The sequence below is a fragment of the Ostrea edulis genome, chromosome 4 (assembly GCF_947568905.1).
Source record: "Ostrea edulis chromosome 4, xbOstEdul1.1, whole genome shotgun sequence".
Classification (NCBI taxonomy): Eukaryota; Metazoa; Mollusca; class Bivalvia; order Ostreida; family Ostreidae; genus Ostrea; species Ostrea edulis.
Genome location: NC_079167.1, coordinates 12,641,661 through 12,867,401, shown reverse-complemented (window position 1 = coordinate 12,867,401; position 225,741 = coordinate 12,641,661). Strand labels below are relative to the sequence as shown.

General features: G+C 34.8%; 12 protein-coding genes and 3 long non-coding RNA genes across 18 annotated transcripts in view; 10 read left to right on the top strand and 5 right to left on the bottom strand.

Moving 5' to 3' along the window:
• Positions 1–11,299: 11,299 nt before the first annotated feature.
• Positions 11,300–39,000, top strand: LOC125669671 (uncharacterized). The gene is made up of 16 exons (XM_056161969.1): positions 11,300–11,346; positions 11,449–11,879; positions 12,835–13,481; positions 14,171–14,330; positions 15,205–15,358; positions 15,948–16,558; positions 17,285–17,463; positions 24,660–24,834; positions 25,185–25,276; positions 25,378–25,420; positions 26,510–26,816; positions 27,348–27,560; positions 31,355–31,455; positions 34,750–34,933; positions 35,408–35,571; positions 37,841–39,000. Exons 2-11 carry the CDS (start codon positions 11,474–11,476, stop codon positions 26,644–26,646), a joined length of 2,604 nt encoding a protein of 867 aa, XP_056017944.1. The 5' UTR covers positions 11,300–11,346; positions 11,449–11,473; the 3' UTR covers positions 26,647–26,816; positions 27,348–27,560; positions 31,355–31,455; positions 34,750–34,933; positions 35,408–35,571; positions 37,841–39,000.
• A 14,175-nt stretch (positions 39,001–53,175) lies between these two features.
• On the bottom strand, positions 53,176–59,638 carry LOC125670638 (RING finger protein 11-like). The gene is made up of 3 exons (XM_048905931.2): positions 59,401–59,638; positions 58,533–58,708; positions 53,176–56,720 (listed from the first exon to the last, which is right to left on the bottom strand). Exons 1-3 carry the CDS (start codon positions 59,503–59,505, stop codon positions 56,549–56,551), a joined length of 453 nt encoding a protein of 150 aa, XP_048761888.1. The 5' UTR covers positions 59,506–59,638; the 3' UTR covers positions 53,176–56,548.
• A 376-nt stretch (positions 59,639–60,014) lies between these two features.
• On the top strand, positions 60,015–86,124 carry LOC125670101 (uncharacterized). The gene is made up of 23 exons (XM_048905061.2): positions 60,015–60,168; positions 64,082–64,216; positions 65,685–65,773; positions 67,296–67,424; positions 68,806–68,935; positions 69,258–69,323; positions 69,514–69,631; positions 69,768–69,816; positions 70,207–70,308; positions 71,139–71,292; positions 71,649–71,763; positions 72,099–72,200; positions 72,334–72,453; positions 74,935–75,137; positions 75,420–75,531; positions 77,699–77,859; positions 78,037–78,162; positions 79,296–79,416; positions 82,463–82,619; positions 83,868–83,905; positions 84,079–84,222; positions 84,852–84,903; positions 85,725–86,124. The coding sequence occupies exons 1-23, from the start codon at positions 60,131–60,133 to the stop codon at positions 85,871–85,873; spliced, it is 2,610 nt and encodes an 869-aa protein (XP_048761018.2). The 5' UTR covers positions 60,015–60,130; the 3' UTR covers positions 85,874–86,124.
• Positions 86,125–86,515: 391 nt separating this feature from the next.
• Positions 86,516–103,125, bottom strand: LOC125670102 (uncharacterized). Of its 3 annotated transcripts, none has more exons than XM_056161967.1 (7): positions 102,979–103,125; positions 102,297–102,438; positions 101,368–101,576; positions 99,726–100,034; positions 96,833–96,913; positions 89,746–89,849; positions 86,516–86,721 (listed from the first exon to the last, which is right to left on the bottom strand). In XM_056161967.1, the coding sequence occupies exons 1-7, from the start codon at positions 103,070–103,072 to the stop codon at positions 86,542–86,544; spliced, it is 1,119 nt and encodes a 372-aa protein (XP_056017942.1). In that variant the 5' UTR covers positions 103,073–103,125; the 3' UTR covers positions 86,516–86,541. The 3 variants fall into 3 exon arrangements, with proteins under 3 accessions (XP_056017942.1, XP_048761021.1, XP_048761019.1); XM_048905064.2 differs by lacking the exon at positions 102,979–103,125 and adding an exon at positions 101,884–102,216 and having other exon boundaries at positions 101,368–101,780; positions 102,297–102,436; XM_048905062.2 differs by lacking the exon at positions 102,979–103,125 and having other exon boundaries at positions 101,368–102,216; positions 102,297–102,436.
• Positions 103,126–108,601: 5,476 nt separating this feature from the next.
• Positions 108,602–135,162, top strand: LOC125672249 (protein qui-1-like). Its single transcript, XM_056161966.1, has 23 exons — positions 108,602–108,877; positions 113,076–113,278; positions 115,869–115,968; positions 116,146–116,248; positions 118,028–118,170; positions 118,635–118,709; positions 118,874–120,217; positions 120,303–120,602; positions 121,405–121,638; positions 121,974–122,231; positions 122,375–122,498; positions 122,599–122,786; positions 122,979–123,104; positions 123,540–123,619; positions 127,511–127,690; positions 131,108–131,225; positions 131,529–131,719; positions 132,258–132,451; positions 132,608–132,770; positions 133,006–133,201; positions 133,430–133,654; positions 133,973–134,100; positions 134,980–135,162. The coding sequence occupies exons 1-23, from the start codon at positions 108,754–108,756 to the stop codon at positions 135,112–135,114; spliced, it is 4,932 nt and encodes a 1,643-aa protein (XP_056017941.1). The 5' UTR covers positions 108,602–108,753; the 3' UTR covers positions 135,115–135,162.
• A 107-nt stretch (positions 135,163–135,269) lies between these two features.
• Positions 135,270–140,568, bottom strand: LOC125672252 (alpha-(1,3)-fucosyltransferase 10-like). Its single transcript, XM_048908437.2, has 9 exons — positions 140,508–140,568; positions 139,876–139,948; positions 139,702–139,736; positions 139,453–139,526; positions 139,170–139,372; positions 138,489–138,710; positions 138,007–138,197; positions 135,999–136,185; positions 135,270–135,844 (listed from the first exon to the last, which is right to left on the bottom strand). The coding sequence occupies exons 3-9, from the start codon at positions 139,707–139,709 to the stop codon at positions 135,305–135,307; spliced, it is 1,425 nt and encodes a 474-aa protein (XP_048764394.1). The 5' UTR covers positions 139,710–139,736; positions 139,876–139,948; positions 140,508–140,568; the 3' UTR covers positions 135,270–135,304.
• Positions 140,569–156,837: 16,269 nt separating this feature from the next.
• Positions 156,838–162,820, top strand: LOC125670804 (alpha-(1,3)-fucosyltransferase 10-like). Its single transcript, XM_048906192.2, has 6 exons — positions 156,838–157,041; positions 157,287–157,329; positions 157,423–157,598; positions 158,288–158,697; positions 158,959–159,133; positions 159,502–162,820. The coding sequence occupies exons 1-6, from the start codon at positions 156,934–156,936 to the stop codon at positions 160,018–160,020; spliced, it is 1,431 nt and encodes a 476-aa protein (XP_048762149.2). The 5' UTR covers positions 156,838–156,933; the 3' UTR covers positions 160,021–162,820.
• Positions 162,821–168,429: 5,609 nt separating this feature from the next.
• Positions 168,430–175,177, top strand: LOC125670369 (alpha-(1,3)-fucosyltransferase 10-like). The gene is made up of 6 exons (XM_048905483.2): positions 168,430–168,807; positions 168,912–168,954; positions 169,132–169,430; positions 170,948–171,357; positions 171,708–171,882; positions 174,052–175,177. The coding sequence occupies exons 1-6, from the start codon at positions 168,715–168,717 to the stop codon at positions 174,583–174,585; spliced, it is 1,554 nt and encodes a 517-aa protein (XP_048761440.2). The 5' UTR covers positions 168,430–168,714; the 3' UTR covers positions 174,586–175,177.
• Positions 175,178–176,825: 1,648 nt separating this feature from the next.
• On the top strand, positions 176,826–177,835 carry LOC125672223 (G-protein coupled receptor 15-like). Its single transcript, XM_048908387.2, has one exon. The coding sequence runs from the start codon at positions 176,840–176,842 to the stop codon at positions 177,833–177,835; it is 996 nt and encodes a 331-aa protein (XP_048764344.2). The 5' UTR covers positions 176,826–176,839.
• Positions 177,836–193,859: 16,024 nt separating this feature from the next.
• Positions 193,860–194,990, top strand: LOC125667980 (carbohydrate sulfotransferase 12-like). Its single transcript, XM_048901698.2, has one exon. The coding sequence runs from the start codon at positions 193,860–193,862 to the stop codon at positions 194,988–194,990; it is 1,131 nt and encodes a 376-aa protein (XP_048757655.1).
• A 6,361-nt stretch (positions 194,991–201,351) lies between these two features.
• Positions 201,352–203,818, top strand: LOC125664689 (uncharacterized). Its single transcript, XR_007366015.2, has 4 exons — positions 201,352–201,550; positions 202,139–202,278; positions 202,458–202,568; positions 202,767–203,818. It is a non-coding gene; the product is annotated as an uncharacterized LOC125664689 (long non-coding RNA).
• On the bottom strand, positions 203,726–205,576 carry LOC125671770 (uncharacterized). 2 transcript variants are annotated; one of them, XR_007368742.2, is made up of 4 exons: positions 205,305–205,576; positions 204,875–205,008; positions 204,386–204,624; positions 203,726–204,048 (listed from the first exon to the last, which is right to left on the bottom strand). It is a non-coding gene; the product is annotated as an uncharacterized LOC125671770 (long non-coding RNA). The 2 variants fall into 2 exon arrangements; XR_008802231.1 differs by having other exon boundaries at positions 205,329–205,576.
• A 43-nt stretch (positions 205,577–205,619) lies between these two features.
• Positions 205,620–208,828, bottom strand: LOC125668641 (uncharacterized). Its single transcript, XR_007367709.2, has 3 exons — positions 208,426–208,828; positions 207,394–207,478; positions 205,620–207,263 (listed from the first exon to the last, which is right to left on the bottom strand). It is a non-coding gene; the product is annotated as an uncharacterized LOC125668641 (long non-coding RNA).
• A 760-nt stretch (positions 208,829–209,588) lies between these two features.
• Positions 209,589–212,403, top strand: LOC125668626 (carbohydrate sulfotransferase 12-like). Its single transcript, XM_048902958.2, has 3 exons — positions 209,589–209,903; positions 210,812–210,969; positions 211,129–212,403. Exons 1-3 carry the CDS (start codon positions 209,813–209,815, stop codon positions 212,299–212,301), a joined length of 1,422 nt encoding a protein of 473 aa, XP_048758915.1. The 5' UTR covers positions 209,589–209,812; the 3' UTR covers positions 212,302–212,403.
• Positions 212,404–223,846: 11,443 nt separating this feature from the next.
• LOC125668637 (germ cell-less protein-like 1) overlaps positions 223,847–225,741 on the top strand; it is a 21,129-nt gene continuing 19,234 nt past the window's right edge. Inside the window, exon 1 of the mRNA XM_048902957.2 lies at positions 223,847–224,131. Within this exon, the coding sequence (XP_048758914.2) occupies positions 223,890–224,131 (242 nt within the window). The 5' untranslated portion in view covers positions 223,847–223,889. The remainder of the gene's footprint in view (positions 224,132–225,741) is intronic.

Here is a 225,741-nt window from a genome sequence, read left to right as displayed (position 1 = left end):
TACTTACAGTGACCAATCAAAGACTACTGACCTCTAAACTAGTCATCTGCCTATACTTGTCTTGAATGAATAAAACATTAAGGACAACTCTTATTCTAAAGAAAGATAACTCTGATTATACTTCAGTAATAGAAACGTGCAGTGCTGGTTAGTAATATGTACATGTATTTTATATAAGTAATAAATTTGTATTATTTATTTACAAGTATTTAATTGGTATATCGATACTTAATTTTAGATTAATAAAAGAATTGGCTTTATGACCATGACCTGACCTAGGGTATGTTAAATTTACCTAGAGAAGCCATTGTGCTAAAATAAACTTAATATACAGCACAGCCAGCCGCAAGACATCTGACCTACTGCCCGAATTGAATAGTGACCTTAACCTAATATCTGAATAGACCAGTAGGTGTGTCGAAGCTTAACTGGCTGCCCTGTAATCTCTCATAGGATGCTTAGCAGCTGCAATGACAAGAGTGATACAAGTTTAATATTTATTAATTGGATCAGAAACAGGATGCAAATGTACATATATGGTGGAAAGGGTCGCATGCAAACTTTTTGTGGGGAACTGGGGAGGCGGTCAGTGTGCCAGTCTGACTACCAAAGTAGGGGCAACACAGGGGGCCCTATGTGGACATAGGTGTCCGAACCTGAACGAGTCCCCACGTTCTAAGGGAGGTAGAGATCTCTGCGCATCTCACCGGTCTCCTGCGTGCTACCTGGTTTAATTAGCAAGTGCGGAGCAAGCTTGTAGACCCTCCTACAGTTGTCGCAACATGCACCAGCCTGTAGCATCCCCTCCCTTAGTAGGAGGTGGATGTGGCCCCAGCTATGAACTAGCTGAGAGCCCCATGAATTAAACTTTAACAACTTATGCAAGAAATTAGTATTTTCTATGAATATCCACTGACCCTTGACCTAGTTTAATGGTCGTCTGGAGGGTACACGTGAAATACCTGCCCCCTGCTTTAGTAGTAGGTGGGAGGAGAGCCGGTTTTGGCGCAGAATTAGTGATCAATTACCCCAACGCACTCCCCAGTCCGCCACAGACATTGGAACAATGTCCCCCACAAAAAATGATATTTGTATGTTTCTTTTTCCTTTTTTCTTCAAGCATACTTGAAATTGGAGGCACTTAAACAATGGGGTGGGCGACGTGCACCCTCGTCGTCGCCCAGGGCCCGCAGGCGCGAGGGGAGAGCATTTATCTCTACGCTCCCCTCTCCGAACCCCCTGTGCACTCTCAAGCAATGGTTACTAAGACCAAGTTATCACCAAATTGACACATTTCGGTTATCGCTCTCAACTTGAAGATTACCTGCATTTCCTGTAATTTTCGTGGGAATATTTAAAACTTTCAGGATTTCCGACCAGTAATTAGATTGAATTTTGAAGTTGATCATTGCAAAAAGTGTAACCTCGAAGGTAATAAATTAACAACAAGGTCATCTCAATTCTGCGGGGTGGGCGACGTGCACTCTCGTCCGTCACCCAGGCCCCCTGGAGGCACAATGGGAGAGCGTTTATCTCTATGCTACCCCCTTTGAACCCCCTTGCGTACTCTCAAACAATGGTGACTTAACCAAGAGGTCACTGGTATCACCAAATTGACACATTTTGATAGTGATTATGAAGTTGTAAATTATTTGAATTTCCTGGATTTTTCAAGGGAATAGGTAAAACTTCAGGATTCCTGACCAAAATTAGACTGAATTCTGAAATGACCATTTAAAAATGTGTAATCTCAAAGGTGACGTAAGATTAACAACAAAGTGGTCGCAGTTCAGGCGGACCATAAGACTTGTCAGCTCTGAATAACTCTTATGATGGAAAGCAAAAATTTGACAAAATTTCCTAACACCAATTTAGCAAACCATCTCCCAGTCCTACTGGAGGAAAATTACGTCCCATAACTGAAACTGGCATACCTCTAAAGGATTCCGATTGATTCTGAAGAGTTTCAGCAGAAAATTCTAGAATAATTTTGAAGTCTGAATTCCGTCAAAAAAGATCTAACTACAAGTCCCAAATACTTCCGTAAAAACTAAGGTAATGATAGCAGAATGCCACATTGCTAAATACCATTTTCGACGATTCCTAAGATAAAACAATAAACTGTAATGGATCAAACTTTTTCGACCGGAAATTCCTCATAAATTCGTCAAACTAATCCAAACGTTCCAGAGCCAGTGAGAATTAACCCAAACTCAGCCAAGAATTAAAATTAAGACCGATTACTCGAGCCAAAATACGAAAATTACCCAGCCCATTAACACCCCTAAGCCTCTACCCTCAAAGCCACGCCTCCTCGGAAAAAGTTGGATAACAAAACATGACACTTCCTGACGTGGTTTCTCAACTGCTGGAACCATACAAACTCCAATAAATGCCTATTGAATGAATTATGGGGGGGGGGGGGGATTCAACGCCGAATACATCTGAGACAAAACCAGTCAATTATTTACATGAAAATGGAATGGAGTGTGATTGACTTAAAGTTAACCAAACAATAACTTTTAGTTAGGCTTGACATTGAGAATAAACAACAACGAACCGATCAACAATCTGCAAGTCCGAACTTAAATTGAGATTGTGGACAATTATCGGAAACAAAAACTGCAATTAAATGCAACTAATGATATGGAACTAGGGTCTCTGTGCTATGGAAAGTGCTAAATATCCAAAGAACGACAAGGTGAGAATATACTGCGACTCGTACGCTGTGATGTTGGTTCTAGCACAAACCCGAAAAGTGTGTACGAAATAGCATACAGCGCTCCACGTCACGTACGTTGTCGGAATCATCTGTAAACTACAAAAATTAAAAGAGGCAAATTGCTGAAATAGCAAGAATACCACGTAATTGCATAGGGATGTTGATAATAGATAAGTACTATGAAGTTAATAACTCTGCATAAATTGACCAGTGAGGTCCTTGGTACCTAAAATTGTGATCGTGCTGTAGTAAAAAAAAAAAAAAAACGTGAACCCCTGTGGCCGTGAATAGCAATGCCTATCCTGAAACTTGGGCCCAATAATGCCTAGCAAGTAAATCTAACGAGATAATGTAGTGGTTGGCCACATTGCAAATTGAACCTCGTGGTAAGTTGAGGTCCGAGCCCCTGGTCTATGCAGTGCCGACATGGCACAATCAGGCATACCTGAACGTTATCCAGGTTCACCTGTGTATGACATGTAAATGAATAAATACAAAGTAACGTGACATAATGAACTGATTACAGAATGGGACGAATTAAGAGTAAGCAAGCCTTGGAATTTGTAGCGTGATCTGACTATCTGGTGCCCTTTGCTTGACCGACTCGCTAGCCATGCCTATTGAAAGGTCATGAAACCTACGTTCACCAAGTACCTTGAATCATGAATGACATTTTTGGCCAAATAGATACAATCAAAATTGTGCCATAGGTTTGCCATTGGGATACATAATAATAGAGCACCGGCAATGCTAGGTATATTGGGTGGTGTAGGACATGACCAGGATATGAATTTACATATGGCGGCTGCCAGAAGATACATACAGAAACTAAGTCTGAGTATGGTATCGCCCTATGGGCTATGTTGTGCGAGTGCTTTACGACAGCCGGTAGAATTTGAACTAAGTCAATATTAAGGAATATCAAATAAATGCAGCGACTCACCATGTTGACCTTGAGAAGGGATGGTAGCCTTCGTCAGGGATTAGACGACTATCGCCGGCTGAATAGGTACCTCCTGCCTTCAGGGGAGGGGGAGGACCAGCGTGTCGTGCTTCATTGCCTGACTGGTATGCCGTCCTTGTCTCGAGCTCCAGTCCCGTGGAGATCCCGGTTAGAAAGGTTCGTGTGTGGTGGCACGATAAAAATCGCTCCCCGCAAAGCGGCCGAGCACAGGCCAAAATTTGGAAACCCATCGCCGACAGTGGTGACGATTCTATTCAGGTTGACCTTGAGAAAGGCGAGTAGCGTTCGCTCGGGATTAAACCTCCATCACCGGCTGAATGGGTACCTCCTGCATTTAAAAGATGGGGGGGGGAGGTGACCAAAACGTTGCCGTGCTTCACTGCCTTGCCCACCTAGTCTCGGACTCAAGTCCCATGGGGATCCAGGATAGAAAGGTCCACAGCACCCATCGCAGTTGTAACAGGCCGTCAAATTAAACCTCGGGTCCGAGTCACAGGTGGCACGATAAAAATCGCTGAGGCTCCCCGCTAAGCGGCCGAGAAAACGCCTAACTCAGGCCAAAGTTTAGCAACCCATCGCCGACAGTGGTGACGATTCCATTGTTGGAAGAGATGTTTTATTGTATTGCTTATAGGAATTAGATAGGTCACAGTTCGTTATCTTCACCATGGACAAAACAAATCAAAAGCCAATCGATCGGTATTGCTTCTATCTGTCCCTATTTTGGCTTCATCCTGTTGCTGCACTGGTAAAGGATTGTTTGGCTGCGTATACGATTGCACGATGTTAATAAATTAGCTCGATGGCAATGGATTGTCATTAAGAAAATCATTTTTCACAATGTGTTGAATCTAAGGTTTAAGCAGAATGAAAAGTTAACTCGTTCCCCGTTAGGCGGAATTGTAAGAGGCAAGATAGTTCGAACCAGGTTTATTTCGTAAACGGTACGAACTGTATTAACCAATCTTAATTAATTGTGGACTATTTGATATGTATCAAATAATCTTGATTATTCTAAGTTTAAAAACACTTCAAAATAATACATTATCACATTAAATTTTGTTATCCCAGAGGAAATACGCAGATGAATTAAACCAATTCAGTACTGTAAATAACACTTGGAAAAATAGTTCAAAAACGTGATAATGATTTTTTTTGGTCCGGATCGACTAGGGGACGTCTTAACGGTAACGGGTGGTTTCGTCCCAATTACTTATTCGCACCTAGTGGATTCGCACCAAGTGGTTTCGTCCCAATTTCAATGCAGGTAACATAAGGTAGAGGGTTGGCTTATAGTCGAGTGGTTTCGCCCCATGTACTAATCGACTGGTTTCGCCCTAATTTACCTGCGTAGAATTTAGTTATAGGTACAACAGCGTGTAGGTGCGCGGGAGAATTGGTGTAGTTACCGATGTCTGACATCGGTGAAGAGTTAAAAATATTCCTGTTTACTTTATCTTTTGCAAAAATCTAAACTGTGGTCTGTAATTTCATTCAATTTTACCGGCAATATAAGTCTCTTGAAAGTATATTTGTTATGAAATGTATATTAATGATCTTTTTTTATGATTGCTAATTTTTCAAAAAATTAAATTCTTCATTTTGTGGTTTATATAAATATATCTAAGATTAATAAAATCACAATAGACACACTAATTTTATCTACATAATGCTAATTCTTTTTCATATAATAATTTTTACTTAACTGATTTTCCACAATGAATGCAACTTGCCATGGCAAAAATTCTTGGTACATGTATAATGATAAAAATGAGCATACCTTGGGCGTCGGTAAATAATATTTAGCATTCATTAATTTCAATTAAATTGCTCATCGTTAAAAGAGAGTATGCTCTGATCATTCGTCCCGACCACTGTTACTACATACTCAATGGGGGCGAAACCACTCAGGACGAATCCATTTGGGGCCTACAGGTAAAGGTGCGAATAGGAAATTGGGACGAAACCACCCGCATTCCGTATTAAGTATGGGACGGATAGTATAGGGACGGAACGGTAATGGGACGAATCGGCTAAGGGACGGAGTGATAATGGGACGGTACGTCTCTAGAAATCGTCCCAAACTGTCTAATCATAATAGCTTGCTAGCTGAATTTCACTCTGCATGTTCCATCATTTTTCTTTTCTTTATTTCAATTTCAGTTTGCGTTAAGAAACATTGCGTATGACCTTAAATCATGCCATTGCTGAAAATTGAGAATTTTTTTTTTTTTTTAGAAAAATGTTGTTTATAATGAAAGCGAGGGTTTTATTTTTTACCTTTACTGTAGATTTTCACAGGCACCTGACGTTTAGACACACTACCTTTACTCCCCCTTTTTTAACGTGCAAAAAAAAACTGTCAAATATTTCCTGAAAATTGTAGATTCCGTGTCTATTGATTGAATGTATATGTCATTTTGCACTTTTTATAAACTCTTATGTTATTGTTTTGCTGGATTAAATATGTTTTGCATGTTATACAGTCTATTCCGGATATAGTGAAATTCAGGGGACCAACCTGAATTGTTCATAATGTTCAAAGTTCAATATAACTGATGTTGAACTACATCAATAATGTTACTGGGGATTTATTCCAACTTCAATGTAACATATATTTTAGTATAAAATTCAATTTAAGTGGAATATACTGTATGTGTAAATAGAAGTGGTATTTCAAAGGGAGTGTCGGTCTATACGTCAGGTGCCTGTGTAGATTTAAAGTCAAATGTAATGTATATCTACGCTTTCCGACTTTTATTACCAAATATGACTAAACCTCCTTTTGATTGACTTATTCTATTTTTGGCTCGTGTAACCAGGTAGGTTTCAGAGTGTGGACAGAATACGTAACGAGTTTTGTTGTTTGTTTTTCTTTTGTAGAGAAACGACTTGATGTAATTTTTAAGTGAACGAAATCCAGACGAGGATTAAACACCTTACTAAACTACGATTTTTATACGCCTGTCATTAGACGGGACGTACAAAGGTATTATATTATCACTGGTATTAAACTGTAGTTACGTACATATGTACATCCCAAGATGGCGGAAGAAGAAACGGGTAATTTTTCAATTTAGATTACAATGTATATCTTATCCAATTAAATATTCAGTGATATTAATTAGTCAAGTTTGTGTATTTCTTTACGCTTTATCGTTTAGAATGGTAAAATCCGTTTGTTTCTCCTGAATGGACGAGTTAAACTCCTGTGTAAAAACACACGTTATGTACGTAACTCATTAAAATATATTTGGTTGATGTACGTAATTTTCCTATATGATGTACGTAACTGCAATTCAGTCGTAGTTCGACAAACCTTATAAGCTTGCTTTTAAGCAGATAAACAAGCAAAGAAGTAATGCACATACTTTTTGGCAGAGACAGAATGCCATTAGCGATTAAAAAAACAACAACAAAAAACCTCATTCTATAACCTCTTGAGATATTTGATACGAACAGATGCTGCACACAGGGGAAAAAAGGGGGGTATTAACTCCAAATTTTGTACCATTTAAAGACTATGTCTATTCTTGGGAGGACAAATCTTGAATTTTGGTGTCTTTTGGAGGTCCAACAAAACCGTAGTATTTCTGTCGGGGGGGGGGGGGGTATGTAAAATGGAGTTGGTTTTCTTGGTATTTTCAAGGGTTCAAAAATTTAAAGGAGAAATTTACATCATTATCATTAACTTGTATGAATTTTTCACAAGCTTAGAAGATCTTGATTTTAAGATGTTTTATATTTTTCAGGTTATGTAGAATTTCAGTAATTCTTTATTATTATTTTTGGGCGGGGGGGGGGGTGTAAAAATGTACATAGATATTTGGGGTATGTTTTTACCAGGTATTTCTTTAGGATACGTTGACAAACATGATTTGTTTGGTATTCTTTGCTGCAGTACTACGTAGACTCAATTACTCTGCTGGAATTAACTCTCCTGGTAATTTTTCATGTGATCTTCAGAGCTCCAGAGTCTGTTTTATCCCAGTACAATTAATACCAATTAATTACCTTCAATATATTATTTTAATATCATTTCACGCGTTCTCGTCTGCATATGCATGATATACATAAGTGTTGTAACACGTCGAAATTTTCGTCCAAAACTTTTTTTCTTACGGTAAGTTTCTCCTGTTTCATGTCTGTTGATCATATGAAGCAAGATCTGATTTGGACTTGAAGAGACCGTTGTGCAGTTGTAACACATAAATTCGTCTGAAAATTCAATTTTTTAACCAATGAATATATTTTGCTTGTTTGCTACATGTATATCTGGATCAAAGAAAGCAAAAAGAATAGCCATATTAACAAAGTATCAATCATAGAAAAGATAAATTGGACAACCCGATCATGCTATTACATTCATTTGATTTATCTGTTATTTTCGGTGTGTAAAAATACTTTTTGTTCATTTTGCCAAGGGACCAACCAAGTAACTTGCGGAAAGGGGCTATGGTTTTTTTGTTTTTTTTTTAAATTGTTGCTGACGAAAAAAAAAATTGGCGCAGAAAAAATAGAATTTTTTTTATCTGAAGCAAGGTTTTGTACTAATAGTAGTCCCAGATAAAAATAATGCAAAATTAAACTGGAAAAATTGTCGGGAAGCGTAAATTAATAAAAACAAAATTGTCAGTGCGGAAAAAATTCTGTCGCGACCCCCCCCCCCCCCCCCCCCCCCCCCAAGTTAAATGACCGGTCCCTTATCCTTTTGTTACAAAAACATGGTCGATGCTGTACTTGCTCATACATTAACGAGTTTGGTTACCGTTGAAGAATATTTGTGGCGTACTTTGAATGAAGTTTATCAGTGATTGTGCCATTTTTTGATTGATTGGTCTTTAACTTATAGCATTATAGGTACTACATCATAGATATGAAAGAACGTTCCTAAATCTTAAAAGAGCTTGAATTGAAAGTTTGATTTGATGGCATGTTGGTAGCATTATTTAACATGTGATTTTTATTGATGAAGGCATTCTATCGGGCTTTTTGAATGAACAAATGAATAAAACTTTTGAGTCACGTTCATCTTTTATGTGCAAATCGGAAAGTTACGTACATCATATTGTGAAAGTTACGTACATCAATCTACGTATTTCAAATACCGATTGCAGCAAATTCGGGACAGTATCATGAAGACTTTGGGTACAATTGTGAAATATTGATATAAATAGACATCCTCTTTCGTGAAGTGTATTTCACTTTGCTTTCTAAAAGACAAAAACATCGCTATTCTAATTAACCTGTTTCTTCTTCCGCCATCTTGCAGTTACGTACATCAGTTTAATACCAGTGATTATGGCGCTGTCTGTTCGGCTGTCCGTCCGTCCGTCCGTCCATCCAGTGTAATGTTTTCCGGACTTTTTTCTATAATGGATGCATGTACAACTTTGAAATTTGGTCACAATATCAACCTCAAAAATTGTAAGAATGGGTTTGCATTTCAACTGGATTGAGCTGGATTGGTCCATCCTTGACCTACTATTTGGAAAAAATAGGTCAAACAGTTTTCCGGGATTTTTAGTCCCCTACCGACGAAGTCGAAGGGGACTTAAAGTTTGCGCTCCGTCCGTCAGTCCAGTTTTCCGCACTTTTTTTCCTCTGTTCTTGCAGATATTTATTTTATATTTGGTACGTTGCTTTGCCATAACAAGTTACAGATCAAGTTCGAATTTTGTCACGGTTTGTTGATTTTTCACAGGCCGAGAGGTTAGAACGTTCGCCCCGCATGCGGAAGGCCGGGGTTCGAATCCCGGCCGCGACAGACCTAAGTCGTCAAAACAGGTAGTGACAGTTCCATCGCCAAACACTCGGCATCTGGTGTGAATGTCACGGGTCCTCGGAGATTACCTTAAAAACGGATGACCCGTGTCACAGTAGGTGTGGCACGCTAAAGAACCCTCACTGCTCAATGGCCATGGGCGCTGACCATAGGCCTAAATTTGAAGCCCTTCACCGGTTTTGGTGACGTCTCCATATGAGTGAAATATTCTCGAGCGAGACGTTAAGCAAGATACAATCAATCAATCAATCACTTAGTTATGGCCCTTGGACTTAGAAAAAAGCATTTGATATTTGGTACATTGCTTTGTCATAACGAGTTACAGATCAAGTTTGAATTTCGTCTCGGTCCGTTGATTTTTCACTTAGTTATGGCCTTTGGACCTAGAAAAATAGCATGAATTGTTAGTTTACATCCAAGTTTCTTATTTCTGTAGATAAAAGTACTACACTCATTGAAACTTCTAGCATAGTAATATCACAATGTAGCTAACTTTTTCATGATCACCTATTTTTCACAGTTTATTGACTTGGTTAAAGACTTAAACCTAATTATTAATTTGTCTTTTTCCTGGTCTAGTCTCTACTTGAATAGTAGTTGATTTCCAACCATTCCTATCCTGGTTCCCCAATTTTCCCCTTTACCATAACCTACATAATGAACTTTGAATATTGTTGTGGTACAGTAATTTTTGCTACCGGTAGAGGATTATGTAATGTCATGCAGTACTCTCAAAATGCTTGTTTTCATTACAGATACAGATATTGCCCTGATATTTAGTCAAAGGCTTCCTCTCAGAGGAATACAAGTTCAGTTTGCTTTTCAAATGGATTGGTCCATCCTTGACCTACTTTTTGGAAAATATAGGTCAAACAGTTTTCCGGGCTTTTTTAAAATTACGGATACAGATGTTGCCCGCATATTTAGTCAAAGGCTTCCTGTCAGAAGAATACAAGTTCAGTTTGCATTTCAGCTGGATTGATCCATCCTTGACCTACTTTTGGACTAAAAATAGGTCAGAGAGTTTTCCGGCTTTTTTTCCCATTACGGATACAGATATTGCCCTGATATTTAGACAAAGGCTTTCTGTCAGAGGAATACAAGTTCAGTTTGCATTTCAGCTGGATTGGTACAAAATAGGAAAAATAGGTCGAACAGTTTTCCGGGCTTTTTTTCATTAGAGATACAGATATTGCCCTGACATTTAGTCAAAGGTTTCCTCTCGGAGGAAGACAAGTGCAGTTAACATTTCAGCTGGATTGGCTCACTATGACCTACAGTACTTTAGGTGTAGAAGTAGGTCAAACAGTTTTCCAGATTTATTTCTGGTATGGTCACAGGTATTGCTCTGAAATTTAGTCACAACCTCCCTTTCAGAGAAATACATAATCAGTTCACATTTCAAACATTTCAACTTAATTGGTGCACCATGGCCTACTTTAGGGCTAGAAGTTGATCAAATGGTTTCCTGGACTTTTTATCATCATAGATATTGTACCGACATTTTGTTTCAACCCCACTCTCAGAGAAATACATAATCAGTTCACATGTCAGATACATTGGAACACTATGACCCACTTTAAGGCTTTTCTATTCAGAACGTGTGTTGTATAAATTCAGAGTGCACAATATGCTTCCAGGTTGAATTTCACTGTCCGGCGGGCGTATATTGTACCGTTTGCAGTACTCTTGTGAAAGGAATATTATTGAATGCATACAACATATGTATCAGGAAGTTCTTAAACATGTTGTTGAAATACATGTATAATCTTTTCAATTCAGATACTAGCATTTAAAAGCGCCTGAAAGGCCTGCAGCTGAATGTGTCATAAGAGTTTCCTTACCTACTGATGTGCGTGCTGTAAACTACTGAAGGTAATACTATATTTCTCTGTAACATCAACCCTAAGTCTTGATTGCAGTATCATGAGTGATAAAGATGTGATTGATTCTTAAAACCCACAATTCTACTTTCAGTTTGAAGAGAAAGCAGTAGTACAAGATGGCACAAAGGCCTGTTCCTTCTGGAAGTTCTGACGAAAGTGATCATTACGAACGTCTTCCCAATATTCAAAGAAAATCACAAAAATATTCTGAAGTTGTGGAGGATAAAAGTTCAAACTGGATAATTCGTACTCAAGAACGCTATCCAAATATAGCGCCAACTATCCATACAGCATCAAGTGTTGTTAACTCTGAAACTCTGGATAGACCGCCCGACGCTCTCTTACGTCGTCGCAGAGATATGCTGATGAATAAGACAGATTTAAGTGCTGATTTTCACACTGACAACGAGGTCTCTCCGTATGAAGATTATGATGAAGACCCGCTCGTGAATTTAAGGACAAGGAAAAATGCAGAGGAACATGATGGTTACCTTGTCAGAAAAAGTATTTTGGAACCAAGAGGTAAAACGTCACAAAAATCAAAGTACTGGTATATTGATTGATTTTATATTGTTTAACGTCCCATTCGAAAATATTTCACTCATATGGAGACCAAGAAATCATTTGCTTGAAGGGTCGCTGTATGTATGATATTATACATATAATTAAACTAAGCAGCAGGTTTTTATGCCCCCGAGATCGAAGATCGGGGGGCATATTGTTTTTGTCCTGTCTGTCATTCTGTCTGAAACTTTAACCTTGCTAATAACTTTTGAACAGTAAGTGATAGAGCTTTGATATTCCACATGAGTATTCCTTGTGACAAGACCTTTCCTTGGGTACCAACATTTTTGACCCTGTGACCTTGACCTTGGAATTTGACCTACTTTTTGAAAACTTTAACCTTGCTAATAACTTTTGAACAGTAAGAGATAGAATTTGATATTTCACATGAGTATTCCTTGTTACAAAATCTTTCCGTTGGTATTGAACCTTTTGACCTTGACATTTGACCTACTTTATTATTTTTTTTACATTGGTCATAACTTCTAAATGGTAAATATTAGAGCTTTCATATTGTACATGAGCATTTCTTTTGACAAGATCTTTCTACTGGTACCAAGATATTTGCCCTTGTGACCTTGGTCATCTTCGGAATTGGCCATTATCGGGGGCATTTGTGTTTCACAAACACATCTTGTTTTTTTTTATTCTTAGGAGACATGCCATCGAAATTATCAAAATATTGAATGATGATAGTGCTCCCAACATTTCATTATTTCAACATTTAACAGTGAGAAATCCACAGTCGAAAACCACTTTCGGTCTCGCTTCTCATGCCACAGAATATAAGAGACTGGAAAAAGACAACGAATGCATATATGTTCAAGAAACAACATGTTAATGATGAAGTGAAGTGTATTCCACACAAAAGGGTAACGATAATTGAATTCTTTATCTATTCTTTATTTTGAAGCGGAGACGGCGGACATTTCCAAATTCTTCGAGCTAATGTTGTACAACAGGGCCAACATTGAAGAGTACAGCGATATCAAACGACATATCAAACTCTGCATCGTTAGCCAGACTTGCTCTGCTTTTGAAGATCTTCAGAAACTATTTGAGTTCCTCCGATTTGAAGCGATTAGTATTACCAGTCTGATTCATTTCAACCTTCAGTACCTTTTGCTGAAACTGTTCTTCGAAATAGGAATAAAGTCACAGACTAGAGATGGATGTAGATTAATAGAAGTATCGTATAAAAACCTGATATCCGAAATTGCCTGTTCTAAAAACAATGCAATTCGACTTCCAATTCTTCTTAACATCGGGCTACTCTATGTGTGCAGTTGTGTGACAAAGGTGAAATCAGAGACAATGAAGGAGATTGCTAGATTAACATCTTCATTACCGAAAGGAAACGTTGGAAAACTCTCTTCTATGATGGAATGCTATGCAAGTTTTGTGCTCGGCTTTGAAAAGGGGAATGCATTGCAAACCCTTAGTGTAGAGGACTGGCAAACATCGTTGACGCATACAGAACAAATCAAAGTTCTGCTCGGGTGCTTTGATTGTCTTTCATTTCAAGAGAAAGTTATTCTACCGACGTATTTAACAGTGCTGGTAAGATTTTAAATTTCAAGTTTATTATACGGTAAAATCTGTCATAGCTTAAAAGGATCCTATATTAACATAGCTTTTTACTGTTGCAATATATTAAATATTCGTACAAAATTTGCTTAATCATTGACTATTAAAGGGCTGATAATTGTGGGGATAAAATCTGATACAAAAATTCTATTCACAGATATTATTCAGTATATTATGAATAAGAAACTGTGTTGAAATGTATCGGGCCGTAATTTGACACAGTTTGAAAAAGCTCGACAATAATGATAAACTCGAGTTGTACACAGATCTTGACATTGAATGCATGATAAAGAGAGGAAGAGGTATTCAGCTTATCATCCTTTACATGTAAAATCGGCGAACCATAATAGTTATTACTTCCCTATAGTAAATAATCTCCAAGCTTCAGAGGTATTGTTGGAAAACATAAAATTGAACCTGAATTGTCCATGCCCCCATGATAATCTTTCAAATTGTTAAACGCCAATGGTTAGGAGAGCATTTGTTAACCCACCATTCTGAATCAAATTACACTTATTATTAGGGATATATGTAGTTTACCACGATCGCCTATATTATTCAATGTATCCATGATATTCAGTTCTTTTATATGCGTCAACGAAGATATTGAAATCATTGAATGGCCGAGAAAGAGAATGTAGATAATTGATTTTCCATTGAAGGTGTTACATCATTATGACAAAAGGCATGCTACAGGGAACATTCTGTCTTACGCCAAAACAGTTGCCAACAGAAGCGACTCAGATAACATTCAAGGAAAAGTGTTAAAGTCTTATCTGAATATGCTTTTGGAAACAGTACTTGAAAAAAGAGTGGAAGAAAGTAAGCTAAAATAAACACACAGAACGGTCATGGTCCAGTTTCACAAAAGTTAGTCATGTTTAACTGACATTTAACATTTAGTTATCACTATATAAATGAAAGGTGAAGATAACGAACAGTACTTAATCAATCTCATAACTCCTACAAGCAATACAATACACTTTGGCAAACACGAACTCCTGGACATACCAGAGGTGGGATCAGGTGCCTAGGAGGAGTAAGCATCTCTTGTAGATTGGTCACACCCGCCATGATCCCTATATCTTGATCAGGTAAACGGAGTTATCCGTAGTCAAAATCAGTGTGCCAAGAACGGCCTAACAATCGGTATGAAACACGTCAGACAGCATTTGACCCAATGGAGGATTGTATTGGCAAACTATATGGTTATAACGGCCATAGAAGTTGGGAAATGCTGACTTTATTCGGGACTGTTGAAACCCCTGCACCATGAACTTGTTTGTCAGTAGCCTGCATCGATTTAAAAATTGACCAAACGCAGAACAAGCTCATGCGTATCGAATCAGTAGAGCGATATAAACACTATAATTATGCTGGGGATAATGGAATATTGCTACATAAATATGAATATATGTAAGAATTAATAACAAGTTAACTTTAGTTAAAGCTAACTAACTTTCGTGTCCAGATCAAGTTACTGCGCATATTGCAAATAAATAGCATATTTCAAACTTTGAATCACGGGCGAGGAATATTTGAGTGTACATTACTCTCGCAGGCATTTCAGGAAGTAACAATCAGTAAACAAATGTGACTAGTAGATAAAATTCAGCAATAAAATTTTCATTTAGATCGCGTAAACAATGAACGAACAGTTAGTTGGTAGATCTACAAAGTTGATTGTTTATTTCAGTTATTGAGTTAGATGTTCATTCGGAAGACAATCTTTTGACGGTTTTGGACCTATTCCAGTCCGAGGCACGAAGAAGATATGCATTTTTGGGTTTAGGGAAGGACATGCGCGAAAGGTGTATTGATGTTGCATCCCTTGAAAAAACAATTCTAAGGTGAGAAATCAGGATTGAATGTCAAAGATACATGTGAATGCTGCGCAAAGCATTCTCAGCGATGCCAATGTCTCCACAAATTATAACTGTAGGTAATATAATGGTAACAAATTGTTTAATCCACAACTTTATTCTTATGACACGTCATTACAGTCATTATACTACAGACAACTTTGTGTTAAAGTATCGGTTATTTCCTTGCAATTCCTTAAATTGTTTTGGATTGGTCACTATCTCAATACATTGTATATCATAACAAAGATTTATGACACAACGTGTACCTCATACGCAATTATGTTTTAAGTTTTGGAATAGCCCAAACATCAATTATACACGTACTGCTGGGATACAATATCAACATATTATCGTCCTGTGACCTAGACCATGGAAATATAACCTTAGCTCAAGATCATTACATGCCCATGTATTGTAGATGAAAGTTTGCTTCACTCATTTTTACTGTAGTTGTGTAAATCATATACATGAACTAAAATGTTGCAGATTTATGCCCAGTACCGGTATTGATGATAAAGAACTCTGGTGCATTTGAGAGTTATAACCAATAGTTGTGTTTTCTAATTCATGTTAGATGCATTGAAGAAGATGTAAGAGTTCTCGACATTGATTTTCCGAAACAAACAGAAACATTAGTTTATGATAATCCCATTTTCACCAAACCATTTTGGAAGAAATATCAGTGCTCCATCTTGGGAAAATATGGAACATGCACCGTGTTGCTCCCGTCTATAGACTGTGCGACTGAAGATCCATATGACGATTACAAAGAAAATGCAGATGAGAAAGAAACCAGGGAAACTCTGAATGAATTGGACATACTTCTTAGTATTCACTACAGAGGATCTCATGAAAACATAATTCACCTGATGATCCATCAATTGGTTCCGAGACCAGTTATGTTTATAACTGAGGGTAAGGGTGAAAACTTGTTGACATACCTTCTGAGGCACAATAAAAGGAGAAAAACATTAAAAAGTGAAATTTTACTGAACTTTCTCCTGGAATGCATAAAAGCATTGCAGTTCCTGCACGACAAAGGAGTTGTTCACAGGGATGTTATCGCAAAAAGCTTTGAGGTTCACACAACCAGCAACGCAAAGGATCAAATATTGAAATTGAGCTCATTTAGAATTGCCACCTTTCTGTGGGAAGAAGGTGAACAGCCCAAAACAGATATAATAGGTAATATAAATAACGACAGTATACAATACATTATTACATACATGTATCTTGATATTTTTATGCCCCCGAGATCGAAGATCAGGGGGCATATTGTTTTTGTCCCGTCTGTCATTCTGTCTGAAACGTTAACCCTGCTAATAACTTTTGAACAGTAAGTGATAGAGCTTTGATATTTCACATGAATATTCCCTGTGATAAGACCTTTCCGTGGGTACTAAACCTTTTTTACCTTGATATTTGACCTACTTTTAAAAACATTGACATTGGTCATAACTTCTAAATGGTATATGTTAGAGCTTTCATATTGCACATGAGCATTTCTTGTGACAAAATCTTTCTACTGGTACCTAGATATTTGTCCTTGTGACCTTGGCCATCTTCGGGATTGGCCATTATATCGGGGGCATTTGTGTTTCACAAACACATCTTGTTTATGTAGATTTTTACTCGGACTTTTACTGAGCCATAATAGTCCGTACTGTAAATGCCAGAAGACTTTTTTCACTCATTTGTAATATATTCAAGAGATTATTGGTAAATAAAGATTCAAAATGCCGGTTTTGATTTCAAGACAAATGCCTGTAGGACTACTAAGAGAGTAATTAGCAATGTCTTCATAGGGATTTTTAATTAAAGATAAATATGGGAAATGAAAGTCTTTCAGAGAGAAACGAGTATTGGATTTCTTAGATGTTGATGTAAATCGTTTAGAAAATTATCTTTCAGATCCGAATTGTGACCAACTTCCTACACTAAGTTCGGCTCCAGAAAGTCATCTGGAAGCAATATTCCACACCAAGTCAGATATTTGGCAAGTAGGGGTGTTTGGTTTTGAAATTTTTAATTATGGAGGATGGCCATTTTTAAACGAGAACGACACGTCGTTAGACCACGTCATGGTTCAAGTAAGTGTAATGTATAGAACTTTGCAGGATAGGTATATTGCATGAACTAGTAAATGTTCAACCAAGAATCCATCGTTACTCCTCATGAGAATATTAGCTGCTGTGAAGGAGAAACTTCAGACATATTGTACCACAACATATGCAAGAAGTGAAGTGATGTAAATCAAATGCAGATTCTCAAGAATTCCAAAGAAGTTTAAGTAAATCTGAATCAAAAAAATTCTCCAAAATCAACAGCATCAAAAACTACATTTTACACCACCATTCGTCACGATAGATTAAAGACTACACTTTTCTGCATCACAGTACCTTCAATAGATATGGGAAAAGGAAGCATTCATACCTTCGGAACAGTCATTCAAAAAATACCTTTTCCTAAAAGCCTCTCTTAGTCTATGTAGAAGTACTCTGAAGCTGGTATTAAAAAGATGCTGAATTCCTCATTGACAATATCTACCTTCTGTTGGGATATTACGTGTAGGTCTTACAACAATATGTGAAATTCAAATGGACAATAATTGGGCTTCTTTATTAGCTGACTTGTTGGGGTTTTTTTTATTCTTATGAGGCAAAATTTATTCAAAAGCTTCTACAATCCGTCATTAGGTCGAATTCCCCTTTCTACAAATTGTTAGATCGTTCTTTTCGTACTGGTTTTGACTACTGATTACTCTGTGTACCTAACCAAGAAAGAGGGCTCACGGCGGGGATGCTTACTTCTCCTAGGCATCTGATCCCGCCTCTGGTGTGTCCAGGGTGTTTTAGGGGTACGTGTTTGCCCTAATATCATTTTTGTATTCTTTACAGGATTTTGTTTTTACATTGATCACTTTGGTTATCTTTATTTTTACTGATGGCTAAGCATGTAATTTGTGAAGAGATGAATTTGAGGATGGTGTTCATTACATTTTAAATGTCCTCCTTTTACTCCAGGAAGAATCAGTTGTAAAAGTCTTTTGACACATTCACTGATTCAAATTCTTATACATGGAAAATATGATTTATCAATAGATTTTCACCTAAACCTTTTTGATGTAATACACACGTATATTTATATGTACCAATTGTCTGTATAGTTTGCCGTCCGTATGTATTTTCTCTTTTGCTTTTCCATATTTACCTTTCTTTTGCATAAAAGAAAATATGTATCATTCATCATAAAACATTGATATTATCCTATTACATGTGTATACCTTTGTAATCATATACATGTATATATAGAGAACGTATATTGGCTTATAGCCTAAAGTCTAATCATTTTCTGTATCGAATAAGGTAATTATAAATACAGGTAAACGTCGATATCTCGAACTTGTTTGGACCGAAGAAAAACTAGTACATGTAAAATTAAAGTACAACTGTGCTACTTGAACGTTGCATTTCCTAAAGCAAAATGACCAATATTCTATTGGTGAAATTTTATTATTTAATTGTGTACGGTGTTTATGTCTCTCAATTGATTCGATGCACAAGAGCTTGTTCTGGGTATAATCAGTTTTTAAATCGAGGCAGGCTAATGAGAAATAAGCTGATGTTATAGGAGTTTCAAGAGTCTCATCAAAAGTCACATTTTGCTAATTTTATAGTTGTCTGATGTGTTTCATAACAATTGATAGGTGGTTCTTTACTCTGATTTCGACTGTAGATTACTTTGTTTTCTTGATCAAGGGTTCCTGATAGGGCTCACGGTGGCTGTGACTGGTCGACAGGGGATTATACCTGGTCCTATCTCTGGTATGTCCAGGAGCCCATGTTTACCCTTCTCTTAATTTTGTACTCTTTATAGGAGTTATGAGATTGATCACTGTTCGTTATGTTCACATTTTTATTGCACTATTGTCAGCGAGGAAGACGATGATAATATGAAAAGTGGTATGTGTTTAAATTCAAATGAAAGGCGAAGATAACGAACAGTGATTAATCTCATAACTCCTATAAGCAATACAAAATAGGGAGTTGGGCAAACACGGACCCCCTGGATATACCGGAGTTGGGATCAGGTGTCTAGGAGGAATAAGCATCCCCTGTCGACATGTCACACATTCCGTGAGCCCCATATTTTGATCAGGTAAATGTAGAAAATACAAAATACTTATGAAATAAATGTTTAACTAAAATGAAACCACACAAACAATGTCATTTTTGTAAGTTACATCATACGATAAGAATTTCATGTGTTAATTCACTCCATCCCTGAATACGTATTACTTGTTTTTTTATCAATCGAATTGGGTGATGAAACTGCATATGAAAACATGCTGAGCACATTCACTTATGTAGTGATGGACATTTGTCCCACTCCCGCGTGTAAACAAATTGTATTGTGCCTTTTTGTGTACAAGAGTTCTTTAAAGGGAAATAATTCGGACACATCTCAAAACTTGCGTATTCGAATCAGAAGGCATTCGAGTTAATGACAAGTTCAATTTGTAAATATGATCATTATGAAATGCAAAATACTGACGTTAAGGTAACCTATCCATAAAGCCCCCAATGTTGTTTTCTTTTTAAGAATTGCTATGCAATACATAATTTGATATCAAATGAACATACACAGTGATTCACCAAGAATTTCAAAATTGACAAGACATGTAAGAAATATCAGTTTTAGGGATTGACCTTAATTCCTATGACAAATAAAGTCAATAAGACTATAATTTTCAAAGAAAATTCAGTATGAAAAAATTCGTATTAACATTGTTTTTTTCTTCTTCCAAAGAAAAATAAAGGCCACCATACAAAGTATGAAAATATTTTTACAAGCGTCGATAACTCTTATCAAAGTATAATTCACTATAAATAGATCTTGGCATCATCTACTCTCTCCGCAATCTTTATATCACTGCAACTTGGACATTTTGTTTTCACAAAAGATTTATTGCTACATATATAGACGTTTTGTGAAAATAGATGCTTTTATGGATCAGTTACCTCAAGGTAGCTCCATCCTCATGTGGCTTATCAATATTAATAGTTAAAAGTGGAAAAACTATTAACTTCCACTCAATATAGTTTAATTTAATTAATAACCAAAAAAAAAAATGTATATATTGCCACTTTTTAAAGATGTCAGATATACAAAAACAGAAGTATACATCAACATCAGAAAATCGCACATTTTCGTTAAAGAATAAAAATAGATCAGAACTTGTTAAAATGACAAAATTTAAAAATCAAGAGTTTTAAACAACTGCTAATTCTTAAATATGTATAGATTAATTGTGGATATTAGGGAAACCAATGTATAATAGACATCCAGTAGAGGAAATTCTAGCATAGGAGTTATTGCCCTTGTCAACATTTTTAAAATCATAAATAATTGATTATTTATGGAAAATATAAACTTTTTCAGTGTAAATAGTTTACCAGATTTTTTTATTATATCCAGTGAATAAAATTCCTCAGAAAGATATATTATTAAGATTTTTGCAAAAACCTATGACATCACATGAGGATCGATCAACCTTAAACAAGACTGTAAAAACCCCTGTGTCATCAATTTATTTCTCAGTATCCTGCCTTGGTTTAAAGTTGACTTCAACACTTTACACGACCATTCCTCACGATAAATTAAAGACTAGACTTTTTGACATCATAGACAGCTGCTTCTTCAACAAAAATGGAAAACGCAAATATTCCTATCCAGTGATCAGTCATCCAAAAAATTCCTTTGTTAAACGCCACTCTGATTCCACGCACAGGTATTCTGAAGTTGAAATAAAAAATATGCTGGAGTTCCTCGTTGGTAGTATCTTCGTGGTCTTTAGTGATCAAGTCTTCCAACAGTCTGTTGGAATCCCACTGGGCACGAATTGTGCTCCTTTGTTAGCTGACCTGTTTTTATATTCTTTTGAAGCATAATTCATTTTTAGCTCACCTTAGCTGAAAGCTCAAGTGAGCTTTTCTGATCGCTTTTTGTCCGTCGTCTGTCTGTCCGTCTGTCTGTTAAACTTTTCACATTTTCGACTTCTTTTCCAGAACGACTTGGCCAATTTCAACCAAACATGGCCAAAAGCATCCTTGGGTGAAGGGCTTTCAAGTTTGTTCAAATGAAGGGTCATGTCCCTTTCAAAGGGGAGATAATCACATAAATGCAAAAATCGGGTGGGGTCATTTAAAAATCTTCTTCTCAAGAACCACTGGGCCAGAAGAGCTGCAATTTACCTGAAAGCTTTCTGACATAATGCAGATTCAAATTTGTTCAAATCATGGCCCCCGGTGGTAGGATGGGGCCACAAGGGGGATCAAAGTTTTACATACAAATATATATGGACAATCTTTAAAAATCTTCTTCTCAAGAACCACTAAGCCAGAAAAGCTGAGATTTACATGAAAGCTTTCTGACACAATGCAGATTGAAGTTTGTTCAAATCATGGGCCCCGGGGGTAGGATGGGGCCGCAATAGGGGGATCAAAGTTTTACATACAAATATATAGGGACAATCTTTAAAAATCTTCTTCTCAAGAACCACTGAGCCAGAAAAACTGATTTTTACATGAAAAATTTCTGACATAGTGCAGATTCAAGTTTGTTCAAATCATGGCCCCCGGGGGGTAGGATGGGGCCACAAGTGGGGGGGATCAAAGTTTTACATACAAATATATAGTTAAAATCTTTTTCTCAATAACCACTGAGTCAGAAAAGCTGATATTTACAAGAAAACTTTCTGACATAGTGCAGATTCAAGTTTGTTCAAATCATGGCCCCCGGGGGGTAGGATGGGGCCACAAGTGGGGGGGGGGGTTCAAAGTTTTACATACAAATATAGAAAAAAATTTAAAAATCTTCTTCTGAAGAACCATTTGGCCAAAGAAGTTGACATTTACATGAAAGCTTTCTGACATAGTGTAGATTCAAGTTTGCAAAGGGTAGTTTGGGCCATAATAGAGACTAAGGTTTTACATGCAAATATATATGGAAAGTCTTCAGATATGGGCCAAGGTGACTCAGGTGAGCGATGTGGCCCATGGGCCTCTTGTTAACAAAAACTTTTAATTTAGAAGAAAAAATCTCTTACTTCAATTCGACATTTAGATATATCAACGACGTATTATCTATTAACAATAATAATTTTCACTCATATGTCGATTCGATATATTCCAGTGAACTCGAAATAAGACACCACAGAGTCATCCACTTCTGCTTCATACATAGATATTTTATTGATAGTAGATATTAACGGCAAACTAACGACTCAAGTTTATGACAAACGGGATGATTTCAGCATCTCCATCGTCAACTATTTATGTACATGTAGTAATATTCCATTATCACATGCATATGGTGTTTATATCTCTCAACTGATTCGATACGCTAGAGCTTATTCTGCTTACGGCCAGTTTTTGTCCCCCACCGCAACGCGGAAGGGGACATAGAATTACCGGTGTCCGTCCGTCCCACTTCATTTTGTGGACGCAACTCCTCAGAAACCGCTTAACAGATTTTGATCATATTTTGTGGGATTGTTAGTCACCATGTGTAGTTGATCATATTGTGCCACCATTTTGATTCGACAAATTTTACAGGATTTATGGGGCTTTGTTGAATTTGTACATAGTACACTGAATGAACACTTTGTGGACGTAACCCCTCCGAAACCGCTCACAGGATTTCATTCTGAGGATTGTTAGTCACCATGTGTAGTTGATCATATTGTGCCGTCATTTTGATTCAACAAATTTTACAGGAGTTATGGAATTTTGTTGAATTTGTACATGCTACACTATAGAAATTTTACACTTTGTGGACGCAACTCCTCCGAAACCGCTCAACAGATTTTGTTCAAATTTTGTAAGGTTGTTAGTCACCATATGTAGTTGATCATATTGCGCCGTCATTTTGATTCGACAAATTTTACAGAAGTTATGGGACTCTTGTGTTTCAACTTATTTGCGGCGGTGGGGGACATGGCTATGTGTAGCAATCTTTTTTTTTAATCGAAGCAGACTACTGACAAACAAGTTGATGGAGCAGATGTTCCAAAAGTCTCGTTTAAAGTCAGAATTTCGCAAATTCTATGGTCATTATAACGATATAGTTTGCCAATACAACCTATCCTTGGGCCAAATGCTATCTGACGTGTTTCATACTGATTGTTAGGCCGTTCTTGGCACACTGATTTTGACTTCGGATAACTCTCTTTACCTGATCAAGATATAGGGCTCACGGCGGGTGTGACCGGTCAACTGGGGATGCTTACTCTTCCTAGGCACCTGATCCCACCTCTGGTATATCCAGGGTTCCGTGTTTGCCCAACTCTCTATTTTGTATTGCTTATAGGAGTTATGAGATTGATCACTGTTCGTTATCTTCACCTTTTATCATACACTGAACATGCTCTCGTGTATCGAATCAGTTGAGACACATAAACACCATAAGCGGGTGGTAAGGGAATATTACTGCATGGATATTGGAAGTTGAGGATAGAGAAGCTGAAGTATCTCTTTGCATTAAAGTTGAATTGTTTGTCGTTTATGGAGACCTATGTTCAGTCAAACATCCAAATATGAATCATATTTGGAAGACATTGTGGTGTCTTCGAGCTTATTGAAATACATGGAATCGAGATATGAATGAAAATAAGTATTGTTAAAACAAAACGTCGATGTATCTAAATGTTGAGTTGAAGGCCACTGCAAGAAAGTTCTTCTCATGTCGAAGGTTTTAGATAAATCCTGCTTCACAAAAATACAAAAACAGGTTCCCTAAGATAGGAACCTAATTTGTGCCTGATGGAATTCCAGCAGACTGTTGGAAGACATAATCTCCAAAGACTATAGATGTTGTTACAGAGGAACTTCAACATATTTTAATATCAACTTCAGATTACTTGTTCCGAAAATCAGAATGGTGTTTAACAAAGTAATTACAAGACATGGATATTTCCGAGTTCATTTTTATTGAAGGATCAGCTGTCTATGATGTGAAGACCCTTAGTCCAAATTTTATCGTGAGAAATAGTGGTGTAAAATGTTGAAAAGTCGACCGTTTTGATGCTTTTGACTTTAGAAAAAATTGTGATTTCAAATTTATAGTGAAAGTTTTTTGGAATTTATAAGAATACACATTTCATTTGAAGCATTTCTCGCATATGCTATGGCACAATATCTTAAGCATCTTGATTTCATCATGATAAATAATATCATCTACTAAATCAATGACATTAAACTTAAATAATATTGAAGGGATGTTGTAGGTAACTATAAACAAACGGAAACCAACCCAAACAAAACAAATGCCAGACCAGGTCAACAAAATTCTTCTAGACGCCTTAGAGAATGAGCCGAACGACAGACTTGATCTTAGCAGTATCGAGGAACGTATTTGCGACTTTTTGCAGGAAGTTTCTAAACTCAGATCTCAGCCTTATAGTAAGATTTCCATGGAAATGGTTTAGTTCAAAGAAACAACAATTGAATATTAGAGAATTTCTATGCGAGGTAGTAGAATGGGGTCCTATAGTTTTCCGTCTACCTCTTTATATGCGTGGTTTTCTGTATATCTATTACTTTAACTTAAGCATAATGGTTGAACTACCGGTATATTAAATACTTGATTCATACCTAAACTGAACATTCAGAGTTAAAGATATTTGATCAAGCTATACGTAAAAATCTAGGTAAATTTGTCACAAATGTTCCTGGCCAAAGTTGGAGGTAGGGCGTTTTTCAAATATACTTTTTGTTTAATACTTGCCTATTGCTTTTAATACCTATATCAGAAATATACAATCAAATGCAAGACGTATGGGTGTCAAAGAGTATACCAGCAATGAGTAGTCTACAAAGTAAGGATCCTGAACACATTGAGAGGGTAATTATGTATTCAGTACTTACCATTAGGCATGAAATATAACAAATTCGAGTTTTACATTTTTGAAATAAATCGATAAGATAAATTACTTTCATTTTTAGGGTACACCCAAAGAACTGATTGAATTCAGGAAGGGTAAAGAAGGTTCGTTATTCCATGACATTATAGGACGGCGTAAATTATTACATGATAGGACAGCGTAAATTACATGTATTACATTATAGGACAGCGTAAATTATTACATTATAGGACAGCGTAAATTATTACATTATAGGACGGTGTATAAATTATTATATTATAGGACAGCGTATAAATTATTAAATTATAGGACAGCGTATAAATTATTACATTATAGGACAGCGTAAATTATTACATTGTAGGACAGTGTATAAAATATTACATTATAGGACAGCGTAAATTATTACATTATAGGACAGCGTAAATCATTACATTATAGGACAGCGTAAATTATTTTGTTTCATCGAAGTTTGAAGACAACCAAATTACAAACTTTCGGCTTTCATAAAAAAGTTTGCAATTTTTTTTTGTTGATACCTTAATAAACAAAATGATTTATAATGCCAATGCTTATATTTCATTTTCTACACCATACATGTAGTATGCTTTGTACAATACACATGCCATGTACTTCTAAAATGGGTGGAAATTTTACATCCTAGTAGCTGCGTAGAAATACACAGCATATAAATCTACGTCTTTGAAATTTGTGACCCCATAAATTACAAGGAAATTAACATTGGGAATTCTCAATGTTTTCCCCTGTAGATTTTCGGATTAGTTGGTATCAATAAATATATCAGGCAATTTTTGAATGTATTTTGAAATTTTTCGTTATCCCTATCGTCAGTTGTCAGGTCCGAGTAGAGCTACATGTGTATCCATAAGTTCTGATACAGCTCGTCAAGTTTCAATAAGGTATGTCTTATGTGGACCCTTATGACGTAACCTTACTCGAACCTGACGCGATGTTTCCCGCCAAGAGAGGCAATATTATATTTGTAGTTCCATGGGATAACATCCCTAGAAGGGGAAATAGAATGGACTTTATTTTTTTTAATGCTTTTTCCTGCAACACTGATACCTACAGGGAGTTGTTAATAGAAATTCACACGTACGAAAATGAAATTATAAATCATGCAATTAAAATCTGGCACCATTGTTATGCCAGATACATTTTGCAACTGTGGTATTCATGGTTTCATGTTGTTATAGGTCCTTATACAATGTATGACAATTACCAAGATATATGTAATCAACAAAACAGCAGAAGAATAGTTGTTGTTACACCAGACGACATTGAAAGCGAATTCAGAGTCGAGAGGGTCCTCAATGTACAGGTATTAGTATAGATATAAGAGATTTTAATACGTGGTAGTCTTCTATATGTCGTTATGATACAAAGCTTTTACTTGAAGATGGGAAGACTCGAGACTTATCTCTCTTAAATAAGGAGGCTCTGTGCATTGCTTCAGACATATGGCCTCCTAAGACTGGATTACCGGAGGGCGTGCCGACAATGGTAAAAAATATACAAGTATAAAACTATAGATTCTATTATATGATATATATATATATATATATATATATATATATATATATATATATTGTTAAGCTGTCAGTTTGGACAGTGGCATATATTCCGAAATTTATACAAACAACAATTTGGAAGCTTAATATCATGAAACTTTGCCAACATTATTCTTTCTTTCGTCTTTTTCTTGAGGAATGAAATCATGGAAAATCACAAAATCACCCCCCAAAAAACCAAAAATTATACAGCGTACATGTATTTGGAAAATGAACTTTAAAATTGGAGCATGCCATTAAAGCAAACATTTTGATTAGATATAAGAAATTCACAATTAAAATTTTGTATATCAGTTACTTTTAACAAATGTAACTTATCGTGGAATAAAGGTGACATAAGAATATGCAAAATAAAATCTGTCTATGAAAATAGCACCAAATTTTTATTTAGAACAATTAACGATAGAATTATTCGCATCATCCAACTCCTGCAACAAAATCCAAAGTATGACGTTTCTTATAGAATTACCAATGCTTGCCTGGGGAGTCGTTATTTGACATTGCTACTGATGCACTCTATGGTGACCACATAGAGGGTTACATACCCATTCTACACCAGTTAGCCTGTTTACTGAAAGCATTCCATGATGCTAAATGGATGGTAAACTGCTTGCGTTCCAGAAATGTTTATGTCGTAGACGACAAATTCCTCTCACGTAAAGAGAATGAGCTAAAGGTAATGTCATTCATGCTTCCTCTTTCCTCCGCTTCACACCTGAAAAGGTGAAGATAACGAACAGTGATCAATCTCATAACTCTCACAAGGAATACAAAGTTAAGAGTTGGGCAAACATGGACCTCTGGATACACCAGAGGTGGGATCAAGTGTCTAGAAGAAGTAAGCATCCCCTGTCAACCGGTCACACCCGTCATGAGCCCTATATCTCGATCAGGTAAACAGAGTAATCCGAAGTCAAAATGAATGTGTAAAGAAAGGTCTAACAGTCGGTATGAAACACTTCAGGCAGTATTTGACCCAATGACAACTTGTACTGGCAAAGTAAATTGTTATAACGACCATAGAATATGCGAAATGCTGACTTTAAACGAGACTGTTGAAACCCTTGTAACATTAACTTGTTTGTCAGTAGCATTTATTTTAAAACTTATCGTACATAGAACAATCTCATGCGTATTGAATCAGTTGAGAGACATTAACATCATATGCAGGTGATAATGGAATATTGTTACACAAATATGAAAAGATGAAGATGTTGAAGTTGAAGTCATTACGTTTGCCATGAAGTTTAGTTGTTAGTTTGCCGTTAATTTCTATTTTCAATAAAATATCTTAAATACGAAGCACATGTGGAGGACACTGTGGTGTCTTTTAAATCGAGTTCACTAGGATATATGGAATGGACATATGAGTGAAAATAATCATTGTTAATAGATAAAACGTCGTCGATATATCTAAATGTCGAGAAGATGGCTATAACAAGAGATGTACACGTAAATCAAATAAAATTTTGCTGAAACAATGTTAATAGATCAAAAGTTTGATCAACACTTAGAATAGAATATATACAAACATACAAGACAGTTAATTATATGTAAACTTAGTTATCAAGAAGTTAAAAATGTTATATTGTTAATGCACGAATGGCAACGCAGGAAGACCAATACAAATAGGTCACTCGAGTGACTCAGTTGATCCAAACAGTGTCAAATTAATGCACGTACAGTTTGCCATAGATTTTAGAAAAATGGTATATGAGCGTTTCAAATAGATGAGGTCTGCAGTGCGTTACATGGATAACGAACAACGTACGACAAATGATGCATGACAAAAGACGCAGATCAATATCAATAAGTCACCTGAATCGCCTAAAAACTAATTAACGAAAAACAAAAAGGGTTGTACCAGAATTGTGAATTTTGAAACCTTGGGTTTTGACTCAAGGGCAGGTTCAAAGTAGTCATATAGAGTTAGTATAACATATATTGTGGGTGTGACTTGCAATCTGTCGTTAGGTCGTTCCTTGTATACTGACTTTGACTACGGATTACTCCGTTTACCTGACCAAGATGAAGGGCTCATTTAGGAAAAAGATAAAGGGTTCACGTCTGCTAAGGCATTTGATCCCACCTCTGGTATGTCCAGGGGTCCATGTTTGCCAGTCTGTTAATTTTGAATTCTTTATAAGGTTCATAAGATTAATCACTGTTTGTAATTTTCACTTGCTCATAGTCGTTCATCAATATGGGCACTTTCGGGTAAATTTGCGATTTAATTACAAATCTTGTTTATACTGGTGCTCAGTATCAGAATTTAGCCTAGATATCTAGAACATGAAAATTATTATAGAGTTTGTAGCCTTTCGGGTTAATGATACTTTTAACTACTATTCAGGTAACCGATAAGGCTTGTGGGCCCCTAGTTTATATGATCACCCGTTGTCAAGTAATGTTTCTCTTGATAGATATTATCACCCTGGAAGGTGTGGCTTTTACTTCCACAGGGAAGTTTGACCCTTTTCCAAACTTTCTCGACCACTCATATTCGAATATGTAAAGGTATAAGGTACTAGTATGTAGAAACATCAAATATATTCCATGTATAATGAAGGGATGAATTGTAATGTGGCTCGGCTATTTTGACAGAAATATTGAAACTTTAACGGAGCATCTTTGTTTTTACTCCATTAAATCCAAGTATAAAATTTCATTAGGTTTTATGTTGTTTCACGTCCATTCCAAAAACTTTCACTCAAATTGGGACGTTGCAAGATGTAGGCGAGTGCCACAAATTTTGATTCTTTCCTGGCAAAATCATCTAGTAGATGCTGTGGACATGCCATTTAGACACGATTTTCGCCATTCTTTAGTAGATTACTTGTCTTTTTGTTGGTAATCATAGAGCATCCATGTCCATGGTTAGTATGATAGTGTCTTTTTGAAGGACTTGAACCCTTTAGTAACATCAATACATGAACTCCATTATCTTATCCTAGTTGCATGTACTCTGCCACTCATTAAGTTCCCGTCAATTTCCTTACAATGTTGTAAACTATACATCCTTCCTGTTTCTTATCTCTGCTGCATTTTGTGACGTTTTGCTAGCGCGTCAACAATTAAGTTATTTTATCTATGTAATACACATGTGCATTTATTGAATTTGTTTTGTCACCACTTTTGCTGGTTGACGATTCAACATAAGTAAGAAAGTTAGAAATTCTCCAAGGGACATGTAAAAAAAATAAACAAACAAAATAACTTTGTTGCTTTCATGATCCCACCCCTGGCGTGTCCAGGGGTCCATGTTTGTCAAACTCTTTACTTTGTATTGCTTATAGAAGTTATGAAATTGATCACTGTTCGTTATCTTCACATTTCCTTTAACTCTTTATAGATATAAAACGCGTGTGTGATTTTTTGAAAGTCTTTTTGTAATACTGAGTAGTCCATCTCTTTGATCTCTCCACGTCTGTTAGTCAACAAGTTGAACCATTCATGGAATAGCCAATATTGCTTTCTTCTACGCAATTGGTTGGTCACTGCGACTTGTTGTTCAAAGAACCATAAATCAGTATGTAGGGTATATGGATTATTATTAAAATCTTTTTATGCCCCCGAGATTGAAGATCGGGGGCATATTGTTTTTGTCCTGTCTGTCATTCTGTCTGAAACTTTAACCTTGCTATTAACTTTTGAACAGTAAGTGATAGAGCTTTGATATTTCACATGAGTATTTCTTATGACAAGACCTCTCCGTGGATACCAACATTTTTGATCCTGTGACCTTGACCTTGGAGTTTGACCTACTTTTTCAAAACTTAAACCTTGTCAATAACTTTTGAACAGTAAGAGCTAGAGCTTTGACGTTTCAGATGAGTATTTCTTGTGAGAAGACCTTTCCGTGGGTACCAACATTTGTGACCTTGACCTTGGAGTTTGACCTACTTTTTGAACATTTTACCCCTGCTAATAACTTTTGAATAGTAAGTGATAGAGCTTTGATATTTCACATGAATATTCCTTGTGACAAGACCTTTCCGTTGGTACTAAACCTTTTGACCTTGACATTTGACCTACTTTTTAAAAAATTGGCATTGTTTATAACTTCTATATGGTAAATATTAGATCTTTCATATTGCACATGAGATTTTCTTGTGACAAGATCTTTCTACTGGTACCAAGATATTTGTCCATGTGACCTTGGCCGTCTTTGGAATTGGCCATTATCGGGGGCATTTGTTTTCACAAACACATCTTGTTATGTTTAGTTGCGATGCTCACAATGCCTTCCCTGAAAAATCTAATAAGCTATTACATTCATTCAGAGAATTTTTTATCCCTTGAAACGATGTTCAAACAGTGTGAATGGGAACGTCAAGTATTTTCACTTGACCAGTATTTCAATTTGAATGATTACATTTATATTGACAATATCATCAAGCTGAAAATAACAGGTGAAACATATTTCGTTATCAGCATTATTCTGTTTTTAAGTTATACTTTCAATTACAGGTATTCATTCCAAACATTGGGAGGTTTGCTAGAATGCAAATGCAAAATAACCGTTTGCTTGAAAGCACCATTTTGCAAAGGGACCCGGCACTGGAATATTGGTAAGAAATAAATCAGTGGTGTGCCCAGGGGTCCGTGTTTGCCCAATTATCTATTTTGTATTGCTTATAGGAGTTATGAGATTGATCACTGTTCGTTATCTTCGCCTTTCATCAGTGATTGAAATCATATTTCAAGGCAAATTAAAGCGAGCTCGTCTTTTGGATGATATACTACTAAACGAAATAAGTAAATTTTATAAAAAAAAAAAAAAAAAAATGGCCACTATATGAAAGATGTACCCTTTACACCTGTGAACAGAGAAAATGTGAAAATAACAAAAAGGTATCAATCTCGTATTCCCATAAGAAATTAAAAATTAAAAGTTGCGCAAACTTAGACCCCTGGGCATAACAGAGGTGAGATCATGTGCCTGAGGGAAAAAAGCATCCCCTGTCAACAGGTCATACTCACCGTGAGGCATACATCTTGATAAGGTAAACATAGTATTCCATAGTCAATATCAATATGTAAAGAACGGCCCAGCAATTGATATGAAACACTTCAAAGACAGCAATCGACCTAATTAAAGATTGTATTTGCATATTAGATCATTATAACGACCAAATAATTTGCGAAATGTTTATATTAAAGGAGACTGTCGAAACCCCTGTGACATCAACTTATTTTTAGTAGCCTTTCCCGATTTAAAACTTGATCATACGCAATACATGCTTTCACGTATCGAATCATTAGAGAGACATAAACGCCTTAAGCAAATGATAATGGAATATTGCTACAAAAATATGGGAAGTTAACGATGGAGAAGTTGAAGTCATCTTGTTTGTCATAAAGTTGTGTTGTTAGTTATATGTCTCTTCATTGTCTGTGTTGTTGTTGTTGTTGTTAATGAATCTTTCATAATTCTCCTATCTCACACATTGAGACATGGTGAATAGAAAGTGTTCGTGTAAATGATTCGGAATACGATTGGAAAAATAGTATCAAATAATGTAAAACTTATACGGTACCAATTTTGATGCACCAGATGCGCATTTCGACAAATAATGTCTCTTCAGTGATGCCCAACCGAAATGTTTGAAATCCGAAATAACTATGAAGTTTTAGAGCTAAATATAGCCAAAAACAGCGTGCCAAAAAAGTGGAGCCAAATTCGTCCAAGGATAAGAGCTATGCATGAGGGAGATAATCCTTAATTTTGAAATGAATTTCTAAATTTTATAACAGCAATTAAATATAAATAAGATTATCATGGAACGTAAAAATAGACATTTTTATTTGCCATCCCTTTTAGGGATAGTCAAACTGTTGTTACAGTAGAGTATAATGAAATATGCTAACACTACGAAACCTGTGACAATAGTGGATCACTACATTGTACATGGGTTAAAGTTTGAAACATTTAGAGACCTAAATATGTCTTTGCATATGCAAGGTGATTCATATAAAACAGTGTGGCTCAATTTTACCATCTGCTTTTTAAAAAAATTCAAACGTTCCTTTTTGATGGATGATGGTTATAAAGATATGTTCCAGTGCATCTTATATTATGTCTTATATTATAATAGGATTTTTTGAAATTGGAAGAAACATGCATTTTCTTATCTGGAAATATAAATGAGTTTATTATCCTACAATGCTTCCAATGGTTCGTAATAAAATTTAATTCCCTGGCATCATATAGACTAAATTTTAACGGCATAAATATTTCCTTAAAATTCTATGACATTAACGGCAAACTGACAACTCAACTGTATGACAAACGGGATGATTTCAGCTTCTCCATCGTCAACCTCTCATATTTGTGTAGCAATATTCCATTATCACCTGCATATGGCATTTATATATCTCAACTGATTCGATGTGCAAGAGCTTGTTCTGGGTATAGTCAGTTTTTAAATCGAGGTAAGCTACTGACAAACAAGTTGATGGTACAGGGATTTCAACAGTGTCGATTGAAGTCAGCATTTCGCAAATTCTATGGTCGTTATAACGATCTAGTTCGTCAATACAACCTCGTATTGGGTCAAATGCTGTCTGACGTGTTTCATACCGATTGTTAAACCGTTCTTTGCACACTGATTTTGACTGCGGATAACTCCATTTACCTGATCAGGATATAGGGCTCACGGCGGGTGTGACCGGTCAACAGGGGATGCTTACTCCTCCTAGGCACCTGATCCCACCTCTGGTGTGTCCGGGGATCCATGTTTGCCCAACTATCTATTTTGCATTGCTTGTGGGAGTTATGAGATTGATCAATGTTCGTTATCTTCACCTTGCATGACTCTAGAACTATTGAAAATAATGTGTAAATAATACATATATATATCGTCGTGCCTTGAAATAGACATAAACTATTGAACATAATCTTTCACTTATTCACTGATACATGTGTATATATATATATATATATATATATATATATATATATATATATAATAATAATAATAATAATAATAATAAAAAAGATACACGAAGACGTTTAGTACTAACGTCTTCGTGTACGTCTTCGTGTATCTTTTTTATTTTTTACCTATACTTTTACCGATCATTGCGAAAAGTAATTATATATATATATATATATATATATATATATATAATATGTATATACACTGTATTCATATACCTGTCGCGGTAGGTCATAACTGGGAAATGGTGAGTCTGAACCCTGCTCTTGCCTTGAAATAGACATTTCCATTTGCCATCCCTTTTAAGGATAGTCAAACTGAACTGGTGTTACAGTAGTGTATAATAAAATATGCCGAAGCCGTAAATATTGGTAGTGATTGCTCCTTCGCCAAACGCTGGACATTTAGAACGGACGTTAAAGAATCCCCATATATAGGGCTCTGAGTGCTAAGTGTAGGTCTAAAGGGGTACTTTACCTTCAGGTCTCAATATGAGTGAAAAATTCTCGACGGGACGTAAAACAAACAACAACTGAATTAATACCTAAAATGAATAATTCTCTGTGGTAGAAGTGATATTATACACATTAGATTTACTTGCAAAGGTTCAACTTTGGTTCTTTGTGAAATTCTACTGAAGATCATTCTCACTATGAATAATTTTGCTGTGGTTCTAATTGACCAGATGGTCTAACATTCAGAGTTTTGTGAAGTACAGGGGGATTTGTAACATAACGATAAGACAAGAAAATGATCTTGTAGAATAGAATATGATTGGGAAATGATGACTGATTGTTACAAGTACATCCTTGGTGAGCGTAATTAGTAGACGGCGACCTTCAGTGGAGAATGCTTAGCATACTTTGAAAACGAAGGAGATACAGAATTTTAAAAAAAATTACCATTAGTTAACTTTTTTTAAAGGCAAAGTCCTGAAGTGATACATAACAACATGCACTCTCCAAAAAGTGACGTGTTTTCATACGCAAGACTGGTTTCGGAAGTCGGCGGAATCCTTCATTATTCAAGAAAGATAAGGCGACGTACGAACCGAATCAAGAGGATTGAACGTTATTCAGTTCCATGTGGAAATATGAGAAAGAGTGAGGTAGTGAAGATTAGTTAGAGTAAAATTATCATGTTAATACATTTATAACGTGTTGCTATTAAGGACAAGCTGATACATTATCATAGATGATGGGGCAGAGGAAGGTCAAGGATAGGGTCTCCACATTGGGAAAACAACGTATACAGATACTTACGTTTACATGACCTAATTAATTCATTATTGTGATAAATTTATGGACCACGGAAGTGGAAGATATTAGAATCAAGTTAAACTGTATTAGGGCAGTCATTTTTCAATATTTAGACGGGTTACAAATTATTCTGTTTTTCAATATAATTATATAAATAGATGTTTGTCAACTTGCTTCCGATAGAGCAGATTCGGGCTGAAAAAGGTATGTTCAACTGAAGGAAGCGAGGCTGCATATTGGGGGTTGAGATTACGTCATGCCATAGTTTGAACAGTGTACATAACTTAAATCAACGTTGTGACGTAGCACATGTTTGCTTTTAGATTCTTCCATTCATCTACAGTGACAAAGGGCCTCCAGAATATGATACCATTACCAAAAGAATATACGACGAAGTTATTGTACGTGGTGTCCATTCAGAAAAGCATCACAGACCGTCTATGGCAGATTTTGTCGATACGTGGGAGGACATTGCCAAAAATTCAGGGTACGTTTGAATTCAGTTTCACCTATAATGGTAATTATTCAACTCTTTGTGTTCGCAACATTTACAATATGAACATAATTCAATGAAAAGATTATGGCGTTTAAAACGTTGCTATATTCAATAATCTTGTGATGTTTGTTCAATATCTTGTGATGTATATTCAATACATTGTTATGTATGTTTAATATCTTGTGATGTATGTTCAATATCTTGTTAATGTATGTTCGATAATCTTGTAATGTATACATGTTCAATATTTTGTGACGTATGTTCGATAATCTTGTGATGTATGTTCAATATTTCCTGATGTATTTTCAATATCTTTTGATGTATTCGATAATCTTGAGGTGTATATTCTATATCTTTTGATGTATATTCTATAATACTGTGATGTATGTTCAATATCTTGTGATGTATATTCGATAATCTTGTGTTGCATTTTTATGCCCCCTTTCAGAGAAGAGGAGAATATTGCTTTGCACCTGTCGGTTGGTCAGTAGACCACATGTTGTCCGCTCAATATCTCGAGAACCATTCACTTGATCGTAATGATATTTCATATGTGGGTTGGTTATGACTCCAAGAGGACCTCTATTGTTTTTCAGGTCAAAGTTCAAGGGTCAATCTACTCTAGACATAGGAGAACATTGTCTGCTCAATATCTTGAGAATCCTTTGCTTGACATACATCAAACTTGATACATTGGTACATCGTTAGGAGAAGATTACCCCTATTGATTTTGAGGTCACATGGTCAAGGGTTAAGGGTCAAATTGGACATAGGAATATACTGTCCGCTCAATATATTGAGAACTCTTTGCTTGACAGACATGAAACTTGGTACACTGGTACATCTTCAGGAGAACATGCCCCTATTGATTTTAAGGTCACATGGTCAAAGAACAAGCGTTAAACTGGACATAGTAATATATTGTATACTATATATTAAGAATTTGTTGCTTGATTGACACCAAACTTGGTACACTGGTACATCTTCAGGAGAAGATGACCCCTATTGATTTTAAGGTCACATGGTCAAAGACCAAGGATTAAACTGGGCAAAGTAATATGTTGTCTCCTATATTTTAAGAATTAGTTCCTTGATTGACCCCAAACTTGGTACAGGGGTACATCCTAAGGAGTAGATGATCCCTATTGATTTTTAAGTCACATGGTCAAAGGTCAAGGGTCGAACTGGACATAGGAATATACTGACCACTCAGTATCTTGAGAACCCTTTGCTTGACATACATCTAACTTGGTACACTGGAACATCATCAGAAAAAGTTTACCCCTATTGATTTTTATGTCACACGGTCGAGGGTCAAACTGGACATAGGCAGACATTGTCCGCCGAATATCTTAAGAATCCTTTGCTTGACAAACATGAAATTTGGTACACTGGTACATCATCAAGAGAAAATGACCCTTATTGATTTTGAGATCACATGGTCAATGGTCAAACGGGATATAGGAATAATACTGACAACTCAATATCTTGAGAATCCTTTGCTTGACAGACATGAAACTTGACACACTGGTACATTTTCAGGAGAAGATGATCCCTATTGATTTTAAGGTCACATGGTCAAAGAACAAGGGTTAAACTGGGCATTGTAATATATTGTCTGGTATATTATTAGAATTGTTTGCTTGATAGACACCTAACTTGGTACACCGGTACAACATAAGGAGTAGATGAACCCTATTGATTATTAGATCGCATGGTCAATCCACTCTTGACATAGGAAGATATTGTCTACTCAATATTTCTAATTGGTGATACTACTATCAAATAAATGATGCATGTGTATAACCCTTTTCAATTTTGTACCATAGGGGCATATACAGTGTATGTTTTACAAACATCTCTTGTCGATATCTTGTGATGTATTTGACAATTTGCTTAAAGACTACCTGAAATGTGATAAGCATCAAAACTTCGATTGATAACCATACATTTTCAAAACTTTTGTAAACAATAACATAGCCAAATCTTTGTTGACACAACAAATAATAAATTCTGTGTAATGAACTTCTGTCATAATGTGTAACCTTAATTTTTTGTAAAAAAAAAAAAACAAAACTTTAAACTCATACAGACGGTATATTTTGATTATTTAAAGTGAAAAACAAAATTTTAGGGGAAAGCTTGAATCAGTCCCTTCTACAATTGCTTTGGCTCATGAAACCACATAACAATGAAGAATGTACTGTGCTCATGATATCATAGGGTCACCTTGACATGATGTTCTCTTTGTGTATTGAAGATTAAAGGTGTCGAGACCAAACATACAACTAGTGAAACAGCAACCTTATTTGAGGGAAACATACTCTACACCAAACCTTAGAAACAGCAGTACAGCCGTTCAAACACGTCACAGCTTTGGAATACAATCTAGTGTATCTGACGTAAGCAGCACAAGACGTCAAATCGAAGGGTCATCATAGGTTATAGTTCAGGAACCAACGGGAAACTGATTCACAACTAATATTTTAAAATTGATTACTTGTCTATCCCTGCAGCTATTGATTTGAAAATGTATATATATGAATTCATTTATCAATAGTTTACAGATCACAATCTTTTCCTATTTTTGAAAGAGTTATGGTTGAACTTTAGAATTCGGGGATTTGAAAATTTTCCGGGCTTTGTAGTTTCTTCCTGCAGCTATTGATTTAAAAATTCATACATGAACTTATATCCAATGGGCTACATCTTATGTATAAGTTAGGGATTTGTTCATCTTTCTTGAAAGAGTTTATTAGCAATTAATGCCACAAAGCGAGACACTAATGAAATGCTTGCCATCACAATGATATCTAGTTTAAGACTCAAATCAAATTCACGTGTTGTCCTAAATTCTGTATAAACTAACATATTGTAGCTGTCTGTGTTTGATACTGTTACATTCTTAATACCCCCTTACAAACGAAGTATAGGGAGATATACTGAGCTAGAATAAGCTTGTCCGTCCGTTGACATACTTTTGTCCAGAGGGTATCATTAACACCGATAAATAGATTTTATTAAAAACTATATCTTTTATGAAAAATGAAGTTGGGCACCTACTATTTTGACTGAGATTTTAATACATTCAAGGACGTTATGGATATTTTTTTCCATTTTGAGGGGGTGTAGTCATTGTCCAGAGTACATGTATATCTTAAAATGTTATTCAAACTTTGTGTATATATTAAGTATGTAATGAAGTTGTGCGCCTGGTATTTTGATTGGAATTCTTTAACATTCAAGAAAGTTATGATTATTTTCATTTTACATGTGTTTTTTAACTTATGAACTTTTCTTTTAGATTCTTTTTATCGATCTGTTCTCTCACAGAGACTACTGTATTAGTTTAGAAGGTATAATGGAGTCATCATTCGCTGTCTGTCCATCTGTTATTTTTAAATAAAGGAAAAGACACTGACTCATGCATGTTGAATAGTTATCCATGAAATTTTAGGTAATTCAGACATTTCAATATGAGTGAAAAATTATCAACGGGACGTCAAACAATCAATCAATCATGTCCAAGGGATGTGTTCTTTCTTCAGTAAGCACAAATTCACTATTTCCCCACCATTCAATGCGTTAGAATCCATTCACACGTACATTAATGAAAATTCCAGTTGAAACCATTCTTTTAACGGCTTAAGGAAATTCCGAAAGAAATGAAAGTAGGGTGTGAATTTAACTTCATTTCTGAAATATGTCGGCATGACGCGTGGCAGTTCACATCTTTATGTAATTTAGATGAAAGGTTTTCGGGCAAACTTATCCTTCAACCGAGCATGCTTTCGAGCACATCAAGTCCTTACGTTCTGGTGACCTTAACCGTGCAGAGGCCGTAAGTAAAGCTGAGACCGCCTTAGATGCCAAACATGTAGGAGGTCAGGTCCTGGAATCTGATGCTTGGATTTCATCTAAAGCCTCCGTTATGCGGGAAATACTGGAATCCAAACTACAGCATTGTTCAAAATTCAGAAGTGCTTTTAAAAAAAAATCAGAAAATCAGATATTCTGGTGGAATCGACGTGGGATACTTATTGGGGTAGCGGGCTGAACGTAACTGGAACATCTCATACTATAATGCAACATTGGCCAGGTGAAAATATTTTAAAGCTTGGACGTATCCTCGGCGGCATGGTAGCCAAATTGCAGCGTACGGACGAAAATTCAGCTACCAACAATTCCTCTAGATCAACAAGGAACAAGCAGGGCAAAAAACAGAGTTAAGTCTACCCCCCTCCCCCCAAAAAACCGCTTGTCAGTCATACGTATGAACAAGTTAAATATTATTTCAGTGAACTGCAGGGGTTTAAATACTGCAGAAAAACGTATAAAATGTTATACCTGGATTAATGATAGCTGTTTTGACCTAATATTTATGCAAGAAACCCACTATATTGATTGATTGTATCTTGCTTACCGTCTCGCTCGAGAATTTTTCACTCATATGGAAACGTCACCAAGACCGGTGAAAGGCTTCAAATTTAGGTCTACGCTCGGCGCTTACGGCCATTGAGCAGTGAGGGTTCTTTAGCGTGCCACACCTACTGTGACTGTTGGAACTTTTGAAAAAAAATGTACTAAATTATCATGCAAGGTGGAAAGGTGTATCAATACATTGCTTTTCCGATTCAATTTTCAGCAGAGGAGTTTCAATATTATTTAATAAAGATTTGAATTTCAAAATACTAAATGTACATAAATCTAATGAAAGCAGGAAACTCATGGTTAACATAGCATATGATGAAAAAATTATTACATTAGTTAATTTATATGCTTCAAATGATATCAATTATAGATGCGATTTTTTTAAACGAGCTAAAGAATGGATTAGTAAATAATACAGAAAATTTTGATAATATATTGATATGTGGTGACCTTAATTGCTCAACAGAAAATGAATCGGATAAAAGTGTTATAATTCTAAAACAATTACTGAACAAGCTCGATTTACACGACATGTGGAAAACTATGAAAAGCGACAAAAAAGGATATACCTGGTGTAACGGAGTAAATATCCCAACAAGTAGAATAGACTATATTTTAATATCAGATACCTTTTGTTTTCAATGTGAAAATATAAGGCTTCAAAACATTCCTGGTTCACACTCAAACGGTACAAGGATGTCTGATCATAAGTGTTTAATTTTTTCTTTTATTGTAAATGAAAATCTTAGAGGTCCAGGATACTGGAAATTTAACACATCTTTAATTGAAAATGAAATTTTCTCAAACGAAATGAATACACTCCTAAAAAATATAATTTTGATATAGAAAATGCACTAGAATCATGGGAAAAGTTGAAAAGGAATATAAAAACAAAATGTATTAATTTATCGAAAAATATATCTAAATCTTACAAAAACAAAATAAATTCTATTCAAGGAGAAATTAGTAAGATAGAAGACTTGCCATATGAAAAAATAGATAAGAATAGAAAAAGAAAATTAGAAAATGAATTGACAGAATTAATAAACAAAAAGACAAAAGGAGCACACGTAAGATGAAGGGCAAAATGGATTGAAGGGGGAGAAAGAAATAATTCTTATTTTTTAAATTTAGAAAAGAGACGACAAATATGAAATGTGATAAAATCATTAAGAAATGAAAAAGGTACAGTTTTTGATGAAGATGAAATATTAGATTCTATGCAATTTTTATGAAAAATTGTATACATCAAATAATGAAAATGATAATATAAAGTGAATGAATATTTAAGTAATATATTCTAAATGATAAAGAAAAAATGAATTAGACACCCTTCGCTCACTATCAGAATGTACGGAAACAGTATTCAATATGAAAAAAAAAAAATAAATCACCCGGATCTGATGGATTACCCTGTGAATTCTATCAAACTTTCTGGGAAAACATAAAACAATTTTATTATGCACTCTTCAAGAGATCTTCCAAAAAATATACAATGACATATTCACCAAGACTATCTTTAATTACTCTCTTATTTAAAGCGGTATGACCCGATGTTCATGTATTATTTTTGTACATAATTACTTTAAAGCAGATTAATCAAATTATAAAGTTATTGACTTTCCCTTAATTACATGTTTGAAAACATCTGCATGTAAAAGAAAACAGTGCGAATATTATTTAGAAAGTAAATATAGTGGCTACATATATAAATCATCCCATAATAGACGTCTATAAATAGACCCACGCGCGTCAGGGTAATCCCAACATGATGAATTAACTCATACGCAACTGTCTAGTTTTAAGGCTGAAAGAGCGTAAAACAACGAATTACTAAGAGGTATTTGAAAATTTTATTTCTATTAAACTTATGGTACGGTACTGTTATAACAAAATACACAGCTTTACACAGATAAGACCACCGATGATCTGAAAGTTTGAACTAGTCACGTGACTATCACTTGAAATGGCAGTGACGCGGTTATTTGTAAACATCGATTTAAAATCAAATTATTTGGGTTAAAACAGGTGAAATAATTTATGATATGTCGTACAGCCTCATAACTACATACGTGCGATGATTTAATAGCGTTTTTACGAGATGGAAAACAATATTGTAATTCGGACCATCTTGCTTTAAGAAAGGAGACCCTCAGAGTCTTAACAATTATAGGCCTATTAGTCTTACAAATACTGATTACAAAATAATAGCTTTCATTTTAGCTAATAGACTACAAAAAGTGTTGGATAAAGCAATACACGTTAATCAATCAGCTTACATAAAAGGGAGAAATATAGCTCTGAATGCAAGGTTAATTATTGATATTTTTTAATATTGTGAAGAAAATGATATAGAATCAATAATGTTATATCTTGATTTCCAAAACGCGTTCGACTCTGTTGAATGGAACTGTATGACGAAAGTTCTTAATTAAAAAATATAACTTTGGCGAAAACGTTCTCAAATGGGTCAACATACTATACAATAAACCTATGTTTAGAATAAAAAATAATGGATGGATGTCCAAAACATGCAATATGCAAAGAGGTATAAGACAAGGATGTCCCATCTCTGCAATATTATTTCTTTTTGTTATAGAAATATTAGCGGTAACTATTAGATCGAATTCAAATATTAATGGATTTCAAAAACCAGGAATGACTAAAAATATTAAGATTATACAACATGCAGATGATTGTACTCTTCCTCTTAACGATGAAACCTCTCTAGAACATTCCTTAAAAGTGATAGCAAAATTCAGCAATTTTTCGGGTATGTATTTAAATATGTCGAAAACAGAATGCATCTTAACTGGTCCTCATCAATATCATTATAAATAAATTAGAAATGTTAACGTAAACAACGATAGCATAAAAATTCTTGGAATTTATATAGGACACAACAAAGAAACATGTTATAAAAAAAAAATGGACAAAAATTGTAGATGACTTAGAAAAAATGTTTGAATCATGGGGGGAAAAAAGAAAACTAACCATTTTTGGTAAAGTTTGTGTCATCAATAGCCTAGCAATATCAAAGATTACATATGTTGGATCAATTCTGAGCTTTCCAAATGAAGAAGTAGTTAAGAAATTTCAAAGTCTGTTATATAACTTTAATTGGAACAAAAGAGATAGAATTAAAAGAAATACACAGATTGGAAGTATCCTAAAGGGAGGCATAGGAATTGTTGATGTATCTTTGAGATTAAAATTCATAAAAGTATCTTTGATAAACAGGATTTCAAGCGAGAGAAACTCCATTCTTTTTTGTAGATAGTTTGTGCAAAGAAAGAGACTTTGATTTTGAATATCTATGTAAAACAAATATTACCAAATCAAATGATTATCAAATAATGAAACATTTTCCTCTATTCTATAAGGAAATACTTGTATTTTTTAATGAATGTAAAAGAAATAAAAAACAATTTTATCTGAATGCATTGTTGAAAGAACCGTTATGGTGTAATACGAATTTTATGTACAAAAACAAGCCAATATTTTTTTTCATAATTGGCTGAAGCGCGGTTTTAAAAATTGTTCCAATACTAAAGAAAGGGGATGTATTAGACCCAAATAATTATATAGGTATTGGCTTAGTTGGTTGTTTCTGTAAATTATTTACTTCTATTTTGAACCAGAGATTATTGTTATGGTCAAATTCCAATGATGTTATTACCGATGCGCAGTTTGGTTTTCAGCCAAAGTGGGGCACAGCTGAGGCTATATTTAGCCTGAGTTCAATTATTGATATGACATTATGTAAGAAAAAAAAGTTGTACTGCTGTTTTATAGATTTTAAAAAGGCGTTCGATTCAATTGAAAGAATAAAATTATGGAAAAAACTTAGCACTGTTGGCATAAAGGGGAAACTACTCGGTATTATTCGTGTGATGTATGAAAATATGAAGTCTTGTGTCAGATCAGCAGGAATGTTGTCTGAGTTTTTCAAAAATGATATCGGTTTATTACAGGGGGAAGTATTGTCACCCATACTTTTTTCATTATATGTTAATGATTTTGAGATCGAATTCTTAACAAAAGGGATGATCCCTGTACAAATACAAGAATTAAATCTGTTTGTCTTGATGTATGCAGACGACATGGTTATTTTTTCCGAAAGTGCTAATGATTTACAGAACATGCTGGATACACTTTTTACTTATACCACAAAGTGGGATCTTTCAGTGAATGTAGAAAAAACAAAAATAGTTATTTTCAGAAATGGGAGTAAAATTAGCAGTAATGAAAGGTGGCATCTGAATGGGGAGCCTATAGAAATTGTTGATAAATTCACATACCTGGGTGTTTTAATGAATTACAATGGAAAGTTTGGCACCACACAAAAGCAATTGGCCAGCCAGGGCAGAAAAGCAATGTTTTCCTTGAAATCTAAAGTCAACCAAATGTATTTAAACACAGAAACAATGTTATCCTTATTTGATACATATGTTGCAAGTATACTTAATTACAGTTGTGAAGTTTGGGGTAGCCATAGTGCAAAAGATGTTGAAAAAGTGCACTTGGAATATTTGAAGTCTGTACTGGGTGTCAGAAAAAATACAAATAATGCTATGGTGTATGTAGAAACAGGCAGACTGCCCATGAACATTGTTCGCTGGTTTAGAATTTTTTAATTTTGGTTTAAATTATTACAAAGTGAAAATTGTATTTTGAAAACATGTTACAAAAGTTTACGTGAAGAAGCAGACAAGGGTGGAAATCGTGGGATTAATTGGGTTAACCATATAAAAAACAAACTATTTGATATAGGTTTGGGTCATATTTGGTGTAATCAAGAATATAATGGCGTATATTGTAATACTTATTTCCCAAAAATTAAGCAAAGAATTTCTGATATTTTTGTGCAGAGTATTGTTGAATAAATCAACTCCTCACCAAGATGTAAAATTTATATGTACATTTATGACTATTTTTCATTGCAATTTTACTTGATGAAGGCTATACCACATGTTTATAAAAACATATTAGTAGAATTACAGTGTAGAATGTCTTCGCATAATCTTGCCATTGAGAGTGGACGTCATTTTAATGTAGCAAGAAATAACCGCTATTGTAAACTTTGTAATTTAGATATTGAGGATGAATTTCATTTCATTTTAAAATGCTCTTACTTTATTGCATTGCGCAAGAAATATATCAAGAAGTATTATTGGAAAAAACCATCTGTTTTTAAACTTATACAATTATAAAGTGTAAAAAATTTCAAAGAGTTGTGAAATTTGGGGAAATATCTTTACTGTGCCTTTAATTTACGTAATGATTTACTTATATAGCATTCTCTGTCTATAAATTCACATCAGTATTGTGTAACATACCATATAATGTCATGCCATTCCATACTATACAATTGTTAACTTGTTTATTATTTTTGTAAACATGTATGCCATAAGACGTATGTCTTCAGCAATAAAGAATAATAATTCAAATATGGGAATGATATTGTAAATGAAAATGGCATAAAACCTTTGGAATGGTTTAATGACAAACTTACATGTAAAAAAAAAAAACACAAAAAAAACAAAAAACAAAAAAAAAACAACTGGATTTGTGAATATTTGATTATAAAAACAGTTATAACAAAAACCTTCAAAAGCTATGAATTTTCTAATATACGATACGAAAACATTTTTCATGGGAATACATCATACGATTTAGTATGTAAAGGACATGTTAAAGTGTGTGATATAAATTCAAAGTTGATTTACGAAATTCTTTGCCATGAAAAATTTATATCTCCATTATACCAAACATATTACGGAAACGCTTTTGAAATACCAAAAACGGCTTGGAAATCTATTTATGAACAAAAAATCTTATCCATAAGACAGAAGTAAATCAGAATTTAATTATAAATTGTTAAATAACCTATTGTGTAACAGAGAATTGCTGAAGAAATGGAAAATAGTAGAAAATGATTTTTATGTCTTTTGCAGAGATGTTAAAGAAAACAATGAACATCTTATCTTAAAATGTAAAAATGTTTCTCATATATGGGGCATTGTTAAACAAGTTTTAAAATTTGATATATCATGGAAAACAATTGTGATAGGATTTTACAATGAGAAGGCACTCTTTTTGAATAGCATAATATCTCTTATTGCCTGTAAAATATACAAGTATAAAATGTACTGTAGATTAGATAACAAAGACGAAAAACCCCAAGAAATATGTTATCACATAAAAAGTAAATTGAATTTTTTATACAGAAGTGTACACAAAAATTCAGGGGGAAAATATGCTAAGGTTATGAAAGCAATTAAAGACAAATTGTAATTTGTACACCTTTGCAGGTATGACTTTTTCTGATATGAAACCTCTAAAAAAAAATATCTGTATATGCACATTTTTAATTATGCTTCGATGTGAGTTTATTTTGAACAATTTGAATTGATTACAAACAACTATATTTCTATATCAAATAAAATTTGTAATAAACCTTTTATATATTGGTATTTTGCAAGAAGTTCCTACTATGAGGAGGGGTCCTGTCTTCCTGTAGTGCTGCCATGGGGGTTGTGATATGAACTTTTGAATGGTCAACTCCTCATATGGCAGTTTCAGGTTCTTTATGTACATATACTGTTGCGTTGTTGTTGGGTTTTGTGTGTGTAAAAATAACAACCTTTTTTGCCAAAACATGTTAATGAATTTTGTTATATAACAGATGCATATATTATATGTGAGTGTGTTTGTATGAGTATGTATATATGTTTGTGTTTGTATATGTAAATATTTATATGTATAAATTTATATATATGTGTGTGTGTATGTATGCCTATGCCTATATATACATCTAATCCTGGGGGCCCCTGGCACTCTAGGTAAAGATTATAAGGGGGTCTCTGCGTAGACTTTACCCCGAAATATTAATGTAGTTTGGAATTAAAGACTGATATGGGAAAATTTGTTTTAGATTAAATTAAAAATATATCCATTGAATTGCAATATGCTTTACAGAGATATATTACTGAATCCAATATATGTTCTACCAGCCCCTATATTGCTTTCTCACGAAAATATTAACTCCTGTGAAGGAACAAATTTCAGATGTATTGTACTACTGCATATGCGAGGTATGGTGTAAATCAGATGTGGATTTAAAGAAATTCCGAAAACACTTTTAGTAAATTTGAAATCACAGAAAACTTTCTGAATCGACAACATCAAAACGTATGACTTTTGAACTCGTTATACGACCATTCCTCATGATAAAGTAAAAACTGGGTTCATAGACAGCTGCTTCTTCAACAAAATGGAACACAAAAATATTCATATCTTGTGATCAGTCTTCCAAAGAAGCTGTGTCAAACATCACTGTGATTCTAAGCACAAGTACCCCGGAGCTGATACTAAAAAGATGCTGGAGTTCCTCATTGACCATATCTGTGTAGTATTTTGTGATCAGGTCTGATTCCCATGGGCACAAACTCTGCTCCTTTATTAGCTGACCTGATTTTGTATTCTTATGAGGCATATATCATTCAAAAACTTTTATAATTATTAGAAGAAAACGATCTCTTGATGTGGTCTTCAACTTGATATTTAGATATATCGACGTTGTTTTATCTATTAACAATACTCATTTTCATTCATTTGTCTGTTTAACATATTCCAATGAACTCGAAATGATAGACAGTACAGGGTCTGCTTTACATTCGTTTTATTGAACATAGGTGTTAATGGCAAAGTAACAATTCAGTTTTAATAAATGGGATGATCTAAGCGTTATGATGATTTAAATTGTTAAACCTACCATTGGGTTGAATGCTGCCCGACGTGTTCCATACCAATAATTAGACCGTTCTCTACATACTGATTTTTACTTCCGATACTCTATTTACTTATCAAGTTATAGGGCGCACGTCGAATGTGATTAGTCAACAGGAAATGCTTACTTTTCTTCTTAAGCACCTGATCCCACTTCTGCTATGTCCCGGGGTCCGTATTTGCCTTACTTTTAATTTTGTATTCCTGAGTATGAATGGAATTGGTCACTGTTCGCTATCTTCACTTTTCCATGTTTAGACAGACCTAATTCCAAACAAAAATATCTTGTTCCTTACAGATTGTTTTGTCTATTGATGTGCTCAAGTCACCCATTGTATCTTTCCGCATCAGAGGAGAGACGATAAGTAGGTTACATCAATAGCCCAATTAACTGAACACTTCAACAGAGAGCCCAATCTCTTCAATCTCAAGCGACTCTCATCTAATCATCTACAGTATTTAGTTACTCCTGGTAGCTTAAAGTGTGTGACGTAACATAAATGCAATATACAATGAGACAGGATTTTCAAAATATTTTCATTTCAGCAATTCTTTACTGATAAATTCTACTGGACTAAGTCATATGACAGTTTTAAAAATGTACAAATGCAGCAGTATATGACGTTATAATAATAGAAATGCATTTAAACTATATTGACTTTGAACTTCTAAAAACATGTAAGCTCTCGGTTGAAGTTGGAGGAGAACTAAACATGAACTCTTCGAAATGATGATTCCACCACTAGCAATAAGCGTATTTTCAGTATGTACATATGTAATAATGCTTAATTGCCTCCATTTAACTATGGCAGTCTGTTTTGATTTACTTTGAACAGAGGTAATAATTTTCCTGGTGATTTCTACAATGTATCAGTATGAAGTCTGACCTCAAAACACTTGGTTATCCGGGTGTTATTAGTATTTTGCCTTCATGTATACACTAATACTACATTGTAGTGTATTGTGCAAAAACTTGACAAATATCTTAAGTGTTATATTTCTTAAGGTTACATAGATTTATTTTGCAAAAGTACATGTATATATGCAGGTTATTTCACCTGTTACATGTATACCATGTATGTTATGAAATGATAACAATAAGATAAAAAAAAAATAGAATCTTTGATATCATCTCGGCTAATACGATGCTGTAGCTATCCGAGAAGTACATTTACCTTGTCCTTCGGTCTCGATGAATATTGTGCTTCTGGATTAGATAAAGCATCGTAATGACCAAAAATAGCAATAAGTACTATGTTAGTGTTTTTTAAGGAAGTACTTGTTCTATCATGCGGAATTCCATAATTCTGGGAATATATGAAAATAGTATTTTTGTAATTACATTTATATGTATTTATTTTGCATATACATCTATTTGTGATATAATTGATAAAGCTTTTACTTACGTACCAAATTTTTTTTTATAAATTCAAAACTAGCAATAATGAAGCTAGTCTCCAGAGTTTAACTTGATTCGCAATACAACAGCAGACTATACACTGTTCACGTTTGACTGATCAATGAAAGGTGAAGATAACGAACAGTGATCAATCTCATAACTCATATAAGCAATACAAAATAGAGAGTTGGGCAAACACGGAACCCTGGATATACCAGAGGTGGGATCAGGTGCCTAGGAGGAGTAAGCACCCCTGTCAACCGGTCACACCCGCCGTGAACCCTATATCTTGATCAGGTAAACAGAGTTATCCGTAGTCAAAATCAGTGTACCAAGAACGGCCTAACAATCGGTATGAAACACGTCAGACATCATTAGACACAATGATAGGTTGTATTGGCAAACTAGATCGTTATACACGTAACAACCATAGAATTTGCGAAATGCTGACTTTGATCGAGACTGTTGAAACCCTGTACGTACCATCAACTTGTTTGTCAGTAGCTTGCCTCGATTTAAAAATTGACCTTACGCAAAACAAGCTCATGCGTATCGAATGAGTTGAGAGATATAAATGCCATATGCAGGTGATAATGGAATATTGCTACATGAATATGGGAAATTGACGATAGAGAAGCTGAAATCATGCCGTTTGTCATAAAGTTGAGTTATTAGTTTGCCGTTAATATCTACTTTCAATAAAATATCTATATAAAGCCTCTACTAAAAGTAACTTCTTGCTATATGTCCGATCGATCGTTATTTTGCATTCATTGTTTTCTGTAAGGTTGCGCGGGAAAATTATTGTTCTTGGTAGTTTCCGTAAAGTCACGTGGTAAAAATTCTTGAGACCCTTGGGAATTTGACTATAATTTCACATGTACATGTTCAATTGTAGAAAATTGGCCATTTTCGTCTCTTTTTTTTTATAATAAAAAGGCGACGGTGTTCTGATTAGTACATGATACAAGATGAAAATACATGTATCTCAACAGTGTGTGCGTCCAGTCAAACCCGTCATGAGCCATCTACCTTGGTCAGGTAAACAGAGTAATCCGTAGTCAAAATCAGTTATGTCAGGAACGACCTAACAATTGATCAAAATCAGTGTGTTAGAACGGATAATGGAATTAGAACGGCCTAACAATTGTTATGAAATGTCACAGAAAGCATCATGAAACACCATATGTATGTGATAATGGACTATTGCTACATATATGTGGGAAGTTGACGACGGGGAAGCTGATTCAGAAGTTATGTTGAAATCCCTGTGACAACTAATCTGTAGCTAGTCTTGATTTTGAAATTGATCATACGCAGATCGCGTATCGTAACAGTTGAGAAACATAAATACCATATGCTCGTGGTAATGGAATATAATATTGCTACATAGATATGGGATGTTGACGGTGAAGAGGTTGAATTCATCCCGTTTGTCCTAAAGTTGAGTTGTTAGTTTGCCATTAACGTCTAGCTTCAATAAAATATCTGAATATGAAGCAGATATAGAAGACTCTGTGGTGTCTTTTATTTCTAATTCATTGGGATACATGTATGTCGAATCGACATATGAATCGAAATGAATATTGTTTAGGTTTCTAGGCCTGACATGGAAACCACATTGATAAGGCTACTATACAAGAATGGCTGGTTCAACCGACTTTTTAAATAACATACGGATTTTTTACGTGGGTCTAAAAATTTGCGATTTGCTAGCTCAAAGGTATGCTGATAATTTTAGCAAAAATTTTGGCGGACAAAAAGAGTGATCTTTCTTGTAAATACTGAAGTCACAATTGGGTGCACATATTTGGCGAGTGAAATTTTGGCGAAAAACTATCTGACTGGAAAAAAACCCGCTACATGGCATTACATCAATAGTTTTTACAGCTATATTGCACTCGACTCCACTTTACTCACGGTATGAGCCTTTCTTATGACCTTTCCAAAGATATATCCACCTTCACGTACACTGTAGTAGAGATCGCTGATTTTCAAATGTTTATTTTTCCTTTAGTTTTATGGCAACTACCATTGAGGTGTATTTCTGCACTTTTGCATGCAAGGTGCTAGTAGATACCACCGCACGGAGTATACCATTTACAGCTAGCGCAATCAAAAGACGTTATAAAATTGTTGGGTAACCATATTTTGGAACTGCATTTGCCTCACATGCTATTAGCTCGCATAGTTCTCTTTGAGTATTGTAGGTTGTTAAATGCTGCATTACATGTGTCCAAAGCATCAGGGAAGGAGTGCTGATATACGAAGAAAGCTTTTATCCAAAAAAGCCTTCTTGGTCACGAAGTACACATGGGTACATGTTGCACCTCAGATAAGATTGCCATTCAGTCGACTGAAAGATCTGGACAGGTGTTCTGCCATTAAGTAACCGTTCGGTTTAATGAATTACATAGTTTCAACCTCTGGTATTTGATGCATTGTTCTACATGTAACTTTTATTACAACATTAGTGAACAATTTTATTACCCATCTATTGTGAAATAGGAGTTTAGTCGAATACATCTGTACATGTAAACTCTTTCTTTCTTCAGCGTGCATTAATTAACCTTTCTACTTCAAATTTCCTAAGCGTTCTTTCGACAAGAAGAATCAAGAACTGTTCTTTCAACCCCAGAACAATCAATTCTTCAATATTTGAACCAAGGATAATGGCTATACATTGTATGAAAGGTGAAGATAACGAACAGTGATAACTCCTATGTACATACATGTTTTTATAAAAAAAAAATCCCACACATGTTGAGGTGATAATCATATGCAATGTATATGAAACCACATAAAATCAAACTTCATTTTATTTCATACTGTGTCATCTGGTTCATGAAAAAAAGAAATAATATCAGCAAGATGCTGGTAGAAATCTGAATTGGTCCGACCCCCATAGCCCTCTTCCCTTTCTAATTTGTCTCTCCAATCATAAATACTTTCCGACGCCCCCGTAATTACATATGTTGGAGAACATGTGTATTAAGTCAAATCATTGCAAAACTTTTACATACATGAACTGATGAACAGTCAATGTACATTTGCATGCCTCACGATCATGCATGCGCGCCGGAGACCGAAATGTCGTTTATGTAATCTTTGTTTCCCCACCGAATTTTTTCTAAAGCGTGAAATATCTTTTAACTTTCCCTTTATACAAAATCAACTTAACTTTGGCCACAGCTAATAAGAGGGCCCAGGAAGGAATTCATATCGGATATTTTGAATACCACCATGTCCAATCGTTAAAATATCACATTTCGGGAAACGGAAGCGTGGTTCCGCATTTACTTTTGATTGTGACGTACATAATTATGTAGACCGCTACTTTAAAACCCTGCTGGACTCGAATCCGCGACCTACAGAATAGCAGTCGATGTACAAACGTACCAAGCTACTCGGCTAGGCAATTTAATCGAAAAGGAATAGACAAATATTGTTGATATCTATTTATGTTTTTAAAAAAAGAAAATCAGCCATTATGACGTAGCACTGAAACAAGCTCATTTTTTGCTCTAAATACAGCAATAAATAAGACCAAGATCAAAAGTGACTTTGTCTCGAGTCGGAGTTTTTCGTTATAGTACGTGTCTTATATATTTGTTTGCCACGATTCGTTCTCACATGGGCAAGTTTCCAGTACTGCACCTCTCGAAACTTTATTACAAGGGGATAAATAGGTTTACATGACCAGTCATTGAGGGTTGGTGGGTGTCATCGTAATTCTAAAAAGGTGGTTTATATGTTAGACATTGATGTCCAGATAAGTTTTAAAGTATTGAGATCAATATAGCAGACATATATCAGCAAAAATATAACACGATGAATCAAAGGTCACATGGTCCTTTTGGACAAGTAGTCATGACGTCAGGTGAGAAAAACTTGATTCATGGTGGATGGCACTGATTGTAGTGGATCACGTGAATGAATCACGTGACCTTAAATCTGATACAGAAAAAGGGAACTCAGTTTCACGTAATTTATTCGTGTCAGTGGCAGTACAATTCCTGCATACATATTGTGGAGATCTTTGTCCCAATGTAAAATCAGGCATTTATCAACATTAACAACCTAATAGCTACTTATCTATTCAAAATAAGTAGACTACGTTCATATGAAAACTTAACAGTTCATATACATGTATATAAGTATTCTGTGAAATGTGAACAACAGATGAACTTTAGTAATTTCAAATTTTAAATACATGTATCTGATTCTACTGTATTTCAAACAAGGGAAATTTGATAAAGCTAGCTTTGGTTTCATTATAGTTTTATCACTATTGAAGAAAAAACATCTAAACTAAAACATACACTGGTCAGTATGATCTTTAGACATTTCATTTACCAGATTTTCAAAGTCTTAGTATTTTTGTGTGAGGTACATGAAACAAGCACTGCAGCTAAATCAGCAAAAACAAATACTACATGTATGAAATAATAAATGCACACACTTATACACGTGACACAGAGAACAGTTAGACAAACTGAATAAATAAGTAACAATCTAACAATTTATTCTATCATACAACTGACAGTTTGTCACAATCTAACTTTGTTACATGTTTTCAGTAATGTGTAATAATTATTCACCTTACTGTAACTGTTGACAAAATTCAATTTCTTGAGAGGACCGTATGATGCAGTCCATTACAGCTTGGGAAAAAAAATTATATTTTGTTTGGTTTCCTAAATTCTTTAATATTTTCAGCTGAAAAGGACTTTCCTTCTGTTAAACATGGGTGCATGTATCCAGCTACACTGGAATCAAGTGTGTGACTACTATTAATCATACATACCACATGTTCTTTCACATGTGTGTGTATCATTTAAATTCATTTTTATTTATGACTGTCTCACAGTTAACCTTTATCAATGGACTACAGATTCACCTTGATGCAATTTCTCAAGGGCCCTCTTAATTTCAAGTGAATTAACCTACAAAAATGATCATACTTCAATTCTTTATGCACAATTTCTTTGTGTGACACATACATAATTGACTAAAATTCTTGACATAGATCTTAATTTTTCTCCAAATTTCTCCCACTCGACATTTGTACATCTGTTAATTAGGAATCAATTTACTTCATCTATGAGCTGTCAGCAGTACAAGCTTTTCTTTCCACTATACATTTGTATGTTGAAGGACCTTGCAAAATTTTAGTGAACTTGCTCCATAGGTCAAATGTTAAACCTTGGTAAGTACTAGTAAACATTTCCATGATTACAGGTATTTATATTTTCAGTTATTTCCTTAAATCCAATTCTGATAATGCACTTTTTGAATAAAATTATATTCATTCAGCTTAATCTCTTGCATCATGGGGCATTAATATTTCAAGAACTCATCTCAGACACTACGAGTTGTTGCAACAGGTGGCTAATTATAGAGACCATATACATATACAGAAATGCAATTACAATTTTGAAAAGTGTACGCTTAAAAGTATCATAAATCTACATGTACTGCAATGTAAATAATAATAATATAAAACTTTTCGAAGTAAATAAAATACAAATACACTAAGACCATTGGACATCTTAAGTATCCAATAGAGCATGGATGGCAAAAAAAAAGTTTTGGTCAAACAATAAAGCAGATATTGGAAGCAAAATAAGGAAAGTACAAAATCCTTTTCAGATGATTTAAATTGAGGACTCCTTCATTTCTTATGATGATTTTAGAATAACAGGCTCTGACTAATTACAGTTTGATCTCTTCATACAATTGTGAGGATTTGAATCATCTTCTATTGTAGTGTATCACGTGTATTTTTCTGATATCTTTCGTTCTTATACAAGATATTTCTACAGCCATCTTGAGTCTCTAAATTTAACTACTTGAATTTGATAACATTTTATATGTATCCATGAGATTCATTTTCTTAGAATGATTAGAAGTCAGCTTTTCACCATAAACAAAACGGATTATATTACAAGCTGAATTCTTGGTGTCATAATCAATTTGTATTTATAACCTCAACCATGATGATTTAGAATGCTAATTATACATAATATGAACTTCAAAGATAGATAATTGCCTCACAGGTATCTTGCATGGTTTTTTCTATATTACATACACATGCCTGCCTGCTCGAGGTATGAGAGAAAAGAAATATTCTTCGCACTGTAGCCAGAAATCTTTGAAAAGACGTTTTCTAGATCTATAAATTTAGGAATTAAGTCTCATGCATAAAGAAGCATGCAATCAACTCAATATGTTGATTAAACTGTAATTGACTAATTGCTATTTGCTAAGGATTGCCTAATTTCAAAAAAAGAAGAAGTAAATTAAACCATCTATGAATACAATTCTAAAGTATATATTTCTATACACAACTTAAGTGCAGAAAAGGATCACATATCAGGAAGAAGAAAAATGAACCCTTAAAGCCTGAATAATTTTTCAAGCTTCAAGATGCCACATATAATGTTAATGTGTCTTAATTCCCTCCTGCATACATATACATACAACTACAACTTCAAATCCTTCATTTTTTTCTGTATCAGAAATGGAGCCCATTATTTTCCCCAGTTATACACAAGAATTTATTACACATCCTCATAAATAAACAGATTTTTAATGAATCATTAAAATTAATATTGTTTCAGCTCAATCACTCTATAATTATCACATGTGCTAATTTTCTACTCATTTCACACAACTATGACAGAATAACATAATTCCTTACTTCTAATGATGATTGTGTTAATACTATGTCTATGAACTGAACACAAGAGAGGGACAAACACTACAATACCAGGGAACTCTGAAACTTCATAAAATATGTAACAGTTTTGTTTTTAGCCTACACAGCTACTGTTCGCAGACACATGAATAATTAAAAACATCTGTTTACCATACAAAGTACAGAATTAATTTGTCATCAATATCTCTATACATACATGCAATCATCATACTTTTATCTTTGCATAAAAGGTCATTCACTGACAGAATGGGAGTGATAAAACCTGGATCAGCAGACACTATTAACTAGCTACATGTATGAAAGCTAAGAATATGTAACTGTTCATAGATCATTTACATGAATTGGTGATAAATAAACCAAAACTTAAATTAGATTAAATAACAAAAGAAAAAAAAAGAAGAAAACAATCATAATAAATAAACCAAAAAAAACAACAACAGAAAACTGCTTCTATTCAAGGGCATGGGAGAAATTAGTTATATGAAATTCTCCTGATAATGAACGAACAGTAACTTTAAATGTTAACTCAATGAGACGAGGAATCCCATGGAAATCCATGAACATGGCAAGATTCCCTATCCTTATCACAATTTGTTGTCTGTATCACACACACGTATACACACAGATCAGTTGGACTGGTATGAGGAGAGCAGTGCCGCATCCACTGGTTCCATGCATGACGGGCAGGTGAATGAACGCATCAGCCAGTCATCGATACAGTCTTTATGGTAGATGTGCATACACGGTAAAAATCGCAGAGATTCTCCTAACACAAAATCACACATACATATTGCACACCTGAAAATCCAGGAATATTCTGTATTCAAACATTTCTATGCCAAGTGAAACATTGTTACACATATGTACTTACATGTATGCAAGTATGAGAAAATAATATTGAGAAATACCAAGGTCACAGCCGATGTAAATGTCAAATTGCAGGAAATGCTATCACATGTGTAAAAGCTAATTTAATTTAATCATTATAGTGTGTATGTAAAGGAAATATTTCAGTTTTTGTAATTAAGCTGGGTATATATTTCAAATTAAAAATGTTCAATCTTCCTGATCTACACAATATTAAATGAAGTGCAACATACTGTGGTATTTTTTTTTCCAAAACTGCAGAATGGATATATCTACTTAATGACTGTGTACTTTCATGATATTTTCCCCATAAATTACTTCAATCAAAAGATCATGCACATATCATGTAGTTAAATAACTCTGTATTACCATATATATCATCATTATATTTATATCATTTGTTCCTTAATAAAGAGTCAACAATTATACATGTATTTTATATTTACAACATGCTGGGCTCTATATTAACTTATTTACTACTTGTTCATCCACACAAGTAGTAATAATAATACTTGTCAGAACATGACTTCCACCAGTCCAGCAATTCAAGCAAAACATTAAACATGTAAATACAATTTAATGCACATGTATACTGTGCAACAGCTAGTGCATATCCTGCAGGTATTAAAGACTTTTTCTTTTAGTTGATATCCTCTATGAAAGTCATGTACAAAATACAGACATATATATTTCATACAACATGTATGAAAATAATAAAGAAGAGATTGAGACCCTTGATGAAAGCTGGGAGCCCTTAAAATCTCCCTCTCTCTCTAGTATTGTTTAAAATGTATAAAACAATACATTTGAAGGTAGTAGAGGGGATTTAAGTCCACTACTAGGTAACTGACTTTGCATTGTGTTTCATTTTAAACTTAGGGAATATTCTACTTAAATGTATTAAATTGTACAATGCATTTTGAAATTAACGGGGCTTATATTCTGATATAAGATTATAAAATTTTTACAATGAACAAAGATCAACAAAAATGTTTATAAAGTTCAAAATTAGGAATTGAATGTGGTTCTCATAAAAATGTATCAAGAATCAGTCTGATAAAGACTAATTGCTTCAAACATAATTAAATCTTGCTGCAAGGCTCAATCAGCAGAGAATTAGTCCAAGACACTGCTGTACCAAAATTTAAATACTTGCGCTTTTGAAAAAGGAATGATTGTAAAAAGGTAACTCTCACCTGATTTGACAGTGAATTTAGAAACACCCAACATAAATATGCATAATTTATCAATTGTTAAATAGGCCTAATGTGTGAAAGCAAAAGATAACTAACTCTCTTCTAGATTAGTTTTGCAAGTAAGTAAATTGAACCTGAGATTATGAATAAATGTAGAATAAAAGAAAACTGCATCTGAATAAATATTTTGATTATATATATATATATATCTCGATACTATGTACCATATATTTAAATTTTTAAAAAAGCAGATCTCTGTTGACTATGCTCTTTATATGTTATGCAGTTGAAGTACAATTCATGTTGGGTTTTTTTCTGCATGATAATTATAATTCTTTAAGATAACACTTTAATTTGAACAAATTTCGTCAGAAGTAAAGGGACAAGTACATCTGACAATGAGCCATATGATACATGTATATACTTGTATAGTAATTTTATAAAACCCATAAATTGGTACATGACAAAACATTTGTTTGAGTTCAGTAATTACTTCAACATGAATTTATTACAGGTGTATTCATGCATAATATGATGAGATACATACTCTTTGCCCTTCTTCGAGCTTCCATCATAAACTCCTAATGGAAGGTGACTTATAAGTCCCATGCGTTTAGCAATCTTTATCTGCTCATCCTCTGTCAGCTGGTTTGCGGGTCTGCTGACATTTGGAGTGGGGTGGTAAACAGGTACCCTTGACCTTTCTAAAGGCCTTTGCCTCTCCTGTAAAGCACAGTAATCCATTATGCAAGCAATCATTGGAGTCCAAATACTAAATGCCTACATATACTCTCTGGGTTAGAAAATTGTATTTAAACACAGATATAATACATCCTGAAAAAAAATTTATTTCCCTTTAGAGAAATAGTTATAAATGCTGGATCCATGATATATTCTTAATGTTTGCTGATTTTCTTCCACAGCCTCTATGCATGCAATTATAGTTAGGGGAGTTAAAATTAGCTGCATGGTAAACATGTGTAATGTATTTAGTCTGTTATAATGTTATGTAATCAATAATAATTATATACTGGGCCTATGGCCCATATTATTACATAATATATTTAAACAATAAAACATTCTTGTGGAAGAAAACAAAAACCCACATATACATGTACTAAGATTATAAAATATCGAAATAATGAATTTCACACTCGAATGAAACAAAGAAGCACATGAGTCTAGGTTTGGTCCATAAATAGAACAAAGACGATCGAGTGGCCTTGTGGTCCCACTGATCAGCTGTTCTCTTTGTTTTGGTGACGAAGAAGACAGCAAGGCATATTGCACTGGGATCTAGGACAAATTACACCCTAAACAATCTTCTACATACAAACTTAAGAAAACGTGTACAGCTACCACGAAGCTACACACGCTACTTTATCCCAATATTGACGTTATTCTCAAATAGCTACCTGATATGGAGGAGGGGGGCCCAGACTGTCTGGAACTTCTTGACCTTCGCTGCCGCGCAACAGAGAGATGTCGTCATTACTAGGCGTTTTCAAACAGTTCCCCATCTTAGGATACACTGGTGTCAAACACCAACAATGTCTTTACTTTCAATATTTTTAACAAAGAGAGAGATCTCCATTTACTCCTGTCATCCTCGATCAAAACATCGGCCGAATTACTGTCTCACGTCGCTACTGACGTAATATAATATAGTCCATAAACTGTTAATTTTGAAACATGAATATTTCCACTTAGAATTATATTTGTAATAGACAAATTAATCTGAATATTCTTTCTTCATAATAATAGATTACAACTTAAATTTTTAATAAACTTTTATGCGACCCGTGCGGATGAATATAGCCTTTGTTTACATATGTTTCTACTTTCATTTCATTATACATCTTTTCGTCCTTGCACGGACATACTGATTTTAACATAAAATTGATTTAGTTCATGAAATATTGAAATAGAAAATATACGTTTTCATGGTAATTTGGTGTTAAAAAAGGCAGAGAATATTAATCGTATCAATGCGATCTCTATCTATTGAACGCTTCGAAATTCATCATGAATGCTCTTACCTCAGCAAACTTTTGTGTGATTACACAGACACACTTTCTTACTTTCGGTTTTATCATTTTATAAAATGTCATTGTCATGATGATCAAGTTCTGGCAATGTTAAAACATGGAGGTGGATAGTGATGAATTTTTTGAGGATGAGTGGTAAGTTTTCTCGGACTAAAGATCCGTCTCTGTAATGATGTCATCAGGCAAACTGTATCTGTGGAGTTGCAGATGGTTACACCACATGCATTATTAACAATGATAGCTTTCATTCATATGTCGATTTGATATATCCCTGTGAGCTCGAAATAAAGGACACCACAGAGTCGCCCACTTCTGCTTCATACTTAGATATTTTATTGAAAGTAGACATTAACGGCAAACTGACAACTCAACTGTATGACAAACGGGATGATTTCAGCTTCTCCATCGTCAACTTCTCTTATTTGTGTAGCAATATTCCATTATCACCTGCATATGGTGTTTATATATCTCAACTGATTCGATATGCAAGAGCTTGTTCTGGGTATAGTCAGTTTTTAAATCGATGTAAGCAACTGACAAACAAGTTGATGGTACAGGGATTTCAACAGTCTCGATTGAAGTCAGCATTTCGCAAATTCTATGGTCGTTATAACGATCTAGTTCGTCAATACAACCTCGCATTGGGTCAAATGCTGTCTCACGTGTTTCATCCCGATTGTTAAGCCGTTCTTGGCACACTGATTTTGACTGCGGATAACTCCGTTTACCTGATCAGGATATAGGGCTCACGGCGGGTGTGACCGGTTGACAGGGGATGCTTACTCCTCCTAGGCACCTGATCCCACCTCTGGTGTGTCCAGGGGTCCGTGTTTGTCCAACTGTCTATTTTGTATTGCTTGTAGGAGTTATGAGATTGATCACTGTTCGTTATCTTCACCTAGCATGCAGAGGCTTGCTGTTCCCGGTTTGTATGATTAAAGTTTTAATTAAAAAAAAAAAAAAAGAGGAAAGAAAATCAACAACAGTCTAATCTATAGATTAATTTTTGTGAGCCAGGAGCAAGCTTCTTGTGACACCACATGCAGTGATCGATCTGTTGGTCAGTCAATTAAGTTTGTGATTAATAGAAGTTTGAGTGTGGACTAGCTAGGTCTACTTTACATATCACAGGAGTAATTGTAGCCTGGAACATACATATAAACACACACCATGTTATAGAGTGTTATAGAGTGTGCATTATGTCTTTGTATATACATACTAGCAGATGGATATATCTTTATCTACCATTACAGCATCCAATCTTGGACATTACATCAAACATACATAATTGTTTATAAGCATATGAAATGTTAATTAACTCCAGTAGCTGTAATATATACTAATCAAAAAAAGAAATGGCCTTTCTGTGTAGTATTGATTTTTTGCTGTTTAAATCTTTAATTCAAATGATATTTTTTCATTATACATGTACGTAGTAGTTGGACATTCTGTCACTACTATTGATATGTTCTTTTTACTTCGCGTTGTGGTTTTTTTTTAATGATGATACGTGTTATATAAAGTATTCAACCCTTTAGATATTTCCAGGTAAGTTTGAGTCCGCCTAGAGTGAGGCTAGTAATAAAATAATAAATAAATAAAGTTTTAAACCTTGAATAAAGTTCAACAATTGTATGATAAATACTCAACATAATAATCCCTGGGAATGAATGTGGCTTGAGAGAAAAATATAATTAAACAGGAAAAATAAAGAAACACTAATCAAAAATACAGGGTGCGGCAACTCCTGATATTTACCTTGTTGCAAGGTTTGGCTCAGAAGAAGCTCCGAGCACGGTTGTGCTCGGGTTTAAATACTATTCTTAACAAAAGAATGAAAGTAAAAGTTACCTGTAATGTGATTTGATAATAAATCTACAAGTAAGTAGAAAATAATGAAATGGAGATAATATAGACCGATACTACCACATACATATGGATATTAATGTTTTTGGTGTAGAATGAATTGCCTGATCACTCCTTGTTAAATCTAACGTTCTTGTTTACTTGATAAATATTCTATAGAATTTGAGGACAATAAAACAGGTTTTCATGAAATTCTATGTTGCATGGTGTCTGTTAACTCTTCTTTATTGCACATGATTCAGGCTCCAGTAGCTAGCTATAGTCTATCAAATGCACAGGTTCTCGATATTTGATTATGTATTGTATTCAAATGTAACTGCATGCATTTTGAGAAATGCTGCATCTGAATGATGCTCAATGCAATAACGTAATTGGATGACTGGAAGCAGGTGTGTGGAGCAGATAACAACAGCATGGTAAACATCAGCAGCACAGGATCGCTTCATCCGATTGTGTCATCTTTGTCATCGATTCACAGCAGCGTCATCTGTTACAGCATCTACCATTCCTAGGATTGACAGAATATCAGTGCAGACTGTTTGCCAATTGGTTCAGCAATGAATCTTGATTTTTACTGCAGAGGCTTGATGGAAGACTCAGAGGTGCCAAAATGAATGTTTTGTGCAAAATTGTATTCAGAAGGGTGACTGCTTTGGAGGGAGTAGTGTTATATTGTGGGCAGCAATATTTTATAGAGGAAGGACAGCATTGGGTCTCATACAAGGTACTTTGATGCAACGCGGTATACTTATTAAGTCATACAGACACACGTGGTTCCAATACTGCAGCATCTCAGAGCAGTATTCCAGCACGACAATGCCAGACCACATACTGCTCATCTAACATGTGATGTTTAGTAAGACACTATATCCAAGTTTTGCCTTGGCCATCCAAATCACCAGATTTGAAACCTATATTGAACATGTATGGGACGAACTTGATAGGTGCATCCACCAAAGACAATATCAGACTCTGCAACAACTAGCCCAAGCTCTGCGGTTTAGAGTATAACAACATCCCTAGACAGTTTTTTAGAGACACCTAAGGGAATTTCTGAAGGCGTCAGGCAGTCAGTGGTGCTCAGGGGGGCACTTTAGATAGTGAACTTGGGTGACCTAGAACTGTTAATGACTGTAATTATCATTGGTGGTTGATCACATTTACAGACATGTGAACTTTTTGAATTAACATTTATGAATCGGTAATTGCGATTAGGGTGACAAAAATAGAACCATTGATAATGACATGCAAATAGTTTAATATAAGTTTAACAATTTGAGAAAGATTGCACAAAATATCTCTATCTTGGCTATATGTAGCAAGAAGTACATGTAGGACTCCATGTACATAGGGTATGTCATGCTCTATGCAATTGTTTTGTATAAAAGTTGCATTCATGAAGGATAAAGTACAATTTATGGAAAATGAAAGTATAATGATTTGATGAGGTGCTTCCATGTATTCTGGGGGCAGAGTAGGTACAGTCTGAGTTGGATGCAGCTCATTGGTCAACATAGTAACATAATGCTCCTACCTTTGCTTTACCTGTACTATGTACAGTCTTTACGTTCACTATTGGATGTGGTTTACCTATTGCTACCTGTACAATGTCTTAGAAGATTTCACTACTGTATCATTATTGATTATATCTGTACAGTGTCTTTAATACTTAGCTGGATTTCATTCCATGTTGAGCCAGTTTGATTATTCCTATAGTTATATTTCTGACATAATATATCTTAATCACATAATTAAATGCCCTGTCTATCTTTACACAATGATTTAAGACATATGTTTAGTAAGAAATATACACCATGTTTCATTTCAAATTGCTCTTTCCTGTCTTAGAATCATCGAAGTACTTCATGTTCTTTACAATAAGGAAAATACACTCACAATTTTTTAAGCAATAAGGAAAAGATAAATTTTTCACTTTACAGCATAGGATACTTTTTAAGCCCTTATATTTACTTGTAGAAATCCTATATGATATAAAGAAGATACCCAAATTAAAGTGTTGCATATTTTTTTTATGGTTAATTTTAACGCTCTGTTTAGTCTCATTTCCACTTTCATTGAAACATGCACATTTATATGCAGATCATCGTTTAGCTTAGGTAAACTCCACTATGGTATATATGGTATATAGAGATATGTAGTTTTATAATGTCCATCTTTTCAGGTACAGTCATTTATTGCTTCACCAACCTGCAGGTGTTCTGTATGAAATATTCAAGCACTTGGACTGGATGGACCTGTGCTCATTAGCACAGACGTGTACTAAATTCAGAGATCTCATCAAAAAAGCTACAATATGGTACAATTGTAACTGATAATACTGAGTTAAAATAAAATGTGTCTTGTTTAAGGACACTTAATACAAACAAAAATATGGATGCATGGGTTGATGTATTTTTAGCTCACCTGAGCTGAAAACTCAAGTGAGCTTTTCTGATCACTTTTTTTGTCTGCCGTCTGTCCGTAAACTTGAAACATTTTGACTTCTTCTCCAGAACCATAGTGCTAATTTCAGCCAAACTTGCCACAAAGAATGCTTGGGTAAAGAGAATATGAATTTATTCAAATGAAGTGCTGCACCCTTTTTAAAGTAGAGACAATGAAGTATTGGTAACAATTTTGTGGCATCTTTTAAACCTTATCTCAAGAACCACTGGACCAATTTCAATCAAACTTTGCACTACTCATTTTTGAGTTAAGGAGATTGTAATTTGTTCAAATGGAGGGCTATGCTCCCTCCAAAGGGGAGATAATTAAGAAAATGCAAAAGCAGGATGGGGTCATTTTAAAAATCTTTTCGATAACCAATGGGCCAGAAAAGTTGAAATTTATATGACAGCTTCCTGATATAGTGTAGATTCAAATATCTTCAAATCATGGCCTCTGGGGCTAGGCAGGTTGGGACCACAATAGGGGATCAAAATTTTAAATTGGGATATATAGGAAGAATCTTTTAAATTAAATCTTCTTCATATAACTGCAGGGCTATGAATACTCGTATTAATATGCAAGCATCCCTAGGTAGTGCATATTGAAAGTTGTTCAAATCATGACTCCTGGGGTAGAATGGCGCGTCACAATAGGTGATCAAAGTTTTATATGGGAATATATAGGAAAACATATTCAAAAATCTTCTTCTCATTAGACAAGAACATTGGGGTCATGATTAGTCATATAAATAGTCAGAATATAGAAAAATTAACCTACATAATGTAGGCAATTCTTCTGAACTGTGTAAGATAAAACTTTCATATTTTTGGTATAAATTCATTATGACAAAACCTTACAATTCATACCATGATTTTTATCTTATGGCCTTGTATCATGGTTATGTTGTGACCCATTGGGGCCACAAGATGGGGTCAAAATTTGTGTGGAAATAATCTTTTGAAAATCACTGTAGCTGAACAACAGCGTGCAGGGCCAGGGTAACTCAACCAGGTGAGCAATGTGGCAAATGGATATCTTGTTTCACTTAGTTTGGTTGTAATAAATACCTAAAAAAAAGAAATAAGGTATTTGTAAATCTTATATGATGTTCAAAAGTTGAAATATATTACTCCTCCCAATATAACAGTATATAATTTCCCCCCAATGTTTTTGGAGAAATCATGGGGATGTACATTCCATATGGTCAATTGTTTTCATTTTATTTATAAAAACAAATCTAGTTTCAATTTTCAGCATTTTTGAAAAAGTTTGTAAAGTTTTGAAACATGTGTCATTAAATTGCAGTGCCACTCTTAAAATTTGTACATACATTTCAGGATGCAGATGAAATTATTAGATTTTACAAACTGTCCACTTCCAATGGCAGAGAAAATGTTGAATATTGTAAAACGTTGTCCTAATGCAGGTAATGTTATACTTATATATTGGTGGCAAAGAGTATGTCACATGAAAACTTCCATGGGCTAATTTAAAAATTGTGTGTAAATTTTGATTAATGCAAAGGTGAATGCTAAGGTAAATCAGAAATTCATAGCAATTCTTTACCTGTAAGTAAAAAAGATCCCATTACCAGTTTAAACATTGAAAAGATCCCATAACCTACAAGTACAAAAAATCCCATTGGCAGTGAGTAAAAATATCCCATTGCTGGTAAAAATATCCCATTACTCATACTGGTATGTAAAACATATCCCATTAGTGGTAAAAAGATCCCATTATTATTAGGTAGCACTTGTAGCACTTGTAACATAGATTCCATGGCTGTCTTTCGCAAGAGAAAAAAGTATCATAATCATGTACAGCACCATTGATTGCATTTTTGTTTGTAAAATTGTGCAGTTTTATAAATTTTAATAATAATGAATAATGTATCACAATATTTCAGAAATATACATGTATATCATGATGCTTCACATTAGTTATCAGATAGAAATATACATGTATATCATGATGCTTCACATTAGTTATCAGATAGAAATATACATGTATATCATGATGCTTCACATTAGTTATCAGAAATATACAGGTATATCATGATGCTTCACATTAGTTATCAGAAATATACATGTATATCATGATGCTTCACATTAGTTATCAGAAATATACATGTATATCATGATACTTCACATTAGTTATCAGATAGAAATATACATGTATATCATGATGCTTCACATTAGTTATCAGATAGAAATATACATGTATATCATGATGCTTCACATTAGTTATCTTTTGATTTATAGAAAGGAAAACATAGTTTTTATTGTTTCTTTTTCAATAAATCTTATTCTTTATGTTGGTTAACAACTTTCTATCTAAAGAGATTTCTATTTAATTTCTAAAACTGTATATGTTGAACTTTTGAATCATTAATGATCTCTGATCATTCTATATCTTATTGTTCTTATTTAAATATATTCTAATTTAAAACCAAAATGGAGCATAATACACTTGAATGACCAGGAAAGTATTAAAAAAATTGAGCTTCATTTTATGTATCGATGTATCATATTGACCGGGTCACCCCTTGCATTACAATGCATCAATTTATTGATGTATTGTTACCACCCTAATAAATTCCATATATTGCTTGTAAATTGAAAAAAAAATTAATCTGTATTACTAATGTTATAAATGTATATTATGCCTCATTGTCAGTTTTCTCAGCAACATGCATGCTTGTTTTACTAATAAAGTTTTCATGTAGTATAGAGTATGGAAGAATACTCAGAAATCAGTCTGATTAAAATCAAACCTCTCACTTTTTTCGATATATACGTACAGTCATCGCTGTGTGGGAACACAGCAACTGTTAGTATATCAAGCAAGTTAAGAGGTGTGATTTAATCAGACTGGCTCAGGAATAAAAGGTGAGAATAATTGTAAATAGTATGTACCTGGTATTACTAAATGCTGTTTTTTATTTCCAGAGAACATCAGAGTTGGAGGAATGGTTTTGGAACTTTCAGCATTAGATGATTTTCTTGCATCAGTTTTTGATTGTTGTCCTCACTTAAGACAGCTGTACATTAACAACCCATCCATAAACAATGAGTGCAGTGAGTCAATTTTTATTGGGGGGACGATTTTTCAGAAAATATTTACTTTTGCAAGTATATAGTCAGTATAATTTCACACAATTGCATTTCATAGAGAAGTTTAGTATTCCATTGTGTAAAGATTGTCTATTGACTTAAAATGCTGGTACCTATAATTACATGTATGCTGTTTACTGTTGATGTTATTGACTTTAGAATGCTGGTACCTATAATTACCTGTATGCTGTTTACTGTTGATGTTATTGACTTTAGAATGCTGGTACCTATAATTACCTGTATGCTGTTTACTGTTGATGTTATTGACTTTAGAATGCTGGTACCTATAATTACCTGTATGCTGTTTACTGTTGATGTTATTGACTTTAGAATGCTGGTACCTATAATTACCTGTATGCTGTTTACTGTTGATGTTATTGACTTTAGAATGCTGGTACCTATAATTACCTGTATGCTGTTTACTGTTGATGTTATTGACTTTAGAATGCTGGTACCTATAATTACCTGTATGCTGTTTACTGTTGATGTTATTGACTTTAGAATGCTGGTACCTATAATTACCTGTATGCTGTTTACTGTTGATGTTATTGACTTTAGAATGCTGGTACCTATAATTACTGTATGCTGTTTACTGTTGATGTTATTGACTTTAGAATGCTGGTACCTATAATTACCTGTATGCTGTTTACTGTTGATGTTATTGACTTTAGAATGCTGGTACCTATAATTACCTGTATGCTGTTTACTGTTGATGTTATTGACTTTAGAATGCTGGTACCTATAATTACCTGTATGCTGTTTACTGTTGATGTTATAGGTTGTAGAGATGTTTCATCACATGCATACATGTGTGTACATCATTCATTTTGTGCATTCAGTCTGTTATAGATTTACTAAGGTGGTTTCTGAACTACACAGTGTGTATAGGTCAAATATACTTTGGATCATGTACAAGCAAATCAGTGAAACTTCAAGACAGCCCCTACTGATTTTGGGGTCAGTAGGTCAAGGTCATATTGGAGCAATGCTTTAAAAAGGTTTCACTGTGGAGTATTTGTTCCATTAGGGCAATTCTAGTCCTTTAATGGTCATTGACACCCCCCCCCCCTTCATTAAGCTTGGATTTCAATAAGGGGGAAGGGGGTAATCCATTTTACAAACAAGAAGAGGATGTCCCAAGCACAGACACTTGTTTCTGTAAATAAGTTATGATCTATGTATCATTATTATACAGACATCATAATTATTTACAGAAACAAGTGCCTGTGGTCCCAAGTTACAAAACTGGTGGTCCCAATTTCAAAGTTCAAGTAAGATATGTCAACATAATTTCTTGTTTGTTTTGATTAGATATACAGAGTAGAATTCATACATTACATTGCAGTGGAAGTGTTGCACAGAAAGGGAGAGAACTTGGACGTTTTATCTGTGAATTTGTTTGATGAATACCTAGACAGTCAACACCTGACTCAAGTGGTAGCCATGAAAAACCTGGCAGAACTCAATATCCAACAGTAATCAATTTCATGTCTTTTAAACCATTCAACTCCAGTAAATATTACTTGTGATAGGTCCATTTGACTCCAGTAAATATTACCTGTGATAGGTTCATTTGACTCCAGTAAATATTACTTGTGATAGGTCCATTTGACTCCAGTAAATGTTACATGTGATAGGTTCATTTGACTCCAGTAAATATTACATGTGATAGGGTCAAATTGCATGTAATAGGTCTATTTGATCCCAGTAGATATTAATTGTAATATTAAGTTTTTTGAAAATATTGAATTATATAATAAATGATAATCATGCATAGATTCTTTTACATTGTAATAGGTGCAGGTCAAATATTTTTGTCCAAAGAGTTGAAGAAAAGCCAACATATAATATTAGAAAGCTTATGTGAGTATGCGCATGATATTGAGTGTTTTATTCTGCTTGATTAGACACTTTCTTATCAATGATGATCTTAGCACATGGATAGCTGAATGGTGATCCTGTCTTGCTTCACATCTTGTGTGTACTACATAAATATACCTACTGGTTTATTGTCTGTCATAAAAGATATACATGCATGTGTTTTGCTTTGCAGATTGAATGATTCGATGTTGCAAGGAGAAAATGTCACAGAGATTTTACGTTCATGTGTGCATTTAGAATACTTAGACCTCCAAAATTCCATATCAACATTTCCCACAGACAATTTACCTGTAAGTTACACACAGAAATAAAACGTACATTGTATATAAAATTACATGTATTTATTTAGCAGTAATATAGTCGATCAGAGATGCATTTTTTTTTTTTCACTTTAATTTGTTATCAGTATTTTTTGGTGTTTTACAGGTTAGAAATGGATTAAAAAGACTAAAGGTCTTGAATTTAGGACAAAATGGTTTGTTAGAAGTGCTTTTATTTAGTATTCTTGTTTAATAAAAATGCTTGAATGAGAACACACATAATATAGGCATGTACATAATCTGTATAATTTGAATTGAATTAATATGATATGATTTAATTGCAACAATTTTAAATGTATATGTATTTGAGTGTGAAAGACAATGAAAGAATTTATATGCATAAACATGTCAAAAAAAGTTCAAACGTTTGTATCAAAGTTCAATTTATTCATTTGAATAAAAAACCTTTATTATATGATTACCGGTAAATGATTCCAACCTTTCTGATTGACTGAGATCCATTAAGGCAATTGTAGTTGTAGTTTTGAATACCATACATTTACTAGTATGTTAATTGACATTGATTAACCACATCTACCCTACAGGTTTGCAGACTCTTGAGGTGGAACATCCCTTTCCAAGTCTTGAGTCTTTGAATATTGACATGTGCCAAATCATAGAATCTGTAAAAGTGGCAGCACCTCTTTGTAAGTACAGTGTATGATAAAATCTTTGAAAGCAGCAAAGCATGCTCTTTTATGTTTACAGTGTTAATCAAATTTTGTTTTTCTAAGATGTATTATTTTCAATTTTATCTCAAAAGATCAATCAAATATGGAATATTATTTATTTTCACTAACAAACAATATTTACAAGATACTAGGTAGTTATCAGAAATGATTCAGACTCTGAATGTTGTAACACATTAATATTAATTAAGGATACAAAATACCCTGGTAGCAATACCATATTTGCATTTTTCTCATGCCTCCTACATAAAGGTATATTAATTCTCAATTTGGCCATTAAATTCTGTTTTCATGTTTATCTTTTTATACTCAACTTTATCCTTGTTCATAGTCTTCACTTTTGAACTTCACAAGATAGACATCAACTCTATGGTTGATGAACCAAAAGGTCAAGGACAAAGTGAAAGTCAAAAGGTCGATGACAAGGTGAAAGCCAAGTGTCAAAATCATGGGAGTCAAAATGGAGAACGTGGGACTTGGCAATGGTTGGGTGTAATGTTTCATTAACTGATGGAAAATATGGTATATAGGAAGATCACCATCCTCTTATCCCCCCGTGGAACCCTCTCTAACTTATATTCAGTTTTCTGTGCATGTATTTTTGACATACATGTATATGCAATGCATTTTGTGTTGATAAGTGCTCATTTCACTTCTATTATGTTTTTTTCCCCACTCAGTCGACATACATTTGCACAAATGTAGATACAAAAGAATATGAATATATTTAAGCATACATATATGTATATATATATATATTATAATGTTCATTTCTATTATGTTAACAGTGAATCAATTTTCATGCAATTCCTGTGATGTCTTAGAGAGTCTTGAGTTGTCTCCCTGCAGCATAAATTCTGTACACCTCAGACTGGAATCACTCCAGACTATGCAAATCAACAGTGTCTGTCTACAGGAAGTGGAAATCTCCTGTAACAAAAGGTGAAAAGACCAGTAGTGAAATTGATTATTAAAAAATTGTATGAAATGCATCCCTTATTAAGATCTAAATATTTCCTTTGATTCAAATGTCATGAAAGTAATATGCTGTATATTGGGTATATTGGCATCAAGAATATTTAGCGGATTTTTCAAAAAGTTGTAGTTTGAAATATTAGTGCTTTATTTTTTGGGGCATTAAATTTTCATGTAACAAGTGTATCATTCATATAGAAATTTTGATGCTTTCATTTCTGGCAAATTTTCATCATCCACCAAAATCACCAACATTTCCGGCACGCTAACATTACCTGATGTACATGTACAGTATCTTATAAAGTCTTGATTCTATTATTCAGGTTATCATGCGAGTCTTTCATGGCAGCTATTCCACACAAAGATCAAATCCAAATATTAACACTGGACCAGTGTGAAGGAATATCTGCACAGGATCTCAATGAAATTCTAAACGAAGTACAGTATTTACAGTGTCAGACCTGAACTTATGCACAATAATACATTTCCATGAGAAGATCTACTATATCACATATATATATATATACTATTTAACATGGCTATAGTTTAGTTATATAAAGTCGTTAACCTTTCTGCAACAGGACTTCACCACATGGTGGGACATTCATTTTTCAGAAACACTAACATCTGGTTGAAGGATTATTGTTAGTTTTAACTTTTAAAACTAAAAATTTTATATGAAGTTGAGACATGTGAAACACGTGTTGCATTTTGGTGATGTCAGTAACACCGAAAATAATTCCCATTGATCGATATTTCTCTTTGTGTGATAGCTACCCAATCTGAGGGAGTTGAAGGTGAATGTTGGAGAACCCAGAGTGCAGTGGAACCAGGCAGAAATAAGATCTCAGACACTCAGAATCCTTCACTTTGGTGTGAGTTCTTTGTATGTTGCCTTGAAATTCTTGCAAAATGATCAAAAGCATGTTTTTATTGCCTCAGACTTTAACCAGTCTTTTATGATGAAATGTTACACATGGTATAGAGACCCGTTCTTCTCTCTGACAGGGCTGCTTCATTCTGTCCAGTCTTCCAGTGAATGCCTCCACTCTGACCTCCTTACATCTACAGGGCTGTAGAGATTTTGAGGAGGCAGAGCTCTTTGATGGGCTGTTGTATGGCAAAAGGGTAGGTAGTTTATTTGGTTGTATTTCTGCATGATCAATTTTTGTTTGTTAAATTGTAGGAATAGGAAATACCTATTTGTTTCACACATTTTTATGTTGGAATTTCTTAGTAATGACTAATGATTAGATTAATATTTCTTCTGGATTTTTTTTTTTTGCCCTGGGAGTAGATTTTTATATTATGTGCCACTCTTGTTTTACTTGTCAAAACTGTTTCTTATTTACAAACAAAATATACACCTATCAAAACAAATATTAAATATGTAAAGCTCATTAGATTTTTCTCTCACATAACATGAACGTATTTAAATCATAATGTATTATTTTAAAGGACACATCTCGTGTTTTTAAAATATAAAGAATTATATGCATTTTGTCTTCCTTATGCTTATAGAAATTAATTGTAATAGTTCGTTCACTGAAGTATTGTGATAATTAGCCACAATACGGACTTAAATCTAAGCCCCGATTTCAAAAAGCCTAGTTAATTAGATAGGTAGTCACGTGGTACAGTGACGTCATATGCGACCTTCGATGATCAACTTGTTGTAAAAGTAGTGTTAGATATTTTTAAAAACTCGGGTTTTAGGGGCCTAATTTATTTACCATGGATAACATTTATTTGGATGTTGACAAATTTCCCGAGTCTTATATCTTTTAGCCACCAATGCATACAAATAGCGACCCAAATGTAGCGAGGAAAGCGAGTATGACATCTGCATTTGCGAGTAAATAATGTTAACATGAGATCGCTGTCTAAACGCTATTTGATAATGCCATTTCTTTAAACAACTGTAATTAGCGTTGTTGCTTTTCTAAAATAAACAGTGCAATTATTATTAAATTTATTTTTGGATAAGTTAGATAGGCCTAAATTATGATACGATTACGTATCATTGACAACTAGGCCTATCACAGGTGCATTTCGAAATAAATAAATAAAAATGATCAAATTTATAGTGAAAATCACAATACTTTTAAATTATTCTATTCAAGCAATTCTATTAGTCATTATTTTTTTAATCTACATGTTGTTACTTAGGAAGTGGGAGCTCGGTGTGCTGTTGTTGTTGCGTACGCGTTCCTTAAAAAAAATGAAAGGATTAGATGATTAGGCCTAATTATAATTCAATTCAAAGTTGGAAAATATCATATTTTATTATTTATAATTGGAAGTTCAATTATCTTTTATCTTTAAATTTCTTTTTTAAAACTACATGTACCAGTTGGTAGAAACTCCGATCAAAAGTTCTGCCTATATGTTGTTACAAGGTGAAGGTCAGTTGGTGCGAGTGTGTATTGAATTTGAGAGCAGAACGGAAAGCATATGCCGTAGCCCTATATGTAACAGTGCGTAGCTTTGATAGAACCATTTTCTCGCAGTTTATCTACATCTTTGTCCAAGTGCTTATTTGAAAAAGTACAGGGACAAATTCTACTGGTTTTTTATGTCAAAGTCATTGTGCGGACAAAAAATATTCACGTCTTGTCCCTCATACCTTTCTTCGAAATTTGAAAAAAAAACAGTCAAATCCTCTCTACTGACAGCAAGTAGACCCTTAAACGGCACAAAACACCCTAATGCAGTGTTATTTACAAGCCGTTAATGTGATAATTGTTTTTTTTTTGTCAATTAATTCTACTCTGTTTATGAAATGGCTAATAACTGTTTACAAATCTTCTCGCTCGAGGTCGCATATGATGTCACAGATAATGGCGCGTAAAATATCGAAGAAAATATGCATATCGCAAGATTTGAATTTCATCGCTTTGAAACTCGAAAACTACGCAAACTGTTTCATTTAAAACATGTAAAGTAGTTTTAGGCATGAAATGAATTAATTTTGCTGAAAAAATTAAAAAGTTCAGAAACATGCAATGTGTCCTTTAAAACAGAAACATAATTTATCAGAATCATATATATATGTACAAGTTTGTCATTTAAATATCTTTTCTTTTTCTCCTACAGACATTTACTTGTGTCCAGATAAAAATTATCTATAGTTTTATTCACTTTTCTTAGGACATTGTTTTGCATGAAGAGATAGTATTTAAACGTCATTTGAAGGTTTTCCTCAGACATACATGTACATGTATTAGCTTTGTTGAATTTACATTTCATTTTGTATTTATAGATTGTGAAAGAAATAAAGGATGATTATATGATTTTTTCCCCATTTTTGTTAAATTGTACTTAGCCTTTTCAGTCCTGTTCATGGACTAACTGCAGCTACATTGTGCATTTAGTACACAGAATTTCATTGCAATGAAAATTATAAATTTGTTCATGATCTCACAAAATTGTGTGTGAGATTTAATTTCTCACTAATAGTTAGAATTCAGTAGTCCTGTATAAATTATAAATCAGTTTTTTTGCTTCTCCTCACAAAATTTAATTAATATAAACAGAAAACAACAGGAACATGTGTGGAATGTCCAGTGACTCAAAGGGTGGATCAAGCTATTTTGTTTTCTTTTACAGATACAGAGAACAAGAGGCATGGAGTGTCAGTGGAATCAAAGGGTGGATCAAGCTATTTTTGAAAACCATAGTGGTGTAGAGAATTTACAAGAGCTGTACCTGTCAGATATGAAGGGCATCAAAGGAACATTGCTCTCCTCAGTTGTCAACAACTTTAGGTCCCTCTCCAAACTTGTCATTAAGAAATGCAGTTTTTTCTCACAGTAAGAAGTCCAGAAGGCATAAGTATAGTGTCCTTAATGAAAGTAATAGAGGAAATTCGATTGGCAGCATAATTACATGAACAAATGCAATTCAAGTTGTTGTTTTTTCATGCATATATATTGCTGAACAATTCAAATTTGAGTTTGATTATATGCTATGTACAATGTTTTTTATCTCCAATAAACATGTACAATTGAAATTTTACATACTTTATGAATATCAATTTGATTTGGAAAACACTTTGGAGATCTTTCATTAACTTTGGTTTTGCTGAATTTCAGGCTGTCTCTTTCAAATTGCACCACTATAGAAGTTTTATGTATAGAAAGCTGTCCAAAATTTACCTCCTTGAATATCTCGAACTCTCCAAATCTCCATATTCTCCATGTACAGGTAAGGCTTTTTTCTATGACTGATGGATATCACTAAACGTAAATTTTCTCCCTATTTTAGCTGTTATTAACATGACTGATATTGACTCACTTCCTAAAACATTACTTTAATTATTGATGATTTCGTTGGAATTCTTCCACGGAGTAATTCAATGCTGACGACTTCAACCAAGTGTCAGGACTCTATTGTTGTATTTTAGTACTGCAGTATAATGCAGCAGTGTTTTGTATTTTAGTACTGCAGTATAATGCAGCAGTGTTTTGTATTTTAGTACTGCAGTATAATGCAGCAGTGTTTTATATTTTAGTACTTCAGTATGATGCAGCAGTGTTTTGTATTTTAGTACTGCAGTATAATGCAGCAGTGTTTTGTATTTTAGTACTCACTACTGCAGTATGATACAGCAGTGTTTTATATTTAGTACTGCAGTATAATAGTATAATGCAGCAGTGTTTTGTATTTTAGTACTGCAGTATAATAGTATAATGCAGCAGTGTTTTGTATTTAGTACTGCAGTATAATAGTATAATGCAGCAGTGTTTTGTATTTTAGTACTGCAGTATAATAGTATAATGCAGCAGTGTTTTGTATTTTAGTACTGCAGTATAATAGTATAATGCAGCAGTGTTTTGTATTTTAGTACTGCAGTATAATGCAGCAGTGTTTTGTATTTTAGTACTCACTACTGCAGTACGATACAGCAGTGTTTTGTATTTTAGTACTCACTACTGCAGTATGATGCAGCAGTGTTTTGTATTTTAGTACTCACTACTGCAGTATGATACAGCAGTGTTTTGTATTTAGTACTTTAGTATAATGCAGCAGTGTTTTGTATTTTAGTACTCACTACTGCAGTATGATACAGCAGTGTTTTGTATTTAGTACTGCAGTATAATGCAGCAGTGTTTTGTATTTTAGTACTCACTACTGCAGTATGATGAAGCAGTGTTTTGTATTTTAGTACTCACTACTGCAGTGTGATGCAGCAGTGTTTTGTATTTAGTACTGCAGTATGATACAGCAGTGTTTTGTATTTAGTTCTGCAGTATGATACAGCAGTGTTTTGTATTTTAGTACTCACTACTGCAGTATGATACAGCAGTGTTTTGTATTTAGTACTGCAGTATGATGAAGCAGTGTTTTGTATTTTAGTACTCACTACTGCAGTGTGATGCAGCAGTGTTTTGTATTTAGTACTGCAGTATGATACAGCAGTGTTTTGTATTTAGTACTGCAGTTTGATGCAGCAGTGTTTTGTATTTTAGTACTCACTACTGCAGTATGATACAGCAGTGTTTTGTATTTTAGTACTCACTACTGCAGTATGATACAGCAGTGTTTTGTATTTAGTACTGCAGTATGATACAGCAGTGTTTTGTATTTAGTACTGCAGTATGATACAGCAGTGTTTTGTATTTAGTTCTGCAGTATGATGCAGCAGTGTTTTTTGTATTTTAGTACTGCAGTATGATACAGCAGTGTTTTGTATTTAGTACTGCAGTATAATACAGCAGTGTTTTGTATTTAATTCTGCAGTATAATACAGCAGTGTTTTGTATTTTAGTACTGCAGTGTGATGCAGCAGTGATTTGTATTTAGTACTACAGTATGATGCAGCAGTGTTTTGTATTTAGTACTGCAGTATGATACAGCAGTGTTTTGTATTTAGCACTGCAGTTTGATGCAGCAGTGTTTTGTATTTTAGTACTGCAGTGTGATGCAGCAGTGTTTTGTATTTAGTACTGCAGTTTGATGCAGCAGTGTTTTGTATTTTAGTACTGCAGTTTGATGCAGCAGTGTTTTGTATTTTAGTACTGCAGTGTGATGCAGCAGTGTTTTGTATTTTAGTACTGCAGTGTGATGCAGCAGTGTTTTGTATTTAGTACTGCAGTATGGTACAGCAGTGTTTTGTATTTAGTACTGCAGTATGGTACAGCAGTGTTTTGTATTTAGTACTGCAGTTTGATGCAGCAGTGTTTTGTATTTTAGTACTGCAGTATGATACAGTAGTGTTTTGTATTTTAGTACTGCAGTATGATGCAGCAGTGTTTTGTATTTTAGTACTGCAGTATGATGCAGCAGTGTTTTATATTTAGTACTGCAGTATGATGCAGCAGTGTTTTGTATTTAGTACTGCAGTTTGATGCAGCAGTGTTTTGTATTTTAGTACTGCAGTATGATGCAGCAGTGTATTGTAACAGCCAATCAACTGACTGACGTTGATTTCAATGGAACAAACTTCTCACACTTTGACCTGAGATCGGTAGAACTGACAGATTTAATTGTACAAGGAGTATGTACAAGGGAGTCCAACAAGATAAACCTGAGGTATTTATAATTTGTTCACTTTGATGAAAAAAAAATTATGATAGTAAATGTTCACTATGACAATTGAAATGAACTTATTTTTTTAATGTGTGCCTGTTTAGGAATTTTATGCTAAGAAAAGTACTTCCTCTTATTAGCATGATAATAAAAATCATACAAGATTCTATGTGTTGCTAGTTGTCCCTTCTTGAGAACCCTCAACATTCAGAAGTGTGATATGCTGACAGATGAGACACTAGAAGAAATTTTCTGTCATTGTCCAAAGCTGACATCACTAACAATTTTAGGAAGTAATCAGCTGAGGTTAGTGACTTAGTCAACCAAATACTTTATTATACTATCATCAAACTATAGACTTTCAAATTTATTATATTGTATATTTTTATGTTTATTTATATTAAAAAAAATTAACATTCCAACATGATTTTGCTATGAGAAACTGAAGATAATGTTTGTGGTTCATCTGATTTTTGTTTCTTGTTCTATGGAGAATTTTAAACTCATATTGAGATGTTACGTGTACCAGTTACAAGTGAAGTGTCCCGACAATTTAGGCTTAGTCATGGTGTTCAGGGCCATGGTAGACAGGGTTCTTTATCACACCAATGTATGCTGTGTATGGGACTTCAGTGTTTACAGTCTCATTTGAAAGACTAACTCTCACTTCTAAATGCTAAGTGTTTGGTGAAGTAGCAGTCATTACGTATTTCTACATGTCTGTCTTGTATGTAAGTATGATGTTGTCAAGGTACAAATGAGGATTGAACCCACAATCACCTGGTCATGATGTGAACCCTCTAACCACTAAACCACTGTGACTCGTTATTGAACCGTAATTTGCAATGGTATTACTGTTAAAATGTCACGCTAAAAATAATGTTGATGTCATAATACCAATCTGACTCCAATGATGTTGAAGAAATTACACATGGCTGTTCCATCACTGTATCATCTTCCTGATTGACAAGCATGGGAAGTTCAAGAAAATGTTATAATACAATGCCATCTTTCAAAAACTGACTTCTAAATTTAATTAATGTAAATATTTGTACAGTAAAACATGCTTATAATGAACATGCTTAAAACGAATTCACACTTTAATATAATTGCAAAGTGATATTTATCCCCTATGAAAGGAAAATAACTTAAATTGTATCGGATATAATGAAATTTGGTTATAACGAACTGTGTTTTGGCTGTCCCTGGAGGTTTGCTATAACTGTATAAACATTAAATGTTCATTTAAAAAAAAAAATCTTTTGCACGTAGTATGTAACAGTGACATATATTTTATAACACTGTGGTATTTTATTTGGCTGCTGACACTGTTACATACTATGTATACAATAGAAGTCCAAACAATAAAAAAAAATATATACATATAACGCTCAAATGTACTGCTTTATATCATACATACACTGATCTTTTGTTTTTAGGAATTTACAGATACCAGAATCTCTGGAAGTTTTAAGTGTGACAGGTCTGAGGAGATTACAGACTGTCCGAGTAACGGAATCGTCCAGAATACAACATCTGACCCTGAATAATCTACCCAAAGTAAGGAACACAACCTCACGGATAACAATTCAACAGTACAACCTCACAACCTCAGTCCAACAGTCACAACCTCAGTCCAACAGTCAAAACCTCAGTCTAACTCTACAACCTCAGTCCAACAGTCACAACCTCAGTCTAACAGTACAACCTCAGTCTAACAGCACAACCTCAGTCCAACAGTCACAACCTCAGTCCAACAGTCACAACCTCAATTTAACAGTACAACGTCAGTCCAACAGTCAAAACCTCAGTCTAACAGTCACAACCTCAATTTAACAGTACAACCTCAGTCCAACAGTCACAACCTCAGTCTAACAGTCACAACCTCAGTCCAACAGTCACAACCTCAGTCCAACAGTCACAACCTCAGTCCAACAGTACAACCTCAGCCTAACAGTCACAACCTCAGTCTAACAGTCACAACCTCAATTTAACAGTACAACCTCACAACCTCAGTCTAACAGTCACAACCTCAGTCCAACAGTCACAACCTCAGTCTAACAGTCACAACCTCAGTCCAACATCACAACCTCAGTCTAACAGTACAACCTCAGCCTAACAGTCACAACCTCAGTCTAACAGCACAACCTCAGTCTAACAGCACAACCTCAGTCTAACAGTCACAACCTCAGCCTAACAGTCACAACCTCAGTCTAACAGCACAACCTCAGTCTAACAGCACAACCTCAGTCTAACAGCACAACCTCAGTCTAACATCACAACCTCAGTCTAACAGTACAACCTCAGTCTAACAGTCACAACCTCAGTCTAACAGCACAACCTCAGTCTAACAGCACAACCTCAGTCCAACAGTCACAACCTCAGTCCAACAGTCCCAACCTCAGTCTAATAGTCACAACCTCAGTCTAATAGTCACAACCTCAGTCCAACAGTCACAACCTCAGTCCAACAGTCACAACCTCAGTCTAACAGTACAACCTCAGTCCAACAGTACAACCTCAGTCCAACAGTCACAACCTCAGTCTAACAGTCACAACCTCAATTTAACAGTACAACCTCAGTCCAACAGTCACAACCTCAGTCTAACAGTCACAACCTCAGTCCAACAGTCACAACCTCAGTCCAACAATACAACATCAGCCTAACAGTCACAACCTCAGTCTAACAGTACAACCTCAGTCTAACAGTACAACCTCACAACCTCAGTCTAACAGTCACAGCCTCAGTCCAACAGTTACAACCTCAGTCTAACAGTCACAACCTCAGTCTAACAGTACAACCTCAGTCTAACAGTACAACCTCAGTCTAACAGTCACAACCTCAGTCCAACATCACAACCTCAGTCTAACAGTACAACCTCAGTCTAACAGTTACAACCTCAGTCTAACAGTCACAACCTCAGTCTAACAGTACAACCTCAGCCCAACAGTCACAACCTCAGTCTAACAGTACAACCTCAGTCTAACAGTACAACCTCACTCCAACAGTCACAACCTCAGTCTAACAGTACAACCTCAGTCTAACAGTCACAACCTCAGTCCAACATCACAACCTCAGTCTAACAGTTACAACCTCAGTCTTACAGTCACAACCTCAGTCCAACATCACAACCTCAGTCTAACAGTTACAACCTCAGTCTAACAGTCACAACCTCAGTCCAACATCACAACCTCAGTCTAACAGTACAACCTCAGTCCAACATCACAACCTCAGTCTAACAGTACAACCTCAGTATAACAGGCACAGCCTCAGTCTAACAGTCACAACCTCAGTTTAACAGTACAACCTCAGTCTAACAGTACAACCTCAGTCCAACAGTCACAACCTCAGTCTAACATTACAACCTCAGTCCAACAGTCACAACCTCAGTCTACAGTACAACCTCAGTCCAACATCACAACCTCAGTCTAACAGTTACAACCTCAGTCTAACAGTCACAACCTCAGTCCAACATCACAACCTCAGTCTAACAGTTACAACCTCAGTCTAACAGTCACAACCTCAGTCCAACATCACAACCTCAGTCTAACAGTACAACCTCAGTCCAACATCACAACCTCAGTCTAACAGTACAACCTCAGTCTAACAGGCACAGCCTCAGTCTAACAGTCACAACCTCAGTTTAACAGTACAACCTCAGTGTAACAGTACAACCTCAGTCCAACAGTCACAACCTCAGTCTAACATAACAACCTCAGTCCAACAGTCACAACCTCAGTCTACAGTACAACCTCAGTCCAACATTACAACCTCAGTCTAACAGTACAACCTCAGTCCAACAGTCACAACCTCAGTCTACAGTACAACCTCAGTGTAACAGTCACAACCTCAGTCCAACAGTCACAACCTCAGTCTAACAGCACAACCTCAGTCTAACAGCACAACCTCAGTCTAACAGCACAACCTCAGTCTAACAGTCACAACCTCAGTCTAACAGTCACAACCTCAGTCCAACAGTCACAACAGCACAACCTCAGTCTAACAGCACAACCTCAGTCTAACAGTCACAACCTCAGTCTAACAGTCACAACCTCAGTCCAACAGTCACAACCTCAGTCCAACAGTCACAACCTCAGTCTAACAGTACAACCTCAGTCTAACAGTCACAGCCTCAGTCCAACAGTTACAACCTCAGTCTAACAGTCACAACCTCAGTCCAACATCACAACCTCAGTCTAACAGTACAACCTCAGCCTAACAGTCACAACCTCAGTCCAACAGTCACAACCTCAGTCCAACAGTACAACCTCAGTCTAACAGTACAACCTCAGTCTAACAGTACAACCTCAGTCCAACAGTCACAACCTCAGTCCAACAGTCACAACCTCAGTCTAACAGTCACACAATTCAGCAGCTTTTGACATAAAACAGTTTAAAGTGCAACATGCCCAGTTGTGATGTGTTTTGTTCTCAAATTTGCATATACATGTACATGACTTATTACAATCCATGCTTAAATATTGTCTTTGAGCTGTTTTCTGTCCATGATTTGTAAACCTTTGAACAATCATTGTTAAGCAATATGTTATAGACAAGGTGACCTTTAAGGCCCACAGATCTCATTTTTTCCCCTTATTTTTTGCAGTTTACACCAAGTTTGAGAATGGAGCTATTAAGGCAGTGTGAGAAGTCTTTAGAAGTTCTAGAGGTCAGAGCCATACCAGGGGAGATAAATCTCTCCCTCCAACTCACTCAATTAAAGTGTCTTACGCTGGATCAAGGCATTCATCTGTCCACACTATGTAAGCCTGTTATCTTTTGCTTACCTGAAGCAGAGGGCCACGAGATCTTCTCTTATCAAAAGTTGTATTTTTTTCTGTCTGTATTTCTGCAGGACTGATTTCAAATATACTTGGTATAGAACAACCTTGACTAAAGGGGATGTGTGCATGTACAAAGGAATTGTCACTCCTCTCCAACAGGAGATGATTAAGTAGACGTTAAAAACAGATTTACATTCATCTTTACAGCCCCTGAGCAAGAAATGACACTTTTTTTTTTTTAGATAATCAAGCTTGTATACACATATAGATTCAAGTGTTTGAATCCACGATATTCTCGGATAGAGTGAAATCTCGAAAACAACATGACTAAAGTAAAATTACAAGTCAATCTAATTAAAATTGGATCCTATGATCCGCTCATCTACATCGCTATCTTAATTAGATTGATTACAAGTAATCCACATGTTCATGTAGGTAAACATATTCAGATAGTGTAGATTCAAGTTTGATCTCCATTTGACCTTTAAACAGAACTCAGAGATAGGAAAACGATTTCCATTTTCATCTGAAGTCACCATAATTCACATGTCACAGACATGTCATGGGATGAGGAACATCCCTATCAACTTTACAGTGTTTCAAATATACTGTACAGGATCTTTCGGTTGTGGAAATTAGTCACTGTGAACCAGTTTATTACTGGTAAATCGGAAAATAAAGTTGTCACGAATAAAATTTGATTTACAGTACCCAGTTTTAAGTGTAAACCATGAAAATATAAGTTCTGTTAGGATAGCTCTAGTTTTCATATATCAATATTTACATTTTCGGAAATCCAAGGTTTTTGCGTTTGGTATCCTTACAAATTATAATGATAGTCATTTCCTCATGAATGTGCTGCAGTTGTGAACAATGTTCATATGAATCTTGATAAATATAGCGGATTTATTCTAACGGCTGGGAATTCCAACAGAAATAAAAGAATGTAAATATAAGAAATGAATTTCATTTTTGAAGATACATAGGAGTACAATGTATATGAACTGCAATGCTTCAAGCTGGCTTTCTTTCCATGAAGTGTTTACATGCATCATGAAGTATTTTGGCATGAAGTGTCGCAGTTCATACCCCCCATGTAATTTCAAATATGAAGTTTATTTCTTAAATATATAGGAAAATCTCATGTAGAATAATTTTTTGAGTCTGCATTTTCTCCCAAGTCAGTGGAAAAAGGAGAAACATTCTTTGATATTTCATTTGTTTTAGGCATAAAATGTCCAAAGCTGTCAGCTCTCAGGGTACAAGTAAGTGCAAAACACCACCATTGCACAGATAAATCATTACTTCCTTACATATAATTATGTGACTAATATTAAGTGGTTGTGATCAGTTTTCTTTTTACCATCCATGTATAAGCTAGTTATTTACAACTGACAAAGGAATGGTGTAGATTTTTGATGTAGTCTTTTTGGTTTAGGGCTGTCCTAAGCTATCTCACTTGGAGATTGAAATTGAGAAGTTGTCCCAGATTCAGGTCCACCACAGCGTACAGTTACTGGCACTCCATCACATAAGGATAAGAATTACGTCCATTAGACGACTGTCATCTGTACTAGTTCATGTAAGTAAATCTGTCGTAATGATAGTTTTCATTTTACCATGCTACCTAGAATTCAAGGTGGCATTGTGCACTATTCAGTAATCTCTAATTATTAGCTCACCTGAGCTGAAAGTTCAAGTGAGCTTTTCTGATCAGCTTTTGTCTGTTACCTGTGTGTTCGTCTGTCTGTCAAGTAAACTTTTCAGATTTTCATCTTTTCCTGAATGAAAGGGCTAATTTCAATCAAACTTGACACAAATCATCCCTGGGTAAAAGGGATTCAAGTCTGTTCAAATGAAGTGCTATGCTCTCTTCAAAGGGGAGATAATCAAGAAAAGGCAAAGTAGGGTGAGGGTCATTTTAAAATCTTCTATTAAAGAACCATTGGGTCAGATAAGATAAAATCTGCATGAAAGCTTCCTGGTATAGTGTAGATTGAAATTGTTCAAAGGCATTCCCCATGGGGTGTGAATTCAAGTTTAGTTATGTCATGACCCATTAGAGCTACAATATGGGGTCAAACTTTTCATGGGAATGAAGATCGAAAAAAAAAATCTTGAGAAAATCTCAGCAGCTGAACAATAGCAGGGACAACGTGACTCAGGTGAGTGATGCGGTCCATTGATTTCTTGTATTTTTTTCTTCTTCAGTATACTCCAAATCTACAGTCATTAACAATTGAGGAAGGCAGAACTTCAAAAGGTATAATTGCATATCTTTTTACAGTAAAATTAAGTTTCTGTGTAATGAAAGGATTGATACTCTCCAAGTATCTATGAAACATATTTTTAATTTTTGTGGGTGGAATATAGAACATATTTTAATACAATAATAAGTAGTATATGTAATATTGGTTATTGACGTATCCTCGTACATGTTTATTTTACTAAATATAATTGCCTATTAATATTTTGTTTTGCTGTATGGGACATTTCTGCCATTTTATTTATTTATTTTTTGACAAATTTTCTTCACTAGCCAAAATGCTATTATTTTCAGTGTGCTTAGCAAGATTTACCACGGGTGATTTGAATGATGGTATAGCAAACAGAATTTTCACAGTGTTTGAAATATTTTGAAAATGAAAATCATACATGTCTTTTATATCCTGCATTGTCTTATGCAATGTCTGATTGATTCATTACGACATTCAAAGAAATAATGCATCATCACAGTATTTTTTTAAAAGGAAAACTGTCACAAATGTGTATATAAACAGCAGTGATATATTCTCTATCCTTCTGAATATTGCTACCAATCTAGTTAGGATAGTATACAAAAGCATTATAATCCCAGTATTAGTGTTTTAAAATATTTTTCTTGATGAATTTAGATAAAATTACAATTTTTCACTTTTAAATATAAAAAAAAATGGAAAATACCATGCATATTATAATTTCTTCAGGTGTTTTATACCTCATCAAATGATAAGAATTTATGGATCCGGTCTGTGTATTTATTTAGAATTTCAAAGTACTACAGATATGAAAAATGTTAGTTTCATGTTAATATTTTATTTGCAGAGGAGATAGTGAAACTTGGCAGGTCATTATGCTGTTTAGAAAATATAATTTTGAAGAACTGTGTAGAAGAAGATAATTGTGGAGAAAGGTTTAGCCCATTATTTCTTAGACGGGGAAACAATATTCCATTAAATGTTTCAAGGACGTGAAAGTGTGGACGTGATCGTGGAAAACGTGGAGCGAGACGTACAGTGTACTATTTAGTTTAGTACATTGACTCCTGCAGTACTTCTGTTTACCTTCCAATGGGTACAGATCTACGACTACGGACGGCGAGTGTTTGGTTCCAGTGACAATATGCCACAGACAGTATTCGTTTCATGATTTTAATTTTAAAACTTCTTTTACAATGGGAATTCTGTGACATGTCAAATGTGCTCAGAATAAATTTTTCAATCATTTCAAACCTTGCATGTCGTTTAAAGAATTTAAAAATATTTCAGTTGTGATAAGTCAGATATCATCACAAACCCACGATTGGTGCCGCTTCTCGTTTTGCCCTTGTGTCTCACAAGAAAAGCAAAACCGACCGCGGGAATCCGACGATGTTGGTCAGAGGGAATACAGATGTTTAACAGAATATTTCACCTTTCAAAGCAACACTGACATTAAATCAGAGACATATGAATGTAGGATTTATTGTGGTTACTGCTGTAATATAAAATCAATGTCTCTACATATTATATAGTAAGATATCAAACATTGACTGTTTCTGATATTTCATGGAGAATGATTGCCATACATGGACATAAGTGAAGAGAACACCCGTCCATAAAAGGATAAAACCAAGCTAAATGCCAGCACCCTTTTTATTACTTTATACGTAAGACTCGTAGATCTCCATAGATACACTTTCTGATGTGGTTGGTAGGTCAGTCAGGCGGAGAGGCGAGGAGGAAGTAAATCGTTTGGTTTGTCCGTTAATTGTGTATGTAATGTGGACTATCCTGAATTGGACGCCGTGAGTGACGTCAATAGAAGTCGGGTCATACTCAACCTAGGAAATAAATGCTGTTATTATTACGAACATCTATATTAATAATTTGATACATGCAATGCAAGAAAAAAGTATTTGCTCTAGTACAGCTATTTCCTGAGGTATTTTTATTGAACAACATGAGTTAGTATGTCAATGAATATTAGACTACTCTTTATTAGTGACCCTCCTTCGAAACATAAATGGAAATATTTCTTGTCCTTTTGAACTCCACTGTGTAGTCAGTTAGCTCAGTGGACTAGCATGTGACCGGCGATATCTAGAATCTCGCAGAGGTTTTAACTTGGTCCTAACACAACACCCCCCACCACCACCACCACCACCCCCCCCCTCCCCCCACACATACCCATTATTTAGTCAGGTGATATAAAAATAAATTGAGTTTGATAAAGCGTTTTGAATTAATTCATACACATAGTTTTAGTGTACTATATAACATTCTAAAACGGTTATTGCAAAGATCAAAGGAATGGCGCGGTCATTATTCTTCGATATACCTTCATACCTATGTACGTATTAACTGTTGATGAGAAAAATGATACACATCTCGCTTGTACTTCGAGTTTTGCTAATACAACAATAAAGTCGATGACTGGTAATTCAATTTTATAATCATAAAATTCAATCAATATATGTTGTAAAACAAATTCATAAATGACTGAAGAACATCTTTCATTCAGTATAAACAAATCTTCTGCATTCCGAGAGTGATACACATGTAAACATGGCGATGCACAGACAAGTTTTTCTTTAACTGTATATCAAAGCAATTGATATAATCTGTTAACATCAAACTAAATATTTTACAAAATAGATTTAGAATACCCCTACCATCTCACCTTTTTCGTTAGCAAAAAACAATGTAGGCAGTTTCAGAAACTCCCATGACGTCATAGTGACTTAATTCGTATGAAAACGATCGACTTAATATTTCTGAGCCACAGTTGAATAGAAATAAAATATTTGTTTTCGCGTATGTTGCAGGATAACCTCCTTGGTCTCGAAATGTTTGAAATATAAAAACCTTGACTTTTTTTTCTTTTTTTTTCAAAGCAACATTTCTCGACCTCGGAGGTTATGTACACGAAAACACGATCTAATTTGTGTATATAATCAATAACTTAGTGCGTTATCTTCGTAATCATTTATATTATATGTTCACACTTCAAGATCTCTCACTGTTGCTCGCCCGTATTGTATTGTGCATGTGTATAGTATATATGTATATGTTTTATAACTGAACTTCATTTACCAGCATATTGATTTATCAAGAGAGTAAATTGAACGAACCATTAAAGTGAAGCATTGTGATCGTTGAACAAAGTAGGAATGGTGGGAGCGACTTATTTTGAGCCGAGTATGAGCAAACAAAAAAGCAAATATGTCAAATCAGACAGCGAGAAAATAAAATTGTGAATTGTTTCAGAGCGACACATTAGTGATTATAAATACCAAAGGGTGAAGGGAATGGAAATATTACACTGATATCATTGACCTATGATATCTTTGGAATTTTGATCAGTTTTAAAGAGGGAATATTAATATGTGAAAATAATGTAGAAATGCTAATGGATGGGTGTAATAAAAACTAACATTTCAAAGTCAACATTTTACACATGTTAATATTCTATTTGACTGCAACAAATGTTTCCAGAAAGATAAAATTCTACAATCTGCTAAAGAATGAACGGGTGCGTTTACAAGAAGTTGCCTACACACCAAAGTAATAGGACATTTCCGTGCACTTTAAGATATGAGTGGTCATTCGTTTCATATCAAACTGACAAGTTTCTGTTATCTCAACAATATTCGTATCTTTAGTGAAGATATTGAAAGTTCGGTGATTTGAATGTCTTCTCACACTACATCTATAACTTCACATTTCCATTGTTTTGCCTTCGATGTCTTTACCAATTGAAATGATAGCCATTTCCTCATGAATGTGTTAGATGTGCGCATGAATCTTGGATATAGTAATATGTTAACGGCTGGACATTCCGACAGAAATGAAAGTAAAATGTGAGTATGAAAAATGAATTTCATTTTTGAAAATACATATCGATATGAAAAATTACAATTAGCAGCAGCTAAGAGTAGTCGCTGGACTAACTTCATTGCCACCACGGGACTCTCTTTATTTCGAAACTGGATGGAAACTACTTATTGTTAGAAGAATGGCAAAATTAAGAATAACTGTACAAAATTTATCACAGTATGGTTCCTAAGTATCTGAAAGAAATATGACCAAACATTCGTTCCCATCAATCAAATTACGTTACCAGAAAATCGCATAATTATTGCATCCCTAAATGCAGATTAAACGTCTAAATCATCTTTTATAACACGGGCGATACATGAAGGAAATATTCGTTGTCCCTAGAAATAAGAACAGGTGACGCGCCTCTTTCTTTAATACGCGGGTATTTTCTCGTGATGAATATAAAATACAGTACAGCAGTTACCCTTATTTTGGTAAATACAAGCTCACCTTCTGTACAGTGCTTACTAACGACAGGCTCACCTTTTGTAAATAACGGTGGTTATTGCAAGTTTATCTGTGTACAACGGTGGTTAATAACTGCAAGTTCAACTTTTACATAACGGTGGTTATTGACTTCAAGCTCACCTTTTGTATAACGGTGGTTATTGACTACAAGCTCACCTTCTGTATAACGGTGGTTATTGACTACAAGCTCACCTTTTGTATAACGGTGGTTATTGACTACAAGCTCACCTTTTGTATAACGGTGGTTATTGACTACAAGCTCACCTTCTGTATAACGGTGGTTATTGACTACAAGCTCACCTTCTGTATAACGGTGGTTATTAACTTTAAGCTCACCTTCTATATAACGGTGGTTATTGACTACAAGCTCACCTTTTGTATAACGGTGGTTATTGACTACAAGCTCACCTTTTGTATAACGGTGGTTCTTGCTGCAAGCTCATGTTTTGTATAACGGTGGTTATTATATACAAGCTAATCTTTGTATAAAGGTGTTTATTAATTAACTGCAAGCTCACCTTCTGTATAACAGTGGCGTTGATGGCAGAGGAGTAAACTTGTTGCATGTGGTTGATTTCTGTAAGGATGGCGTTATGTCGTGTCATGAAGTCGGAGCCACAGACTATAAAGAAATTATTCATATTGCAATTTCTAATGAGAAAGTGTGTCCTTGGCAAAATAGATTATTTTAGGATACATTTTACAAACAATTCCATGGGTGGATAGATATACATGTATATTGTTTTTAGAAAGAACGAGTTGACAAGTATTTCCTCTCCTTTTATTGAAATTGCACCCCTTGCTTGTCGTAAGAAGCGACTAAATGGGGTGATTCTTCTAACAAGACCGCGAAAACCGAGGCCCCGCGTCACAGTAGGTATGGCACCATAAATATCCCTCCCTGCTCAAAGGCCGTAAGTGCCAAGCATAGGCCTAAATTTTACAGCCCTTCACCGGCAATGGTGACGTCTCCATATGAGCATCTTCCCCAGTCAAGGGTTTCTGATCCGCTCCGCTTCATATAAAGCCTTGACCGAAAAGGCAGAGTAATACGGGTTGCTAGTGCGCCATCTAGTGACATTACACATTTATGAACTTTATTGACTAATCAGAGAGCGCGTACTAAACAAGGATAGCGAGACAAACTGGCTACCTAGGAACTACATTAGTTTTAGTAATAAAAAACTATTCTTCAACATCAACATGACTTGTTATAAAGTTCGCAATTAAGGAAGTGTGTTACACTAGAGAAATTTGATGTGGATGAAAAGTGGTAGAATATGTACCACATTATTTTGGAATTGAAAATGTTTAAATTTACTTTATTTGGTCAAAAAATGCAGTTTTAGTAGAAAGCAATCTGAAAATAAGAGGCCCATGGGCCTAGAATCGCTCTTCTGATACATTGTAGAACAGGCAAAAATTCTCACTAACAAGATTCATCAATTAACAAGGTTTTAACGCACCGTGACCTACTTTTGGTCGACACACTGAAGACTCAAGATGCATCAACTGACAAGTCAAATAGTATTCAAATATAGCCGTCAAATTCCAAAAGAAGGCCACAGTGACCTACTTTTTGGTCGACACACTCCAAAGACTCAAGATGCATCAACTGACAAAGTTTGATAGTTGAAGTCATATAGTATCTGAAATATTCAGATATAAACGTCAAATTCCAGAAGTAGGTCACAGTGACCTACTTTTTGGTCGACACATTCTGAAGACTCAAGACCCATCAACTGACAAAGTTTGATGATTGTAAGTCAAATAGTATCTGAAATATTAAAATATAGCTGTCAAATTCCAAAAGAAGGCCACAGTGACCTACGTTTTGGTCAACACACTCTGAAGACTCAACATGCATCAACTGACAAAGTTTGATAATTGTAAGTCAAATAGTATCTGAAATATTAAAATATAGCTGTCAAATTCCAAAAGTAGGTCACGATGACCTACTTTTTGGTCAACAAACTATGAAGACTCAAGATGTATCAACTGACAAAGTTTGATGATCCTGGCTTTCATAGTGTCCAAAATATGCATCTAAAATTGAAAATATGAAATTTGAATGTCTGCAAAATTAAAAAAGTAGGTCATTGTGACCTACTTTTTTATAAATATGTTTTGAGGCCTCTAGACGCATCAACTTACAAGGTTTGATTATTCTAAACCTCTCGGTGTCTGATATAACAACCTAAAATGTATTTATAAATGATTAGCCATAAAATTCAGAAAGTAGGTCATGGTGACATACTTTTCACATGACGCACTTCAAGGTCCCATGATCCATCAACTGACAACTTTTGATGATCATAGGCTCAAAAGTGTCCAAGATATGCATCAAAATCCATTTAATAATAATTACCTGCGAAATTCAAAAAGTTGGTCGACACACTCCAAAGACTGACAAAATTTGATGATCCGAGTCCTTATACTAAGCAAAATAACAAAGTTTTAACAAAACAAAATTTAAGATCAACTTTGAAGTGACCTTGAGACCACACCCTTTGCCCCAGGATGATGTCTTGAACAATTTTTATCTACAACCTATCTTCATCCTTATGCATAAGTTTGGTGATAATTTGCGCAGTGTTTCTTGAGAAGAAGATTTTTTTTAGCAACCACTACTTTTGTTTGCATTTTTCTAATTATCTCCCCTTGTTAAAGGGCCACAGCCCTAGTTTTAGTACAAATGAAAGCCCTTGGGCCAAGGATACCCTGTGGCAAATTTGACAAAAATTGGCCAAGGGGTTCTTGAGATATAGCCCTTTTTCCAAAATGTTGACGCACACCGCACGCCAGACATAATTATGGCCATATGATTAGCTCAGAAGAGCTAAAAATTAAAACTCCTACTGTTCTCGAACCCTCGATCTACAGTTTTCTTTTATTGATAATCTTCATAGTGCAGTCGCCGTGCTAACCTACTGAGCTACATAGCTAGGAAATGGAATTGGAAATGAAATATTGCTGATATTTTTATTTTCATCCACATTTTAAAAGGAAGTCAGCCACTATGGCGATGTAGAGTACCTCCTTTTAAACAAGTATCTGCAACATTCTGCTTCATATATTCAGTTTCAGCTAGAAATATTCATATACAAAGTATTCACTTAACCGCACTGACAGTAAACGGAAGTCACAAGGTTGACAAAACCGCATGATTGTCTGTTTAAGATTACGGTCCCAGTATAAAAATCAAAGTACTTAAAGTACTCATGGGAGTTGAACATTGTGGAAATTCAGTTAGAAAAGATAGTACTGGAAGGGTAGGGGGATAAATGACTGAATATTATCATGATTTTAGATACAAATCAACTGTTGTTGTTTTTCAAAGCGTTACAACAGCAAACATGGATAATGGAAGGCCCATGGGCCACAACGCTCCTCGAGTAACTGAAGTCGTGTTGTTGTTTTCTAGAATTTCACCCCTTTATATTCTCATGAAAAATGTGACCACATATTATGGCCCAAACATTCAAATCAATATGGTTATCAATGCCTTGCAGTTATGAAGAAGTTTTCTCCCTGTATATATACATTCAAGTTTAATCCTAGTTATAGCTAATTCTAAGGATTCATTACTTGAAAAGGTAGTCCAATATGCTAAACTGTCACCTGAGTATACTACAGTCCTGTAGAGGATCAATGGAATGGTAAGTAATTGTATAATAACTAAAAATAAATGAAATGCAAAAAAATTAAAAATTGTCGGGCATCGGAAATGCACAAGCCGAGTTGCGCAAGGAATGGGCATAGAGGGAACCGGCAGAAAAGTTTTCAAGAATTATCAAGCAGGGAGCAAAATTTTGCGTACATAAATTTCAGCCGACTTAAATCCTTTGTGACCTTGACCTTTAACCCTTGACCAAAATCAATAGGCTTCTTTGTCTCATCAAGGGCGATAATCCATCTAAGTTTAATTGAGATTCTATAATTTGTTAAAAAATTATAGTGCAGAAAACAAAATTTTCTCCAAATTTCAGTCTATTTATAGCCACTGTGACTTTGACCTTGTGACCCCGGAATCGATAGGCTTCTTGTCTTATTTAATCGATCTAAGTTTGATTGAGATCCTATAATTCGTTCAAGAGCTATGGTGCGGAAAACAAAATTTTCTCCAAATTTCAGTCTATTTATAGCCAGTGACCTTGACCTTTGACCTAGTGACCCCAGAATCGATAGGCTTCCTCATCTTACTGAGGGTGACAATCCATCTAAGTTTGAATGAGATCCTATAATTTGCTCAAGAGCTATGGTGCGGAAATGAAATGTTGATGCGTGCCCGCCTGCCCGCCCAAAGGCACTTCATCAGATCATAAGCCGAGTTCGACTTCATCGCAACTCCGCTAAAAATGAAACACTAGTCAAATAATGTTATTTATTGCCAAGGTATTTGGGATATTATACCGTGGCTCAAACAGGGGGTGAATGAACCTGGCAGTATGGAAAGCATATAGTGGAATCAGACTTGTGATGCTGGAAATCTATAGTGATTAATAAACTATATATGTACAAGATCCATAACTTTTTTTTCCCAGTTTGTGAGGGAGAATCCTCGTGTCTCTTTCATCTGTAGACAAATAAACAATGTGTTTTGACCAGAGCAATTTCCAATCCTTTTTGCAGCATAAATTCAACATTGTGGCAACTGGGTTAAACTTTGATAGTGAAGTAATACATGGCAGCAACTTACCCCATGCTCTTAAAATTTCTGTTTGACACACACTCATGACATCCACTCAAACATTACAGAGTGCAGCAAAATCCCATTGTAATAGGGGATTCAAAATGGATAACTGGTACAAAATATGGAACATACTATTCAAAAAGGATAATGAATTTGACATATTGATGTCTTGGAAAAGGAAATTCTGACATCGGGGCTCTAAGCGTTTTCAAACATTGTCATTTGATAAAGGTGTTCTACATTTTTAAAAATAGAGATTAATATGTCTTTACATACATAGGTGAGAAAGTTTCCATTATTCCTAGCCGAGACATACCATGTATGCGCAAAACATTCATAAACAAATATCACACTACTCACGTAGAAAATGTGGACCTTACCGTCATCAAGCGCAGCGAAACACGCCATTTCGAGATTATAGTCGACGAAAGCTCGGTAACAGTAATGAATAAGGTACACTCATTTTGTATCTATTTTGTGACTTTCTTTATTAAAAGGAACAGTTCTCTAATGTGTAACGTGCAATTACTACGTAATTCAATAACTTGAAGCATGAAGCAGTTTCACTTTGCCACCGGATATAAGAAATTTTATTTCGTATTCCGATCCCAATCGAAAGTTGTTGACTGGGAATGACGTGTTTTAATTCAATCTACATGTAACATCAAGCATTTTTTATATCACATTAAAGAAAACCAAATATATACACATACACAATGTTGTAGAGTTATTTCTTGTAAATTTTCTGAGGTTTCGCACCATATTCGATATTTCGCGCCACGGTGTCAATAGGGCTTGTGTGCAGTTGTCGTTCGTTTCCCTATCAATGTTTATAGGTGACGCTGCGCTACAAACGACAATTTTCAACCTTATCTTTTATTTTTCTATGTCTATCACTATCAATTTGATCGAAATCTTGTATTCAAATTGATTTGAATACAATATCATTGCATTTATTTACATGTCAATTATCAAAATTAGATTAATTCAGAAAAGTTACATGGATTATTTAATGGCGGATGTTTATAAAAGTTTATGTTGATTTACCTAGGAGTAAATCAGCTGACACAGAACCCCCGCTGACGACCACTATACAAATCAATACAAATTACTGCGCAGAAAAGTGCGTGATGACCCAGGGAGATTGAACATAGTTCAACTCCCAAAAACAATGTTTCTGATTGGATCATGTATCTTTTAATGAGGCCAATCAAAGAACCAGATATGTAACCTGTCTTACTTGACCTATTCGGTCAAGGGTTTATATGAAGCGGATCGGATCAGAAACCCTTGACTCGGGAAGATGTCGGATGAGTGAAAAATTCTCGAACATGACGTACGTTAAATAATGTATCATACTTTAATACCATTGATGTTGATTTTCAGTATCATAACGTAATGCTTACTATTGGTGAGAGTTTCTTTTGATGAATTCTCAGTATTTATCATAACGTAATACTCACTTTTGATAAAAAAAAAATTTAAATGATGAATTCTCAGTATTTATGATATCATAATTAATACTTACAATTGGTGATGAGTTCTTGTGAAAATGAATGATGTAATTTGTAAAATGGACCAAGTATACGCTTGAATAATTATTATGCCAAATTGTTGTCAGTACCAATATTTAAAAAAAAAATCTAAACACTTATCTCGTAAATCTTAATTGTTTTCTGATTGCGGGCGTATTCTACTTGCATTACCTAAGGAAGCTTGCACATTGAATTGATATTTTTTACCCTTGTGGCTTTTGACAGGATGATTCCTGAATCTGTACATGGTAATTTTAAATTCCTACTGCTGGCCAAGTGAGTAAACTTGGATTTTCTTTGTATAAGGAAACTTTCTTGCACAGCTGGGCTGTTCTGTTTAGTTGTTCTTGAGAATATTTTTAAACGTCCCACTTTGTGAACTATTTCTGGATTATCTCCATTTGGAAGGGGATGTTGCGCTTTATTGAAACATTTATTATTTAAAGATACTTTTTAGCAAGTTTGGCTGAAACTGAGATGGCCCAAAGTTTTGATCCGAATAGCTCACACAGACTTTCAAATGATATGAGCGAAAATGGAGGTTCAGAGTGGGATCAGAAGGTGAACAAAACTGGCTGTGGGGAAAATTCTACTCTATGACCGTAACTAGAGTAGAATTTCACCCATGGAAAACTGGCTTTGGTAGATTGATTGATTTGCATCTTGTTTAACGTCTCTCTAGAGAATTTTTCACTCATATGGAGACGTCACCAAGATCGGTGAAAGGCTTCAAATCTAGGCCTTTGCTCAGCGCTTATGGCCATTGAGTAGTGAAGATTCTTTAGCGTGCCACACCTACTGTGACACGGGACATCCGTTTTTAAGGTCATCTCAGAGTACCCCTGACATTCACACCTGATGCCGAGCGTTTGGCGATGAAACTGCCACTACCTATTTTAACGACTTAGGTCTGTCGCGGCCGGGATTCGAACCCCGACCTTCCGCATGCGGATCGAACGTTCTAACCTCTAGACCATGTATGACCGTAAATAGAGTAGAATTTTAACCATGGAAAACTGACTATGGGGAAATTCAATTTCTCCAATAGAAAAACTGACTGTGGTGTGGGATGTCCTTTTCCTGCTCTGGTGTGAATTTTCTGTGGAGGGATATTTTAGGAGGGGTCTTAATAAGACCGATCAGGAACAGTGTATTCATCATTAAAGTTTTCCCAACCATGGGGGTGATGATTTCGTGTGAGTTTTCGGTTTTGCTACCATGTTATCTGTACATATAATATACTAGTGATGGTCTTTGTGTCATTTCTGTCTTATATACATCTGTATTAACATACACGTATTGCTTTATATACACATTCCCCTGAGGTTATTTTTCGTGTTATTTTATGTATGAACGAATCATTAACGTATTGCTTACCATTGCTGACGATTTCTGCTGAGTTCTGGCTGTTAATTCTATCACAGTCAGGACAGGCGGACCGTTTTCTTCCAAATATATCTACAATGATCATCAGACTATGAGACATTTCAAAGTCACAACGTCATATCAGTTATTTTGATATACACTGAACAGTTGATAAAATATTTTCTTCATCATTAGTTTATAGGATTATAAGTTGATATATCTTTAATTCCATGAAATATTACTATAGGTGATAATGGCGTTTTCCTACATAAAAATGGAAAGTTGACGATGGAGAAGCTAAATTCATCCCGTTCGTCATAAAGTTGAGTTGTTAGTTTGCCGTTAACATCTATGTTCAATGAAATATCTAGATATGGAGCAGAGGTGAAAGAATATGTTGTGTCTTCTATTTCGAGTTCACTGGGGTATATCGAATCGACATATGAATGAAAGTTATTATTGTTACTACATGTAGATAAAACGTCGATATATCTAATGGTCGAGTTGAAGGCCACAGCAAGAGATGTTGTTTCACATGTAGAAGTTTTTGAAAAATCCTGCCTCGTAAGAAAATAAAAATAAGTCCGCTGATAAAGGAGCATAATTTTTTACTTGTTCGTCTCTTTGTCTGTAGTAAAACCTTTGTCTTACCCTTTATGCTATAAAACGTAGATCTTCCATATTAGGTATGTGTATCTCTTGTGGTAAGACTTTTCCATTGACACCAATATATTTGATCTGGTGATCTTTACATTGACCTTTGACCTACTTCAAGGAAATTCGACTAAAATGATCTCCAATTTGTTCTAATCCGGGGGCATCAGTGTTTCTCAAACACATCTTGTTGACGAAGCTGCTGTCTATGATGTTTTAAAAAGTCCAGTCTTTAATCTATTATGAGGAATGGTTGGGTAAAGTGTCTAAATGCCATACGTTTTAATGATGATGTTAGAAAAGTTATGCAATTTCAAGTTTGCTAAAAGATCTTTGGATTTTTCTTTTAGAATCCACATTTGATTTACACCTCTTCTCGCATATTTTGTGGAACAATGCTATTACATACAATTAGTTTCCGTGAAAATGTCTTTTAGACACGTATTTTGAAAATAATACTTTAATATTTTGTCTATAACTGCCATGAAGAACTTGTACACTGCCTTGATATTTGTGTCGTGGAATTTGTACAGCAATTCTTTTTAACATGTACATTCCACGTTATCTCCAATCGTATCAACGACGATGTGTCACTTTCTATATTACATCGCGACCAGAGATGTGTACAGTGTACACAGTTTGCGGCTTTGAACAGATAAACTTCTGACAACATAGAATTGAAGATAATATTTAACTATATAGTGCTTTTTAAAGTTTTAAGCAAGACAAGTAATCTTTCATTTCATTTGTAACCGCGTTGGGAGCGCGGTGTGTGATTTGTAACTCGTATTTCTGAAGACACAAACTAGACTACACGTTTCTTTCTTACAACATGCATCAACTTATCATTATCCTCTGGAACTACGAAGCATGGGCATATATATTGTATGCTACCGTGTTTAGTCATGATTTGTATAGCATAACATTTCCTTGACACTACGTTCCTTTTTCCAGCATAGCTTTGTATCTTTTTTTCTCATGAGAACACATACGTATAAAGCTCTACAAACTTTGCAGTATAAGTACTTGGGAGTGCGTATCGACTTTTAATTATGTTTCATCACTCGTAAAAATAAGAGGAAGAGAATATGCATATATGAAAGGCGAAGATAACGAATAGTGATCAATCTCGTAACTCCTATAAGGAATCCAAAATCAAGAGTTGGGAAAACACGAATCCCTGGCAAACCAGAGGTGGGATCAGGTGCCTAGGAGGAGTTGGCATGCCTGTCGAACGGTCACACCCACTTTGAGCCCTAGGTCTTGATCAGGTAAACGGAGTTATCCATAGTCAAATCAGTGTGCCAAGAACGGCCTAACAATTGACCTATGAAACATGTCAGATAGCATTTGACCCACTGATAGGTTGTGTTGGCAAACTAGATCATTATAACGACCATAGAATTTGCAAAATGCTGACTTTAAACGAGACTGTTGAAACCTCTGTCACAACTTGTTTATCAGTAGCCTGTCTCGCTTTAAAAACTGATCATATACAGAACAATTAAGCTCTTGCGTATGGAATCAGTTGCGAGATATACATATGATGTAATATCTACTAAAATTTTCAATGTTCATACATTTCCTTCATTGTTTACCATATACTATATACTATAGTAATGAATATATACATGTATCATACTATAATAGAATGTTACGTTGAAGGCTTAGAGTTTAAGTTTTAAAAAATCAAAGTTTTGGATTTCAGAGGGGAGGGTGGTGAGCAAACGTGCAGAATTAAGTCTACCTTAACATTTTTGTACAATGTCTGGGATCAAAATTGGGAAGTAACTTGGGGTCTGTCATCTTCGTTAGTCAAACAGTTTCTGATACTCTACACATACGCCCCATAGGATAGCGAAGATTGAAAGGGGAGTAGCGAATATTGAAAGGACAGTAGCGAAGATTGAAAGGAGAGTAGGGAAAATTGAAAGGAGAGTAGCGCGCGGACTTGGCTAGTGAAGACTGAAGTGTTGTTGATCTCAGTTTATCTTCAATCATCCAACAATGTACTAGTGTGAGACAACCTTAATTTATACACTCTGGCGCTGGTTGAATCTGATGTTCGTAGATACTATAGTTGTGTACAGAAAGCAAAATTTACTACATTTAGAGATAAGTTATTTTTGGCAAAAGAAAAAGTCCCTAAATGATCAAATTTGGCGACAAAACGGGCTCTAGGAATATAGAGAGAAATACTTTAAAATCAATTTTCAATGTTAAATTCCATTATCAACTCTCTCTCACTTACGCCCAAGATGGTGGCCAATACTACTGAGTCCACTAGAGACAGAGTCCACCACGTCTTTTGCTCCATGTGCAATATTGTTAGCTACGTCTGTCGCTCCATGAGCAAGGTTATTCATCACATCTTTAGCTCCGTTCACCAGACCGGTGCCGACGTGCTGGAGGCTCCCCCCAATTTGGTCCGTGAACAAGTGACCAAGGTTCCCAACGGCGCCATTTAGGGAGGACCCGATGTCAGACGTAAGAGATGTCAGCTTGTCACCCAGGCCTTTGAGGCTTGATAGAGACGTATCAAAGACACTCTTGGCACCACCTGTCATTAAAAATGACAGAAAGTAGTATAATTGTACACAAGTTCAAAATGCTATTAAAAGGGTTCACTCCTAAGTATGAAAGTTTAAGTTTAACTTAAAAAAATCATAATTTTGCTATTTCAAGCAATGTTTTTTTTTCCCCCCTACTTTTGAAGCCACATGTACTTTTATCTATTTACTCATTTTTCTCTTACAATTATATTAAAAATGCAAGCACTTACCAACAAATGTATGAGTGTGAGTATGAAAGTGTGTGAAAGTGGTTAGAAAAAAATGGCAAATGTTCTTCTGTCTTATGTCAATGTTTGTGAAATAAAAAATAATAAATAAAAAAAAAAATAAATAAAAAAAAGTATGAAAGTTTAAAGAATTTGCACATTTTATTTTTATTATCTACATTTATGACGAATTACAAAATCACAGAAGTTATGCATATTAATGAACCAGATAACACTTAAAATTGAACATTTAATTGCTTCAAATTATCAACATCGTTAAATCACCATATTTGTACTTTGACATAAAATGAAATAGTCTAATCTAAGTTGGGATCTTTTTCATTCTTTAAATATAAAATTGCTGTCTTGCTATTAAAAACTTTGAAAGTATTAAATTTTGAAACTCGTGAAATTAATATCTTTGTATCCTAAAATTTAAAATTAAACCAGAAATATGCGGGTCCATGTTGAAAGTATCGCAAAAGAGGACTGAAAATGCAAAAATGTTTCCTATGTAATACTCCACTCTTCTTAAAAATTCCAAATGTTTTACTTACTAGCTGACATTTAATCCCTAGAATTCCTGGTATGTATGTTAGAAGTTTAGTATCAGTTGTGATGAGAAAAAAAATCGCAAATTGAAAGCACTACGAAATTAGAATTCCCTCCCTTCCCTTTAAAAATAAAAACCACTCATAATAAATATAGGTCCTTCCTAGTGCAATAAATTTAAAGTTGGTGGTTTTGAACTCAAGCAGGAAGGGGTGCAGGCCTCGGGGCTATCAACATGTACAAAGTATTGACTCAAATGTCAGCGTTGGTGGCCCCGAAGCGAAACTTCTGTAATGATGTTAAAACGAAATTTTTATCAATACAAGAAATTTCATTACATATGCTCAAGTTGATGCGAAAAACTCAGGCCAAGGGGGTAAACGTCTTAAACCGATTCTTACGTTTGCTTTGCTTGGAATGACTTGTTTATAAATGCAAAATATATTATTATAGTTGATGCGTTCTGTGTCTTTCGGATTAAATGTGGTATAAAATAAACCAGCCGAGTTTAAACTGTTTCAATGGTGCTTCTTTTACAGTGCGTTAAAGGAAACACACATACTCAGTAAGGTGTTGCCAGCATTCTTGGCCACGCTACCAACATCATGGACTAGTTTTGTAGTTTGTTTGCCAAGAAGCTTGATGGCTTGGGTTGACGTCACAGTTTTGGCAACAAAGTCTAGAAGTTTTCCCGTTGATAGAGAAGGTTGAAGCAGCATAGGCAGCACCAGGTCCAGGGGATTACTCACCCGCTGGTTGTCTGGCGTTTGGCTAATAAATACAAAAAACACAGGCAATATTGGCTTATGTCGACGTTCTATCATTGCAATATCATTACCTAAATCCTTGACTTTTACAGAAATATTATGTTTGTATTTCATTTGAGAACATGGATTTATTTGAATTCAGTAATTTGGGGGTTGGGTGAGTGGTAGTGACTGGTTACGATTCACAAGATCAGCTCCATTGATGAATCTGGAAGAGAATGGAATACACATACAAGTATTTCCACTGTTCTTTGTGAATGCATATATATAAATATAATTCTAAATCACAGAGACACTTTAATTCAACTCACCTGTTACATAATGAAAGATACATGGAAAGTTGTTGCGATAAACCAGATTTGATATTTTTCAAATTTCCTTTTTAAAAAACCAAGGAAATGAAGAAAAAGAAACCTTTGAATATGATTTACGCACGGACACTTCTTGCGGTATTTTAAATATTTGCCGCACTGCCTGGTGACTTTTTAGTAATTAATGCATTCTAATGTAATTGTTGGAGCAAAGTTTTAAAAATGTAATATTTTTGGACTGTAATTAAGAAAAGAGCTATCGCAGCAACCCAGTTTGTATTGCATTTAGTACTTGGCGACATCCATTTCAATCGGCTGGATACGTACTGTGCCCTGAAAGAGAGAAAAAGGAGATCAAAATAAAAAATATCGATTCCATGTTTCTATAATTCTTTGAGGAAGTTGTGTCTTACTGTTGGCATGATTTGCAGTTGTCTGCGGTGTGGTTGACCAGACTTGAGCAGTCGTATTGCATCTTACTCTGAGCAGTGATGGAATCATTGACGCGGTCCACAACCATAAACACCAAGTTCTGGCGAACCAGTTTATCAAATTCTAAAACAATCAAACATTTGCACTGACTGAGTGAGCATTAATGTAAAATCCAAGTAAAATTTATTTCTTACATTGAACATTGTCTTGGATCAACAAACACTACACAAGTACATTGAGTACAACACATTGAGGGTACACAACAGTGTGTTGGACAGAGAATGGCACATCCTAACTATGAGCAATGCAGTGTAATATTTGTTTATCATTTTACGTTCCATTCGAGAATCTTTCACGCATAAAGAATACCACCAGGCGTAAAGGTAGTGCCACGTATTGTGACCTATGAATGGCGCCCGAGGTCGTAGCAATATCTAAATTACAAGATAGATGGGATTCCGATTCTTGTAAATTGCAATGTGAACAAAAACTACAAATGTTAACATTGACACTGACAGTGTATTTGTCTCCGTATGAGTAAGTGAATAATACAATACAATATTAGACAAGCATACAGTCAGAGGGCACCAGTGTTGCTGAGTTCGTATTCTATTCGGTATATGTATCATCTTTTGTAACTGACTTATGTGTTTAAAGTCTCACCTTTTAAATTAAAAGCATCCAGTTCTGACAGTGCGGCTTGGCAGGAAAGGCCTGCAAACAGGAAATGGAAAACGAACAACAGAAGAGAAGCCATGTTGAAACACTTATTCTTCGGTGGAACTGAGTTCGAGATAGGACGTGTTACTAGTTTTATACACCTTATCACCGGTCATAACTTTAGTGCAGTCCTCAGACGTTCGCTTCAAGGACTGATAGATTTGAGTTACGTACGAGTTAAATCTAATACTTTAAGACAATGTTGTCTGTATATATTTACTGACATACACAAGTTTTACTAAACATACACCATGAACAGACAGGAATTCAATTCAATTCAATTTCAAATTCAAATTCAATTTATCATCATGGTAAAAGACAATTCATTGTTATTGATTATATCAAGAATTATAATTCTTCTCTTCGAGCTTCTACGATGTCTATCTTTCTGATATGTCTCTTGAATTCGGTCGAGGTGTATTCAGTCTTAATTGGTAGTTACCTCGACATTCTTGAGTTAAGTTCAGGGTTTAGTCTCGCTTGGTATAAGGTCAGGTTGATGGGTGAAACCGAAAGAGTACTCTCGGTCGACTAGGATTTGGGGTTTATCTCAGCTTCATTGAGTCGGAGCTTGACGTATTAGTTTCAACTGAAAACTCCCAGGAGATACGAAGAGCGACTTGTCAAGTTGTCTTGACTTGCAAAAGAACAAGCGATCTTTATATGAGTATATATAATCCATGTACTGTACTCTATTTCGATACATACACACGTAGAAGCAACTCTTTCAATGATATTGGTGGTTGATTGTATATTGTTTAACAAGCGGGACACTCGAGAATTTTTCGCTCAAATGGAAACGTCACCATTGCCGGTGCAGGGCTGCAAAATTTAGGCCCTATACTTGGCGCTTACGGCCTTTTATCAGGGAGGGATCTTTATCGTGCCACATCCGCTGTGACACGGAACCTCGGTTTTTTGCGGTCTCATCCAAAGGACCGCCCCCATTTAGTCGCCTCTTACGACAAGCAAGGGGTACCGAGGACCTAGTCTTACCCAGATTTCAACAGGGGCCAATTATTGATATGGAGTGCCATATTAACATTAACTCAACTAATACTAAGATACCTTTAATCATTTGAAAATCTCATCAATTCATTTGGTGCGCGCAACAATTTATTAGAAATCTCTTCAAATAATTAATTGTATCTTCAATCCTGTATTGGTGTGCGCATTAAATGAATTGATGACATCATTAATTATTTTGCTGATTGATGAGCGCTATAATTGAATTGAAGGGAGCAATAATTCAATTAATACGCGCAATAATTGAATTATTGCTCCCTTGTATTGAATGGTAGAGGGTATCAATTCAATTAATGCGCGCAACAATTGAATTATTGCTCCCTTGTACATGTATTGAATGGTAGAGGGCATCAATTCAATTGATGCGTGGAATAATTCGTTTTAGAGAGAGAGCAGCCATACAATTCTAGATATCTTGAATTCAACATACCCACAGCTGAATTATTGATCTCTTTAATGAAATCATTGCTCTCATTTAAAAAATTGATGCGCGCTCTAATTCCTCATACAAAAACGTTGTGAATAATTAAATATATCTTCAATTTAAAAATTAAAGAGATCATCAAATCATTTACACCAAAATTTTGCGAACAATAATTCCACCACATTGATGAGCGCAGTAATTCAATTGATGATAGCAATAATTGATTCGATGCCCACATCAATTCAATTATTACGCACACTAATTGAATTGATAATATCTTCAAATGATTGAGATATTTTCATTTATTTGAGTTTATGTTAATATGGTGCTCCAAAGATTTGTATTCCATTCATTTACAAAACCTACAGCCACACGTTTTTGATGCACGTCAGCGATGGGCTCTTCACCGATTCCCCGCTGTCCTCGGTGTCTCATTTCATTTCACGACCTCTATATTTACATGTTGATGTCTTCATTATTTTCCGTCAATAATTTTGCAACACAGCCTCAGACACTTCCGTGAACTAAAATCGGTGAAATCAATGGATCATCAATGGCGCCACTTCTTTTTTTAAAAAAGAAAGAAAGCAAACAAATGCAATTTAACAATCAGACATGCCAGGGACACGCTTAATATGTTACGTCTCTCTCTCTCTCTCTCTCTCTCTCTCTCTCTCTCTCTCTCTCAGCACCTGAGACTATCTTTGATCAGTGCGAATTGGAATTAATTGTCAGTGCATCTTATTGATTTCGCATTTTAGGAGATTATATGAGAAAAACACAGGGCTCTTGTGTTTCTCTCAGTGTCACATGATGCATATATCAAAATCATGCAAAAAGATAAAAATACAAAAACATTTTTTTTTCACGGAGGATTTAGACGGAAAAAGGCCTGGCTACTTTGATTGCTTTGGAGCAACGGAACCGTGACAAATTCTATGCGAAATACACATTTTGAAATAGATGGTGGCAGAAAACCCCATCATTTTCCTCCAAGAGTCTATTTTTAATTGCATATCATCTACTACAAAGTGTATGTTCTGATTCAGTGAAATCACAGACTGAGTCAACTACACAAACACAAAGGGAGATCCACACGTGGCATCGAAAGAAAGAAATTCCCATTGTAGCAACATTTCGGTGAAAACAAGTCGGTATCTATAAAATGCAAAATCGAAACGAAAAGAAATGAAACGAAATCTACCAAACTAAACGAAATATAACGAAACGAAACGAAATCTACCAAACTAAACGAAATATAACGAAACGAAACGAAATCTACCAAACTAAACGAAATACATGTATTTTCCGTCAATAATTTTGCAACACAGCCTCAGACACTTCCGTGAACTAAAATCGGTGAAATCAATGGATCATCAATGGCGTCACTTCTTTTTTAAAAAAAAGAAAGCAAACAAATGCAATCTAACAATCAGACATACCAGGGACACGCTTAATATGTTACGTATCTCTCTCTCACTCTCTCTCTCTCTCTCTCTCTCTCTCTCTCTCTCTCTCTCTCTCTCTCAGCACCTGAGACTATCTTTGATCAGTGCGAATTGGAATTAATTGTCAGTGTATCTTATTGATTTCGCATTTTAGGAGATTATATGAGAAAAACACAGGGCTCTTGTGCTTCTCTCAGTGTCACATGATGCATGTATCAAAATCATGCAAAAAGATAAAAATACAAAAACATTTTTTTTTAACGGAGGATTTAGACGGAAAAAGGCCTGGCTACTTTGATTGCTTTGGAGCAACGGAACCGTGACAAATTCTATGCGAAATGCACATTTTGAAATAGATGGTGGCAGAAAACCCCATCATTTTCATCCAAGAGTCTAGATGTAGAAATAATCTTTAATTGCATATCATCTACTACAAAGTGTATGTTCTGATTCAGTGAAATCACAGACTGAGTCAACTACACAAACACAAAGGGAGATCCACACGTGGCATCGAAAGAAAGAAATTCCCATTGTAGCAACATTTCGGTGAAAACAAGTCGGTATCTATAAAATGCAAAATCGAAACGAAAAGAAATGAAACGAAATCTACCAAACTAAACGAAATATAACGAAACGAAACGAAATCTACCAAACTAAACGAAATATAACGAAACGAAACGAAATCTTATCGAGCGAAACGATAATAATTATTTGGATATTGTTGGTTTTGCAAGATAGACAAACAGGTTCTAATGACTGATGCAGTTCATAAATATAGAGTTATCTCCAGACTTACTGCATATCAAGAATAATTACTTCTAATATATATCTTAATTACCGAATTGCATTCGTGTAATATGGTTCAGTACTGTATTATTATTCCAGGATTGAAAGTACTCGCACTTCAGCAGTTACAGATAAAATAAGATGTTGCGCGTGCTCTTGCTTTATACTTTCTCAAACACCAGCTTCTTACAAACAATGTTTCATTCTAGCCGACGGACTGCTTTAAAATGCATCAGTCAACCCGAAACACCACGTCAAAGGGGAGGCGAATTTTTATTTACATGGGTCAAATGCTGTCTGACGTGTTTCATACCGATTGTTAAGCCGTTCTTGGCACACTGATTTTGACTGCGGATAACTCCGTTTACCTGATCAGGATATAGGGCTCACGGCGGGTGTGACCGGTCAACAGGGGATGCTTACTCCTCCTAGGCACCTGATCCCACCTCTGGTGTGTCCAGGGGTCCGTGTTTGCCCAACTATCTATTTTGTATTGCTTGTAGGAGTTATGAGATTGATCACTGTTCGTTATCTTCACCTTGCATGTATTTGTGGCAACTTTGACAGTTGCCCGAGATGCTCGCCCATATTACCATTTTTTTATTACTTCGGTTGTAAATCTGTTTCGTTTGGATTTGATTTCGTTTGGTTTCACATTTTACAGGTACCCGGATCAAGACAAGGTTTTAAAAAATTAGATGCAAAAAAAGCTTGTACAGGAGACTTCTATATTTAGTAATATAACAACATTTTTTTCCAGACCGTCAGAGAAATAAAAAAGAATATCGAAACAACATTTTTATTTCATGTATGCATTTTAAAACTTCCAAGATGTGATATATTTGTACAATAAGTGAACACAGAAGACACGGTATTTAACTGTAAGTGAACACATTATGATTGATCAGTATAAAAGCACTACTCAGGTAGGTGTAAGACCGCGTCTTTTGTAACAGGTATCCATAACGACGCCTAGGAATACAATAATTGACATGAAAGAATTTGTCGATCCAGCACCAGTAGCAGTATATCAAGATCGGCAGGTGTATCGTGGAATCAGATCATAAGCCTTTCATCCGACATGGGTATCACTGCTGAAATGCTTTCGCTGATTGATTTTCACATCCATATATTTCCAGTTATTGATTTTCATAACCTGGAACTGCGATCCATACGTAAGTAGTATTGTCATTGTCGACACAGACTGCATTTTGTGGTGATTAAATTCTCGACTAACAGTAAGGTGCATTTTTTTTAAATCTCGATAAAACTTTATAATTTATTTTCTCTCTATATAGAATATAAATGCCATTCGAGTTTATGCTATTTTCATTTATGTTTTAAAAACGATAATCATTTGAAATACAGTTGTCTGATGTAAGACGATTGAAGTATGTTGTTGTATGCTATTATTTCTTGTGTCGGAGTGTCACACTGCTTTCAGGCGAAACATGTTTTCCTTCTACATCAGAGTAGTACATGGTATCAATGAAAACAACTAACTCCAGTCAAGGGATTTGCATTTATTTATTATAAGACACATCTTGTTAATTCCATTCATTGTTTTCTTTATGCAATTTTTGAAGAAAATTATATTTTATTGGTCATTAACTGAATATCGGGAAATATTCACGCCCTTCAAGTCCTTGTGCGGTAGAACGTACCGAGCTTGCGAAGTCCGCTTTGTGTAAAGACCGAGGGCACGATATTTCCCCCAGTTAATAGATATAACCTTTTTATTTAATTTTTTTCAAGTAAAATATACTTGGGTATTTTTACATTCAGATGATAAAAGTAGTCAGATAGACATCATGTTATTTGATGGTATACATTGTATTTGGTACTTCAGACGTTCTGGGGGTTTATTTAAGGGTTTGTTTTACAAATTTACTGTCTCAAAATTTTTCTTATGAATCAGTAGTACTAGCAGATCTGCCATAATGATAAATCCTTAATATTATATTCTAGGTTGCCAATAAACAATGTGTAGTTGACGAGTTGTGAAGATTTTTGTCACATGATGTTGAAGACAAGATGGCCGCTGATCCGACAGCAGTGTATAAATCAGCTGTGCAGAACATCATCACTGGCAAACTCCAGGATATTCCGGAAATCCCACGGCAAACTGTAAAAGTATATGTCTGTTCGAATTACTCAGGTGAGAGATAAACAATACAGATATACTCAGTCCTTAACTTAAATGTTTTATGAATCATTGTTCTGATGATCTGGAAATGGAAGACCCACATCTTCATGTTACTTATTTGATCACGTTTTTATTTTCCATATAGACCAATCCTATATTATTTTTTTTTACAATGCGCAGTGCGAGTGATTTCCCCTTGAATATAGGGGCGCCGGTTGGTTGGTTGAATTTTGTTTAACGTCCCTCTCGAGAATATTTCATTCAAATGGAGACGTCACCACTGCCGGTGAATAAATGTATGTATGTATATATATATATATATATATATATATATATATATATATATATATATATCTCATGAATATGAAACTCCTTTCTTCCTCCTCGCTTGTGTGTAGTAAATAGTCTTTAACATAAATCAGTACTTTTCAGTATTATTTGTTATCAATATTTTCGACGACCATTGAAATGCAAAAGATTTATATGCTTAAAATTATAGGTACACACCAAATTTAAAGAAATTCACTTTGAATTATAATTATTTCATGGTTGTAGATGGGAAAACTTTTAAAATACCGAAGTTGAGTTTACATCATTTATCCATCTGAGCCACGTTAAATATCAAGTAAAAGATTACATTGAAATGGGAATCTATTCAAAAGTTCCCAAACCTAAACATTGCCTATTCTAACGACCCCCCCCCCCCCCTTTTTTTTCATTAATGTGAACCAAAAAAAAAATAAAAAAAAAATCTTGCAAATATTAGAATTTGGTATCTTCATACTTACTGCCAATTAACTATTAAAGTATCCTTTAAAATGTTAATTTCGCTATATCTAAAATTTGAAAATTGTCCGTCATATAAATAAGGGGAAAGAAGAGGGAGGTGGGGGGGGGTGTTAAACCAAAAGCGCATCAGTTGCTAAAGAACTGAACGTGTTAATTATATCTAATCAGTATCTTTGGTGTAAATTTTCTGGTCAAAATACTATATACTTTTTCTGACTTAGAGAATATGTCGATACATGTACAGTGTATGGCAACCCTCTATCTGAATTGTAATAACTCAGATATACACAGCAAAAATTCTATAATAATTTCATCGTCTCATCGTGTTTCCAGTGATCTGTTTTAGGTTTTTTCCTACAGGAAAATGTAAAATTATCAGTATTTTTACAAAATACGCATTTTAATGTAGTCCACCCTCCTGTGACGTCATAAGATTTCGCAAATTCAATGATTTACTAAGATTTATGCATGACAGACACATAAAATTTTGTTGGAGTCTTTTTTTCAATGATTATTGTAAAAAAAAAAAATCTTGTTAAACATGAAATATTTCAAAAGTCTAAGTTAATTTAAATAATCAAATATATGTTTCAAAATATTGAATCCAAGGGCAATAACCCTATTTTCCTTAAATTATTTATCAAATCCATTATGCTGTAGATTTCCTTTATTTTACACAAGCATTTTGTATAGTTTTTAAAGAAACAGTTTCATGAAATTGTTATGAATATTACTATATCGTTTTAACCAGTTTTTGTGAAACTTTGATAATGCTGTTTAAGAAAAATTGCAATTTTCTGACGTTGATAACAGGTATATGTGTACTAATTGATAAAAAAAAATCCATTAATACCGCAACATACAGGTACATAATTTATCCTTTTCATTTGTTACTACGATATAATATTTAAAGAATCAACAATCAAATATAAGATTGAACCTAAAATTCTAGAGGGGTGGAATTACCTTAAAATAGCGTTCTCAATAACATTGAATGAACTAATCTTTGAATTATAGGACGTGTAATAACACCTGTTGAAACCCAGAGTAATAAAGGATTTAAATACCGAAGCGTGACAATGCACTGCATGTTGTATGCATGTTTATGTGAAGCGATGAGCACGCCCCCACCTTCCGATGTAAGGGGAGTAACTGCAAAAATGAAGGTCATTACAATATGAAAACATATCTATAGTTAATCATGAAGAAATTTTAGATAAATAATGAAGTGGATAACGTGTAAAAATGTAAAATGTGTGATATTTGGACAATTTTGGATGCAAAAATAAATTAATTAATTAAAAAAATAAATCAATAAAAAATAAAAACCAAAAAATTCTGTGACAACTTGTCATATAAATTTTATAGCAAAAAATAAGGACTAGTTTTGCCTGTCTGCACCTAACCTGTTATTGCAGCAGCTACAGGATTTGATCAATAATCGAGAGAGATATGACAGACTATCAGTCCCTGTTAATTATGCTATCCTCTTTGTAATTGATTCAGAATTAGTTCACTGATCCTTTTTCCTCGATAAACCATTAATTAATATAGAAGAATTCTCGGTTACTATGGTAATGGGATTTTAGGCATTTTCTTAATTGTTTATCTATTAATTCGGATTCCAGTATATTTTAGCTCTGATCGATAATGGTCACTGGTTGACAGGTTTTTTTCTCTTAATTTTGGATGGAAAATATACAATTATTACATCTATTATTAAAAGCAATAGGCGTTGCGACCAATCTGGTGTGCTATCACCCGAGGCCGAAAGAGTGGGGCAATGTCAAACCAAATTTATCATAGACCCTAGAGGAAAATAAAGTGAACTTTAACCATCTGATAATGGAAATATTAATTGTTTTATTTTATACCAACTAGTTTATCTCCTCATATTGAGAATACGATATCAATAGTCACATATTTTGGTCAATAGTCACAAAATCTTGGTCAATAGTTGATGGTAAAATTCAAACTCAGGGAAGCGTACAAATTTTAAAGGTGTTTATCGCGGGCGGTAGAACACATTGAGCTGTTCCAGGCACCTCAGGAAAATACTCTGGGCCATCAGACATGAAATAACTGCATAAAATACTATGTCTCAAGTTAGATATATGGGAGTATCATGTGGCGATTTAGAAATGAAATACAACTTCATATGCTGGCAGGATTGTTTTCTTCTTCTTCTTTTTTTGTTTTTGTTTTGGTAAGATTTTTGCAAAATCGTGATACCAAAATTTCTACAGAAGTTTTGCAAATTCATACAAATTTTTAAAAGCTTCTGAAAAAGCTAACTTTTCTCATAGTGGTTAGGGTACTTGCAAGAAGGAGGTTGCAGATTCAATCCCCGGCGGCCGCATCAATCCAAATACGTTAACGTTCAAAATAGGTAGTGACCATTCTGTCGATAAGTACCCGGCCCTGCATTAGAGGTGAGAGTCACGGGTCTTAAAGACCGAGGTCCCGTATAACAGTATATTAGAACGTTAATACGATTAAATCTCTTCACTAAATCGGCGCCATGCATACTGGTCAAAATTTGTAGTTATTTTAGTGTACTGTACTTTACCTACAGCTTGTGTCGTCCCTATATGACTGAATAAATAGGACGAAAAACAATATACATTGTAGAAACTGAAATTTTTAAAAGGAAAATGTAAAACATTGTTTCTATCTATAAATATGGAGAAATAAAATACCAATATGGAAAAAAGTGCGTTTTCATCACATTTATCAGCTTTAACAAAATCCCTAAAATTCACCATATTGACGAAAATAAAAGTAAAGTAAAAGTAAAGAATCTCGGTCGGGTTTGTTGCATTTTCTCCCTTCCTGTTACGGTACATTTGGTGACCTGGCCAGGATCCTGGAACTGACAGGTGAAAATTTTGTCAGGGGATGATTTTGAAGTGTGAAGTCAGTTAACGAGGGAGGAATGTGGTGGTCAGACGGATTTGATCGCCGCAGATAGCTCAGTTGGTAGAGGGGGGCCTGACTGGAGATTCGGTTGCTGCGGGTCCGTAGCATTTTCTCCCGTCCTGTTATGGCAAGACGCGGGAAAAATCATGTTTATGACGTCAGGTTTGATGCCAAAGAGATTCAGTTTAATATCATTAGTAATACATGTATGTTGTTCCCTACTTCTCGGATACTTTAATGTGGAATAATTCCCATGTTGTTGTTGGCGGAAACTAGTCGTGTATCTTGTGATCTGTAAAGTGAATGCACATGCAATCAAATAACACAAACATGTTAAAAGCAATAAGCTGTGCGAGACTGAAAAAAATAATATAGTCTTCCGGTAACTTTTTAATGTGCCCCAAAGCCATTATATTAGATAATAGCACTGATAAATTTTTCAATGTAGTATACGTGTTGTATCCTGATCATGAATACCACAGATACGCATGTTGGATTGTAGATTTTAAAGTTGAAAGGACTGCTCTCCTAAAAGACACTTTCCCCACGCTTCAGCACCACTGTCTGAAGTATGGCATAGACCTACACTGGGTAGATGTTCATCATGGCTGTCAAATCGACCACGCCAAAGACACACACAGCTTCCAACGCCATCTGGCGACAATGGAAGAATGTCACAGGAAGTCATCGGGTCCATTCTTCATTGTATGTATGATACCTTAGCCTGAGTGGAGAGAGAGAGAGAGAGAGAGAGAGAGAGAGAGAGAGAGAGCAATGATGTCACGATGTCTAAAATTTTCAAATTTCCAGGACCTGATTCCACACTTTCACTTATCTCGCATCAGTTTACAGATTCATCTCTCTATACACTACTATACACAAAGCGCTTGGTAACTGACTTAATAAGCTATTAGGAGCGACTTTTACAATGACAAAATAGATTTGATTAACTTTAATCTTCCATGGATATAATTATGCACAAAAATGTAAATATCATATGGAATTTAAAAGTTTATCATATAAGATTTCGTGTTACAAGATCGCTGCAAAAGATACAGTCTTGTGAATAAGACATTTTACTGACAGATGTACTGTATAAAAGAAAATTGTTTACTGTTCATCAAAGGAAACTGGATTCAATATTCCTTCTTAAATGTCGTTAATGACGCAGTGTTTGTTTAATATTGTCGCAACTGGGAATAGTGTTCTTCATGAAGTATATGTATTACGACTATGCAAGCATTGATATGGTACTATAAATTATTGATAGGTTTAGATATCGACAAGGAGGTGACGACTTTCAAGTCACTTATACTACATAAAATACTATGGAGAGCGAGTCAATGTGGCTTATCGGTGTCAAAATATTATGAAAGTTTTGGTCCTCTTTGAAAACAATAACATTATAAAGATAATATTTGGTTTTCACTATTAAGATATGTTTTCGTAAATGTAACTTCGTATCAAATTCTTTTAAGTTGACTATGTTGTCATGTTGGTATTAGATGTAGGGAAAAACAGTGATCAATCTCACAACTCCTATAAGCAATACAAAATAAATAGTTGGGCAAACACGGACCCCTGGACACACCAAAGGTGCCTAGGAGGAGTATTATTACAACTGTATTTTATACGAACTTGGTATTATTTCCACTTTTGGTAATCGTACTTATACTCCAACTGCCCTTTCAAAAGATGAAATTCTTCAAAACCATGCTTTAGTTTTAGATACATTTAATATCCCAGTCAATGGGTCGAATGCATAATTTATGAGTTACCGTACCTATACTGGGTTCCTAAACTACTTTAGAACCATTACAAACAAGATACATTGCTGGATTCAGTAAGTGCTCAACCAAGCCCCTATCTTTGCTCCTCACGAAAATATCAACAGCTGTGAAGGAGAAACTTCAAACTTACTGTGCGACTACATATGCCAGAAGAAGTGTAAATCAATTGTTGATTCTAAAATATTCTAAAGAGCTTTTAGTAAAGTTGAAATCACAAAACTTTTCTCAAATTAACAACATCAAAACGTATGACTTTTCAACACTTTACACGACCATTCCTCACAATTAATTAAAGACTAGACTTTTTGACATCATAGACAGTAGCTTCTTCAACAAAAATGGAGAACGGAAATATCCATATCTAGTGATCAGTCATCCAAAAAATTACTTTGTTAAACACCACTCTGATTCCACGCACAAGTACTCTGAAGTTGAAATTTCCTCATTGACATTATCTTCGTGGTCTTTGGTGATCAGGTCTTCCAACAATCTGTTGGAAATCCCATGGGCACGAATTGTGCTCCTTTGTTAGCTGACCCATTTTAATACTAATATGAAGCAGCAGAATTTATTCAAAAACTTGTACGTGAGAAGAAAAAATCTCTTGCTGTGGCCTTCAATTCGACATTTAGATATATCGACGTTTTATGTATTAACAATAATAACTTTCATTCATATGTCGATTCGATATATTCCTTTGAACTCGATATAAAAGACATAACACAGTCGTCCACTTCTGTTTCATACTTAGATATTTTATTGAAAATACATATTAACGGCAAACTCACAACTCAAGTTTATGACAAACGGGGTGATTTCAGTTTCTCCATCGTCAACTTCCCATATTTATGTAGCAATATTCTATTATCACCTGCATATAGTGTTTATATCTGTCAACTTATTCGATACGCAAAAGCTTGTTCTGTGTATGGTCAGTTTTTAAATCAAGGCAAACTACTGACAAACAAATTGATAGTACAGGGGTTTCAACAGTCTCAATTAAAGTCAGCATTACGCAAATTATGTGGTCGCTATAACGATCTAGCTTGTCAATACAACATATCATTGGGTCAAATGTTGTCTGACGTGTTTCATACCGATTGTTAAACTATTCTTGGCACACTGATTTTGACTATGGATAATTCCGTTTACTTGATCAAGATATAGGGCTCAGGGAGAGTGTGACCGGTTGACAGGGGATGTTTAGTCGTCCTAGACACCTGATCCCACCTCTGGTGTGTCCAGGAGTCCGTGTTTGTCCAACTATCTATTTTCTATTACTCATAGGAGTTTTGAGATTGATCGCTGTTCGTTATCTTCACCTTTCATTACTTCGTTTCAGTCTCGGTCGACACTGGTTTTCTCGGGTTGATATGTTCAATGTTTCCTTCACTCGCATGCAATACTTATATATACCGTAATATTTCTCTTTTGTCATATACAGCACAAATTTTGTAATGAAAAGCACAAATATGATATCAGGTAATATCAGTTTCTATTTATAGTGCCTCTTGGGATCTAGATATGGGGAATGTCCTCTGCCAAGTTTTCTAGATGAAGCTGAATTTACACATATCAGAAATGAAGCATTTGAAGGTGGCAAAGGTAAATATCGTGCTTTTTTCTCAGACCGATTAAAGACATAAAGTAAATATCTAACGCATATATATATATTTATATATATATATATATATATATATATATATATATATATATATATATATACATAATGTTTGAAATGTAGTGAATATTCTTTATGAATAAGAGAGATAATGCTTACAGATATCCGTGTGTTAGATGAATGGTACATAAAGGATGAATATTCTGTACCAGCTTTGTACAAATTGAAGCCTCTCCAAGATGTCTACAAAATCATACAATTTAGGTAATGTACATCTATGATATATGTAATGAACACACCACTAGTGACGCTTTCGCTAGAGAATCACCACGTACATGTATATTTGTCTGCTAAGGAAATGTCCAGTCTTATATACACGTATGATAACTGTTTCATTCAAGACAGGAAAGGATTGGAGCGCAGGTTATTCAGTTTGGACAAACTTTTATTCTATAGATGTGTCTATCCAGTATGCAGACGTGATATTAAATTTGGTTTTTCCAAAGTTGTGTTCTATGTTTCCTTTGTTCTCAAAAATAGTATTTTAACAAAATTTGAGTAGAATTAAGATACTGCGTCACTTGTGATGGTATATATATATATTGAAAATCAGAATGCCACATTCCATAAAAACAATCATTTACTGTTATCGCGTTCTCCATGTCTACATGGTTCATCAGGCAGTTCAAATATATAAAAATTGTTTAGCAACGTCTTTGTTATGACGTCAATTAAAGACCCATTTTTAAGTTAACACCCCAGATTGTAAGCTGCCTGTCAATCAAACATTTAACAATATATCTCAGGTGGAGTGACATCTGCAGACCCTGTTGTCTGGAGCTACCCCAGAGAGGTGTTTTGATAACAATAACAGCCATTATCTACATGGATTCTTTAGATCTAGAGGAATCCCAGTATACCTGAGTTTTGATAGCATTGATCTGTCCACAACTGCTATTTTCTTTGTAATTCAGTTGTTTTTAAAAAGACCCCTGAACAATGCAATTTCAATATAATTGTAATGTTTCCCCTCTATATACATGTACATATATCATAAATTACACAATCAGAAATCAAACAATTATTTGCACAATAATTTCTAAAACTTGTAATTTATGGAAATAATTCAAGTCATCAATTTATGATACCTCTATATTTATATTTATAACAGAAATTATTCATTGAGACAATGACTGAGAGAGAGAGAGAGAGAGAGAGGGGGGGGGGTGCGTGTAGAATGTTTGTCAGCTACCCTTAGGAATACAACCATTATTCAAACACTATGACCACAGAAACTCTGCAGAGGTCCCTGAGACAGGTCCTGCGTATATAAAACTATAGAAAAGCACGGACAGGTAGATTTCTACTATGTTCTGTCTCTGCGTATTTCTTTGAGTGTCATGGGATATAGCAATTAACAACTTGGTAGACCTTTCCACTCCAGGTAAATAAAAACTGTTTAGATTTAAGCTCCGCCTACATTTTCGCTGACCGTATGATCATGAGATGGGTCTTTAAACGAGTCTTTTATGACATCATAATAACGTTAAGCGGTAGCGCTTGGTAATTGTCTATAATTCCCACATATTTTGTAAAAATATTATGCTAAATTTTTATTTGAATTTCTCGCTTCGCGTTGTATTAAATAGAACCGCATTCTCATTGGTTCCCACTCTTTTGTGGAAACAATAGGAACGACCCTAACTTTTTGATAGTCACTGGTGTCAAGGGTTAGTGCGAAGTAAAGAATCAATAACCCTTGACTTGTGAAGATGGTATAACCCTAACAGACAAAGGAGCTAGCTAAACAATATTAGATTTGTTGGAAAAGTCTTTTGAAATGCTTACCTTACTCAGGACACACGTTTTAACGCCTTCCACATATTGTCAAAGTAAACTTCTAGTAGATATACTTTATGCAGCATGCTGGTTTCATTAACATGCACTAAAGCTACATGATGTGTAAATTGACCTTCGGTATACGACTGTCAAAGATAGAAATATAAATTCGTATACTTGGCTTTCATGAATTGTTAACCACAGGGAACACCAGCAGAACGTTGACGAGTGGTCCGCTACTTATGCTTGCCTCTTGGACATCATTCAGTATGGCGCCAAAATAGCCCATGACGAAGGAAATATCAATCAGGTCCACCTCCAGAAACAAGAACGTTTCTTCACCTCAGGTAGAATTAATAACACTGATTTGTTTGTAAAGAGTGAAATACATCAAGATTTTTGTAACCCAATTACAGGAAATGAGAAGTATGTAAACAAACTTTTACGTCAAATTCTAGTATTCGATAAATATTCATAAAAAGGCCAAATCTCGTTTTCTTTTGATCATTGAAATTTTGCTTAATGAGTCCGTCGAGAATCAACATTCTCAATGTTATCTTATTAAGAAATCTAATGTTATTTGGTAATTATTTTTTGCTATCTTATCAAATATATTGCCGTAGAAAAGAATTACTTTGTAATATAATCTTGCGATTTGACAGAGAGACGATTTAGCCTATATATATAGTGCACAAGTGATGCAAGAAATCTCAGTCTTCTATGTTTCACATAAAGAAATTTATATGTACATGTAATTTAGCGAGAGCAACTGTCTTAAAATTAGCCAAGCGACTTTTTTTTTTAAATCTAGCTTTTGAACAAGAAGTTACACAGGCTTTGAAACTTGGTTGCAAAGAAGGAGTATTCATTTTCAGAAATATAGAAGGTGAGATACATGATTTTGATCTGATAATGGAAAAATACCTTTAAATTCGATTTATAGCTATTGTATGAACTAATCATGTCAAATCATATCTTTGATTACCTCTGTGTTTGCACTAAACAACTCAAAGATGTAATTAAAGTATTTGCATTCACTTTTTACCAAAGGTTTGACGTTGACCAATGTAAAAGATGTTCAGATTTCTTTCACTGATGTTGGTGTGACCGGAATTCTCGATAAGGACAAACAAGAGAGATTGAGCAATTTGAAATGTGAGGTGGATTCAAAGATTTCAGGATCAAATAAATTCACATTCAGTATACCATATGATACCAATGGTATATCAAAAGACAATTCTGAACACCTTACATATCTTGAAAACATGACAGCAGCAGTGGCAATGAGGTTAAGAGATTTATTTCTTGAACATGAAAAACAAAAACTCCATTTTCCATCAACGAAGAAAGGTGAACTTTGTCTCGAAACACTGATACATTTGCACCATTGTAAAGACTTAATGAAGGTCTATCATGGAGGTGGATTGGAATTTTTATTATCCAAGATACATTTACTGCTTATGAATGGGGCAAAACATGACCATCACCTTATTATCTTGAAAGGGGATCCTGGATCAGGAAAGTCGCACTTCCTTTCCAAGGTGTGTTTTCGTGCCAGAGAGTTATTTGGAAAAGACATGATACTCATACCACGATTCATAGGAATAACCCCGAAGTCGAAGGATAAGCAGCAAATTTTGAGGGACATTTGTGTTCAGCTAAATTTTGTTCTACAGCAGAACATTTGTCTCGAGGAATATGACGGCTCTCATTTAACAAACTACTTTTACGGTCTCGCCAATCGTATTTCTAAAGGTCAACGTCATCTTGTGATTGTGTTAGATGGGGTAGATAATTTGGAGATCCCGGTCAATGGAGAGAATCAAAATATGATCGACTGGTTTTCAGTTAAACTACCTCCTAAGGTTCATCTTATCATTTCATACAAACCAGGGAAAAAACAGTTCTTCCAGAAACTCGAAGTCAAAACAAATAATGTTCTGGATAGTATGGTAATATTCCCGGGATGGACAAATGATCGAATAAGCGACGCATTGACCTTTACTCTATCCAAGCATAAAAGAGTTATGGCCAAAAATAAAGAAAAACTCTTCATCAAACATCTTCTCAAAGCTTCAGCTTTTGTTATTCATAATGCTCTTGTGCTGTTAAAAGACTGGCATGTGAATCACAATTCTATAAACAATCACTTTCCTATTTCAAATGAGGAATTTGTACATAGACACTTAGATCAGATGGAGTTCAAATTCGGCACGGTAGTTGTAGAGGCAATCTGTCGTTATATCACGTTATCAAACTTTGGTTTAAGTGAAACAGAACTCTTGGATATTTTATCTTGCAACAACGACGTGACATTATCCATTTTAAGATTGAGTAATTCTGAGGTCTTCCGATTTCCTTGGTTCGTTTGGATTTACTTCAAAACTGAAATAGGTATGTATTAGAGTAGCATTGTCTCGAATCAAATCTGTTTTATGCATCAAGAAGAATGGTCATACAGTTTTGAGTTCCTTTATAGGTTTACTGCTGTCTGAACGTTTCGTACAGAGAAAGGTTGTATTGTGCTGGTCTCACGACTTTATAGAAGATATCATTCGAAGGAGGTATATGGCAAATGTGGATATCATCTGTAACATCCACTCGGATCTGACGGAGCTATTTTTGGAGACTTGGATAGAAGGGAAGCAGGTGCTTCTACAAGAGAATACAGTGATTGAAGATCTACAAAGATTTGTGTGTCACCAGCCTCTTCTATATAGCGAGACGAAGTATAATACTAGGAGGATAAGCGAACTTTGGATACACCTACTTCAGTTAGGTAAACATTTCCTTTCCTTTTATGCATGTCATTATCATAACTAGTCCTAATCAATTAATTGTCGGTTTTCATTTACAATGTATTTAATATAAAACGCCTTCGAATCACACTATTCTAACCTTACAAGTCACAGAAGTCTTTTGAGATTTAATTATCAACTCTTGCTTAAGCTTGCCTGACATCGTGCGACGTCTATGTGAATGGTAATTTCAAATCCATGTAAATACACATGCTCTGTTGAGTATGGAAATTCAAAATACTTAGTTATGATTCATGTATGATGGCAACTGCCAAATAATAATAACATGTAATTCGAGACAAAGTATCCAGTAGAAAATCTGTGAACTTCTTTTTCACAAAGAAAATGGTAAAATGCTTGTGGTCACTTCGTGAGAGTTCCAAGGTTCCGGCCAAGGTAGCAACACGCCTGTGTTGATATAATATGTAGCTCAGTTCCTTTTCTAGTCGCTCAATAGTAACAGATTTTTAAGATAAGACCTATAAAACCCAGGACTGCTACATGTATTTAGCCCCAAATGTATATTATAGTTGAAAAAAAATTGTAGCACTTCAACTACAGATATTAAAGATCCGAGTGGACACAAACCTGAAATCAATCAATCGATCAATCAATTAACGACGGATTGTCAGGATGATGAAATTAATGTTAAAAAATGTGGAATTCAAGCAGCGATGATTTTTCATTGTTCGAGGAATTAAAATTATCTTCCGAGCAGTATTTTTAGTGAAACTGGACAACAGCATCAGCACTAATTCACGTTTTATCATTTTTCATTTGCAGGTGACGCAAGGCGACTGAAATGCCATGCCCTGTGTAACTTCGAGTATTTGCTCTCGATGATAGATTCTTCCTCAATAAACATCGTTCTTCAGAACTTCCGATTAACCTTGTCTAGATTAGTGGATGCTGAAATCTTTCTGATTTACAACTGCTTGCTGAAATCATCGCCTGTCCTTATGAGACAGCCGACACAGTTAGCCAACGAGCTGATTGGATATTTGAGAGATATCAAAGGTAATCATTAGCATTCACTTATATATTCGTAAAGGGTGAATCATAGGACATGGTAGATGTACCATTAAAACAAGGTGGTATATGTATAAAGATGTTAGAATATTCCGACAACTCGTATACGTACATACATGTATATCTCAGTATAAACAATGTCCTATACCAAATCAAAGAATTAAAAAAAATGCACTTACCGTTTTGAATATATCATCGAAGATTTAAATTTCAATACCTCAAATAAAAAATGATTTTTGAAATTTGGAGAATTTTACACTGGGATTTGTTATAACGCGAAAAAAAGGCAAGTGTTACGTTTCTGCTGAATTTGTAATCCGCAGACTACTACCCATCGTTTACGGAATCTCTCGTGACCCAGAGCATGCAATGGTGTGACACTTACAATGAACCCTTGTTCATTCCCATGACGTCATGGCTTCCTAACCCTCATCTGCCCTTGGTGGCTTCAATGGATGGTCTAGATGGAGCAAACCTCATCGCACCACTACAAAATAACCAACACATTTTATGTTTGTTCGGTCTTCTAGACATTGCCATGTATCACGTGCCTTCCAAAAAGCTGTTGAAATTGTTCTCTGGTAAATATATTTACAATACAAAAGTAACTGAACGAAGTTGTTCTATCGTAAATAATTTAAGAATTCTTTTTTCAACTCAGTTTCAAACCCATAAAAAATGTATCCGTTTTCTGAGACTACATGTATCTACCGTGTTTTATCAGGACATAGGAGTACTATTCGGTGCTTGATATTGTCAACTACTGAGCAGTTTTGTATCAGTGGTTCAGAAGATGGTACAGTGCGATTTTGGAAATTTACCGAAGGACTATGTACAAGCGTCATAAGGTAAATAGTTCATAACTTAAACTCCCTCATTAACTAATCAAATCAATACAATCTATTTTTAAAATAAAAATATTTTTTTAATTCTTTATTTTCACCACAGAGAACATTTAGGTGCTGTTCTTTGCTTGGCTATAACTCCAAACGATGACATCATACTTAGTGGATCGGATGATACGACCATTGTGTTGTCATCAGTGTTGACAGGGAAACGAACGGATGTTCTCAAAGGCCACACAAAAGCAGTAGTCGCCTTAAAGCTCAACAGCAATGTTGACCTGTTAGCCTCAGGTACTATGCAGAATTGTATATTAAACGCAAGATATCTTTGAAGTCGAACATTTTTTTCTTGAAAGAAAATCCATCAAAGGATGCATCTAGACATGTTTTTCTCATATTTAAATTTTATTCATGTCAAACAAATAAAAAAAAAACCACAAGCACTCGAGTATGTTTAATATGATATTAGAGTACTTTGTTAAGCTTCTCGGGACACAAAGATTATTGTGTGGTGCATGAAAGAAAAGATTCCATTGCTGACGGTAGATGACATCCACTCTCCAATATCATGTATAGACCTGACATCTGATAATACATTTCTTTTAGCAGGTATGCTATCTATACCAACCCCTCTCTCTCTCACAATAAAAAAAATTAATTTCATTTTTGAAAATACATAGGGGTACAACTTGACCCTTCGTGCCTGCAAGCGCGTTAAGTAGCGCTTCATGAAAGATTTGTTCATGAAAAGTATTTCTAAAAATGAAATTTTACATTCTACTTTCCTTTCTGTCGGAATTCCCAGATGTGCTATATCTATCAAGCTTCATACACACATTGTTCACATCTGTATCACATTCATGAGGAAATGGCTATCATTAGAATTAGTAAAGAAATGGAAAGCAAAAATATATCATGGTAAAATGAATGAATACATGTAGTTAAAGATATACACACCATTAAAGTAGTACCTTTTCAAGTACAGAAAACAAATATTTTGGATAATATTTCATAGTTATTGTAATTCATTTTGCTTTACCACAGGGTGTGAAGACAGTGGGCTAAATGTAGTGTCATTTACAACCGGTTCTTGGATCCACCAACTGAAAGGTCACAAAGGATGGGTAATCATTGTTTGTCCATTTTACACATCTCTCAAATTAGAAATTACTTCTCACCTTGAGAAATAAACAGTATTGTAATTCCTGCATTTTTGTTAACTTCAGTTAGGAATCGTAAAGTTACATAAAATAATGAAAACAGAAATTAGACAAGAGCTCGTCAACAGAGTTTCACCAAAAAATCATTGTCATACCCCCCCCCCCCCAATTTAGGCATGAACATTGTTTTATTTAACTAAATTCAACATAGGAGGACGCACTTTTTAGAATACCTGATGGGTGGGCTTGGTTGATTGTATATTGCTGAACGTCCCGCTTGAATATTTTTCACTCAAAAGAAGACGTCACCATTGTCGGCGAAGGGCTGTAAAATTTAGGCCTATGCTCGACGCTTATGGCCTTTAAGCAGGGAGGGATCTTTATCACGCCACACACAGCTCCAATACATCGAATATTGTGTATGTATACATAATAAATATCAGTGAGGGAATGGGAAGAAAACTAGAAATGAACTTCAAATACACCTATCTAGCAGCAGCATTAAATTCATCCTCCATACATCAAAAGTAATCGCACTGAAACGGCGATTTGCAACTTATGCTACGGTCATTCAAAAATGGTGGCGATTGTAAATTGTTTTAATTTTTGCTTTTATTAGATTCGCGCGTTTTGGAATTGAACAAGTCCCCGATTGAACTAGTTGTGTGAGGTGGTCTGCATTTGAAGCGTTTTAACAAACTACCGTGGTTTTTCCATATTGACGCATCAGAAATGTTGTCGTGTTACATGGCCGTAATTTTTGTCTATTTACGAATGATGCAGGTAATTTATAAGTTTTATTTACAAAAACAAAGGATTCTATTTTCCAATATTTCTATTTTTACCGTACTTAATTTAAAATGATTATCACCTGGGACACGTCATTTCAGGTTTCGCTCGGTACAACGGTCACACCATTATTAATTAGATTGTTCATTATCTTCACATTTTTCATTATTAAGCCACTTTTACAAGTTCAAATTTAAAACATTGAGAAAAAGTTATACTCATCATCGATAAAAGTTACAGCCGTCACATCAATGTTTTCGAGACGTCAATGTGGAAAAAAATAAACGGCAGTTTGTCGAAATCGCAAGCTTCAAAATTGCTTTGAATATCACACGGATCTCAATGACTTGTTAAGGAGAAATTATACATCGTCGTAATGGCCGACTTCCTTTTTAAACTTAAATGAAAATATAGATATTAGCAATACCTGTACATGTACATTCCTTCTAAAGTTAATTGCTTAGCTGGGTAGCTCAGTCGTTTAACGTGTCGACTGCTGATCTGTAGTTAGTTCGTTCCAGTCTAGCAGGGATTTTACTATTTTTTCCAGGCTAATTTCTACTAAAACTGTATTTGAATTAAAAAAAAAAAGTGAATAAGGTAAATTTGAAACTTTTCAATTTTAAAATCTCCCATTTTAGATCCATATCAGATTTATCTAGTGTGTTATTCTTTCTTGACAGAACAATTGTTAGATCTAGCGAAATGAAGAATAAAACAATCCCCATTTTCAGACGCTACCATAAAATGGATAACCGTAATGTACGCCCTTCCCTCTTGAGAGTAAGAGCGAGGGCAGTGGTAACACGTGTAAGAGAAGTTTAGTGAAAATAAGCAATGGAATATAACGTACTCTTTCACGAACATTTTCGTCGTCCTAGCCCTGGACGCAGACAACTTGATTGCAGACTGTGACATTCGCATACTTTGTAAAGACCTCCGGTGACTAAGATGAAGAGTTAAGATAAATCATGTGTGGGGTGGTGTTTGGCTTTGAAATTAAAATCGGACAAGAGAATGCCACAACATACTTCACATCAAGGTTTTTTGTAGGTCACCTGCGTCACTTAAGTGACCTTTTGCTATCGGATTGTGTCTGTCGTGGTGCAGATGTGTGTCGTGCGTAAAGGATCAATTCAGACTGACAAAAGAAAAAACAAACATAAGGCCGGATGTGGCTTTAGTCTTTACAAAAAATTCATTCATATTCGTTCTAATCTATATGAAAAGTGAAGATAACGAACAGTGATAAATCTCTTACATTTTATATAAGCAATATAAAATAGAGAGTTGGGCAAACACGGACCTCTGGATATACCAGAGGTGGGATCAGGTGCCTAGGAGGAGTAAGCATCTCCTGTCGACCGGTCACACCCGCCGTGGATCCTATAGATTGATCAGATAAATGGATTTATTCGTAGTCAAAATCAGTGTGCCAAGAACGGCCTAACAATCGGTATGAAACACGTCAGTCAGCATTTGGCCCAATGAAATGTTGTATTGGCAAACTAGATCGTTATAACCATCACAGCATAAGTTGCGTTTCTTGGTTAGCAAACAGCAATTTTGCTTGGCATGTTTTTAAAAGTGGCACATGTACTCGAGTCGAGTAACATGCATATGTAGACTGATTATTGCCTGATACTTGAGATATTATAGTTCCACTTGATTGCGTTTTTGTACAAGGAATTTAAATTTTGCTTTCACTTAAACGTTTTTTATATGAAAAATGAACATTCATTTTAACATTATCATTATCAGAAAAAATACACATTGTTTATACAAAATGTAAAAGATAAGAGTTGTGAAGACAAATTAACTCAAGGTTATATTTTAAGATTAAAGGTCAGATATGATGACGTCATATGTCGAATGTATCATTTTTTCCAAATAAAATTTTCTAAACAGTCCAAAATATCCGAAATCCTTGGTTGAAATTTCTTTTTATATCAATTTTTGTATCATTTTGCTCATTAATTTCTTCTTCAAAATTTGAATAATACATTTCCTTTTAAAGATATTGCTGTTGAAAAAACCATGCAAGCTATATCGTACATCGTACACGAATATATCAATTACAATACATTTTGTCGAGATTTTTAGTAACAAATGGGTCAGCTTTATAAAAAGTACTATTATGTTTGTAAAATCTCTATAGATAATTTGACATAGGGCACATTCTTATTACGAAAGTTTAATTTCAAATTCTTCTAATTGGGGTCTGATACCCCATATTTGAAACTAAGTGGAGAAAAAAATTATAGGATAAATTTATTTTATACCATGCATAGTAAGATTTTTCGTTCCTTAGAACAAATTATTAAAGTTTCAAAAAATTTAATTTGAGGGGCAAAAAATTTACGTATCTGTTTGGTACTACCTTCAATATAATAGATAACGGAAAATGAGTTCCTACAACCTTTAGAGGGAATATCAGCATATACGCGTGTATTACACATCGACATCAGATTCTGAACATACCACTACTGATTTTCCCTACATATAAATAGAGTTGCATAGTGCTGATCATTGTCACATTACACTGACCAGTTCATACAATATGAGTTCACAAGCCATTAAGGGGAAATCAGCATAGACACCTGATTTTGAACACTGTACTGATTTCCCTTATCTATGAATAATGTTGCATATTACTGATTAATGTCACATAATACTGAATAGCTCAAAGCAAACTATTGAAAAGCAAAACGATGACGAAGATTTGATCATCTGATCAATCCAGCGAATTTCATGCGTCACATAGACTTTTAATGCAGATGAACCTAATGTACATCTATGCGAAACCTTAATCTAAAAGGAAAATTTTAGTTCCTCTTATATGAAGATAGCTCCAAAAGTGAATACATCTACAATGGCGTTTATTTATACAACCTGTTAAGTAATCATTCTGCTGACGAGAACACACTAATTAATTGTCTTTCATTTTGTAATAACCAACGTCACGCGCACTATTTTTACTAGACTAAGTGAAATCCTTATTCCTTTGCCGCCAGCAATGTACTTATCAACACAATGTCTTTTTCATTGATTGCTTGTCTGTTAAAGGTAAGATCCTTGGTTCTGGCTGATAATTGCCACCATGTGTTTGCTGGATGCCAAGACAACATGGTTTATCTCTACAACTTCAGGACTACAGAGCTCATAAATGTCTTCCAGGGACACAGTTCCGCTGTCACTGATGTTAGAATTTCTAAAGACCAGTCTATGGTTTTTTCATCATCAGAGGTACAAGTAGCAAAAGAGCAATTTCCTAGAACATAACATCTAATAGAATAGCTCATAACAATTACTTTGACTTCAGATACATTTTTATGGGTAAGTGCGTATAATTAACTGCTTTTCCTAAACCAAATTTCTCAATGCAAGGTTTATGGGTTCTTTGTGATTTTGATTTGGGGTGAATTATTATAGACGTTAAATGGTATGGTAAAATGAACCTATTCTACATAAACTGTCGTTAAGCTTATCCTGTTCTTAAACCAACTTTAGGCATATACATGAACTGTACATATATTACGAGCGTTGCCCAACACGTTCGTGGATAAATACATCTAACGAACTATTCTGAAGAGGAAATACTGAATTTTTGTTTGATGAAAACTTCAGCAAGTCTTATAACTATAGTTATAATGTTTTATTTTAATTGTAAGCATGGTACATGTACCTTTATTGGCGCAAAGATAGGGTTCATGGTTCAGTGCATAGTTTCAAAAATTTCCTTTCATCTAGTCATCTGAACCAAAGGCTCAAGTGAACTTTCCTAATCAAAAGTTGCCCGTTGTCTGCCGGTGGCGCTGTCGTCTTTAGCGTCGTTGGCGTTGTAAACTTTTCACAATTTCATCTTCTCCAAAACCATTGGACTAATTTCAACCAAACTTGGCACAGAGTATCCTTGGCTGACGGAAATTCAAATTTTTAAATGAGAGTTTATCTCATCCAAGGGGAGATAATCAAGAAAATGCAACAATAAAATGGGTTCGTTTAAAGATCTTTAGAAGCACTGGGCCAAAAAAGATTAAACTTATGTGTAGAAGCTCCCTGACGTTATGAAAATTCAAGTCTGTCCAAATCCTGACCCCTAGGGCGTAGGGAGGGACTGCAATATGGAATTAAAGTTTTTCATGGGAATGTATAGGGAAAATCTTAAGATTCTTCTCAAGAACAGCAGGGTCATGATTAGTCAAATCAACATGCAAACATGTTCAGGTAGTGCAGATCCAAGTTTGTTCAATGATAGCCACCGGGGTAGATACATGTAACAAAGTCTTATATGGGAATATATTACAGTGAAAAACTTTAAAAAAAAATATTGTTCTCAAGTACAACGGGGTGATGAATATTCATATTAATATGCAAGCATCGTTAGGAAGTGCAAATTCAAATTTGTTCAATTTGTAGCCTCCGGGGGTAGGGTAGGGCCACATTTGAGGATAAAAGTTTTACATGGGTAAAAGTTCTTTAACGATGTTATTCTATGAACCGTTGGGCTATGAATAGTCATGTTGATAGGCAAGCACCCTTGGTAGATACCGATTCTGGTTTCTTCAAATTATGGCCCTGGAGGGTAATGTGGGACCACACTAGAGGATCAGATTTTTACACAGCAATATAAGGAAAATAATTTTAATAGTTTCTTTTCAAAACCAGCAGAGATATGGTTAGTCATATTAATATACAAGCAACCTCAAATACTGCAGATTCAAGTCCCTTTAAATTATGACGGGGGTTGGGGGGTGTCGGATGGGACTTCAATAAGTACTGAAAAGTTACAATACATAACAATATATAAGAGAAAATATTATTTTCAAGAGCAGCACGACCAGGATTGGTCATATTAATGTACAGGCATATTCAGGTAGTGCATACGTCATCAATTCAATGTCCATGGGGTATAGTTTGGGCCACATTACGGATTCATTGTTATATACGGGAATGCATGGGGGAATTATCAGACAAGTTACTAGTAGTTCCAGAACAACAAGAAGTAGCGATGGTGGCATTTTATATTTACCAAAAGTTCGAACTGAATATCATAAACGGTCTTTTAAGGTATCCTCCACAATTTTATGGAATCAGTTGCCCGAGTCTTTCAGAAGCTGTGGTTCTATTACATCTTTTAAATCAGCATATTTGCAGCATTATCACTCAAATAAGTGATATATAGATATGTATATGTTTATTTTCCCCAGTGATATCGTGTGTATATATTTTATATTATGTTATCTATTTTTCTATTCTCTCATTTATCTGTCTTTGAATATGTTTTATACAGGACCACAATATAAAATAGTCATTTGAACTAATTGTGCTAACCTGTCTAAATAAAGAATTTATTATTATAATTGTGAAAATCTTCTCCCAAGAACGGGGCGATGAGTCAATCTCAGGAAGCAGAGATCCATGATTGTTTGAACCTCAAAATTTTACACGGGAATATGTAAAGACATAAAACATTCCTTTTTTTACATGAGAATATCTATAGGAAAGTCTGAAAAATTGTTTTCAAGAGTCGCCAGGCCACACTAAATCATAGTAATATGCAAACATTCCTAAGGTGTGTGGACTCAAGGTTTTTTTTTTATTTAATTTTTTTTTAAATTAAGGACCCTGGACTTAAGAGTGGGACTAGAATTGAGGATCAAATGCTATATAGTATATGAATATAGATAACAGCTAGATCATGTTAGTAATATTGTTATAGATGCATTCCCAATGGCCATGTTATTTGGATTCTAATTCGATTCATTCTGCGGGGCTGGGCTGGGGTTAAGATATGGAGGCAAAAATTTTCATAGGAATAAAGAGGATAAAAGAGCTTTTAGAAATCTTCTGATGAAGACCAACAGGGCCAATATGACCCAGGTGAGCATTGTTGCCCACGAGTCTCTCGTTATATTTGAATAGTCATTATCTTGTATACTGGCAAATACAGATAAGAAATAATAAATTCATTTGAATTGTTGGCGGAGCATGCTACTCTAACTTCGAGTCGGTGATTGATGTTTACGCAATATAAAAAAAGTCTTACATAAATGACAATGCTAAATAACGTAAAAAAAAAAAAAAAAAAAAAAGGCCATGGAATATCGAACATTTCTTAATTTTTGAAAGAATTTGTTAATGAATGTGGAAATTGCTTATAATAGTTCATGATACTTCACAATACCTTTACTAACACTTTTAGTCGTTTTTAACAATTAATGCAGCAATCATAAGATACATGTACAATACAGTGTATATAGAACCAGTCGGACGAATGTCTGACTTGAGTATTCCACATTTATTCTTGCTCCGTCCAATGGATCGAGATCTTGAATGAACACAAAAATAAACCATACTAAATAAAATATTTTATTTACTTTGATTTGAATGTCCTTGATAAAAAATATCTTCCAATATTGGTTTAAACTTTATCAATCTTCCAACTGAAATGGGAATTCGTAACATCAAAAATATAACTTTAGTTGCTTTGTGCTACAAAAACAGATAATTTGTCAAAAAGTAGGAAAAATTTCAATTCGATTTAAAATGTATGTTGACTAAAGACAGCTACACTGGGTTTTTTTTTAAGAGCAAATCTTTGTCCACACACTTTATGACAACTCTCGTACATTAATAATAAAATCTTTTTTATCATTGCAGGGTAAAATCAATTTATGGAGCTTTCTACCCAAAACGACAAATAATGTGAAAAGCGATAGACACACATGTATTGTGACGTGTATAGCCATCACAAGTGACGGTAAAATCGCTATGTCAGGTAAGTCGTTTCATTCTCTGTACTGTTGTGATCGTTTTAGTATTTGATACTTCATGACAATTAGAAGTATGCATCAGTAGATCGAGAAACTTTGTGTGTCACTTAAAATATTTTAGTAGCTAGCGTGTGAAGTGTGAACTATTGTGCAAAACGAAGTAATTTCTTAATTTAGATCAAGTTTCGTATATATTATATAGGATTGAATTAAAAACAAAAAGCAAACAAAATAAAAGATACCAATCTTTAGCATCTTATACAGATGCATGTGTATTAAATACATGTATTGCTTCGATAATTTCAAAGGGGCCACTGATGGGGAGATCAAACTTTGGAATCTTGAATTCAGCAACTATGCAGAAAGTTTTCTGGGACATTATGGTGCCATTACTTGTATAGAACCTTCTGTAAACTCTGCCTTTACTGTGACGGCTGCTGAAGACAAGACAATCAAAGTCTGGAGCATGACTCTGGCGTCGGTTATCACAAACTATGAGGTAAGACTCGCGATGTCCGTCATCATTTGATATATTATTATCATCGGGCGAGTATATGTTACATGTATGTTGCAGACTTCAGTGTATGATTTGGGGTAGGAAATTCAACTTTGAAAAAATAATATCTAATGTTGCACAGTCTGTACAATTGCTTGTTGCAATTCACAAACAATCTGTTTAGTGGTAGTTTCAGGACCCAGACAAATTCCCAGTACAAAACAACAGGCATTTAAATGATTTTACTGAATTAATTTCTGCATATCTTGTAAAATATACAAAATTTCGGGATGACTTTGGTAGTAAATTCAAACACAAGCGACATAATTGCCTGTGTTAATCGAAGGTTTTTATAAGGAATAGATCTATAGAGCTCTCTGGTCTGTCCCAATATTTCCCACGAGAGCTACGGATCTGCAGCTAACGTCCTAGCCACTGGGCTACAGCAACTGGATTCAGTCAATATATTCTGAATTGTGATTACTGGTCACAAGAAAATATAGACCTGGATATAACCAATTTCTTAACACCTTTCAAATAGAAACATGAGAACTTCGTCAGACAGATGAAGATCCTGGAGGATGATGTTCGAGTATTATCATACGACATATTGGGTCACTTCCATCTGTGGCGAGCGGACGATGGAACAACGTTAATATCTATTGACAGACAGGCGTTTACATTTATACTATCCACAGACTGTCAGTTACTCGTCACTGCAAGGGGAGATAACTGGTATGATAAAGTCATTTCAATGTATACACATTCCCTAGATTGCGTAAAGTTTGACTAACATGTACAACGGTAGTCTGTTTATTTAGAGTTTAAGAATATTTGACAGATATGGATAAGTATTTTTTTCATATGAAAGATATCTTTAATCGTTTTCAGTGCACGAGTTTGGAAAACAGATTCCGGGACGTTGGTAACTGGAATCAGCCACACTGAAAAGATCACGTGCCTCTGTTGCGACACAAAAGACCGGTTTTTAGTGTCAGGGTCTGAGGATAAGTCCTGCAAGGTCTGGGACCTGACGACCGGAAAACTCACCCAGGTATGTGTATTCCACCAGAGACGGAGACTATTTCAGTCATATACAACACCAAAAATTGAGAATTTCCCGCTCTCGTGAAATCCGGTTTAACAGCACATATGTAATCAAGTGTAAATGGGCATACGAAAAGTGTCACATTCCAATAATATTAGCGATGGTAGAACTGTCTTACATTTTGTGTAGACCTATATGAATGGAAGATTATGAATATGCTTCCACACATTATGTATTTCAGGTTTTGGTGGAACATAGCAGCAGTGTTGTTAAGGTAGTCATTAACAATGATGGAGGCAATGTTGTTTCGGGAGCAAGCGATGGAAGTCTCATGGTGTGGGATGTGTCTAGCGGGGAGTGCCTCCATAAATTTAACACTCACACCATGTGCATCACTACACTTGATTTTCTTTCCAACGAACAGTTTGTGATATCATGTACGAATCTCTAAAATTACTTAAAAGATATTTTGACTAATACTTGTAGACAATAGGAAAAGACGTTGTAAATTTTGTAAAGCACAACTAAATATCCACACAAAGAATCTCAATCATTCTTAACGTGCTAGTCTTCACAGGATTTAAACAAAATGTTTTACAAAATTAAAATCCCTTATGAATCATCAAAACAACGTTTTAGTTATTAAAATTGCTTCTCGTACACAGCATCAAAAGATGGCACCATTAGGTTATGGGACGTAGTTTTGGGTCTTCACGTGACAATGATTGACATGCATTACCCTGTGCTGAACTGTCTGATGTCGGAGGACTGTTGCAAAATTGTTGTTCAATTGGAGAACAGTAAACACGTTCCTCTTCTGTGTCTTCATAATTGCCCTGAACCAGCGAATCTGTCAACTTCTCGACTTCACTATACCAACATAAATGAAGGTGATTCTCGTTTTAATGTCACATATAAAACCCATAGGGTTGAACTATCGATAAGGAGGGTGAATGTACGTAATCTGTGATTTTGATACATTTATATAATGAATTTGATACTTATTACAACCATAACCATTTATAGGGTTGTTAATGTTCACATACGTTTACTTTTGGTACTGTAATTTGTTAAGTCCTTTGATGACATACACAGAACTTACTTTCTATGTACATCTGAAATAGACATGCTCGATTCAACAATGCACAAAGACGACAATTTTGAAATGAATTTGGTATAAACAACTAGAATGTTTCTTTCCTGTACAGACATAAGTCCCATACTACCAATAGTTCCGAAGATTTCGTCATGCGATCGGTATTCCATCGTATATCCCGTTCCAAAGAAACTGGATTCACGTGATTCAACAGCCTCACCTTTACCGCAAATAGTTAAGGTAATGGTCGTAGAAATAGTCTTATGATCAATGTTCATCTTACTATGTAAATTAACTAGTACAGTCGCTGCAAGGATTTGAAAATGTGTATACATGAAAATAAAAATCTCATACTGTGGCCTTCAGTTCAACATTAAAATAGATCGACGACATTTTATCTATTAAAAATAATCATTTTCATTCATACGTCGATTCGATATACATGTACCCCAGTGAACTCGAAATAAAAGACACCACAGAGTCGCCCACTTCTGCTTCATACTTAGATATTTTATTGAAAGTAGACATTAACGGCAAACTGACAACTCAACTGTATGACAAACGGGATGATTTCAGCTTCTCCATCGCTAACTTTTTTTCCCCATGTTTATGTAGCAATATTCCATTAACACCTGCAAATGGTGTTTATTTATCTCAACTGATTCGATATGCAAGAGCTTTTTCTGCATATTATCACTTTTTTAAATCGAGACAGGCTACTGACAAACAAGTTGATTTACAGGGGTCTGTCTCGTTTAATCAACATTTCGAAAGCTCTATGTTCGTTTTAACGATCTAGTTTGCCAATACAACCTTACATTGGGTCAATGTTGTTGTCTGGCGTGTTTGATACCGACTGTTAAAACGTTCTTGGCACAATGATTCTGACTACATATTACTCTATTTACCTGTGACCGGTCGACAGGGGATGCTTATTTCTCCTAGGCACCTGATGCCATCTCTGGTATATCCAGGAGTCCGTGTTTGCTCAACTTTCTATTTTGTATTCCTTTTAGAGGTTATGAAAAGCCTTTTCATGTACTATTATAAGTTTAATGTGACTTTGATCTAATTCGTATACATCTATACTTGAAGAAAATGATGATTCTTTTATTTAAGTTGTCACCAATCAGAGCACCCAGGAAGGCTGCAACTCAGAAGATAAAACGACCTAACCTAAGATTCAACATGACAAAAGGAAAAGGACATGGAAATGCTGAATCTCAATCTTCAGTGTTTTGTGGTATCATCTAATTATAAAGCAGACGTGATGCAACCAGAAGAGCACTATTGAATTCATACACAGTACTGTGTGTCAACAGTACTATAAACTGCATATATTCAAAGTTGAGGATCATGATCTTACATATACATGTATTCATACAAACAGAAAAAAGCAACATGGTGAAAATGTTTTTATATTTTACTTCTCTCGAAGAGTATTTTATGTCTTGCCCATTTGATTATATTTTCGCAGTTTTTTTGACAAAGCCTGTAAATCGTCATGTGTGAAATTCAGATGATTACTGTCATAGTATTTTCGGAATGCCTTTGCCAGATATTTCGAATAAAACCACGGTTCTGCGAACCATTCATCAAAGACTCCATATTGTCCATCTTCATCGAAACGTCTTGGTGCTGGACAGCCATAGTGATCAGTATTTGCTATATGTGGCGTAGGGAATTTATTTTGCATTTTTGCTTGATGTATTTCGTGAATTTTGCGACATATGAAACAATCAAATCCTTGCATGTGTGAATAGAACTTTTTCGGAGTCTTCTGAATTGCACTAAAATCGCCCCAATCGCGATCTTCCATATAAGAGATTAGGTTCCGATTTTCTACTATTCTTAGGGATTTGAATTTCAAGTACTCATTATACTTTTCATCATTTTTGTCCAACTCTTTTAAGTAATCAGCAAGTTGTTGAGCACTTTTAAAATCTGATACCAGTATAGCCGACGTATTTGAAGGAAGATAGTCCTGAAATGTATATTGTGCCGTTACTGTACATTGGTGTTAGAGTGCTGCTCACTAAATGCTAGAAGGTAAGTATTTAACCCTGGTACTAAATAACACCTATGTTATTTGTCTTTGGAAAACTCTTAAATGAGTTCATAAAATGTCACTGTATTACCTTTACGTTAGGTGAACCGAAGACAATTGGTACGGAGCCTAGTCTCAGCGGACGCCACAACTTCTCTGTGATGTAGTCGTCACATACAGCATTTTCCATGGATAGGGTAAATTTGTATTTTGCTGCCAGCTTAAGGAAGTCATCATGATGCATTCCAGCCATACTTTTGCCAAATTCAAATCTGATGCTATAAAAGAAATGTATTTATTAATCCATGTATCCAAATTCATAGATATTATGAATTTATGGTCAGTTTTTGAATACAGAGAGAATGTACAAATATATCCCAAGTCGTTTATTGTGAAACGTGTACAAACATATTTGGCAATATGATAAGGAGGTCGCTTCCCTTTTTAGTGTGTGTGTATGCATTGGACTACAGTGTAATTTTACATATCGTCACACATTCATGTACAGATGTGCAATCCTTTTCTTGACGATTTTTCTGTTTTTCGTTCTTGGGTCTTGCAAATGATTGTCCAAATTATACTATTTAATTGTATTTCAGAACTTGTGAAACATAGAAATATTTCAATTTTGACGCCTCACAGTGTGTATACTAGAATTATGAAACTTTAAAATCATTTATAAGACCAATGCTGTAACGTGATTTCCTGCAATTCAAATTAAGTTCATTATGACAGTATGACAGCTCCACCATAAAGTTCTACATACAATGCACATGTAATATAGGAGTTAACCTGTTTTCACCGTGTCTGTTTTGTCTATGAAATCTTCATACAGTATGCTTCAGAATACAAATGGAAATATTTCATCCCACTATCATTCTGGAACAATTACACTGTATAGCTGAAATTTTGACGATAAATCAATATTGCTCCGATCATCCAATCACCTGAAAAAGCACACCTGGTGAGCACGATTACACCAATAGCTACATGTATATAGGTTGTGTTTTCGTTTGAAGATCATGCATGACACATGGCCCTATATGACATGTGTAATGAATATCATCGAAGGTCTTTTGCATTTGGTCCAAGTCTTTGTGAGACAAAAGCTTGAAATTCCTGAATGCTCTGACGAACAAATTAGTCGAAAAAAAAATAATTTTCATGATACTTATGTATGTAATTAAGAATAAAACTTATTTCTAAACCTATATATCCTTAAACACATGTACACAATTTGTCATTACGATCGTATTTACAGCATCCGAGGTTACTTCATGTTTGTTGTACCAGAGACATAATCATTATGTATCTTATTCTACCCCCCGCAACAAGTTGTGGGGGGGGGGGTATACTGGAATCGGGTTGTCCGTCTGTCCGTCCGTCCGTCCGTCTGTAGACGCAATGGTTTCCGGACTCTAAAGCATTATCCTTTCCACCTACCGTCACCATATCATACATATGGACTACCCATGGGATGAGGATGTTCCCTATCGATTTTGGGGTCAAAAGGTCAAAGGTCACGCGCACTGGACATCGAAGTAGCAATATGGTTCGGTTTGTCATGCCATTTGTTTTTTACACTCAGAAAAGAGGTAGTTTATACCTATTACCAACACCCTTTGGGAGATTGGGGTAAGCGGGGGGTATTCTTAGTGAGCATTGCTCACAGTACCTCTTGTTGTACCCAAATTCTCAGAAGAATACATCAATTCGATTAATCATAATCTGTGTTATATTGCTCTTTAGAAAAATGTTGAAGTCCAAGATTAGTCTAAGGTTATCGCACTTTGAATTCTATAGGTTAGTCTAAGGTCATCCCACTTTGAATTCTATAGGTTAGTCTAAGGTCATCACACTTTGAATTCTATAGGTTAGTCTAAGGTCATCACACTTTGAATTCTATAGGTTAGTCTAAGGTCATCATACTTTGAATTCTATAGGTTAGTCTAAGGTCATCACACTTTGAATTCTATAGGTTAGTCTAAGGTCATCACACTTTGAATTCTATAGGTTAGTCTAAGATCATCACACTTTGAATTCTATAGGTTAGTCTAAGGATATCACACTTTGAATTCTATAAGTTAGTTACCACATACTGTTCAGGGAGGTCTTTATTGTGTAAACATCTACCATAGGAGTCTATTTGGATATGCTTTTTGAGAAGTTTTACAAACTCATCCCTATCCGAAGGTGCCCCACAGTCGCTTTGGATATAAAGTACTGGCGCTAGATTCTCTGTCTTCCTCAACGCAGACTTGGTTTTAGTATCAACGACGAACATGTTGTCCTGAAATGTTGCAATAAAGTGTTAAACTTTATTTTTAAAAAATCCCAAAAGGTATAGTTTTTAAGCTTTACATCTGAAGATGTTTACAGTTCAGAAATTTTCAACATGTTTCAATGATTGACATGAAATACAGAACACGACATTATTAACTTTAAAATTCAACCAAGATTTAAACTTATTGCAAATTGATAAACAATTAGAAATTAGCTCCATTAAGCCTATTTTTCAAGTAAATTGAATCTTTTTTAAAAGGCTCATTTCAATAAAGATAATTTATCATAAAGTACTTGCCATTAGGTAGTCCAAGTTAGGAAGGTGCTGAGTGGGGAGAGGGTAGTCAGACTGTCGTTTGAATGTCGATGTATAATTAAATAAAGAAACAATTTCCTCGTGTGAAAAGAGATAGTCGTTGTTTTTGGGCGATTCCTCGTGTTTCAGACCCCAGATATGGTCTGGATTCCGCGGTAGTGGCATGTCCGCCAGCTCCAAAGAGGTCCCGTAAAAAACAATAGCCTAGGGAGAACATAGAGACATGCATGTAACATAAGTATTATTGTGGCTGTTTTAGTTTCGTGCTATCATATGTATACCTTCTGACTCTAATTATATAAAATGCTACACATATACTACATTATGGTAGTTGGTTTAGGACAGGTGGGAGAATTTTTTAAAGAAATTGTTCCCACGAAATAAAATTCGTTCCCACGAAAGAAAATTCGCTCCCTCGAAATAAAATGCGTTCCCACGAAATAAGATATTCTCAATTTTCACTTATCAAAGGACTACTAAGCTTGAAAGCATCACGAAACAGATCACCTATACATCAGTTAAATAACCCTTAACGTGCAGTCTGTGACAATGCACTTCTCTGTTCTTATTAGCCGCTAGTAACCACTTCCTCTGCTATTTCGCTGTTTTAAAATCCATTGCTTGAGAGAGTCCTATTAATCACAAATTTAACTGAAATTTTACCTTAACATCTTTGTGAGATTTTAATGCCCTGTTCACACTGACTCGACATTTGACCTCTCCACACAGTACATCGTCGTCTGTTTTCCCACCATAAGTGGTCCACCATAATATAACGGGAAGAAATGGTGTAATTTTATGATCTTTTTCACTGAATTGTTGGACCCTCTGTTCTAACGAATACGGATCATTATTTGATCTTCTTGCTACAAAATATTAAAAACATCTCTGTTCTTCTTTGAATGTATACAAGGCTATGTACTAATGCAAAAAGGAAAATACTTACTGTTATACAAGGCTATGAAAATCAACACGAAACATAGCAGGAATTTGCAATGATGCAGGCATTTTCTTAACTTCCTGGTAGAAATGTAAAATACATCTATTTTAGTTATAAAATCATATTACATTTATGCACACAAACTAATTTCTTATCCACAATTTTGAAGACAGCGTGGATGTGGTTTTAATATTGGTCAATTGACCTTGCATCATTAACTGTCTTACTAAATCAATTGATATCTTTAAGTCTTACCGAAACATCGCTCACTGGACGACTAATGGTTGCCTCTGTAATGCCAAATGATACGAAATGGTTTTAAACATCAGAGATAAGCTTTGAAAAACCCAGTTGAAACACTAAACATTTGTATATTTTTCTCGTTATAGGCATTCTTGCTATCCTGAAAGGAAACTTATACTAGTATACCTTTTGTTTTAGAAAGTGCCCCACTTTTCTGCGACCTCTCCTCGTCTTGAGCAATTGTGTCTTTTTCTCATTTCTGAAATCATCAAATAGATAAAATATAAACTGTAGTTTCTTCACCTAACGCAAGATACTTCTCGATCAAATATAATGGTCACAGATTGATTTCTATTCATCCTGAGGTAGTTATACGTGGGTTAATTATACATATACAATGCGCATGCGATCAATAAAGATGCAGCGCCAGATATAGGTTATACATGCACCACAATCTGATATATTTTGTTTTTCCTGAAAGTGAGATTTTATTTACACAAAAAATAAATAAATGAATTAAAAAAAAACACAACAAACAACGTTAATAAATAAAGCAGAAATCTGAGCATTAGGTAATAACGGGTGAAGTGTCAGTTGACAATCCCAGTATTGATCTGTTGACCCAAACTGATTCAACAGTGAATAAATCCATTAATGTTTTATATCGGTTCAATAGCAAGTAACAGATGAGTAAGATATACGATTGGTTTTGATGATATTCAACAATGAGAAAATCATTCGCTACATATAGTGTTAAAAATGCATAAAACGTTTTCTTATTGGCGTTATTTATAGAATACTAAATGTTCTTGTTTTACCTGAGTTCTTGACAGATTTAAATGACACGTCGGTCATCCTCATTGATAAAGATTTTGTATTAACAACTATGGAATGCCCAGTCTTTTGTTTATTCAGATAGACTAGTGGGTCATTGTTTACATCATAAAATTCATACACAGCTGTTCAAAATACTCGCGGACTTGCACGCACTTCATTTGTTTCTCTTTTGAGATGGATTATTTATTATCATACGGTTAATTAATCAGGTACCATCGTTGTAAACAATATATTTTCTTAAAGTTGAGGACACACAACTTATCAGCAGTGAGTGACAAGTATGTAACGTAAAGCGGAAAATTCCGGTTACAGTATCATAAACTAAAGATCTTCACATAATTATGTTTGACAATGAGAACTGGTGCAGTTAATCGAATACGAGCTGCTCATAATGAGCAAAATTTTCTCTACTTTGGTATCGAAATGAAAGATATATTAGAAATGTAATGGGTAATAATTCATTTTCTATGGATACTTTGAAAATATCTCTTTCAGAATACAGAGTCATCTCCCTTTCCATCTCGGTTTTATTATTTTATCAAATGAATCCCATATGAACTTAGTTTTGTAAGCAATTTCCGGTACCTGTACGGTGTACTTAGAACTGTAAACAGACGGTAGTCGTAGTAATTCTAGATCTGATTTCACCCGGATGCAGATGTTACGAATCATCCATAAATGTAGGTTTAGGGCATGCATCAAATTATTATACATCGTTTCTGTCATTTATAGGTCAATAACTGAATATTGGGAATTTATTATATGCCAGACCGAAGGTCGTTTAGCAGTAAAGCGGATCTAATTGCACATTTCCCGGACTTTTTCGGCAAGTGGAAAAATAACTTCGAATGCATTACGGTTCCATATTTAAATCAAATCAAAATACGAAGATAAAAAAAAATAATGTCTCTTTTCGATTGGTGTTTGCAAGAAATGAGATTTCCCCATATAAGTCTTATATGTTAATAATCACAAATGAGTGCCCTGCAAAATGGTTGGAAGCGTCGATTTTGTACTTCCGGTAAACATGATACGTTCGAGATACCTTTCCCGAGCTTGCCAGAAAGACCCGACCAACGAACTAGGATGAACATGTTTCTTGATATTATATGCGCTAAGCGCACATTTGTCAACACTTTGGTAGCAGACGGAAGTGTTTACGTCATTATTATTTGTAAACAGATGTGACGTCAGACAGCATTTCACCCAATGACAGGTTGTAATAGTAAGTTAGATCGTTATAACGAAAATTGAATTTGCGAAATGTTGACTTTAAACGAGGCTGTTGAGACCCCTGTAACATCAACTTGTTTGCCAGTAGCATGGCTCCATTTAACAACTGCTCATACGTAGAACAAACTCTTGCGTATCGAATCGGTTGAGATACATAAACACCATACGCAGGTGACAATGGATTATTGCTACATAAATGGGAATCTGACGATGGAGAAGCTGAAATCATTTTGCTTGTCATAAAGTTAATTTGTTTGTTTGGCTTTAACATCTATGTTAAGTAAAATATCTAAGTACGAAGCAGATGTGGAAGACTCTGTAGTGCTTTGATTTCGAGTTCACTGGGATACATCGAATCGACATACGAATGAAAATGATTACTGTTAATAGATAAAACGTCGTTGATATATTTAAATGTCGAGTTGAAGGCCACAGCAAGAGATTTTTTTTTCTTCTCATGTAGAACCTTTTGAATAAATTCTGCCTCATAAGAATATAGAAAAGGTCAGCTAATAAAGTTCTTGCCCATAGGAATTCCAACAGACTGTTGAAAAACCTGACCACCAAAGACTACGAAGATATTTTTAATGAGAAACTCCAGCATGATTTTAATATCAACTTTAGAGTACGTAGAATCGGAGTGATGTTTAACAAAGTAAATTTTTGAATGTCAGACTGATCACTAGATATGAATATTTCCTTTTTTGTTAAAGAAGCAACTGTCTATGATGTCAAAAAGTGTATTCTTTTAACTTATCGCGAGGAATGGTCGTGTATATTATTGAAAGTCATACGTTTTAATGTTGTTGATTTGATAAAAATATTGTATTTTCAAATTTACTAAAAGTTTTTTAGAATCTACATTTGATTTACATCACTTCTGGCATATGTTGTGGCACAATACGTTTGAAGTTTCTCTTTCACAGCTGTTAAAATTTCCGTGAGGAGCAAAGATCGGGACCCGATAGAACATTTACTGGATCCAGCAGTGTATCTATGTTTTAAAGGTTTTGTCAAGTATAGGAATCAAGTATATGTACAGCAATGCATATTCATTCGTCCAGTTGACTGGGATATTGAATGTAAGTATTTTGATTCTCCATATAATTAGGTAGGCAGAACATATGAATATATTTAAAATTTTCCAATTGATGTCTGTATTATCAATATTTCAAACCTTTAAATTTCAGAATAGATCTTTTACTCATTGCTTGGAATCTACCAAACAAGACTGGAATGCAGTTGCACAATTGTTGGAGCACACTCTACATACTCTTATAAAGCAGCTACCACATATCACCTCTGTATTCCTACGTAGTGATAATGCGGGATGTTACCACTGTGGAAATTTGTGGCTGTCATTGCCTTCCATTAGCCATAGAACTGGTATGCAGATTACATGTATACTAATCGTGGATACATGCAAATTTGTAACTGAAGATATTGTTTTATTTATATAGGTATCTGTAATTCTATTTATGCATTCAACGATATAATAAAAAGAATACCATCAAAAAATCAATGATACGTGAATCAATTGAAGGAAACAGTAATTGAAAGATTCCACACTGTAGTCGGATTATTATTCTCTTCAATTGAATTAATGATCAATTTAATATAAAGATAATCTTTAATTCTAAGTCATTTAAAAGTACATTCATTTAATGTAAGATATTGTTTATTCGTTTGCTGAATTAATGATATGTGTATCATGATTTGAATCATTCCACGCATTGTTTTAATGAAGATTATTGGGAAAGAATAATAATTCAATGCTTGTATTAATTCAAATATGTCAAATAATTCACATAACAATATTCAGGGTTCTAAGTCAGTATTATACACATGCATTTCAGGTGTCCTAGTCAGGAGATATGACTTCAGTGAGGCACAAAGTGGAAAATCCTATTGCGATGCCGAAATAGCTCACATGAGGGCAAAAATTCGAAAAAGTGTGACAGAGGGAAAAAGTGTTTTAAGTGCTTATGATATGAAGGCAGCCCTTGATGAATGTGGAGGAATCACAAGCTGTCAGGCAGCACATGCAGAAATCATGATTTCCCCTTCAGATTCAGCCACTTGTCTTATAAAAGGAATCTCCAAACTGTCAAACATTGAGATCAAAGATGATGGATCGCTGCATGCTTGGAGATCATATGATATAGGTTGTGGACAGAAATTAGAAATTCAAAATGATCAGTTTACAACAGTGATGAAAGGTAATACATGTGTGCATATAGAAAACAAAATCATTTATGTTACTTTATCAGTCAGCAAAAGCAATCAATACACCTTTCATATATATATATATATATATATATATATATATATATATATATATATATATGCAAGGTGAAGATAACGAACAGTGATCAATCTCATAACTCCTACAAGCAATACAAAATAGATAGTTGGGCAAACACAATACACTTTCATATATATATATATATATATATATATATATATATCCAAATTGGGTTTTTTAAAAATCACAGTGTCCAGTATAAGATATTTTATAATCATTTTATAATCCTCAGGCGTTACTATTTTAAAATTTAACACCTGAGGATTATAAAATGAAAGCACTTGCGTTAAAATTTTAACTTTGTGTACTGTTTATTCTATTTCTTTTAATATATATATATATATATATATATATATATATATATATATATTTATATTTATAACCTTTTGTAGGTCATTGAAGATCATTGAGGACTTTAAGTTGCCATCAAAAGTAGAAGGATCTATCAAAGCAACACCTGTAGATAATGGTTTTGGTTGTCCAGAGGGATGCAGTCAGGCCTTTTCATCTTTTAATGCTATGCATGAGCATTGCCTACTTGGAGACCACAACTTTGACCTCCAGCAAATGACCACTTAAGACAAAATCAAGTTAAGATGATATGATGCATGCACCAATTTGTCTGAGATGCTGAACATTTCAAAATTTGATCATGACCAGCAGAGCAGCATAGTGCAGGAATCCAGTCAGAAGAGTGACCAAGGATGGGCATTGAAAAAGGACAGGAAGAAAGTGCGTTTCTCAGAAAAAGTAAAGGCATATTTCAAATCAGGGGTTTTTTTATGGAGAAAACACTGGAAGTAGAGCTAATCCTTCTGCCATTGCAAAAAACATGCGTGTGGCCATGGAAAATGGCATAAAAGTATTTGCATCATCGGAGTATTTGGAATCCAGTCAAATTGCTTCCTTTTTCTCCAGATTGGCTGCAGAAAAGAAAACACAGTCCAAACGTCCTGAGGACATTGAATCAGCCTTATCTCTCATTGAAAAAATAGAGGCCATTGAGGAAATAACAGCTGTATTATCCAATTGAATTGTGTTTACATCTGTTTGCTTTCAGTGCTTATTTACAATTAATATTAGCACATCAGAATTTTGATCAATGTTTTTTTATTGATACCTATTATGTGTATGATGATTCTTGAAAGGAATTTATTATAAAATGCTGATACATTCATTGTAATGCATGTTGCTAAAGTGAAATTGATTTCCATAGATACTCTAAAAGAGAATAAAGCTGTAAACATTTAGGTATAATAATTTTAGGAGCAGCTTGGATATAGTTATGTTTATTTACATGTAGATCTGATAATTTTACAAAAGTAAAATTGTCGATATGTATTGTAAACTACAAATTTTACCATGAATGTAAATTAATTCCAAAGACGTAGACATAGAATTCATGTCAATGGAGAATTATATGGTGATGTTTTTGTATTATACTCTGATTTCAGTGCAATTGTATAATACAAATTGAAATTTTAGGTGTGTTGTTAAGGAAAATTCATTGTTATGGAAACATGGTTAAATCTAATGTCTTCAGTGGGTCCAACATGTCAATAGAGAATTTTATTGTGATATATTTACATGAAATTCTCACTTCAGTGAAGTTAATAGTACAATTTGAAATTTTATGGTTGTTGCTAGGTGGGAAAATTGGTTGCTATGGAGATATGGTTAAATGTGATGTCTTCAATAGGCCTGACATATCTGTAGAAAATTATATGTTGGTATAATTGTATCATATCCTCACTTCATTGCATTTGAATCCTACAACTTGAAACTTTATGTTTGTTGCTAAGGATGATTGGTTGCTATGGTGATATGGTTAAGTCTAAAGTCTTCATTGGGTCCGAATTGTCACTTAAATATTGTGGAGCATTATGAATTGTATTTATTATTAGTGAATATTATCATTTCAATTCATACATTGTAAATATTCATGTTTCAGTGTGTTATAAATGGGCCCAAAATAGTTGCCTAGCAACCATTACTGTGTGTGGTTCCGACTCTTTTGATTTTTATTTTGAGTACACTTAATATTCCTTGTTTTGAAATTATGCACCAGAATTTGGCACTTTTCCGAAAATTTTAGTAATATGTATTTAAAATATCATAAAATTGTCAAATTTACAGAAAATTGTTTGATATTAAAACCATGCCTATCCCAATATCCTCTACATGCACCATATAACAGTATTTCATTATTATTGTATATTTTTATTTTGAGGTAACCCTTGCCTTTCCCAAATAAATTGTCACTTTATTTTAAAACGTTTTATTTTCTTCCATATACAAATTTCAAAAAGTGTGCATTTGTTCACTTTGCAATTCACTATGCACTGGTTGCTATGGAAACCCAAATACTGAATTTTCCATAGTAACCGTTGTCGCACAGAATTTTTACTTTGTATGTCATTATATACCATTGTAACGAAGAGTTATGGAAAGTTTTGTTAAAATCCAAGATTATCAGTATGCCACCTTCTGCATGATTCTTACAGAGACTAGTACTTAAAACTGAAGCATGGTTTTGAAGAATTTCATCTTTTGAAAGGGCAGTTGGAGTGCAAGTATGATTCCCAAATGTGGGATTAATGCCGAGTTCGTTTAAAATCAATATTCATTTCAAGTTGATTTTCACTATTTAGTCCTTAACATTCCTTGTAGTTTTGTGTTACTGTTCCTCTTCATGTTTGAAGTTACATCATGATAGTTGCAACTGTTTTTCATATTCATCATGATGCTGAATGAAGGAATTTTGATATTTTTTTTAGCTGTATTATATGTCAAAATCAATCAATCATTTTCAGTGGCGAAAACATTGAATTAAGAGTGATGGTGAGGGAGTGAGAAGCAATGCATGTCATAGATCATTTTGTAATTCATAATAGTTTTACTCAAATTTGTTAACACATAAATATTGCATGATATATGGACAGGATTTATGTTTATGAATCACCTGGTACTTTGAAATAATATACATTATGTCAAATGAGAGTGTCAATAAAATATCAGAAATGTTGTGAAACTGTGGGATTGACTCACTTTATGCTGTCACATGTGATGCAATGTAAATACAGCTCCATTGCAACGATGTTCGCGTTTTTGTTTTAAATGTCGACGGCTAAATTGCGCGTCTCGATTATGAAAAGAGCGATAACTCTACAGAAAATACGATTTATCCATTGAATGTTTGATCGAATTATCGTTATGTAGGAAAGGACGTAATTTTATACTTATTGTCGTCAACAACTTTTTGAAGGGAAAGGCAAACCAAAAAATTTACATTATGATAGCCTACGGTGTATTACGATTAATTATATGATAAAAAAATTGTCATACTATTCTGTTGATATACATGTACGGCCTAGATAAGCTTCAGTACTAATTTGAAAACGTAAAAATTGAAATTTCCGCCATCTATAGAGGCTGCCATGCCATGTCTTTTGTATTTAAGACCACAAAAATCAATAATTTTGACATCACACCGTTTGTTCCGGTTTTGATGAGATCCAAAGATCATCAAAGATGTGCATGTGGTAGATTTTACGAATAAATAGGTTGATGTCTTCCTGTCAAGTAGAAAAGTGCACTAATGCAAAGGGGAAATGTGAAGAAAGTATTTTCTCTCGAACTTCCTGACCCAACCAAGTCATCGGGAACGAAAAGACTGTAAACTGTGGATCCATCATTTAATTTGCGTAATACATTGTAGCAAGTTGAGGTTCGAGACATTTACATGACGAAAAAACATGTACCGTCTGCCTGGTCTGCGACTTGACTAAACGTCTTCTTTTTTTTTAATTTCTTGCAAAAGAACATGCTCAAATCTATACGGCTCCACACTTAACTATTTGTGACTTGTCATGTCTACAGTGCTGTAGATGAAATAAACTGGAACCGACGGTTTGACGTCATAAATTAAACTTCAATGTCTGCTATCTTATCGACAAGTAATTTAAGGTTGATCGATCCACATGTGATGTCATAGGTTTTTGCAAAATCTTTATTAAATTAAATTTTTCGCATGATTGAAATATATCTTTCAGAGGAATTTTATTCACTGAATAAAATAAAAAAAATTGGTAAACTTTTGATACTGAAAAAGCTTTTATTTTCCATAATTAATCAATTATTTATGATTTTAAAAGTGTTGTCAAGGGCAATAACTCCTATACTGGAATTTCCTCTACTGCATGTATATGACACAATGATTTCACTAATATCCACAATGAATTTTTATATATCTATGAATTATCAGATTTCGTAAACTGTTGACATTTAAAATACGTCATTTCAATAAGTTTTTATTAATTTTTATCATTCTGTATAAAGAAAATGTGCGATTTTTTTTATGTTGATATATGCTTCTGTTTTTGTATGTCTGACATCTTTAAAAGGGTGGCAACATACACATTTTCTTTGGTTATTGGTTAGATTAAACTATATTGAGTGGAAATTTATACAGTTTTTCCACTTTTAACCATTAATATTGATAAGTCACATGAGGATCGACCCACCTTAAGATATATGATAGATTAATATTGATTTAATCGTTAAGCAAAGATTTTCTTTGTTAAAGACCATCATTTACGATATCAGTAAGTAATACTTTATTCATAAAAGCAACAATGTGGTTGCCTTTCCCTTTAAGTGAATGTAAACAAGCAGAATATTAACCTAGTGAACTGAGTTGGGGAAGTTAAACATCTTATCGCAGAGCTCTTAAAAGCAAGAACCACAAAACTTTGGAAATTAGTGAATATTCCGTTATATCTGTTTGGAAGATTGATTGATTGTATGTTGTTTAAAGTCCCTCTCCAAAATCTTTTACTCATATGGAGACGACACCATTGCCGTTGAAGGGCTGCAAAATTTAGGCATGTGCTCGGCGCTTATGGCCTTTGAGCAGGGAGGGATCTTTCGTGCCACAACTGCTGTGACACGGGACCTCGATTTTTGTGGTCTCATCCAAAGGACCGCCTGCATGTAGTCGCCTCTTACTACAAGCAAGGGGTACTAAGGGCCTATTCTAACTCGGATCATCACGGGACTGTTTGGAGGAAATATATTCAATGGGGGGAATGTGGAAAATATACCACGAGTTGGTAGACCTCGAAAGTTGTCGCACTGAGACGAAAACTTTGTTATTTTGGCGGTCAAAAGCAACAGATACAGGACAGTAAACGATATTACACAAAAGTGGATTTAAATGAAGGAAAATGTCGAACAGAAACTGTTCATTTATGTACAGTCCACATATTTCATAGAAATAAAGGACATCACAGAAACGTCGTACGAAAACGCACAAAGATTTATTTTGAATTTTTAAACATAAAATCATGCATGTGCTTTAGTTATGATATTACAGCTAGGAGATAATGAATTTGTTTAAAATGTGACGTTGCTTTCGTGCTTATATTTTGCCACAATTTATGACGTTATAAGTGTAACGTAAAGTGACACCAGTACCGTGCGCTTAGTGAAGGTTATTCCTGAAGTTAATCGGAGAAAGCGATTACCTTGGTGTTTAGGGAAACGACGTCTGACAGTGGAACAGTATAGGCAGAATATCATATTTTCTGATGAAAGTCAAGTTGTTATTGGAGATAAACACAGGGTTTATGTCTGGAGAAAAGCAAATGAGGCGTACATGTATCCACCCCAGTGCATGTGCCCTCCACGTAAACGTCGCATTGCAGATATGGTGTGGGATGCATCACTTACATACATGTATGATGGTGTAAGGACTTTGTGTCTTGTTGATGGCGGTGACATAATTAAACTGCTCAAAAGTATATTGACATACTTGACGAACATTTGTGGTCAGTTATAGCGAGACAATTTCTCAACAAACCTTATCTATTTCAAGATGACAACGCACCCGTGGACAGGACCAGGACTACGTGTGAATATAAACAAAACAACAACATTCCTTCCATTACATGGCCGGCGCAGTCCCCGGACATTATTATGATTGAAAATATGTGGTTGAAAATAAAACGTTCACTTCAAAACACGGCCAGAGACATCACCAAACGAGATGAATTTTTTAACGCAATACTTGACATATATGGCAAAACATCGCCCCAGAGTACATGTATGTAAAAAAAAACCTATACTTATCAATTCCCCGTCGAATTCAGGACTAGGTTGTAGTAAGATCCAAAGGTCAACTCACAAAGTATTAAGAATAGTAAGTCAGTTTTTCATACTTTTTATTGATTGCCTATTTTGAAGTGGCTCCTTGTTTACAGTCGCGGCGGCGGTCTAGAGGTAGAACGTTCGTCCCGCATGCGGAAGGTCGAGGTTCGAATCCCGGTCGTGACAGACTTATCGTTAAAATAGGTAGTGACAGTTCCATCGCCAAACGCTTAGCATCGGGCGTGAATGTCACGGGTCCTTGGAGATTACCTTAAAAACGGATATCCCGTGTCACAGGAGGTGTGGCTCGCTAAAGAACCCTCACTGCTCAATGGCCGTAAGCGCCGAGCATAGGCCAAATTTAAAGTCCTTCACCGGTATTGGTGACGTCTCCATTTGAGTGAAAAATTCTCTCGAGGGACGTTAAACACTCAAAGTCAATAAAAGCGTGCAATCGATGTCGCCGGCACTTTATTAGAAAATAAGCTATACCAAATCATATATTTTGTGTGCTATACATTCATGGACCCATAGCCTCCCTAGGCATGGTATACTTTTTATTTCCCCTTTACTTATAAACTTGGTAGGAAGCGTAGATACCCTAATTTTGTAACGTACGTGACTGTCGCCGACTCAATTTTTAAAATTGAACAAGCAAATATAAAAATCTGAGAGCGTGTTTTTAAATTTTCTTTGCGTTAATATCATTTGTATTTCCTAAATTTTCATTCAATAAAAGTTAAACAACTTTTGCGTATGATTTTAAGCAGTGGTGTACAATGTATATATTACTCCATGTCGCCAGATTATATTTTGTGATCATAGGGTCAATTAAACACCCAATGTATGGACAAAGATTTCGTATTATCTTTATGTTTTTGATCTATTTTGGCGCTAAAATATTCAAAAACTGTGGCAAAATATTCACCAAGCGATATTTGGATGTGGCATTGAGAAGAAGTCATCATATTCTCAAAATTTTGCATTCTGATTTTAGAAATGTAACATACGATACAATAAACTTTTTAAGAAAACGTATTTGCAGAGCAAATGTTACCCCTTTTATGAAAATCTCGTAGTGTACAGAGAATGAAAATATAAACATTTCTTTTGCAGAAGTCATTGGTTGGTCTGAAATTTGACAAACGTGTCAAGATGTAACATTCGTGATGTAACATTCGTTACCGAGAAATTAATTAAAGGGAATGATAGAACAATTTCCGGCGTATTTTTGCTCTCTCTCTCTCTCTCTCTGCATGGTGTTGTATACGACATGAACGTCTACTATGAACATTTGAGTTTGAAAGTCAATACGTGTTAAACTTTGAGAATTAGGATTAATTTTCTCTTACGGTAAGTACTGTTACAACAACTGCAATGTTTGATATACAATATTGATTAAGCAGATGGAATGTTTTGGTCTGAATTTGTTCTTCTGATATCAAAGAATGTATATCGTATTCCAAATATCTCGAAATTCTTCTGGTGTAAGAATTACATTGAGTAGAATGCTGGTAACATACGTTACTCAAAGTAACGTATGCTACTTAATGAAATGCTTGATTAGACATCAAATATTGAACTACATATTGACAAAATATAATCATTAATGATATGTTTGTTGAATATCAACTATGTTATGAAGAAACAAATGTGTTATTGTTCCCGTATTCACTAGCATATACAGATATCCTCTGCAAGAAATACAGGCCATGTTTTCCTCTGCTACTGTCCTATTTATGATACATGTAACTATGCAACTCTACATTTATCAATTTGCTAGAATTCAGCATCTTTTCATAATATATCTTAGAAATGAAGGGACTAATCTCTGATGATTGTTCTATGCAATCTTATAGAGAAATCATTCAAAAATATTTTATCTGAGTGTAACACATGTTACCAGAAATTCCGTTACGTAATATTATTCTACTTGTTTTTAATTTTTTATTTATTTTTTTCAGAAATGGCGCTTGCGAGAGTAGAAGTACAGAATAACTACCATGAAAAAAATGTATTAAAACATAAGAACCATGAAAAAAATGTTTTAGAAATAATATAATATTCTCCCCTTGTGGCAATACTGAAAAGGTAGAATGTCTGTATAGACGGTGAAAATAAAGGTTTAACTACCGGTCAAAGGCTACCATAATGATACATGTAAGTTTTGTCTCTCAAAATACTTATAAGCAACTGGTCATTTGAGTAATTTTGTATGACCTTTGACCTTGTGACTTGGAATCCAATGGGGGTCATCTATTCATAAGGGGCACCAGTGTTTCAAGGTTGATGTCTATCAAGGAAAGATTTCTCAACGGACAATAGCGTATGTCCAGAGTAGTTTAACCGTTGTCCTTTTGACCTCAAAATTAATAGGGGACATCTATGTCTTAAGGTTCACGTTAAATATTCATTCATAACGCCGCGTGGTGGATTATACTGACAGTTTCTATGGAAAGGTATTCCAAAATAAGCAACAAAAACATAAGATTCGGTATACATTTAATCAAAATGTTGGGAAATTAAACATTTTCTTTATATTATTATTGTAAACAGATTGTTAGAAATGGGTACATATGATTCTTTCCATTTTTTGAATAGAAATGATGTGTTTATAGTAATGAAAGGAAAAATAAGAAACATACGTTACTTTCATTGTTTATTATAACAAAGAGCAATCCAGGTTTCAAAATATGTGTCTGTTATTTCTATAAGAATCATTGGCATTTATATAGCGAAACATCAATCTATCACTTTTGTTTTAATCGCACATTTATTGCAAATTAATAAATTCAGAAGAAAAGACACATTTGGTAAAAAATTTTGCTTGTCTACGTTATATTTCTATTAAAATTGGTATTTCCATTGAATTAAGTGATGTCGTTATGATTTTGCAACATCAATCGTAAAGAATAACTGATGGTGACATCGTTTTGGCATAATATTTTCATGGATGTACTGTTATGTAAGTGTTGAAACATACGTTACATAATTATAGCGCTACTTCATTTACATACAAAAAAGCTATCGTTCTATATCTATTGCTAGTCTTTTGTTTTTATGTTTCATACATATTGAACTGTTCGAGAATATTTGTTAATTAATTTTATTTTTTGCCATTTCAAAGATATTGAAAGTGATATCTAGTCGTTTATTTTGCGTTCTTAAAATCTTATTGCTGACTTTTACAGCAGATAATTTCTTGTTGTGTTAATTAAATATTTTCTTTGAAAACCTGTATTTATTGTCTTTCGCAAATTAGAAAAATATATGCTCAGTCAATTCCAATACAAGTTATGGAATAATACATGGAAAATTAATGTTTATCTTACATATTATCATGTCAAGGACTCAGTAACGAAGGTTACATGTGAGAAAAATCTCGAAAAATATACCATACTTTGACCGACTGTAAAAAAAAATCTGTCATACTTAACTTGAAACAATTTGAGGTGAGTGTTCAACAGATATTTACCATTAATAAACGCATGTTACCATATATATTTTGAATGGTCGATAAACTATGATTTTGAAACCCTCAATTGCACGCTTTTATTGACTTTGGGTGTAAAAAAGTGACAATCAACGGTCGCCATTTTGAAAAATCTCTATGGCGCTGTGCATAGTTTTATGATTGATTGAATATTGTTTAACGTCCCTCTCGGGAATCTTTCACTCATGAATGTGGACTGAGACGTCACCATTGCCGGTGAAGGGCTGCAAAATTTAGGCCTGTGCTCAGCGCTTACGGCCTTTGAGCAGGGAGGGATCTTTATCGTGCCACACCTGCTGTGACACGGGACCTCAGTTTTTGCAGTCTCACCCGAAGGACCGCCCCATTTAGTCGCCTCTTACGACAAGCAAGGGGTACTGAGGACCTATTCTAACCCAGATCCCCATGGGGCTTTGTAAGGTATAGTATGTCAAGGTTATACCAGAAAAACGATGCTAATTTTTAGACGAGAGATAAAAAAAAAAACACACACACCAAAATACCTACACCCCCCCCTCCAAAACCGTACAAACAATTTTCAATTGGATCTACTTTACAACATCATGCCAACGTCTTAAATTGGTCCAACGTTCAGCTAACGTCTTAAAGACGTCATTTGCCTGCTGGGATTCTTGTCGCTTCGCTCGCAAAACTCAGAGGTTGTTGTTTACATTGTAGACCTTTATCAGGTTGGGGACACTTCCCCTTTAGGGGGGGGGGGGGGTGTCTTCTCGCTAAAACGCAATTATCTATCCCTCTTCAACGAGAGTAATCAGTACTTGTAGGCCTATATCCTGTGTAATCCGAACAGTATACCTATTCGTATTTCACGTGGAAAATAAACAGTGCTAAGATGTCCGATGCTACTGCAAATATATGAAGCAAAGGTACTCACGATTTACATTGAATTTCAGCCTCCTTCTCTCTTACGCAACAATCAATATAAAATTTCTTTAATGTCAGTTTTATAGAGGCAGTCTGCGCCACGTTGAGTGTGTGTCGCACTTATATTTTATATTCAGCATTGCATGGAATTTGTCATCATTTTCAACCAAAACTAAGACACCTGGCCCCAGGATCATGAAACATCTTAAGCTTAAGTCAAAATCTGAATTATTGTGATGAAATGATTGAGAAGTCGATCATTCCAAAATAAAATTGCTATTCAATATTGTTTCATTGAATTTCTGGTGTATGCAAATTAAGAGTTTCATTTCAAAAGTAATGAATGTTTTACATGTGATTGAAATTTTGACTTAAGTCTGAGTTTGTTACATGATCCTGGGGCCTGTTTATGTATGGAGGGTAATCGTGTTCAAAAATCCAAGCATGTAAACTTGTTAATCGAAACATGCAACGTCACAGAATTTTGTGATGTACGTTCATACTACCCATGCCGTCCTCTTTGTCTCCGTTTGTGTGCAAACGACCTCTGGCGGAAGTTTGATGTACGTTAACCTACACAATACAAGACACTAGAGGCCGATTAGATGTAAGGTACCGAGATCTGCCGAAGTTTGCCGAATGGATACAAGAGTGAGAATCCTTCACAAATATGACAGATAGTGATTTGGAGTGATTAAGTTTAAAAAAAAAAATTTAAAAATTGGTAATTCGTACCATTATGGATTCAAATATCGTAAACAGTTCCAACACGAAAAATAATAATATGATTACTGCAAGAACTCGATTAAAATACAAAATCAACGCAACCAATTAATAAACAAATGAATCTCGCACTGAAATCATCAATCCTAAAGATGAGTGGAAGAATAGTCTAGGAAAAAGATAACAGTACTACGAAGTTTTCAAGGTCAATGGTTTTTCCCCCTTTTTTAAAAACACTTTTTATAAGGTCAAACACGTTAAAGCCGCACTCAGTTGAAACTCTAATTATTATCAGAACATAGAAAGCTATATGAATCCGTACTTATAAATATTTCTAATAATGTTTTATCATAGTCTAAAAGTCTAAAGATGATATACTAGTTTTCAAGGTCAATACGTTTTTCTTTTCTTTTCTTTTTTCCCCTTCCCTTTTTAAAGGTCAAATGAATAAAAGCCGCAATCTTGAGACCAGAATAGGAAAAAGAGAGAGAGCTATATAAATCCGAACTTGTAATGATTTCTAATACTGAGTAATGTTTTAACATAATTTCGAAGTTTTGAAGGTCAAACAATTGTCGCAATTTTGGGAATACTCATTATGGCTAAAATAAGGAATTCAAGGTCAGAGACTTGCAACGAGGGGGATTCTGTGTATTTACATGATCAATCATACAACAGAGAATATCTCATCAGGTGAGTACTGACGATTAGGTTGTGGAAACTGACTAAGCAAAGGATTTATCCTATATTCATGGGCTTGAAATCATTCAAATTGTTCATTCCACCTGAACGGAATGATTTCAAACGATGCATCCAGGATTTTCCTGTACTCTTTCTCTCTGCATCGGCCCATGTTGGGTTATGATCAATAACAACCTCTTGCATGTCTTGCCAAACGTTAACTTCTTTGTTGAAGTGTTGTCCTATGACTTGGTGATGCGTTTGGTTTAAATATGATAGTTGATCGGTGGTTGTTAGTTCTAAGTTCCGTGTTGGCCCAACTCTTGATTTTGTATTCCTTAAAAAGGTAGGAGTTATGAGATTGGTCACTTTTGGTTATCTTCACTTTTTCATAGCCTTTGAGACTAATGGTACTTTTCATTAATACTCAAATGCCCGATAAGGCATGTGGGTCTCTTAATTTGTTATAATCATAGACTTTTGAAATCGTAGAAACGACTTTTGAAATTCGATTAATCGTAGAAACGATTGACTAAATCGCACAAACGACTTTTTAAAAAATCGTAAAAACGATATGCTAAATCGTACAGACGACTTTTTATATCGTTTCTGTGATTTACAAAATTGTAGAAACGACTTTTTATATCGTTTTTACCATTTATTAAATCGTACAAACGATTTATATATATATATATATATATATATATATATATATATATATATATATATATATATATATATATATATATATCTGTGTGTGTGTGTATTTCTGTTGGGTTAAAATTGCACGAATACGCTGTCGTACAAACTGAACATAGGAATGAATCAGGATAGGTACGAGTTGATTAAATCTTTTTACTGGTTCGTCGGAAAGGACCAGTTTAATAGGCAACACCGGCTGACGATACTTCTTGTATTCTTATGTAGATATTATGTGTTTATGAATTTTGATAGGATGCGAATCAAAACTGCATTTAAACTGTTCTTGTTATGTTTTGTTTTCGTGTTCATCGCTATTTTCATTTCGATGATATTATTTAGTGGTGAGGTAGGTAGAGAAACGTGTACTTTCACTATCACTTAGACCTGTGCAGCAGTGTATTGCTCGAATTTTCTCTTTGAATTCTCAAGTGATTTATAATCGCGAGTATATAGAATTCTTTGTTTGCATTAAATGATGTGTTTGATTTTTGTTTTTACTGTCAGCAGTTTGTGTAAATTATATAGGCTAGATCAAAACTATCTATGTTATGTTTATAATTTACTTCCCCTGTGCCACTGTATATATTTCAGGATTTTGATGGTGGCAACAGTATTTTCCAATCATTTTATGAAGGTAAACTTTTCTAAATTCACTCTAATGGTTTTCTTATTTACTTAGTATTTTGGAGGAGGTATCTATGTGTAATTAATGTAATTACATGAACAGATCCAGCCGAATTAAATCCAGATGAGGAGAAAAGAAAATCGCAAGAAAGAATAACCGAGCCTATAATACTATGGTGGACTCCATTTACTGGTGAACCTGGAAAATACAAGAAGTGTGGAAACGTCAAGTGTTTTTTCACAGTCAATAGGCATTACAGGAATAACCCTCAGACAAAGGTATGTTACATTTTAAAATATATATTGTGATGATAAGATGGGTTTGATCACTATAGGTAGACTTGCTCAAGTCTCTGTGCTGTTTTTATTACTTTATCATTTCGTCCAAATGTCTGCTCTCTACCATACAGATGTAACTAAACACTGGTGACTATGTTTGGCATTATTTAAAAGTGTTAAAGAGAGCACTGATTATTAAACATAGAGACTTGAGGAAGTCTACACTGTTGGTAGACACTTGACTAGAGATTCAGGGACCTGGATTCGAATCTAGGCTTGATCTGTTGCATGTTCTCCCTTCCTGTTACATTTGGTGTTCTAGAATATGAACTGTTTGCCAGGGGATATATATTCTGGGTTAATATTGTCTTCACTTCAGAATGTGAATTAAGACAGGAGGGTAATATGTGACGGTCAAATACTGGTGCAATAGATAGTTCAGTTGATAGAGCACTTAATTAATTATTCGGGGTGGAGGGGGGGGTGTAGATTCAAGTTGCAGTATGGTCTGTTGTTGATTGGCTTTAACCAATAAATTGATTGCATGATGGTTAGTACATGTCATTTGCAACAAATTCATATTAATGCTAATTACTTTGCATGCAATATTTTAGAAACTATAAAAAAAAAATTATACGAAATTTCTTTCTCATGCATTATTTAAAGTTGTTTTTCTCCCAAAATTGCAGGTGTTTATGTTTTATGGAACAGATTTTAAATATTTTGATTTACCACTTCCAAGAAAACCACATCATGAGTGGGCCCTTCTTCACGAGGAATCTCCAAAAAACAATTTCATATTATCCTTTGAAGATGTTGTGACATTATTCAACCACACCAGCACATTTAGGAGAGAATCTGATTACCCCATTACAACACAGTACATAGACAGTGCAGCCTGGTTATTCAGCTCCATGTTCCATCTGTCAGCCAAAGAAAAGACAGAGCAATCCAAATCCCTAAATTTATCCCCCATGATTTATGCACACAGTGATTGTGGTACCCCATCAGACAGAGATGGCTACATACATAAATTGATGAAATACATAAATATTGATTCATATGGTTCATGCCTTCACAACAAAAATTTACCAGACCAGTAAGTGAGATTGACTTTGCATGTGTAATCAGATTTCTAAGCACTTAGAAGAAGCAAAATTGCCTCATTATATATCTTGATACACTTATTGATCATGGCAACATTGGTTTTTAGCTAAAGTCATGCAGCCAGCCATGTCAGCTTAGTTTACATGTACATATTTATTAATAATTTAATGCCCATGTAGTAGTTTGAATTGTGTAATAAATGATTTTGAATGAATAGTTTTATATGATGAAGTTTTATATCTTCTTTCTACAGTCTCAGGGATCCATTGAAAGGCATGTTTCATGATGATTTCTATAAACTCATATCCAAATATAAGTTTGCTGCTGCAATGGAAAATGGAATATGTAATGACTATGTGACAGAGAAACTGTGGCGACCTCTGTTTGTAGGAACAATTCCCATTGTCATGGGTTCTCCAACAATCAAAGTAAGTGTGTTTCTTTACATACTTGCTCAGATATCAAGGCAATATGATTCACTAAACACCATTCATAACAGTAAATCTGTTCGATTAGAATATCATATTTTGAACATTAATAAACCACATAAGTACAAGCATTCAATTATGTGAAATGCAGTTTTCTTCTCTTTTTTTTCCCCTTATTAACATTAGGTTTTCCTGTGTAGTTTTGAGTGTATTGGACTAGTAAACAGCATTAATGAGACCATAAACAGTTTTGCTTGTTTTATTAAAAAATCAATATGAAGATTTTGCACAGCTGCAAGCATAACGTTAGTTTTCATTTCACATCTATATCATATATCATAACAGTGATATCAATTTACATTCAACAGGATTTACTCCCTTCCAATAAATCTGCTATCATTGTGGATGACTTTGATTCTGTGGAGGATCTGGCAAAATATCTCAAATTTTTGGATGAGAATGATGAGGAATATGACAAATATTTTGAATGGAAGAAAACAGGAATAACAAATCAACATTTACTGAATATTCTGAAAGAAAGAGAATGGTCAATTAATGACTATAACAGCAATAATGCAATTAACTTTATCGATGGATTTGAATGTTTTGTTTGTAAACGAATTCATGAAAATATTCAACGAGAGAAAAAAGGGGGAAAAAAGTTAAAATTTCAGGCAACTGTTGATCATTATGGTTGCCCAGCACCTTCTAAATTTGATGAAAATGGAAAAAGGACTTTAAAGAATGATGACTGGGATTATGAATATCTTCACAGTAAATATTATGCTAAAGCTTTAAGGTATCATCTAGAAATGAATAAAAATATTGATCGCAATAGCATAGCCAGTACTGCGAATCGGTTCAGAGCAGCAGGGGATCTCAGGTGACAATGAATGTTAAATAGTTTTCTCTGTTTTTGTTTCAAAAATCATTATTTAGATCTAGTCTCTTTTATCTATTTTCTTGATTTTTTTTTTTATAACAAAAAGTTAAATCAAAGAAGAATGTTAAAGAGTTTTGTTCACTGTCCTGTTTACAATGTAATAGAGTTTCTTTTTATTTATACAAGAGGCCTCTTAACTCTGGACATTTTACTTTTACAATTTTGTTGGACTCATATAGTGTAGGAATTTATTTCTTATTTGTTATTTCCATGTAATATGCAGGTCAGACAAACTTTTATACTTCTTTCAGTATTCATTAATTGTTATGGAACTGATTTCACTTGGGTCATATTTGGCCATGTAACTTTTTAAAGAAAAATTTGATATTGGGTTTTCAGTTTTAGAAACACTTGATCACTCACACCAAGATATATACATGTGTATGTGATGGCGTGACTGCTATATTATTTGCGCTGTGGTTAAAATTAAAAGTCAGAATGCAAGATTTTCATTCAAAATACAAAAAATGTAAGATACTTTACCAATATTTTGAATAGGTCACAACCTGCAATCCTTGTTAGTGCACCTCTAGTGAGCTTTTCTTATCACCTTTTGTCTGGTGTTTGTTAACTTTTAATATTGTTTACTTCTTCAGAACCAAAAGGTTAATTTAAATCAAATTTGCCTCAATGCATGCTTGGGTATAAAAGAAGATTCAAGTTTGTTCAAATAAAGTGCCACACCCTTTTTAAAGTGGAGATTAGTAAGAGTTAGTGAAAATTTTGTGGCATCTTTTAAAATTGTTTGCCTCAAGAACCATAGGGCCAAATTCAATCAAACTTGACACAAACCATCCTTTGTTAATGGGGATTCAAGTTTGTTCAAGTGAAGGGCCATGTTTCCTCCAAAAGGGAGATAATTTTTAAAAATGCAAAAATAGGGTGGGATCATTTAGAATTCTGCTTTTTAAGAACCACAGGGCCAAAAAGTTAAAATTTACATGAAAGCCTCCTGACATAAGATATATTAAAAAAATTTCAAGTCATGGCCCCCAAGGGTTAGAATGGGGCCACAATAGGGTATCAAATTTTTTGTACATGTGGATATATAGGGGATGTCTTCTCATGAATAATAGGGCCATGGTTAGTCATATTAATATGCAAAAATCCCCAGGTAGTGCAGATTCAAGTTTGTCCAAATTGTGGTCCCTGGGAGTAGAATGGGGCCACAATAGAGGATCAAACTTTTACATGGGAATCTAGCAAAAAATCTTAAGGACAGCAGGGCTATGGTTAGTCATACTAGTATTTAAGCATCCTTAGGTAGTGCATATTTAAGTTTGCTCAAATTGTGGCCCCCGGAAGTATGGTAGGGCCACAATAGGGGATCAAAGTTTTACACATGGGAATCTTTAAAAATCTTCATCTCATTAATTGATATACAAGCATCCCTACATATATGTAGTGCAGGTTCAGTTTTATTCAAATCATAACCCCCAGGGGTATGGTTGTGCCACGATAGCGGAGCAGAGTTTTACATAAGAATTTATAGGAAAACATCTTTAAAATTCTTCAGCTCAACAACAACAGGGCCATGGTTAGTGATATCGATATGCAAGCATCTACAGGTAGTCTAAATTCATGTTTGTTCACATCAGGAACCGTGAGGTTAGGGTGGGGCCACAATAGGAGGTCAAAGTTTTATATGGGAATATACATGAAATTAATAAAAAAAAAATAATTCTTTTCAAGAGTAGTAAGGTCGCAGTAAATCATATTGAAATGCAAATGCCTCCAAGAGTGTAGGGGGGGGGGGTATTGTTTTTGCCCTGTCTGTCCAAAACTTTAAGCTCACTCATAACTTTTGATTGGTGAATGATATGAAACTCGTATTTTGTATGTTCATTACTTGCGACAAGACCATTTTTTGGGATACCAAAGTTATTGACATTGGAGTTTGACCTACTTTTGAAAAAAACCTAATCAATAACCTATTCAATATTTTTAAGGTTGAGCTTTCATATTTTGTATATGAATATCATATGGCTAGACCTTATATATCACTAATGTTATGATCTTAATGTGACCTTGACCTTTTCCAGAACAGCAAGGTCATATTGGTATTGAGACATCCCCATGTTGTGGGAATTCGTGACCATTTGGGGCTAGGTTTTGGGCCACAATATGGGGACAAAATTGTCATAGTATTAAAGATATAAAAAAATCTTTTAAGATTAACAGCGGAACAACAGCAGAACCATGGTGAGTGGTGACTCAGGTGAGCGATGTGGTCCATGGGCCTCTTGTTAAGACGTACATTGACCGCTATGGATGTTTATTAATCGTGAAATTGTTTTATTTTATATTAGGCGTGTTTGTGTGTCACAAATTTACATCCTTTGTGTTATATATATATATATACTTGCTGGTTACAAGTTTTCATTCTAAATGACACGTGATGAAGAAATGCTTTATAATAGCGTCTCTACCAGGCCATTTTCTGTATAAAGTAACCTACATGTCTTGTAAGTCTTTCTAAATCCAGTAGAATTGCTTCGCATTGTAAAATTGTAGTAGAATTTCACAGATCCAATGTTTAAATCCGCAATCCTTTTTTTATATGCTTAATATATTTATTTATTATTGTTTTTATATTTTGGAGTATTTCATAAATTGAAATGCATTACGTGCATATATCTAGTCAGAGTGTGTACGTCAAGTTAAATGTGTTTCAGTGTAATATGTAATAACCTTAAATTTGCACGTATACCTGAAAGCAATAAACTGTAACTGACGGTTGGTTGTATACTGTTTAACGTCAATTTTTTACTCATATGGAGACGTCACCATTGCCGGTGAAGGCCTATGCTCAGCGTTCATGGTTTCTGAGCAGGAAGGGATCTTTATCGTGCCACACCTGTTATGACACAGGACCTCGGTTTTTTGCGGTCTCATCCGAAGGACCGCCCCCTTTTAGTCGCCTCTTACGATAAGCAAGGGGTACCGAGACCTGGATCCCATGTAACTGACGGCGAATAAATTTAAAAAAGAACAAATAGAAGAACATATTTGGGATTGACTGTATATAATCAGAGTAGATCTGAAGTAATAAACCCGTCAAATCTGCAGAAAAATGTCCATTAATGAATTATTTTCTTCCTGACATTAATTCTGTTCGTAATCTCCGATGTGCATGAACTTCAGAGGTCACTAGTTGGGGAAATACGGAAGAGAGACACCGATTTGTAAACAATGTATCCAATATGCCAATTTAATAAAAAACCAACCAGTTATCAAAATTTAATTTTAGTGGCACATTTGCGTAATTATTACTTCCTTACACTTATGATACGTTACAGTCATTCATGACACAATGCAAAGGAAATGTATAGTTAGGCCTACTCACGTCAGTTTCCACCCGATTATGTTCGGCAATCATTGTTCCCTTGTCCAAGTAAACTACGATTGCATCCGAGATTCTGACAGTTGATTAGTAACACTCGTAATAGGTATACTCTCAAGCAATATTTTGCTGAATTTTCATCCGATCTTGGGGATTGTATATTTAGTTATACCGATAGGTGTTAATTGGTGCATACTTGGGTTGTTGAAAAATATACCGTCAGCCACAGATTGTATTGCTGTGGTTTGCATTTTTAAAATGATTGTGAAAATGCACGAGATGTGTGTACATGTATGTATCAATGACTGTATAAATTTGTGAAAATTAATTTATATGCATGCTTGTATGTAATATTTCTTCTTCACTTTCTTATTCAAATTGTTCTATATTGACATCGTAATTGGTTATAATTTACATGTGTATCATACAAACTTCACTGGGATATGAGGTGGGTGGTCATGTGATTAAATCTTGTAAAATATGCTTTTGAGTAGATTTGAAAATGTATCGCACCGCTCCATTTTTTAAAAAATGATATGGTTATTTTTTATTCATATATAGATGTATATATATATAAAATTATTATTATTTACATGTGTATCATATACATATAACATATAACACTGGGGCTGGTATTTATATTTTAAATCTTATTATACATATTATAATGAGCAATGCAATATCCTTTAATGAGCAATACAATTTCCTTATATAATATGCACTGTGTTGTCATTATATCAAGGTTGTACGATTTTATACTGTTATATGGGGTATGTCTATTCGTCCATGCTTCCAATGATGGTGACTTTTAAAAAAATATATGCACATTAGGATGTAATAACATTAGATGTTAAAAGTGAAGTTTAATCCACTTTACAGTTACATGTACCATAAGAAATATAGTATTACAGATATAAAAAAAAAAAAAAAACAACCAACAACAACACCCCCCCCCCCCCCAAAAAAAAACCCCGTCTTTTTCTTTACGTCATTGACATCGTAGATCATAATTTTATTTTGCCAAATGAATTCCAATTGATTTTACCCTTCAATTCAGTAAGTCAATTAAAAGCGCGATTGATTGATTGTAGGCTATATTGTTTAACGTCCCTCTGGAGAATTTTTCACTCATATGGACACGTCACAATTAATTACCGGTGCAAAACTGAGGTCTGTCCTCGGCACTTACGGTCTTTGAGCAGGGAGGGATCTATATCGTGCCACACCTGCTGTGACACGTGATCTGTTTTTGCAATCTTATACGAAGGACCGCGCCTCATTTAGTCGCCTCTTACTACAAGCAAGAGCTACTGAGGACCTATTGTAGCCCGGATCCCCACGGTATATGAAAAGCTCGACAAAAAGGTTTTTCAACAAGAACTTCAAGATAAAGTAGGGCATCTTAGGAGGAATGAGACGCTGCAATTTTTTGTACAGATGAAAATTGCAGCAAACTATAATCACGGTTTTCAATATTTGCCTAAAGAATGCAATAAAGGTGGCTCATTACTCCAACTTTTAAATCTTATGAAGTATGATTTCACCATCGGAAGTGTTATAAAAGCTCTGTATTATTGTATATGAATTTTTGGTGTTTTTCCTCCGAAATGATCAAAAAGTTCTTAAAGATTTTAGAGTCCAGTTTTCGCTGTGCTTTGATGCAGTATATGAATACCTTATGAAACATGTCTAAAAGACTCGGAAAGACGTTCTAATTTTTAAATGAAAAAATATTTTTGAAAATTAGAAACTTTATGAGTAATTTTAAATCTACGGCTAAAATATTCTAAACAATATCAAATTGAAAAACGATATATTGGACAAATATAGTTTAAAAAGAAATCGAAATGGCCAAAATTCAGAAATATTGCCATCGTCGGAAACCCACGGTTGATTACGCTTCGTTCCTCTCTCCATCATCCGTGGGTCCATTCATTCCTACTCACTCGTTCTCACGGACCCCTTGATATACCAGAGGTGGGATCAGGTGGAACAAGCATCCCCCGCCGACCGGCCACACCCGCCGCGAGCCCCACATCCCGATCAGGCAAACGGAACCACCCGCAGTAAAAACCAGTGCGCCAAGAACGGCCCAACAACCCACAGGGGCTAAGCTCGTTTTGGGCCCGAACTCTGTGATACCATAAATATAGAAAGGGGTCTAACTCTGACACAGATAAAAAACTAACCACTCGCTTCATATGCCTAAAAAATCTTAAACTAGGCAAGCTATACGTGATTTGTTGTTTTCCTTGCATAGATTAATGTTTTAACTACTTGCATGCCAAATTTCAAGTCACTGGTTCTTGAAATAACAAAGATATACGTCATCGTTTTCTCGATTTCACTTGTTTATTTTTACTAGGACATTTACCGGTCCAGGTCACGGAGTCGTTTCTCGCCTATGACAGCAGCGAAATTCAGACTAGCATGGAAGATTTCGGACCTGTCAATTAAAATTTCACATCAATTATACGCTACTTACTTCCTCATACTTTAATAATGTTCTTCGTGTAGACGTTACACGACTTATTTTTCCTCAGCATCATCAACTGTTGAAATCTGGCATGCAAGTAGTTAAAACATTAACCTATGCAAGGAAAACAACAAATCACGCATAGCTTGCCTAGTTTAAGATTTTTTAGGCATTTGAAGCGAGTGGTTAGTTTTTTATCTGTGTCAGAGTTAGACCCCTTTCTATATTTATGGTATCACAGAGTTCGGGTCCAAAACGGGCTTAGCCCCTGTGCAACAACCGACACGAAACACGCGAGACAGCACCCGACCCAATGATAGGTTGCATTGGCAAACTGAATCGCTATAACGACCACAGAACCCGCTAAATGCTGTTGCCAAACGAGACCGCCTGAACCTCTGCACCACCAACCTGTCTGCCAACAGCCTGCCTCGACTCAAAAACTGACCATATGCAGAACAAGCTCTTGCGCATCGAATCAGCTGAGAGATGCAAACACCTTACGCAGGTGACAATGGAATATTGCTACATAAATATGGGAAGTTGACGACGAAGAAGCTGAAATCACCCCGCCTGCTACAAAGCCGAGTTGCCAGCTTGCCACCAACATCCACCCTCAACAAAACATCCAAGCACGAAGCAGAAGCGGACGACTCTGCGGGCACCCAGAGCCCACTGGGACACACCGAACCGACACATGAATGAAAATTATTATTGTTAATAGACAATACATCATCGATATATCTAAATGTCGAAATGAAGGCCACAGCAAGAGATTTTTTCTTCTCACGCAGAAGTCCCTGAATAAATTCTGCTTCATAGGAATATAAAAACAGGTCAGCTTATAATCAAAGGAGCACAATTCCTGCCCATGGGAATTCCAACAGACTGTTGGAAGACCTGATCACCAAATACCACGAAGATATTATCGATGAGGAACTCCAGCAATTTTTTTATTTCAACTTAAGGGTATTTGTGCGTGGAATCAGAGTGGCGTTTAACAAAGTGATTTTTAGGATGACTGATCAATAGATAGGAATATTTGCGTTTTCCATTGTTGCTGAAGAAGCAACTGTCTATGATGTCAAAAAGTTTAGTCTTTAATTTGTCGTGAGGAATGGTCGTGGATGTGGTTGAGAAGTCATATGTTTTAATGCTGTTGGTTTGAGAAAAGTTTTATGAGTTTCAGTTTATCAAAAGTTCTTTAGATTTTTTTAGAATCCACATTTGATTTACACCATTTCTGGCATATGTACTCGCACAATACGTTTGAAGTTTCTTCTTCACAGCTGTTAATATTTTCGTGAGGAGCAATGATAGGGCTTGGTAGAACATTTACTTGGTCCAGCAATGCATCTTTGTAAGTTTTTTTTTTAACTTTAGGAATCCAGTATAGGTACGGTAACTCATTCATCCGACCCATTGACTGGGATATTTAATGTGTCTAAAACTGAAGCATGGTTTTGAAGAATTTCGTCTTTTGAAAGGGCAGTTGGAGTGTAGGTACGATTACCAAAAGTGGAAGTAATGCCAAGTTCGTTTAAAATACAGTTGTAATAATGAGCCTTACAAACGAAGACAATGTTGTTACAAGCTTTGTCAGCTGGAACCAAAACATATTCCTGTAACCTATCTAATTCATCTATCACTTCGGGTTTACTCAACACAGAAGGATAGATGGTACGTACTTTTGTTGTAATATGTCTAATGCGGGATTTTGATAATCCTCTTATACTTTATTTCATTCTGACATTGTATCAAGTTCTTCTTTTTCATATTTAGCCCATCGTCTGGCATAATCCTCGACATAATTCATAATAGAAATGAAGTTCTGTCGTCAATTGAAAGAACGAAGCTTTCTGTAATTAGGACATTTTAGAATAAGTGATTTGAGGTCCTCATTTTCAACTATATCAACATCACCAGTAATGACATGCCCAGCTGAACTTAATTTGGTTGAGAAAAGATGAAGAACACGTAGGTGGATTAAGTATAAGCTGCTCTATGTCTAGGCACTGCAAGTTTGTTTATAATTGAAAAGTTTGGATGCAATAGTAGAAGTATATTTGTTGGAAATACTGGGTGCAGACCCGAACTTGAAATACGTTGGAATACACGACTGAACTTTTTTTATTACGAAGAATATTGCTTATGTTGACGGGATCTGTTCCTTTGTTTGTAGATTTGAGCTTAAGGAACTGGCTGCACGATTTGGAAGGAATATCACCCATGACCCGCGGTGGTTTAAAGAACTTGTGATTGGCAACATCCATAATCATAGAGTTCAGTCTATATATTCAGGTGTTGAAAAATCCAAGTATAGGCTAACTGTGGCTTTTTAACATCATTTATACTTGGTCTTTTATATAAACTATGTCCATGACTGCGTTATTTTCCCGTAATTCTGTATAAACAGGGCAAACTAAAATAAAATGGTGTTCATCTTCAACATTATTCACACAAAACGTGCATCTATTTGCTAAGATTATAGTAGAATATCTACCGGTATCAGTCCACAGTACACATATCGCCTTACTAAAAACTTGTAAAAGTTAGAAGTTATAACTCCACAATGAATGTATTACATTTACAGACAACATGTAAGAGTTAAAAGTCACGATTAGTCCACAATACACATATTGCCTCACAGACAACATTTCAAACTTAAATCTGACTGCAATGCTGACATAGATATAAGACCTTATCATTCACAGACCTAGAATGATAAGATATTTCCGTGCCCTTAACCTAATCTAACTAATCTAGAAAGGGTTGAAACTTCTTATCATATAATGTGATCTCTTTTAAAAGCTTTTGAGATGCGAATTAACAACGTATTTAGATGTTTTTTGCTGTATTTCTTCGCCATGTTTACTGCTCTGCTCATTCTGGTGTTGGTATTAGGATATGACGTAAGTGCTTTCAATGTGGTGATCGCTGTATGATTAAGAATCCAGTTTGACTGCACCTTGATTAACATTGGATGAGGAATGATTTGATTTATTATTGTATTTAGGAGCAGCAAAGTCTTGTCGTGAAACATTATCAACCCTTTAAAGGTTAGAAATGATAACGGGAAAACACATACACTGGCAGACCGATCAAAATGAAAATTCTGGTATTAACTCAATGTCTATGATGCATTCTGTATATCATTTTCCATCTTTTGCTATCCGATATATATCTGGTAGTATACGGTAGGAGTATTTCTTAAATGCAAACGTGTAATTGTTTAGAACCAGAAAGAGATTTGGAAACAAATGGGAACTCGAATAGAAAGAAAGAAATAACAGACACGATAAAATCAGAAGTCACAACAAAACACAGAGAACCAGAAAAGACAGGAACCAGAGAACCAGATATCACAGACAATAAGATGTCAGACACGACAGACGACATCAAACCGGAAATCACAGACCCCATCATACTGTGGTGGACGGACGGCAACGATCAGCCAGATGTTTACAGGGAATGGGGAGGTGATAGATGCCTTATCACCGGAAACAGAAATCACACTAGTAATCCGCTCACCAAGGTTTGCAAAATAAGAACAATCTAGAATATTCCTAAAGAAAGTTCAAGTACATGTATAGTGTTGTTACCCTGCTGGTCCGTACATCTGCTTGTATGTCTCTCACACTTTTTTGTCCTCTCGACTTTTTAAGGTGGCAAAATGAATTGTTCTTGCGTATGATTTAACATATCTTGTATGTACTGTAAGATTTTAGAATTAGGTTCGGGAAATCAGATTAAGACCCAATTAGCGGTGAATTTTTGTATATGTATGTCACTGGAGGTTGTGGTACAGACCGTTGACTAGCTAGTGACTGGGGAGTGTTGTAGACTAGTTAGAGATTGGGGCGTGTTGTAGACTAGTTAGTGATTGGGGCGTGTTGTAGACTAGCTAGTGATTGGGGCGTGGTGTAGACTAGTTAGTGATTAGGGCGTGTTGTAGACTAGCTAGTGATTGGGGCGTGGTGTAGACTAGTTAGTGATTGGGGTGTGGTGTAGACTAGCTAGTGATTGGGGCGTGTTGTAGACTAGTTAGTGATTGGGGTGTGGTGTAGACTAGCTAGTGATTGGGACGTGGTGTAGACTAGTCAGTGATTGGGGCGTAGTGTAGACTACTTAGTGATTGGGGCGTGATATAGACTAACCAGTGATTGGGGCGTGGTGTAAACTAGCTAGTGATTGGGGCGTGGTGCAGACTGTAGACTACCTAGAGATTGGGGCGTGGTGTATACTAGTTAGTGATTGGGGCGTGGTGTAGACTAGCTAATGATTGGGGCGTGGTACAGACTGTAGACTAGCCAGTTATTGGGGCGTGGTACAAACTGCAGAATAGCTAGAAATTGTCGCGTGGTGTAGACTAGTTAGTGATTGGGGCGTGGTGTAGATTAGTTAGTGATTGGGGCGTGGTGTAGACTAGTTAGTGATTGGGGTGTGGTGTAGACTAGTTAGTGATTGGGGTGTGGTACTGACTGTAGAATAGCTAGTGATTGGGGCGTGGTGTAGACTAGTTAGTGATTGTCACGTGGTGTAGACTAGTTAGTGATTGGGGCGTGGTGTAGACTAGTTAGTGATTGGGGCGTGTTGTAGACTAGCCAGTGATTGGGGTATGGTACAGACTTTAGACTAGCCAGTGATTATGGCGTTCGTTTTGCAACCGGGAGGTTCTCGGTTCTTCAGACATCAATCATTGTTGATAAAGTTAGGTTTAGGGTTGGACATTGGGTTATTGTATAAAGTACTAAATCTAGGGTTAAGTACATGATTATTCATGTAGGTATACCTTGGGGTTAGCACTTGGAACATGGTTATTCGTGTAGTTATGCCTGTGGATTAGAACTTTGGTTTCTTTCATGCTTAAACATCTTTCAATGTTGTATAACGAATTATGCCATAAGTCAATTCTAAATGTCTAATCTGTACGTGGTTCAAATTTATATACATCTGTTAAAACAATTTCGTGGACTTGGACGCAATATTGTAATAAGATTATGATTATAAACTTGAACTGTATCAAAACTGTTTTGTAATTTCTAACATTAGGTCTTCATGTTTTATGGGACAACTTTCGAATATCATGACTTACCATTGCCCAGAAAACCGCATCATGAGTGGGCATTGATACATGACGAATCTCCAAAGAACAACTTTCTCTTTTCGTTTGAGGAAGTGATGACTTTGTTCAATCATACCAGCACGTTTCGACGAGAATCCGACTACCCGCTCGTCATGCAGTTGTTAGAGAGCAGCGAATGGCTCTCCAGTACAAAACACCTACTGTCCGTGAAAGAGAAAAGACAGCATGCTCAAAGGCTGAACTTAGCCCCTGTGATTTTTACGAACAGTGACTGTACGACAGCCTCGGACAGAGATGGGTACATAACAAAACTGATGAAACACATTCAAGTCGACTCCTATGGATTATGTCTACATAACAGAGATTTACCAGAACAGTGAGTAGGGTTATGATATGGAGTTATCCAAATACCCACACTAGTTATTCAAAACACTTGATATTGTAGGGTAAATAAGGTGAAACGGAATATCCGTTTTCAAAGTCATATCTGAAAGACCCGCGACATTTCTAACTGTCGATCATGTGGCGAAGGAACAGTCAATACTTATATTAGTTTTGATGCGGCCATTGTACGAAGCGAAGCTCGAAGTCAAGACCTAACAGGCACTAAGCGAACACTCTAACCGTTTAGCTACCGCAACCGGTCGTAGAACATTCCACTCGGCTTTCATAAACATTTCATTCTGTGGTTTGTATATCAAAAATTATATCATTAGTATTTTACAGCTTACGGGATCCATTAGGTGGGATGTTTCACAAGGAGTTTTACGAACTTATTGCAAAGTATAAGTTTGCAATCGCTTTCGAGAACGGCATTTGTGTGGACTATGTGACGGAAAAATTCTGGAGACCACTTCATGTCGGAACGATACCTATCGTAATGGGGTCACCAAAAATCAAAGTATGCTATTCTAAAACGGCCCTTACTGTAGCAAAGATCTTTTAAAAGTTCTATTTACTTTTACAAAAAGCACAAGTGAGAAAATTAACATTTTAAAATTGTTCCATGCCTTTTAAATTCTTTTGCTCTGTCTAAGGACGATATTTCTTCTATGTAAAGCTTATACGATACCAATTGATGCACCAGATGCGCATTTCGACAAATAATGTCTCTTCAGTGATGCTCAACCGAAATGTTTGAAATCCGAAATAACAATAAACTTTTAAGAGCTATTTTAGGGAAAAACAGAGTGCCAAAAAACTGACTGAAATGACTGACCCGAGGTAATCTGTAGATGTACCGTATATACTACATCTCTCTCACTAGAAAGAAATATAATAACTTGGTTTTTCATTGAACTAAAGGACACAGATTTCAGTCATTCCAGATACATTTGTTTATCCAATAAGTACCCATTCATGTTCTGGCTATTTCATAATACCAGTAGCACCGTTTCTTTCCGTATGGTGTTATGATTAGTGGGAGGGGTAGATATATGTATGTCAGGTAGGTGTACTAGGGAGTTCATAATCGTACATGGGACGTTTGTCAAGCAGAAATCAATCATAAAGTCTGTTTACTTCGGTTGGGATATGCACTGTTTGGAATTTAATGGAAATAGAGAGCTCAAGGAATGTCTTATTTGTATTCTTACTAGATCAGAAAACAGTTAACTGTATCAACATATGTAGATCGTCTCTTAGTTTGCATTAACACGCATTTTTAGCCGAGTTGCAACGAAGTTGAACTCGGCTATTGGTTTGGTGATGCGGGCGGGCGGGCGTCAATAATTGCTTTCCGGATGATAACTCAAAAGGTTTACAATCTTATCAAATGAAACTTCGCGATATTGTTGGGTACCAGGTAAGGAAGACCCCCTATTAATTTTAGAGGAAAATGGTCAAAGGTCAAGGTCACAGTGACCGAAAATACAATGAAAATTTCAGAAAATTTTGGTTTCCAGATGATAACTCAGAAAGTTTAAATCCGAATTAAATGATACTTAAAGATATTGTTATGTACTAGGTAAGGAAGACCCCTATTGATTTTGGAGAAAATAGGTCAAAGGTCAAGGTCACAGTGACCGAAAATAGATTTAAAATTCCAACAAAAAAATTGGTTTCAGGAGGATAAGTCGCAAATTCTTAATTATACCCCCGCGAACGAAGTTCAGGGGGGTATATAGGAATCACTCTGTCTGTCTGTCTGTCCGTCAGTCTGTCTGTGCAGATTCGTGTCTGGGCCATAACTTCTTTGTTCTTTGACATAGGCATACCATATTTGACACATGAGTGTATCACCATGAGACAATGTGTCGGGTACTTCATGACCTTCATATCACCTTGACTTAAGGTCAAAATTAAAGGTTTTTACAATGGATTTGTGTCAGGGCCATGACTTCTTTGTTCTTTGACATACATATATGTAGGCATACCATATTTGACACATGAGTATATCACCATAAGACGATGTGTCGGGTACCTTCATGACCTCTATATGACCTTGAACTTTGACCTCAAGGTCAAAATTGGTTATAGGGTTTTGACATAGTCATACCATAAGACATGGGCGTATCACAATGAGACTATGTGTCATGTACATTCATGACCTCTTTATGAGCTTGACATTTGATCTCAAGGTCAAAATTATGAGTTTATACCATGGATTTGTGTTCGGACTATATCTTCCATTTTTTTCTACAAAGACATACCATATTTTTACACTCAGGAAAGAGGTCATTTATACATATTAACAACACCCTTTGGGAGAATGGGGTAAGCGGGGGGTATTCTTAGTGAGCATTGCTCACAATACCTCTTGTTTGAATCAAATGAAACTTGGATATATTGTTGGATACCAGCAAAGCAAGGCCCCTATTGATTTTGGAGAAAAGGCTCAAAGGTCAAGGTCACAGTGACCGAAAATAGATTGAAAACTTCAGACAAATATGGTTTCTGGACAGTAGTTCGAAAAGTTTAAAACTGAAATTAGTTTTTCACAATTATAAATATGCCACATCATTCCTGACTTTACAATGTATCCCATGCAATTCGGCTCATGCACCCCTGGGTGCATATATTGATTTTTCACAGTTGAATCCTTGTTACATAACAGTTCTCTTTGTCACAGGAATTAATCCCATCCAATAAATCGGCCATTATTGTGGATGATTACGATCGCGTGAAAGACCTTGCTCAGTATCTAAAACACCTTGACCAAAATGACGAAGAATATGAAAAATATTTCGAATGGAAGGAAACAGGAATAAGTAACCAGTATTTATTGAAGCTGCTAAAAGAACGGGAGTGGGTTTCTGATTATTTTTACTCGAGTGATCCCGAGGCTATAAATTTTTACGAGGGTTTTGAACGTTTTGTCTGCAGACGAATCCACGAAAATATAAGGAGGGAGACAGAAGGAAAGGCAAAATTAAAATTTCAAGCGAATGTAGAACATTATGGATGTCCTGCGCCAGTTATGGTGGACGATAACGGCCGTAGAACGTTGCAAAGTGACACATTGACCGAGAGCTATACTATGAACAAGTATATAGCGAAAGTCCTAAGACATCATATAGATCTAAACTTAACAGTCGATCGTCACAGTATTCTCAGAGCAGTGGAGCAAATTAGACACGTCGACAGCAAAGCTGATGTAAGGTGATCACGCTTCAAGTATCTCAAAAAGTACTCGTGACAAACTGTTATTGTGATTTAAATTGTTTATTTGTGTATATTTCATTGTGTAATTAAAGTTCATGTTGCGGAAGTCTCAAACATTTTGCTTTTCTATAGACTTTATAACATATATTTCTATAATGTGACGCTTACCAGATTCCTAGCTTTCCATACATGCATGTACAGAACTAATGACTATCTCAAAACAATTTTAATTTAGTTGAGTAAAATCTGACAGATTCGAACATTTTGAACATTCTTGTGAGTTTACTTCTTGATACAATATTTTGACTGTCATCTGTTTACTCTGAGAATATTATATGCATATAGCATATATGGTGTGCAATTCTTCGTATAATCGCTAGCTGTGGTCACACACAATGCATTACCTAAGTATGTATGCATCAAATCATTATTATGGAACGTAATTATTATAACATTTATGTTTAAAGCGTATATATGTTATTTACCCTATTGGGGACCTCGCAGAACTTTACCCCGTTGGGGGCCTCAAGTTTGGTAGCCAATCACTGGCTTGGATAGGCACACGATAGCTTGTGTTTTGCACACGTTAGCCTTTCCATATTTATGGGATTCAGTGAATACAAATTGTAAAGCGGATCAAAGTTTTTTCATTTTTGTTCAACCCTCCACCACCCCAACTTTCTGTCCTCAATGTGGAAGTTTACTCCGGTGCTATGCAACTTTTTATATAGGCCTTTTCGTCATTTGGTTTGGCCTTATTTGTTCGCCGTCTTTTTGCTCTGGGTTTGTTTTGATGAATTTTTATTTGTCATCTTATAGCGTAGCATTATTTAAGTTATTTTGTCTTCTTTGAGGGAAATCAGACTTTGAGTAATTTAGCTTTGCAGGTACTTTGATGTAGAATGTATTATCTGATTTCCCCCAAAATCTTATGTTGAAGATTTCTTTCGTCATTTGGTATTGTAATAAAATTAATGACAATTTTTCAATCTCAATCATTCTTTTGTTCAGATTTTTAATGACAGCAAAAACGAGCTACGGTGAGCAGAGTTTGGGTAATAGAAGCTGATCAATATAAAATACGCCCATGTACTTTATTTTATTCCGTTCGATTATTTTCTTGTGTAATTTCTTTATCTTATTTTATTTTCATTTCTTATAAGATAAACGATGAAGTAGTATACATGCACTTGATATAGATTTAGGACGCAGTTAAAAATTTAGTCTATAATTATCCAATTCATTTGTCTTTAAAAATCTAGCTATATAATTTCTTTCATTTATCAATTCACAGCAGATACAGAAGTACTTAGTACAAAATACGGGATATCTGTGATGTTTGTCCACTTTCTGTTGATATAATGTACGATCTTGGTGAGTTGTGTTTTTCCACAATAACAGCTGGTTCCCAAGTTTTGCCATATCTATATCGCACTGGATCTCCGAGTTCGAGCGGTTTCATATAGCTAAATAATTTTGGAACTTTTCAGAAAAAGAAGTTACGAAAATTATGCTTCACTTGAGCAACTAAGTACTAAAGACGGTCTATTCCTGATACCAAAACATCTGGATTATTTTTTTTCAGAATGTTGCAAGTGAATATCCCAGTACCAAAGACATGCGTTATTAGATCAGATTTCTGACGTTTCCTCGCGGAAGGCGACTCAAAACTAAGTCACGGCACCGTGTATTTCCTCTGCTGTATGAGGGTATATTTACTCAGATTTTTTGGAGTCATTGCGTATGACAAACGACCGCTATGCAATGATATCGTAATGTTACTCAATGTTACCTACATTGTACATGCATTACATATATACGAAATTCAAGCGCAACGTTAATAAACTGTTCGTGGGGATAGAAAAAACTTTTCCCATCTGTACAGCTGCAAATAAAAAAAATAGCGATTTGACCGGAATATTGTTCATGGTTCTTGGACCGAGTAAAGCTAATATGTGACTTTAGTTCAAGTTTAAAAAACTCCGTGTGGTCACTAAAGAGACACTCCAATGGAAGTGCTCGTGTATCTCTTAGCTACCTCTTAGTTATGTGTAGCATCAATTTACATTAATCCAGGCAGACCGTTAATGCCAGTTCATCACAGTCTCGGGAAGCATTTATCGACAAATTCGACAATTATCTAAATTAAATTTTTAGTAGACACCAATATGAAACGGGGCGTAATTTAATGGTCAGCAATTTTACACGACTTTCATATACCCCATTATTAACAGTGTGGCATTGCAGGAGCAGACATGGCGTACGACACATATTATGCTAGATTTGCCTGGTTTCCTAAGAACCAACCACTTTATCTGTACATGATTCCTGCAATATTGCAACTGATGGTGGTAGTGACAAATACTTTCATCGTTGTCCTGTTTCTCTGGAGGAGATGGTTCGGCGGCGTAAATGTGATCCTAATCGGCATGGCTATTTCGGATATGGCGTCTGTTGTTTTGCTGATGATATCCTACTGGTTTGCTTTGGTCTTATACGTCCAGTCTGTGAACCCTCAAGGCGAATTCCAGGTTCATTTCCTGTGTATTACGTACAAATACGGAACAAACATTTCCATGACATTCAATATGGCATCCATATGGTTAATGATGCTTCTTGGAATCGTGAAGTTTATTGTGGTTCGTTTTCCGTTAAAGGCAAAGTTTCTCATTACGACCAACAGACTGCTTATTGCTACAATGACAATATACTTATCCAGTATTTTATTCACAGTTCCTCATTACGTCACTGATAACTATGATATCAATGCGGAAGTGTATCCTGAAAAAGCCGAGTCTAATACCTTTTATTGTGCCATTAAAAGAAAAGTAGGTGGAGATATTCCTTTGTATCTGCAGACATATGAAATACTAATTCGTTGCATTTGTGTCCACGTCATTCCCATCATTGCCTTGCTGCTTACAACCACGTACTTCTGTTGCAAACTTGGTAGAGAAAACAATTCCGTTGGCCGCTCTGAAACAATAAGACGGTCAGTCAAAATCGTCGCTTCGCTAACAATCGTACACTTAATATCTGAAATTCCATTTTCAGTTTTCTTTCTTTTGCGATATCACATGACAGTCTCAAAACAGTCATTTGAGTTCATAATTGAGAATTTTCATCACATAATATTCATCATGTATATATTACGCTTTGTGAATTACCTTAGTAACTTTTGGGTATATCTAGTGCTCAATAAGAAATTCCGGGAGGCGTGGCACTCTTTATTGTGTCGTTGTAGAAGATAACCTTATTAGGATAGTTGAAGCCAATCTCTACCCAGAGTTGTCGTTAGTTTTATTAGCCGTAAAAAAAAAAGTGGATTTACATGTGGAATAACATTGCTTATTTTGAGACGTTAACAGAGGTGTAAGTGAGAGCAAGGAACGACAACTCTGGGTAGAGATTGAGTTGAAGCATGCACTAATTAAATTGTCAGTCATTTAATCTCAATGTTTAGTTTCGGAGAATACATTTTTTTTCTCGGAAAAATGGAGATGTTTATGGAGTAGATCATTTATGATTGTATAGAAATAATAATTATGATTGTTTTAGACAAACATGGCGATATATACATGTAATATTGATTACTGTTATAATGTAAAATGAATCTAAGCTGTTCCACTCTCTTTTTATATTGTTGATGTTGACAAGTTAGCAACACTTTTCAATTACCGACATAATATATATATCCTGCATCACATGAAAATGAGAAATCATACGTAATACCCTTGCAAAAATGTGAGATTGAAGGTTCGAGCACCATTCGTGCCTTTGTCGCATAAGAATAAGTAAGTGAAAATAGCGGGTTTTTCGGATAAGGGACATTTGAACGGTTATGTTGGGACAGGCTTTACTAGGACGCTGGCCCCTCACTGCCACGACCTTCAGAGCTAAGTATTGTCAAAATTTGTGGAACTTCACCTACGCCTGATGACCCGTGAGTTTTAGTACAAGTAGTACCTGGCACTTTCTGAATGATCAGTCACTACCTATGTTAAACGTCTTTGAAGTGATTCAGAGATGGATATTCAAACCGAGGCCTCCCAATTACGAAGCAAAGGCCGTGACCACCAGGCTTTTGTGTGTCGCAATGTGCCCAGTAAGTAAACCACACTTGGCTGCAGAACTGGAGCTCTCTGGGGAAATATTTTGATATTGAATTTATGAGACGGCAATACAAGAATACAACGATATGGGTCTCAACCGTGCGCATTTTGTGTGTGTGTGTGTGTGTGTGTGTGTGTGTGTGTGTGTGCGCGCGCGCCATAAATCGAAGGTTTTTATAAAAGGTGGATTTGTAGCTCTCTGATCTGCCCCAATATTTTTCAGAGAGCTACAGTTCTGCAGCTAAACCAAACTTAAATTGTCTGAAATACCCCACTAAAACAATTAACATTTTGATACTGAATTTGAATGATAAAACAGTTTTTTCTTCAGTTTCCCTAATTTTTGTTTTTGTTTGATTCTACGGTGATTTTCCTAAAACTTTGGTTTGATGCATAGAAATGTCTGTTGGTCACTTATGAATTAATTTCCATGGCCGATTTGCCGAAAATTACTAGGTATGATTTACATGACATCGAAGTTTTACCTGAGCAATCGATAATTATGTATAGTGACCTGAACTATCCCCCATAACTTCTGTCATTTGAGACAACTTTTGACTGCAGCGACAGACCATTTAAGGTGTTTACATCGAAAGGCCCTTTAGTGATGGTACAATGCGCTGATTTGAACTGCAATGTGAACCAGGACAGGGGTTATACGTACACCGAAGAGGCCCTAAACTTCGTATTTGGACACTGAAACTGACGTAGGATTTCAGACCTGTAAAGTGCTAATTACCTAGCAGGCCAAAATCTTAATTTGGTAGATGAGGTGTTGACTTACAAGTCGTTGTACTTATATTTGAAACCTATCCTTTTACTTGTCGCAGGTTTTAGAGGTTACGTACTTTTAAAAAATAAAAATAAAGACCTCGGTACTCAGACTTCATATACGTAAATTATCCATGTACTTATAAAACTGCCTAGTCGCCGCTCTACTTCTAAAAAACCCAGTAAGTTGTTTGGTTTTTTGGGGGGTTGGGGGTTGGAGGTTTTTTTTCAAAATTATTTTATTTTGCATTCTATGCTTACACTTCGATGTTCGATGATGGCATTTCACAGCACCCTGATTCAAAATTACTTACATATTTGATTATATTAGATGCAATGCGCAACCATTTTGTTTAGTGGTAGAGTGCCGGGGCCCAGCTAAAATTCGACCAAAAAATAATAGGCATTTTTCCAATATAATTAAAATCAGATCCTAAAACACGCACACAATCGCTTCAACAGAGTATAAGGCGCGGATATAAGAAGTCTGATTTTAATTAGGTTGGCATTTTTCCGAATTAATTTCTGCGTATCTTGGAAAGTACGGAATTCCAGGATGAACTTTGGTAGTAATGTAGATTGATTATATATGAATATATTAAAATACAGAGTAGAAATTTATACCATTTTGTTTATTGTTCATACATCGGCGAACTTGGGTACCCAATATTTAGATTTCTATACCTTTACTCTTTAATAGTAAATTCAAACCCAAGCAATACAATTGTCTGTGGACACAGACAACAAATACAGACATTCATCGATTTCGTTTTATAAAATTGCAAAGAGACGCAAAATGTAAGATATATAACAGCCATGATGCGTTACTCCTGAACCCATCGTGACCTTTCAACCGGGATAAGGTGTAAGGATTTGCAGTTTATAGCTGATAAACATGTCGCCAGGATATAGCATAAAATGGTATACAGTTTTTCTATTTGAAACCTGTATCAAAACTGAACACTTTTTTAACATCTGTTACCTTTTAATAGGTTTTGTTTTGTCTGGTTTAAATTTATGGTTTGTATTTATGTCCTTTTTAATTGACATTTTATCTATAGCTACTGTTAAGTACTTGGCGATAATGACAGAGGTCATCATTACTTTGTAACATCACATCAGTTAAATCAATATAAAATGAAATGTATATGTACTTATAGCGGATAATATCCGTTACCTTCCGTAGTTTGTAAGCACTGCCCTTTATAATGCGTAATTTACATCAAGTATTTAGTTTATATTGGTTCAATATTATTACCTGCATTTGTTTTCTAGATTAATGATACAAGTATGTTATCAAATGAATTTCGTTTCATAAAACATGTAATGAACATAGTAGACAAAAAGACTATTCTAAGTATTAGCATCTCAATTTTCTTAACTGGCAATTTGAAATTTTTCTACATCCATGATTTACATGTAAAAACAACACGAATCCAATGCACAATATTTATATTTTATGTTCATCTGTGTATGTATATCAAGTAACGTATCTAGTGGCATCATCTACAGAACTATAGGAGTTTGTGACAAAAATCGTCAATAATGGTTGTTATTCGTAGCGCTGTGTGTCTTTATCAAAAGAAATAATTTTTACCCGACAGTCAGTACGATTGATTTGAAGGAGTCAAATATATGATATTCTTTGCACAAAGAAATACCCAATCTTTGATTATCATATTTCACATGACTTGACGCTTTTACAGAAATAAAAGCACTTTGTTATTCTTATATACATGCGCGTTCAATATTTCTGATTTAACAATGAATTGGAATAAAACATGTTATATTACAATTTTTATTTCATTTGAAAGTCGATATATAGTGAAAATAGCATCCGTTACTCTTGGTTTAGTATCTGTCAGTAGTGAAAATAACATTCGTTACTCCTGGTTTAGTGTCTGTCAGTAGTGAAAATAGCATCCGTTACTCCTGGTTTAGTGTCTGTCCGTAGTGAAAATAACATCCGTTACTCCTGGTTTAGTGTCTGTCCGTAGTGAAAATAACATCCGTTACTCCTGGTTTAGTGTCTGTCAGTAGTGAAAATAACATCCGTTGTCCTGGTTTAGTGTCTGTCAGTAGTGAAAATAACATCCGTTACTCCTGGTTTAGTGTCTGTCAGTAGTGAAAATAACATCCGTTGTCCTGGTTTAGTGTCTGTCAGTAGTGAAAATAACATCCGTTACTCCTGGTTTAGTGTCTGTCCGTAGTGAAAATAACATCCGTTACTCCTGGTTTAGTGTCTGTCAGTAGTGAAAATAGCATCCGTTACTCCTGGTTTAGTGTCTGTCAGTAGTGAAAATAGCATTCGTTACTCCTGGTTTAGTGTCTGTCAGTAGTCAAAATAATATCCGTTACTCCTGGTTTAGTGTCTGTCAGTAGTGAAAATAGCATCCGTTACTCCTGGTTTAGTGTCTGTCAGTAGTGAAAATAACATCCGTTACTCCTGGTTTAGTGTCTGTCAGTAGTGAAAATAACATCCGTTACTCCTGGTTTAGTGTCTGTCAGTAGTGGCATGCAAAATGACAAATAACGTTGCAATAAATTGTTCATTTTCAAAAATACATTTTTTCAATGAAATATATACAGTATAGTGAAAAACTAATGCCTCGGATTACAACAAAGTGAACTCATATTAGTGAATCATTTTCAAAGTAGGTCAAAGGTCAATTTCAAGATTACAAGGTCAATAAAGTTGGTACTAATGGAAAGGTTTTCTCACAAGAAATGCGTATGCTTATAAAAAAAAAAAAAGTACTCTTACGATAAAGGTCCAATCTAATTAAAATTAGATCTTCAATCCGCTCCCCAGTTTCGAAGATCTAATTCTAATTAGATTGGATAAAGGTATTGACACAAGAAACAAATAGCAAATATGAAAGGTGTACCTCTTATGGTGTAATAGATATGACCAAGGTTAAAACTTTTTGCCACAGGCAGACAAGCCAAAAACTATATGCCCCCTTCGATTCGGGGTGGTGAGGGTGGGGGGGGATGGAGGCATAAAACTGATTGGATGTCTTGTTTATGGACAGGTACTGCATGTATGTTATATGTGTCGGCCCTTCTGTACGATTCTATTTCTACTTCATTTTAATATCTGTTTATATTTTTGGATAAAAAATTTAAGGTTATCTACTAATTCTCTGTGGGCTGGCCCGGTGAATAATATTTCTAACTGAGTCACTATTCACGGTGTCAGTAACAGAAATTTAAAAACGGTAATATAGTAGCGTAATATGTGTAATTCTACCACAGTTATTGCAAAGATCAAAGGAATACCGAGGTCATTAGTCTACGATATACCTTCATACGTATTAACTGATTATAAGAAAATTTATACCCATCTCACTTGCACTTCGATTGGTTGGTTGGTTGGAACGCTCGTGGATTTTTCACTCACTGCCGGTGAAGGGCCGCAAAATTTAGGCCTATGATCGGCGCTTACGGCATTGAGCAGGGAGGGATCTTTATCGTGCCACACCTGCTGTGACACGGGCCTCGTTTTTTGCGGTCTCACCCGAAGGACCCCCCCATTTAGTCGCCTCTTACAAGCAAGGGGTACTGAGGACCTATTGTAACCCGGATCCCCACGGGATCTTGCACTTCGAGTTTGGTAATGCAATGATGAAGTCGATGACTGATAATTCAATCTTATAATGAAAAATCAATCTATATATGTTGTAAAACAAACTCATAAATGACTGAAGAACATTTGTCATTCAGTATAAACCAATCGTCTGCATTCCGAGAGTGATACACATGTAAACATGGCGATGCACAGACAAGTTTTTCTTGTTCAAACAGTATTCAAAGCAAATTTTGATATAATCCGCTAACATCAAACTAAATACTTGAATTTTTTTTTTCAAATTAGATTTACAATAACCCTATGATCAGACATCTCACTCTTTTCGTCAGCACGAAACAAAAACCAAACCAATGTAGGCCGTTTCGGAAACTGCCATGATGTCATAGTGACCTAATTCGTAGCATATCGGAAAACGATCCGCTGTGTATTTCTGAGCCGTAGTAGAATAGAAATAAAGTTCCTGTTTTTGTGTATGTTGCAGGATAACTTCCTTGGTCTAGTTTTGTTGTTTGAAATATAAAAACCTCGGCTAACGCCTCGACTTTTAAATTTCAAAACAATATTTCTCGACTTCGGAGGTTATCCTGCAACATACACGAAAACACGATCATCATTTCTTAAATAACGTAATGAGAAGGGGTGATAATTCCGTCATTCGTTTGTATAAATAACGATTTTGAATAGGTATTTAGCATATAATTTACCTGGATCTTTTTAAAAAAAAAAAAAAACCACAGCATAAACTTTTAAAATGGTTTTTAATGAACTGTAAACTTTATTCTCGATTTTGTATTCACCGTACTTCACCTCTAAGGAAATTTTCAAAACACCCAAGCAAATTCAAACATTTTTGCTGACAAAGTCAAAATGGTTGAAATTGTTTTAAATTTGCTTAGGACAGTGTCACTCCTCCATTCGGTTTACATGTAATCTCTCATTGTTGCTGGGGACCAAATTTAATTGAAGTTTAATGAACATACTGGTATACATTTTAAGTGCGGTGATACACGCAGTCCTTAATTTTTATATTAACAATATAGTCAGTCCTAGTATTATTGAATTAACATAAATGAACAGATGTGAATTAAGTGTTGATGGACAGAGGAAACAGGCAGCTGATGTCGACATAAGGATGGTCCCCTGTAGAAGAAGACGGACATCAACAGGAAAATTGGCAACGATTGGTTTTGCAGTTGTCATGTTGTTTGCGCTCCTGCAATACCAAGGTAAAATTGATTACACGTTTTTGATTTATGAAATTTAAATTGGAAATTATTTTCAACGCTCTATCTATCTATCCACCTCTCTATCTATCTATCTAAGTTTAAAGGTTTTAAGTTCAAATTCTCTTGAGTTAATGACAGTGACCGAGGCGACATTTTCACACAATATTCAAGGTATGAAATTCGATAGAATTAGCTAGACGTAGCCGACTACTTGAAACTTTACCTACTCTTATTTTGTTACTAGAAACTGTGAAAGTTAGCTTGTAGTAGTTGGTGATTTGAATTTGGAAAACTTGCCTACCAGTACCTGATTGCTAGAAACTTGAAAATTTAGCGTCTATTAGATGCTTATTTGAAGTAGGAAAAGTTAGCTATCAGTGGCTGGTTACTTAAAACTGGAAAGATTAGCTACTGGTGGCCAGTTACTACAAAGGAGAAATGATCCAGGTAAGAGTGACCAGCTACAAGAAACAGGGTACCGGGACTGAATGTGAGTATGTTCGAAGTCAATAAGTGCAAAATCTATGTGTTAATATGCATTAAATATTTCCATTAGGGAAAAAATCATGGAAAAAGTGAAGATAACAAACAGTGATCAATATTAACGAATCCTGTAAAGAATACAAAGATAGAACCGGGCAGACTCGTGCCCCCTGTATACATTATGTACCAATTCAATGTGTGAAATAAGGACAACATATCTAGTATAACAGTACTTATCTAACATTTTAACAAACATTCTGCCAGCCCCGAGATTTATACCGCAGAACTGACACCGAGATCACTGAAATAGTCCATAATAACGGAAATAAACGAATACAATGTGAAGCATTTTTGTTTGTTTGTTCTCTTATGTGTAATACTCATCTAGTGACGTCAGCAGCTGTACGTGAAGTGCTACAAATTGTGACCAAAAACAGGACATTCAATGTTTTAGCAAAGAGGGGTCTTTACATATAGTACCAATGCATACCGTGACATGGACCTCCCCCTATCTCCCCCACTCCTCTCTCTCTCTCTTTAAGGACCCATCACCTTCCCTTCTGATGTCGGGCGTTTGGCGAAGGAATACTTTCTACTTATATTTGTTGCGGCGTCGGCATCGAGAATCGAACCTGGGACAATCTGATTGCGAGGCGAGCGTCCTTGAAACTAGGCTACCTCCACCCCACTGAATGCAAATGAAAAATTATGGTTGCGGCAAACAAATAGGAAATTATAGAATGTGAAATGAAATTTGTGCAATGCAAATAGGAAATTGATTACATAATACAAATAGGAAATTACAGATTACAAATAGAAAAAAAGAATGCAAATTAACAAAAATGTGCAATGCAAATCAAAATCATACTGAATATATATAAGAAATTACACATTTTGAAATTACATTGTATATATCATAAATCAAACAAAATATACACTGGGTGAAATATGGGAAGCAAACAGGAAGGAATTATCATAATACAATTATACACCAAAAATACCCGCCATTTTGTTAATGCTTTTTTCCCTGACTGCGAAGGCACATGTTAATAGTGCTAAACTTCAAACTCAAATGGTGGACGTACCAAGCACATGGCTAATCAGCATAACCCAATGTAAAAATTAACAAGTATTTGGATTGTTTTATAAGACCAAGTATTTTAATTGTTCGTTTAGTGAAAAGTTGGTAACCCTTATGCATTTGGAATGTTGCTCAAAATGTCGGGAATTGGATGTTTACTGAACTTAGATCGATGTTAACGGTAAACTAACAACTCAACTTTAAGTCAAACGGGGCCACTTAATCTTCTCCGTCGTTAACTTTCCATACTAACATAGTATTCGCAGAAGTATATTACATGTACATCATCACCTGCATTTGTTTTATGTCTCTCGATATTACGGAGAATGTTCTACGTATGATGAAGCCTAAACCGAGACAAACTACTGACAAATAAGTTCATGCTGCAGAGATGTCAACGTCTCTCGTTTAAATTCAGCATTTCGCATTATCTATGGTCGTTATAATGATCTAATTTGTCAACTGAAATAGTCTTTAGGCCGAATTCTGACGCCCGTGTTTCATAAAAATTGTTAGACCGTTCTTTACTAGTAGATGGTTGTTATTATTACATGCAGCAGCTAACTTCGCTGATCTAAGGTTTCGTGTATGTATGTTATGTATTTATCGTCATATAATTAAACAATTGTACCATACATATTTACCCCTTTATCCAGTGAATATCACTCATGCGATATTGTGTCCATATTCACACTTTGTATTCCTACGCCGCGTGACGTAATGTAAATAAACGAATATATTTGTATAGGAAATTGATCATTGTGACGGAATTCTCAAAAATTCAATTGTAAAACATTATGGAAGTGGCACAAAATTTGAAAACGAGGAATTAATATATACAGGCCTGTCATTTCCATTAAAGTGAAACAACCTGCAGCGTTGCAGTATAGTACTCTCCCTAATCATGTTTTGTATCAATTGTCGAAGATGATAGACCGGTCGCGGTAATTCAATGGTAGAGCATTCGCTTCGTAACCGAAAGGTCGTGAGTTCGAGCCCCGATCGTGCCATGGACGCGAAAAACCTAAGACATCAAAATAGGTAGTGATTACTCCTTCACCAAACGTTCGGCATTTAGAAGTGAGAATCACGGGTCTTTCGGATTTGACCTTAAAAACGGAGGTCCGGTGTCACGGCAGGCGATTGCACGATAAAGAACCCTTAATGTTATGACCCCGAGCGCTAAGCATAGGTCTAAATCTGTGGCAGTCCCCCTACAGTAGGTGAAATCTCATTATGAGTGAAACATTCTCGATGAGACATAAAACAATCAATCAATCAATCGAATGGACAATTCTTTCAATGATCAAGAAAACAAAAATACATTGGGAAAAAAGAACATTAACTGAAATCTATCGACACCCCTTCGGTCAAAACTTAATGACGTACTGTGTAAATTTTTTCTGAGTGTTAGAAAACCCGATAGTTCACATAAGGAAGCGAACATAATACGATCAGTTATAACATTTAGTGGATATCAATTTTCCAACTCCATGCACCAAATGAACCCTGGATACGCGACGTTCAACTGGATATAAAACAATTTCATCAGAAATGCAGGTGTAAGAAACATAAGCATATCAAACACTGCAAGTTCCACGACCCCTAATGCCACAGGAGGCATACAAAATTTTCTGAATGTCGATGTACATATGGTGGAAAATTCATAATCAAAATTTCACACATGCGACAGCAAGAATTTAAAAAAAAAAAACCACCGCGCGTCATTTATGACACAGAATCGGATAACTGAAAATTTTCATGAATAATTACACAATTCCTATGTAAAACGTCTGATAATGTACATATTTTTCTCGTTTTGAAATGATCTTTTATGAATATGATATTATGATAGTCAATATCTATTTTTTCCAACAAACCATTTCTGGCGGCGTAATGTTATGAATTAATGTAGTTCGAGTTAAAGTAAACGAAAGGGAATATTTTGAAATGTAAATTAAATTGTCTGTAAGGATAAAATATGTGATAAAAAGAATATTCCATGGTTTGTAGTTGGGTACACAGGGGCTAAACCCGTTTTGGCCCCGAACTCTGTGATACCACAACTATACTTACCTTGTTAAACACCACTCTGATTCCACGCACAAGTACTCTGAAGTTGAAATAAAAAATATGCTAGAGTTCCTCATTGACAATATCTTCATGGTCTTTGGTATTAGGTTTTCCAACAGTCAGTTGGAATTCCCATGGGCACGAATTGTGCTCCTTTGTTAGCTGACCTGTTTCTATATTCATATTGAGCAGAATTTATTCAAAGACTTCTAGGCGAGAAGAAAAAATCTCTTGCTGTGGCATTCAATTCGACATTTAGATATATCGACGACGTTTTGTCTATTAACAATAATAACTTTCATTCATATGTCGATTAATTCGATCTATCCCTGTGAGCTCGAAATAAAAGACACAACATAGTCGTCCACTTCTGCTTCATACTTAGATATTTTATTGAAAGTAGACATTAACGGCAAACTGACAATCCAACTGTATGACAAACGGGATGATTTCAGCTTCTCCATGGTCAACTTCCCATATTTATGTAGCAATATTCCATTATCAGCTGCATATGGTGTTTATATATCTCAACCGATTCCATACGCAAGAGCTTGTTCTGCGTATAGTCAGTTTTTAAATCGAGACAAGCTACTGACAAACAAGTTGATGGACAGGGGTTTCAACAGTCTCGATTGAAGTCAGCATTTTGCAAATTCTATGGTCGTTATAACGATCTAGTTCGTCAATACAACCTATCATTGGGTCAAATGCTGTCTGACGTGTTTCATACCGATTGTTAGGCCGTTCCTGGCACACTGGTTTTGACTACGGATAACTCCGTTTACCTTGTCAGGATATAGGGATCACGGCGAGTGTGACCGGTCGACAGGGGATGCTTACTCCTCCTAGGCACCTGATCCCACCCCTGGTGTATCCAGGGGTCCGTGTTTGCCCAACTATCTATCTTGTATTGCTTATAGGAGTTATGAGATTGATCACTGTTCGTTATCTTCGCCTTTCATATAGAAAGGGATCTAACTCTGACACAGATAAAAAAAAAATAAAAAACAACTAACCACTCGCTTCAAATACCTAAAAATTCTTAAACTAGGTATGCTCTATGTAATTTGTCGTTTTACTTGCATAGATGAATGTTTTAACTACTTGCATGCCAAATTTCAAGCCACAGGTTCTTAGAATAACAAAGATATACGTCATCGTTCTCTCGATTTCACTTGTTTATTTTTACTAGGACATTTATCGGTCCAGGTCACGGAGTCGTTTCTCGCCTATGACAGCAGCGAAATTCAGACTAGTGTGGAAGATTTGGACCTGTCAATTAACTTTTCATACCAATTATACGGCATTTACTTCCTGATACTTTGATAATGTTCTTCATGTAGACGTTACACGACTTATTTTTCCTCAGCAGCATCAACTGTTGACAAGATCTGCCATTTTAATGAAAGCATTAGATACTCGATAGACTTGAAATCTCAAATACCTTAAAATTGATCAAAACATTATTCTTGTGATGTTGCACCTAGAGAGAAATTGAGCATAATTTTTTGGCTTTCTTATTTTTTGTTTTTGTTTATTTTATTTCAATTAGATTATTTTTACACATTTAACCTTCTGTAAAGTTGTAGGTATTTCGGGTCTTTAGTGCGTTTCTCAAAATGGCAGTTAGAGTCAGGAGTTGATGTTTTGTAAAATAAGCGGCCCAGATACGGCGAACAAAGAGAACTTTATTAAAGTATGAGGAAGTAAGTATTTTCAGTGTGGCCAGACTCAGAGCCAGTATGTTGAGCACTTATGTTTTGAACATCAGTTTTGCGCATGCTTTGCTCTGTTTCCTCATGTTTATTTTGTTCCTCCAAATGGTCATCAACGTGATGTGTTGTATCTCCGTCATATTCGAACGCAATTTTTGATCTCATAACATCTGATTTTAATTCATTTTCAGTATTCCCATCATCATTCTCATCATTGCTGATGTCAAATAAGTTTTCTAATTCCAATGTTTTCCTTTGCTTTACACACATTTTTTCGCGACGTTTGGACTAGATCCAATTCTTGTTATATGCCCTTCTTTCCTCAAATGTATCCCGATCATCCATTGTCTGTTACAACATATACAACTAAGAAATGCATAAAGCTAAGATATTACCATTTCGCATATTTAAATGTTCCGTATAGCTGTTTCAGTGAGTGGGTATAAATCTTTGCTAAGTAAATTGCTTTATCAAAATTATAAAAAGTACGGTGAAAAATACAAATACCTGTTATTTTAAATCATAGATTTGTAGAGACCTTGCATATAACTAGCAAATATATTCACTAACATCTTGTTGGCCAGAGTATCAAACTTCAAAATACGATGTGCTCTTCATGACTCGTATGTAGGATAATACCAGCACTGTCTGACCATGTCAAAGTCATGTGGTACACCAATTACACTAACAATTCCTTGATGTTTCCATGGAGATGGATCAGTGAATTGTAAATCAAATATGTGTAACAAAAAATTAGGCACGGTTGTAACAAGGTACGATTGTGTATATAAAAAGGCCCAATAGATTTCTCTGTTTTAAATGTGTCTTGAATTAAGCTTGATCCGTGTTTTAAGCAAGTTATATGTAAATATATGCCAAGTATACTATCTCAACTTAAATCAAAGTTATTGCTTATTTGATAGCATTATTACGTCATGAATAAGACTTTTTCCCGCCTTTTTTTCAAAAAGAGCTTGATAACTGTTGAATTTCATCCAGATTATTGCCTAGGAAAAGGTGAGCCCATCTGTCGAGCAAAATGAAATTAATATATATTGTTTATTAATAGACGATAAAAAATCTATTTGAATATGAATTTGCTCGACGCATGGGCTGCATGTTTTCTGAATGGAAACCCCTCAAAATGTTTGAGTTTTTTCATTGACTTTGTCATTTTTGGCAATTTTATGCCAACTTCCCGCTCTTGTTATTACAGCACAAAGTAATTTTGGATCAAATGAAATATAGTTTGAGTTTGCTTATATATTCTTTATTGGAATGGCAGATTTCGGGACTCCTATTGAAATAATCAATTTTCTGGGCCAGATGACTGTAGAAACTGTACCTGCTTCTTTCCAACATTTTTCATGTTGTTTACTTTAAATAAATACTAGCATAATTGCAAAGTAGATGTAAAGTATGTTGTACCATTTGCGTTACTCTTGTTTATATATATAGTATGTACAAAGGTGATATTCATATTACATGTGACCTTGAAATTGCCCCTAATCTGAATGACTGATGCTTTTTAAAATTCATTGAAGTGCATAAATAATTTCATTGTACATCAACAGTGGCAGAGTTCCTGGTGCATCTGCTACAGCCAGCAATAGGAATTTTTCTGAGAGATATTCTAGATATATTTATGCATTCGAAAAGTGCTGGGAGCAGCTTCTGTCTTGTATATTAATGGTATGGTATCTATAGGACACATTATTGACAGACATCAAACTTGGTACACTGGTACACCCCAAGAAATAGATAACCCCTATTGATTTTGAGGTCATTGGTCAAAGGTCAGGGGTCAAACTGGACATAGGAATGTACTGTCCGTTCAATATCTTGAGAACCCTTTGCTTGACAGACATCGAACTTGGTACACTGGTACATCTTCAAGAGAAGATTACCCCTCTTGATATTGAGGTCACATAGTCAAGGGTCAAACTGGACATACACTGGTACATCTCCAGGAGAAGATGACTCCAATTGAATTTGAGGTCACATGTCAAGGGTTAAACTGGACATAGTAATATATTGTCTCCTATATTAAAAGAATTATTTGCTTTAGTTACACCAAACTTGGTACACTGGTCCAGCATAAGGAGTAGATGACTTCTATTGGTTTTTAGGTCACATGGTCAATCTACTCCTGACAAAGGAAGATATTGTCATGCTCAATATTTTGAATTGGTTTGGCACTACTATCAATTAAATGATGCATGTGTATAACCCTTTTCAATTTTGCACCATGGGGGCATATGTGTTTTACAAACATCTCTTGTTAGTTTAAGGGTTAAATGCCATGGACCAATTTTCACTATCTTGACTTCTTAAACTATTGAAATATCTTATCTTTCTATCACATATTACAATGCAAACCAACCAATAACTATGATTCCCAAACATTGCAGAAAATGAAGGTCTTTAAAACATCTATAAATTCTAAGTAATTTAAATTACAGTGATAGAAATTCTATGATTTATTAAACATTTCTAAGACCTCTACTTGCATAGTAGATAATAGTTATGGCGCTAGCACTCTAATCTTTTTTAAAAGATAACCTTGTGAAATGGTGAGAAGATAATGATTCGGAGTGACGAAAATTAATATGATTACTGCAAGAACACGATTAAAATACAAAATCAAAACAACCAATTAATAAACAAATGAATCTCGCTCTAAAATCACACAATCCAAAAGATGAGTGGGAGAAAAGTCGAAGGACAAGATACTGTATTAGTTTTCAAGCTCAATACATCCCCCCCCCCTCAAGTCAAACAAATTAATACCGCAATCTGAAATTCTAATAGCAAACCATAGAGAGCTATATGAATCTATACTTATGAATATTTAGAATAATGGTTTATCATTGTTTAGACCCAAATGCTGATATACTGATGATATACTAGTTTTCAAGATCAATACATTTTTTCCTTTATTCCCCTTTTTAAATGGATTAAAATTTCAATTTTGAGACCAGAATATGAAAAAGAGAGGGCTATATAAATCCGTACTTGTGATAACTTCTCAGAATGTCTTAACATTATTAGGAAGTTTTGAAGCCCAGACAATAGTCGCAATTTCTGGAATACTCATTATGGCTAAAATAAGGAATTCACGGTCAGAACCTTGCAACGGGGGAAACGAAATGTATTTCCATCAATCATACAACAGAGAATACCTCATCGGGTGATTATTCACGATTAGGCTGTAGAACCTAATTGAATTAAGGATTTATCCTAGATTCATGCGCGTGAAATCATTCAAATTGCTCATTTCACCTGGACGGAATGATTTCAAACGATGCATCCAGGATTCGTCTGTGCTCTTTCTCTCTGCATCGGCCCATGTTGGATTATGATCAATAACAACAACCACTAGCATGTCTTACCAAATGTGACCTTCTTTGTTGAAGTGTTCTCCTACGGGTTCGGTCAATCGTTTGGTTTTGATGGTTGATCGGTGGTTGTTGGTTCTAAGTCTAATATTTGTAGTTTCCTCAACATTTTGTTGTCCACATTGTTTACAATTGATGAGGTATATGCAATTGTTGGTTTTACAGCGGAGCTGATGCATTATTTTATACGTTTTGTCTATAGTAAAGATTTGGGACGTTTCTGAATCATGGCTAAAATTGCAAAGCAAACAGCCCTGGTCGGAGCAAATTGAAAATCCTCCAATGGGTAGAGGGATCTCCATTCTGGCCATTATCACCACATCTTTGATATTCCTGGGTCGTCTAAAGGACATCAATTGGTGGTTCACTAAATTCTCTTGTCAAAACTTGCAAAAGATAATTGCAGTAAATGTGCAGTTTGTCCTCAATAACACGATTTTGTTTTCTTCAGAATTCTCTTTCCTGAATAAAAGCAGCCTAAACCAGGAGGACAAAGTTCGACAGATGCTGCTTCTATCTACAGTTAATCTATCAAAACTGTTTTTCGACGTCACACCTGACAACAAAAAGATCTCATCCCGCAACAATCAATCGCCTAAAGATTTAGTGAGTACCCCAAATAAAGTTAAGCTTGTTTTCCACCCTTATCGAAGGTACATTTCTACATTGTCATGTTCTAAACACTCTGAATAGACAGGTATTTTAGTAATAGAACAAGTAAAAGCGTTTTCATACTCGGCGCACGTCAATCAAATTTCCTAATCAAATATTTTCAGATGCAGAGTTCCGTACGTGCAGAACATTACATGTATATCAAGAAAAGGATGGATAAGCATGACAAAGCATGTCAAGGCAAAGAGTTTCTTGTTGGTCGAGAGCCGGATCGCAACATTCCGAGGCATTTCCAAGTTAGCAAGTCTCAGAGACTCATATACTGCAGCATAGAAAAAGCGGGAACCACCTTCTGGAGAAGAATTCTTCAAGTCTTAGATTCCACTAATTTAGACAATCCCTATCAGATAAAACCATTGAATGTGAATATCAATTCACAATCTCTATTTAGGGAAGACATATTTAGAATGATGGCAAACCTACGCACCCATATAGTATTCATGTTTGTTAGAAATCCGTTTAAAAGACTTTTGTCAGGATATTTGGATAAAATATACACAGCCAATCCATTTTACTGGAACTTGATTGGAAAAGAAATCCGTGTCCACACGAGACACAACACCCAGCCAACTGCTGTGCTATTGGACCAGAGCAGGAATCTGAAAACTGAGAAACCCCCTACCACGTGCTATCATAATATAAGTTTTGAAGAATTTATACAGTATGTGATTGAAGCAGAGAATACGACAAATCGAAGACGAGATCCTCATTTCATGGCAATGTACGACTTGTGCAAACCTTGTCAGTTACAGTACCAATTTATTGGGAAAATGGAAACTTTCAAAAAGGATTTTACATTCATTATGAGGACGTTAAATATTTCAAAGTTTGATGTCGATGACTTAGCAGAAAAAGCTGTTGACGATACTTTTGTTGACGTCGCGACATCTTTAGATGAAAGGAGGGATGAAATCATCAAATGTATCTCAATGCACGAAGCCTATCTCCGCTCGTGGAAGCATATGCAAATCAAAGGACTGATTAGCATCGATCAGAAATATCCTTATAGTCCGAAACAATCTCAGTACCTCAAACCTGTACAATTAGTTCAAGCTATGAAAGTGGCCAAAATCAGCTCTACTTCAAAAGAAAGTTTACATAAACAAAAAGAGAGGTTCCTTGTGGATATCTACAGGACAGTAGCTACAGAAAAGGTAGTCAAAATGGTGCGAGTTTTGAAAAACGACTTCGAGATCTTTGATTATGATGCATACCCTCCATTCATTTTTGCCCATCATCTGAGAGAGCGGCTAAATCATTCCGATATATTCAATGTGATGTAAGGTGAAAATGAAGGAAATATTTCACGTTTGACAGTGTATATAGTTTTAAGTTACTATAACTACCGATAGACGTTTAAAATCGTGGATTTTATTTTTTTAAATTATCAAATTATTTGGTATGAAGTGCGAATCGAATATACTTGATGATTACTGTTAATATTACAACTGAAAATGTAGAAAATTCACAATATTTCTTTTATGGATTATATATGGTTAGAGCCCCATTTCTTTCAATATTGAAAAGCAAAGTTTCCTCTCTTTCAATGAATGGGTTTCTGTAGCTTTCTAATTTATATATACTTCATTTTAATAGGGAAATTGGGATCCTAAGATGACGTCATAGATGTACGAGTTTTCCCTGATTTTTAACTGTTCATGAAAAACATAGTTTCGTTGTATTTTCCCTTCCTCCAACAAAAAACAGAAGAGTTCACTGGAGGACATTATTTTATACAGGTTTTCTTAATGATACTGTAAACGTACAACATTTCGCTAATACGTAGTTCCAGCTAAATCAAGTATATCGCTAAATGTCTTGCGTATATATATTTTTATATAGTACATTTTGGAAAGCGCTAAAAAATCTACGCTAACTTGTTGAAAAATCAATTTCTGCCAAATTTTGTACACGCTTTATAAAATACATTTACAGCACGTCAAAAGTGGTAAAATAAAATGTGTTGTTCGGTGTGTTCTATACTTTTATAAACAAGATAACACTAAAACATGTTTTTAAATTAATAAAATACGGGAGGTTGACGATGGAAAAGCTGAAGTGGTGTCATTTGTCATAAAATTATGTTGTTAGTTTGTCGTTGACATCTATGTTCAATTAAATATTCAAATATGAAGGAGAGATGGAAGACTTGTCTTTTATTTCGATTTATTGAGAAATATCGAATCGCCATGTGAATGAAAATAAGCATTGATAATCTATAATACATTGTCGACATATTTAAATGTCTAGTTGAAGGCCACGGCAAGAGATTTGTTCTCGTGTAGAAATTTTTGAATGAATTCCGCCTCATGAGAATTGAAAAATAGGTCGGCTAAAAGAAAGGAACGCAATTCGTGCCAATGGAAATTCTAACAAACTGTTGGAAGATCTGATCACCAAAGAATACGTAGATATTTTCAATGAGGAACGCTAACATATCTACAATATCAACTTCAAAGTACTTGGACACACAAGCAGGGTGTCCAGCAAAGCAAATGAATATCTCCGTGTTCTACTCCCACTCAATCTATCATAACCTGCTATTTTTGTCTCTTAGATATGAAGGAAAAGATTACAGAAATTAACAAGCAGTGAAGGGGTGGTGTTTTCTCCAATAAATGTACCAAAGGGGGTTGATGGAAATTCATTAGCTTAATCAATGTTTTCATATAATCCATAATCAATGTAGTCAAACAGTCTACCTACTTGTAATAATCAAAAAGTTTTCTGTCTAGTAAGACCGCTAATTTAAGCTTCACAAAAACCAACAAACCCCCAACCCCCATACATTACACATTCACGGGTCTTACATAGTCCACAGATGTAAAAATAGTCATGAAAACAAATTCATTAAGCAGTACCCGAGCACGCTGCGCTGCTATCTGCCTCAGTGCCTTTTTATCTTCCCACAATATACATGTAGTCTGAAATTTCGAGAAATAATAATAAGAAATCACGTGATCTGATTGAAACGACTACAGTTTCTATCAATTTGATATTTTTGTCGAAATACCAAATATGAATTTGTTGAAGTCATTATTAAAAGTTGTACGAGAATCTTGTAAATAGGGCGTTGATAGATGAGTAAAATCTTAAGGAAGCTTGCGTAACACGCCATCTGGTGAGAGAATGACTATCACGAACACATTTTGTTTTCGGAGTAATTTTTTTTTAAAACTCTAAACACTTTCTAGAAATATTTCGACCGTGTTACCGGTTTCTAAGCAATTATAAATGCATGCTATATTAGTATTTAAGATGGGGATTTCCTTATGAATTAATTTTCGTGAAATGGAAAAATGAAAACATTTTGTAGCAATTCATATCATTGTTCGGTCTAGTTCGATCATTATTGTAAGAGTGATTTATAACGCAATGGATAAAATATTTGCTGGAATAAATTCCAAACTCGTTTTGATATGTGAAAAATACACTTTTTTATGAAATGACATCTAAGAAAAATAATATTTGGTTTTTCCTCAACACAGCGTTGCCACACAATACCACTCAGATGAACATCAAAGACCAATAAGTGAAATGACAGTATCCGCAATAAGGACAAAGTTACAAAGCAATATCATAAATGTATGTCTCAATAATCTCATGAATCTTGTCAAATTATCCCAAAGAATTCTCATTCATCTGATGAAAGGTGAAGATAACGAACAGTGATCAATCTCATAACTCCCACAAGCAATACACAATAGAGAATTGGACAAACACGGACCCCTGGACAAACCAGAGGTGGGATTAGGTGCCTTGGAGGAGTAAGCATCCCCTGTCGACAGGTCACACCCGCCGTGAGCCCTGTATCTTGATCAGGTAAACGGAGTTATCCGTAGTCAAAATTAGTATGTCAAGAACGGCCTAACAATTGGTATGAAACACGCCAGACAACAACATTTGACCCAATGATAGGTTGTATTGGCAAACTAGGTTGTTATAACGACCATAGAATTTGCGAAATGCTGACTTTAAACAAGACTGTTGAAACCCCTGCACAATCATATTGTTTGTCAGTGGCTGCCTGGATTTAAAAACTGATCATGGGCAGAACAAGCTCTTGCGTATCGAATCAGTTGATAAAATGTTAGAAATATGACTCATTATATCATTTCAATCAAATCTAATTAAAATGTATTTCTCGACAATCTCAAGAATGTTCTCAATTAATTCGAAAACAATTTTAAATGATTTGATAAGTTCTCACATATTTGTCTCCTAGCATTCCAATGTTCTCAAATGATTCCAAAAGTATTCTCATTCGCCTGATGAAATCTCAATAAGTATATCTCATTATCTAAATCAAATCTAAGTGTATTAAATCAATATATCTCACATTCTAAAGAGATGCTACATCGAATTAATCCCACTTACATTTTTACATAATGAATCTTGTATTTCTTTAAAATTTATTCATATTTTGATCTACTAGTATCACATTTCTTAAAACATGTAAAAGTAAATTCCCTTTTCTCAAATAATTTCTTAATTATGCCTAGAACTTGTATTATATAAATCTATAATGCCTTAGGTGAGGATTAAGCCCCCCTTTCGCATCCACTGTACATTATGAATATCTATATATGTTATAATATCATGTAACAATAACTCATTCATTATATGAACTAGAAACCCATTATTTGAGGTGTCCTGCCCTTTAGTAGCGTAGCACAGGGTAAACGATGAACTCTCTTGTGTAGAATTAAATACCTTGAGCTATGTGGGTTTTTTTTTTTTTCTTTTTGCTTATATAAAACATTGGAATCAAATTTCTAAATTTAACAATATTATCGCAGCCAATACTTTTCCCTGTTTCTAATTATACATGAACAAAAATGTACTCTATAACATTATTTTTTGTAATAATAATTAATACATGTATGTGCTTTTGTAATTACTGTGCTATATATGTGTCCAATCAAAGTGCCCCTGATACTCTAGGCGAGGATTAAAATGGGGTACTTGATAATAAAAAAGAAAAGTAGGCTCAGATCTATATGATTTTGAATGCTTTCCAAATGATTCAAAAACAATAATGTGATTATCATCAATTTCTATATAAACTTCATTCTTCTCAATTAACATGTACTAGAACAAAGAAAAAACATCTAAATTCTATATTGGTTTTGTACGTTTAAAATTGTATCTCTGCTTTAAAAGTTGGGTCAAAATATCTTTGCTTAGTATTATACATGTAGTATAATACCAGTAAAATTGCTATACCAGAACACACTTTGAACGAAAGTTTAATACACAACAACGTCCACAGGCCTCACCACTGTTTTCATTTTCTTATCAATACAATGAATACATGTACGGTGTATGATAATGTGACATACCAACAGATGTACATGTAGAGTTCATTTCATGTATAGTCAACAGTTGATAATGTTAATCTGTTTTCAGTAGTCTATTTCATACAAATCACAGGCACGATATCTTCCAACCCACGCGGTTTTCATATCCTACGCTTTAAAAAAGTATAAAATACTGCGTCGGTATTTTGACAGAAGCGCAAATGCATGAGAAGGACATAATCAATATCTATCAAGAGTTGTCGTTCCTTACACTATTTCTTCTGCATTTTGCTGATAGGTGTCGTTGATTGGAAGACTTTTGACTAACCTCCTAATAATCCCTGGCGCTTAAAAAGGACTTATTTTGACATGCTTTAGAGAGATTTTCAAAAACAAATGATTAAATCAACTCATGTATGGTCTTGAACCCAAACACATGTGCTTGAAGGTACCTAGATTTTTATTTGAAATTTTGAAGTTACTCCATTGTGCGTTGTTCATTATGCTATAAAAGATTTTTCCGGTATTTTTCTCCGGTTAAACAACTTAATTACAGACATTAGTAGAGGCTATCTTAGGCGGGGATACAGAGGGATGTCCGAGAATCCGCACCCCTTCCCTTCCAATATTATACATCGCTTATCTTCAAAATTGTTGAATATAAATAAATATTTAATGGAACGTTAAATTATTTTATATTCAGAAGTTTGTACTCCTCTTTACTTTCTTTGTCCATACAAGTACTCAAGTGATATGATTCATTTTTCCATAAAAGTAAAGACGCTCACATATTCATGCTTGCATTGTGACATCACAATGCATCAATACATTCTTACGTCGTAAGACTATTTCATGACGTCAAGTTTGCTAATGTGACGTTATCATTTTGAAAAAGGTAACAAAGTAATTTGGTCTGCGAATTTATTAAAATTATTTCATTCATAGCAGTATCGTTTACGATTTTATTTTCACGCAGACTGATGTAATTTAGTTACCTCTACATCCCCTCCTCCATCCCATTTTTTACTGCATAATTACTCAATAATTTCTGTTCCATTTGGTTTTTGTAATGGCGCTTAGGCCTTTATAGTGTTTGGCCTTTTTTGTGCGCCACCTTTTTGACATCATTAGTGTTTTAGTTGTATATTGGCTGGGATCAATCTGTGTAATGTATATATGTTTATTTGCGCTGTTGCAAATCTAGTTTTAATTTTTATATTAAGGTAGAGATTGATAGGTTGATGCTAAAAAAATTAACCATTGAATTTTTTAAATTTCGATATATGTTTATGATGAAGCTTTGATATAAAACATATTAAAAAATCAATGTTGGTAATCGACCTTGTTTTTGAGAAATATGGCAATTTTAATAGCACCTTCTTTAGTCTTTGCAAAGCGTAAAAAGTGAAGAAAAATAAGTAGAGAGCAATATACAAATAGAGCTATAACATTTTTATTGTAAAAAGGATCATAACTTGTCATATATGGTTTCAAACAACCTTTCATATCATTGTATATTACACATCAATTTCAAGTTCAGCAATCATTGTTAACATGCAACAACATTACTTCAACAAAGCTACATTGGCCTATTACCTTCAAATAGTGCACAATATTTGCACACAGGGTCATACTTTTGCTTTAGCTGCAAAAAAATTACCCATCAAATTTCTTATTTTATTTCATTAAGTGGTTAGTCTACTAGTAAGTTAAATATAAGAAAAAAATTATACACCATAATGGGGTTCAATATGGAACTAGCAAAAAATTCCTAACCCCACCCCCCTTTTTACAAACTACACATTTTCGTAAGAAAAAGAATTATTAAAAGATGTTGTAAATAATCCATCAAAAAAAACTTGCTAAAATTCGAAGATTCTTTGTAATACCTTTTTTAAATTAATAAATATAATACAGAAAGTATGTATTTCAAATTTTAGCTTATACTTTGTTGTAGTTCTCGTTGTTGACCTTTGTGCACTTACACTCAGAATATAAATTTATCATATGTCATCACATTTGATGATTAATATTAGAGTTTTCCCACATAAAAACCCCCACAAAAAATAGAAATACAATTTATATTTGTTAAAACAAATGTCTCCATTACATCCCAACCCCTTTAATATACTGCATGGTATGGAGGAGAAAGAATGAGCAGGAACATAGACATCATGAATTGCACTCGGCGCATTGAGAAGAAGGATTTAGCCAGCAGAGATAAACTACTGACTTTTTAATAACTTAAAATGTTTAAGCATTCGATCCCAAATTACCTCTGAGAATTGAAACAGACAATAAGAAGGTTTCTATAAGCTATAGGGTCTGTAAGTCTCGTTTGGTTTCACTTTCGGTTTTACTACTTCCGGGTACAACAACGTGTGGAATATATACAGTCGTAATAGAGAGTCGGTGCTAATATGTAATTTGGTGTATTGTTAAGCGATCGGGTGCATACATGAGACTGGGAAAACTCTGCCATGTAGTTTATTTAAGTTCCTAGTCGATGCTACAGTAAGGAAGCGGTGGATACAAAGATGTAGGTACGTAATATTATCATAATTCAACGAATAATCATGTCAAATTAACAAACGTGTGTATAAACTGACAGAATATACTGGACGTGTTGTTTAGATATTTCAGAGGGGGAGTAGGCCTATAAAAGATTTTGACAGACGAACTGATAAAAATAAAATAATGGGAAAAGAAATTACATGTACTAAAATTTCATAAGGGGGGGGGGGGGTAAAGTTTTTCTTCGTTATTGATTTCAACAGTTATTAACATCTTTTACTACACAATTCCCTTCTGCCTGAAAAGGGGAAGGGACACTAATTTATTGTATCAATATAGAAAAAATAACCTTGCTAGGAAAAGGCTGACAGGACACCCTTGATACTACTTGCCTTTATATAGGCTCCTGCATGCTTAAATATTGTATTGTGTTTCAAGAGAACTGGCATATATCTTTATTGTATAATTATATAAAAGTGACACATGGCCTTGATAAGAATGATTGTAACACTCATACCCTGTGCTTATTTCAGAAACTACAACTTAAATTTGTTGTGTAGTGAGCCATTTTAAGTCAATAAAAACAGCAATTTATGGTATATTACTTTTTTTCATAGATACAAAGTTACGAAACCTGCTGAAGCAGAAGCATTTGCTTCAAACGTACATATAGGAACCGAAGTTGATACTGCTACCAATATATTATATCTGTACCAGACAACAATGATACAGCATCAAACCCTCAACATTTAAAAAGGTACAGTGTACGATACAAGTATTGTCAATACCAGATATTAGTACATCAAACCAGGAAGTTACAGTGGTTGTTAAGTTTAGTGTCAGGTGGTTTTCTGTATTTTCTTCATTCTCATTTCAGTGTTATCTAAATTTATATGCACACCAAATTTTATAATGGTATTGTTTTTGTTCTTACAGCTTCCCTTGAAGACTAGGATGTTGTAAACTTGCAGTGAGAAATATACCTGCTTAATTAAAGGAAACCATCCATGACAATTGGGAACATCATAATTGAAAGACCCTGGAAAGGTATGTTTTAGCGGTTCTTTAAGGAAAAATGAACAATGCACTTTCTATACACTGACTAGTTATCAATTTCACAGGTTAGCGCAGATTTCACAATATTCAATTACCTAGTAATTTTTGGGGGGTATAAATGTTGCTGTATACACCATTTTCTGTGGATATTTTTTTTTTTTTTATATATTCATGAAATTTTGTTTGAAGGGATCATGAACACTGTTGGGAGTGTCCATTCAACTGAAATATCAAAGCCAGAAGAATTGAAGATTGCAATGGATGCAACAGAAGAGACCTAATATGACCAAATTGATATGAATAGTCAGTCTTTCGCTTACAGTAATTACAAGAGTCGCCACAAAGGAAAGACTTTAATGTGTATTACACCTAATGCAGCTCATTTCCAATCTGTATGCTGGATATACAAATCTGATTTGGCAATTGTGAACCATTGTGGCATTTGAGAGAAGTTGCAAGTTGGTGATATATTCCTGGCAGACAAAGGATTTTGTATATTTGACAAACTTCCAAATGACATGACACTTGATATCCCATTCTTTCTTACAAATAAATCCCACTTCTCAAAAGAGGATCACAACTTTGCTATAAAATTTCCAGATGCAGAATCCATGTTGAATGGGAAAATGAGAGAATAATTTTTTTTTAAAATTCCTCAGCCATATTCTATCATAGTATAGATATTGATCTGACAAAACATTTCAGCTTTGTGTGGCCCATGTGGTTTTGTAGGTTCCCCTTTTGAAGGAGATTGCAGATAAATCCTACAAATTTATTAGATTAATTGCATGTATATATATGCTCATACCTGCCACATTGAATTTTTAAATTTAAAAGTAATGAATACCATATATATATATGCAATATAACTTTTCTACATATTTATATAAATATAAAGCCTTTTATATTCATATGAAGCCTTTTGGAACGTGTCCATCAGAATGAAATATTCTTGAGAGGGACGTTAAACAATATACATGTACAATCAAACATAAAGCCTTTTGCTCTCCTTCTGAAGGTTTTCAAATCTGCATTATTAAAAAAGATGTAAAATCCATTGTTTTTAGTAAATGCATGTAATTCAATGATTTTTGTAAAGCTGGACACTGTGTCTATACAAATTTTGGTTCATCTAAAATAAGAAAAACTCTGTCTATAATGTTTATTCAATAAATATACATGTAATTACATAACTTTGACAGATGCACCACTGATATCATAATAAAGTATATGTACATGTGGTTATGTGTGTGTGATTCAGACTGCAAAAATACTTTATTATTATAATTAAACTCTATCACGCTTAAAAAGTTGACCATAATACATCTTTGTCAATGTATTTGAGTGTCACTAGGAATCCACACTAGCAAATCACAGCATTGGGTGTCTTTCAGGTGTTGTTGTCCTTGAATCTGATGCCAATATTCATATTTTGTTTTAATGTGCAGCGAACCATCTCTTGCATCACATTCTAAAATGGCAATTGTCATTACATGTATTGATAAAATATACATGATTTACAAGTGCTCGGATTAGTGGTGAAAGTATTATACTGCAATATGCATACTTCTTTTGACATAGATGTACTGCAGTATTCAAAACTTGATGCAAGTAAAGTTTATAAAGAACATTAGCAGTTCAATATCACAATGAAGCCTAAGTAGTATTTGTATTTCATTCATAAAATGTTACTTTAAAGTTATAATAAACTTGGATACATCCATAATAATATATATGAAAACATATATGTACAGCTAATGTACATGTATTAGGTACACATAATTGTTCAATCTATAATGCTGACTTACCAAGAGGGAAATCCCAACATTTGCACAGGCCTCTTTAATTGTCATTGTTCGAGCTGAAAATGGGCACTTAGCCTCAATTAAGAATTTCAGGGGTTGCTGAAAATGGCCTGCTGCCCTTCGGAATGAGGATGCAGTTAATTCCTCCATTGTTGTTGTGACCTTTGACTGTGCCGACTTTGGATGTTTTATCCAACTACTGGCATATTTTACATTGAACAGTTTTATTTGCCTTCTTATATCTGAAAATTTCCAATATATCTACATGTAAACATTTTATCTTCACAGTTCGAACCCATTTATTACTTACTTTGGGTATAGATAAGTTTATTCCAATTTGGGCCCAGAGGGCATAACAGCAAGACAGTTTATAAAGAAAGAAATTTCTAAAAAGAAAGAAAGTTTACAACATATAATCTTATAATTATTATAATCATAATAGATATAGATCCAAACATGTATTGACATTATTTTTATCTTTAAATTGTGTACCTGCCTTTGAAAATTTGCTGCCTTATGAAGATCGACACTTATACTGCCCCACTATGGGCATACTGGCATAAGACATCCACATTAATGATGACTGCACAATACACAACACCTTTATCCTCAGATTCAAGGCATATCTATAAAATAATTTTCAAATATTAAACAATCAACCCATCTGTGATGTAACTGATATAGATATTTACATTTAATGCGCTTTGTTTATTGAATATGTATACAACTGTACACTGCAGGTACGTACATGTAGTATCGTTGCCCCCCCCCCCCCCCCCCCCCCTTCCGATCGTACATTCGTATAAACACAAAGCAAGTTTTATGCATAATCCATTTTTATTTTCAAGTAGTGATATATTTTCAATTGGAATGATTTGAGAATATAAAAACGTATCGTACATCTCATTACGCTTTTACCAACCTGCTCTTTATCTGCAAGACGTACCCTCGTCGATGCTTGTACACTGGCAGTTATTGCATGTAATTCGTCAAACACGAAGCGAAGAATCCTCGACCACTCCACTAATGCTTCAATTCCCATGTTTATCTCGTTAAACTTCCACATAATCGATTGATAACGCTATATCTATGTATACCACTCTCTACACAGTGCAATTTGAGATGTTGATGTACCCGGAAGTTAATAATCTCGCTAATTCTCGGCAATCACATGACGAGACTTACAGACCCTATTTCAGGAGCGGATCGGAAACTGTAATCGGGGGGGGGGGGGGGGGACTGTATGAGGCAGGGGTCTAAGAGTAATTCAATAAATCAAAATGTTTTGTCAGACATTTATTTCTCCGAGAGTGGAGGAAATTATTGCTTCTTTTATCGTATACATTTTTCTAAACAACATACCACGATTTACCTTAAACTTGAAAATTTTAGGGGGGCTCGCGCCGGTTGCTCTCACAAATATATATGTATCTTCATAAGTTTATGAGTCCTACTTGTAGTCTCACACTGAAACAAAAGCTCGCTATTGGATAACTCAGAATGCATGCATACTGCATTATCTATTTGTAATTTCTCCAAGTTCACGGTATATATGCACTGAATGTGTTGGGGGGGGGGGGGGGGGGTAGAAAATGAGAAATTCAAACACATTGATTAAAAGTTATAAAATTGGTATTTTATTTTCATTTAGAAATGTTTACTGATTTTGATATATCAAAAACTTAGAATAATCAACAATGACACTTCATCTACATTTATGCAATATTATTGTCTTTAAGAAAGACATATAATAGTATACATGAGTACATGTACTTGTTTTCAACTAAATTCACACTTTAGTATGTTGCACAATATATCTGGGCTCACAAATACATTATTGATTCTATCCGAGTCCCACATTGTGCAGAAGTTAGTGATGGGCAATCGGACCTAATACCACAATCGATTATCGGCAATAATCGGACACATGTAATCGATTAATAATCGATTATAATCGGAATCGGCATTTAAGTGTTTTCCCCTCAAATTAGATGTAACAGAATCATTAAATGTATGGAAACAACATTTGAATTTTTCTTTGTTTCATTTATTCACTGGTATATAAATCAGAATTCCAATATATCAAGTAATGGAATTTATCTATAATCTCAATGTATCAAAGATATCAGATATAGGCTCCTTTATTTGACTGTTGAATGTCGTTGTTACCGTCCTTCATCAATCTCTACCCAGAGTTATCGTTCCCGCTACGCTCCACTAATACCTCTGTCAACGTCTATTTAAAAAGTTATATCAAAATGTACAAAAACTAACTTAGCATATCGAACTGTAATGATAATATCTGAGCAAATCAAACACTTCTCTGAATTTTTTTAAAATCAGAAGATGGTAAATATGAGACACCTGAGCGAATTAGAAGGTTTATATAAATATTCATTTATTCAATAATACTAGTAATACCATGAAATTCGTTGTTTTTTGTGAACCTACTTTAAGATTTAAAGCATAAAACTTAAACTTATAAAATTATTATCCATGATGCTATAGGTATAGGTAAGTTTTGCCAAGAATCTTGACATTTAGACGTTGACAGAGGTGTTGTAGCGCAGCGTAATACGCCCTCTGGTGAGAGATTGGTCCTTCATATCTTCCGCCATTTTCTTTGCTTATTTTTGATCGGGTTTGACATACAGAAAATAAAATTTGAACAAAGTTGAAGTGATTTCCGGATTTTATTTGGTCAACGATGTCGGCGACTTTTATTTTGTAATCGATTAGTAGCATCGTAGGTCTCTGAACGACCGACAATCGATCATCGGCGACAATCGTTTCATCACTAGCAGAAGTTCTTGAATTTTCTCTGTAACCTGTAAAGTTGTGGGGTTCAGGGGATATGACATCATCAATGTAAATGAAGTACCTGTTAAAATATATTCTGTATATTCAAATATTGAAAAAAAAAGATGAATATGATTATTTAATATACTAAAAATAGCCTTTACAAATGTCTGGTGTTAAAATAAAAAATTATATCTTAGAAAATACTGTACCTTTCTTGCTGATTTTCAAGGCAAATTGCTGTTGAAGTTGTTGACTCGAAATCCATTTCAACTTGCACTTGTCCTTAGGATGATACTTAGGGAAAAAATCATCATAATTAATATTTGCACAGTCAGTATTAATCATTAATTATACTGTGTCAGACAATGTCAATTTTAAAATTGTGTGTCTCAATGCATCTTCAGTGAACTTTAAAATACTGATATATTGAAAATTACATTTATTATGTTAATTTTTAAAATCTTGTCTGAAATCAGTATTACATATGTAACACTATGTTAAATGTGTGCAGTGCAGCAATGTGAACTCTTGCAGTAGTAGTACATCTGAATGATTGTTATTTACTTTATATTGTTATAGCTAACTTCTATTTAAACTGTACATACCCCATACCCCCCCCCCCCCTTAATGAGGTGAATAAACATCATGATTATCATATTGCAATATGAGATGACAAATATGTTTTCATACGATAAACTGCCAGTTCATTCTAATAATATCAAAACAAGTCAACTCTAGATTTATCAGACATGTCTCCTTTACCAAGTGTGGGTCAAGAGAAGGACATATATATCTTATGTTCATACAATACATACATTTGCCTATGAGGGGACTTGTGATTTTACAAAATATTAATATTTTAAATTGTAGACTTTCATGCTTGTGTGAAACATGAAACCCCAGATTTGAAATATATCTTAGGTCAATGAAATTTCAAGGTACTATAAGTACTATCATGTATACCAAATAGAAATTTAGTGCAACACCCCCCCCTCCAAAAAAAAACTTGTGGGAGGCTGAGAGCCCTATTTTTTTTAAATGTGTCATATACATGATATTCATTTACAATTACATGAGCTTGTAGGAGTTATATTTTGGGCACATATGGAATATATAAATGCAAAGAAAATGAAACATCTCCAAGTTGTGTGTTTATAGATGTTATTATAAAATCACGTTGTGAAATAGCAGAGGAAAAGTGGGTTGAATACAAATTTAATTTGCCATATTTTTTCACTTACCAAACGAAATTATAATCTCGTTATCCACGTTGAATGCATCCATCGAATTTCTCTTCTCAGAAGAAACTTTGTTTAAACTCTCAATGACTACATAAACAGTATTGAAACTCGCAGCACTCGTACTCGGAGTCGGACATCACGATCACGCTACATCAACAACTTTGTAAAATTGTTTACGTAGCGCAGCTATGCATGGTCGTGAGGTAAAAAGTGCCATTCTGCACGGACGAAACATTTGGTCCACTATTATTACATTGACGTATTCCTAATCTAAACTATGGCCAACTGTCTCTATCTTTCGTCGAGACGACCCCCTCAATCATCGAGTCAGTCACAGCAACAACTTGTACTTTCGGAACCCCTTTATGTTTTTCAACTACTCTATGACGGCGTACGGAATTCCGGAAAATAAATTCACGTGAATATACACGATTTTTACTGATCACGTGGTTGCTATCCGTCTCTACCTTAAGTGGTCCCAGCCAATTAATTTTGTAAAAAATTTGAACTATGATGTATTTTTTCTCTGTCGTCATTTGTTGCAATAAATGACATAATCACTCAACAATATTGTTATTTCATCATAATAATAGTCAGCTATGACAAAAAACGAGCTTCGGAATGCCAGAGGTCCTTCCAATATTATACATCGCTTATCTTCAAAATTGTTGAATATAAATGAAATTAAAAGTACATGTATATAATCAAAAGGTTATAGACTTTGTACGGGAAAATATGACGACCTCGTTTTTGTCGCCAAAAAACTCGGTCGTCATATTTTCCCATACAAAGTCTATCTAAAATTACTACACTGTACATGTATTGTTATAGATGATTTACATATTTACTTTTATCTCGGGTTTTGTCCCTGTTTTGGATTCTTCAAGTCTTATAGTATGAATAATATTTAGTATATTGATATAATTGCATTCTGATGGACTGTTCATTACTCGATAAACTATACATGTAATTCTTTCATCATTTGAAAAGTACCCCCTGGTCTATACAATGCAGGTAACATTACCTGAGGATCACAGTTAGATATCTTGAAGAAATAATTAAAATACAAAGCTGACAAATTTCTTGATGACAATGTCGAAATGTTGAAATATTTAATATCCCGTGTAAAACATGCACTAAGCACGTTAGTACGTATTCACTGTCTCGATCCCTCGCTCGTTCTCGAGGCCAATTTCATGAAAGGTGTGCCACCGCTTACTTGTCAAGTGCGATAATACAGTTTTTCAATTGACAATTGAAACAGCGGAATGCATTCGGTCTGTTCTTGTCTAATTAGCATGGAAAAATATATGTATAGCACGTGAATTTCCCCAAAGAGTTTTCTGAATAGAGGAAAAGAGGCAGTACAGTCAATGTCGACGCAAGGATGGTTTTCTGTAGAAGACGGACATCAACAGAAAAATTGGCAGCTATCAGTGGTGCAGTTCTCATGTTGTTTGCACTCGTACAATACCAAGGTAAATTAATTATATCATTTTAATTGATGAAATTACGTGTAATTTTGTTTTTTCAACAATCTTCATAAATCTTCTACATGCCACATATCGAGGTAAAACATTTATGCATGTCTGGTGTAGTTGACAATATATACGCATATAATCGGAAGTGTTAATAGTTAACAAGAAGTTATTAATGAAATTAACTTATGAATTAACAGATTAAGTTTGTATTCATCGTATTCAATTGTAGGAGTTTACCGTTGATTTTGCTTTTTAAAAGTCACTAAGGCGATTGATTTTGAGAGAAAAATATTTCAGTTGGTGTCATGTTTTATACACGTTGTGTATCTGATTCCGTGGTGTGTTTAGTGTAATTATAGCCAATATCACGTACGTAACCAATGATTTTTTTTTTAAATGCTTGATATCGCCATTTTAATCTTTGACACATTGATTATTGCGGTTCAGAGAATGCACACAAAAACAGCACCGATTCACGACCATCGCATTCAACCGAGCACCGCACTCAGAACAAAGGACGGCAACTATACATACAGCGGCGGTATAATTGCTCCTAGTTTTATTTCATGAATTCCAAATACTAAACTGCACATCAGTTTCCCTTATTGACGTGCATAAAGAATTGAGTGTCTACGTTATCTCGAATGCTTATCATTAACTAGTTCGTTTCACCTTGTAATTTTGTTTTATTTATTAAAACCCCATAACCTCCTGCATTTGTCATTGACTTGTTCGTATTTCAGTTTCACTGTGAATTGTCAAAATATTTGAAAATACCAGGATATCACATTGAAACGATCACTAGAAATCAAATCAAAACTACTAAAAAATACAACAAGTTTCATATTAGCTTTATAAAAAAAAAAAATCACTTTTCATGGACAAGACGTTTTAACTGTCTTCAGAATTATCTTTCCTGAATAACTGCAACCAAATCCAGGAGCACAACATCAGACAGACGCTGCCCGTACCTTTGTTTAATCTATCGGAACTGTTCGTAGAGCTCAAGCCTGACAACAAAAATAATGCCTCATCTTACAACAATCCTTTACCTAAAGATTTAGTAAGTACGAAAGTATATCTAATATGCCTGTAATTATTTTGCATATTTTGAGTAGACCGGTATTGTTAATGCATGAATTAGTATAGAATACATAGAGCAAATGAAATCGCTACCATACTCAATGCATGTCATTCGCCCTCTGTAATGTAATATTTTCAGATGCAGACAGCTGTTCTTGCAGAACCGTATATAAAGAAGAGAATGAATCAGCATAATAAAGCATGTCAGGGCAAAGAGTTCATTATTGGTCGAGAACCAGATCGCAACATACAAAGCCATTTCCGAGTTAGCAAGTCTCAGAAACTCATATACTGCAGCATAGAAAAAGCGGGAACCACCTTCTGGAGAAGAGTTCTTCAAGTCTTAGATTCCACTAATTTAGACAATCCCTATCAGATAAAACCATTGAATGTGAATATCAATTCTCAATCTCTATTTAGGGAAGACATATTTAGAATGATGGCAAACGTACGCACCCATATAGTATTCATGTTTGTTAGAAATCCATTTAAAAGACTTTTGTCAGGATATTTGGATAAAATATACACAGCCAATCCATTTTACTGGAACTTGATTGGAAAAGAAATCCGTGCCCACACTAGAAATAACACCCAGCCAACTCCTGTGCTATTGGACAAGATCAGGAATCTAAAAACTGAGAAACCCCCTACCACGTGCTATCATAATATCAGTTTTGAAGAATTTATACAGTATGTGATTGAAGCAGAGAATACGACAAATCGGAGACGAGATCCTCATTTCATGGCAATGTACGACTTGTGCAAACCTTGTCAGTTACAGTACCAATTTATTGGGAAAATGGAAACTTTCAAAAAGGATTTTACATTCATTATGAGGACGTTAAATATTTCAAAGTTTGATGTCGATGACTTAGCAGAAAAAGCTGTTGACGATACTTTTGTTGACGTCGCGACATCTTTAGATGAAAGGAGGGATGAAATCATCAAATGTATCTCAATGCACGAAGCCTATCTCCGCTCGTGGAAGCACATGCAAATCAAAGGACTGATTAGCATCGATCAGAAATATCCTTATAGTCCGAAACAATCTCAGTACCTCAAACCTGTACAATTAGTTCAAGCTATGAAAGTGGCCAAAATCAGCTCTACTTCAAAGGAAGGTTTACATAAACAAAAAGAGAGGTTCCTTGTGGATATCTACAGGACAGTAGCTACAGAAAAGGTAGTCAAAATGGTGCGAGTTTTGAAAAACGACTTCGAGATCTTTGATTATGATGCGTACCCTCCATTCATTTTTGCCCATCATCTGAGAGAGCGACTAAAACATTTCGATGTATTTAATGTAATGTAAGGTGAAAATTGTTAGGGATATCACATATTCCGCGTATGACAGTGTACATGTATAAAGTAAAATGCAACGACTGAAAGACATTTAAAATCGTAGAGAATGTGTGTTGTGTGTGATCAAATGCACTTTTAGTAAAAGTGCGTTAATATAACTTGAAATGGTAGAAAACTCGCAATAATTCTTTCATGGATTATATACATTTGTATGGTTACTACAAAAAATCGGCTTGGATCATTAAAACAAAAGAAAATAGTTTTAATTAGGCGTGATAACGGAAAAGAGAGTTGTAATAATGCGAATCAAAGGCTTAAAACACGCAAAAAATAAAGTCGATGTAATGCGAAATAAAGTCATAACGCGGACTTATATAAGTTTGTAAAAAAAACGAGGAAAAAATTATCACACACATCAATAACGTGATACCGCGAAATATTTACATTCACTGAATTTTTTCTCTTAAGTAACGCGAAATATTTACATTTATGATCCTTAGCTCAAAAGCACTAGCCAAGTGGACTGCACTCGTTTTTTGCTCAAAGCAGGCAAAACAGAACAAGTTTGAGAATAGAAAATGTCATTTATTTAGTAAATGACGAAAAGTATATACAGTACAGGGGGTCATTAAAACCAAGTAAAAATTAAGATCATATGCTGCAAATGACTAGATGACCCCCTGTTACATACATCTATAAAATTGACATTGAGAAAGAGAACATATATACACAAAATAAAACATCCGATAGGGGGTCTAACAAGATGACCCCCTATTGCATACACATATGTAAAAAGACTAGCATAAAAATATTGCCTGCCCACAAAAAAGGGTGGGTAGCAACAAGAAATCAAGGCCATGAATCCAAGGCAAAATGAATTGGATTAACCCCACATTTACTGAATTTTATTACTTAAGTAACGCGAAATATTTACATTCACTGAATTTTATCTTCCAAAAGAACATGGACACGATTTTAGCTGAAAATTTTAAAATCTTATTTTATTATTTAATTTTTTTTTTTTAATTTTATTTTTATTTTTTTTTTGGTGTTTAGAATGGTTAACTAAGGTATTTTTTATTAGGCAGAAAACATTTGATTGTCAGTTATCGAGGTACATGGTAGATGCAGAGCTCACAATTCTTAAGTTTGTTATGTAAACAAGGCTCGAGCCATGTGTTTGTGTACATCGGTTAAATATACAAGTAAAAGTTTCATTTAAAGCAGATTTTTCAAATTACAAGTTCATTCTGAACAAAATTAAACAGTTTCTAGTGTTTGGCACATTTCATTTTGTTTTCAACGTGATATTTTCTATTGAGCAATCTATATGTAAACAAAAACATGGCACGAACCTTGTTTATATAGCAAGGAATTGTGAGTGCTGTATCTCACTTGTAACTCAACAATTCAAATTTTGGTTGGCAATTATAAATACTTTAGTTAAGCATTGTAAACAATAAAATGAAAAAATAAGATTTGAAAATTTTCAACTCAAATCGTGTCCATGCCCTTTTAAATAACGCGAAATATTTACATTCACTGAATTTTATCTCTTAATTTGTTTTTAAATTGATATTGCTTTCATCCTCGACAATAAATACATGTACATTTCTGTATGTCGCAAACTCGTTTAGTACCACCTAACCAAATATGGAACGTCGTCCAAGTCCAGGGATGCATTGGCTGTTCCCTTTAAAGTAACGAATGGATCAACCATATCATAATCTAGTATATACTTTTATAAGATATATAAAAATGTGAATATAAACAATAAAATGTCTTTCAATGTTGTTTCATCCGGTGATGAAGGTAGCAACTATTGCACAAAAAATTCATAAAATTGCATAAACGCTAATGTGGGATATGATTTTTTTCCCTGCAATGCCGATTCATCACCGATAAAACAACAGAGGAAGCGTGGAAAGGCGTAATAACGCAAAAGGTGTAAGAACGAGAAAGAAATGCGTATATAATGCAACTCAAACGCGAAATAAGGGTATAATAGCAAGGAAGACGAGAGGCCCATGGACCGCAACCTCACAAGTCACCTTGGCCCTGCTTTTTTTTAAAACAATGTTTACCCACTTTAATCCCAAGACAAAGTGCAACGAAAGAGAAGGAAATGGGGAAGAAGGGATATCGTAAACTTATATCATTAAACACTCGTATAAAATGTATGTTTCAAAATTGTTTGATTTCCCAACACTGGCATTACATTAAGAGACTCAAAGTTTCGAATAATGAACACAATCAACGATAAGCTATGATGACCAAACATATTACAAGTAGCATCGGCTTGTAAAACAAAAAGACCATGTTGTAGGTCAGAATTTGATTTACTAGTATTTTTACTTACTGGCAATGCAGGATATTTTCTTTGTGTTTACCACGATTAAAGAGTTTGCAGTACGTATCTTTAGTAGCAGTTGTAAATGATGTAAGAGGAGGAAGGTTTCTAATATGAATTGACCTTTGTATAGTTGCTTAGCTCTTAGTGGATATGAGTTATATAGAGGAATTTATGGTATGAAAGTGTCCTGATAGAAATTGTGAGGCAATGCCATAAGCTATTTTGTAAAATAAGATTAAGTTTATGATCCCCCCCCCCCATTTCATAAAGTATCCCAGCCTATTCTGAGAGTAATCTCTCATACAAGTAATACTTATCTATTTTACCTTTTCCTGCTTGCATATGATATGCATGTACATGTACAAACATCTTATTCAAAATAAAAATTTCCGTTCTTATAACTTGTAGGTGTCTTTCTTCGAATTCCTATGCAAGATATCTTTCTGATGCAAAAACTATATATCTTCTGTATGTTGATTGTTGCAAGTTTTCTTAAATGAAATTTTAAAAAACTTTCCTTCAGGAAGATGCATTTCTTCAGGAAAATTTAGGATACACACGTTTAAGAAATTTTCATTTTTGAGAATGCATGAAGGCATGAATTGCGACGTCATACGCCAGCATACTTTATGAAAGTGCGTTACGGCTTCATGAAAAGTATGCTGGTGTAAAACGTTGCTGTTCATACCCTCATGCATTTTCAAAAATGAAATTTATTTTTCATATTTCAGTTTCATTTTTGTTGGAATATTCACAGCCGTTAAAATAGTCGTACTCTATTACAATTCATACGCGCATTGTTCACATTCATGAGGAAATAACAAAGATATAAAGGGTAGAAACACGGGAAATGTAGATATTTATTAATATTTACATTTCCAATGTTTTATACTGTGTAAGGTGGGTCCTTAGTCCTGGATTTTTTGGGGTTTAGGTAGCATTTTTTTTTTTTTTTTTTTTTGGAATCAATAAATTAACATTCAGAGTAATGAAAAAATGCAACTTAGTTAAGGATTTCCATATTAATTTTCATTACAGATACTACTGAAGTCATGTACCCCTATGTAGATTTTTATGAAATTCATTGGAAACAGTTATTTGTCGTTATTTTAAAATCAAAACAACAAGAAAATTGTTTAATTGCATTTATTTATCAAGAAACATGTCAATAACTAAAACACATGTCATTTTCAATATGTTCATCAAGTTTTGGAATAATAAGTGCAGAATTATTGAATTAGCGTTATTCTCCAAAATGTTAAAAAACGAATAAATGTGGACACAATTTCCTTATATCATGGTTTACGTATCATTTTTTCTGTTTATATTAGTAGATGTACATCTATCATAGTTATTTATGAAAAAAAATCCATACCTTTCCTTAATTTCAAATTTATAGCTTCTAGAGTATGTATACCTCCATAAAAAACCGAAGTCTGGCACCAAACAGCTGAGCTATTCAAAATCACTCATGGATTAAAATTTTATGTAATTTCATGAAAAGACACAGATAATGATTCCTTATCACCTTGGTAAAATGCTTGTGAAAAATAAAGGAAATCTATCGCATAATGGACTTGATAAATGATTTATTGAAAACGGAGTTATTGTCCTTGGATTCAATATTTTGAAACATATCATTGACTATTCAAATATAACTAAGGCTTTTGAAATATTTTATGGCTGACAATTTTGTTTAAAATAACTATTGAAAAAGACTCCAACAAAATTTATGTTCCAGTCATTTTAAATCGTTGACTTTGCAAAATCTTATGACGTCACAGGAGTGTGGAACTACGTTAACGTACCTCTAGAGAATTTTTCACTCATATGCAGACGTCACCATTGCCGGTGATGGGCTGCAAAATTTACACCTATCTCGACACTTACGGCCTTTGAGCAGGGAGGGATCTTTATCGTACATGTACCACACCAGCTGTGACATGGGACCTCGGTTTGTGCGGTCTCATCCGAAGGACCACCCCATTAGTCGCCTCTTACAACAGGTAAGGTGTACTGCAATCCAATTATAATTAAATCTTCTCTAACCGTTACGCAACGGTTTGAGAAGATGTTATTTTAATTAGATTGGGGGTACTGAGGACCTATTCCAACCCGGATCCCCACGGGACAGTAATGACAGGCATTTCCTCATGAATGCGATGCAGTTGAGAACAATGCTCGTATGAATCTTGATGAACATACTACGTCTATTTTAACGGCTGGGAATTCTGACAAAAATGTAAGCATAAGAAAACAACTTCATATTTTTTTAAAATATTGCATGAGGGTATGAACTGCAACGCTTCGTGCCGGCATACTTCATGAAACGCATAAATTAATGCCTTCATGGTTTTTCAAGAGTGAAATTTATTTCTTAAAAATGTATACTTTGGTAAATGATACGCGTGTATAATCTTTATCTAGATAGTGTTCATTTGATCTAAAAGAGACGTCTTTTGCAGATGATGTTATCGTGAGAGAGAGAGAGAGAGAGAGAGAGAGAGAGAGAGAGAGAGAGAGAGAGAGAGTCATAGACGTAAAAATGCTTTACGTCAATGTTTAAATGAAAGAGATGTCTTGTTTGGGGGATAATTACAGCTGTATCAACGTGGCTTCAGAGATATATACGCCTCTCATTTTTGATGGATTTTTTTTATTCATGTTCTTTTATATCTAGCAGTGGCATGCTAACTGTTTAAAAATTCATTAAATTTCGCCGCAATTTGAACTTGATTAACTTGTATTCAAGAACCCACTTTTGCATGTATAATTGAGTAATTGAATGTTGCACAAAACATTCTGCAAGTAAAAAAGTTATCAAGTACCCGTCACATATCCAGTCTTCTCAAGTAATGCGAAATTCAAAACTGCACTATGCAATGAAGGCATTCTCCATTCATAGCAATTCGTGCAGAATAATTACAGCACTTCATGAGAACACTGTTATTTGTGTGAGAGGTGTCATAAAGCAGGATTTTGTGCTTAAAACAAATTATAATCTTTAAGGTATGGTTTATGTTTTGAATTTTGATATCCGGGTCGGGTAAAACCTGATATGCAATTATATTTCAGTATCAAATTCTCTACTTAATAAGACATTTCTTACTATATGAATTGACAGTGTTATATAGCAGGTGGGGCTTGTATTGCCCGTCTTGTCCCGTATGAATGCGGTGCAATTTTCTGTCTGTAAGAAGCAACAGTACTGAAGGGAACTGCTATAGTAACGGTAGTTTGAAATTGAAGCACATTCATACAAACCTCATTTTTTCAGATTATATTCCTAAAGACATATGATGCCCACTGGCGGATCCAGAAATTTCTGAAGGGGGGAGGGGGCGAAGTAAACGACTGGGTGTCTGTGGGCTGTCTTGTCCCTGGAGGGGGACAGGGGGTGAACCCCCTGAAGCTACTGAGTCCTGATAAAATAAGACGTATAGACATAATACCATAAAAAGTGGACCATATTGGAGAAGGGGGGTACGTTCGACGATGGATCCGCCACTGAATTGCAAATAAATGCACATCAGGTTAAAGGCTCCAGAAGGAATTGCATAAACATTTCTTGGATTTCAATAAATACCCACACACACTACGCCTGTCCCTCCCTCCCTCCCCCCCCCCCCCCCCTCTCTCTCTCTCTCTCTCTCTCTCTCTCTCTCTCTCTCTCTCTCTCTCTCTCTCTCTCTCTCTCGTACTTTCTCTAATACAAAATCATTCTTAGAATAGAAGAAAATTGTCGTCCATTATCTATTATCAAGATACACGATGTATATTAGAGAGGTTTTACAGTTTTTAGACTAATCAATCACGTAATGGTAAATACATATAGATTGTAAATACGGACTGTTAATTTTCATTGTCCAGCTTGGCTCAAATATAAAGCCCCTGACTAATTATAAGTTTTATAGATTTTAGACAATTTATACCAAGTATGAAATATTTATCAAACTCGCCGACATATGCTGAATTCAATTAAAATCTCAAAATGAATCCGCCTAACGCATATGACAAATCACGCATAAGTTTTTCTATAGCATATAAATTGACAGTTTTCAGTGAAAAATGGCGCTATGAGCTGCGCTATACTGCTGGTATACATGAAGGTGTAGATTTAAAGTGGAGAGAAACGAGCAAGCAATGTATGTAAATATACTAGTAAGTTTCTGACACACAACGTATCACTTGCGTGTTTGACTTGTGTGGAACGCATGCATAACGTTTAATTAACTTACACAGAACGTATGTGAAAGGGGGACTGACGAGTGAGTGACATTATATATGATCAAAGTACAGAATTCGAATGCACTCCAAGGAGTGGAACTTATCAAAATAATTCCACTGTCAAAATCTAATATTGGTTTATTTTCACTATATATTCAGTGGCGGATCCAGGATTTCCGAAAATGGGTGTCCCACATATTAGCCAAAATATTCAGCCATTTTGGGTGCCAAATCTGGAGTTTCATCTATATATGACAGTGATGCCTTGTGCATTTGTAGCGAAAAAGAGGTGGTGGTGGTGGTGGTGGTGGGGGGGGGGGGTGTTGTGTTAAATCCGCCACTGATATTTGCGTAGTTAACATTGTATGCATTGGTTCAATCGATTTATATATTCATTTATATATCCAATACAGAGATTCGGGCCTGTTGATTTAAGGTAAAAAAAAAAAAAAAAAAAAGGAACCCTATCCTCGTGATAGAATATATGAATCTTTTGTAGGAAGTTTAGTTGCTGGGTACAATACAAACCTCTAGTGAAGTATGTGATACTGAAAAAGTTTATATTTTCTAAGAATAGTCAATTATATATATATATATTTTTTTAAAATGTCGATACAGTTTGAAGTTATTTATCTTAAAAGGTAAAAAAAATTCAGAGAGACCCGGTCTTTTAATTGGCGACAGAACTTCATCCCTATTGCGAATTAAGATTTTTCCGTACCAAACGATGGACTAAATATATGAAGAACATGACACCTTGTCGGAATGGGTATAGATATAAGAGGATATTAAAATTTGGTATTAGACACATTAAAACAAAAGTGTTCACCATTCATCCTTCTGTGTTTATAGTAAATCAGAAATGATGAAAGGTTTAGGTACACTGCAGGTCACATGAGGAATATCTCTTGCTGTGGCCTTCAACTCTACATTTAGACATATCAACGACGTTTTATCTATTAACAACACTCATTTTTATTCATGTATCGATTAGATATATTCCAGTGAACTCGAAATAAAAGACACCAGATTTTCTATTTCTGCTTCATATTTGGATATCTTTTTAACACAAAAAATCAGCTTTTCATATATAAACATGTATATACAAATATCAAATCTGTGACAAAAGATTCATGACTGATATGGTTCAACTATAGAATCATTCATAGAATATTAGGTACCAACAAACTCCTACATATGTCAAAAATTAAAACCCCTCCACTTTGTTCAATATATGCACTAGAACCAGAAACAATTAAGCATATCTTTTTTATTGTCCTTCTGTCTCTACACTATGAACAAAATTGTCAGATTGGATTTTTCAAGAATCTGGTAAAAGAACGGGATTTAATATCAAAAATTAAAAACTCTCCACTTTGTTCAATATGTGCACTAGAACCAGAGTCCTTTTAGTAAAAAGATACACATTCCAATATTCAAGAAAGAATGTCAATATTGTTTTTGGTGATGTTTTGAAATGTTTATATAAATACTACATTTTGAAGGAAAAATTTACAGGACAAATATTTGACAAAAAGAAATGGTCTACATTGTATAAGTGTGATACACAGTGTAAATGATATTGTATAAGTGTACTATATAAAGTAAATGATATTGTATAAGTGTACTACACAGTGTAAATGATATTGTATAAGTGTACTACACAGTGTAAATGATATTGTATAAGTGTACTACACAGTGTAAATGATATTGTATAAGTGTACTACACAGTGTAAATGATATTGTATAAGTGTACTACACAGTGTAAATGATATTGTATAAGTGTGATACACAATGTAAATGATATTGTATAAGTGTACTACACAGTGTAAATGATATTGTATAAGTGTGATACACAAAGTAAATGATATTGTATAAGTGTACTACACAGTGTAAATGATATTGTATAAGTGTGATACACAGTGTAAATGATATTGTATAAGTGTACTACACAGTGTAAATGATATTGTATAAGTGTACTACACAGTGTAAATGATATTGTATAAGTGAGATACACAAAGTAAATGATATTGTATAAGTGTACTACACAATGTAAATGATATTGTATAAGTGTACTACACAGTGTAAATGATATTGTATAAGTGTACTACACAGTGTAAATGATATTGTATAAGTGTACTACACAGTGTAAATGATATTGTATAAGTGTACTACACAGTGTAAATGATATTGTATAAGTGTACTACACAGTGTAAATGATATTGTATAAGTGTACTACACAGTGTAAATGATATTGTATAAGTGTACTACACAGTGTAAATGATATTGTATAAGTGTACTACACAGTGTAAATGATATTGTATAAGTGTACTACACAGTGTAAATGATATTGTATAAGTGTACTACACAGTGTAAATGATATTGTATAAGTGTGATACACAGTGTAAATGATATTGTATAAGTGTGATACACAGTGTAAATGATATTGTATAAGTGTGATGCACAGTGTAAATGATATTGTATAAGTGTGATACACAGTGTAAATGATATTGTATAAGTGTGATACACAGTGTAAATGATATTGTATAAGTGTGATACACAGTGTAAATGATATTGTATAAGTGTGATGCACAATGTAAATGATATTGTATAAGTGTGATACACAATGTAAATGATATTGTATAAGTGTGATACACAATGTAAATGATATTGTATAAGTGTGATACACAGTGTAAATGATATTGTATAAGTGTGATGCACAGTGTAAATGATATTGTATAAGTGTGATACACAGTGTAAATGATATTGTATAAGTGTGATACACAATGTAAATGATATTGTATAAGTGTGATACACAATGTAAATGATATTGTATAAGTGTGATACACAATGTAAATGATATTGTATAAGTGTGATACACAGTGTAAATGATATTGTATAAGTGTGATACACAGTGTAAATGATATTGTATAAGTGTACTACACAGTGTAAATGATATTGTATAAGTGTACTACACAGTGTAAATGATATTGTATAAGTGTACTACACAGTGTAAATGATATTGTATAAGTGTACTACACAGTGTAAATGTTATTGTATAAGTGTACTACACAGTGTAAATGATATTGTATAAGTGTGATACACAGTGTAAATGATATTGTATAAGTGTGATACACAGTGTAAATGATATTGTATAAGTGTGATACACAGTGTAAATGATATTGTATAAGTGTGATGCACAATGTAAATGATATTGTATAAGTGTGATACACAATGTAAATGATATTGTATAAGTGTGATACACAATGTAAATGATATTGTATAAGTGTGATACACAGTGTAAATGATATTGTATAAGTGTGATGCACAGTGTAAATGATATTGTATAAGTGTGATACACAGTGTAAATGATATTGTATAAGTGTGATACACAATGTAAATGATATTGTATAAGTGTGATACACAGTGTAAATGATATTGTATAAGTGTACTACACAGTGTAAATGATATTGTATAAGTGTACTACACAGTGTAAATGATATTGTATAAGTGTACTATACAATGTAAATGATATTGTATAAGTGTACTACACAGTGTAAATGTTATTGTATAAGTGTACTACACAGTGTAAATGATATTGTATAAGTGTGATACACAGTGTAAATGATATTGTATAAGTGTACTACACAGTGTAAATGATATTGTATAAGTGTACTACACAGTGTAAATGATATTGTATAAGTGTACTACACAGTGTAAATGTTATTGTATAAGTGTACTACACAGTGTAAATGATATTGTATAAGTGTACTATACAAAGTAAATGATATTGTATAAGTGTACTACACAGTGTAAATGATATTGTATAAGTGTGATACACAGTGTAAATGATATTGTATAAGTGTGATACACAGTGTAAATGATATTGTATAAGTGTACTACACAGTGTTTTTCTACATTTCATCGACAATACTTACTATTAATATCACGATACAAAGTTGAGATATATCAGATTAACCTTAGCTACATGTATGATAAATTATTTATTCTGTACACTGGATTCTCCTGATAAAAAAAAAAATGGTCTAATGTCACACCTCGGTATTTTACATGTTTTCTTTTCAATTTTGAAACTAATACATTTTAAATTAAAAGAATATTGTTCCTCTAATTTGACCTTCTTACTTGGGCCAAAAAGTGCCCATTCAGTTTTTCCTAGGTGAGGAATAGTTTGTTACATGTATCAACTAATCAGTCGTGACATTGTTCCAAAATATTTTACATTTTGTGAGAAATAACTTTTGGATCTTACAAGAATCGTCTGCATACCAAAGTACAACAAGCAACTCCACAAAACATATTATTTACACACACAGCCATTTATAACGCTAATGTTTTCCTGTTAGACTATTATGACTTGAACCATTCTTTTGATTGAGTGAACTCTCGGAATACTTCTAACTTTTAGCAGTATATGGTCATGTAGCTGAGTCAGATGCCCTTTGTTTTGTAGATCTATTAAAACGTTAACCATACCTGTATATTAAAAAAAAAAAAACCTTTAGCAGTTGGGAGTTTGATGTAATCAACAAGATGAATCTGTTGCATATATGATTTCCTAAAACTACTTTGAAATTCATAAAGTAAATTGGTTTCTACTAAAAAAAATCAAGTTGGTAGTAATTAATCTCTCTAAAAGTTTTAGAAATACATAATTGTGATCTATCAAACATCGCAATTTGTCAGGAAGCTTCTACTACTGTCCACCCCCCTCCTAACCCCAACCCCTCCCGTCATCATAAAACATTTTAACTGCATTTAAAATGGCACTATATAAACCTTTAACTGAAGGAAGTTTCTCCACTAATTTAGCAGCTGTAGTAGTAAAAAATGAATTGAAGTGATGAGCTATATAGTATATGACAGTTTATATGGAACCCGAAGATTTTTTTTCGATTAGGGGAAATAACCGATAAGTCACGATAGCTTCGATGTCGGTAAGAGTAATCGGCCTTAACCGGATGTTGACAATTTAGCGTTACTTTCTGATATTAATAATGGGCAACAAGTTAAATTCTGCGTTTACAAATAAATTTTCAAAGCACCCCGGTGGTGTGAATAGTAAGAGGGGAACAAAAAGAAAGCTTGAAAGTGAAACAGAGACCGCTCACAGTTCAAGGGAAGACAATTCAGATAAAGTACATGTAGCAGGAAAGTCCGAGTGTGGCGACAGCCCCTCCTCCCCAGGAAAGTGTGAAGTTGGACTAGCCCCAGTGTCAGATATTCACACACCTAAAAGGTGATGGAACTTTCTTCAATAGCATAGTAAATTATGTTCAACAATTGTGATAAGTGCACCATATAGTTTGCAAAATAAAAAGAACACATATAGGCCTGGCCTATGTAGATACATTCGTCGGATACTGATGAGAAAAAAACGAGATCACCCGTGGGTATCCGACGATGATGTAGATACCGTTTCTTGTAATTTATATAGGATTATTTGGGTAAAAGTTGATCGAGTACATGAGAAATTGTAAATACTACATAGATAAGTTTATTCCAATTTTGGGCCCAGAGGGCATAACAGCAAGACAGCTTAAAATACAGAAGGAAATGTCAAAAACGAAAGTGCAAACTACATGCTGGGGAAACGAGTACATACATATATATATATGAATTGCAAATCAGGTGTATACACCTGTAAATCCGAAGAATCAGCGCACTACACACATCATTAGTATAGAAATGGGCTTTAAATATATATTATATATAATCAGTGTCCTTTTTATTACTACATACTGCATGTATCTTTAGCTAAATTAGAAAAATGCACACATTTAATCATTCTTGGCTCAGTAAACAAAGATTGAGTTAATTCATATTATGTATAAGTGTGTATGATGTTCAGAGAAGTATGCATCAGATTTCGGGTGTAAAATTTTTTAAACTATCCAATGTGCTCCTTTTGAATAACATTTTGAAAATGAAAAAAATATTTGTACATCAATATATATATGTTAGTGTCAAATGCATATATTTTTTTTAATGATTATACACATCAACTAAATGAATCAAAACAAATTACATTGAAGTTTCACAAAATATGAAGAACTGACATGTTGTGCTTTTATATGATAAAGTTAGCATGCATAATGTCACAATTGCAATATGTGGTGCAGTTCTCTGCACATAGAGTACATATATAATTCTTAACTAGCAATAGTCCTTTAAAACTATATCTGTAGGATCAATTATAAAAACATAAAATGTTGATAACATTGCAATGCTTTACGTAGCAAGCGTTATTGAAAATCAAAACGTTGTTAGCATGTAGGGCTGAAACAATTCGCCGAAATATCGATACTGTTCAATTTAAACACTCGATTCAATGTTCGATTCATTGGCTCGATCTTCAGTTTAATACGTTTTTAATGACCTTTCCGTATTATTTTTTATTTTCACATGTATGAGGGACAAAATGGCATCCGATAGCGGTCAGACTGTTGTTAGCATCAACTCTGACAAAAACAATATTGAACTTAATGAGTTTAAACTACAAAGCCACAGACATCTTACTGATTGACGGTTTGGAAACAGTTTGCTTTTGAAATTGTGACTGTGAATCTATGTAATAAAATTTTTCTTCAAAGTTATTGGTTTCTTCTGTAAAATGCATCGTACTGAATTGTGGGATAAGTATTGCAGTACGTATCGTGAAGGGAGTGTATTGTTTCAGCCCTATTTGCATGGTACAAATGAAATTTTATAGATATAGCAAATCAGTTCATGTTTTGATATTTTTTTGCTTTAGACATGATAGAGAGTACCCATACTTTTACTGAACCATAAACATCTGCACTGTAATAGCGATGGGAAATCTTTAACCCCATTTTTAACATCACATTT

Excerpts from the sequence above, each read along its gene's own strand:
- LOC125668626 (XM_048902958.2), top strand. The coding sequence starts at position 209,813 with ATGGTTTTCTGTAGAAGACGGACATCAACAGAAAAATTGGCAGCTATC. Across the intron at positions 209,904-210,811 it reads TGCACTCGTACAATACCAAG|AATTATCTTTCCTGAATAAC; the intron begins GTAAATTAATTA and ends AACTGTCTTCAG. Across the intron at positions 210,970-211,128 it reads ATCCTTTACCTAAAGATTTA|ATGCAGACAGCTGTTCTTGC; the intron begins GTAAGTACGAAA and ends TAATATTTTCAG.
- LOC125672249 (XM_056161966.1), top strand. The coding sequence starts at position 108,754 with ATGGCCGCTGATCCGACAGCAGTGTATAAATCAGCTGTGCAGAACATC. Across the intron at positions 115,969-116,145 it reads AGCATTTGAAGGTGGCAAAG|ATATCCGTGTGTTAGATGAA; the intron begins GTAAATATCGTG and ends TAATGCTTACAG. Across the intron at positions 134,101-134,979 it reads CTTTACCGCAAATAGTTAAG|TTGTCACCAATCAGAGCACC; the intron begins GTAATGGTCGTA and ends CTTTTATTTAAG.
- LOC125672252 (XM_048908437.2), bottom strand. Across the intron at positions 138,198-138,488 it reads CTAACTTGGACTACCTAATG|GACAACATGTTCGTCGTTGA; the intron begins GCAAGTACTTTA and ends GCAACATTTCAG. Across the intron at positions 135,845-135,998 it reads TCGGTTCACCTAACGTAAAG|GACTATCTTCCTTCAAATAC; the intron begins GTAATACAGTGA and ends TATACATTTCAG.
- LOC125669671 (XM_056161969.1), top strand. The coding sequence starts at position 11,474 with ATGGCACAAAGGCCTGTTCCTTCTGGAAGTTCTGACGAAAGTGATCAT. Across the intron at positions 13,482-14,170 it reads CGACGTATTTAACAGTGCTG|GTGTTACATCATTATGACAA; the intron begins GTAAGATTTTAA and ends TTTCCATTGAAG. Across the intron at positions 15,359-15,947 it reads CTTGAAAAAACAATTCTAAG|ATGCATTGAAGAAGATGTAA; the intron begins GTGAGAAATCAG and ends AATTCATGTTAG.
- LOC125670101 (XM_048905061.2), top strand. The coding sequence starts at position 60,131 with ATGGAGGTGGATAGTGATGAATTTTTTGAGGATGAGTG. Across the intron at positions 65,774-67,295 it reads AAAACGTTGTCCTAATGCAG|AGAACATCAGAGTTGGAGGA; the intron begins GTAATGTTATAC and ends TTTTATTTCCAG. Across the intron at positions 70,309-71,138 it reads AAAAGTGGCAGCACCTCTTT|TGAATCAATTTTCATGCAAT; the intron begins GTAAGTACAGTG and ends TTATGTTAACAG.
- LOC125670638 (XM_048905931.2), bottom strand. The coding sequence starts at position 59,505 with ATGGGGAACTGTTTGAAAACGCCTAGTAATGACGACATCTCTCTGTTG. Across the intron at positions 58,709-59,400 it reads GCCCCCCTCCTCCATATCAG|GAGAGGCAAAGGCCTTTAGA; the intron begins GTAGCTATTTGA and ends TGTGCTTTACAG. Across the intron at positions 56,721-58,532 it reads AGCTCGAAGAAGGGCAAAGA|GTGTGCAATATGTATGTGTG; the intron begins GTATGTATCTCA and ends CTGGATTTTCAG.
- LOC125672223 (XM_048908387.2), top strand. The coding sequence starts at position 176,840 with ATGGCGTACGACACATATTATGCTAGATTTGCCTGGTTTCCTAAGAAC.
- LOC125667980 (XM_048901698.2), top strand. The coding sequence starts at position 193,860 with ATGGATAAGCATGACAAAGCATGTCAAGGCAAAGAGTTTCTTGTTGGT.
- LOC125670804 (XM_048906192.2), top strand. The coding sequence starts at position 156,934 with ATGAATTTTGATAGGATGCGAATCAAAACTGCATTTAAACTGTTCTTG. Across the intron at positions 157,330-157,422 it reads TTTCCAATCATTTTATGAAG|ATCCAGCCGAATTAAATCCA; the intron begins GTAAACTTTTCT and ends TTACATGAACAG. Across the intron at positions 159,134-159,501 it reads TGGGTTCTCCAACAATCAAA|GATTTACTCCCTTCCAATAA; the intron begins GTAAGTGTGTTT and ends TACATTCAACAG.
- LOC125670369 (XM_048905483.2), top strand. The coding sequence starts at position 168,715 with ATGCGAATTAACAACGTATTTAGATGTTTTTTGCTGTATTTCTTCGCC. Across the intron at positions 168,808-168,911 it reads TGTTGGTATTAGGATATGAC|GAGCAGCAAAGTCTTGTCGT; the intron begins GTAAGTGCTTTC and ends TATTGTATTTAG. Across the intron at positions 171,358-171,707 it reads AACAGAGATTTACCAGAACA|CTTACGGGATCCATTAGGTG; the intron begins GTGAGTAGGGTT and ends AGTATTTTACAG.
- LOC125670102 (XM_056161967.1), bottom strand. The coding sequence starts at position 103,072 with ATGGCTTCTCTTCTGTTGTTCGTTTTCCATTTCCTGTTTGCAGGCCTT. Across the intron at positions 100,035-101,367 it reads TGCTGGCAACACCTTACTGA|GTGGTGCCAAGAGTGTCTTT; the intron begins GTATGTGTGTTT and ends TTTTAATGACAG. Across the intron at positions 89,850-96,832 it reads AGCAGAAATCGTCAGCAATG|TCTGTGGCTCCGACTTCATG; the intron begins GTAAGCAATACG and ends ATTTCTTTATAG.